Source organism: Thunnus thynnus, chromosome 22, assembly GCF_963924715.1.
Source record: "Thunnus thynnus chromosome 22, fThuThy2.1, whole genome shotgun sequence".
Lineage (NCBI taxonomy): Eukaryota > Metazoa > Chordata > Actinopteri > Scombriformes > Scombridae > Thunnus > Thunnus thynnus.
In genome coordinates this window covers 25,194,851-25,479,648 of record NC_089538.1, presented here as the reverse complement: position 1 = coordinate 25,479,648, position 284,798 = coordinate 25,194,851, and the positions used below count along the sequence as shown (strand labels likewise).

Here is a 284,798-nt window from a genome sequence, read left to right as displayed (position 1 = left end):
TCCAGTCCTATTATTTAAGTTAAAATCTCTTCAGCCACAGAGAGGGACAGTTGCAGTATCTGCTTTTCACCCCTAAATGTCAAGTTCACAGAGACGTTTTCACAATTCTTAAGTTATTTTTTGCACAGCATCTCTTGATTGTTGTTGTTAAGACCCATTTACACTGTTAGATTTATGGCTGAGACAAGAGTTTACAATCGTGGGAGAAACATGGTGAAATCTTAAGTCGTCGATCCAAAATGGTGCTCCTAGATCTCACTGTGAGACTCTGATGATTTGGAGCTTTGGAGACCAAAGACTGTCAGAAATTTAAGACCAAATTCTCACAATAGTCAGGTTTACATCCAAATGTGGCTCAAATTATAACTGAATGTCCAGAATACCAGCAAATGTACGTGGATGGACACGCACCTAATATGACTGTGGCTATGACCCAATACTGCAAAACAACCAACATGAAATGATGCAGAATATTAGCGTGACGTTTTGTAAAAGCCGTTTTTTTAAAATAAACTTTAGGGAAAAACACATTTGTTCTCCTTAAAGGATGGGTTAAAACATCAGTCATTTAGTACAAAATGTTATTTATCTGACACCAATATGAGGCTTCAGACATCTAAATTAGTTGATTAGTAGCACAAAAGGGAAACACAAAGGGGATTTTATTCTAAAAATCCTGTAACTTTAGGAGATATCTTCTTGATTTGACTAACTCAGACAGCTTCATGTTATCTTCAAATAAACTTTTTGTTTACATTTTGTAACAAAACGATGACTGTGGATTTTGTCCCCCATCACTTACATCTTAAGCTCATTAGAAAGGAATCTTTTAATGGTCAGTATGAACAGGGGCAATGATTGCTGCAAGCAAAATGGGTTTCAATATTTATACAGTATGGTAACCTAACAAGTGTTTTAAAACAGATTTGACAAATTATGAACCTGTCTTTTTATAGATCCAAGGCACATACAGAAAGAGAAGTTTGTGACTTTGCTGCGGATGGATGATTAGCTGATGACATGTCTCTGCTCTCGTTTACTGTTTTTTATTTCCATTGTAGCACTATGATTCACCACACACTGATCTTGCAATATGACAGCCTCAAACTGATATCATGCGGTCTGACAGATTTTATTAGAGACGTCCCAGCGTGATGTGATGAACAGTCTAAAGGCACCTTTACTCGTTTTTTGCCTGTCTGTGTTCCTTACCACACTCCATGCGTCGTTCTTGATGATCAGGCCATCCCGGACGTAGAAATTGAGTTCATTGTCCTCGAGGTATGTCCGTAAATAATCAAGTGAACAGAAGCATGCCCAGGGATTGGCCGAGAGGTAGAGGTATGGCACTTCCTCCTTCTGGATGAACCAATTGTCTGGAAGCACTCTGATCTGAAATGAAAACAGAAATCCTGAGACTGCGACTTTAAAAAGGCCTCCAGATGCATCTGATTCATAGACCATAAAAGAAATAATGGACGTAGCCACCGTGACGTCACCCAATGGTTTGTGGAGTCCTGTTTTGAAGCATCAAGTTCGGCATTTTGACCGTCGCCATCTTGGTTTTTTGGAGCCAGAAGTGACCATATTTGGACAAGAGCATGGAGATTACCCTAAGGCTAGCTGCTAGGTGCTAGCTTGGTTAGTACAGCTCATTTACTGTCTATGGTTAACTGTGATAATGCTAATGCTAATTTTGGCCGGCAAAAAACAGGTTTGAAACAAAAGTACTTACTGGAAAATATGAACAGCTGACTCCTCAGTGGGTCTTTTAGTACAACTGAATGCTGAACAAGACTTTTTTAGGTAACTTTCATGAACTGAAAACACACTGAAATATCGACAGCTACGCCTACACTCCTGTTCTAATCTGGGGTTATGATATGTCACATATGTAATCAATGATGTCACCGGCGTAGCAACTTGTCAATCACAAGATAGCCTCACCCTAAAGCATACCCTGCTTTATCGTCTGTCACTCTAAATGGAGCCATAATTTACAGAACGAACGCCATACTGTATTGAAGAAGACTTGAAACTAGCGATTGAGACCATAAACTCATTAGGAAAGTGTTTACGCAGTGTTTTAAATCAAGTGAGAAGTATCGTGCAGTTTTAGCACGCCAGTGTGTGCCCCCCCTCAAGACCACAATGTTAATAGCTGCTGCAAACCTCGACCACCAGTAAGCTACAGTTTAGAGTTAAAACCATCTTCTCTAACTCACTCTGTGCACAGACTGTTTCAGATATCCATGGTGTGTGTGTGTGTGCATGTTCTCCCACCTTGTTGTTCTCCAGGAGGAGGGTCTCTATGGCAGGTAGGGGGTGCATCAAGAGCGGGGGAAGCACCCTGATGCGGTTTGATGAAAGGTCCAGGATCTGGAAGGTAGGACAGGAAGGTGTTGGCATTTAGAGATTAAAGTTCTCCAGGTGTTTTTTTTTTGTGTGAATGCTAAGCTAACATGCTACCTTCCTACGTTTCAGTCTGGTTTTCCATTTTCAATCATGATGCAAGTTCTGAAATTAGCTTAGTAAGTATTTTGATTATTGATTAATTGTTTCAGACATTCAGCATTCAGCAACCAAGAATGCTAAAAAAAAAATAATTTCAGAATCTCAAATGTGATGATTTAATGCTTTTCTTTGTCATATATGAAAGTAAATTGAATACTTTTAGGTTTTGGACTGTTGGTCGAACAAAACAAGCATATTGAAGACATAACTATGGGCTAAGAGATTGTAAATAGTATTCTTTTCACTATTCTTTTCAAACTAATTTGCAGATTAATAGTTGCTGCCCTACACATCTTTTTCAAGAAGATAGTGCTTTAACAATACACAGGTTTAAATATCATCTCTATTTTTTTGTATTATTATTATTAATAATATAGAAAGCACAATAATTAATTTCATCATAATATTTCTTTTGTGTGTGTCCCACAATTATTTATCAAACTTAAAGATCTTTTGTCTAAAAACAATCAGCCTTCAAAACCCACAATGTGTGATTTGTGTGTATGTGTTGAATGAAAACATGCCGTTAAAACCCCCAAATTCCCCAACACTTCACAGTTTACAGCTTAACATCACAACATGCGACCTAACTTTGTAACATGCTAACTTCATGATGCTAACATTCTAACCTCCAGCTTGCTGAGTCCAGAGAACGTGTGGTCGCTCAGAGAGTCGATGGCGTTGTTTGCCAGGTGGAGTTCAGTGAGAGCAGGACAGGCAGAAAAGGAGCTGTCGGAGAGGGATGTCAGACTGTTCGACCCCAGCCGGAGGACGCTGAGGCTGGGCAGCTCCGCAGCCACAGTGGGGGTCACTTCTGGAACCTGGAGAGACGCAGAAAGTCATGAAAATGTACAAAAAGATAAAAATAAAACCAAACAGGAATAATAAAACAAAAAATGGAGAAATCAACAAAAAAAGAACAGAATTAATTCACTAATTATTCATTCATTTAATATTGATTTTTAGTTTATAAGCATGCTGCAGATGGACAAACACCTTGTTTCCAGTGAGGTCGATCTCATAGATCTCAGTGAAGACCTGGAAGGATGACCAGGACAGACTGGTGAACAGGTTGTTGGGAAACAACACAACCTACGAAGAAGAATAATAAACGTTTTTAACATTTAGTCAAAGTCAAGTCAATTTTTACTTATAAAGCATATTTAAAAACAGTTGACCAAAGTGCTGTACAATCAAAATTACAAAAGCCATAAAACAACACAAAAATGCAAAAGCCAAGGAACGAAGATATGTTTTAAGATGGGATTTAAAACTGGCAGAGTAGGGGGGCCAGCCCAACATGCTAAGATGACTTGTTCCAGAGTTTCGGAGCTACAAATGCAAAGGCATGATCTCCCCTGTGCTTCAACCTTGATCTTGGGACAACTGGAAGCTACTGGTCAGCAGACCTGAGTGACCATGATGGGACGTGTGGTTGTAAAAGGTCAGAGAGATTGATAAAAATGTACAGGGAGGCTTTTACAGGGAATCTCATGTGCGTGTTCCTGGTAAAAGACGAGCTGCAGCATTTAAAGCTGTCAAATTGTTGCTCTTATCAGTCTGAAACAGGAAGCTTCTGTCTCCGCTTCCGTCTCCCCCTGTCAGTCAAACACTTTGTCTAATCAGCGTTGAGTTCAGTGGCAACCAAAAAAAAACCCAAGTCAGTAGAAAACCTGTCTGAAGAGCAGGCCTGCAGCTAACGAAATGTCCATCCCAAGTACCAAGAGCCCCTGGTTACTATTCAAAATGTCTTGTTTTGTCCAACATACATTCCCAAACCCAAAGATAAGTGTTTAATAATCTTAGAGGAGTATAAACCAGAAAATATTCACATCTGGCAAGTTGGAATCAGTGAATTTTTGCTCTAAAAATTGCTTAATTGCTTTCTGTCGATTGTCTAGTCGACTAATCACCAAAATTGACAGTTAGGACCCTGAAAACCATGAAATAATATCAATTACAACATTTACATTGAATTTGTGGTATTCAAAAACTAATCAATTGAATATAAATTGTCACAAAAATATAAAATAAGACCAAAGGCTAATTAACAAAAGCATGTATGTCCATATCTTATGTTTATGAACTTGTTCCTGGTGAATATTTGGAAAAGTGTGTTGGTTGTTTTATGACTGAATAAAAGCACGCACAGATGCATTATAAGTTTTAAATGTTTCTGTTTTATCAAAGGTGACAGTTTTGTTTTGGTGATAGAACAATGAGGAAAGTTTCCCTCAAATAATCGGGTTTAAGCAAATATGCCAAAATATTGCTGGTTTCAGTTTCTGGGATGTGATGGCATATAATGCTTTCTTTATCATTCATGATAGTAAACTGGTCTTTGGGTTATGGACTGTTGGTCAGACAAAATTAGACATTTAACGACGTCACCTTTGACTGGGGTATTATAACTGGGCATTTTTCACTTATTTCTGACATTATATAGAAAAAACAATTAACTGATTAATTGACAAAGTAATCAGCAGATTAATTGATAATGAAAATAATCATTAGTTGCAGCTCTACAAGTTACATTAGCCTTCAGAAAGTCCTGCAGGTTAAACTGAGATAACCCTTTTGATAATCACTGATTGACAGGAAGAAACTCGCTAGCCTAGCAACATTAACATTAACCCATAATGCATCACTCTCTTTAGCCGCTGTTACAGCAGGACACCATGGATGTTGTGAAAATGTAGAGCTGCCCCCCGAACGGTCGCTGAGTCAACGCATCAGTCGAGAAGCTCAAGTCGACTCACATTTTGTCAGTCGTCCAGTGTGATCAACTCGTCAGCAGCCAATCAGGAGAGACACTGACGAGCTGAACTAATACAAGGATGCACACTTTTTATTTCTCTGACTGTGTGGAAATCTAATGATAAGACAACTTTTCAAAGGTTATTTCCAGAAGAATATATCTTATACTCAGGACAATAAAAGAGGACCAAGGATTGTGCCCTGAGGAACTCCGTGCCTCATATCCATAACTCTACCATGTATGTAACATGATGTATCACACTAATGACATATTTATGTCAGTCGCTGACCACAAACACAGCTGCTCTCTGTCCACAGCAGCTTGTGGAGGTTGTGTGTTGTTACCTTGGTCGTGGGTTCGAATCCCGCTGGGACGTCGCTGTAACCGGCTGCCGTGCAGTTCTGCCGCGGCCGGTGGTCCTTGTCCCTATCGCTGTGGCAACCATCCACCGCTTCAACCATGGCAACGTGGGACAAGAAGAAGAAGAGGACGACGACGACGAAGAGCTGCATTTTGATAAAGACACTAAGCTCCTGACTGACTGACTGACTCTGTGCTGAAAGGAGAAAACGAGTAACTGAAGACGGAAGAAACACAGTTAGTGTGTGTTTGATTGACAGTTGTTGAGGCAGGAAGTGTGTTAGCTGATATCTGACCACTGCTCCTCTGTCACTTTGTTTTTGTTTTTCTCATTTTTATTCTTACCAACTTTATTTTTGTGTTCAATCTAAAGTCCTTTTACATCTGAACGCTCGAGACTTTTGTCTGTTCACGAACAGAAAAAGTAAATTACAACGTTCAGTTGAACTTTGCAGGAACAGTGTTACACCGACACTTAATACTGCTGTAAAGTATTATTCTTATGCCAATAATACTGCACCTACTCATGTATGTATCTAAGGAAAATCATGTTTAGGTGACATCTGCTGCTCGATAGGTAGGTAGATACTTTTCAGTGTGTAGTTCTGTGTCAAACGATTTATTATCATATTAGGTCAATAAATTCCTAAAAGTAGCTGCTGTACTGTTTGACAGGGAAAGACTCTAATATGTCAATACTAATACAAACTAAGTATTTTCTGTCAGTTACATAATTGCTGAGTCTAATTTATCAGTATTTTTTTGCAAATTAACAACTAGGAACCCAAATATAATAACTGGGTACCAACTGAACCAACACTTTTTTATAATAATTTCTTATTATTTGTACAACTCGTTGTGTAAAACGTCCTACTTTGAGTCCCATCAGCAAAGAAAAGATACAGAAACTCTTTCATCCATCTCTCTCGACTTCACTCCGCTGACCTGAGCGCACAAATCATAGACACCTAAAGATTATACATCACTTATATCGTCATATGTTAAACTGTTTTTAAATTTTTTGTGTACTTTGGTTTTTGTGCTTTGTGTTTTTATCCTGGTTTATGCAACCACCTGCCCCCCTGGGGGCAAAAAGTGTTTATTTTTTCATGCTGTATTACCATTTTCTTCACTCTCAGTGCGTTGATCTCTCTCTCCGCTGATGTTCCTGAAGGAAGCAGCGGTGAAGAACCAGCCGAGTCACGTTTAGTTTTTATTCTGACAGTTTATTGCAGGTAGAGCCTGAGATTGGTTCCTGATACAACGAAAAAAAACAACAGACACAGCTACTACTGAGCCAATAGGAGCAGGGGCTACACCATGATGTCATCATGTCCGTGTCAGCGTTCCAGAGTCCTGACGTCAGTGACGTCATGCTGTGATGATGTCACAGATTCTGAGGGGGGAGGGGAGGGGGGAAGGGGGCGGGGCCAGTCGGTGAGGAGGGTTCAAGAATTCAAAATGACAAAACTAAACGGACGATTAGAAGAAAAAAAAAAAAACAGTAAAATCAGCTTTATAAAGTGAAACAAAGTTCAGATTATGATTCTAAATTAACCCAGAAACACACACACACACTCACACACACACACACACGCGCACGCACACACACACATACACACACACTCAGGCGGTGCATGAGGGTGAAGAAGCTCCCTTTAGCAGCATCCAAAAGAACCCAATATTAATGACACATATAACTTTTATAATTATAATAATAGTAGTGATGATGGTGTGATGACATCACAAAGCAAAGGTCAAACATGTAGGCGGGGTTAAAATACTCAAACAGGAAGCAAATGAATGCACAAAAAAAAAAAAACAGCCAATCAGAGGGCCAAGCTGGAAATAAAAAAAATAAAATAAAAAGAGTCAGAAAAATTAAAAACAGAAAGGAAACATCATTTCCCATCAGGCCTGGCGGTGGCAGCAGGTTATCAAGATTGTCCCCGTGATTGGTCAAGAGCCTCTCGGGCCAATCACAATCACTTTCCGTGTATTTGTCATCATCGTCATGGTAACTCCCTCGCTGACCGAGCGAGCGGCCGGAGAGAGCGCTCCCATTGGTTGGTTCTCTGCCTTTTAAAAGAAAAAGGTCTTTCAGTCACGGAGCGGCGAACACGCTCCACTCGTCATCTCCCACAATGCTTTGCTCTATATGCGGGCGGGGTTTCAGCAGATGTAAAACCCTGATGCTGCCTTCAAGTTTGACGCGGGAAGTTGGAAACTTGTGCTTGCTTCAGTTTTTATTACAACTTTATGTTTCGCGTGTCAGGAGCAGCTGATTTTTTTTCCACGAGTCGGTTTCCGGTCGAGTCGTTTAGCGGCGTCACGACGGAACGTAACGTCACTGGAAAGACGTGAGAAGCGTCACAAACTGAGGTGCAACGATTTGTTCACCAAATATTCAACTATCTCGATAATCTATTCGTTATTTGGAGACATTTTTTTAAAGAGGAAAAGATCGCAGCTTCTTAAACGTGAATATTTTCTTTATTCTCTCAATTAATCAACGGGTCCATAAAACCCGCCTCAGTTTTCTTCAGCACAAGATGACATCATGCTGTAGCTTGTTTTGTCCGACCAACTCTTCAAATCCCAAAGATATTAAAGATATTCTCACTATGAGAAAAAGGGAGGAGCAGCAAATTTGATTGATAAACGATTAGTTTCAAATCTCATTTCCGTTGACTAATCGACTCATCGTTGCAGCAGCTCCTGTCGTGTCCGTGCAAGTTGGAAATATTTCAACTTGAGCTTGAATTAACTGTTGAACACAGACGTTCTCAATTAAACATACATGTGTTTGGATGTTCGTATCCGTCGGCAACAAGGAGGAAAAACAATTACACTGAAAATATATCTTGTCATAATATATAAACTTCTGTAGAATTTAAAAGTGATGAAAAATGTTCACTTTATTATTTCCGGTGGAAAAAAAAGGCACAATTTCCAACATTCGGGCGTCTCTAGAAGGCAGCATCAACCCCTGAATATTTCAAATCCTTATTGTCACAACTCTTGCGGACGTTCGTCTCGTAGTGTCGGATCCTCTCTGGAGGATTTTAAAAACCTTTCATTCGTAGTGTCCGTTATTTAAAAAAAAAAAACACAAAGCTTATTTATCTCAGGTACTAACGCTTTCATCTTCTTCTCTTATCCACCACCTGTCTCTCTCTCTCTCTCTCTTGCACTACATTTCCCAGAGTTCCTTGCTCACATGAAGCCCTACATATTCCTCAATCCATCAGCCTTTTCTTACATCCCCCCGTGTTTGTTTAAAATAGTCTTTGTCAGTATTCCTACATCTCCCACAAGACATCACATGTCATGTATCACTTACTACGTTTCCCACGATTGCCAGAGACGGTGAACACATTTTCATACATCTGCTTTTTTTTTTATGTTTGTTTGTTTTGTTTTTTTTTAAATAGATTCATCTTCATATAAACATCAAGACAAATAACACTTCAAATATACACACAAAACGCTTTTAAAAAGATTAAACTCAGTTCCACATGCTCGGCTGTCTCTCAAGTAAAGCACGTCAACCGCCTCCTCCTCCTCCTCCTCGTCTTCCTCCTCCACCTCGTCACCGTCTGTCTGTCTGTCTGTCCAGCAGTGTGTCTGTCAGCTCTCTGCTTCCTGCAGGAGGCGCCGCAGAGCAGCTTTCTTTGGTTTCAGCGACGCAGCGTTCAAAGCCGCATGGGAGAGACGGTAACTACGACAACAATGTTCACAACAACAGAACCGAAGGAGGTGACGCTCGGAAACCGTTATTTGAATTATTGATAAGTTGTTGTGTCTATAATGTCAGAAAACAGTGTTGTAATGGTTGGAAAACGACGTCTTTATGTCTAATTTTGTCCAACTGACCGTCCAAAACATTCAGTATCACACATAAAAACTTCAACCAGCAAATATTTGACATTTTTGCTTTAAAAAAAATGACTAAGACGATTATTTGCCTCATCGCTGCCGCTCTAGTTGTAAAATATGAGCTGTGAACTCAGACGTTATAATTAATCCATAAATCTCTAAATATTAGTTTAACTTGGAGGTGTTTTTCCATCATAATTAATATTCTTAAACAGAATTTGATGTTGTTTAAAGGTTTTAAAGGTTTTTTTTTTGTTTTTACATGGGAACATCCATCATTTCAATTTGTTTCAGTCCAACTGAAATCATAAAAGTCTGTTTTCAATGTGATATTTATTTACTGAGTGAACCACAACGTAAACAAACATGTAGTTTACGCGCTGATGTCGCTGCGTTTTCTGAGCGGTGCATCTAAACTGACTGAAATGAGATTTGCAGGGACGTTTGAAGCTGCTAACATGCTGCAGCTAACTAATTAGCCAACTAGCCTTGTTGTTAAAATAACAAATATAAAGGGGTTTTTGGGGGGCGTTCAGCTGGACTTTAATGACAAATAAATCAGATAAATTAATAAATTTGGTTTTAAGTCGTACAAACTGTCACTCCCATACAACTTGAATGCTACCTTCATTAGGCTACGCTAAGCTAGGCTAATACTTTCACCTGTTCTGAACTTCTGTAGCCCTTTATCGAGTAACTCACTAGCCTGCCGAGCTAACTAGCCTGAGCTAACACAGACCTCTCAGGCTGAAGCAGGCTAGTTAGCCTCCTGGGCTAACAGCAGCTAAAAGCCCCTTTTTACATACAAACACCCATCAAACCCGCGTACTTCACCTTTAGTAAAAAACAGTCACAATAATCAATTCTGCTAATGGCAGCTAGCCTCAGGAGCTAACACCTGATCAGAACCAGATCAATAAAACCAATACAACTATATCAATAAACTTCCATCCTGTTTGACAGTTTCCTAGAACAGTGTTGCTATGGTTACACAACAGCTAACTCGAGCTAACGTAAAAGGCTACGAGCAAGCCAGCACACACACACACACACAGCAGGACTGGGGATACAGGTGTGTGTGTGTGTGTGTGTGTGTGTGTGTGTGTGTGTGTGTGTGTGTGTGTGAGACTCTTCTGGTTGTGCATGAAGCAAAAAGTGCTGAAACACACACACACAAACACACACACACACACACAGACACACACACAAACACACATACACACACACAGCCTATACTCTACAGCATCTGGGACCGCCCTCTGTCCTCCAGCCAATCAGAACTCTCCGTGTGACCGAGGCCCGGGGTCAGACTCCAGGGTTTCAGAGGTCAAAGGTCAGATGGGGGTTTCCTTGTTGTTGTTTTTGAGGTCCGGCGCGCTGAACTGCCGTCTCATCCGCGGCGGGGTGGTGAAGCCCCACCCACCCTGCGGTGGCCCCGCCCCCAGCATCATGTCGGCAGGAGGGGGCGGGGCCCCAGAGCGCGGCAGGCTGTGGTAGTTGGGGTAAGGTCCTGGCTGGAATGGTGCATTGTGGGGGTTGTAGTAGGGATGGTGGTGGTACTGATGGTGCTGACGTTGATTATAGTGGAAGTTCCCGTCTCTGTCTCTGTCTCTGTCCCTTCCTCCTCCTCCTCCTCCTCCTCCTCTTCCTCCTCCTCCTCCTCCACCTCTCTCCTCCCCTGGTCCAGGTGACATCCTCCTCCTCTGTCTCGGTCGCCCCTGGTGACCACTGCCATGATGCTGCTCGTTGTCGTAGTTACTGTTGCTGTGGGTGGAGCTGTCCAGAGAGTTGCGGCGATAGCGCCGCTGTTGGTTTTGGTTGCCGCCCTGGTGGTGGTATTGGTAGCCGCCCTGGTTGCCCTGGTTACGCTGTTGCCAGGCGCGATGAGGGCTGGGGGTGCGCATGCGGGGGGGCGGAACCTGGAAGGGGAGGGGCAAGAGAGCAGGAGGATGACCCTGAGGAGGAGGAGGAGGTGGTGAAGGAGAGCTTTTACCCTCCCCTCCTCTGTCTCCCCCCTCCTCCCTCCACTCCACCCCCTCCCCTCCACACTCCCCCAGACCCAGAGCCTGCAGGGCGGCGCTGGCTGGTCCCCATGACAACCGGTGGGCGGGGTTACTCTTGAAGGGGAACTTGAGCTTGCACTCCTGGGGAGGGATGAAGCGTCCGGTCCCGGGGAGGTGAACAGGAACAGTGGGGGTCGTCTGACCACCTGAGAGACAGACAGACAACACTGTTAGCTTATCACCATGACAACGCAGTTAAACGTCTCCTGTATCATCATCTGCTCCCAGTACAGAGTCTCATACACCAGTGGAACCAGTAATTAATGGACATGAACTCTAAAGTTGTTTTGATTTGATTTAGACAGACTGAGACACACTGCACATGCTCAGAAACCAGCTGACCGACGACCACTTCCTGCCGTCGCTGCAGATACACGTTCACCAACGCTGGACGACAACACACTCCTGGTTTCTGCTCATGTGTTTTTGTGCCCGCCCCCCTCCTCCCGGGTGTGTTTTCTCACCCTGGTTCTGGTTCAGTCCTCGGAGCTTCTTGGTGATGTTCTGCTGCTGCAGGTTCAGGATTCGCTGCTGTTCCTGTTTCAGCCAGCGGAGGCGTCCTCTCCTGAACGCCGGGTCCTCGTCCATCAGCCGCTGAACTCTGACCTCCGGCGCGTGGGGGACGTCGCCGCCGCCGTCGCCGGCTCCGCCCCCGCTCCCGTCTCTCTGAGGACTCCCGCCTCCTTCTTCGCCGCCGTTCACGTCATCGTCCTGGAAACGAGACGGAAACGAGGATTTAGACACGAGTTACTGATGATCAGCTGATCGGGGCATGATGTGTGTGTGTACCTGAACAGGTATGATGCTCTCCATCTTGATCATTCTGTCTCGCAGAGCTTTGATCTCCTCGTCCTTCATGTTGTTCTGCAGCTTCACTTCCTGGAAGAAGAAAAACATTCGTCTCATCCAGACGGACAGAAAACGGCAGAATGTTCCTTTAACGGCGCGGCTTTAACTACTGAACTAACCTCCAGAATGTCCGTCAGCTTGTCGATGTGAGCCTTCAGGTCGTACACTTTTCCTTTCTGTCCGCCGCCCTCCACCGTCTCTCCTCCTCCTCCGCCCTCCTCGGCGGGGGGGCTCCTCTCCTCTCCGATGCCCACGGTGTCGCAGACGTCCTGGGCCACCGCCTTCCAGCTGTCCTTCTCGTTCGAGTCTTTCTTGGCATACATGCGGCAGAGTTCCTTCATCTTGACGATGGACAACGCCTCGATCTCCTGACGGGAGTGGCGGAAGTCTCCCAGGGCGACCTGCAGGGGGCGCCACACACACACACACACACCATTAGGTGGCGCTAATCACACTGCATAAACACTTAAATCATTGTAACTTAAAGGCGACTGAACTGTTTCAGACAGAACAGTTTAATGATCTGTGTGTGTGTGTTCTTATATTTCTACGTTGTGGGGACCATTGTGAGTTTGTGAGTCATTTATTGTTCTTCTTATCGTGTATTATGGGATGTCTGATGTGTAGACTTTTGTTCTACACATCAGCAGCGTTGTGTTTTTCTCTCTGGGACAATAAAGTCTTATCTTAAACTAACGTTGTGAGGACGTTTTGGCCGCTCCTCTCTACTTCAAAGGACCGTTAAGGTGTGTCTGTGTGTGTGTGTGTGTGTGTGTGTGTGTGTGTGTGTGCGTCTCACCTCGTAGCAGATCTCTTTGACCGCCTGCATGCGGAGATCCTCCATGGTGACCCGTTTGGGATCTTTGCTGATCCTCCTCCTCTGAGGGATCTGATAGACTCTCAGAGGCTCCCTCCTCTTCCCACTGCTGGGTAGACCACAGCGCTTCACTATAGACTGCACCTGAGACAGGTAGACAGACAGGTAGACAGACAGGTGAGACAGGTCAGACAGGTGAGACAGACAGACAGGTCAGACAGACAGACAGACAGATATCAGACCAAAATATTGGAATGAAAACTTGAGAATCGTGTTTCGTATCTTCTGTGGTTCTGAATCGATTCACAAATTTTCTAAAAGGATTTTCTTCATTATTCATTAATAACGTGACGGAATGAAAAAGGTGGAAGTCATCAGTGAGAGCGGCGCAGCACCCAGACAGTCTACAGAACCAACACGCTAGTTATCTTTAGGTCATCTTCACAATATTTTTTTTTGATTTGATGACTAAATAATTAGCTTTGTGAGATGAACAGGAAGTATTTTGTATCTACGCCGTCACTCAGAGACTAACGTTAACGGAGCAGCGAACCAGCTGACCATCACACACTGTAGCATTAAACCAACTCTGAGCTGCTCAGCTAACGGAGCAGCAGAGAGGCTAATAACGTAGATACGACCTTAATAACCTCCTCTTATTGCAGAGCAAACACACCAACTTCTGTTTTCATAAAAGACATTTAACCGGTGATAGTCAGTAAATTATTATTTTGTTACATCCAGTCAGGAGACTGTAAGATGTTTCCAAATGAATGAATGCAGTTAACTTTTTAAAATCAACAAGCTGCTGGCAGTGACCTTCATCAGGACCGTTTATATAAACTGCTAATTGTTTCATATTAGATTTCAGTGAACTAAAGACGCACTAAGGTGACAGACAGATGGACACGAGTCAGACAGGAGAACCTTTCACACGTGCACTACGACCTTGACATTTTACGGACCAGAATGTCCGTATCAGTCGGACCGGACGTTAAACGAACTTCACCTGCCGGCTGCCTTATACATAAAGAGATACAGAGCAAACCGAGGCCTCCTTAACCCGGGACAAAGAAAAACTTTCTCAGCATCTTCCACCTTTTTCTCACAGTAAAACTGGACCCGGCAGCCTTTAATCATTTCACACAGAAAACCACATTGCTATATCACAGATTAGCCTTCTTGCTAACTCCCTGGGAACTGTGTCTAATTGGCGTAATGCTATCTTTGCACACTCACTGGCACATTCGTCATGGGAAGGCAGTTTTCCACCAGAGTTCATATGTGAAAACAGCTAGAAAGACAAGTGTCAGACAGACAGACAGACAGACAGACAGAGACAGACAGACGTCAGTCAGACAGACAGACAGACGTCAGTCAGACAGACAGACAGTCAGACAGACAGGTACCTTGTTGGCAGGAAGTTTCTCTCTCAGAGACGAGATCAGTCTCCAGCTCTCCTCACAGGAACGTTTGTCTGAATCATCACCGCTGTCACTGTCTGCATACTGCATAGAGAGAGAGAGAGACAGGTAGAGAGACAGACAGGCAGGTTGGTGACGGTTCCTTCACTGTGAGGTTTAAGTTGACTGATGAATCAAACAGAAACTGACCAGTCTGTGTTGCTCCAGCAGCAGATCAGCCTCCTCCTTCTCTTTACGGTACTGAACCTCCATGTCCTGCAGCCTGGAACACACCAACCGACCAATCAGTCAACCAATCAACCAACCAACCAGTCAACCAACCAGTCAACCAACCAACCAATCAACCAATCAATCAGCCAACCAATCAACCAGTCAATCAACCAACCAACCAACCAGTCAACCAACCAACCAACCAACCAACCAGTCAACCAACCAACCAACCAATCAGTCAACCAACCAACCAACCAACCAACCAATCAACCAACCAACCAACCAACCAACCAGTCAACCAGTCAACCAGTCAACCAACCAACCAACCAACCAACCAACCAACCAGTCAACCAACCAACCAACCAACCGGTCAACCAACCAGTCAACCAACCAACCAACCAGTCAACCAACCAACCAACCAGTCAACCAACCAACCAACCAACCAACCAGTCAACGAACCAATCAACCAACCAACCAGTCAACCAATCAACCAACCAACCAACCAACCAACCAATCAATCAGTCAACCAATCAATCAATCAATCAGGAGACCAAACAGCATTGATACAGTATCTGGAGTTCCTGGTGTCTTAATGTTTCATTATTTTGAAGCGAAAACCGAGAAAAGTGGCCAAATGTTTCCTCACAGTCCCCAGCAGAGTGTTTGGAGGTTAGTTTTTCTTTCTTCCATGTTTGATTGATGGATTGATCCACGTCTGATTGATGATTAAGACTCTCTCTCCTCTCCTTCCTGTTTACCTCTTCTCCATCTCCAGTTTGATGTCGATGCCTTGTTTCTCCAGCAGTTCTCTCTGAGCGTAGTTCCAGTCCTCCGGCTCCCCCTGCTGATCCGCCGTCACGCTGCGCTCCCTCTCCAGCCGAGCCTGCTCCGGGTGGTTGAACCTGAACACGTGGTTCTTCCCCATCACGATGCGGTTACCTAGCAACGGAGAGAAACACAGAGAGAGAGAGAGCGTTAGAGAGACAGGAGCTAAAGTTTCCATCCAAAGGTTTCAACAAAATTTCCAGAAAATCAGCAAAAGCAAACCCTCGGTTCTCTTTTCATCCGTGAAGACGTTGAGATATTTATAGTAACATAACTTTATTGATACATCACGTAGAGACAAGCTAAGAAAACCAGTGTTAAGTGCTAAAAAGATTTGTGCAGTTTTATGGTCATTTTTCTTGTAATTTGGATTCCTGGAAGCTATAATTTGATAAATTGACATAATGTTAAAAATAGACTTGTAGCTGAGTTTTGCTGAAAAGGGGAACCATGCTTTGGAGGTTGGGACGGTTTAAAAAGCACTAAATAAAAGATAAAAATGAACCTCAACTGCAGACGGTTTCCATCCACTGCTGTTACGTGAAGATCAGCAGATAAACAGTCGGCATCTGTGGATCTCTGAGTTTTTTTTTTCTTCTGCTACATTTTATCAGCTCAGTGTGAAATTTGACTTTAGAGTGAAACTATTTTTACTTTCTCACAGATGGAAAACATGCTAACAGCAACATCAGGAGAGAAAAAAACGCTACAAAAGCTCATCAGATGTTGCTGTGGTGTATTTTCATTAAAAGTCATTGGTGTGATTAAAGACAATATTAAGCTATGCAGATTGATTTTATAAGTTTATAAGCAATAAGGGATAGTGTGATACAATTTGTATTGGTGTAGTTATAATCTCATGAACCATATTTAATCACACTGTACGTATAGAGGCACGGTAGAAGAATCATAATCATACACTGGAGAAATTTGAGTGTGTTTGTATCACATGTCACTTTGCTTGGGTCTGCTAAAGTCCTCACCTTCTAAAAAATACTCTCTGGAGGAGATCAAGAAATAAGGGTGTAAAATGACTAGAATAACTTATAAAAAAAATAAAAGGCCAGAAGACAACTTGGCAATAATGGTGTAAAATGATTCCCAATACTTATATATAAAAATTGGATATAATCAGGTAGAATTGAATATGCCAGTACATATCCTCAAACACCTCAAAACCTGTTTTGAAGAGTTTTGACCAACAACGAGTGACGGAGATAAAAGTAACATAATAATTGGTCAAAAATTAGGGAGGGTGGATGATAAGGTGTGACCTAAGCCGACCCAAGGACATAAAAACAATGTCCCAAAGAAAAAACCTTCGGAGCGATTTGGTTCTTTGTAAAAGTGCTACTTGCTCCCCTTTTTTGCCGGCATTAAAGAACACTTTGCTGCTTGGACCTCTGACTCCCTTTTTATTTTCAAGAGAGAGTTTTTTGCTCTGGTACCTTTTTCTGCAACAATTTGATGCAAAATTGCTGCTGTTCTCTTTCAGAGATATTTGTTCACATTTAGTCAAATAGTCGCCATTAAAAGTCAATGAATCGGCTGTTAGCAGTGATGATTCTGAGGAAGGTTCCTGCAGCCTCGTTGTTCTCTGTTTCTAAGTGGATTTATTGGAGGTAATAATAAGATGAGTGTTTGAGCGGGAAACACCCCCCCCCCCCCCGACTGTACACACCTTGCCTCAGGATGACAGCTTCGGTGATCTGTTTCCCGTTGACGTACGTTTCAGCTCCGATCAACGGCTCCAGAGTGACGATCACTGGACACACAAACAGAAGGAGACGGTTTTACTATCCGTACATTCACAGACAGATTACAGCGTTGGTCACGTGATCTTCAGATGCCTTTCAGAATCTGTCACATCTGTTTTTTTTGTTTGTTTTAATTATTTTAAAATGTCTCTGTGAAGCATTTTAACTCCGTGTGTTTTTAAATGTTCTCTATAAACGTCTTACATGTGAAGTTTGTGTTTATTGTCACAGAGGACGAAAGAAACCAGAAAATATTCACATTTAAGAAGCTGGAATCAGAATTTGGACATTTTCTTCTTAAAAAAAATGACTATTACTAATTGATTATCGAAATAGTTGGCGATTAATTTAACAATTGGCAACTAATCGACTAATCATTGCAGCTCTACTGTCGATGCTTAAGCTGTGTCATCACCTTTATGTTTATATCACACACAGATTTCTTCAGTGTCTACGTTTATGAAATATGATGAATTTACAGTAACACAGTAGAAAGTATGAGGAGGAAGAGGGGGAGGAAGAGGAAGAGGAAGAGGGAAGGGCGGGGGCACAGGAAACATGGGTGTGAATATGATGGTGACGTTACCGTGGTAACTAGTAGTTGTTATTAGAAACGATACCTGACAGATTTCCTGGCAGCTTTTATAGAAGGAAAGAGAGAGAGAGTCACTCACTGAACACACACACACACACACACACACACACACACACACACACACACACACACACACACGTGCGTTTGTCTATCTATCTTTGTGAGGACCCTTACTGACATACAGCCTTCACAGGACCCTCAGTCTAACTTTAACCATCAAAACTAAATGTGAAACCCTCAACTAAACCCAAGTCTTCACCCTCAGATGGCCTTTTGAAGTAGTGAGGACCAACAACAACATCCTCACAGCACCAGCTTTAAACTGAAACTGGTTCTCACAAAGATAGAAAGACAAACACACACACGCTGCTGCTGTGTTCGACCACCAGAGGGCGATCTGAGCGCCCTCGCTGTCAGGAACACAACAGCTCGGTAAGAACAGAACAGACACACAAGTAATAAATAAAATTAAGTGTCAAACGCTCAAGAAGAAGTAATTAATTAATCTGTAGAAACTCAACAGTTACAGCAAAAAAAGGTGGAAGCATAGAAACCAAAAGACAAAATAAAACTTAATTAGACGTTAAAGTGTAGCGTGCAGGGTAGTGAACAGACAGACAGGTAGGTGTCTCACCCTCTCCCTGGTCGTTGGTCTCACTGACAAACACACAGTGAATTTCCTTTATGAAGTGACCGGACAGCTTAATGTCCACATCCTGCTGTCCAACCCTGAGAGAGACAGACAGGCAGAGAGAGAGAGAGACAGGCAGAGAGAGAGACAGAGAGAGACAGGCAGAGAGAGAGAGAGAGAGAGAAAGAGAGAGAGAGAGAGAGAGAGAGAGAGAGAGAGAGAGAGAGAGACAGGTAGAGAGAGAGAGAGAGAGAGAGAGAGAGAGAGAGACAGGTAGAGAGAGAGAGACAGGCAGAGAGAGAGAGAGACAGGCAGAGAGAGAGAGACATTTTAATAATCTGTAATCACAGTTCAACACACAACATGTAATTTCAGCCGCTCGGGGTCTCAATCAAAACAATAACAAAAGACGGAGTGTGATGATGTTGTGAAGTAGCAAGGGATCATGGGAGTTGTTGTCCCAGTCAACCAGCTTCTCCTGGTTGGGATTCTTTCAGTGTTCATCGTTCAAGATGTTTTTACCAGGAGCCGAATTATCCACAGAGGTCTCCTCCTCCTCTCCAGAACAAACGGTGATTAAAAACAGGTAAAAATACTGAATAAGACACGTTCAGTCAGTCAGGACGTCAGGAGGGACCGTTAGCCGAGCTGCTACTGTTAACTTCAGACGTCCAATGACTAAAATCCTTCATCCGGTTAAAAGATACAGTTAAAAAAGATCTGAAACGGTTGTCGTAAAAATGTGGCTTAAAGCTGAATAAAAGTCCATTTATGACTGGTGGACCAGCTGACATATACTAGTGTGTGGAGGAGGTATGACGCCAGTGTCAGGTGACCAAATGAAACGTTACCTTGATTAAAATTACTGATTTCTCTGAGTTGTCAGTACACAACTCAACAAAATATATAACAGTTCTAGTTGTTTTTAGACATTTTAATGCGGAATAGTTAAACATTATAGTTTTAAAGTTTCATTCTGACATTTAACAAACAAAAAATCTACCTGGTGAATCCCTCCTTGATGTAATAGAGGAGACACTCTGACATCAGAGGGTCCTCGTTCAGGTTGACCAGGTGAGGCGTCTGCAACACACACACACACACACACACACAGGTAAGACACAGTGAGGATTATGTCATTAAACACGTGAATCTAGTGTATCTGTATTATCATTACTGTGTGTTATTCTGCTGTTGACCAGCAGGTGGAGACGGCGACCAACTGATCTCTGCAGGTTCAGTTTCTTTGTTTCAGATAAGAGCAGCGAGTCTGACAGCTGAGTTATTACAGCTGTTCCTTTTCACAAATGTCTGCTTCACGTTGGGCGAGTGAGAATCTGTTGCGACACAGTTTGTGTCGTAACGAGCTGCAACTAACAATTATTTTGATAGTATTAAATGTCTCAAGATAGTGACAATATTGATCAGTGTTTCACAAAGCTCAAGATGACGTCCTTAAATGTCTCGTTTTATCCACAAGATCTTCAGTTTACTGTCATAGAGACTAAAGAAACCAGAAAATATTCACATTTAACAAGCTGGAATCACAGAATCTGGACTCAATTTGACTCAAAACATTTAATGATGATCAGAATAGTTGGTGATTAATTATCTGTGGATCAACTTATAGATAAATCAACCAATCGGTGCAGCTCTAAACCTGTCCTCGTCTCTCTGGGATCACTTTTTTTTGGGGGGGTGTTTCAGTAGGAAAGATAACAAATGTCAGGTGATGTCAAGCTGTTGTCATGACAACAGTGACTTGTTTGACTGAAGGTATGACGATGATGTTAAACTGTCTGTTATTGACAATGATGCTCTGAGCTCTACAAATCACTGTTTTATCCTGGTGCAGTCGTCATGACAACAGAAACACTTTACTGCTCTCGGTTCAGTATTTAAAGAGACAATTCACCAATTTAACACATAAACTTCAGTTTACTGAAGTTTCTAAAGCATCGAACACGTCTAACAGAAAGCCTGTGATGCAAACTGGAGGCGTAGATGTGGCTGTTTAGCGGGTACGGAGGCTGTGATGAAAGACGCTGTCCAGTTGCATTATGGGAAATGTAGGATCTGGGGTTTTATGGCCACCTCTGGCAGAGACAAAGACAGACGAACAGAAACTCACTCCTTTAGGAGAGAAGACGCCAAGCGTTCCTCCATCTTCTTTAATGGACACGCCCATCTCTGCCAGCAGGGCCTCTCTGAGAGAGAGAGAGACAGATGTTTTACAGCTGCGGCTCACAAACAAGTTCAACACAAAACATCAACTTCTCGAATTACTACAAGATCTAAAATTAGACGAACAAGATCACAATTTAAAAAAATGACAGAAGGAAAGATCACAAAAACCAAGTGTTGTCACGCTGTTGTCATGACAACAGTGAACAGAATAAATGCAAATAAAAAATGAGAACAAGAAAATAGACGGTGTTACCTCTCCAGACGAATAGATTCTGTCTTTCGTAGTTTTTCTTCCCACGTCTCGTTTAGTTCAGCGATGATCTTCTCCGTCTCCTACAGAACAGACAGAATCAGTCCAACAGCCCGCCGACAGCAGTCTGGTACCCAGTTAATCAAACTCTCATCCTACCAGCAGTCTCTCAGCTGCTTCCTCTTTACTGATGGTCTCCGTGGCGACCGCCTCCTCTCCTTCCTCTCCGTCCTCCATCGTGTGGTTCGAGTCAGCGGGTATGTCGCCCGCGGACGTCGGCTCAGCGCCTGCACAGGAGATAATAAACGCAGAGCAGGTCGTTATTAAAAAGGTGGAAACGAAGCAGAGCCAGAGGAGTGAAAACTGTCGAGAGATGAAGAAAAATAATGAAAAAGAAAGGCAGAAAGATTAAAATCTTAATTATATTTAATGAGCATATAATTTAAAAGATATTATTCGTTGTGTTCTCACTCTTGGATTGGTGTGTTTTGTAGATACAGAGATAAAAAAAATCAAATAAAAAAACTTGAGGATGGTCACCTGGAGAGGCGGAGCCATTCTCAGGTGCGACGCCATTGGCTGTGATCGCCAGCGGCAGTGGAGACGACACACCTGCGACAGCTCCGACGGTCCCGTTGGTGTTGACTTTAAGACAGAAACAGAGTTTGAAACAGAGTCAGGTTTCATTTCTTAACAGGTTGGAATCTCTGGTATCCTCGACGTTATGTAAAGAACAGCTTGTAAATATCTGCTCACACACACACACACACTGACTCACACACACACACACACACACACACACACACACACACACACACTGACTCACACACACACACACACACACACACACACACACATATAGACACACTGACTCACACACACAGTTGCTGTTGTCTGTAAATATCCGCCTGTAGACATACCACACATACCATGTTCAAATAAACACACACACATTAAAATAAAAATACAGAGCATAATGTAGATATTGTGCTGTGTTGTGTGTATTAGTATGATATACCAGCATGATATATTTATCATGATTATTAAAATATATATAATTATAATGTGTACGATATAAAATGTGTGTACCAGTAGTGAGAATAATCTGCACAATCTGTGTGTGTGTATATGCCAGATTAGAGTTTACTGTATGTTTGTGTACCAGTATAACATAATTATCATATTATATACACAGTATCTACATTACAGTGTATTATTATCATGTGAATATACCTTTATATCATATACAGTATACCACTATAATGCATCTATTATACATATAATCCAGTATGGTGTATCCAGTGTAATATGTTATATACAACAGTGTATAACAGTATGATGTTATAATGTATGAATACCTGTTTAATGTATACCTGTAAAGTGTATTCATTGTATGTGTCTAGCAGTAACACTATAGTTATCATCATGAGTATATAGCAGTAGTGCATAGTGTATAAAATGTGTATATACCAGTAGTGCATAGTGTATAAAATGTGTACATACCAGTAGTGCATAGTGTATAAAATGTGTATATACCAGTAGTGCATAGTGTATAAAACGTGTATATAGCAGTAGTGCATAGTGTATAAAACGTGTATATAGCAGTAGTGCATAGTGTATAAAACGTGTATATAGCAGTAGTGCATAGTGTATAAAACGTGTACATACCAGTAGTGCATAGTGTATAAAATGTGTATATACCAGTAGTGCATAGTGTATAAAATGTGTATATACCAGTAGTGCATAGTGTATAAAACGTGTATATAGCAGTAGTGCATAGTGTATAAAACGTGTATATAGCAGTAGTGCATAGTGTATAAAACGTGTACATACCAGTAGTGCATAGTGTATAAAATGTGTATATACCAGTAGTGCATAGTGTATAAAATGTGTATATACCAGTAGTGCATAGTGTATAAAACGTGTATATACCAGTAGTGCATAGTGTATAAAATGTGTATATACCAGTAGTGCATAGTGTATAAAACGTGTATATACCAGTAGTGCTTAGTGTATAAAATGTGTATATACCAGTAGTGCATAGTGTATAAAATGTGTATATACCAGTAGTGCATAGTGTATAAAACGTGTATATACCAGTAGTGCATAGTGTATAAAATGTGTATATAGCAGTAGTACATAGTGTATAAAACGTGTATATAGCAGTGGTGCACACTGTATTGAAACAGTGATGTCATTAGAACAGTGACTCCGGTACACGTGTGTATTGACTGTTTGTGTATACCAGCGTTGTCCAGCAGCTCCTGCAGGCCCTGGGAGAACAGCAGGTTTCTCAGTCGTTCCACTTCCCCCTTCAGCTCTCTGATCAGTTTGGCGTTTGGATCTTCATTGATCACAGCGTTACAACGGATCTGTTTGGCACGGTCAGCATACCTGGAACCACATCAGACCAGATCAGATTAGATTAAAACTAGGTCTACCTCAGATTCACAACAGGATCTGTTTGGTGGCTTTAATACCCAAAAACAAAGATTACGTCAGTTTAGATTAGATTAAAAGACCTTTATTTCACTTGGACTTCACTACTTGATAACATTAGATGAGTCTCTATAGATTGATCACTCTTGATAGGAGGGTAAACAGACAGATTCATCCACATCTGACCTCAGAGTGCTCAGTGTTTCTTCATAGTTGATGTCAGCAGGACTGAGAGCAGCAATCATGGCCGTCCGAGAGTTTCCTCCTGAAACAAACAAACATTTAATCCTGTTGTTATTACCAACTCTTTTACATAAGCAACGGTACTCTTTGCCCTTAAATTACTTGTCTCGGTTGTACATGTAATCCAGATGCTAGTTGTCCTTGCACTCCTAATCCTTGTGCCAGCTTCGTCCTAACACTACTGTTAGTACTATAAACTTCTGTATTACTACTCTTTGCAAAGCTAGCTCTGTTGCTATACCCAGTACCACTAACGTATGTGTTTGTAGTACAAGTTCTAAAAAAAGCTAGTCTTCGTTCAATGCAACCAGTCTAGAAGCTTGTTCTGATCCTGCTACTGCAATGCCACTGGTCCTAGTACTAGTTGTACTAGTTGCTCTAGTTGTACTTACCCAGGTTCTCCTTCAGTAACCAAGTCAGAACAGAGTCTCTGTAGGGAATAAAATCACTTTTCCTCTTCTTACTGCTCTGCTGCAGAAATAAGAGATGAAGACAAGTCATTTTTCAGTTTAAACGTGATCAGGATCATCTTTTACTTTGTGCATTTTATGATATTAATAACTTGAGTGCAACGTTATTATTCATATAGTATGTGTACATATATATATATATATATATATACATATATATATATATATATATATATAATATGCGTATGCTGACGTACCATCTCGGCCAGAGCTGATATAACCTTCCCCAAGGTGGTCAGAGATTTGTTGATGTTCGCTCCTTCCTGTACACAAATGTACAATAAACATGAGTTCAGTTTAATAAATACTGAAGAGGTTTTAGTTTAGACAACCAAAGCACACTTGTGTGACCTCTGACCTTGAGCCGAGTTCCTTTTGCCCCCGAGGAGTCGGCTCGTTCGCTTCCAGCCAGATCGACCAGACTGATCTTACTGACCTGAAAACAAAGTCATCAGTTTTTAAGTCTGTGACCAAAAGTACTGATCATGAATGAACCAGGTCCTCAGCACACACACACACAAACACACCTTCTCAGTGTCCAGGCTGGTCATCTGGTCTCGTCGTTTTTGGGTGAAGACGATAGTGAAGACGGCGTGCGACCTGGATGATGTTTCATTCATGTTTGTGGCAGCAACCGTCCTGTAATCGATAATCAGTCAGCTGTAAATAATCAATCACTGACAGTAGGATCAGTCAGTTAATCAGTTGTTTCTTAATGTCATTACTGTTACACTAAGGCCTGGTGTCCATGTAGCGTTGATGAAGCATGGCGAATGGGTTTTGTTTCTATGACAACAATATCTTGACAACCACTCTAACCGCCGTTGTGTGATAGATTAGCATCGCCCCTCTGCTTTTTATTATCTACTTGTTTAACATTGTTTTGTTCACTATGAGCACCAACCGGAGGACCATCTAATATGTGATTGGCTGGCTGAAAGGGAGCGACAGCGATGACATCAACTAGAGAGGCTCGGAGATGTTGGCGCTCAGAAAAAAATGCTATATGGACGCTCAGGAGTCTTTAACCAAACGTCTTCTGGGTGATGTCATGGCATCTTTCCACTAGAAGAAGACTGACCGAGCTTTGTTGCCGGCGTCCATCAGGTCCCGGATGTCGGTGAATCCGGTCACAGCCAGTTTGGACAGATCCTCTACGTATGGCCCCAGGATGGGATGCTCCCGAACCCGCAGAGTCCCATGTGCGCTTGGGTTCAACAGATCCCGAACCCGCTCGCAGTAGATCTCCATGTAGGACACCTGGAGGCGGAGGAGACAACGGCGTTCAGCCAATCACGTCTTCACTGGAGGAATCAGTGTAAATGAACGGATGAGGGTGAGTTTACCTCCACAGAGTAAGTGAGGTCAGGATCGTCGTTTGCTCCTGTTCTCTGGAACAAGTCCTCACACAGCTGAGCACAGAGAAACAGGATTATTCTTCATATTCAGTCCATATAATGTCAAAAACATTCAATGTGTACAGAACAGAAGTTTGTTACCTGTGGTATGATCCCTTCCTGTCCAGGCTCCTGTTTGCCCATCATGGTGTAGCTCTTTCCTGCCCCCGTCTGACCGTACGCAAAAATACACACATTGTATCCTGGAAAAAACAAAATTTATTGGTCTTTTCTTCTGATATTCAAACTGAGAAAACATTTATCTTTAAACCTGCATTAGCTCATGTTTGTCCTCTAGTTTTCATCAGAAACAAGTCGTGAAAACGCAACTCTGACACATCATCACTGATTCCATGAAGATGTTTTAACCTGCTCCGGCTGTCAGTGAACAGAAAACTGCTCAGCCTGGCTCTATTTTCATTGGTCAAAATCAACGCCGACATCCTTGATGTTTCCGTTTCCCCTTCAGTCAACAGTCAACATGGATGAAGAGAGAGCAAGAGTGAAGATAAATCCACTTTTTAATCCCAAAAAGTTTAAAAAATAAACTCTGAGCTCTCCTCCCGCCGGTAAACGACTCCGGATCAGAGCAGTGCGACTCCTGCGGAGCTCCCCGCCGCTCTGCTCCATCCAGTCCTCCACACTGCTCGTAGTCAGTTGATATGTTGAACTTGTTAGCAAACAGTTGCTTATTTCCACATCCAGCAGTTCTGGAGCAACATTATGATTCATGTGGAGTCGTGTTTCTGTCCACCTGGTGAATGTGAGTCCAATATTCACTCTCTTTTAGCTGTTTTTACTCTCCACCAACTCCTGAGGAAAATATCTGGCTCTTTAGCTGCTAAATGCTCCACTATGGTGCTGAGCAGGTAGTGTACAGCAGCTTTTTTCAGCTTTTTTTCTGAAAACGACGCTATGAGACGCTGAGAGTGAACCAGAACAGTAAAGTTGCAGCCGGACAGATAAACAATGAGCTGAAACTCACTATAAAGCTCCGTAAAGCCGAGAGGAGCTGCAGAGTCTCTGATAATTCTCTGTAGGTTCATCACTACAAACCACAACCAACACATTACACACTGACACATCAGACTGAGTTATAGAAACATTAGAGATGCTTTCAAGTCCTTCATATCTGTTTTATACAAACAGACACAAAAATAAGTTCAAAATGCAAAAATCACATCTGAGAAGCTGAAACCAGAGAAAAAATTGGCACTTTTTCTTTCAGAAAATGACAAACGATTAATTGATAATTAAAACTACTGCAGATTGATTCCTCAGTTTCTTACTAAACCTTTCAAACTAATAACTAACAGCCTGGAAACACAGCGACACAGCGGAGAACAACTACACTCAACTAACAACCTTTTAGTCGGTTACACTTCAAACCTTTAACTTGTTTTCAATCAGATTCACAGAAACAAACACAAACCATGAAATTAATAATAAATAAATAATAACATTAACAAACACACACAGAGAAGCAACCAGGACTCTAACCTCTAACCCCAAACCCTAACCCTAACCCTAACCCTAACCCCAAACCCCTAACCCTAACCCTTAACTGTAACCCCAAACCCTAACCCCTAACCCTTAACTGTAACCCTAACCCTGACCCTAACCCTTAACCCCAAACCCTAACCCCTAACCCTAACCCCAAACCCCTAACCCTTAACTGTAACCCCAAACCCTAACCCCTAACCCTTAACTGTAACCCTAACCCTGACCCTAACCCTTAACCCCAAACCCTAACCCCTAACCGTAACCCCAAACCCTAACCCCTAACCCTAACCCCAAACCCCTAACCCTTAACCGTAACCCCAAACCCTAACCCTTAACTGAAACCCCAAACCCTAACCCCTAACCCCAAACCCTAACCCTTAACCCTTAACCGTAACCCCAAACCCTAACCCCAAACCCTAACCCTTAACCGTAACCCCAAACCCTAACCTCTAACCCTAACCCTTAACCGTAACCCCAAACCCCAACTGTAACCCCTAACCCTTAACCCTAACTATAACCCCTAAAAAAACCAAACAATGAGCTGAAACTCACTATTAAGCTCTGTAAAGCCGAGAGGAGCTGCAGAGTCATGCTTCATTTCAGATCAACAACTAGTTTAAATAGTTCTAGATGAGGTTCAGGAGTGTGTTTACGTTTTCCAGAATTAAATCTCAAAGAAAAAAACTGGACTCGCACTTTCAGACATCATCATCATCATCATCATCATCACTAATATCTGCAGCATCATTGCACAGATGATGACACACATGGCGTCATGTCTGAGTTCCTCGTTGTTCAGTGTTTGCAGTTCAGATCCAGGAGGTGATGTGGTTGAAATGGATCAGTGAACCTGGTCAGTGACTGTTTTTACCTTCGAAGGCGTGCAGCAGCATCTCCTCTCCGATGTCTTTATACACCTGCTTCTGACACGCAAAGCTGGGGTCATCAGGCTGCAGAAACACACACACACACATCAGGTTATTATTGATTGTGGGGGATTGGACGAGTGTTTTTTCCATGTTGTGTGTGTGTGTGTGTGTGATCACCGTTGTGTGTGACCAATAGGAATAGTCGAAGGTGAAGTTCTTGGCTCCATCTTTGGGCTGTTTGGGGTTGGAGATACCTGCAGAGACAAAGACAAACATTTATACTCTCCAGTGTAACTTCTAGGATCAATATTGATTATACTGGTTTCACAGGTTTATATAGAAGACGTGTAATCATATACACCGCAGCAAAAACAGTAAATGAATCAAAACGTTGGCGGGTGTTTTTCCGTTCTCACTTATTTATCACTGAGCAGCTGTTTCTTACCATAACTCCAAGCCTGGAGGTGAAATGTGTCACATGACCACAAATTCACAGGAAACGTGACTCAAAATACGTCAATCATTAACAAGTTCAGTGTATAAATATCAGTCGATGTGAGCGTGTTCAGACAGCGGCTAAAAACAGTTGCGCTGCAGCAACGTCTATTAATACACTGTGTGTGTGTGTGTGTGTGTGTGTGTGTGTGTGTGTGTGTGTGTGTGTAAATAGCAGCAGGTTCAAAGGTCACATGACTGGCAGAAGCATGCTGGGATCGCTGAGGCCCGTTTTAAACGCAGCAAACGTCTAACCCTCAGAGAGCGGAACAAGAGGCTGTTAGCATTCTTCATTAAAACCAATAGGAACTGTTAGCCTCGAGCTAACTGTGTGTGTGTGTGTGTGTGTGTGTGTCTTACAGGTAGTGTTTCCCTGCATCTGGATCACACACTTGGCGTTGCGTCCCGTCTCTCGGGAGTTGAACGGGCGAACTCGCACCGCCACCTTAACCGACGCGCCTGCCATCACTCAGCTCCGCCCACCCCACCTGAGGACAGCCAATCAGAGAGCAGAGTCAAGACACAGACAGAAAAATAAAACTAGACAACATTAAACTGATTGAAGTCAAAAAATAATAATAAAAAGAAAAAAAACTAACTTTTCTTGTTTTACACTAATTCTATAATTTTATATTAACAGATTATTTTATTTTACACTTCAGATTTTTACTGTATTTTTACTTTATTTCAATTTTTATCATATTAAATTTTATATTTTACACATTTTATTTTTTTCTAGTTTCTAATTAATTTTATTTTCTGATTAATTCTTTTTTTTTTACTGTTTTGATTTTTTAAAAATTATTCTTTAATAATCTTACTTTAATATTTACTTTTTAAAACTTTAATTAAATTCTCTATTAAACTTAATCAATTAATCTCAATTATTTTAACTGAAAAAAGTGTATTTTTGCATTTATTTATTTGAGGTTTATTTTCTGTATTTATTGTTCTCATAATTACTCAGATTTGTTTTACATTTTATTAATTTTTCTGTTTTTATAACAGATTTTTATTGTTTTACTTGTATTTTTTGTAGTTTTTTGTTTTTTCAGTTTAATTTTCTACCATAAAAACAACATATAAACTTTTTTTCAGCGTCTCTTTATTTTTCCATTCCTCTTCTTCCCTCCATTATCTCATCTCTCCTCCCTCCTTCTCAAACCGCTTCTCTCCTCCTCTTTCCACCTCTCCTCCCCTCTTTTTATGAGCTTCTCTCGTTCCCGCTCTTTTTTTCCTTCTCCTGGATGGATTTCCTCTTTTTTCCTTCTCCTCTGTTCCTCCTTTTGTCCCGTCTGTTATTCTTCCTTCCTTCCTTCCTTCCTTCCTTCCTTCCTTCCGTCCTCTCTCTCCTCTTTTCTTCTTCTCTCATTTTTCCTTCTCCTCCTTTTCTCTCCTCTCTTCCTACATCCTGTTCTTCCGTCTCTTCTCTCCTTTACCTCCTTTCCTCTTCTCATTTCATCTTCTCACATCTTTTTCTTCCTCTTCTCGTTTTTCTTTAATCTTTATATCTCTTTATTTCTCTCCTCTCTTCTTCTCTTCTCGTTACTCTTTTTCTTTTTTTTTCCATTCATGACGGCTCTCTTAAACTAAACCTCCCCCCTTCATTCTTTCCTCCTCTTTCTTTCTCATTTCCACATTTTTTCCTCTCTCTCTCTCTCCTTTCACATTCCTGTCCTGTTATGTGTTTTTGCCGTCGCCATGGAAACCACAGCTGTCTCATTTTCACCTGTATCTCTCTCTCTTCTTCTTCTTCTTCTTTTATTTCTGTCGTCTCTCTTTCTTTCTCTTCATTCTTTCATTCATCTTCTCTCTCTCTCTCTCTTTTTTTTTGGGTCTTTGTCACTGTATGTCGAACGCCCCTGCCTCAGGCCTATTACCACACACACACACACACACACACACACTACAGCCTCCTGGGAAAACACCTTGTCAGATACTGTTACTGTGTGTGTGTGTGTGTGTGTGTGTGTGTGTGTGTGTGTGTGTGTGTCAGTTAAACAAGCAGTCAGCAGGTTATTGATCAGCCTGTCAATCATCTATGAGACGGCGTCTGTCCAATCAGAGGAGACTGATCGCAGAGACAGAAGGCTGCCATCGTGTGACTGATCAGCTCTCTGATTGGTTATCAGCGTGTGTGCGTGAGACGGAGACTGATCTGTAATTTAAACTATGATGACAAATATTCTTTAACGTCTTTTGTTTCACGACGAGACAAAAACTTAAATAAAAATAAACTTCTGAAATCATCAGCTGTGAAAATGTGCAGGCAGCACACACACGTTTATAAAAAGCTAAGCTAACGTAACATCATCAAGCTAACGTAACTTTCAGTCGGCCATCTAGACGAAGGTTTAGATCTTTCCTGCTGCTGAAAGATCTAAACCTTCGTCTAGATGTTCACTAAACAAATATCAGGTAGCTGTGCTAATGCTAATGCTAACAGGAGAGTCAGTCTGTATGGATTACTGCAGAGCAGTTTCACATGGACAACGCTAACCTGTAACCATGGTAACAGGACACACAGCTGATGATGTCTCGTTTACTGTCACGTTCGACACAAGAAAACTTAAAATTCTCACATCTGAGAAGCTGAAACCAACAAATGTTTTTTCTTTAAAACTAAAATGACTAAAATGACTAAAATGAGTTTTAGTAAAACTGAAAATCAAATCACTAAAATTTGACTTTAACTGATAAAAGTTTTTGGTTAAAGACTAAAACATGTTTATTTTAGTTTTGGCAGATGAGGTCAGGTTTTTGAGGTCGGTTCCAATATTGATAACTGAGAGTTTAATAAATCTGATAACGTTTTATCAGCCGATTTTAATTTTCTTAACACAACAAATAAAATAAATATTTTGATGAGATTCCTTTGAATTATTTTTTCAGAACAATTGCAACTGATTGAAATGTGACGTTTTATAAAACCTAAAAAACTACAGTAACCAGCTGATTTTAAAAATGAAACTATATGTTTGTTAAGTTTTACACCTTCAGCAGGAACCAATCAGCTTTGAGCTACAGACAGTAGAATTATATATTTGTGAATAAACACATTGTAGTGACTTGATTTCGACCAAAACAAAACCGAAGCCACAGTGAGGGGCTGTTACCGGGACATGTAATTGACGCGTCGTCATGCGGCGGCTCCATGTAGTAAATCAAACATCCTCGGACTTGCGCTTCCTTCAGATGTGTTTATTTATCACCGTGCACCACTAAAGCATTTGCTATTCATACACTTACATCTATAACTTGCATGAAAACAACAAAAAAGGCTTAAAGATTAGCCTCTAAACGGCGGTCAAAAAAACTGTGCTTCTCCCGGTAAGCAGCACACCTGAGGAGTAATTGCCTCTTCTTCTACATATACATTTCCGTACGCTGCTGCTCAACACGCCACCTACTGTGGCAACCAGGGAGTAACCTTAACACAGTTTTAGATACAAACGGCTCTAACACACATAAAAGTTGATATTTTATCAAAACCCGACAGTTCTAGTTAAGATGTGTTAAATGCTTCTTAAGAACATGACGACATTCTGCAACAACCTGCACGTTCACAACAACAACAACAACAACAACAAGCTCAGCATCTTCACACACAAATATCCAAATGAACCAGCGACCGCCGTCACAGCTCATGATGTCATCACACAGGTGATTTATCACGTTGAGGGTTGAAGACGAAACGATGAAACTAACGGTGGATGAAACACGTCAGAGAACAAAAAATAAACAAAAACATTTTGCTTTAAATGTGTGAAGTCTGATTGACGAGTATTGAATCATTTCCTGTTCCTGTAAATGTTGATTTCTTGTCTTCTAACTGCAAATATGATCGATTGATTGATCTGCAGATATTCAGTTTATTATCATGTTTGACACTTTAGAGAAGCTGCAACCAGCATTTTAGTTTTTCTTTAAAAAAATGACTAAAACGATTATTTTGATTATCTAAATAGTTGTTGATCGACTATCATTGCAGCTCTGATAAACCGTATCCTATAAATATGAGTGTATTGATTAGTATACAGCTTCTATATTAATCAGCTGGTATTTTAATAATCAATTCATCATTTTAGTAGTTTTTAAAGTAAAAATGCTCCAAACTTTCAGGTTCCAGCTCCTGAAAATTGGAGGATTTGCTGCTTTTATGTGTCGTATATGACAGTAAACTGAAAACTGATCCTGCAGATCTACATTCTTGGTTCAACTCTTAGCTGCTGTGACGTTATTGATTATATATATATAATATTATATAATGTGGTTAAAAACAACCTGATGTGTCGTTGCTCCACCTGGACTCAACTATAGGATACTCGTCGTTACGATACTCCGCTGCTACTTGTTCTGACTCCACATGATTACTTTTATTAACAATTTAGTCTATCAGTCGTTCTTTATTGTTTCCTCACAGCTCAAGCAGATGTATTAAAATGTCCTGTTTTGTCCAAACAACAGTCCAAAACCTCAAAATATTCAGTTTAATTTCTGATCCGACACATAAAAGCAGTAAATCCTCAAATTGGAGGAACTGGAATCTGAGAGTTTGGAGCATTTTTACTTCAGAAATGACTAAAATGATGAAACAATTATCAAAATACTGGCTGATTATTTACGTTGCAGCTTTATTCAACATGCAAGAAGCAAAATGTTACGTGTTGACTAAACAAAAGCAGCTGAACTAAAAAAAACCCATCAAAATAAAGAGTTTAAATCAGGAAGTTTCTGATTAAAGAAGTCAAAACCTTCATGAATGACACCAAACGTTTGAGAGAGTCGGCCTCGAGTCTCTGCTTCATCACTTTATTCAACCAGTGGAACTAAATGTGTTAAAGTTCAACCAGGTAACGGCTCATTACACAGCAGCTTCCCGTCTGTCTTAGCACCATATTTCATGTAATTACAGCTGCTGCTCTGCACGACGGCCCCTGAAAGCTGTTTCCTCAGAACAACACGTCACCGTTAGACATGGAAGGAAACAATCCGCAGCCTTCGTTCCAGAGTTATGAGGCTTCAGCCGTCTGATCGAGTCTGTTAACGGCTTTTTATTACTCAGGACGAGTTCAGAGGAAACTTCTAAGTCAAGTCAAGAGTTTTTCTTCAGTCTGTTTTCAAACATATATTTATATTTAATATATTTTTTTATATTTTTCTGGTGTCTTCTGAAACAAACAAATGACTTTCCTCAAGATTTTACACATGAAACAATGGGTCGTCCATATTCTCTGTTTTATATCATTATATAATCCCAACCCTTAACCCCTAACCCTAACCCCAACCCTTAACCCCTAACCCTAACCCTAACCCTAACCCCAACCCTTAATCCCTAACCCTAACCCCAACCCTTAACCCCTAACCGTAACCCTAACCCTAACCCCAACCCTTAATCCCTAACCCTAACCCCAACCCTTAACCCCTAACCCTAACCCCAACCCTTAACCCCTAACCGTAACCCCAAACCTTAACCATTAACCCTAATTCCAACCATTAACCCCTAACCCAACCCTTAATCCCTAACCCTAACCCCAACCCTTAACTCCTAACCGTAACCCTAACCCCAACCCTTAACCCCTAACCCAACCCTTAACCCCTAACCCTAACCCCAACCCTTAACCCCTAACCGTAACCCCAAACCTTAACCATTAACCCTAATTCCAACCCTTAACCCCTAACCCAACCCTTAATCCCTAACCCTAACCCCAACCCTTAACTCCTAACCGTAACCCTAACCCCAACCCTTAACCCCTAACCCAACCCTTAATCCCTAACCCTAACCCCAACCCTTAACCCCTAACCGTAACCCTAACCCTAACCCCAACCCTTAACCCCTAACCCTAACCCCAACCCTTAACCCTAATCCCAACCCTGTTTTATATCATTATAAACTAAATATCTTAAATTGACAGTTTTTCATTACTTTTTGACATTTTAATCTAACAATCGATCAACAGCAGATTAATCAGCAACAGTTTTCATAATCGATCAATTGTTTAATTTTTCAAGCAAAAAGCACCAAACATTCACTGGTTCAAGACTCTAAATGTTAGAATTTGTGTCTTTTCTTGCTCTTATAAAACTGTACAGTTTATATTTGGGGGGGTTTTCTGTTTGGACAAAATCAGACATTTGAGGACGTCACCTCAGACTCCAGGATGTGTTTTATTGATCACATGATTAAGATGAATCGATAATAAAAAACAATCATCAGTTGCAGCTCTACAGAGATCTTTACAGGAGCCGGTTGTGTCTATCAGCTGTGAAAACAGACACAAACACACCGAGTTCAAAGAGCTACGTGGAGCCTGATCACCACAGAAGAAGAGCAGCGCCGTCATCACCTGAACTAACAGTCAACAGGAAGTGCAGGTCTCTAAAAAATCTGGCAAATTCTTTGTAGATTTTCTGGCTGATCTTCCGGCAGCTTTGAAGGACGACAACTACATCAAATTCAAGCACTTTTCAAGGTGTATTTTCAAGCTTTACCAGCACCTACAGCTGTGGTAAATCATATATATATGCAGTCAAAATGATTATTTCACTTCTTCATCACATTAAATCAGATGTTATTGTGCTATAAACTACCAAAAAAAAACAAAGTTTCAAGTTTCAGAATGTGTCACCGACCCAGCGATTTACTATGTTTCAAGTACTTTATTCAAAATTCAAGCACTGGATTTCCAGCACCCCTGGGACCCTGGATTTGTATGTTCCTCATTCTTATTACTGTGTTATTAACTCGTCTAATTACTGAGTTTATAGTGACGCTGCAGCTCTAGAAACAATATTTCGTTATAAACAAATAAAACATGTATTCATTTATTTATTTTTGCACAGTAGAGTATCGATAAAGTACTTAACAGATGAGAGCAGTAGTATCGATGAACTAACATATTCCATCCCTATAAGTGTTTAAATCAATATAATACAGTAAAAAAGCAACAAATCTAACCCTAAACCCAACCCTTAACCCCTAACCTTAACCCCAACCCTTAACCCTGATCCCAACCCTTAACCTCCACCAGTAACCCTAACCCTAAACCCTAACTCCAACCCCTAACCCTAACCCCAACCCTTAATCCCTAACCCTAAACCCTAACTCCAACCCCTAACCCTAAACCCAACCCTTAACCCCTAACCGTAACCCTAACCCTAAACCCTAACCCCAACCCCTAACCCTAAACCCAACCCTTAACCTCTACCAGTAACCCCAACCCTTAACCATTAACCCTAATCCCAACCCTTAACCCCTAACCCTACCCGTAACCCCTAACCCTAATCCAAACCCTTAACCCTTAACTCCTAAACCTAAACCCTAACCCTAATCCCAACCCTTAACTCTAACCCCAACCCTTAACCCCTACCAGTAACCCTAACCCCTAACCCTAAACCCAACCCTTAACCCCTAACCCTAATCCCAACCCCTAACCTCTAACCCTACCTAAACTCAGGAAGAGAAACTTCATAAAGGGGAAACAAACTGACGTCATTTTGTCCATTGCTGCCTGTGGGCTGCAGATTTTTGTCCCATCAGTAATTTGTTAAAACAGACTTGAAAAACCTGAAGTGATCCTTTAAAGAAGATGTGAGATCCTCCGAGGGGACGCTTACAGGAAGTGACATCATTCAATCAAAACAGCAGAAACACAGTGGGTTGAAAATGTTTTTTTTTTTTTTTAAAATGAGTCCTTCCCACCGCTGAGCGAGTGTTTGTTCTGTCAACACAGAAACACACACACACGGACAAGATGGTGGAGACAGATACTGGATTGTACTCTAATCTTACTGTGTGCGTCGAGGTGAACAAGCAGCCTGCATACCGCAGACCACGGGCAGAAACGCTGACATCACAGCACAGGCATCCCAACACACACACACACACACACACACACACACACACTCATAGTTACTCAGTGTCTGGTTGAACAGGCCCGGCTAGTTTGAAAGCTGCTATTGGCCAAACTAACCAGCTGTTTAAACAGACTGTTAGCAAAGACAGAAAGACGTTTTTTCCAGCTTCAAAAAAAAAAAAAAAAAAGAAAGAAATTCCAGTCGACGTCGCGGTTCGTTGCGGCTCACATCCTTCATCTCACAGCTAAAACCAGCTGGAGACTCTTTTAGCCAACACGCTACACTTCCTGCTCTCAGCCAGGAATTACACAACCGGCGAGAATATGGAAACAGACGAAGTCAACCAGACTGCAGACGCACCACGACGTACAAATACAATCAGCCTTCCCCCTGAATCCGTCTGGGAGCAGAGACTCCCAAACCAGAGGTACCAGTCCCCCCCCCCCCCAGAGGAAGCAGCTCAACCCACTTAAATAGAGATTATAATCTGATTTTAGAGACTAGATCCACATATTGATCAGACAGAGAGCTGATCCTGAGCGCGACCCTCACAGCTCTGACTGATTCTTCTTCAGTGGTTCCGAAACCAGAAGGGCCCTTAAAAACCTCAGACTCGCTGCGCGTCAGTGGGGTTTTATTTGCCAGTTTGTCAGGAAATCTGCAGCACGTCAGTCTGTAGCCAATATGGCTGCAATGATCAGCTGATTAATCAATTAGTTGATTGAGAAAATAAGTGCAATTATTTTGTTAATAGTTTCATCGTTTCAGTCATTTTTGAAGTTTTCCAACTTCTTCTTCTCTTGGTTTTTTCGGTGGTCATTCTTCCTCTTCTGCCTGTAAACACTCGTCTGTTGGTCCGGATTGATTATTGATCAGCAGTGAACACACATGTGATTGATTATTGATCAGCAGTGAACACATGTGATGACTGTGGTCTGATTGGAGTCGTGAGGACAAACTCACTACAGAGACAGAGTTTAGTTCCCATGTGTAGGCCTCTCTGGAGGAATGTGATAATGAATGGTGTTCATACCACACACACACACACACACACACACACACACACACACACACACACAGAGCTCAGCCCTTCCTATGGTAATGTACACAACATCAAACACACACACAGACACACACACACAGCTAAAGATAGCCATCAGCTCGACCCGACGCCCAGTTTGTAAAGAACATTTGAGTCAGACTGACAGACAGTGAACGTCTACGTCCTGATCACATGACATCCGCCACGTGCTGCCTTTAGGAGCGGTGGGAAATCTGCATGACGAGCTCAACCTGTACACGTATGACTGGTACTGGTCTCGAAACGGACCCGCGGTAAACCCGCCCGAACCTGAGAGAACACAGGCAGCAGCACGATGAGCTATTGATTAATGCGATCGATTAACAAGCAGCTGCGGTGGAATAAGAAAGAGCAGCAACATAATAATAATGATGATGCGGTAAACTGGTAAACTGGTAAACTGGTAAACTGGTCTGATATTTCCAGCTTTCACAGCATCAGCGTGAACATGTGAGAAGATGCTAATCTGCTGCAGAGCTAAATGCTACAGCTAGATGCTAACTCCTGTTTCCATCACAAAGCCGGAGACTCGACGGACAGGTGTGAACTGCAAGGCGAAGGTCAGGTGACCAGCCGGGGGGGGGGCAGGGGCAGCCATGCTAGCACTACAGCTAGCTAGCTAACCTGCTAGCATGTTTATGTTTATGCGTGGATGTCTTTAGGAGAGCAGTTCACTGCTGTGACTGCGGGTCTGATGATGCTGTTTTGTGAGTTTTTGAATCAAAAACAAATAAATATAAATAAAACAGACATGTTTCCGTAGCAACTGATTGTTGAAAATCACGTTTGGAACATTTGAAAGTGACTTTATATGATTCTGTGATAATACAAATGTAACAAAGAAACTGGAGCGTCGCTTTGAATAAAAGGATTCAAAATGTAATTAACTAAAAGTTACGTTTACATGAATATTCATACTTCAAATCTTCAGATTATTTCTGTCACTGTTTTTACATTTTAAATGTTTTGTTCAAATCAAACTTTGTCAAAACTAATTAGAGTTGAAAGAATAAAGATGTTGTGTTTTATTCTTCTTCTTTGATTACTTTCTACCAAACGGCCTTGAGCCGTCACATGACCCTCGCCTCGCAGGTCACGGCGCTCCGCTGGAAGTTTAAACCTCAACGCTAACAGGTGGAGCCTTCGGGAGACTTTCTGCAATGTGGACGTTTTTGGAGTCAGAAGCAGTTTAACATTCCTCACCTGGAGGAACGTTTGCAGAGATAACAGAGGAAACACACACACACACACACACACACACACACACACACACACACACACACACACAGGCCTGTCATAATGGAGTTACTGAGTGGGAGGAGATATTTTAGGCTCCACTAGTTCTGGTAATAATAGTCTTAATTTTTCCCACAGACACATGTCACATGACTCTTTGGATCAACATGAAACTCTTCTGGTTTAAACCATCCAAACAACAACATATGTTAGAAAATATCTGGTTCTTTGAAAAAAAAAAAAAAAGCTGAAGATTTGTGAACATAAAAGCTTTAAAGCAGAACTACAATTCCCAAGGTGCATTTCACAGCCAGAAACTACAAATACAGATCATAAAACTAAGTCACATGCTCTGATAACTGCGAGCCCAGAGTTCATATTTACAACCGCAGATTAAATCAAGTTTATTTTCAGATTCTGGGTGAATTCTGGATGAGATCCAGCTGTGTTTTGTTCTGACATGCAAACACAGCTTCGTCTCCACAGCAACAGCAGCAGCTGAGGCTCATGGGTATTGTAGTACTGCTCACATATATTACAACAGAAAAAAACATGAGTTGAAATAATTCAAACTGGTGTCCAGAACGTGAACATAAATGAGTCCTGAGTTTCTACATTCAGTAACAATGAAGATAAAGTTTAAAGAAATATTTAAAAATGTGAAAACAGAACGAGGAAAAACACTGCTCCGTACGAGGGAGGTGGTTCAATCTCTCCTTATCAATTTTTTTCTGGGTGTTGCCTAATAACATCGGGGCAGAATCCAAACAACATGGAGCTAAAAATACACAACACACACTCACAGATTGCTGAGATGCCTGCTGGGAGCAGCTTTAGCCACACAGGCTAACTTTAGAGAGCGAGACATGAACAGTGACTGCATCTCTGACTCTCTGCCTCTAAAAGCTGCTCCGACGCTCATTATCGAAATCAATCTGTCGGCGCAAATATATGAGACAGCGTCTAAAATAGTGCTGTCTAGTAGTTGATAATCATTTATTCATTTATTTACATATAAATGAACATCTGTTACATTCAAGTTCACACACTGCTGATTCAACCAATCACTGCCGAGTAAATCTCTCTCTGTATTTCTCAGTATTTATAGAGTTTTTCATCTGGTGTCTGTGGTGACATTCCCGCCCGGCCTGACTGGTAGTGACGCCTTTAAGTCAACCAGCAGTGATTGGTTCGTCAGAGCTAACGGGGGGAGCAACAGTAGGATAGGAGCGCGTCGCTACGGCGTCCGTCACAAACACGTCAACAGTGTTTGTGTAATTACTGTCACTGCTAGAGGGGGGGTCGGTGGGGGGGGGCAACAGTCCTGAACCGCAGTGTAAGATTTAGACGGATCAATTGGCAGAAGTAGAATATAATATTCATAAATATGCAGGGCACTAAATTAGCAAAAGCCGGCAGCCAAACGCTGGTAAAATACGGAAGTCGCTGTCGTAACAGTAGTCTTTTGATTGGTTGGTAAAATTTAAACATTTACTAAACATTTGGCTGGTGGACAGAAAAGTTAATTTTGCATCCTATAAGTATGTTTTAATTAGCGTTTAATCACCTGAATATAACAATGGTTGTGTTTTCGTTAATTAGAATGAGCCCTTTATATCTACAGAGGGAGCAGGTCGTCTTCCACAGAGGCCGCCATGTTGCACCGCCATGTTTCTACAGTAGCCCAGAGCAGACAAACCAAACACTGGCTCTACAGAGGGACTTTTGCTGCGTTTTTCACAAGTTTCGCAGGTTCTCCTACACGCTCGGAAGGGGAGGAGGATTCATTTGGTTGATATGTGTAACCTCGCCGCTAGATGCTACTAAATCCTACAGATTGCACCTTTAAAAATCAATAAAAACACCAATTATTCTCCGTTTGAAAGCTTCCACCATTTTTTTGTTTTATATCCAAGTAAACTGAACATCTTTGAGTTTTTGACTGTTTTCTCTGACAAAAAAAAAGCAAAGAAAAGAACGAAATAACTGATTAAAAATGTCACTTTGAAACACTGATTATTTTCTCACATAATTAATTACAGACGTCTGATCTGTGGTCTCTGTTGACGCCTTTAAAAAACTGCTTAAGATTCATTTATTCAAACTTCTCATTTCATACTGTTTAGAGTTTGAATTTTGTGTGTTTTTAAGGTCCGTTTTTGTTTATATTTTAATGTTTGTTTCTCTTATATTGTACTATTTTTATGGTCTTATTTCTTTAACAGTTTTACTCTGCTGTGTGAAAGCTGCTATATTAAATAAACTTTATCTAATTAAATGATTGTTTGATATGTGAAACGTCAAAAAGAAGTGAAAACCGTCCATCACAACTTCCCAGAGTGACGTCCTTGAACTGCTTATTCTACCAAAAAAAATCATAAATGACGAAAACAAGCAGTAAATCCTCATATTTGAGAGGCTGAAACTGTTTAAAAAGGACAAAAACTACTAATCGATAAGCAAAACAATATCAGATAAACTTTCTTTCCATCTAATTATCAATTAATCGACTGATAGTTGCAGCTTTAATGGACAGAAACCACCTTTAAACTGACTGAAACTAGAATTCACTTCATGAAACCTGATGAAAGTTGATATTTTATTACCATTTTTAAAAGTGTAAATTAATTTAAACAGCAAGTTTATGAACTATCACAACATTAACTGCTTTATAATATACTTTTAATTTTTTTTTTTTTTATTTATATATGTTTTAATGTTGTATATGTGAGACTGTGTTTATTCGGGATTATTGATTCTTGATTGATGATCTGATTTTGATAAGTTAGTTATAAATAACTATAATTTGTAGTCAACTAAATTAAATCAATTACACCTGTAAAAACTACATTAAGTGTATTTATTTGTATAAAAGGTGAACAAAATGGATTAAAGTGTTTAATTTATGTGAATTTAACATTAATCAGGTTAACAACACGTTATTAGAGTGTAATATAATATAATAATGTGTAATATATTTATTACCGGAGATGACTCACCTCTACCTGACCGGAGGAAACGGTGAATCTCGTGGAGGCCACGCGCTGGTCCGCTCACACGGTCCCCATCAGAAAAACAAAACAAACAAACAAACAAACAAACCGGGCAGATGGGCCGGTCCGCCGGTGACACAGCCGTGTTTCTGGTTCCGGTGAGGGGCCTGTCGGTACCGGGACACACACACGGACACAGAAAGTTGGGTGGGGGCGCTGCTGTGTCACTCACACACACACACACACACACACACACACACACACACACACACACACATACACACACACACACACACGTTGAAGAAAAGTTAAAACTCACTTACGTCGGTTTCCTCCGGTGTAACGGCGGCGGTGGCAGCTGCTTCCCAACTTTTCACGGGGCTGACGTCACCGTCCGGTAAATTTAACCGTCGGAGAAAAGAGTTAAAAAGTGAAACAAAATGAAGGAAAGTTGCGGCCCGCTGCTGGCTGGCAGGCAGGCTGGTGAATCACGGCAAACTCGGTAATCCGGTGTCTGTCCGGCCCGTTGGCCGCTTCTCCCGCTGCTGTCCGGGGGGGCAGTTTAACGGTGAAACGGGTGTTAACGGAATTTTCTAAAAGGAAAATGGAGTTTTAAGAAAGGAAGAGGAAAGAGAAGAGAGGGGGGAGAGAGGCAGAGAGGCTGGCCGGTGGCCTGGCCGCGCGGCGGGTGTGTGCGTGTGAGTGCGGGCGCGTCCCCGTGACGGAGGAGGCAGCCAGTCAGCCGGCAGCTCCGCCGCTCGAGCCGCACATGGCCCCGCCCAGTCCCGCTGCCCCCCCAGTCCCCCTCCAGCGGGGTGACCGCTGCTCAGACACAGACAGACGTCTCACTCTGACACGATTTACCAGGATGTTTCCAGAAAACTATGATTTATATGTTGTAACTTATTAGCTAACAAGCTAGTTATCGGTCCAGTTGAGTTTAGTCGACGCACAGTTTTGTCATTTTTTTTCTAAATTCTTTATTTTCAAACGAGTTCAACATTTGGTGTATAAAAGCAAGCTTTTTATTATAAAAATACTGAGCAGAATCTCACAAGAGAATTATGGTTCTAAAAAATGGCTGCTTATGTAGCACTTTTATCCAAAACGCTTTACAACGTTTCTGATACTAACCCACCCATTCAACAGATTCAGAACAGATTCAAAAAATAGTAATAACGGAAAAACACATGCATACATGAAAATAAAATTGTCTTTACCACCATTTCATAATATAAAAATAAAAGAAAATGAAAAGAAATTCTTTCTGCTTGTATCTGGTTAAAAGTCAAGTTAGGGCAAAGCCTAGCAGTTTGCCAGCTGTTAGCTCCAATGCTAACTGCTACTGAAACCACTATGCGTTTACTTTACATGTCTATTTCTACACCTGTTGAATAAATACGATACAACATTTACTGTATATAAGACAGACAGCTGTGGAACTGTTGGAAGATTGATTTCTTTTCCACTTTGGATGAAGCTAAGATAGCAGTTTCCACCTTCCTCCATCCCTTGTGCTAAGCTAGGCTAAACACCTGTTCCTTTAAAGCTGCAGTCTGTTATCATAATTGATATTAAAAACGAGGCGAGGTGGGGAACTTAAATGCAAAGTTTTAATGTAAGAATAAAAAAAGATAGAGTTTGATGACGTCGTGAAGTAGCATGGGATCATGGGAGTTGTTGTCTTCATTGTTAAACAACCCCCACTGCCATTGATCTGACGTGACTAAGAAGAAGAAAATATGAGGCAAAATCATGTTCACACACGAGGTAATGTATTAAAGTTATATGTACATTATGTCATTTCATTCTAATGAAATAGCCACAAGTAACGTTAGCTAACATAATGTTCCCCGAAAGTTATAGCAAGTAGAGGGGTAAGCCATTCACAGGTGACCAAATGAAATGGATTGTTACCTTAATTACAATGACAAATTTTTCTGGGTTTGAATATTGTTGGAAACATTTGGAATAATGAAAGTACACAACTCAACAAAACATATAACATAGGTCTGGTCATTTTTAGACATTTTAATGTGGAAAAGTTATATATTATGTCTTTAAAGCTGGAACATGCTCTGGTATGTTTTATATTTTGAATTAAAATATCCTAATTTTGATTTGATATGTCACAATTCTGACTCACTAGCTCATAATCTTGACTCACTATGTTATAATTGTCCACTCAAAAAGTCATCTATTTTTAGTGTCAAGAATTTTTCAAGCCAAAGTGTCAAATATTCTTTGGTTCAAGCTTTTCAAATGTCACGATTTGTCACATATGACAAGGGTCCAGGTGTCATTTAGGAACATCCAGATGTAGTTGAGGAGGGTCCAGGTATCGTTGAGGAGGGTCCGGGTGTTGTTTAGGAACATCCAGGTGTAGTTGAGGAGGGTCCAGGTATCATATATGACAGAAAGTCAAACATTTTTTTGACTGTTTAGGCAAACAAACAAGTGACTTGAAGACATCACTATGGGCTCTTAGAAACTATTTTTATTGACTAAACAATTAATCGAGTAAATGATTAGCAGGTAATTTGATAATGTCAGTTATCTTTAGTTGGAGCCCGAAAACAGAATATTAGGAGGATATTCTTTGATAAGTCATACATGAATTACGAATAGTACTTTTACAAATTAGTCATCTGTGCTAGTAATCACAAATTAATCATTCTTGCACACAATTTGTACCCCGAAATGCCACTTTAAAGTACTTACATTTTCTATAATATCTATTTTAATGTTTGGCCACTCTCTGAAATCCTAGTTGTATTTTATGGTTTCATATTTTCTGCTCACCTGTGAAGCACCTTGTGAAAAGCGCTAAAGAAAAAAAAAGTTTACTTACTTACTCGAGTAGATCATCTATTTAAACACAGACGATCTTTGTTTCCATGTCGCCGCGCGTGACGTTCCAGTGGAACCGGAGACACGCGCGTTCACGCACAGGATGTTAAAGGAGCAGTCCGTCGTTTTCACACGCTGAAGGGTCATCAGCTGTGGTCGCACTGTTGTTACTGATGTTAAACTCAGTCTGTCCTCGTCCAATAGGAGCCTGACTTACTGGTCTGAGCAGCCAATAGGAGGGCAGACAGACAGACAGACAGACACACAGACAGACAGCACTCTCTCTGTGTGTGTCAGGTAAATAAGTTTTCATCACCTTCATTTCTGTCTGTGTGTTTAGTCAACGTCAAACATCACGAGTGGCTGAATGTGTGTGTCTGTGTGATGTCTGTAGATGAAGAGGGGGTAGGGTCAGGAAACACCTGGAAGTCAGGAAGCACACACACACACACACAAAGAAACAAGTGTTTTCTTTTTTTCTTTTTGAAAAGCTGTAAAACTGAACCATAAAATAAGTTTCAGTTTCTTCATAATGATTGTCTCGTCTGACCTTTGACCTCCCTGTGACTTACAGATAAGCGGGGTGTGATTTGTCCACACTGTCTTCCTTTAGGAATGACTGGATGATGTAATGATTCAGAGGTCAGGGGTCAAACTGACATGTTGAGATTTTCACTCTCTCTCTATTGTCCTGCAGGCTCAAAGGAAATACCCATGATTCATTGCGCTGTGATATTATTATAAAGTTAAGTGTGTGAAGGTTCAGTGTTTAAATCAGAGCTGTTGCCCCCTCTGCTGGACACTACTGCACATTACAGCATGACACTCACACTAACGCTACTGTTGATAGTATGACATCTAATGATACTACTGTTTAAGGCTACGACTAATGATTAATTTCATTGTTGATTTATCAGTCAATTATTTTCTCAATTAATCTATTAGTTGTTTGGTCTATACAACATCAGAAAATGGTGAAAAATGTCAATCACTGTCTTCCAAAGCCCAAGAACAAAGTCATAAAAGACTCAAGAAACTAAATATATTCACATTTAAGGAGTTGGAACCGGAGAATTTCAGTATTTTCTCTTTAAAAAAAGACTCAAAATGATTAATTGATTATCAAAGTAGTTGGCGATTAATTTTTTGTCAATCAACTAGGCGATTGATCGACTAATCATTGTAGCTCTCCTCTGTTACTGTTAATACTGCTGGTCGTGGCGAGGGGGGAGTGAGGTGAAGGACCGTAGCCAGGTGCTTCACATACAACATAAAAGGCATTAAGACAAGATATAAAGTAAACACAAGACACATTTATATTGGATTTAAAAGAGTCAAATAAAATAGAAGATAAAATTATGCTGAAACACAACAAAACAGGAGGATAAGTGTTTCAAAATATCACACTCAGTGGACAAGGGTGCTTGTTGGAGTCACGACAACCGAGGGAAAACTCCAAAGGCCCAAATGCACTGAAAGCGTCTGATGGCGCATTTTGAAATACAGCTATTGTATTAAATGGCTGAATGCGCACCATAAGTGTTATGAGGAGCATCAAACTGCCAAAAGCGCCTACTTCGACCTTGTTTCGATTTTCGGAGCGTTAAATGAGGATGAGAGAGAGAGAGAGACAGCACGACGGTGATCGAGTCATGAGAGGGAATGGCGGTAGCGAGAACAAAGCAGTGAATGAAAGAAATGAAACATTATTATTTTCTGATCGTTTCATGGCAGTTATGATCTAAACCAGAAGTAAATAACCATCAAACGCTCAACAGATGATTTACAGTGGAGACAGACGCTCTTAGTTTAATTTTCCTCCTCTGCATTTCTGCTTTTCATTCATTCATTGCATCCAACTCTTGCAGCAGTAAATACAAAGAACAAAAGGACAGATTTGTGTTTTGCTTCTGTGGTGTTGGCATTTCGAATCCGATGCCTGCAGTGTGCCAGAGGAGCATCAAATGACGCACGTCAAATGAGGCGTGTCAATTATCGCTTTCAGTGTGTTCGGGCCTCAAGACTTCTTCCACAACTGGTGCAGACTGGGATGTCATTTTGTATGTATTTGCCATCCAAGATTCAGTCAACAAATCAGCTGGGTTCAGCCCATGTGAACTTGGCACAAACAAGAAATTGTTGGAGCCCAAGGAACCAAATTTCAATCCAGTTTCTGCTCTGGTTAAGTCTCTAAGGACTTACTGCTCTGCCAAAGACATTTTTCTTGACCTCAGCTCAGCCTTTGACAGAGTGGACCACAATGTCTGAATCAGCCGTCTGGAAGACTGTTGGCTCTGGACTGGTTTGTCTCCCATCTGTCAAACAGATCCTCCTCGGTTATGCTTTGAGATGCTTCCACCTCTCGTGCTCACTCACTCAGTTATTGCTGTTCGGAGGAATGAGGAGGCTTGAGCGAGGATACAAGAGACCATCCGTCACTGGTCTTTTTATCAAACCAATACACCCCTTTATTAGAAATCTGTAGTTACTGGGAACTGCAGCTGATAGGACTGATCTGACATTTCATCAACGCAGTTTCAAACAGATCTTGAATCGAAGTCTGTTCCCCCCTTGAATAGTGTTTCCCTCCCTTTAAAACTGAGTTTCCTGTAGCACCACCCCCACAGTTGGGGTTAGGGATGAGGTTTGGTTATGGTTAAGCGTAACAGAGGTAACTGGTTGGGGTTAGGGATAAGGTTGGGTGTAGGTTAAGGTTAGGGGAAACACATTTCGACAAGGAAATAGACTTTGATACAACACCAGGACGAATAACTCCAACTCCAGTGTAACCACTACCAAGTTTACATGTTTTCTGATTCCCAGTCTAGTTAATTTGTTTTATTTATAGGTCTGATTGATGAAGGAAGCATTAAACATCTTTCATTGGAAACTGACATCTCCTCAGATAATAGTTCTGAGGAAAGAGTGTCTCATTTCTATATAAAACGTGTTTCCTCAATCCCTCTTCTTGATTGCGACTTACTTGTCTTACTAGATGTAATAAATGGAATTGAGATGTGGCCCATGTCTTGTGATTTATACACTGGCTCATTTCAACTTTAAGACAAAAAAAGATCCAGATACCACAGAAGTTTTCTAAAAATGACCTATGAAAATATGCAGAAACATGCAGTGTGACAGGAGATTCTCCCTGTGGGACTGTTATAACAAGGACATTCCCAGATTGTTATAGAATAACCACACATGTAAACAAAGAGTCTTCCCCTGAACTCACATTACATGTTCAATATTTAATAAAAAAAATAATTTACAACCACACAAACACACGTATCTCATGCGCGCACCCAAACCAACAATGTGTTAGTCCATCTCTCAATGTCTTCCTCCTTCTTGATGTGTTATTTGGATAACAGTGAAGCTCTGTGACACACAAGAATAAAATCAGACAATACTTGTTAATAGATCATTGTTGGTTTGACTCTGCACATGAAGAATGTCAACAGACTTACACTTCCAGTCAGTTGCGTTCAAGCAAATCTGACAATGAGCTTTTTGGCACAAAACCTGAAGAGGGCGCCATTTGTGTGTCCAAGTTCCACACTACACACCATCACAGTGACATAATAATCTAGAAATGTTTTTAAAAGTTCTGATCTGATGTCCCTGTGTTAATTCTTCTGCTAGTTCTTGACAAATATGTGTCAAACATAGATTTTAAATCTTATGTCAGACCTTTTTCTCTTCCTGTAAAAATATTTATACTATATATATATATCCTGCACTTGGATGTCAATCAGATGTCATGTGGGGCAAGGAGCCAACCCCTCCTGTCATATAAAACCACAGCAGAGCTTGTTATAAGTTGGGAAAAACTTAATGTAACAAACATTTCCAAAAGAGCCACAACACCTGGACCTTCCTCAACAACATCTTGACACTCCTCAATGACACCTGGGCCTTCATCAATGACACCTCAACAGGCCTTAATGATACCTGGACCCTCATAAACTACATCTGGATGTTCCTAAATAACACCCGGACCCTCCTCAACGATACCTGGACCCTCCTCAACTACATCTGGATGTTCCTAAACAACACCTAGACCCTCCTTAACTACATCTGGATGTTCCTAAACAACATCTGGACCCTTAATGATACCTGGACCCTCCTCAACTACACCTGGATGTTCCTAAACAACACCCGGACCCTCCTCAACAATACCTGGACCCTCCTCAACTACATCTGGATGTTCCTAAATAACACCCGGACCCTTAATGATACCTGGACCCTCCTCAACTACATCTGGATGTTCCTAAACAACACCTAGACCCTCCTCAACTACATCTGGATGTTCCTAAACAACACCTAGACCCTCCTCAACTACATCTGGATATTCCTAAACAACACCTGGACCCTCTTCAACGATAGCTGGACCCTCCTCAACTACATCTGGATGTTCCTAAACAACAGCTGGACCCTCCTCAACTTTACTTGGACCCTCCTCAACTACATCTGGATGTTCCTAAACAACACCTAGACCCTCCTCAACTACATCTGGATGTTCCTAAACAACACCTGGACCCTCCTCAATGATACTTGGACCCTCCTCGACTACATCTGGATATTCCTAAATGACACCTGGACCCTTAATGACACCTGGACCCTCCTCAAACATATGTGAGAATCGTCTCCACTCCTGCTAAACATTGCATTGTTGAAAAACCACATGCACATCAATGTCACAATTAGAAATCAGAGATGTCAGTCTCATGCTGTCACCACACGTTTTCTTCTTCTATGTTATGAACAGTGACGTCATAATTCTTCATAAGAGTGCTACAAAAATATATTTTAATAAAAATAAATAAAGTATAATACATTGCTAACACACGTTTTTAAAGATCTTGGATGTTGTGACGTTTTCCATTGAAGTGAAGCAGAAGATTTTAGGAAATAAAAGTTTTTTCTTGACTGTTCCAGCAGCAGATTTCTTTCACGTGGTGTTTCTCCTTCTCAGCAGGGCCAGTCCAGACCTGAAGGACCCCCCCCTGCTGTTCATGAACGAGGACTGAGCGTCCCTCATGTTGTCCCTGAACGTCCTGGTGGAGTAGTAATACAGCAGCGGGTTGACCACGCTGTTGGACGCCGCCAGGCACAGCGTCACCACCACCGCCCGCTGGAGTGCCACCGTGATGCGACAGTCCCAACCGCCGCACACGGCGTGCAGGTGTATCGAACGAATCACGTGATAGGGCAGAAAGCAGAGCAAGAAGGTCGCAGTCACCATGGTGACCAGGCGCACCGAGCGGCGTCTGTTGCGACGTCGAGCTTTGCTGGACAGGCTGCTGCCCTCGGGGCCGGTGTTGGACATCAGTTGTCGCACGATACTGCTGTAGCAAAAGATGATGGTGAGGAAGGGAAAGAGGAAACCGAGAGCCACCGCTAAGTAGTTTAAGATGAGGACACGCCCCCAAGAAGAGGGGCTAGACGGCTCGAAGCAGCGAGGAAACCCCGACCTGTCAGAGAGCAGCAAGACGAAACACGAATTAATTAATCAATCAACTTTTGTATTTCAACTCTTCCTAATGTATTTGTTTTTTCAGATTGTTTTTATGTGTAAATTAGCTCTTTGAATTTGTGTTTAAAACCCATTTGCCTCAAAATGCCCCTCAAGGGACAAATAAAGCATTTTGGATTGATTTTAAAAAATTGAGCCACAGAATATAAACCTAGCTAACTTTGAAAAGTCACATTTTGTTATTCTCTTCATCACTCAAACTGTAAATATCTTTTTTTTTTTTTTAAATCATTCTTTTAACTCAAAAACAGTATAAAGTCCTTCAGGCTTCAGTGTTCATTACTGTCAAAGACTTCATGGGTAATCATTATATTAATAAAATAGACAACAAAATGAATAAATAAGTGATGAAACATATTGATAATCAATAAATATCAAATGAAAAATATAAATCTCACCTTAAATTAAATTAATATGTATGAAATATACGGTATATCCAAATAAATACGTATCAACTGAAATAAATAAACATTTATGTTTAGCCTAATCTTTGATACTTGGAGCTAAAAAAAAAAAAGTGTGTCCTGAAGGTGGCACTAGAGAGGTCACCAAAAATTAATACATATTTGTCTCCAACTCTCAATCTGTTAGCCGTCACTTACAATCCAAACACTTTTGGAAATCTAGTTTATTCTTAAATTAATTTAAAGAAATGAACACATCAGCCTGCGTTTCCACTGTGGTTGCACTGGTTAATGAATCCTGGAAAGCACTGGACCATGGTGGAACCCCACTGCCTTACAAGGCTTTTGAAAAACTGTGTACAGAAACATTCTGTGTACATTTTCCTTCTGTCTTGTTACTATCTTTATTCACTGTGTGGACGGCAGCAGCTGCAGTCCTTCACTGTAAATACACAAACTGACCACAGGTATGAAATCACACACGCTCATCTAGACATGAAACACTTGAAGCACTCGTGTGCTGTTAATAGCAGCCGCATCTGAAACTTTTCTAAACTTTTACAGTGTTGACAGTTTTAAAAAAACAACAGATTGAACAGCTGTGATGTGCTGGATTAATCAGAGGAGGATTTCTTTCCTTCCGGGCAGCATGTGATATCATTTCATTTCTGTTATTCACATTAGTCACCGTGACTCATAATAGTTCGTTTTCATAGAAATGAAGTGGCTGCCTGGAAAGATGAAGTCAAGAACAGGTTTAATGAGTGTAATAACTTCAATTAAGAACAATTCATTGCTCAGTTTATCCATATATTTTTTTACATGGATACTGTTTTTAAGTTCACTTATATAAATTAATTAAAATAAAAAAGTAAATTGACTTAAAAAAAATTAAGTTAAAAAAGGATGGCGTAAAAAGATTTTAAAATATAAATAAATAAAATTAAGAGTAACAGATTTAAAAGATAAAGTAAAAAAAAAACATATGTTCATATTATCATATTATATAATATATATTGTATAATATATTATCTTTAAAAATATCTAAAAATAAAGACTTTAATGTGGTTAAAAAGATAAAGTAAACAAAAATTAAAAAAGGAGATATATATATATATAAAAGGTTTTAAAATATGTTGAAACATGTTTTACATGTTAAACATGAAAGTTTTAAAAGGTATATATATATAAATTAAATATAATAGTATATATAAATATTGAGAAAAGGTTAAATAAGTTTTAAAAATATATATTAAAACATTTTATCCAAGCTGAATTTATTTTTTTAACAGATAAAGTTTTTCCATTTTTTTAGCGTCGGAGTGACTCTCACCTGTTTCTCACCCCATTGGACAGGAAGGGGGCGGAGGACACGCCCACAAACAACCAGATTCCCAAACAGACCAATAAGGTTCGGGTGGGCGTGGCCACAGAGAGGTGACGGAGGGGCTTGGCCACGGCGAGCCAACGGAGCATGCTCAGCAGAGTGAGGAAGAGGATGCTGAGGGAGGAAGAGTTCATTTTAGTCAACATTTAATCAGTAATGTATGTGTGTGTGTGTGTGTGTGTGTGTGTGTGTGTGTGTGTGTGTGTTACCTTGTGTACAGGTTGACGTAGAAGCCGTAGACGCACAAGCGGCACAGCCAATCAGGGAAGTCCCACACCCCGCCCTTGAAGTAATAAGCCAATCGCAGCGGGAGGGTGAGGGCGAAGCTGCCGTCTGATAGGGCGAGGTTCATCATGACCACACAGGAGGCGGAGCTTCTGGAGGGAAACAGGACGAGAGAGCGGCCATGTTGATTATCATGTTTTAAAGGATTCCACAAAATCCACAGTCCTCCTTCTGTGCAAAAATGGATTTAAAAGTTTATCTGAAGCTAATATGAAGCTTCAGCGTCCAAATGAGTTAAATCAAGTAGATATCTTTCAACATTACAGTCTTTTTAGTGCCAAAGTTCCTCTTTTTGTTACTATACATCCACCTGCAACTCAACAGGGAAACACTGTCCGAGGAAACACAAAGAGGGAATTTGATGCTAAAAAGACTGTAAATGTGTCAGATATCCACTTGATATGACTAACTCAGACTGCTGAAGCTGAATAGAAGCTTCACACAGACTTTTAAATGACTGTGTGGACACACTGTGGATTTTATCCTCCATCACTAACATTGAAAGCACATTTGAAGGATCTTTTAATATCCAGTATAAATATTAAAGCTTTTCTGCAACAAACAAATCATTCTGGAAGTATTTTTGTTCTTTACTGTTTGTTTTCTGTAATATAAATTTAAAGATACTGAAACTAACTTATCAAAATCTGGATGAGTCTAAATCCTGGTACCAGTGAGAGAGCATGTAGTGACTCCTTCGCCTATCAACAACGGCCACAACGGTTGCTGATTGACTTATTTTGATGCATGCAAAAATGACAAAATGTCCCTTACAAATGCGATTTATTACTTGAAAAAAAAAAAAAAGTCTCTTACAGAGCATCTAGAGGTTTATTATCTCAGTATTGCTAAGTTCAGGACTGTCTGAAGGTCACATCCAGGGCTGTTTAAATATCATAATAATTTATGTTATGATTATAGTTTATGATTTTCTGATATTTAAGTTTAATTTACTCAACTTGTCTTATGTTGTCAGCAACACATCGTTTGTCAGTTAGTTCTCTGACATACACACTAGTTTCTGTTATGAGTCTTATGTTGGTTTTATTCATGTTTGAGCTGCGGGTGTTATCAGTATCACATTTTCACTTACGGATGTCCTGACAATGTTTTATGATGTTCTATTTATGTTTTGTTTAAATTTGTTTTTATACTCCCTACAGTGTACACTGAGCCTATAATAGACTCTGTAAGTAATTTAAATATATTTTACAGCTGAAGAGCTGCACTGCAAAATATGACCTGCTTTACATCTTTTATTTGACGGTTTCTCATAAAATTTTAATGTATTTTTAATAAAAAAATCTATGGAGAGATGATGTTAATGTGTGCAGAATTTAGACAAACTCTCTGGTTAGAGTTTTAAACCAATAGAAGCATGTAGAGAGATGTTGTTCAAAAGAAAATGCAGTGAATGTTTGTTTCCATCCGCTGCTGTTGTGTGAATATTAGCAGAGACACAGCTGCTGTCACACCTCACATGAGTGTAACAACTTCTGCAATATTTCAAGATTTTATCTTTTTTTTTTTTTTTGCTATAACAAGACAGCAAACAAGCATGGACAGTGAGTGTGCTACAAGTCTGATCACAGTTTGCATAGAACATAAGAACGCTGGTTATTCATACACCTGAGTACATCATTTGTATGCAGTATGGTAAGCAAATGAACCGCAGGATCACAAACAAAACAGCCGCCAGCAGTTTCGACAACCGTGTGACAGTGAAGGCAGATCCTGAAACGGCGTCAGTGTGAGCCATCTGTTTATTTAACAACGCTCTCTGTCCCCGCTCATATCTGCTGCTAATAGCTCAGCCAATCAGCTGTAGAGAAGAGACTCTGCTGTGTGTCTGTCTATAAAAACAAAGACAGTTTCAACCTTATTTACCATAATCAAACAAGACGAGTCTACAGTCATGCTAGCATGGACGTAAGCTAAATGCTAACATCAGCATGCTAAGATGTTCACTCTCATGTCTTGAGTCTGAAGAACCGTAAAGTGCCGACGGCCGCTAGCTGCTCCAACTGACTCCCATTCAAAAAGCCTCAACTTCTCTCTAGAAATAGTCAATCATTGTTTTAAATGAGTCATTCTGGTCCGTAATAAATGTGCTGGTGGTCATTTTGGAAGTTATTGCTCCTTTAATAAGATTTGAAGACTTATAGCAGCTTTGATGTCTGCTGTGTGGGTGTTGATTGACAGCTGTGATTGACAGTTGGCTCCAGGACTCACGCTGAGTTGGACTGTTGTCACAATATTTCACTAAGTTTAATGTTACTTGATTATGATACCTGTTAGCAGAATCTAGCTAAACCCTCCACAAGTTGCCCTTAATAAGTTAATGGGCAAAGAGTAACTGATAAATGTTGTAATTTCCTGTGTTCTTATTCATTGTGTTTACGCCCCCATCAGTAGGGGGGGCCAAGGGGCCATTGGCGCCCCTACCTTACCCTCTTCCCACAGTCTTTTTAAGTCGCGAATTACTGTATCCCCTCAAATGCCCCTTTATTGCCACACTTATGGTAAAAAGTGCACATCTCATTTGTGTTCATGTCAACAGCAACAGTGAACACAAAGCTTTGTGTCTTGGGCTGCTACTGCTTCAGCCCCGACTGGTTTCAGTCGAGCTGCATATTTCTGCTCCTCAGAACTGGTATTTTAATGTAACAGAGTGGAATTAATGTAGAGTGAAAGGGGGAGAAATACAGTGCTGCACATAACAAGACACACACAGGCCATGGATGTATTACAGACAATAAAGTTGCTGTTTACAGTGAGCGGAGCTGTCCACAGTGTTTTACACTTCTCTCCACATTTCAGCACACAGTTTGGTCCATAATGAAAACTACAGAGAGCACAAAGGCCTCAAATCACTTGTCTTTAATTAGCAGAGATGCAAACACACACAACTGTCCACAATCACAAACCAACTTCCATGTATTTTGCTTATTTTACTTATTAAGTATTTCCTATCTGTAACATAATCTACTGAAGTGTCCATCAGAGCAGGTTACAAATATCAATGTGACTCAGACAGGTCTGGTGTGTCAGATTAATGTCTGAATTTTACATTAATGTCGTTCAGGTGTCACTGAATGTATCCGGGATGTTGCAGAAACATCAGTACTGATGTTCTGTTTGTTGCCAACAGCTGCTGTGCGTCACATTCTTTCCTTTGAATTTATTAAACACCTGCAGCAGCAGAAACTATGAGTACTATGAGAGTGATGTGCACATTCATGCACGTGGCACAGCAGCGGTAACTTCATTAAAAGGATCAGTCAGGATCTGATGGTAATTAATGTTCTGTGTTGTGCTACACATGTAAACCATTGACTGTAAAGAGGTCAGCTGTTAAACGCAGATTCCAGGTTCATATGGTGGAACTGTTTGTAATAAAGCAGCTGTTCGTCCTCGCTGATAACAGTCCTGTGTAAAACAATGAGGGGCTGCGTTGGCGTGGGCGTGTTGTTTAAAGTGTCGGTGAGACAATCAAATATGATCCAGCAGCAGATTGGAGTAACAGATTATTGTGTTTAAAGGCTGATCAGAAAAACATTGCATTCACAACTACGGAAAGTTATCACACTACAACCCTGTTTACTACTGCACACATGTAGAGCACGTCTGTGTTTGCAGAAAATATGAAAAGGCCTCAACACACACACAGAGAAACTTTTTGGCCCCTGCACTTCTGAAATGAATCCGGTGCCCCTGATACAGTATATCTTTATCCTTTCTGTTGTTGTTGCACTGCTGTGGGCTGGGAGAACAGCATTTTGTTTTTTTTTTTTGTGTATGCAAACACACAAGAAAATGACAATAAGCTAAATCTTGAATCTTTTTCTTAAATTGTTTTTATTGTGATTTTGACTGCGACAAATTTCTCCTGAGGAAGACAATAAAAGTGACATCGACTAAATAGCTAAATAGAGCGTGAAAGGCAACACGCCCCACTCCTTATCTGGAAGGTCTTGGCTCTAAGCAGATAAGATGGCACCAACCATAAGCAGCAACTCTGGACTTCAAACTCGCTCCAATGGAAACCAATTGGTGACGTCACACCTCACTACGTCCTTCTTTATATACAGTCTATGTGTTAACCGTGCTCACTGTGTTGGTTTAGCATGTTAGCATGCTAATATTTGCCAGTTACCTGCAACAGTTTTGCAGGTAACTGGCAAATATTAGCATTAACACACAGACTGTATATAAGATGGACGTAGTGAGGTGTGACGTCACCAATTGGTTACCTGCAACAGTTTCGCAGGTAACTGGTCATAAACCAAAGTATTAGACAAGGAGTCAGAGGATCGCAGTTATTACAATTCATCCTGAGGGGAACATGTCATCCAATAGTAGTAAGAACTAAAATGTCAACCTCATGGTGGCGCTAGAGGAAAAGTCAGAGGATCACCAGAGTCAGTAGGATTTCATCCTCATGAATGTCTGAACCAAATTTGGTGGCAATCAATCCATTTAATAGTTGTCAAAATATTTCAGTCCGGACCAAAGTGTTGGACTGACCAACAGACTGATGCTAGCGTGGTTAAACTAGAATTTATCTTCCATAATTTGGGATTTTTGTGGTAGTTTGAAAACGAAAAGTATCTGTGTGGCATTCACCTGCACGACAACAAAGAGAACCCAAAAATAGCTTTGACGTCTACTGATGGATTAAACTGGAAAAAAACAGGTTTTTCTTCAATCCACTGATGACAGGCTCAGGCACAGAAAGCAACAGCCAAATATTTGTTCAACATGTTTCTCCTTAGTCACCGTGATTTGAATTAAAGAAGAAACCGAAACATACAGTACATCTATTAAATGCCACAGAAACAGTTAATTTAGTAAAAACAAAGAACAAAGTGACCACAAGACTACAACATGATACAAAACTGAACAAAAGTGAAAAGATTATGACCAAAATTCACCAGAAGAAACCAAAAATGCTCCTTTTCAATTGTTCTTTCTTGCTTAACCAATTTGAACACCAAAGATACCACAATCATACACCATAGCTGCTGTCTCAGCCTGATGGGATATGTTGATATTGAACGTTAACAAAAGGATTGTTCTATCTTTTGTTAAACTCGAGGTGTTCGGTTTTAACATTTATCTCAGAATATGGACTGAGAGCCTCAAAAACAACGTATACCAGCCTCCTCTGACCAATACTGATGAAAAGGAAACGGTTTTCCCAGTTCGGCACGGAAGAACGTGGGTGGAATATTTAGAGGTCCACATACTTTTGTAGTGTACATCTGATTAGCACACTAGCTACGTAGCATTCACAGCTTGGGGGATAAAATTAGGTTCTGTGGTTATTTTAGGGTTAATGCAGAGACCCCACATTGATAGCGATACACGTTTGTGTGTTTGCGGATGCTGACCTGCGGTTGGTCTGCTGGAAGAAGACCACCAGCGCTCCCACGTTGCAGAGGAACGCCACCGGAAACAGCAGCAGGTAGGTGACTTTGTAGGCGCGGAACTTGAACTCATCGTCGTTGTGGACACACACCGTCAGCAGCTCCGATGTCGTCGAAGTGTTGTTGCTGAGGGCGATGGGAGGGGTTTGCAGGTACACTACAAAACACACACACATACTTAGATACAGTATGGTATTGAATATGTTTACATACACTCATACATACATATACAAACACATGATATACAGACACGCCCAATGGGAGGAAAGTAGGGTCTCCATCACTTCCAGTAGCAGCTGTTTTTTGGTTTTATTTCACCAGATTTGAAAACGCTTTTGTTTCTGAGCTTCAGCAAGTTAGTGTAGTGTTTTTTTCAGGTAAAGAATTGGTAAATATTCTTTCTTGTAGTGTGTGAAACAGAAAAAAATCTGAAATTACATAAAGCTCAGGTGATGTTAGCCTGTTGGGCACATTATTTATGTCAGCACTATAAACCATATGGAACAGGTTTATGACCAAATGCCCACAAAATTGTCGTGGAGCATTGCTTGATCACTCAGTAAACACACAAAGAGAACATTATCAGGTTTTGAAATAATGTAATCAAATAATACATCAGAAGTACAATGCATCATATCTCTGAGAGAGAGAGAGAGAGAGCATACCACCTAGAATTACATTTCCTCTCTTTGACCATTTGGCACTCAGCCAGTTCTTAAATACACTTTTACAGACTCAAAATATACAACATTTGTACAATATATAATATATACAAGAAACACATCAAATGATGACCACTATTTAAATCTCTCATCAGCCTCAGCTTCAAACTCTTTGCTTTGGTTCCTCCTAGATTTACTGGGTGAGTGAAGATCCAACTGACTTCAACCTGTATTCTTGATTTTGTCATTGTTGTTTCTGCCTCTGTGTGTGTGTTTATGCTTGTGTATCTATACTTTGTGTATGTTCTTTTTATTCACCTTTAAAGGGTGCAGAAACTTCTCAGGTGATGTTGCACTATCAATAAACTCAAGTTGAATTTCAAGCTGCACTTCATGTTCAGAGCTAATTAGCAAATGTTAGCATGCTGCCATGTTGTTGTTGTTTTTTTAAATCCAATGCCATCTCATAATTATTTATTGTTATGAGATGATTACTCATAATCAAGAGATATTACCTTATAAAGTTACTATCCCGTAATTATGGCTTATCTATTATTAGATTATTAGAAATTCACTCTCAATTGGAAGCCATAATTAAGAGGAAAGTGAAGGAAGTACTTTATTCAACCTTAACATGGCCCAAGTCATGCCTGCAATCTTTCCTCTCAGGCTGTTTACAACCCAACGACCTTGTCTGAGCTTGTTGCTGCTTGTAAGGCTTTATTACTCTGCATGCTGGCAAAGATGAGTATCAACATTTTTATAGACTCGGAGTGGCTTTGGCAGCTTTACAGACAGAGGAGACAGTTTGAAAGGAGGCAAAAACAGACTGATAGATCGTCAAAGGTTACAATCTCACCCTCAAATACAACCACCTGCAGCCGTGGAAGAAGTATTGAGATCCTTTACTGCAGTAAAAGTACCAATACAGCAATGTACAAATACTAAGTATTATGAGCTTGATGTAGTTAAAGTATCGCAGTAAAAGTACAGAAGTATTATGAGCTTGATGGAGTTAAAGTATTGCAGTAAAAGTACATAAGTATTATGAGCTTGATGGAGTTAAAGTATTGCAGTAAAAGTAGTGGTTTGGTCCCTCTGACTGATATATTATTATATATGACATCATTAGATTATTAATAGTGAAGCATCAGTGTTAGAGCAGCATGTTACTGTTGTAGCTGCTGGAGGTGGAGCTAGTTTACACTACTTTATATACAGTTAGCTAGTTTAGTCCAGTGGTTCCCAACCTAGGGGTCGGGCCCCTCCAAAGGGTCAGCAGATAAATCTGAGGGGTCGTGAGATGATTAATGGGAGAGGAAAGAAGAAAAAACAAAGTTCTGATACAAAAATCTGTTTTCAGTTTTTGGACTTTTTCTCTAATCTTTGATTTTTGCTGAAATATTGGATCATTTGAACATTTATTGAAATGAAAGCATGTGAGAAGTTTAGAGGGAAAAATCACTATTTGGTGGAGCTGTTAACAACTCATAGACATGTGAAATGTGACCCCGACTACACACTGCTTTTTGTAAGACGTCAAAAGACAAAAAGGTTGGAAACCACTGGTTTAGAAATGTGATGGTGATGAATAATATGAGCTGTGATCTCTGACTGAACCCAAACACACCACAGACCAAAAGCTCACAACCAGGAAACTGTATGTGTGTGTGTTGGGGTGGGGATTATGTAAACCAGTCACACCAGCCTGTTTAAACAAAGCTGCTTTCACTAAACAAACCCCAACTTCTGTTCCTGGACGGTAAATTTGAATAAGAGCTCTTGACTGTTTAACTGCTTTTATTTCTAACTAAATGTATTATCTACTGTAAATTCTAATGTAATGTGTAATGTAACAAGCCCCGTCTGGATTCTTGCTCATTACTTAGAGCGTGCCGCAGGGATCCATTCTGGGCCCTGTTCTGTTCACCATTTGTATTAATTAAATTAATCTGTACGCAGACGATACTAGTTTATACTGTATAATTGATTCTGTTCAATTAGCCATCAAAAAACTGCAACTTTCCTTTCATGCACTGCAACATTCCTTCATTAATCTCAGACTTAGCTCAGATTTAGCGCAAATAAAACAAAATTTATGCTTTTTCCAATATCCAAAAACTCTACAGACTACAGCAATCTGCATATCTCTACTATCAATGGTTCAAACATCGAAAGGGTTACAGAATACCTTGGCATCTGGCTCGCTGATGAATTCACATTCAATCACATTCAAGAACCTTGTCAACAAATTAAAACAAAAAAATTGGCTTTATACAGGAAAAAAATGCAACTTCCCCCCAGTCTGTAGGAAGTGGGTTGTTGACTTATCAGTCTTAGATTATGGAGTAATTTACAGAAAAGCTGCTGCCTCCACGTTGAGGACTTTAGACTCAGTTTACTACTCAGCCCTGAAATTCATGACCAGTGTCGGCTACAATACTCACTACTGTATCCTCTATGATAAGGTCGGCTGTCCTTCTCTTATCTATCTATCTATAAAGCCCTGACCGGTTAATAACCATCATACATCACACCTCTGTTGCACTGGAACTCTGGTTCACTTCCAATCCGCTCCAGTGACTGTGTGGCCCTTCAGGTACCTCATGCCAGGACTGAACATGGAAAGACTGCTTTTAGCGTTAGTGCAGTAAACTCACTAAAACTGAATACTCTCATACCTCTTGGACACTTCAGGAATATAATTAATAACTTTTCACTGCCTGTCTGTAACTGTTTTAATTGATTTTTTGACCATGTATGTTTCTTTGTTGTTTGTTTTTTTGTTTTTCCATGTGCAATCTCGGCATCCCTATAAATGAGGGTCGCTCTCAATGGTTGTCTGAGAATCTTAAATAAAGGTTTAAATGAAAATGAAATTAAATATTAGCTTTTTAAAAATATAGATAAATGTTTTGCCTCTCTGTCATCTGAAGACTTTAAAGTTGTTGACTGGAAAATGCAATTTCTATTTTTTCTGTGTGTCTTCATAATTTCACACATACTTAGTTACAGTAAAGTTAAAGTACTGAATATGTTTAAATAAATGTGATTTACTGACTTATACAAACAAATATAAACACAGGATATACAAACACACCGAATGAGAGGAGAGTAGGGTCCCCCATCACTTCTGATAGCGACCTTTGTTGGTTTTATTTTACCAGATTTTAAAACGGTGACGATTCTCAAGCTCAAGCAACTTAAGTTAATGTTTTTGTCAGATAAAGAAATTGGTAAATATTATTTGTTGGAATGTGTGAAAGGTTGGTTAGTAAACTGCTGGTGAGCTAATGGCTAACTAGCAAGCAAACTGGGAACATGCTAGCACCAGTCCGTCACAATAGCTGTCTGTGCTTCTTTCAGTTTTCTCTATAATTGTCCATTTAGTGTTTTTCTCATTCTGTATTCACATCTCAAATATTGCTTAAATCGATCACCTCAATGTCACTGAACATAGAAACTTGGGACTCTCTTGATCCTACAGGTTTATATTCTGACACCAGTTTACATTCTTTCAGCTTTGTTTCTCAGAAATCATGTTTTATCCGTGATTTTGGCGGACGGCTTGTCATTAGCGGCGTTCGTGACTGAATTTTGACCTCATTGGCTGTTTCTTGCTGAAATGTACCCTGGGGGTCGTAGTTAACTTCTACCTCGAAATTTTTATGTCCACAGTCGTGTCGCTTTGACTTTTTACTAAAGAACGAGATATTTTCTAACGCAGTCGTTCATCTTTTGTTCTGATGATTTAACCGGGAGAGTCTCATAATGATCCAAACTATAGAAGAGATCAAACTGTGAGTCACTAACGTTGTCTGCGGTTGGTGCTAGATTGGAGCAGCTGGAGGGCCGATTAGTGAAACTGGCGAGATCTGTGCACTAACCTTAATCTAACCCTAACTTTACACCTAACCCTAACCGTATTTGTGAGAGTTTGTCCCTCTGGCTGTTCCTTTTTAGCATTTACTATTGTCTCTGTGAAAAATTAATGACATCTTTTACTTCCAGAGTTACTTCGCCCCTGCAAGTGAGTCCGCTGATTGCAGCGATTTCATTAATTAACCATTAGTCATATGTCCAAAATATACCTAAAATGATCCATGTTTCCATTTAAATTACAAAGACTTCTTGCGGTCGAAAGGCTGATTTATGGTAGGTCAACACTTTTGATAAGTGTCACTCAACAGAAATTAAAGAGTCACGCAATGTTTTCAATGTATGCTCTGGTGAAAGGTTTCGGTCGTCTCCATGGTAACCAGACGCTATCCTCCAGCCAGCTTGTTTACTTACATTATATCATCCAGACCAAGACTAATCAAATAAGGATGTTACAACTTGTCTAAAGTTACAGACCAAAACATCAATAAAAAACAAAAGTGTCTGTGACATAACAAAACTCTCCGGTTGCACGACATGAAACGAAAGAAGTGTCGAGCGACATTTCGTTCTGTTGAAAATATATAATTTCTGTCGAGCTACACTTATCAAAAATGTTGAAAAACCTGCCATAAATCAGCCTTTAGGATGGTCAGGGGGTCGGAATGAATGGTCGAGTCAAAAAAGTTTCAAAAACGTCTCGTTTTTCACCAACACTCAGCTTTGGTTTCTTTAATCATCTTTAGTCCTTATGATGTAATTTTTGAGCCAATATCAAACCAAACCTGAACCACAGATCAGACCACAGATAGCATATGGAAGTGGGCCACTTCAGGCAACAATGCAGCACTGCTGGTCTTCTTCTGGCCCGGACAAAATGGATGTGAGCCTGAAATGGCCCACATGTAAAATAGCAAATATGGCCCAAATCAAATGTGGGCCTCCTTTGGTAAAGATGCGGTGCTCTCAGGTATGTGTATTCCGGATGTGGGCCAGTTCTGGTTTATCTGGTTTGTTCTTGGTTGACATACGGCTTGCTTGTGGCCCAGATCTGTGTGCCATCATTCCATGCGGTATGTGGGCCGGATGAAAGTACCGAAAGTGTCCAGGCCAAACCCGGATCCGGCCCACACAGATTTTTCTTTGAGCTGGTACAGGTTTCAGATCAGATATTTAAAGACAGTAACTGATTGTGTCTCTTATTTTTCTGGAATTTTTTTGATTCAGGGAGACTGCTGTCGGCTGACGTCAGCAGTTCAAGCACATGCAGGTGTGTTTCAGTGCAAACACAGACAGTCTATAAACACACTGTAGCACTTTTGTTTATGACATAACAAAAAGTGAACAAACATTTATCAAACATCTTACAAACACAAGTTAAGATATGGTTTCTTTTGAAGTGTCGGTAGTCGAGTTGCATTGTGGGTAATGCAGGCGCCAGGCTTTGACGAGGAAGAAGAATGTGTGGAATAAAAAAAGATGATATCTCTGGTTCTACAATTTTTATCCTTTTTTTTTAAAATAACTGTCCATCTTGAGCCCGACAGTGTTACAGGAGTGAAATGACGAATCTCTTTTCAGTCACTGCTGATTGGTTAAAACAGAAAACAGCTGACGTGAGAAAAGTCATTCTTCTCTCCTCTCAACAGCGAGCTGTGAACGGTTTTTATGTGAAATTCCCACATAAATTTTCCCCCAAAATATGCAAACATTTGAGGGCAGCCTTGACCTTTGACCTCCTCGCTGTTTTGTGTTTATAATGCAGCTGAAAGGGGGAAAATAATTCACTGTAATGTTTGACCACAGCGAGCAACTTGGGGTGAAAAATTTGATATATAAACTATCAGCTATACAAACGACAAAACTTAATATTTAATATGATACAGAGTAAGAATGACTCTTGAAAACTTTAATTTTATTGGTTGATTATTGTGTTTGTTTGGTTTTTTTTTTTAAGTTTTCCTTGTCATTTCCCTCCACTGTTTGGTGTTTAGTGTTTCTCAGTTAGCGACTAATCCTTCAGTTTATCTGAAAAATTCAAAATCACCAAATTTTAAAATACATTTCGTAAAATGTATTCAGTGGTTTCAATTGTATGACGATTAAATACATAACAAATCAAGATAACATGGTTCAGACACAGGTTTCCACTTAATCCAGGATGCCTTCAAAAAAAAGCTTAGATTTAAGACTTGTAGAGACTGAAACAGCTGTTGATGAATCAGCAAACAAGTCCGCATGAATCATTTTATATCTCACCTCAACAGAGCACCAAGAAACTTCAAAAACTGAGTTTAAAATAAAAAAACAGTTTAAAAAACTGAAGACCTTGAATGCAATCTAAGACTTTTCCAGCAATGTTAATCCGATCTGAACATTAACTTCTTAATACAGTCAAAAAACAGTCCGCCGAGTTCATTTCATCAACATTATACAAATAGCAACAAGAGAAAAACATGCAATTCATGACAGTTTTTAAAATGATAGAGTAAGAATGACTTTTGAAAGCTTTCTTTTTATTTATCAAATATCCTATATACAGTGTATATATATATATATATGTGTGTGTATATATATATATATATTTGCTATTTAAAATTGCTGCATGTTTTAAATACATGGTTTTAATTGGATAATGATATAATACATAAGAAGATGATATCAGGTTTCAGATCAGAAACAGGTTTCTATTTAAAGGTGCAGAAGTTTCGCCTTTTTTCAAGCCAACCAACCGAAACAAGTGTTGACGAATCAGCAAACACGTCTGCATGACTCGTCAATTCTCACCACGATTAGACACCGAGAAACTTGTAAAGAAAGTCTCTCTTGATGAATGTAATTCAAGACTTTTCCAGGTTGTTAATCTGAGCTGAAAGGTGAAGGATTTCCTTCAAAACCCTGCAGACTTTACTGTCTCCTATCACCCTTTTTCTGTAATGTAATTTCAGTCACTCACCGTTCATGCTGTCACAGCTTCATGTCCGTCTGTTCTCCTCCCTCCTTTCACTCCTCTTATATGTCTGTCTACCGCCGTTGCTCAGTATTCAAATCAGAAGAGTCTGTGGGTGTGTTAGCTGCAGAAATTCTGTGGAAGAAGAAACTCCCCCCCCCCCCCCGCACCCCCCACTCACTCATAATCCAGGCAGAAAGCCAACACTCAATAGACTTAAAAGCTCCACTTGTTCATGTTATGAGTGGTAACACTGATCTAAGAGATAAACTACACACACTTTTTCCTAAACATGACATTTCCTAAAATCTCCTCAAACTCTTTAAACACGATGATGTTGCCCAAATGTAATATTTCAGTGTGTTTATATTACTATATTACTGACTTTAAAATGTTAGAAAGATTTTTCATTTTCCAAATCTTCAACATTACCTGAAACAATGTTTTGGCTTCAAGTTTAAGAAAAAAAGACTAAAATGAGTAACATAGTAAAGATGATACAGAATGTCTCAGTTGAACTTTGTATTAAAAATGACGTCAGCTGTTATTTTGAGCCAAACAAATTTGAGATTAAGTCACATTTTGTGTTTCTCGACTGATCCTGATTGTTTGAGACATGCGACGTGATAAAAACAAACTGTTCACAGCGTTAAAAACATTTCACAGGCGGCTATAACTCAGGACAGATGACATTATTTTAGATTTCTGGTTCGCCCCAAAAATGGCCCTTTTTTTCACGGAGGTGCAACGACCAGCACAAGCAGCTCTGACTGGTTTATTCCTGACCCTGAAGCTGTGCCTCTGTGGTATTTTGGTGCACAGGTGGGAGCAGAGGAGCAGACAGGTGGGAGGTTCATTCAAATGAAGCAGCGCAAAGACAGTTGTTGTATTTTGGTCTGTAAATAATTACATATAAAAGTTCATCTCCATCTCTGACAGTCGCTGCTTCAATCAAACAAACCGGCTGAGACAATAAGAGTTTCTGTTATTTCCCCAAATAACTTTTTTCTTCGTTTTAATACGAAACTATAAACAACACTTTAAAAAAATAAAAAAATAAAATAAAATTAGCCCACTCATTATGCAAAGTAGCCTCACAGTGTTATATCTGATGTTTTATTGTTCTACAACATGCATTCAAAGGGGATTTAATGTGGCTTTTTTCACACTGATCAACAGTTAAAGATCTTTATACTGTAATTCAAAGTGAAAACAGACAAAATTTAATTCATTTCAAATATAAAATACATCATCTGCATTTAAAAAGTGACTAAAGCTGTCAAATAAACGTAGTGGAAAGTACAATATTTCCCTCTGAAATGTAGTGGAGTGGAAGTATAAAGTAACATCAAATGGAAATACCTCGAATTCAGTAAATGTACATTTTTACCTTCTGCTTTGTATTGTACCAATCATTTCTACTATATTATGTTCGTACATCACTTTGTAAACAGTTTTTAAAAATGCTATACAAATAAACGTTACCTTTAGTGCAGGACTTGTTATTGTTCTAGTCAGGACTTTTTTCCACCACTAGAGGGCGTCATCTTCCCGCCTTCTGCTGACCTTCCACAGGACGCTTGTCTTCCTGAGTGTGATGTGACTCTGCATCAACATAAAGACAATAAATCACTTTGCTTTTATCTCACCTAATGAGTCCAGGCCGGCTTGTTTTTCTCTGTGTGACCTCACCGTACAACACAAATGTTCTCTGCACATTCACACACTTTGCGTGATATTTTAAATTCTTTCTGAACATTATGTCACAAGCTCTGAATCTCTTTGACACTAATTAACTAAAGATAGTTTAATCGAGCATCATGACCCCCTCTTACTGAATGTCAAACAACAGCCGGTCTGGCAAAACGTGGGCCTCGCTCTGAAATAAATTGGGGTTAAAATCAGGCTTAAACTGTACTGTGTGTCCAGGTTAATCCTCTCATCTCACTCTCAGAAGGTAATTATTATTATTGGTATTGTTTCCCAAAACTGTTTCTTAAAGTTGCTTCTACTGATATTTTTTTTCAGATAACAAACAGATAAACACAATTAAGGAAAACAATTTGGGACATATTCTGCTTTTTGTGATTTTCTCTTATTTATATCCTGCTATGATGTCAGATGTTAAACATGGTCAAAACTTAAGGTGAACTTATGTAGAAATGCGGCCTGCAAGACAAAATCCAGGGCTTCAGTATGGTGGCTGACAAGGGCAAACGCGCTGCAACTTAAGAAAACATGCAAATAGACAAAACACAAGCAAATTAAGAAAACATCTTCATCGATTTGACAACACGTTTAGAAAAGAGTGCACATGGACCATCAAAAAAGTGTAACTCCAAAAAGAGATAAAAAACAATATTCAATAGCCCCTAAACCTTTTTTTCCAAACTAAGTGTTGTAGTATAACCAACAGCAGACCATTGATGTGTGAAGGGATTTTCAGGACAAAACACTATATAAGAGTGAAGTGAAGTTATTGAAAAAGTTTCCCTTTTCAGTGTTTCACTTTTTAGATGGTCCCTGCACACACTTCTAAATGTGTAATGAGCAGTGAAAGAGGTTTTCCTCACTGTAATCATTCCTCCTGTTCATACTGGCTATTAAAAGATCCTTCAAATGTGTTTTCAATGTCAGTGATGGAGGCCAAAACCCACAGTGTGTCCACACAGTCATTTAAAAGTAGATGTGAAGCTTCTATTCAGCTTCATCAGTCTGAGTTAGTCATATCAAGTGGATATCTGACACATTTACAGTCTTTTTAGCATCAAATTCCCTCTTTGTGTTTCCTCGGACAGTGTTTCCCTGTTGAGCTGCAGGTGGAAGTATAGTAACAAAAAGAGGGACTTTGGCACTAAAAAGACTGTAACGTTGAAAGATATCTACTTGATTTGACTCATTTGGACGCTTCATGAAGCTTCAGATAAACTTTTAAATACATTTTTGTCCCTTATCACTTACCATGTACGTGCATTATGAAGGGGTCGTTTAAAAGTCAGTATGAACAGGATGAATGATTACTCTACACTCCCTACACTGGCTCACAGACCTCCTGACCTGTTCAATCTGTCTGATGATGACACAGCTTGATAATGTCACCAACTTCCCACAACAAAGTTCTGACTGGCCTGGTTGTTTCTCCAATAAGAGAAAGCTGGGTGACCCTAAAGGAAGTAAGATACCTTCCTCTTAGGGACCTCAGAGGGAGTGAAGGACATCCATCATGGGGATCATATAAGAACCCCTCCTGGGGAGTCGAAAGAAGTGAGATACCTCTTTCTTGGTGACCTTGAAGTAAGTGGGGTACCTTCCTTTTGGGGACCCTAAAAAATGATATACAGCCCTCTTGGGGAACCCAAATGAAGTAAGGTGCATCCCTCATGAGGATGCTGAAGAAGCCCTTTTGGGGACTCAAAGAATGTAAGGTACCTCCTTCTTGGGGACCCTAAAGTAAGTGAAGGACATCCCTCTTGGGGACCCTGAAGGAAGTAAGGTAGTTTCCTCTTGGGGACCCTATAAGAAGTTACACAACTCTCTCCTGGGGAACCCAAAGACAGTGATGTAGCTGTCTGCAGTTGGAACCCTTGTCAATCTGTCTGACACAGCTTGAATATCACCAACTTCCCACCCACACAGGCTCTAACAAGCCCAAATATTTCTCCAATGAGGAAAGGCCACAAATCCCTGGTTCTGGGGGGCCTTAAAGGAGGGCAAGGACAGTTAATTTGTATATCACATTTAATACACAAAGGCAACTCAAAGCATTTGAAATGCAAGGAAGTGAGGTACCTCCTTTGTGGGGACCCCAAAGGAAGTGATACACTTCCCTTCTGAGGACCCTAGGAAGCAGTGTACGTGCCTTCTAGTAATGCTGCTCTCTTCTCATTGGCTCACAGATTTGGAATCCCCAAGAGGGACGTCTGACACAGCTTGATAATATCAGTAACTCTAGTCAGATCCAAGGCTCAGATTGGCCCAGTGTTTTTGAACCACTGACATCACTGTAGATGTGGGCAGTAATTCAGAGGTCTGCAACCAGACACACACTCACAGGTGCTCTGTGTTACATGACACAATTTGACTTGAATACTCATCTCTGTGTTTATAAGTCAATTGAATCTTATCACATGTTTTAAATGCACCACAGTCAAATATTGGTACATTGTTGACACCAAGTAAGTGAATGTGACTATTTTTGAGCTGTGGACAGTATATTAGAGCAGATTATATTCATCCAGGACAAAACCAGGATAATTCATCCAGCCCCCTAAAATAAAATAAAATAGATATAATTTGGTAGGAATAGTGTTCCAAATCAGCAGTCACAGAGGTGATTAAAATATCACAACCATGATTCAGCTGATTCAGTGTGATTACACATCTTTTTGTTGAGTTTTTCTAATCTTATCAAATGTCATCTTTATGGACTGAACTAATTAATCGTAGCTAAAGATTGGTATGTTGTTAACCCCAAGGCTTCTTATGAAGGTTAGAATCAATGACTGGTTTTGAAATGTTTTATATCAGTTTTAGAAATTGGTTTTTAGGAAGTTTAACATGTTAAAGATCGTTAATGTCCTTGTGTGGTATTCAGTAATGTTTTAGTATGATTGTGTAGGAAAGCACCCCAGAATACAAGAATCCAACAATGCCACTCTGTGAATTTCACCACAGGGCGGGGAGGGTGGGGGGTGGGGGGGGGGGGGGGGGGGGGGAGAGAAACCCACAAGAGGACTGGAGTGAGGGGAAGTTCCAGGATACCACCACCAGTACTAGTATTGTGAGACACACACGCACACAATTGCTTACCCTCATTGCAAGACAGAAAAAAAAAACACACGGGGGTTAGTAAAGCACAGCGAAACAACATGCAATAGAAAACCCAAGAAGCAGAAGGAAAACCTTCACCCAGTGGCCAACTACCTGCGAGAGTATAGCAACCCAACCGTCCTGTTACCAGCGAAAGACACGAAACTCCAGCGATAAAAAATCTCCCCACCTGTTACACACAACAGTTGGTTTCCAAGAAAACAAAACAAAAACAAAACAGAGATAAAATGACGTAAACCCCCTCCTTTACAATGAGCAACCTATAGTCATTTGCAGGCTACTACTTTTTTTTACCAAAAATAAGCAGAAGTATATCAACGATAACCCAAAATAAGGAGGCAAGTAAGACAAATCTTTCAAATAAGAATTTACCAAAATCAAATACAAACTACTAAAAGAAAAGATACCTGAAAGATAAGGAAATTAGGTAAAGAAACTAAGGAAAAAAACAGAAGTGGCAGCAGGGATCCTCCTAATAAGGCAAAAACACAATATTAAACAATACTTAATATTTACAACCATGAGGAGACACCAGCTAGACGACTATACTACACAACCTTCACCAAGTACAGCAAACTAGGTCACACAGGAAGCCAACACCATGTTCCTCATTCCTATTATGAGAAGTGTACATTATTTCACACATATGAGAACAACTATGATTAGGAACATCAGAGAAAGTTACAGAGATCGAACAGCCAGGCCTGGTGTGGTCATCAACGCTACCTCCAGCTGGCTGCAAACAGTGCCTGCAAAAATGCCGGGGAAATACTTAAAACATGCACAGATAACATGCACAAGGAAGACAGGTAAGGCGGATACCATAATCTGATGTTCATCACCCTCAACAGCAATACCGAGGTCAAGTAAACCTGAGGCAAAACCTCCCTCCTAGACCCACATGGCCCCTTTTGAAGGGACTGTTTAACCAGGAAGTGGACAAATGTCTCCTGTTCTCAGTCAGAGTGATTATCAGATGGGGCAACACCCACAAGAGCTCACTCATTACATAATGATATGATTGTTTTCAAATTGTTGTAAGTCAGTTGTAAATATGTGTTTTTGAGTATGTTTTTGTTGTGCAATAGCTACATATATTAGTTCATACAGCATACACAATAAACTGATGCAAAACAGATTGGTTTTATAGTAAATGCTGGGGGTGTTTTATCATTTCTGGGTGGCGAGGGGAGGCCTCATGGTTGACCCGGTGCTCTGATCCGCCTGTGGAACAATAATGGGAAAAATACATTTGCCTGCTGCAATTTCACATAAAAAGTATCATAAAATCTGGTTTTGAAACATGCAAATACCCACACAAACCTGCAAAGACAAAGTTGCTGGCAGTGTTTTACTGATCTATATCATGATTTTATAAATTACAAACAATATAGTGACAGTCTTAGTCTAAATGAAGTGGGTGGGGACAGGGGGCAGGTCGACCAATCAAAGCAGAGGGTTTTCTACACTATTTTCCAGGTTTGGAGGGCCACTGCAAGGCTTTTTAATGTCAAACATCTGCTGATTAAAGCAAATGAATAAACCACAAATAGCAGATCCTGGCAGGACTGTTGTTACAGTGGATGATGTAAACTGAGATGTTCAAACCCACAATAGCTCAGTTGAAGTTCGACATCTCAGTGCTTCCAAATACACATTTTATTGTGGTATTTACGAGATGTATGATGTGTATTACTGTTGAATTATTTGGTACTGTGCAGCAGCAGCATTGTGTTTCCACTTAAGGCAAATTTCCCTTTGGGACAATAAAGCTCTAACTTATCTTATCTTACTAAATGTAGACTAATTAATATAAACATGTATGAAATTACACATAAGACATGGAAAAATGTTATTTCTTGGATAAATACATCATCCAGAATATTTAAATCTGATATTATATTTTGTGCACTTTAGGAGGAAAATCAGTTTTGGAGAATGAAGTTGTTGTTTTTTGTTTTTTTTGCCTTATAAACAACAATAACAGTGCAGGAGTTAATAATGAAAATAAACAATATTAAATAAATGAAAATATATAAAACATATATTGGTTTTCAATTCAAATTCTTTTGCAAAAATTCATATGTTTGATGACTTTGTGTAGTTTTTTTTAATTTTATGAGAGTTTTTTCAAAAGGTCAAAAAGTCGACTTTCACAGACAAAATAAAGGCGTCATAACCCACGTGACCATGTACCTATCAGATCTGCGCATGCCCATTTCCCACTGAGGAAATGCTACAATTTCCTCTACGGGTTTGCATTAGTGGTATGTAAACGTTACCGTACCTGGTCCCAAACGCGGCGCATGATGAATATCTGCGCCTCTCGGCTTCCATAGAAGCGAATCTGCATCCGCGGCAGATAGTTTGATTCGCTGTCACAATGATCACCAGGTTTATCTTCCTCTGCTGCTGTTTTGCACCGTTTTTCTTCGAAGTCATTCATCCGGTTGCAGGTCAGTGTGTTTAAAATGCGCATGTGTTAAATATGGATGTGCTGAGGCTGAAATATATCTGCTATTACACAGAATAACAGTAACAATAGGTTAACCAAACTCCGTTGAAAAGTCAGCTGTTTATATCTCAAACGCGTACTAACATGTGCACCTGTTGACGTAAAAGTTACGTCTATTTGACGTAGGAGGGTGAACTCTTTGACTCTTTGATATATATATATATATATATATATATATATATATATATATATATATATCACAATTTTGTTGAGATTTCGTTAAAGTGTCACTCTGTTGATATAATTTGTATCCCGAATCAAGTAGAAGATTGTGTTAAATGCTGTAATGTAAAAGTTTATGTTGCACCACAAAGCAACCAGTATTAAATGTCAGATTAATGTAGTTTGGAGTATAGCTGTTGTTTATCATAGATATGACTCTCTGTATGATACTACAAACAGCCTTGTCATTGTATCAGAGCACATGCCAAGAGTCGGTGATGAAAAAAAATATTTTCCAAAAATAAGCAGATGACAGCGGTGTATGGTAGCTGAGGGATGAAGTAACGTTACAGACTGCAAAGTCAGCACATCAGCGACTGTGTTGGTATTTCTTCAAAATCCTCTCTGCCAGAGAGTTCCCATAAAGGCACGTGTGACGTGATGAAACTGGTTATATGTTCACTTAGTATATATGTTCTGCTTTCACTGTGATGTAGTCTCGGAGTCCTTTTGTGCAACTATGAAGGTAAACTGTAAAGACTGATAATTATACCTTGAGGTGGAGGGACAGTTTTTTATTTGATTTGATGTATTGATTGGGACAGTGTGCAGTTTTAAACATTAAAGATGCACCAGAGTTAGCTCGAAGCTAACTTGCATCCCCCACAAGCAAAACATACAACAGCACAGCAACAAACACTACAAAGCATAAAAACCCCACACACACTGAACACACCATCCACGCCTTTACCAACTTGTATGTCAACGGTGTCATGGCTCGTGTCAGTCAGATGTATTTGTCTTTTTATTGTCTGTGTATTTGTCAGGTGACATATATTGACTTTTTTGGTTTCACTGGAGTGTAGTTTTATATTTCACAGCAGGGCTGAGACAATAAATGCATCAAAAAGAAAGTTTACCGGCATCTACTTTGATGCTCAGTTTATCATTTCAGTCATTTTTAAAGCAAAAAATGCCAAAAATATTTACTGTTTCCAGCTTCTCAAATATGAGGATTTGCTGGTGTTTGTTGTCATGTGATTATAAACTGAATAAACTCAGATCTTGGACTGTTGGTCCAAGACAACAAGCGAATTAAAGATGTCACCTCGGGCATTTTTGCACTATTGTCTGACCTTAAATTGCCAAATACTTAAACAATGAACAGTCTGATTGGTTATTAGGGCTGAGAAATATATAACGATATTATATCGATATCGTGATATGGCATAAGTGTCGTCTTTTCCTGGTTTATAAGGCTGTATTACAGTAAAGTGATGTAATTTTACCCACTTGGTTGTTATATCCACATTACTGATGATCATTATTTATAATATTTTGTGAAAGCACCAATAGACATCCCTGCAATGTTGTCGCAATATCGAAATATTCGATCAAAAATATCATCATGATCAGCCCCGTTGGTTATCGTCTTTTTTTTCCCAGGTAAGCCTTTACCGTCAGGCTCACACGTGGAAGTCTTTGCCGTCGTCCACCATAACGTCTCTCTCCCGTGTCGCCTCACCACGCCTGTCCACTTGTCACGTGTCAAGGCGTTGGAGTGGTTGCGTGTAGATACCAAGTTGACGGTTCATGTCCTCCGCGACGGAGAAGAGCTTGAGAGGGAGAAAGCGGCAGAGTACACCGGGAGGACGGCCGTCACGGAAGACGGATCTTTGACGCTGTTTGGCGTCACGTGGCGGGACAACGGCACGTACAGGTACACAATGGGATGTCCTGTATGTTTCTGACAAATCTCATGCAGACTGAAACCAACAGAGAGCTGAACTACTAACAAGTATTGTGATAAATCTTATTCCTCCATTGTTGTCCAAAGACAATTAAAATAGTCCCCAACGAACACAATGTCTCCTCCAGTTGGTTTGATGACAAACTGCTTTACGGTGTCCAGCTGTTTTAGGAAATGACTGAATCTTTTCTAAACATGAAATTAAACCAGTAGGAACCAACGAGCAAATTCTGTCAAACCATCCAGACCCTGATACATCAATCTGGCTTCAATCAGTCATCATAGTTTCATTACAGTTTAATTAGTAGATGACAACTCACCGTCACTCAGTCAGTATTCAGTACTGCTCTCCATGGAGTCTTATATATATATATATATATATATATATATATATATATATATATATATATATATATATATATATATATATATCTTGTCCTCTTTATTGTGTCGCTTTGAATAAAAGCTTCTGCCGAATATAACAAATATAAACTGTAGACATATTTTAAACAAACGATAAAACAAGCCTCTACTAAGAGGAAGGAAGCTCTGAATAGTTTCTTTTCGCTCAGTTAGAAATGTAAAAAGTGTAATTTTCTCACTCCGTTGGGAGATTTTCTGACTATATGAATGCAAATAAAATTTGGAAGGCGGAGTGCATGTTTGGTGATATGTTCAAAATCTCTTTGTCTAACCAGTCTGGTCTTCATTCTTCTTGTTTATTATCGTAATGAAGGTGTGTCCTTCTGAGAGGACGAGAGACGGAAGAAGTGTTTGTCTCTCTCATTGTTGGTAAGTTGAAAATATTATAACATCTGAAAATGTCCAGAATGATTAATGTTGCCTTAAAAATACAGAAAATAATAACAAACTGTAACAGTGAATTATCTTTAAGAAGATGCTAAAAGTATATAAATATGCATGTTGTGTTGGTGTTACTGTCTCCAGCTGAGGTTTCTGAGGTCACCATGATTGTGCGGCTGACTTCAGCTGGCGAGTTGTTTATTTACTGTGAGTCCGGCGGCTGGAGACGAGAGCCGCGGATTTCTCTGCAGGACGCTAGAAGAAATATCCTCGCTGCTGAGACGCATTCATCAGTCGGACCCGACAACCTTTACTCTGTCACAGCGCGCATAGACGCAGCAGCAGCTGGAGGTAATTTAAAGGACATATAATGGAATATATTTGCATGATTTACCGTTAAAAACTCCTTATTTATCTTCTACTGGTCCTTTATGCAGCCCCTCAGTTCAGCCTCTGTCTGAAACAGGCCGTTTTAGCTCCTGTCTCTTTAAGGCCCCGCCTCCTGATGAGTCCACTCTGTTCTGATTGGTCAGCTTCAGGAAGCTTCCTCCGGCTCCGGAGGCTACGTAAACAAACTATAGTAGCAGACTGTAAAAAATAATGGATGTAGCCACCTTGACGTCACCCATTGGTGTGAGTTTGCATTTTGACTGTCGCCATCTTGGATTTTTGGAGCCAGAAGTGACCATATATGGACGAGGGTGGAGCTGAAGCTGCTAGCTTGGTTTTCACAGTGCCTTTACAGTCTATGGTTAACTATGATAATGTTAATGCTAATATTCACTAGCGAAAAACAGGCTTAAAACCATTAAAACAAAATGTCCTTACCAGAAAAACTGCACATCTGACTCTTTAGAGGGTTTTTCAGTACATCCAAACACTGAACAAGACTTTTTTAGGCGACCAGAATGTTACACTTAACTTTCATGAACTGAAAACACACTGAAATAGCGACGGCTACGGCTATACTCTGTGTATCTGGGGTTATGCCATGGTTACGTTACCTAACCAATGTTGTCCCACTGGTAACGACGTGCCTGTGACGGCACCCACCTGTCACTCAAAGCGGCCACGCCCTTAATTATACATAACTAATTATACAAATGTAAGCCTTAATAAAATTTAAATGGGTAAGTCATATAAAAATTCACCCGTACAGTTGTCATGACAGGAGAAATTAGCTATAGAGACCAGAACAGGCTGTAAACATGTTTATTTCTGGGTATTTTAACATGGAGGCCTACGGGGATTGACTCACTTTTGGAGTCTCGAGTGGCCATCCGAGGAACTGCAGTTTTTACAGGTTGGCTTCATTTTTCAGCCCCGAAGGTTGCCGCTTGGTTATTATGTTTGTATAATTGAAAAAGTTAATAAAAACATGAGGACGTAATGCAGATTTCTGAAAGTCAAATAGATTTCATGGACTACGTTTGGTCGACTTAATGACATTTGATGATTATATCTTCCAAATATAACCATTTCTACAGGATCTCCTGGACAAATGAGACATTGACACCCTGCTTCCACACAGTTTGATACAGCTTCCATACTTGTGTATTTCATCAGTTCTGTCACTCTGCTGTGTGAATGCAGCACAGCTTTAGTTTTAACACTTCTTGTCCGAACAGGAAACGGGACTTTAATCTGCAGAGTGGAAATATCTGGAACGAGCCTGGTGAACGAGAACAAGATTTATATCACAGGTAAAAAACACAACTCTCAATAACCTTTTGATATGGCGGACGCACAGACACATAACTGCAATATACAGCCAATCAGATGCCGTTTCTGTATCTATACAGATTTATGACCAAATTTTTTCTTAATGTAGGTGAGCGTCACATCTTTTGACTGCGATGTTTCTTTTTATTTCGCAGATGAGTTTAATCCTCAGAAGGCAGGACACGACTGTATTCTGCCCTGGACGCTGCTCTTCATGGTCCTGGTTTGCGTCATCTTCGTCGTGGCCGCGTTCGTGTTGCAACGGCAGGCAGCGTGCCTCGACAGACTCCGTTTACCTGAGGGAGGAGAACAAGGTGATCTTTGTTTTTATTTCACATTTCACTCAGAAAGTCTTACTCATATTAATCTGATAGAGTTCAACAGTTTAATCTGTTTTTTAACGTCATGTTATTACATTTTTCTTACAATAATTTGCTTGAATTAGCACAGAATGTGTCCATATTTGTCTTATACTGTATATGTTACTGTATGAAATCATTATTATAGAATTTAATTGTTAATTTTAGTTATTATCATGATGATTAAAGTGTTGTCTCTGTTCTTTCCTCAGAAAGACAACCTCTTGCAGGTAAGTCCTCACCTCAAAGACTGAACAAGAACATCGTCAGCAGAAAATAAGTGTTATCAAAGGTCTGTAAGAGTGATGTCACTTCCAGGAAAATAACTTCACCAGAGTAGTCAGAGTAGAAACAGAACCAACAGTAGAGCTCAGAACTGACCAGAACGACGTCTTTACTGTCATTAGAAGTGATGAGACGGTGCTGAACAGGTGTGATTGTTTCTGTGTGTTTCAGAGAACGGAGACATCAAACAAATGCAGACAAACGGAACTTCTGAGAACATGAGTATATAATTATTATTATTATTGTTATTACTATAATTATAAGTATATAATATTCATTTTTTTTACAATAATTTGCTCCTAAACTGCTGTTTTCTGTTTTGTTTTTGCAGGTAAAGACATATACACAGGTAAACACAGGTCCTTTTAAACCAGAGATCAAAACAGTTCAGTTTAGACTTGAAACTAATGATTATTTTTGATTATTTTCTTGATTAATCGATTATTTCGGTTCAGAAAACGGTGAAAAATGTGCATCAGTGTTTCTCAAAGTCCAAGACGACATCCTCAAACGTCTTGTTTTGCCCAAAACTCAAAGATATTCAGTTTACTGTCATAGAGACTAAAGAAACCAGAAAATATTCACATTTAAGAAGCTGGAACCAGAGAGCAGCTCTAGTTCAGCAAAATCTTCCAGTGATGTAAATACTGTTGGTGAGTTTCTGTGATATTAAGGTCTATTATTAAGTGATGAGACGGTGCTGAACAGGTGTGATCTGTGTGTTTCAGAGTACGGAGACATCACCAAAGTGGACACAACAGGAGCTTCTGAGAACACAATCAGAGTAAACCTGCTGTCCGACAGAGGTCAGTTCACCCAAACAGGAGGCTTTTTATGTACTCAAGACTTCTCCTCCATGTTGACGTGAAGACCCGAGGTTTTAATTTAGTTCTGGGTGCGTATTTTTCCAAGAAATAGCACTGAAAGTGAACCTAAAGCTACAATCAGACAGGATAAAGGTCACAGGGAGGTTGGGAATAAAACAGTATTTTAACCCCCGGGGGAATGCTGAGGATCTGAGTCTGCATTTATCAAGCTGCACAGAGCAGGAAATCAGTCCCAACAGGCTGGACTTTCTCAGGAATTTTGGTCCTTTTTAGGAGGAGGAATAAAATCAGTTTATCAGTTTTCTTAGGAAGTAAAGCCTGTAACAGCCTGTATTTAGGCTCGTTCCAGAGAAGTCCTGGCCTGTTCAATCAGAGGGAAGTCATGATGACATTGAGCTTATTAAAAGGTCATCTTGACAAAAACAAACTTTTCTTGTGACTGACTTTGTGCTTTGCACCAACAAACAACTTCTTACTGCCACGTTCACCTGGACGCCACCTACCTGATGGTCATAAAGGATATTTATGACCTCATAATTAAGATGAAATAATTGATCTTATGTTGGGTTCTTATACTTCTGGAGACTGAGCCTGTTGTACTACTACTACTACTACTACTACTACTACTACTATTATTATTACTACTATTATTACTATTACTACTACTACTATTATTACTACTATTATTACTGTAACTACTATTACTATTACTACTATTATTACTATTACTACTACTACTATTACTATTATTATTACTATTACTACTACTATTATACTACTATATCACTATTACTACTACTATATTACTATTATTATTATTACTGCTACTACTATTACTATTACTAGTACTACTACTACTATTATTACTAGTACTACTACTATTATTACTACAACTATTATTATTACTACTATTATTACTATTACTACTACAACTATTATTACTACTATTATTACTATTACTACTACTACCACTACTACTATTATTACTATTACTACTACTATATTCCTATTACTATTATTACTGCTACTATTATTACTAGTACTACTACTATTATTACTACAACTATTATTATTACTACTATTATTACTATTACTACTACTACCACTACTACTATTATTACTATTACTACTACTACTATTACTACTATTATTACTATTATTACTATTACTACTACTACCACTACTACTATTATTACTATTACTACTACTATTATTACTACTATTATTACTATTATTACTATTACTACTACTATTATTACTACTACTATTACTATTACTACTGTTACTACTATTACTATTACTATTACTACTACTACTATTATTATTGCTATTACTACTACTACTACTACTACTATTATTATTGCTATTACTACTACTACTATTATTATTGCTATTACTACTACTACTACTACTACTACTACTATTATTACTATTACTACTGTTACTACTATTACTATTACTATTACTACTACTACTATTATTATTGCTATTACTACTACTACTACTACTACTACTACTATTATTACTACTACTACTACTATTATTACTATTACTACTGTTACTACTATTACTATTACTACTACTACTATTATTACTATTACTACTGTTACTACTAAACTATTATTACTATTACTTCTACTACTTCTACTACTTTCACAGTTGCATGTCTGACTCTTCTTCAGGTCTGACCGGCGTTGAAGCTTCCGAGATTCTGGCAGCGAGAGACCGAGAGGAGATGAAGAAGTACAAAGACGACATCATCAGTGTAGGAAGAATGTACGTACGACAACAACTCAAACCTGCTGCATTTAAATAAGAACGTTCATAGCGAGGGCCGTGTCATTTCAGTGACTTTCTGCAGAACCGGAAGGTGCAGACGTTGTGGAAAAACTGCAACTTCAGCATTCAGGGGTCCGTTTCACAAAGCAGGTTCAACAAACTCTGAGTCTAATCCTGAACTCTGAGTTGATCTACTCTGAGATAGGAAACTCCGAGTTTCCGGTTCCAGAACAGCTGATTTGAGTCAGTTTATTCAACTCGGAGTAGTTTCACCTGGAGTTAAGCGCGTGCACCGCAACTATAAAAAGCCAGCATCAATTGAGCCCCGATTCAACGAGTCACCATGGCAACGGGGAAGCGGAGGGCTGCGTTTTTCGCCCCACTAGGGCTAGAAATCTTAATGCGATAATACGGCGAGTTTGAACATGTTTTCAAAAAGAAGTGCAACACCGCTGCAGCTGCAAAAGAGAGGGAGACGGCGTGGGAGAACATCGCTGCTCGGGTCAATGCGTAAGTTTAAATGTAGTCCTTTGCAATCACAATAATATTACAGAGGAAAACTGCTTGATTGGTCGCCTATTAATTTATTTCATTTAGGTCCAAGCGCACCTGGAAGCAGTTTAGGATGAAATATAAAAACATTGTTCAAACAGGTGAAACCTCGGCATAATCTCATGGGAGAACCTCATTTTGATCATGTTTTACATTGTAAAGTAAATATTAAGTGGCTGTTTGACTGTGCAGTTGTTTTATCCCCAACATAATGCTGGTTTCACACACATAAATGTCTTCTCATCTACATCATGTTCTGTTAAATAATTAATCCTATTTAAACTAACACAGACTAACACAACTACTCAGCCAACAGAAAGAAGGCAGATGTCCGTAAAACGGGTGGTGGTCCAGCACCGCCACCTCTAACGGAGGCAGAGGAGCTGGCCATAAGCCAGACTATAGGAAGGCCAGTGGCTGGCCCCGACACTGTACAAAAAACTTCCGTTTGCAAAGAAACGCAGCGCAGCACACAATATCTGCTGGGATGTGAGAGCATGACTACGATTGGTAATGTTGCAAATGTAAGGACGGATTAGGTTGTGTATGTAGATGATGGACTGTGACGTGAAACGGTCTCAAAAAGATAATGGCTGGAAATGCTAGAACATCTATGCGCGGTCTGATAACCATCTCTCAACGAATATTTAATTCTCTGCGCAGTAATGCTGCACCTTCATCCACGGGATCGTTATCAAAAGGACATGCCATGTTAGTGAAAAAGTCGCCACTTACTGTGCCTAATGGACTTCTAATATATTGACTCTGATTGTTTTAATGATTTTTTTAAATGACAGACGGCAGAACTAGGCTACGCCAAAACTCGCCTGCTGCCTGAATGAATGAGGAAATCAAATGGAGTGTGTGGCTCTGAAAGAGGGCGGAGACTGAGAGAAACTCGAGGTTCATTGAGAAAAACCTGGTCCCGACCAGGTTAGATTCATAGAGTCTGTTACTACGGTAACTGACCGAGAGCTTAAGTTACCCCTCTCTGTGAAACAGGCTAGAGTTATCCCTCTTTCTCTGGTTTGAGTTACCTCCCTTTTTGAAACGGAAAACTCAGAGTTTCCCTCATTTCAGGGTTAACAAACTCTGAGTTTTCACTAAACCCGCTTTGTGAAACGGACCCCAGTTCAACTAGAGGTCATGTTTGTGGTCGTCTTGTGTCTCTGTAGCCTTTTATGCATCATTTTTTTGGTAGTTTTTTTGCATCTTTGTGGGTTTTTATGTCTCTGTAGTTTTTAGCATCTTGGTACTTGTTTTGGGGCACTTTTTAAAGATTCTTTTTGGGCATTTTTGCCTTTATTGACAGTCCTCGGTGTAGAGAGAGAGCTGACGTTGATGTGGGCGCCACCAGCTTGTGGTATTTTAATGAGACAGATACCTATATATCTCATCATACTGTATCTCAGAATCTCATTCTCAGGCAGTATCTTGAGTATGTAAGTATATAAATATAAGTAGCCTGATCAGGACTGTCCTAACGATATAGTTTCATTAATTATTGCCGAGGTCAATTAAACACTATTAAAGTGACGTTGGCTGTTTTCTCCTGCAGACTCAAAGTCCACCCAGCTCTGATCGCCGCCATCATCTCCAGACAGTCTCGGGCTGGAATCCAACTAAAACCTAACGGCTTCGGACAGAGCGACCCGAACTGCTTCGGCCTCATGCAGGTGTGTCTGTGTTGATTCTTAGTGTTGTTGTTTTTAATGATAGAACCACTTTTCCACCATGTGATTCATCACATCTTGTTATATTCTGTCACATTCGGCCACAGCATCATTCTTATCTTCTAAATTGTGTGAAGGTCTCCTTCCTAGATAAGATGTTGATGGAGCCGGTGTTCATGTTTCCTAACAGCCTTGTTGCTCATCATGTGAACATCATGAGGAATAAGTTAAAAAAATGAAGCTGAGCTGCTTGTTTTGTTGTACTTTATTAGAAGGTAACTGAATTTCAAAACCTTGTGATATTGTACAATTATTTTAATGAATATTTTGTGATAAAATGTGTAAAACTTAGAAATTAAATGACTTGATCAGATATTAAATTTCAGGACAAACATCGTTTAATGAATGAAAACCAATCCAGAGTCTTTAGGCCCTTCATTTTAGGGCGGTAACATGCAGTTCACTACAAAGGAGAATGGAGAGGAGAGCATCATTTCCAATAAGGCATGTCCTTGACGAAATGTAAGTTTGATAGCGGCTGAGAGCTTTTAGAAATCTCCAGACAATCAGCAGGCGGATCTCCGTCTGTCTGGCGTCTCAAGACTACGGTAAATAAAATGAAAACATCTAGTTTTGGGGTAATGAAACAGGACTTTGTGTCTCTTTGGTGCAGATCAGTCGCCATTACCACGCAGTGAAAGGCAACCCATGCAGTAGGGATCACCTGGACCAAGGCGTCACCTTCTTCATCCAGCTCATCAAGACCATGCAGAGGACGAAGAAGGACTGGAGCAAAGAACAGCAGCTCAAAGGTCAAAAACGTAGACGACTGCTACCTCATTGTCCTCACTTGTCATTTGTTGAATTGTTCAGAAAATCGTGAACAGTTCAAGTTGCACATGATTCTTTGTAATGATTGTTATTATTAAACTAATTAAACAGTTTGATTCTTCCTGTCAGTCGCCATAAACACTTCAGTCCTTGCAGAGATACTCTGAAGCTACTTAACTTCTGGTCACATATTTGATAAATCAATCCTTCAAATGTGTAATTTGTGTCTTAAATTATGAACGATTCCTCCAATTATTAAGTTTGTTTGACCCGTTTGGTTCCAGATTTGGTTTTGACAGCTTTGGGAAAGAAAATCATTTTAGTGCAACTTCGACAGACTAGATGTGACTGTAGAGCTGCAACAATTAATCACTTAATCAATTGACAGAATATTCATCAGCTGTACTGTTTTGACTGCTGTTTAAGAAACATTTAAAGAATTTTGTCCAAATTTCTCAAATTTGGGTTTTGAGCTCGTGATTGGTCAACAAGGACTCCGAGAACATCTGATCTGCATTTTATAAATCAAACAATTGATGGATAAATCGGATCAGATTAATTGATAATGAAAATAATCGTTAGTTGCCTCCAGAAACATATATGCTGTCTGGAAGTTGACCTAAGCATTCTGGGAAATGTAGGAAATCAGTAAATAAACACAGTATATATAAAAATATATACAAAGCTTCATTTATAGATGCCACATGTCCTCCTATAATAACATTTCTCTCTCTCTCCAGGAGCGTTGGCGTGCTACATAGCAGGTGAGGAGAGAGTCATTCCTCTGGAGAGATATGAGGACGTGGACAGCGTGACGCCGTACGGCGACTTCGCCAACGACGTGATCGCCAGAGCGCAGTGGTTCGCCCACGAGCTCTTCTGAATGTCAGATCATTTCCCCTTTTTTTGTTTGTGTTTAACTGCAAGAGGATGAATGAATGAATTCATAGGAAAACAGAACAGCAGTGTTATTTTTAGCTGTATGTTGTTGGTTTTTGTTTGTTTATGTTGCTACTTATGTTTCACAGTTTGAAAAAAAAAAACATCAGTATTCACTCAGTTAAAACACTGTAAGTACAGTATTAATATTTAAAAGTATTAATATTTGATTAAGTTTTTCTCCATTTTCACAGTTTGTGCCTTGTTTACTTTCCTGCTGGAGAAATGTCATTTTGACCTAAACAAGTGTGTTTATATTAATAATAAGCCATAAATGACGAGCACGACAGCAGACATGGAGACACACAGTTACAAATATATGAAGCACGTTTACTGTTAGGTGGCGTTTGTTTTGTGAAAAGAAATGTCACTTTTTTAACACATAGTATAAGACTGGGACACAGCTTATTAGTCTTATTGTGAAATACATGATATTATATATTAGCTTTAATTTAACCATCAATTGAATGTTGGTGTTTCCAAATGTGTGCTTTTAAAGTATGTTACATCTCAACATGTTTTACAAAACTTATAGTTGTATTATTATATTTATGAACCAAGTAGAGCTGAAAACCAAAAAGGATGTAGAGCCAGTTTTTGAGGTCAGTAGCAGAGAAAGGACGTTTTTCTTTGCTCTGTAAATGTCCAATTTATGTTGTAATTCCTCAAAGGTTTAAGAGCTAAAATGTATTTCAAAGACAATCATGCTGTCGTTAAACAATATGTTTTTTTTTGTTTTGTTCTGTAGAAATGTATCATTAATAGATAAAAGCTGTACGAGACCTCAGGCTCAGCACTAAGATTTAATGTGAATGTTTTACGTTTTTAGTTATGAGAGTCTGGTTGATGAGCTGCCTTGTGAAGAAAAGTTTGAATCCTAGTTGCTGCAACATTGAGGACACAGATCAATAATCTTTCTGACTTCCTTCTTGATAAGAAACCTGTGAATTCATGTTTTTTTTTACCAGAAGTTCAGCACCCGCCTAATGAGAAGTAAATGGAAGAAAGTTTTCCATTATCATCAGTTGTATTTTCATGATGTCACAAATGTTATTCTGTCTGTTTCATAAAAGTGATGCGTAGATTGAAAATAACATCCGCCTCAAACACGCAGTTTTTCTAACTTCACAACATCATTTTCACGCAATTTGCGTCGATTTTGCCAAAGAAACCTGTTGAGTAGTGAGATTCCAAACTGACTCTTCTCAAGTTTCCAACTGAGTGTTATGTTGTTGTTGTTGATGTCTTGAAACAAACATATTGTTATGATGTTTGTACAATAGATTTAACAGCTAATTCTGAGGTGGACCTCGTTGATGAAGACTCATTTAGCCGTACAACAACCATCTGTTGTAAGAACAAGACAGTAACTTTTGTGCTTTAAACATGTCTTCCAGCTCAATGTGAGCTCTGTATGAAAGGAAGGATGTGTGATGATATCGTTCAAAGGAAGAGCTGACGAAGTTCTCATTTTGTAGACGTTTATTAGACGATGGCTATCGGGTCCATTCCATGTACAAAGATGGTCTGGGCAACATACCACTGTCGGTGCATAGCTTATATGGGGTTACACATCTGTATCTTATCACATGAATAACATAGGTTTTCCATGGGCACTAGGTCAGTTGGGAGCCATCCATCATGTAATTGACAGCTGCCTCACAACAAGGTCTAAGGTCCCCCCGAAGGGCCATACCATATTACCTAAGGTGACATGCAGACTCTGGAATGTTTATGTCACATGTCCAACACCCAAAATCAGTAAAGTACATAGGGTCAGATAAAAATCATACTAACACTGTAGTTCTGAAAATGCAATCTAGCAAAAAAAACCCAAACTCTGCAGGATTTGTACAGACGACAGGGAACCAATGCATAGAAAGAATTTTTATTGATGTTTTTTTAAATCCGTTTGATAAAAGAAGCAAAAACTAAGATGCATCAGTTTTCATATTTTATAACGCAAAAAAAATCGTACAATATTTTTCACTAAATGAAATATAGTATAAATAACAAAACTATGACTTGAACATCAGAACAATGAACAAACAACAAACCAAGAATCTGGTGTTTGGTTCCAGCTTTTGTAACAAAACAGTTTCTGATGCTCACACACACTTTGTTTTCCCAAAAACAACGATACTCAGTTTGGAATAATTTAAGGAGTATTTCTTTGTATTTATCATATCAGTATTAATAAATATTGCTTCTGTCAGACAAAACTCACTTTTGCGAACTCTCAACAACATGTTCAAGTGCCTTAAAGGTTTATGTACTAAAGGAAATGTATTATTATTGTTGTGAATGTGTCATACTGAACTAATACTAATACTAGGTCAGTGTTATCAGAATGAAGTGTATTCATGGGTATAAATGTGTGTTTTTTTAATTATTTTGTTTCTTTATTATCAGTTTACTCTCAAGTTCTCAAGTTATTTTATGTTTATTAAGGTATTTTGCTCCTTGAAATATCACAATCACTGGAATATAACACTGTTAAAAGTTTGAACAATGTGAATACTTTGCAAAAAAAATAAAGTAACTTATGCGTACATGAGACTGTGTTTTACTGTGTGGTATTAATATTACAGAATTTAAAAAGTGGTATCTGGAGATAAGTTGGCAAAAAACGCACTCTGGTCTCAAACAGATATAAAAATGTGAGTTTTGTTCCGGTGCCATTTTTATATTGTAGCGTCTTCTACCTGGCAGCTCTAGTTTACTTGAAGTTACACATGGGTTTAACTCTGGGTTTGTCGTTGGTACACATGATCAGAAGTGGTTTTAATTGTATACATGTTCTAATGCACAAGAAGAAGTTGATAATCTGGTTCTATGAGTAGAAATGAGCGTACACATTGGATTAAATGATCTTATTCTGCATCTTTACTCTTTCTATAGACTTTCCAAGGTAGAGGTGGAAGTAGATGAGCTTCATTAGTGCAGTGGTACCCCCACTCAGTCAAAAAATCTGTGCAGGAGATCCCGTAGAAGCAGCTATATGTGTAAAATAAAATCATCATATGACATTAAAGGACCAGTGTGTAGGATTTAGTGGCATCTAGCGGCGAGGTTGCAGATTGCAACCAGCTGAATACCTCTGCCCTTCCCAGCGTGTAGGAGATCCTACGGTGGCCACAAAAAACGCAAAAGGTCCTCTGTAGAGCCAGTGTTTGATTTGTCTGTTCTGGGCTACTGTAGAAACATGGCGGTGCAACATGGTGGCTCCGTGGAAGAGGAGCTGCTCCCTCTGTAGATGTAAAGTGCTCATTCTAATGTAACAAAAACACAACAATTCTTGTTTTCAGGTGATTATAAACTAATTAAAACATACTTGTGACTATTATATTCCATTTCTGCCGGGTCCGTTCTGCTAGATGCCGCTAAATTCTACACACTGGTCCTTTAAAACAAAGGTTTTAATCTCTAAAACTGAAACTTTGTAACAAAGGTTGGTCCAGTTTGAACAAGTTTCTGTTCTGTGCTGTTATCAGCTTCTACAACAACAAACTGAAACTTTGGAAAGAAACAGAATGAAAATCCATGAGCCTCATTCTGAGCAGCATGCCGACAAAGGACCAATCAGGAACCTTTGTCACTTGGTACGAGTGTTACGTTTCCTTGGAGCTGACCACTAGAGGGCGATCATGCAGGGAAAACAGTGTTCAGCTAAACCGCTAACGCTAACGTTTCTGACTGGAGGGACAGTTCAGAGTATGAAACATGCATCTGTGCAACAATCTACAGCTGTGACCTGATGCAACATTCATATACAGAGATTTAACAGTTTCCATAATGCATAATTTTCTAATAAACTAAAAATAGAAAGAAAATAACCTCAACAGACAAAGTTGAGATTATTATATAGTTGAAATTAATTGGACCATGCAAGAGATTCTTATGGATCAACATTTGCAAAATGACAGAAAAAATGATATGTAAAATATTCTGAAATAAAATAATTCAAAATGACAAATACAAACTATGTTCAAATAAAAATATAAAAATTATGACTTGAACAGAAAATATTCCTAAAAAACTAAATAAACTTAACACTAGGAAAACATAATTCAGACTTTTTATAGATCTTACAGAAGAAAAATATTAAAGAAATGTGTTTTTATCCCAACTTAATATTTAAGATACTATATCAGAAATATCTATTTATCTTTTAAAGATGAAACAAAACCTCAGTTGTGAATGTTTAAATCTACTTGTACCAACTGTCCAAATTAAACACTAAAGAATCATTGAGAGAAATAAGACTTATGATGATTGTTTTTTTACTAAGATAGTTTCGTCAGTCTGTCCCAAGGAATTCTGGGAAGGTTTGTAGTTCAGTACAGAACAGCGGATGTTCAGTTAATATTCATCACTCTCCGTTGCTTTTAGCTGAGATTATAAGCAGCACATGTTTTCTGATGATGGAGGTCAACAGGAAGAGGAAGGTTAAACAAACTGCTTGGGCTTCTGGGTAGAGGTGGGCGTGGCTTGCGGCTGGAGGGGCTTGTGCTTCTCTGACAACTCGCCCTGGTCACCATGGAGATAAGGGGGAACCTCAGCTGTTGTTAATAAAAGAAAACAATCAGGCATGTTTTGTGTTTTTGTTTTCCTTATGTTGTTAATTTTTTTGCGTGTGCTCTTTGACTTCTATGTTTTTGATCTCTAGAATAAAGTGAGGACCTTCTGGTGACGTTTTCACAGGACTGTTTGAGGTTTAAGGTAAGGTCCTTCCCACCTACCTGACAGCAATACTTCTGTTACTGAATCCCTTTGGTGTTTCTGGCTCTCTCTTAGTGAAACTTACTTATCTGAAAGTATAACAATGTCTTTCCTGTAGTAATACCACACCTAAATATGTTGATGTAAAATATGGAGTACCTCAGGGTTCTGTTCTCGGTCCTCTGCTCTTCTGTTTATTTTTCACCTCTTGGCCAAATTATACGTAGTCATGAAATAAATTTCCACTGCTACACTGATGATCACACCCAAAGCAGTAAATTAGAGGCCTGCTTGGCTGCGATGAAAACCAGATGCCATTTCTTGATTGGCAGCCTCTTTTTAAATCAGAACATCACAAGGTGTGTTTCCATCCACCTCTTTTTATTCATGTTTTCAATTTGCGCATTAACAAAAAATCTGAGTGGAAACTAACAAAAAAGTTTCTTTGTGTGTGTGCCTCACCCTGTATCTTGGACAGAGCGTACTCCAGCCCCTTCATGGCTTTGGCTTGGTTACTTTTAAACCTGGCAAGACCAAATTCCTGACAGAGACACAAAGACATTACTGTATGTGACTGTGACTCTGTGTTTGTGTGTAGTGATACACTTCTATACCTGTATTGGTCGGGCCAGACCATAAACAGCCGAGGAGATCCAGGCCTCCCTCCTCAGTTTGGTCCACGATGGCCGACTGTGATCCTCCTCAAACAAACACCGCTCTACTACCGTCTGAGAGACAGAAAACACTGTAGATTACAGCTGCAATGATCAGTTATGTTCTTAATTATGTATTTGTCTTCTTTCAAGCAAAAACACCAAATATTTGATAATTCCAGGTTGTGAAATGTGAGAATTCTCTTCTTTTTTGACCCATAAATACCATCAGCGTGTTGTGGTTGAGGTTCCAGGTCTTGATGGTGAGTGTGTGTGTGTGCGGGTCGACGATGGAGTCCTCCAGGACGTAGACGGCCCGGGCCATGTGGGCGGGAAAGACGCGTTCCGCCCAGCTGGGCAGCCTGTTGGTCTTTGTCAGCAGTCGCCGTGACAACAGGTGGTTGCTGGGGGTGACCTCGCGGTACAGGACGTCCTCTGTGAGGACATGGGCGCTGATACACACAAACATATAGATTCATTATATAGAGACACACAGTGTGTGTGTGTTATTGTACATCTATTTTGTTAGGACCGACGTGAGTTTTAGACCTTTAGAGTGAAGACATTTTTTTGGAAAGTAAAGACATTCTTAGAAAATGAGGACACTGAGAAGAGAGGACATTTTTGGAAAAGTGATATCATTTTGAAAAGGGAGGACATTTTAGAGAGTGAGATCAATGGAGCACATTTCTTTGGAAAGGGAGGGTATATTGAAGAGTACATTTTTGAAGAGTGAGAATCTTGAATCCAGATTTTCTCAGCAATACTTGTTGGGGCGCCAACGTTGCGACCATCAGACATGTTTCTAATATGTTTTGTTTGTTTATTTCTTTTGATTCATTGAATTAAACAGTGGAAGTATTGTTATAGATTTATAGATAGTTACGTACCTGTGTTAAACATATCTGACGGTTAAGATGTAACAAGGTCATATTTATTGGAATTTACATAAGCCTTGTGTTTACATGGTTATCTACTGTAGATTTATAAAGAGTCATGTAAACAATTTAAAGTAATCTGAAAAAAGGAAAACATCAGCTTTTGTTAGGGGGCCAAATATTTCTGTTGGAGGGCCAGATTTGGCCCACAGGCCACCATTTGCCTAACACCGCTTTAAGGTTAGGGTTAAGGGGCTTGGGCGGTGGATCTCACATGACCAGGGTAAGACACATGAAAAAAATGGAATTAATCTGATTAATTCAAGAACAACAAACAAACAAAAGTGCTTCGATGCTAGCAACGCTATCAAGATTCAGGCTAGCAGGATATAATTATAAAGGAAAACGTTCATATTCTAGATAAACCAGTGTAGGCGTGTGGGTGCGTCAGTGTTACCTGTATGGGTTGGGGTAGCGCTGCCAGAAGGCAGCCAGCACCTGATGCCATGGACTCTTAATGTCGATCTCGCTGTGGAAATACCTGCCCATGTCTATACACACACACACACACACACACACACACACACACACACACACACACACACACACACACACAGCTTACGGCCAACTCATTCAGGAGCTGTGGGGAAAACCAAACAGAAAAAGCTGCTGTTTCACTTACTTTCAGACAGAATACAGATTGATTTTATGTTTAATTATGTTTCACCTCATCAACACATTGAAGCTGCATTAAAATATGAAACTGGAATTCAAACAGTGTTGAAGAAGAAGCAGAGTGTCACATCCTATTCATTTAATTCACCCGCCACTTTAAAACCATTACAAACCATTTCATGTATAAGCAGATTACAGCAAGAAAAATATGTTTCACTGTTCATTTGGGCTCCTGATTGTTGTTTTAAGACACACTTGAAAAATTGTGAACCTGTCCTTTAATAAAGTCTTTTAAAACTTTTGAAATATATGTAAGATTCAGATTTCCAGTAGGACTGTGAAAAAAGAAAGAACCAAACATTTTTCTCATAAAAGGTGATAAAAAGTCATTTTTAGAAATGTATAGGAAAAGGTGAAATCAAGGAGGACTTTTTGACTTGGGAAAAACAACACATTTGAATATTCTTGGATTAAGGGAACTTGTAATTGGCTTTTTTCCCTTTTCTGACATGTTATAAACAAACAATTAATGAATAAAATACTGGCAGATACAAACATAAAGAAAATAACCATTACTTGAAGCCGTAAACGATTCTACCGAGTTGTATCCGGCTTTCAGGTGCAAAAACAGATGCGTTGGCCGGGAATCGAACCCGGGTCAACTGCTTGGAAGGCAGCTATGCTAACCACTATACCACCAACGCCTGTGCGAACAACAGCGCCTCCATTTCTATATATATGATATAACACCGTCTATTCACTGTTGAGTAATATTCTAAATGTTGATTTTATACGTTAATAGAGTCAGCTTCTGTGAAAACGGTTAAAACTCAAACGCTTAAAACAAGACGTTAGCTTCTTTTCTCGGTGTCCTATGTGTGTGTTCAACGGTCAAAACCGCCTGACGTTACATTAGCCTCTTTAATTCAACCAACGGCTCTCATGAGATACGCTAGTTAGTTAGTTTTTGAGCCTTAGTTAACGTAAATTCGTACGTTAGTCGTCTTTTAATGCCCCTCGTCGTCAGCAGTGGTTACCAGGGGCTTTATTGTTAGCTACTGTTGGTTAGCACGCTAACAGTTAGCAGCTGCTGAGGAAGCTACAGCCAGCAGCTAACCGGGGATCTGTCATACCTGCAGCCGTCATTTCATCACAGTAAACTGGGTGTCAAAGCCTGGAGGAGCGCATAGTCGCAGCATGAGTAAAACACGGCAGGTTTGTTCGGTTTTTTTGCTTTACAGCCGCTGCACATTTCGCACAGAAAGAGTGAAGCAAAGATAAACAGGAGTCAGCTGATCTCAGCAGCTGAGTTCTTCTCACTTTCCTCCACTAGATGACGAGCTGCAACCATCTTTGAAGGATGTTCATGTAGAGACATCTCCATTATCCCTCCTAAAAACACACACTGCTAAAAGAACATAAAAAAACAAGGTCAAGTCTTAAAACATATGCAGTTTAAGGGCACACAGTTTCATTACTCTACAGCTAGAACAAACAGGTGCCTCCAGACATATCAGTGACAAAAACAATATGAGTTAGTCCTGGTCCACGTACCCTCCTGTTAAAAGTTCAAACTATGGATAGCCTCATCCTATACCTACATCCAGAGGGAAGGAGGGAAAACTCAGAATAAAGAGGATGTAGAGGGTCCTGAAGAATATCCTGAGCTTTCCTGGTGACCTTCTTCTGATAAACAAGACGGAGGTCATTCAGATCACAGCCAGTGATTTTAGAGCTCATCCTCACAATTACCCTTAACATATTCTTCAGCATTTAGGTTCCCGAACCAGCAAATAAAAGCAAAGGTAAGGACTGACTCAATACAAGATGAGTACAACATTTTCAAAAGTCATTTGTCTACATTAAAATTGCTAAGCTTCCTTAAAAACTAATGAATGTAACTTTGTCTTGCAGGCAGCGGTGGAAAGTAACAGATACTCAAGTCAGTTTTATTTGTATCACACTTTTCAAACAGTACTTCAAGCTGTTTAAAGCTGCAGTACGGGACTTTTGTCTCCCCCTTCTGGCAGTGAAAGTTATTACAAAAACACTGCCGACATGTACTTACGTCACAGGCTCCGCCGTAGCCTACTCCGTTGCTACTGTTGCGGCTATAAAACGGTTGCTAAATTGTTTTGAGTGTCATACAACCCCCTCGAAATGACTCGTTTCAACGTCAGAATTTGATCCATTCAGTCTGATAACATTCGGAAAGTCTAGAAGAAGCGCACGCTTTAATTATTTTATCTCCATTCGAGTTAGCAGATAGCTAACCGGAAGTTAGCCACTCAGCCGGCGGAGGTCTCTAGTGCCCACAGAGCATGCTCAGTATGCGTTCATCCGGCCAGCGCGGGAATGTCAAACCCGACACCAGATTAAAAACTCTGAATACTGTAAAATACAAAGAATCAGCATTGTGTGAACTTGTTTGGCTTGAACATAACGGACGTTCATTTAAACATGTAGGAGAACCTACGGTGGCTGCAAAACTCACAAAAAACATGAAAGGACTTTTACTTGTCATGGAGTATTTTTACTTTACTGTACTGGTACTTTTACTGTAGTAAAGGATGTGAGTACTTCTTCCACCTCTGCTGCAGGAAGCCAAGGCATCAATTAGTAATTCAGTAACCTTCCCTGCATATGGCTTCTTATTAGTGGCCTAATTTTATATCTGACTCATATGTCATAGGTTTCCAGTAACCTTTTAGCTACTGGCCCAATTTAAAGCAGACTTTGGTCAAATTTCTCATCACAGACAGACCACGTGGGTTCCAGTTTGAGCCCACTTAGCTCACATTTAGGCCTTATCGGACCCGCACATTAAATCCATTTCAAAACCATTGAACCCACATGGCTGTGCTGGCTGGATATGGAGCAGCAGCCCCGCAGCTGGCAGCGATTCAAAGGCTCTTGCTGCTTTCCAAACACTTCAGAAGTCAAAAGTATAACGGCTCAAAACCCGACGTTGGAGCTCCAGTTGATAAATAAACTCTGACTGTAAGAAGAGGTGATCATGGGATGTCACACAAACATATAACACTACAAATATTAAATCAATACTTAAAGGTACATTCAGGGGCTTATTTTGATGATCCACTGCTGGCAGGATATTCCCAAGTCTCAAAAAGACTACAATCAGCACATTATATTGTACATTTATATATATATGTATAGTACATCTATTATAATACAGTATAATATAGTTGTAATCTGGTATTCTTCTGTCTTATGGACTGTTATCTTCTCGTTATGTTTAGTGTCTCCAAAGGGAAAAACAGTTTAGCTGCAACTAGCGATTATTTTCATTACTGATAAATATGCAGATTATATTCTTGATGAATCAATTCATAAGTTTGTCTATAAAATGTCAGAAACAGTGATAAATACACGTTATAACTTCTTAGAACCCAAGGTGACGTCTGCACGTGTCCTGTTTTGTCTAATCAAGTCCAAAATAGTCACCAGTTTATTCACTTAAAAGCTTCAAATCCTCACATTTGAGACGCTACAACCAGGAAATGTTTGGCATTTTTCCTTTAAAAAAGACAATTACTCAATTATTAAATTAATTAATTTACTCTTAATCAATCTGTATCAGTTATAAATTACCATGAACAGTCACTGCAACACACTACAAGAAACAGACAACACTAGAAAATAAGAATAGTTTTTAAAAAATCTGCATTGTACACATTGGAAAACTTCATGTATTTGTTATTATTATATATGTGAAGTATTTGTATAACCACTTGTTTGTTTGTATCTGTTATGTTTTAAATCCTACTCAAGGTAAAATATATACTGTAAATATAAAATTTCAGAGTGTTAACATGTAAATATGTGCGTAGTGATATTTCTGACTGTAATCTGCAGTGTTTTCAGTGCATGAAGCTGATGGAGGTTGACCTGCTGGGGGGGGGGGGGGGGGGTTCTGCCTGATGAAGACGACCAGAGTGATGAAAGGAAAAGCTTCTGCACAGGTGGATGTGTCCGTCACCTGAGGGCGCTCTGCTAGGCTGCTGTGACAGACAGACTGCAGCGTAAAGATAATGAACCACATGTTAGTCTGCAGAGGACGGCTGTTTACTTATCTGACCGTCTGCTGACGTGATGCGGCTGAACTTCAGTGTGATGGAGTCCACAGTAACTGACATGCACACGTTTCCACATAAACATTTTATCACAAAATACTGCAAACATTGTAGTAGTAGTAATAGTGTTACTAGGAAGAAGTAATAGATAATTACCTTATTTATCCTGGGGGGAATTCATGAGTCGCAGCAGCTCAATACAACCAAGAGATAATAAACATCATCTAATGAAGAAAAAACAAAAATTCAAGTTGCAATGACTAAAAATGATGATACAAAACTGTTGATGCTGTCAGATGACTGGATGTCCTTTTAGGTAAAGTATTTAAAACAAGTACAGTATACGCTGAAAAAACCCAAGATAAATAGATCAACCTGAAAGTTACAAAAATTAGCTGATTTACAAAAAACTGTGCAAAATATGCAGACATGGTTAAACAATGTGGAGAGAACAGAGAATGCAGTTATTACTATTTATACAGATGTGGAATATAAACTAATATATGGACACATAATGAAATTTAACAGATGGAAGTTAAACCAATTAAAGGGTGTTCAATGAGCAGGTCAAATAATTTATACATAGTTTTAAAAAAAAAAACTCCACTTACTAGCCTTTTCCGGAGCTTTCAGAGTTTGCTCAGTTTTCATGGAGAAGCTCAGTAGTTGTGATTTAATCCATCACAACTTTAGGACTTCTCATCCATGTTGGCTCAAAGATTAATTTTACTGAGGAATCTTCTGTGAAAATGGTTAACTAGCGGCTAACAGTACTGATTTTGTTGTCAAAGCTAGTAGCTAGCATAAATACTGCTAGCTAGATACACAGGATATGAAATACGTTTGGTCAGTTTTACTTGTCTGCTAGTTTAGTTAGTTAGATGTTTTGGTTGATGTTAGTTAAATTGCTGCTAACTAGCACTATGTTGAGCGTTAGCTAGCATAAATACTGCTAGCTAGATACACAGGATATGAGACTAGTTTGGTCAGTTTTACTTGTCTGCTAGTTTAGTTAGTTAGATGTTTTGGTTGATGTTAGTTAAATTGCTGCTAACCAGCACTATGTTGAGCGCTAGCTAGCATAAATACTGCTAGCTAGATACACAGGATATGAAATAAGTTTGGTCAGTTTTACTTGTCTGCTAGTTTAGTTAGTTAGTTGTTTTGGTTGATGCTAGTTAAATTGCTGCTAACCAGCATGATGTTGAGCACTAGCTAACGTTAGCTAACTTTACATTGCACCAGTTTCACTGTCAGATCCTCCCCAACTATCTCCACTTTTAAATCCCAGCTAAAGACTCAACTTTATACAGCTGCCTTTCAGTCCCCTTCATTTATAATATGCTGATAAATCATTCTAATCTTGTCTGTTACAGTTACTTATCTATTTATTTTTGTTTTAATTATTTAACTGTATTATAAGTTTCTCTTGTTGTTTTTAAATGTGCCTTATAAATCAATAAATTAGACGTGACTAATGTTAGTTACACGTAGCTTAGCGATTAAGTCACTGCTAGCCACCAGCTATATGTGTCTGTTCAGCTGCCTGACAAGAGCATTAACGTTCATTCTTGACCTCAGAAATAGAAGTCTGACTAAACATCCACTGATGAAGAGAGTGTGACAGGGTTGAAAGAGGACCTTGAGTAGTGATTGTTTGGCACAGCAGCCCCGTCTTTACATGCTTGGTTAGCAGAACAGCTTCATCTCTGAAGCCTGAAATTCACATGTGAGTGTGTGTAAATATATGAATTCAATATTAAATGATGCATTTTATTCATTACTGACTTTGTCTTTACGAACATACAGCAACACTAGTTTTTCTTGTTTATTTATGTCACTTCTCTGATGTTTTTCCTTTTGCTAATATTCAGGAAATACAGATATAAAATAAAGACTTCAAGCATGTTTTCAATCAATCAATCAAACCCTAAATATTAGAAATGCTGAAGAACAGATGCTAGTATATCACCAGATGTATCCTTTAAAACAAACTGAAAATAATCCACAAGTTAATCAATAAATAAAATAGTCCCAACAGCAGTAAATACATGTTTTTAATGGCAGCTACTGTTATCCAGATATCAGAGCTGAAGGAGCAGACGGATACCGAGACTAAGGCAGTAAAGTGAGAATGTGAGGAATCAATTCAGTCTCTCAAGAATCAGACAAAAATACATAAACTGAGAAAGAATAAAAGAGAATAAAAACCAAAACATGACGTCAAAAGTAAAACATGCTAAACATTTATAAAACAAGGTCTCATTTGATCATAATATTCTCAACAATATAAACTTAAACTAAACTGTTTCTCCATGTTCCTTATTTACAGTTATATTGCTAATACTGACTCACTTTATTCTTATAATGTTAACTTCTTTTCTCAAACTATGACTTTATTCTCTAATCGATCTCTTCTCTTCTTCTCTTCATTCTTTAATCGTCTCAGTTGTGTTTTTTTAGTTGAAATAACATAAATTTGACTTGAAAATCTACTTTTATTACTTTATGACTTTTTGACTGTATTCTCATAATATTACAACTCTGGAAAGTGCTGCCACTCTTCCCGCTCCCAGTGTCGCTTTCATCGTCACGGCAACTAATCAATTAACATCAATTAAAGGACACCGTGTAGTGTGTTTATGCTGCCAGTTACATTCTTTATTTACGTCTTTTAAAGAGATATTTTATTCATCTTCATTCATCTCTCTCCCTCCACAGTCTCTCTCTCTCTCTCTCTCTCTCTCTCTCTCTCTCTCTCTCTCTCTCTCTCTCTCTCTCTCTCTCTCTGTTGGCGGCAGGCAGCCAATCATCTGCGGGGTCTCGCGCCTCCTGTTTTCCCCTCACCTCGCCTCCGCGCCAATCAGACCGCTCACACTGCGCGCACGGCACGCAGCCACCACGGGCGGCGCCGACAGCAGGAGAGACGGCGGAGGGCACGAGCCGACACACACACACACACACACACACACACACACACACACACACACACACACACACACACACACGTCTCCGTTACTGAACATCAGCGTCGCGTGTACCCTCTGCCCCCCCCCCGCCGCTTTACGCCCCCTCCCCTCCCCTCACCCTTCACTCTGTCGCTAGGACGACGCACGTATCCTTTCATAACCTCCGCCATTATTCATCACCCCCCCTCCTCCCCCCCCCACCCCCCTCTCCCCCTCCCCCTTTCTTCCCATGGTGGTGTTTTTTTTTCTTTTCTTTCCTCGAGCTCGTCTTTTTTTTTTCCCGCCCCTGCAGGGTCTCCACAGAGCCGCTTCCTCCTCGCGACCTGGCTAATTTAACGCCTCTCTCTCTCTCTCTCCCTCCTTCCCGCCTCTCTCCCCGCTCGCCTGTGCCAAACCCAGGTGATTATCCATCCGCCCCCCGTTATCCGCCACCCCCCTGCGCACCCCCACCTCCCCCCCTCTCCTCCCCCCTCTCCTCCTCCCCCTCCTCCCTCTCCTCCTCCTTCTCTCCTCGGTACCGACAGACCGACAAATCCCTCCCGGTGCTCCTCTCTCCCCCCCTCCTCCTCTCTCTCTCTGTCTCCTTCCCCGCCAGCCATGATCCGTGGCGGGCTAATTCCCAGACGGTCTTCTTCTTCTTCTTCTTCCTTCTCTTCTCCTCATCACCCTCTTCCTCCTCCTCCTCCTCCTCCTCCTCCTCCTCCTCCGCCTCCTCCTCGCGGGCCCGGTAAGTAGCAGCAGCACGAGCCGTCCATCTTCTCGTTTTCTCCTCCTCTCTCTGTCGGACTGCATGCTGTGTTCACGGTATTTATCGGTTGTTATCGGGTCTGGCTTTTTTTTTTTTTTTTTTTTTTTTTTTTTTTGATTGACCCCCCCCCCCCTTCACTCCCTCCCTCCCTCCTCCTCCTCGCCTTCCTCTCACTGTGCCTGAGGGTGGGGGGGGGGAGGTGGAGGGGGGGGGGTTAATGTGTCGCCTGGGAGAGCCGTTCTCCCCTCGCGGCCGGTGGCCACCGTGACCTTCTGTCAGAGCTCGCGCTGGCCCGGTTGACCAGACAGGGTAATTAGTTACGCCTCAAGGGAGTGAGGGGGGGGGGCGGGGGGGCGGGGGGGCGAGACACACACACCGACACACACATTTTCACACTGGCCACGCACACACGGAGCAGAAACACACTCATGCTCTCGTTCTCTGTTGAGGCTGAACGCATTTTATTTCCTTCTACAAATACACACACACACACACACACACACACACACACACACACACCAGCACATTCACACATCTCTTTCTCAGGAAGTGTGTTTCCATCCGTCTGCTTTTATGCCAATTTTCTATTTGCACATAAAATAATAAAACCTGAGTAGAAACACCAAAAAATTTTTAAAAAATCATAAAATATCGTAAAACAAAAAGTTTTTATGCTCAGTGCAGGTGGAAAAGTTGGTGTATTGATAAAAGGTAAATGTGACGAAGTGCAACGGAAACAACTTCGGCCACTAAACGATGACGTACAGAAATCACGTGACTTAAATGTCTCTCAAGCTTCCGAACATCAGACGTGTGGAGACGACGACGAAACAAATATAAACGTCATATTAGATAAGAAACAGCAGCATTTATAGTTTGACTGGCGCTCTTTTAATTACGCGTTCTCTTCTTCTGTGGTGGTATAGCGCCACCTGCTGCTTATCTTGATGAACCGACTCCTAATATTCACATAACAATAGCCGATAAAAACGCGCATAAGTTTGCATTTTCTTTTGCAGATTTAATGTTCAGTTAAAATTTGAGATACATTTAGAAACCTGACTAGTGTGTGTGTGTGCAGAGGTCAGAGGTCAATCTGTCGGTAGTTTCAGACCAAACACGTAAGAGTGAAAAGTTTGCATGTAAATGGTTCGGATATCATCGGATAATTCGTAATTCATTTGTAATTCAAAAACCAAAAAAACGGTAAATCTGTTATTTGTTTCAAAACAAAAAACAAAAAAACGTTTTTGGTGTCAGAATCAAATAACGAGAAACCAATCAAACCAATCAAACCAATCAAACCAGTCAAACCAATCAAACCAATCAAACCCGACCTGTTTCTGGTTTTTGCCGATTCGTTTTATCGTTGTTCCTTTTTGGATTGAATATCGAGCAGGTCTGTGGACATGAAACCAAAAACATGTGATCTTTTCCTTATTAGTTTCCCAACGAAAATCCAGAAAACCAACTATTTGTGTCAGTTTTGTACGATAGCGGAAGCGGCTACATTAGCCTACCCATGATCCTCAGCGACCGTTGCTATGGTGAAGACGCCGGCGACAGCCTTAACATATAGTCAGTATAACATGATGTAATACTGCAGATTATTGGTTACGATCGGGATCAACGTACTTTACTGAACATTGAACTGTAAAGAAAATAACGTTGCTACGGACAAAGAAACAAAGTGTACGAAATATATGAAGAGAATAAATTAAACATAAATAATTAATAAATAATTACATGATGTAACAGCGGAGGTTGAATAAAATCTAAAGTCCAGTTTGATGGCGTCTTCACCAAACAGTAAAGTTTACAATCACAGTTTAATTTCTGCTGCATTTGGTGTCAAACAAATGTCTGTGACATCATCATGACATCACAGCAGAGGCGGCGAGTAGATTTAAACAGCTTTTCATGATCTTTGTCTTTTGTTTTTGTTCACAGAGCAAATCGTGTCGACCGCAGAGATCTAACTGCTCGCCAGCTTCCTTCCTTCCTTTGTGAGTGTGTGTGTGTGTGTGTATGTGTGTGTATGTGTGTGTTTAAGTGTGTGTGAGGTCATGTCGGGCATGACGAGCGGCGTGTGTGTGGAGAGCGACCTCTCCTCGATGCTCCAGAGAAGCTCCGCCCCCTCGCACCATCACCCTAATCACCATGGTTACGGCGGACAGGGACAGGTGAGTCGACATTTGGCTTTTCAGCTCACAAAGGTTTGGATTCCTGCTTGTAAACTGTGATTTATGAACGTAGAATTTAGTCAAAATAACAAATAAATCAATATAGAATGAAGACAGAAAGAGTTCCCGTCATATTCTAACCAAACGTCTGTCCAAAGGGATGAAAACTGAGGTCGACAGTAAATCAGATAAAACCTCACAGAGAGAAAACGTTCAGAGGAAGAACAACTCTGACTCTACAAGTCGTTACTGTACATGACATTTATGAAAACGCCTCTACCCACGAAGGTGATATAAACATCAAAACCAGTCAGCGCTTTTTCAATTTGAACCAGGAGGCGGTGCCAAGACGAAGCTGACAAACCTGATTTTAGAAACAGGACGGTAACAAATGAAAATGTCAGCAGAGTATAACGTCGCCCGGGACGGTAAGTTTAAAGTATATGATTGGATAAAATTAGAGTCCACAGAACAAATACACACAACTGAAGACGGGATCATCCAGCAGAAAATGGATCCGTCTCCAGATGACGGACGACACTCGTATACATGATCGGAGGCTACAGAATCAGTGACATCTTTTTAAAAAGGCCTTTATTTAATTGATACCACACTGTTTTATTTACATTTACTTTTACTGCTTTTGTCCCCCGACTTCATCCTTTAAGGCAGGAAATAGAAACACCTCCATAAAACGACAGTATGAAGCCTGAAGAGAGGCGCAATCTGACGGATAAACTCGCTGTTGTTCATGAAACCAAACACTTTATCAAACTTTGTCTAAAAGAACAAACATTCATGAGCTGCAGGGAGGAAACGATGAGACGGACGTGATGATATTTAAACAGGAAGTGTTTGGTTTCCAGGTGTAACAAGTAGAATAAAGTGTTTTGTGTCTCCAGATGAAACGCTGTGAAATCTGACAAATTGCCTCAAGTGATGTCACTTGAGTCAGCGTCGGTTGGGGCTGAAGACTACAAGTTTGAACATAAGAATAATATGTGGAATAAAAAAGACAACATCTCTGGTTCAGACGTTTTATTGATGAGCTGGTATTGATCACCGTGGTAACATGGTAACATGTGTTGCAGGTGTCGAGTCTGGCGCCGATGCTGGACTACACCACCGAGATGGACCGTTACCGCTCGTCCATCGCCAGCTTCTACAAGACCAACGTCAACATGAACATGAACGTCACAAACTTCCCTCAGTCGGCCAAACTGGCGGCCCGTTTGGCAGCCGCCGCTCCCATCTTCCCTCCCGCCGCCACCAGTCTGGGCGCCATGGCGACAGCGCCCTGGGGTTGCCACGACAACATGAACATGAACGTGAACATGAACCACCCGGCGGCCATGTTCTGGGGTCGGCCCAAACCGGTGGCGACCGCGCCGACGCATCACCACCACCACCATCATCACCACCCGTCTGCAACGGCGGCGGGTCACATAACCTCCTCGCACCCCCACAGTACCAGCATGCACCAGGGCGGCGGGAGGTCGGGAGGGGGAGGAGGAGGAAGCGGGGGGAGCAGTGAGGGGGGAGGAGCTGAAAAACATGGACATACTGCCCCCTCACTTCCTGTCACACAAGGAACAGCACACCATCACCCCATGGCGCCTAGCAACGGAAACTTCCTCCCTGGTTACGGTGGCGGGGCAGACTGTGGCGTCATGAACAAACAGGGACACGCCCACCCGGACATGATGGGCCTATCAGAGGGAGGGAGCTGCAATGGGGGAGGGGTGATGGGTGGTAGCTTCCTGGGGGGGCTGGGATTACCCCCTGGGGTTATTGTCATGGCGATGGGGTCAGCAGGGGGCGGGATCTCAGACGCCGGCAGCGCCTTCCAGATGACGGGCGGCCAGCGGGCGCTAACAGACTGCCAGCAGCACGCCAACTCCTCCCCCTGCCCCTCCTCCTCCTCGCCCTCATCGTCAGGGGTGACGGCAGGGGGCGTGGCCTTGTCGTCGTCGTCATCGTCGTCGTCTGGGGCCGTGGCCAAGAGAAAGAGGAAGCGGTGCGGCGTGTGCGGGCCGTGCAGGCGGCTGATCAACTGCGGTGTCTGTTCGTCCTGCCGCAACAGGAAGACGGGTCACCAGATCTGCAAGTTCAGGAAGTGTGAAGAGCTGAAGAAGAAGCCGGGGGGAGGAGGGGGGGTGCTGGAGGTGAGGGCACACACACACACACACACACACACACACACCTAAACACACACACGTGGTACAAAGTTGGAGAATTTGCAAATTTTTAAACAATTGTGTGTGTGTGTGTGTGTGTGTGTGTGTGTGTGTGTGTGTGTGCATGTATTGCTCATATTGTGGGGACATTAGTCTGTTTGGTCACATGTGAGGACTCACCTCCCTTTTAGGGACAAAAATCAAGTTTCCATGATATTAATCATTAAATTTTAGGGTGAAGACTTGGTTTAAAGTCAAGATAAGGTTAGAGTAAGTCTCCAGGGAATTAATGTAAGTCATTATCAGTGTGTGTGTGTGTGTGTATTCATGTATAGTATCTTTATGAGGACGTTTTTGCAAAGTCGGTCCTCGCTTTGGGGCTGGAGCTTAGGTTTAGGTTCAGGTTAGGGTATGCATTATGTCAATGAGTGTCCTCACAAGTATCGCAGTATAAATGTGTGTGTGTGAGAGTGTGAGAGTGTGAGTGTGTGTGTGTGTGTGTGAGTGTGTGTGTGTGAGTGTGTGTGTCCTGGCTCGCTTAACCCAGATCACTGCCAGTGAAGCATGAGCTGCAAGGCATCGCTCACCCTGCTGAGTGTGTGTGTGAGAGAGCGCTGTGCAGATGGTGGGTGGTGAAAAGCGAGAGCTCGGTCCCTGCTGAGGTCTGGCAGGCTGCCAACACACACACACACACACACACACACACACACACACACACACACACACCGACTCTCCGCTGATTCACAGTGATAAAGCGAGCTGCAGACAGAGAGGGAAAGAAGAATATTTATGTTATTGATGTGTGTGTGTGTGTGTGTGTGTGTGCGCGCGTGCAATAAGAATTAGTGTAGATCAATAATTCGTTGACACCAGCGTTCGACCTCACTGATGACTCTATACATCTCACACACACACCAAGACACACACACCTTCCTGTTCGAATCTCCACAAACTATCACTAATTATTCTCTCAACATCAACACACACGTGTGGTGTGAGCACACACATCGAAACACAGTGTGTGTGTGCGTGTGTGTGTGTGTGTGTGTGTGTGTTAGCAAGACAGTGAATTAGCAGCCATAATCTTCCTCAATTACACGCTAATTGGACCTGTGGAGGCTAACGGCAAGTGACAGCACTCTGTGTGTGTGTGTGTGTGTGTGTGTGTGTGTGTGTGTGTGTGTGTGTTTGCAGGTGGTTTCACACTCTTGCCTCATCTCTCTTCTGTTCTCTTTGATGTCGACCTGACAGACTCTCAGCCAATCAGAAAGTTTACCTTGTGAAATGAACAGCAAAGCCTCCTGGCTGTTAACTTAAAAAGAAAAATGTTCACAGCTCGTCTCCTCTGACAGAATATTAGTCCTGCTGAGTCCAGAAAAAACTGACCACTAACTTCAAAGTGAAACCAGGCTGTGTTTAAAGATATATTCCTTAAAAAAACACTTTCCCACCTGCAGGTTTGACAAGATGTTTTTTTTTTTCTTCTGATTGAAGCAAACTAGACACAACTCACCGGTGCATCCATCCAACTACTGGACTGATTTCCTTTAAATTAGCTGAGATACTTCCATCCACATGTAGCACAAAGTTTAACCAAATTGCAAGAAAATCTGCAAAAGAATCTCCCAAAGAATGAATGAATTAAAGCTTCTTTTCATCCACTGCTGTTGTGTGAATATTAGCAGATAAACAGCTGGTAGTGCTGATTCTCCAGTTGGTGCCATTAAACCGTTGCAGAAGAAGAAGATGATGTCATAAAAAGAGCAGCAGTCAAAGCTCAAACGATGGAAATATGACATTTCTGTTAGTTTCATGTATTCATTTGAGGAAGGTTACAGTCTCCTCATCATCGCTCCACAAAGATCTGATGTTTTCAGCTCTTCAGTGATGTTTAAGTCACATGATTAATGTACGTCATCATTTATTCACTCAGTCTGTTTACATTTGTTTTTATCTACACAACTTTCACACCTCAGACAACAGGAAACACTTTTTTTTTTGTGATTTTCACACTTTTCTTCTATTTTCTGGCATTTCCATTAAGGTTTTTTTAACAGAAATTGAAAATGCACATAAAACAGGTGGTTGGAAAAACACTGACTGTCCTCAGAGATTGATTTTATGCTTTTATTTGATAGCGGACAGTAGAGCCTGATAATCTGATGGTCTATGATCTGTTCTACGTCTAATTTTACATTTTTAGCCAAACCACTGGTAATGCTCGAGAACATTTTAACATTTCAAACTGACCTCACATTATAACAAGTTTTGTTACATCTAAAAACACATTTAAACACATAGAGACACACATTTCTCTCTTTCTCACTTCTTTTTTCTCACTTTCTTTTCCTTAGCGGCCGCCCTCCGTCCCGACTGGCGAGGCATTTCGTTGGTTCTTCTAGCCTTCCCTCGCCGCCAACAGAGTCGCAGCTAGAGGCCGAACAGGAGGTCACCATCGCATACGGACTACAAATTAGGCTTGGATACATTTTTAAAAAGGGACTACAGCTGGTTTTGAACCAGATGATTTGCAACAGGATTACAATTTCATACTGTGTGGATGACAATTTAAGTCTACAAATCCCACCTCAACTGGAACAGGAAACCAGCTCAGAGGACAGAAGACGAGGGGACAGTTTGGTCACAGCCGGTCAGAATTTGGTGTTTTTCCTGAACTTGTTTACCAGTACAAGTTGTTTACTTGTTTTAAATTCAGCTCCTAAACTCAGTTCCTAGACAGATGCACACAGGGTGTCTGGATGCTAGCAAGCTATGGCTAACTGGCTAGAAATGCTACCAGTCTGTCTTTGTACATGTTAGCATCACAGAAGGCTACAGTAATCAGGTTACAGTTATTAATTTTGACAATTTTAAAAACAGTGTTTACATCAGAGACATCAGATATAACCTGGTTCACTGCCAGAGCTTTGCAGGTGGTATTAAGAATGGGGACGTCATCTTCCTACATAGCTAGCCACCTAGTGACAGAAAACATGCAACAAGCGTGGATGAAACGGACACAGCTGTACAAGTTGTAGGTAGTCAACTTACAGAATAAATGTCTCTTAAATCGACTTTGATCAATGTGGAAAAAAACATAACAGCTCCTAGCAACAGCTACAGCAGCTTCTGTGTCAACTCAAAATTATTAACAGTTACTGATTGGTTAGAACAAAACAAAACAAAATAACCCCCCTCCCAACGAGAAATTTGTAAACATAAAATGGAAATTCAGTCTGACTATCAGGCAAAGATAGACATATATGGGTAATAAAATGACAGTTAGTGACACTGACAACTTTTTAGATTTAGTTCGTAGATCTAATCTAAGATATGAGGTACTAAACACAACATTCAATTTTAAATCAGTTTTACTATGTTTGGGAAGCACTGAACGCAACCATCTGCCCTTAAAGCAGCTATAATGGATATTTTTCACAACAGTAATATCTTATCTGTCAGTGTAATGTGTTGGTTGTGTCTCATAGTGATGAACCTACAGAGAATTATTAGTGACTCTGCAGCTCCTCTCGGCTTTACGGAGCTTTGTAGTGAGTTTCAGCTCATTGTTTATCTGTCCGGCTGCAACTTTACTGTTCTGGTTCACTTTCAGCGTCTCATAGTGTCGTTTTCGGCCGTAGCAGGCATTGGCACTAAATAATACAGAAATGCTTGAGAATGAAACAAATATGGACGCCTACTGTCAGCCTATTGTTCAAGGTAATTAAACTCAAATTTAATAGTGTTATATTGTCACTGCACAGTATTTTTGAACAACTCTGCAGTCATACAACGATCCTGAGTCGTCCGATGACGTAAACACGGGAATCTTTTCCACCTGCACCATCAATCCCATATGACGACAACACTGAGCATGACTCCTGTCCTACAGCCTTCACCATCTGTGATCAAACTGTCTCCTCCCTCCTCTTTTGTCCTCCTCCTCCTCTTCCTAGCGAACCACAAACCACATCGTAGCCAAACCAGGACGATTCAGGCCTCAAGTGGACTGCTGCTGTCACTACGGAAACGATTATAGTTTGACCAAAACCTGACGACAATTTAACCTCAAAGGAAAAACTTCACCACAGAGGGAGTACAAACTGACCTCAGCAGGAAGTGATTCAGGACTCTTATTAAGGACTACAACTCCACCACAGCAGGACTACAATTACCACATCACTGTTATCCGTCTCTTCTGTCTACCTCCTCCTCGAGAAATTAAAAGGCACCTTGATTGATTTTTACTGGGCTGTGCTCACGCTGGAACGAAACGAGCTGCTTCTTAACTCTCTAGATGGTCCAGAGCTGTAATACTTCTCAAGGAATCTGGTGTTTAAATATTTTTATTTATTAGTTTACTCCTAGAGTGGTGAAATGTCTGAATTTATTGTATTTGTCTGGATTTCAATGGAAAGTTCTCAGGGCGCAGTCACACTTTCGGTTGGTTTTATATGAACTGAAGCTGGAAAAACTTACTTTCAAACTCAAAATTTCTGTATCAGTCAAACCTTCACCAGGACCACAAAGAGAGTTCAGAACCAGTTTCTCTGTTCTTGCATCAATGCAGATTGTACCACACGGTGACCAACGGGAAACACAACAAGAGAATCCAGCTGCAGTTTCGATGCAGCGAGGGAACTCAAAGGGAACCTTTGGATCCTCTGGGAAGCTCCGAGCGGAACTCTGGATCTACAAGGGACTGAAACTGAACTGAAAGAGATCAGAACATTCAACACTAAAAAAACACGTCTTTTCCAACACGTCTGTGCACCAACATGTTCTGTGTTACCTTTTAAACCAAGACATCCAGGGCGTTTTCAAACCGACAGTTGGTTTGCTCTGGTCTAGTTGGTTGTGTTTTCTCCTTGGTTTGGTTTCTTCTCACACAGCAAAAATTCCTTTCATTGGTCAGATGTGTTTGGGGAGAGAGCGAGAACATAAACACAGGAAGAAGGTCCTGAAGAAGAAGAAGGCAGCGTACTTCTTTGTTAGTCCAGGTTGGACCTTGATTAATTCTCCAGCTAACTGCTAGCCACTGTTTTCCCTCATCTGTTTAGCTCAAACTTGCAGCCTTGTAGTCGGTCAGTCGGATCACGTTCCCACCACAAACGAACCGCTCTAGAAATTGTTTGTGACCGGACTGAGACCACCTCCTCTAAAGGGTCTCTGTGCCGTTGTTTTGGTCTGAGTATGATTGCTGTGTTCAGATCTGCTTAAATGAATCACACCAAGGAGGAAAACCAACTAGAGTCCCATTCAACCAGACTAAACTACACTGGTTTGAAAAAGCCCTTAAGTCTAAAATTTGATTTCTGGAAGTCCAGCTCAGTTTGGAAGTTCGTACAAAGTCATGTTTTGAAATATTAATGTAGTGAATGTTGAGTAGCCTAACCTTAACCCAACCTCTGTCTGAGCAGACTGAATCAAATGACTTACAGGAAGTTTTAATTAGTCCGTTATTATCATTAGCTGTTTCTGCCCAAACATGAAGCTTACCAGAGATGCTGTCTTTGTGTTCAGGTGTTTTCAAACTGAAAGCTGATTAAATGTTTGGTTGTGTTTTTAAATAGATCTTACTATTCAGATTATTTTGCGAAGACATTCTCCAGATTTCCATCAGCTTGTTATGAAGGATTTTGGGCTAAATGACATTAAGTTCAGTGTAGAAAATTTCCTCCAACATAGGTTTTTGGAAACATTCCTGCGCTGAGCTTGCACTAGGTCACTTTACATTACTCCTGGTTTTTATTGGGAAAACAAAAAAATAGTCCCAATGAAAACTGTTGAGTGAGGTCTGTGGTTATCCAGAGTAGTTGGGGCATAGTTTTGGAAAGCTTTTCTTTTTTAAAATCATCTTTTACTCTTTTGGATATACCAAGGCAACATACAAATAATGTAATCACTGTAATGAGACTTAGAAGCCTTGACTGTCCATCCCTTTGATTTTACAGTTTCAACAAAGAACAACTATAATCTATAAAAAGTTAATTAGACCAAATGAATAAATAATATACAAATATGGGTGTATAAATGAAAATTCATAATAGAAGAGTGAAACCAGAACCTTTGGGTGTACCTCAGTGAAGGTAAGAAATTCACATTAAACAAATGATGGATGAGCAGGTGTAACTTATCCTGCTGCAGTCTGATGGAGAACGTTAATCTGTCCATCCTACAGAGGTCGTAATTAATTTAAATCCAGTCATCAGCTGAAGGTACTTTGGGCTTTCTGTCAGCAGACACCAGAACACATAAATTAGAGAGTTTACAATTTAAATGGGATATAAACCCGTTTGCAAACTTTTTGAAAAACTTTATGAACCTACAGCCAGAAAGAACTCAATAATGGGCAGAACATATGGTAATGATTTCCCTCGGAGGACTTGAACTCAATGCTGATGAGTTTCTTTAAGTGTAACTGATCGGTTTTTGGAGCAGATTCCAGTCCATCCTTTGTCTCGGAAAATCTTGAAAAATCAAAAAGCGACTTTGGTCCAGAGTGAAATATCGGATGGACTTTTATTAAAAATTTTGTTCTGACATTCATGATCCCCAGAGGACGAATCCTCGTGACTCCAAAATATCTCAACAACTATTTGATAGATTGTCATAAAATTCGGTGCAGACGTTCGTGTTCACTCATCGTGTCAAAGTTTCTGCACTCACAGACGTGTTGGAAATATGTATTATTTTGTTTTTTATTGTTTGTTTGTTTTTTTCTTTTATCTTTCGAGCATCATGAGGAAAACGTTCCCCTCGCCTCTTTGTGGGAACTCAAACCGAACGTGTCCTTCCTCCTCCCGTTCAGGGGCGGGGTGAGAGAGAAAAGAAGGGGGGGAAGGAGACGTTTGTTTTCTGTGTCTGTCGTCCTCCTCATGTTTTCTGTCTCTGTGAGCTCCTCATGTGCTGAATTATAATAAAGCATTTCAAAGAGTGGCTGTGAGTGAGCGCGTGGATATGGATGTCAGGTGATTGCATCATACAGTACTGCGTGTAATGATGTGTGTGTGTGTGTGTGTGTGTGTGCAGGCATTTAAACAGGGTTCGAATTACACAGTGGCTTTCATGGGAGCCCTGATTTCTGGTGCACTGCTGAACATGTCATATGCTCGTACAAACATGGATGTGCGCCGTCAGTTGCAGGGTTACGGCGAAACAAAACATTCAAGTGTTACTACATACACTTAATACTTCAAACAGCTCACTGTCGCAGTGTTTTTATATCGACAACAACATCACATGACAACGTCGGAACACGCCCACTCGCTTCAACGGCTAGCAAGACAATAGCAACGCGCTAAACGCAACACGCAACACGTGAAACAACCTGGAGGCGATGTCACTGTTCACTACTTGAACGCGACAACGTAGTGATTTGAGTGCGTCGCCACAGCTGGAATAGACACAGCATCGTGTTTAATAAAGTGGAGACAAATGTTCGGATATTGGAATGTAATGAGCGAATAAACACAATATTGATATTTTTACTATTATTGTTTGTTTCAGGAACCTTAATGTACAGAAAATCAAAAATCTATGACCTGTGACACAAAAATGGACGATGTTTTAGAGCTTCCCTTAAATCTCTCAAATTAAGCTTTCAGGGGAGCTTATGTCCTTTTCTCCCCTTAACTCCCCCGTAAATCGAACCCTGCATTTAAATGAGCAATATGTTTTTGTGTGAATTTTTTCCGCCTGTGTGCCACAAGATGGAAGCTGTGTGTGTTTTGTGTGTGTGTGTGTGTGTGTGTGTGTGTGTGTGTGGGCTTGTCATCTCAGTAATGGTGTTGCTATCAGAGAGAGAGGCAGAGAAAGTCAGAGAGGCTGGTTGTCCCTGACGACGGTGAGCCGTGTTGCCTGGCAACAGTGCTAACAATGGCCCACCGCCAGTGTTCTAGAATGTGGGCGTGGCCTGAGGTGGGGGGGGGGGGGGTCGTTGAGGTGTCGAGTTTCAACCCAATAATTTTGACATGAACGTCTCTGATGTGAATGATTGATGTTTGTTATTATTATGTTGTCTGCAGGTTTGATTAAATCAACTCTGCATCTACAAACAGATCAAAATCATCTAAAAACATTTTAAAAATTAGAAATGATAAACATCCAAACAGAGATTAAACATTGTTAGAATAAAAGAAGAAACTAACAGTCAGGATCCTTTGGGTGGGTCCATATTTCCCTGATAATTTGATGAATGATACCTGAAAAGAGCAGTTATTTAGTGCTAATTACAGGGAAATCAGACAGATAATTAGTACACTACCAATTAATTAGAAAAAACTGTGTTTTTTGTTCTGAATCAGTGGATGAGTCGGTAAACTTGGTTCTTGAACCAAAATGCATCAGTAAAAGGTAAGAACGTTCTCTCCTCTCATTGGTCAGATTCAGTCTTTAAGAAAAGACTAAAGATCCAGCTCTTTCACGAACACTTCTGCACTCAATGGACTGAAATCTGCTTCTATGCAGTCTATGCATTGCCTCTGTGCCACCTGTTGGCGTCTACGTCCTATTGGACTCAAACTTAGCTTTATAACACTTACTGTGTAGTTCTCCTGACTAGATCCCTGCTTGTGTTAGAGGCGTCTGCTAAATGAAACTGTAAGATTGTAAGATGTTTCTGGAGCCTCAAGAAGCTCCAAGCTTCCCAAATATCAAGAGAACAACGTACTGTGTTGTTAGCCAGGTCAGACCTTGATCTAGCTAGCTGCTAGCTGTTAGCAGCTGTTGATTTCACTCATCAACATCTCAGCATGCAAAGTGCTTCTGGCTACGAGAGCCGTTTAGCTCAAACTTGCAGCCTTGTAGTTGGAGGTCACAACACTAATGCGATCATTTTGCTGTTAAAGGAGCGTGTTTGCAGGTGTTCTGTGTAAAATGTAGTACGAAGCCTTTTAGAAGGTCCTCTAATAAGTGTGCTGGTGGTCATTTTGGAAATTATTGCTCCGTTAATAAGATTTGAAGACTTATAGTAGCTTTGATGTCTGCTGTGTGGACGTTGATTGACAGCTGTGATGGACCTGCTGCTCCGGGACTCACACTGAGTCGGACTATTGTGACAACATAAGTTTAATGTTACTTAATAACGACACCTGTCAGTTAGTTAACATTAACCCAAGTGTGTAGCGCTCAGTGTTCCTGGTAAGCTAGCGTTAGCTTGGGTCCGAGGTAGCGAGGCGTGTTTCCAGAGCGTGAAAGGCAACATCCTGCACTACTTATTCGTAAAAGATGGCAACGAGTGTAAGCGGCTTCAAACCGGCTCCAACGCAACCCAGCGGGTGACATCACACCTCGCTACGTCCATCTTTATATAAAGTTTTGACAAGGAAAAAGAACACGTGGAATTAAGAAGACGATATCTCTAGTTTTGCTGCATTTTTATTTTTAAGTTTTTTTTAAGGCTCTGAGAAAAGTTAATTCATCAGGATGTTGTTTGATGCGTCCAACACTTTTTTATTAATGAGGGCAGCTTTGTCTCTCTTTTCAGATTTTTGTTTAGTCTTTTTTCTGCCTTTTGTCTCCTTTATTGTTATTTTTCAACCCTCCACTGTTTCCGACGCTCTTTGTCCTATTTTACTTTCCTCTACCAGAGTCGGGACTTGGCACTGATCCACCACAGTGTGTGTGTGTGTGTTTAACAGCCATTTAATCGGACCCTGATAGTCTTAATTAGTGTGGGAGAGCCTCTCCGTCTCTGTCTCCGTCTCTCCCGCGGGACTCATTATCCCTCTTAGTTTTCTTCTGCGGAGGGCGAGAGAAGAGTCGGAGAAGGAAGCAGGAGGACGATGTGAAAGATGGATGTAGAGAGAGGAGGATAGGAGACAGAAGAAGGGAGAAGAGGAGGAGGGGAAGATTAAAAATCCAGCGAGAGCTTCAGTTTGAGGATTCAGGATTCTTCTGACTCCATCTAGTGGTTGGAAATACAAACTGCATCTGACAACCAGAGTTTACCCCATCCTGAAAATATGAAAACTGCTGATTATCTTCAGTTATTGGGACATTTTTTATTTTTAAAGGTTATTTTGATGTAAAATAACACAGAAACTGATGTTAAAGCGTGAAAACGATGGTATTTGATACATAAATGATGCCACATTTGAGGTATTTAAGTTTGAGCAACTGTATGAAAATGAACACATGGTAAAAAAGTTTAAAAAGTTATTGATACCACTTTCTAATAAGGAATGGCTTTATTACAGGGGGGCCTTACAAGACATTTTCTCATAATTATGAGATAGCACTTCCATACTTTATTAATAGTTAAATAATTTATTTATGCTTTATAGATCAGTTTTTGTGTGAAAATGGTGTTTATTTGTCCTATTTGTTAATAATGTAGATATAAATGTTGGTAATTAATTCTTAAATACTTTCTATTAAGCCAGCAAAATGATGTTGGATAAGTTGATGAATGGATTTCTGTTCATATATTTTTCTAGAGTTTTTACTTGATGAATCAAGTCTTAGAAACCAGTTAAATTCACAACCTGGCAACCAAAAGATTATTATTCTAAAGCTTCATTCAGACTGGATCGGTATCGTTCTTGTATTTTAAAGTGGATCTCTTGAGTTATTTCCTTCTACTACAGGAATGTTTTTGCTAATCTGACAGATGGAAACATGCTAACACCAATATGAACCAATATGACGACAGAAACAAATAAAACCATCAAGAGAGCAAGACTTTATAAAAGTTCGTCAGATGCTCTGTTGTAATGTCAGCGACAGGTTGGAGCTGCTGTTCTCTCTCAGAGATATTAGTTTACATTTAGTCAAACAGTCTGCAGTTTATTGTTGACTGACATCAGAGATAATGATCCTCAGGAAGTTCCTCCTGGTTAAAATACCGTCTGGGACAAAGACATTTTATATTATTACAAATATATTTTACTATATCATCATTCATCTGTTTACAGTAGCTTCTACAGGAAGAGTTATAGTTGTTGAGAAATACATTAATAAACACTAATATCTGTGAACATTATAGTGTTATAAACCATTAATTAACAGTTTATATACTGATTATTAACGATAAACAGGGGTGTTATCGTCATATCATTGTGGCTTCGGGTGTATTTAGACACTCCAAATCTCAAACAGCGTCTGACTTTCTGACCAAATCTTTATTCATAATTCTTTAACTCGTGATGTTTTCCTACAAAACATGAACACAAGCACACATCCACGTCATCAGGATGAAACTGTGGTTGAATCTCCTGTAACTCTTCATCACCACCAAAACCATTTTTGTATCATGTTGGCAGATATCAGTCATGTTTTTTTCTATTTCTCTTGACGTTTTGGAAAAATACAATTGAGATCTAATTATAAAATTTAAATCTTATTTACTTAAATTAACTGAGAGGATGTTGAAATGCAGGAATGATATGAGGCGTCACTTTGGAATCGTCCTTTAATGTTTGTTTTAACCTGCTGAAGTGAGTAAACCAGGGCTGGGACCACTCATCAGTTCATCAATAATTATCAATGATAAGATCATTAAATCAATAAATAAAATAATCTGGCAGTTCATTTTTCATCCAATCACATTGCTAAACAACTTTTTCAAACTCTTTATTATTTTATGTTTGTCTGAAAGCCATAAAACTCACAAAACATATTTTCAACAAATGTAATTTTTTTTTTTTTTTTAACAGGATTATTTTGAGGAAAGTTCTTCTAGTTTGACAGATGTTGTCATTGAATAAAGCTTTATTGCTCGTCTGCTGCAAACAAAACATTTTTCAATTAAGATAATTAAAAATATAAATATCTCTGAACCATTTCAGCAAATATTAAAATTTCTCATTGTCCCAGCCCCAGAAAAGACAAACCACAAGTTACATTTGAAAATAATTATTTCGACTACGTTCCTTACATACACACACACAGGCGTTATGAAATGGGAGGAAACGGGGGGTTACATTTTAAATGAAACACAATTTTTCTATCAATTTCCAAACAATTAAACAAAAATAGTAACAGGAGGTAAAAAAAAAATGGAAATCAAAAAAAGGAACTTTCTGTTCTCAAAACATTTTTAATTTTTTCTCTTTTCATTTCCGGCGTCTTCTACGTGGCGGAGCGGGTATGTGTGTTCCAGACAGTGTTGGCTGAGTGTTTGTCAATGGGCGACTGAGTGTGTGAATGAGCGTCGACGGAGGAGTTCCACTGGTTCTCCACGGATTCGGGGGAAGATGTGATGTGATTGTCTGCGTGGAGCTGAAAGTCTCTCCGGGAGTTTTTCGAATGAGAGTCGACGGATGGCTGAGAGTCAACGGGGAGACGATGTTTTGGGCTGGGATCGATGGGGAACTGTGGGTTGGAACTGGGATCGAAGTGGTTGTGAGGTTTGGAATCAGAGTCAGTGGTGTGCAGAAGTTTTGAGTGGGGTTCAACGGTAGGTTCGGACTCAGAACTGCACTCTCTCTGTGGTGTTTGCGAGGTAACGCTGTTTTCGGTGGGAGAGAAGGCCGTGTGGTTGAAGTGTCCGTCAATCGTGGTGCGAGCAAAGCTGGAAGAATGTGAGTTAACAGGTGGCAGGTGACCACGAGGCGATCTATCCTCATGATTGACTATTGACTTACTGTCTGTCGGTCCCTCCGAAGCTGCACGGGAGGAGTAAAGGTCACCAGGAGATTTAGGACTCCTAGAACGGACATCAATGGGTGACAACCTGCCGCTGGGACTCGTTGATGGCACTGATCTAACTCTGGAGAGTGAAAGCCTTTCTGACAGTTTCTCTCTGTTACTGGATGAGTGGGAGGCAATGGGTGAGGGGGGGTTTAGAGTCCTGGAGTCAATGGATGAAACACAAACAGGAGGTGATGTGTCGTTAGAGTCGGCTCCTGAGAAAACATCACTTCCTGCCGGCGTGTCTTCAGCAGAGACGCTGCTGGAAGGATTGAGGTCAACGGGAACTACCCGACAGGAATTCGAGCTAAGAGTCGTATTCCGGCAACCTCTGGAGGTAGAGTCGGTGTGAGCTGGTCTCTCTTTGGACCAGCCAGTTTTGGCTGAATGGAAATCAACGGGAGATAAAGAATTCACAGGATGCAACTCAATGGGTGACGACTTATGACCAGATGAAGGTTTTTCCTTTGCGCCAGCACGGCTGGAATGTAACTGTGAAGATGGAAAAGAATTGAAGTCAAGATGCGGTAAGCGGTCCGCATTTGACCCAGAAGAAGAATGGAAGTCAACGGGAGATTTGTGGCTCATGGAATGGATGCCGATGATGGTCGATGCTCCAACGTTAGAAGGAGCAGTTGAACGGGAGTCAACTAAACTACAGGACGAATGCATGTCAATGGCTGCGATGCTGCTCGTAGGGGCCATCTCTCTCCTTAAAGCCAAAGCGCTGGTGAAATGTTTTTTCAGCGTTGAAATAGGAGGGATGGCCTGGTCGTCTTTAGCAGCCAAACGGGAGTCAACATGGGACGCGGTGGGATTTGTATTCGAGTCAAAGGGAGAATTTACACCGACTGGTTCAGTGTCAGGTGAGTTCAGGTCAATGGGTGAAATGGGGGACAGGTGTGGACTCCCGGCATCCTTGTGTTTTAATGGCGGCGGCGTGTTGCGGTTGTGCGACTGAACGGGGATGGCCTGTTTGAGGAGTGGAGGGACGTCCCTGTCCTCTTTGACCCCGCACTCCTTCAGTCGCTGCAGAGGAGGCGGCGGGGGGAAGGAGGCGTGACATGGCGGCAAGTCAAAACCCTGACTTTGGTCTCTGCCGTCGTTACACCATCGCTCTTCAGGGAAATCCGGATGTCTTGTTTCAGCCTGGCGTCCCTCACAACGATCCCTAAAACTCTTTTTTCTGGTGTCAGATGAACATTTGGGCTCAAAGTTTGATGAAAGGTCACATTTAGGAGCAGCGATTCCCTCCAGGTCGTTGAGGATCGTTGCTAGTAGATGGCTGTCAGAGGTCGAGACCCGAACCCCCGCCTCAGTTCCACCATCTACTATAACTGAAGTAGCTTTGTTCTCTCCCGCTGGCTGAGAGCCAGTTGTCTTTGTTTCAGCCTTTCTGATTGGTCTATGCATGATAGACGGTGGTTCTTTATCATCATCATCATCATCATCATCATCGCATCCCAGCAGTGAACCGCTGTCCTCGATGTTCTCCACGTCCACGTCATGATCGCTGTTGTCACTGGCAACGGGATCTGCAGCTTTGGATCTGCCCGCCGGCTCCGTCTCCGACCCGTCAGACCCTCTGTCCAGGATGTCCACGGGAAGCTCGCCGATTTCCGCGTCCATGGCCCCGCCCACACCGACTGAATGCACCAACGGGAGGGGAGGAAGGTCCGAGAAGTCGACGGTCTGCTGGCTGCTGAGCGGACTGCTGCTGCTGCTGTTGATGATCTTGTTGTGGTCGTCGTCGTGGCTGCTGTCGCTGTCGAGGGTGATGATGACCGGAGAACTGACAGAGAGATTACAGAGGGTGTCAATAAAGTTTAATGACATTTGAATCTCCAACATTCAACCTTACAGGAACAAAATGAGACACTTAACATTCAGAGTTTTATGAGAGTCGTTAATGAATAAAAAAGGTTCCAACCGCAAAGTTCATCAAAACAAACAAGACTTCTCAACTGCAGATGAGCTGATAAAACACTAAATGGCAGCTTGATTGGGGCTCCGACTTAAACATTAGTCACTTTCCACTAATCAATAGTTTATTTGAGTTTTTTTTTTAAGTATATAAAACGTCAAAAGACCAAAACATCCTGCATGCTGTTGATCAGTTGTATTCATTTTATAGACGATGTTTTGGTCCTCAGACCTTCATCAGACACCATTCATAACTTCTGATGAGTTGTCAATAAACTGAATAATGATTGACAGACGGTTTATGATCCGACGCTCGTCAATAGACTTTCTGGAGTCCAATAATGACGCAGTTCTAACTCTAATGAAAAATGCTCGTCACAACACAGATTAACGTTAAGATTTATTAATTTGATCGTATAGTTTCATGATTTAGACAACGACTAACCACAACAATCATTATAGAATAATGATTCTTTTCCCCAATTAATCAATTAATTGCTTATTCTGTAAAATGTCAGAATATATTGAAACATTTCACACAATCATGTTCCTACATTAACACCTTCAGATGATTTGTTTTGTTCTACCAACAGTCTAAAACCCGACGATTGATCGTTTATCAGAGTAGTCGGTGATTGATTTGACTAATTAATTTCTAAAATAATGATAGAATTGTTTCAACTTTGTCTGTTACAATTATTTATTTATCTATTTATGTTTGTTTTATTATTTATTTTGACTTGTAATTCCAAACGTTTTATACTTTTCAACATACAAACAACAACTGACTGATTTATTCTGCAGGTTTTTTGTTAGTTTACACATTGAATGATTATTAGAAAACTTTAATTGGCCGATCAAAGGAAAGACATCAACAAACAGTAACATTTACAACATTAAAAATCAAAAAGAGTCTTTTAATCAACGAATGTGTTTGCAGTATGTTGGTGTTTAGTTTTTCGATGTCTTGTCACCGCCTGCTGGTCGTTTCTACAACCACACGGTAGAAATATCAAATCATGACATCACTGTTTAAAGTTATTAATTTGAATTAAAACTTCTTGTTGTGTTTGACTACAGTCGTTAAATATTTACAGATAATTACTGTATTTTAACATGAATGAACCAGATCTTCAGTCTCCGTCAGTTACGGCAGCTGATCTGAATAAAACTGGTGAAAATGAGGCGGTTTGTTTGTTTGTTTGTTTATTTTTTTGCCGTACCTGCTGTGTTGTGTCTTGCGGTGTTTCCTGCGGCGTTTGCGTGCTGGAGGTTGCGTCGTGTCGGCCATGATGGTTCCCTCGTAGATGATCTCCACGCTGGGACTCCGGTCTTCTCGGCACCTCCTGCTGCTGCTGCAGGACGGACGGACGAACAGACAGGAAACAGCTTCAACGCTTTGTTTACCACACAAAACACGTTTTAAATAAAGTTGAACAAATCGTTTCAGACACGATCGATCTTGAAGACGACACAGAAACAGGAAGTGAGGGCTCACCTCTCCCCGCTGTAGCCGGCGCTCTCCCTCCTCGCTCTCTCCCTCCTCCTCCCTCTGTCTCTGCCGCGCCTCCTGCTCTCCTTCTCGCCACGCTCCTTCCTCCTCTCCCGCCGCCGGCTGCCACTCGGCCTCCAGCTCGGGTCCTTGTCGTTGCTGTCCAGGTGGCGGCTCTTGTATTTCCTCTTCCCGCCGGGTTTCTCCCCGTGGTGAGGGTTGCCGCGGTCGCCGGGGGAGAGCGAGGGCGGCGGCGGCGGCGGCGGCGTCTGTGGCGGTGGTGACGACGGCTGCGGGGAGGAGCAGAGGGGCGAGGAGGAGGAGGAGGAGCGTGAGGGCGAGGAGACGGAGGAGGTGAGAGGGGAGACCTGGGAGCAGCAGTATTCCCAGCTGGAATCCACCGGGCTGGGAGGCAGCGGCGAGCCGGACTCCATGCTGGAGTGAAACGGCGAGGGCGAGTGTGAGCGGCGGCGCATCATGGCGGGATAAATGGAGCGGTTGGGGTTATAAAGCGTGCCGCTCTTCCTCAGCCGCTCGCGACTCTGCTCCCGCCCTCTCCTCCTCCTCTTCCTCCTCCTCTTCTCTCTCGCCTCCTCGCCGCCCGGCTGCTTCCTGTCTCTCCAGCTCTCTCTCTCCCGCCGCCGCTCGCTCTCTCCGGGCGTCGCCGGGCTGAGCGTGCACACCGAGTCCCGGCTTCTGACTGAGCTGCCCGACCACGAGCGGCGCCCGCCGGCCTCCGCGTCTTTCTCCTTCGGCCTGTCGTCTTCCTCTCTGTAGGCGGCTGACGTGGAGGGAGGGATTGTGGGTAAATAAGAGAGGGGGGGGGGTTTCTCCGCCGCGTCCTCCTCCTTCTTCTCCTTCTCCTCTTCTTCGGTGTCGGAGGACAGCTGAACCAGCTCAGGAGTCCGCTCCGCTATCGGCTTCTTGTATCCGACGATCAGACACTCCTCCTCGCCCTCCTCCTCCCGCTTCTCTCCTCCCCCCTCATTGGCTGCCTCCTGGGGGGCGGGGCTAAACGACAGCGGGGCCAACGAACACGACGGCTCGGCGGTAGAGTAGGAGGGGCCCGGCGTTTCGTCGTCCCAGGCTGACAGACTGAGACAACTTCCTGCTTGGATGATGTCATCGTTAGTGCCGGCTGCCCGCCCCTCCTCCTCTTCCTCGCCCTCCGAGATGGCGATGACGGAACTGCTGTCGGTGGAGCTGCTCATCCTGTCCAGCTCCATGGCGGCGGCCGGCGGCTCGTACACCGCCTGCAGGTCGTAGTTGTCCAGGCTGAGCGGCGAGCGGGCGAAGCTGACCAGCTCGTGCAGGAAGTGGTCGGTGCGAGCCAATAGGAACGGCCGCAGCTCCTCTTCGATTGTGGGCGTGTCCTCCAGGCCGTGGCGGGCGAGGCGCGCCATGATGATGCGCTGGACGATGTCGACTAGCGAGCCGTGTGAGCCGTACAGCACCGTGAGCTCTCGCCGCAGCCAGGGGCGGAGTCTGTTCAGGTAGGTGGGGGTCCGGCGGAAGCTCTCTGCTGTGATGTCACGCTGCTGCTGCTGCTGCCCCTGGTTACCGTTGACCCCGGCAACCCCACGGACCCGTATCCCGCTGCGGTAGAGGGCGCGGCGGAAGGCCACCGTCTCTCTCTCTCTCACCCGCCGCACGGCTCCGCCTTCCCTCTGCAGCCGCTGCAGCCGCTGCCTCATCACCAGACAGGTCATCAGCCGCCGTGACGCCCGGTCGTTCGGCGCCACGGGAGCCACCGCCCCCGTGAGACCCGTCAGACCCTCGAAGATCACCCCGCGCTCCGCCAGATCCGCCCCTCCCCTCACCCGCCCCAGCTCCTCGCCCTCCTCGCTGTCCTCCGCCACGACGGGAGAGACGGCGGGATGGTGATGAGGAAGAGGAGGGAGAGGAAGAGGAGGAGAATCCAGGTACCACTCCCACACCCCCGTCCTCTCGCCCGCCCTCCTGCCTCCCCCGCCTCTCCCCCCTCTCTCCCGTCTCCGCCTCCTTGTCGTGCTTTCTCCGCCGTCGGTCGCTCTGTGCCTCCTCAGCATCAGCCTCATCTGATGGTCGCTCCTCGCCGCCGACGCCATGGCCGCCACCATGGCGACCGTGGCGGCGACGCTGCTGTTGGCGGGCGCCGGCCGCAGCGTGTACTCCTTGAAGTCGTCCTCGGCGCGGACGGAGTGCAGGATGGAGGCGAACGGCTGCTTGCAGAGCGGACACTCCGCCTTGTTGTGCGACCACTCCTGGATGCAGGGGAAGCAGAAGCGGTGCAGGCAGCGGTCCAGGTACGCCAGGTTGTTGAAGCGGTCCAGGCAGATCGGACACTTGGAGTCAGGCGACGCCTCCTCCGACGCCAGCACCGCCCGCGCCGAGGTGGAGGCGGAGGAGGAGGGAGGAGGAGACGAGGAGGAGGCGGCGGCGGCGGCGGCGGCGGCAGCTGCGGTCGAAGTGTTGCTGGTGTTCTTCCTCCTGCTGCTGCGGCCGCCGCTGCTCTCTCGGTTCCTCTCCTCTTCCTCCTCCGGCTGGACGCCTCCTGCTGCAGCTCCGGCCGCGTTATCACGGCGACGAACGCGCAGTTTCATCCGTGTGGGCGCCATCACCTAAACACACAGACAGGAAACAGGGACACAGACGGTGAGATGAGTTTATACGTCGACAAGCGGCTGAATCCTCTCCTGCTCTCGCTGCAGTCGTTACTTCCTCATTATGAGGATTCGACCTTTCATCCACATAGAAAGTGAAACGTAAGCGCGACGCCTCCGACCAGCTGAGAACAAACTTCACCAGACTGACCGACGGCAGGAAGTTACAGAGTTTATATTCAATGATTTGATTTCCCACCACAGCAACGACGGTGACAGGCAGAGCGGGAGTCGATCAATATATATGAACAGTTAATAACAGCTGATTGTTCTTTACTAAACACTCTCTGGGATTCAGTTTGGATCAATAGATTCAATAAAAACAAACATAATTATTTATTGACGGAACAAAAAATGTGGAACTAAAGTGTGAGGGCAGCGCACCACCCGGACAGTTTACGGCGCCGCACAGACTGGAGTTATGTTGTAGTTCCTCTTTAAAAGAGCTGCAAACATGTTTCGGTTTAATTAGTAAATAATTACATTTGTGAGACGAACATGAAGTATATCGTGAACTTAGAGACTAACGTTAGCTAGTTTAGTCCAGTGGTTCCCAACCTAGGGGTCGGGGCCCTCCAAAGGTTCAGCAGATAAATCTGAGGGGTGGTGAGATGATTAATGGGAGAGGAAAGAAGAAAAAACAAAGTTCTGATACACAAATCTGTTTTCAGTTTTTGGACTTTTTCTCTAATCTTTGATTTCTGGTGAAATATTGGATCATTTTTCAAAACTCTGCAACTGGATATTGGAGTTCCTCACAAACACTCTACTGCCCGACACCGGAGCCCCCCAGGGTCGTGTGCTCAGCCCCCTCCTGTTCACGCTGTACACCCATAACTGCAACCCCCGACGATGAGAGTTCATATCAGAAGGTGCACAGAGAGCAACGTACTGCTCAATGTCAATAACAACAAAGAAGCTGATTGTTGATTTTAGAGACAAGGAGGCAAAGACGGTGGAGCAGGTGAACAGTTACAAGTTCCTGTGAATCAGCATCAGAGAAACTGTCATGGACGTCACACATCTCCATCCTTGTAAAAAAAAAGCTCAGAGACGACTGGACTTCTTAAAGAAACTTTCCAGAGGAGCAACAGAAAGCATCCTGACTGGAAACATCACAGATCGACATGGGATGTGCAGACAGGAAGATGAAATCCTACCCAGAACATCATTGGTACCCGTCTACCAGCCATCAGTGATATCAGTGAGGTGAGGACCCATCCAGTCCCAGTCTGTTCACCCTGCTGTCGTATCACCAGACTACAGAGCAGCTTCTTTCCTCCTCCATTCATCCCCTGCACTCCAACGTAAAAACAGTTCTATTTTTATGACTTATTACTTATTAATCCATTTATATAATTTCTGTTTTTGTGAGTAGCATAAAGGGACTACAAACTACACTTTGTTATACAACCTTGTGTTGTAAAATAATAATGTTGAATGTATTGAAATGAAAGCATGTGAGAAGTTTAGAGGGAAAAATCACTATTTGGTGGAGCTGTTAACAACTCATAGACATGTGAAATGTGACCCCGACTACACACTGCTTTTTATAAGACGTCAAAAAGCCAAAAAGGTTGGAAACCACTGGTTTCATCTTTAACAATGTGTTGTATTTTAAAAGCTTGTTATATTATCCATTGTGTCAAATCTTCATCTGAAAAGTAACTAAAGCTGTTAAATAAATGTAGTGGAGTAGAAAGTACAATATTTCCCTCTGAAATGTAGAAAGTAGCATCACATGGAAAAACTCAAGTTTCCATCACTGTTCATGTTTCAGTTTTGGTGTTTTGTAGTTCTCTCGGTCGCTGATGCAGCAAAACAAGCTAACAACCAGCTAACCAGAGCTCAGCTTTCTCTCCTGGAATTTAAGTTAATTCTACAGATTTAAGATCTCAGTTTAGTTTCCAACTTTTAAATTCAGGGTTTTTTAACTTTTGTCTCTTCTCGATGTGGCAGAAACACACATCAGTAAAGACAGAACGACATCACACTGCTGGCTTTACTAGCTGCTACTAGCCTAGCATGCTAACACTAGCATTCAGTAAACCGGCTGGTTGAAATGTTTTCTTCCTCTCTCGCTTCAAACTAATCTATCAACTATAAACACAATCCCTTCGATCTGCAATAACCGCCAGTACATCCTGGTTGGGATGTGGTGAATAAAGTAGATAATATAAATATATAAATCTAAGGAGACGTTTCTGTCAATTTGTTAGCTTGTTAGCATGCTAACATGGAGGCAGCCTCACCGGGAGCTTCTCACTCGGGGTTTTTCTCCTCCTCCGGCTAGAATTCCGCACCGTGAGCGGCATCCGCCGTCAGCTCGACTACCGGCCCACCAGACTCCGCTGCTCTGATCCGTTTTAACCGAAACTCTCATTAAAACGGAAACATTTATGTCGGTGTTCCCGTCCGAACCGCAGCTGCAGTCAGAGAGGTGCCGCGGTGCATGACGGGAGAAGTGACACCACTAGTTTCTTTTAGCCAAAGATTGTTTGTAAGAAAGATGATTCACTCCCACCGGGAGAATATGAACGGAGATATATTTAGTTCATCAGAGGTAAAAGATAAATTCACAATAGTTCAAGTGTGTCTTAAACCAGCAGTCAGGTGTCTGTAATCATTCCTCCTGTTCATACTGGATATTTAAAGATCCTTCAAATGTGCTTTCAATGGAAGTGATGGAGGCCAAAATCCACAGTGTGTCCACACAGTCATTCAAAAGTCTGTGTGAAGCTTCTATTCAGCTTCATCAGTCTGAGTTAGTCATATCAAGTGGATATCTGACACATTTACAGTCTTTTTAGCATCAAATTCCCTCTTTGTGTGTCCTCGGACAGTGTTTCCCTGTTGAGCTGCAGGTGGAAGTATAGTAACAAAAAGAGGGACTTTGGTACTAAAAAGACTGTAACGTTGAAAGATATCTACTTGATTTGACTCATTTGGACGCTGAAGCTTCATATTAGCTTCAGATAAACTTTTAAATACTTTTTTCACAATAGGAGGACTGTGGATTTTAAGATAAGATAGACTCTATTGTCTCAGTGGGGAATCTGCGTTGGACATCACAGTGTCTGTAGTATAAAATCACAGCAAAACAGTAATAAAAAACAACAAATAAATTCATCCATCAAGGCACATGCCCATCTACATTCGTAAAAATGCACACATAGAGTATAATATTATAACAGTGATCAATGACATGAAGAACAGCTACCACATACACAAATTTCAGTATCAGGTAGATCCTGTCTGATTATGGTTTGCTGGAATATAGCCTGAAGAGTAGGATGCTGAAGGAATCCCATAATTTTCATGGCTGTCTGTATAAGTCATGTGATCTGGACCGTGTAACGGTGTACAGTACTGACGGTCACGGACTCAGAAACAGTTCTGTTCACTCTGACATGCTGGATGATAAAGAACAAATGAACCACTTATGATGGATGGGTTGACTTTCAGTAAGTAATATGTGGGGCTGCAAGGTGTTCAATGCAGAACTGAAATCAACAATCAATAGTCTGGCAGCGGTTTAGTGACCACGTACACTATACTACTGATTACATCATCAGTGCCTCTGTGGTATCTGCAAACACGTAAATATATAATAATGTCTCAGACAGAAGGACCCAACCAGTCATTTTACTTTAGTACTTTAACTACATTTTGCTGCTAATATTTATGTACTTTTACTGTAGTAGGATTTTTCATGCAGGACTTTTACTTGTAATGGAGTATTTTTTACATTGCTGTACTTTTACTGAAGTAAAAGATCAGAGTACTTCTTCGACCACAGGTTTGCACTGACAGATGACTATTTACATGGACTTATATCTCAAACAGACTCGGTGGGTTTGTTGTCTCTGAAATGAAGCGGAGTGAGACATCGTCTCTTTGAGTTTTAGTTACTATCGTAACGGTCGCAGTGTTTGGTTCCCGGTGCTGCCGCCTAACGGCCACAGAAAGCAGCCAACGGCTCTGTTTAGCATGTAATCAGGAATTATAGTAAAAATAGAGATAAGTATGAATAAATCAATAGATAAATGCAGAAATAAATGATTAAATAGACCTACATAAATAATCCAAAAATAAATATATTTTGGTAATGAAAAAGGACACAATTAAATGAATGTCATGTATTTATCTCCTACATTTCTATAAATCATCTTTTATTTAGACTGTTTCTGTATTTCTGCATTTTTTCATTTATTTATTTCTGTATTTCTGTGTCTATATGTTAATAAGGTAGGAGATCCTAACCTCACTCAATACAGGACTGGTTATAGAGGTGTAATTGTTTTGGATATACTACTACTGCCTTAGCTGCCCTGAACAAAGACTGTATATAAGGGTATACACAAATAAATAAATGAAGACATGTAGAAATACAGAAATAAATAAATGAAGATATGTAGAAATACAGAAATAAATAAATGAAGATATGTAGAAATACAGAAATAAATAAATAATGAAATGTAGAAATAAATAAAGAATAAAGAAATAAATAGATGAAGACATGTAGAAATACCGAAATAAAGAAATAACAAAATGTAGAGATAAATAAATGAAGTAATGAAGAAATGTAGAGATACAGAAACAAAGAAAAAAACGAAATGAAGAAATAAATAAATCAAGAAATATAGAGATACAGAAAAAATGAAATGTAGAAACACAGAAGTAACCTAGATCAAATGTATGCAAATGTAGAAATAAATTCAAGACATTCATTTAATTAGGCTGGGTCCTTTTAATTCCCAACATGTATTCATTGTTTATTTATGTACTTAATTATTTATTCCTGCATCTATTTATTTATATTTAAGACCTTTTTCGTCCTCCATAAATAACAGTAATGAACTTATTTAATTAGCAGAAGAGTCTGTGGCGTCTTACAAACAGACTCCGGAGCACAAGATGGCGGTGTTTCCCGCCGCTGGGATCAGAGGGAGCAGGAAGAAAGACAAAAAACAAACCGTAAACAAACTGCAACGGAGTTTCAGCCTCGGCGGGTCTAAACAGAGTTAAATGAAGAAGATGTTGACGTTCAGCAGACGAGCTCTGGACAGGATTTACTCTGCGGTACATTCACTAACTTACACCTGATATCTGCTGCCGTTAACGTTAACGTCGCTCCCATTTAACGGAAACGTTCAACTAGCCGCTAACGGCTAACGAAGCGAGCAAAAATGAAGACTGTGACCGTTAGTTAGAAACTGAGTACAGTACTACAGTAACCTACATGTTAATATTAGTTATTTTAGAGAAGTACTCAGATACTTTACTGCAGTAAAAGTACATAAGTATCATGAGCTTGATGTAGTTAAAGTACTGCAGTAAAAGTACATAAGTATTATGAGCTTGATGTAGTTAAAGTATTGCAGTAAAAGTAGTGGTTTGGTCCCTCTGACTGATATATTATTATATATGACATCATTAGATTATTAATAGTGAAGCATCAGTGTTAGAGCAGCATGTTACTGTTGTAGCTGCTGGAGGTGGAGCTAGTTTACACTACTTTATATACAGTTAGCTAGTTTAGTCCAGTGGTTCCCAACCTAGGGGTCGGGCCCCTCCAAGGGGTCAGCAGATAAATCTGAGGGGTCGTGAGATGATTAATGGGAGAGGAAAGAAGAGAAGTGAAGTGTAAACAGGGTACAAATAGTGAAAAGAAGTGAAGAGTGCCGATGAATATTGAATGTTAGCCTACAAATAAAGAAAAAAAAGTGACGTTAGTTTATATACATACAGTAGGTGGTTATGAACAGTATCTACAGCTTGTTCAAATATACAGTAATGAATGAACTGTATTGCACATTCTGTATGTTAAACTAAACTATATATAATGTATATAATTAGTAGGTTCAGTGGATATTGCAGTGAGTTAACTGTTCATAAGTGTGACAGCGAGGTGATAGTCCTGACCTGCCCTCCTCTGCCTCTGATTGGCTGACGCAGATATTCTCACCCTAAACCTAACCAACCCAAGCAAGGAAGATAACGAGTACTAGCCAATCAGAGGCAGAGGAGGGCGGGTCATGAGTCATTCTGGGAAAATTTGGCGACGGCGAGGAGTGAAAAACTGTTCCTGTGTCTGGTGGTTTTAGTGTACAGTTTTCTGTAGCGCCATCTGCTGGAAAAAAAAACTAATCCTCACATTAAAGAAGCTGAAATTACTGAATATTTGTCATTTTTGCTTGAAAAACATTAAATAGCTAATCTTCACAGCTCTAAAGTTTATTTTATATTATTTTATATGAAATGAGGTTAACTTTAGATGGTTCATTTGGACAGTTAAGGTCTCTTTTTTTTTGGTTCCTCAGGTCTTGCTGGCTGTCGTGGTCTTGTCCTGGTCTTATGTGATCTACGCCAGCAGGATCGCAGCTCATTGGATGCTGGAGAAGAGGACCGCCCCCCTGCAGCATGACTGACGGCTGCAGCGGCCAATACTGGTCAGCGTTGGTGCACGAAGACCTTTAAGAAGTGAGGAGAATCTTCTGCACAGTTACTCGTTTATAAAAGTTTAGACGCTGTTTGTGCCTTTTATACTCAACAATAATGTTTTTATATTATATTTATAATTGTCTTTAGTTTAAAAGAAAAAAGAATCACAAAATACCATATTTGATATGAAAAATTCTATAAAATTTTGTTAAAAATAAAGCAGATTTTTACTTTTGACATATTTTTGTTTCTTTACCAGAATAATTTGACAAGAAACGGCATCAAGATTTGATTAAAAATCAGAAGTGAGAGTCAGAATTTGAATATTTTAATTATTATTCTGATCTCTTTTTATTTTCTGTCATTTATGACAAAGAAAAACCAGCAAATTCTCACGTTTGAGAAGCTGGAACCAGAAAATATTTGACATTTTTTCTTGAAAAATGTCAAATAAATGATAAAGTGATTGTTAAAATATTTGCAGATTAATTTTCTTTAGAGCAACTAAACTAAACAAGATGAAGACAGAAAATCTTTAATATTTTCATTAGTTTAGAAGAAAAAAGAATCACAAAATGTCTTTATCTGAGAATATTTTTAAATGATTTTTTAAACATAAATAGACACGATACAAAAAAAAAAAGGAAATATAAAAGTCAAACAGATGTAATAATTGATTGTTTTAGCTCTTTGATAATGAATCAGATCAAAGTTAAATCTGAGGTAAAAACACGACAAAAGAGAAAACAGCTTTAAAAACTTTAGATATTTTTACTAGTAAAACTAAATGTTTTAAATAAATATTCTGATATATGTTGATACAAAACTGTGAAGAACAAACCTGCTTTTATAAAAAAACATTAAATCCACTTTAGTCTTTGTGTCTCGTTTTGTTTTTGTCAACATGATGTAAATGAACAGAAATCCTCCATTTATGTAGTTTAACACATTACATTTGTTTCAGATTCTTCTCTGTGTCTGCTGTCGGCGTCCTGATCTGGTCTCAGCTGGTCTCAGCCAGTCTCAGCTGGTCTCAGCCGGTCTCAGCCGGTCTCAGTTGGTCTCAGCTGGTCTCAGCTGGTCTCAGTTGGTCTCAGCTGGTCTCAGCCGGTCTCAACCGGTCTCAGCTGGTCTCAGCTGGTCTCAGCTGGTCTCAGCTGGTCTCAGCCGGTCTCAGTTGGTCTCAACTGGTCTCAGATGTGACCCTGCTGAGGGTTCAGACCTCTGACAGACCTGAAGAGACTGAACCACGTTGTTCAAACGTCTCAGGACCGGAACGAACCTGAAACTAAAGAAACTCTGTTTCCTGAGTGAACATCAGAGATTTCTGAGTTTTCGTGGATGAAACCGTCTCTGGAGGTCATTTCGACGTGTTTGGTTTCCCGCCATCGAGGACTTCATTACCCAGATGTCCAGTTTGCACCGAAGAGACGAGATGAAAACAGGAAACTGCAGTTCGGTTCCAGGAAAAACGTCTTTTTACCACCAAACTACAAACTGTCAACATGAAGTCACATGACTGACATGGAGCTCATTGATTGGACAGTTTTAGTGATGTCATCCTGCATCAGAGCTCAACAAGAGATAACTGATCATCAGCATGAAAGGACAGATTATTGATCGCTTCTTACTGGCCGGTAAAACATCTCTTCATTAACACATCGCGCTTCTTTTATATAAGAATGTTTTGATGAAGTTAATATGAAGTCAGAAGCTCTTTATCGATGTTTCATCAACAATTAGTTGATTCATTAATTAGACGATTGAAAGAATCTGCAACTATTTTTATAATCAGTTTGATTGTTTATCTGTTTTTCTTCTTCATATTCCAAAGAAAATGAAACGAAAACATTTTGGATTGATAAACTGAGTTATTGATGGAGAATGTCAACGGGAATGTTTTGTGTAATAAAGACAAGAATAAATATGTGTTTAAAGGACTGAGGTGTGTTTTTAGTGACATCATGTGTTCACAGACGTCGTTATTACTGATAGAATCAGCAGAAAACTGTTTTATGTTTCATGTTGTTTAACATGTTTTGTTTTCTATTTGTTTTGTATGTTTTTTACGTCTCGTCTTCGTTTTGTTTCCACTTTGACATTAAAGATTTTTCAGTTGATCCGTGTTGAACGAAAACCGTCGAATCAGATTTATTCTAAACAAAAACAAGCGAACGGAAACAGACGTGTGTCGTCTGATGTATTCAGTAAGTAAAAACCTGTGAAACACACTGTTGTATAACCATGACACACTGTCTTTGATGTGTGTGTGTGTGTGTGTGTGTGTGTGTGTGTGTGTGTGTGTTCTCAGATATGTAAATGCTGTTAACTGAATGGGTGAGTGAGGGCGAGCGAGCTAAAGAGAAACCAGGAGAGAGAGAGAGAGAGAGTGGAGAGGCTCTTTTAGGTGAATAAACATCCTATTAACAAAACACTTCAAACACACACACACACACACACACATACACACACACACATATACACACACACACACACACACACTCTGATGTGTAATTAAAAACCAGTTCAGCATCTCTCTGCTGGGTTTGACCAGATAAAAACAATCTAATCATTTAAACCAAACATTGTTCCTTTATCCTTCATAACATCTCAAAACATGTTTCTGATATTTGAATTCATGTTTTGGAAAACAGTTACAGGAAATAAATACTCCTTCATATTCCCAATAAGTCACTTTGTATTTCTGTTATTGGACAAAACATACAGAGCGTTAAATATTTTATAATAAGGTGTAACAACAAGACTTGATCCAGAATGTGTCAATACTACAAGATTATTGTTATTGTTATTATTATTATTATGTTTACACATATAACATTGCAACATTTCTCGGACCTGAAATAATCAGGAAGTAAATAAAATATCAATAAAACACAACGATTCATTTAGTTTAGTCGGTTTTAAATCAGAGCAGCCAATCACAGAGCTCATCCAGTGTTCCTCTGTCACCATGACGACGCAGCAGCCATGTTTCTATGACACTGAAATATCTCAACTAACTAATCGATTATGAAATCTGCTTCGTTCATGTCTCCTGCTGACGCCACCGTGAGGCTGATACGTGTGTAAATATTCAAATATAAATGTTTCAGTTTGAATTCAAACATTCAAAGAAGTTTTATTAGATTTTATACGAATGTAAAGAGTCGAGTTTCTCTACAACACCTGAGCCCTTAGTGTGTGTGTGTGTGTGTGTGTGTGTGTGTGTGAGCTGCCGTTTGCAGCTGTGTTTGTATTCAGTCCTCTCATGCAGATGAGTCCGTGATCACTCAGTACTCGACTCTGTTAATCACATTTACAAATATGTTGAAATAAAAAGACAAAATATATTTAATATTAATATTTTAATTGATAATATATTTAATATTCAATATAAAACAATATGTAACAGATCAAACAAACCTGTGGAAGCTGTTTTATTTTAGATTTTGTTATCTGGAGTTTTCTCATGTTCATATAAGATCTGATCGATCGATCAATCAATCAATTGATGTGTGTTCAACGTTACACAAACATCATTAGAATCAACTGAACTTGTTTTAACTGCTGAATATTTGATATTAAATTCATCTTTTTCTTCTTTGAAGATGAAGAAAACCTGTTTGGAGTCAGAATAACTAGTGAAACACTCTTAACAACACTTGAGTTGCATTGTGGGAAATGTAGGCGGCAAATGTTGACAAGAAAAAAGAACAAATGCAATAAAAAAGCTGATATATATCTGGTTCTTTAAAAAAAATAAATTGTCCATCATGAGTCCAACAGAGTTACAGGAGTGAAAACAATCAATATTATTATCAATACTAATAATAAACATCATTTATTATCTGAAGAAGCTTTTAGTTTCTATAAAATCCACCAGCTGACACCCAAATTATTTATTTCTGTCATCTTCAACAGCAAAATCTGGATGAGTTACAACATCCGTCTCTCTCTGTTCACCTCCTCTCATCAGCTCTCTGAGGTCCTCTCCTCCTCCTCCTCCTCCTCCTCCTCCTCCTCCTCCTCCTCCTCTTCGTCCTTCCGTCCATCTGTTGTCACGTCCTCCATCTTGGCTGTTAACAGGTAAACAAATCTGCTGGCGTTCGTCTCTTCAAGTCTTCCATCTGCTCGACAATGTGACATGAATATTTATAGGAAACATCCAGCCAACAGAGATGTTAATTAACCTCGTTATTCACACTGGTTCAGGATCAGGATCAGGATCAGGATCAGGATCAGGATCAGGATCAGGATCAGGATGATACTGATGTCTAAGAAATGTTTGACTGCCCACCAGAAAATAAATAATAATAATCTGAAGTAGTTTTAATCATTTTCCATTTGTTCATTTTGTTCATTTAACCGTTTATTCCGATGTGCTCTGAAGGATTTTTTGGAGGGAAGAATATTAAATCCATTTTTATTTTAATTCACAAGATCTAAAGATGTTGTGTCGTGAGAGTGTAAATTCATCTTTAGGTCATTAAAACTATAAAAAGTCCCAGAAACAAAACTTATGTCATGAACTCTTTAATACTGGACATCAACCAGGAAGTTGTTTTTCACTTCCTGTCTCAAACATCTCTGCAGGGCGACAACATCAGACATGAAGCATCTACGAAGAAACACCAGCCGCTGATTCCTGTTCTTCCTGTCACATGTTGTCTCTGATTAGAACACGTTTTACTACAGAATATGTGATTATTATTATCATTATTATTATTATTATTATTATTATTATTATTGTATCATTTAGGATGAATTTCTGTGTATTTTTACTCTTCGTCACTGTAAATGTTGTTAGTACCATTTTTTAACTGTATCAGATGCTTTTACTGACTTTATGTCCCATTAATATTTAATTATTAAGTATAATTAAGATAAAGTGTGGGTACTTGTTGTTATTGTTATTAGTAGTTTTATTGTTGTTGATTCATTGTTGTTTTGTTTGTTGTTTTGTTCTTTTTTTGCCTCGGACCGATCACATTATTGTTTTGCATGATGATGTAATGTTTACTTGTTGCTACCTCGTTAGTGGCTGATGAGGATACAAATAAATAAATAATACATATTTACCTTTTATAAAACTGGAGACCAAAACAGACAGACGAGAAAAATAAAACTGCACCATTTATAACAAGTGACCACAGTCTGAACATTACATGTAACACAACATCAGTTTTAGGATTTTAATGTTGGATTATTTAACTGAAAACCAAAATTAAACTGCAAATCATTTTTTTTAAACAGTCCTAACGGTTACTGAAGCCCAGCAGTTCAGTTATTAAGCTACTAAATCGTTAATTTCTTGCTACAAGCTTTAAAATGCAGCAGCAACAGTTTACTATAATTAACACTAATGTCTCTAAAGTAATGCAGTAAATATGTTTTTATGAAATACTGTTTCAGGAATACAAGTTTAACCCCTAAAAAGCCAAATGAGAAGCCAGTATTTAAATAATAGCTGGGGGTATTAATAAATATATAATTAAAAAATATAACTGTAATCTTATAATAAATAAGTAAATTATTATTAAATTACATATTTATAATTATAAATGCATTATATTATGAAGTTATGAAATGAATTATATAATTATAATTATAAATAAGTAATTACTTAAAACAACCAGAATATTTACATTTTTTGAAGAACTGCAATCCAATTTAGAGTTATGGCCCATTAAGTGAATCAGGCCACGTCTTCACAAGTTTGGTAACCAATTACAGACAGTGAGCTCATAAATTTAGTTCAAGGTCATCTAAATATAATATGTACCAAGTTTGGTGAAGATTAGATGAAATATGCGCCAACTGAAGCAAAAAATGTATTTACTAGAAAAATCCAAAATGGTGGAAGAATTTAATAGGTACAAATGGGCGTGGCCTAAATCAGTGGAATCAGCTTCATCCAAGGAACAAACTGTGCAAATATTGTTTTGATAGACCTCATGGTTCATGAGTAATTGGTCAAAACATAAAACACGTGATAAACGACCACATGGTGGCGCTGTTGGTACCATGTTTTAATATGTTGAGCATTTCTACATGAGACACCTGTCCATGAAGGATGAATACTTTTAGTTAATATCAATGACTATAAATACACTCCCATAGACAGACATTAGAAATCTTAAAAAGTATAAAAGTTACAAAGAATCTGAATAATTGCAGTTTTGTCCTTAAAAAGCTGAACGTTTTGATATTTAAATGGTTTCTGTAGCTAAAAATATGCAGAAGTAGTTAATGACTGAAAAACCTACATCAGTTATACTCTGTCACTTTCTATTTTAACAGAAATAATGTTTTCATACTGTAATTAACTGTTCGTGGTAGTTTAACAGCATTTGGGGAAAAAGTACAAATGGACGTAATACTGAATTTATCAAGACGACATGTCAATATGGAGGAAGTGCTGATTTTGTATCAACATCCTAAAATAAAAGAGGAAGTTTTGGGTTTAATTGATTGTAGCTTAATAGCAAACAAATATGAAAATGATATGAATAGAAAATGATAAAATAGAAAGTGGTGATTATGACAAGACTGTTGTTTGAACAGACATTAAAACAGGAGCCACGAACTAAACTAAAATATAACAGAATTTACTTATAAAACAGGAAATTAATGTGTTTTAGCTGCAGGGATCTTGTTGTTCGGTGGATTAATGGCACATAATTAAACAGCTAATGTAACACCGAACACATTTTAACTGTAACAAACACTGACGACAGCTGAACAGATCATAGGTCAGAGTTGGGGATCAGTTCGGGTCCAGGAGGGAGTCGTGGTTCAGGAACCCCGGCATGGATGAATACAGCTCTCGTTCTTTCTCCGTCTCCATCTCCGTCTCCGTCTCCATGGTGACGTGTTTGGTCGTCTTGGCATCGGGGCTGACATCCTTGGAGACCAGAGACGTCTTCTTCCCCTCCAGCCAGTATGTTACCATGTCACCTTTCCCCTGTTAGAGACACACAGATCCAGAGCGTTACTGGGCAGCTCCCAGTGCTCCCAGTTGCCCGACAGAACCGAACTGTGGTGAAAGTAGGCTGCTCACCTTCACCTGCAGCATCCCTCTGCACTCCAACGCGTAGCCGCCGATCTCCTCCAGCAGGTAAAACGCACTGGAGCTGCACTGGATCTTCAGAGCTGTGGAGACACTGAGCTAACGTTAGCATGAATGGTTTATAAATTACATATTAAACATTCCTTCCATTTTTATTAAAGATTCAAATAGACTATATCCTTGTTTTAAATTATTTCTCCATCACAGTGAAGGCTAAGTTGTATTTATTTTATTTATCATCATGTAGCATGTGCACTGAATACAATAAAGATGAAACAATAAATATATAAAAGTAACTTTATGAGTCTATCTGGATGTAAAAATACAGATTTTCTCCCAAAATGCAAAAGTAAGAAAACAAAACAAACTTCAGTGCTTAACTTACTCAAAAATTTTAACTCTTTACTTCCCATCTATGATATGAAAATGTACTGACATATATCACACAATTTATTAAGAAAACAACTATGAAATATTTTATTATTGCAATAAAAAAATTGTTACATCTTTGAAATTATACTCATAATTTAATTTGACTAAATTTATTTTGTGGAATAGTTGTGACAAAGTATTAAGAATGTGTAGGATGTGTGCTTTGCAAATTTAAAAAAAATGTTTGAAAATGAGATGGTAAACGAATATTAAACTGAGGTTTGACCATCTCTGAGTGTGAAACATATGGAACATTTGTTTTTGTTTGTTTTTGTGGAGCCTCATAATAAGCTAAAGCTTCAGCCAACACCTTTTTACATTTTATTTTGTTGTTTTCCTTTTAATTTAATGTCTTATTGATATTTTTACTCTATGTACATTTTAAAAAATGTTAATAATGACATCATGAAATAAATTACTATTACTACTTAACACATATCATGCAATTCTATTTTATCAGTAACACATATACATTATCCTGCGGTTGGTTCACTAGTTTCTACAGTGTATGACAAATCAGTGAACATGAAAAATAACTAAAATGTTTATTTTTGCCTTTTAGGCATATTGTAGAATAATATAATTGTGTGCATTTATGTCAGCTGAAAATACCTGTATGTAGACAGGTAATTAAATCCAGACATAAACACTCAGCAAATATGAATATTGTGAAAATGTTTTTTTTTCTCAAACTTCAAAAATTTTTGTGCTCAGCTGCCAACTTTCAAATCTCAAACATTGGATCGTCCTTTAACACACCGAGGAGAGTTTAAAGTGTCTAAATGGACACACAGCAGTTCAATAACTAACAAAAAATTAAATAAATAGATTTGATCTTTTAGCATCTACAGTCAGTGATATTGAGATGTTTCTGCATTACCAACGCTAGTGGACTCCATCCTGGACGCTGTGTTGACTGTATCTCCAAACAGACAGTAACGAGGCATCTTCGTCCCTACGACGCCGGCTACCACCGGACCTAAAGACAGTGAGAGACATTAATGTAGCGGAAACACAGATGTAATAAGAGATTTTGATTTGCAGCTTGCGTATGTGTGAGTGTGTGTACCGGAGTGTATCCCGGCTCGTATCTGCAGCTGTGTGTTGGGTTTGTGAGGGATCCTGAAGGTGCGACAGACGCCCACCAGATCCAGAGCCATGCTGGCGATCTCTGCTGCGTGGAGGATCCCGTTCTCTCGAGGCACACCGGACACCACCATGTCTACACACAGACAGACATCCTGCCTTCATGAAGATTATAATGCTCAGTTTTTGTTGAAATGTCTTAAGAGAGGTTTTTTTTTGGAGGCAGTAGTACTCATTCAAAACTGTCATCAAAACAAAAGGTGGCTACTTTGAGAAATCAAAAATATGAAAGATATCTTGGGTTTTTTTTACACTTTTTGTTTACTGTTTTGTAGTTTTGATGTCTTCAGTATTGTTCTATGATGTAGAAACTAATTAGAATAAAGAAAAACCCTTGAATGAGTAGGTGTGTCCAAACTTTTGACTGGTACTGTATATCCTAATGGTGCAGTCAGATCTAAATATAGTTCCCATTACTGTCTATGTGGAACAGGCCAAGACACATTCATTTCAGGTTGTGAATTGACCCGTCTCCATTGTTTTATGCAGAGTTCAATCTGATTGAACTTTGACTTGCAAAATCTCAACGTTCCAGTGTCCAGTCAGTTTGAGAAAGGAAGGACAGGGAATATTGTTTGCTAGTAGAAGCAGCAGTAGCTAATGGTAACTGTGTATGTGACTCACAGGCGTCTCCGATGGTTTCCACCTTGTAAACATCATAGTTGTCGATGATGTCGTCGAACGTCGTGTAGAGCTTGTTGAGGAAGTCCACGACCTGGTATGGAGTGCTGCTGCTGGACAGCTGGGTGAAGCCCACAATATCACTGCACACATAAACATACACACTCAGTCAGTCAGTTACCTGTACAGTCAGCAGTCATTTTATGTCTTTCGTACCTGAAGAATACGGTGGCGCTGACGTAGCTCTGAGCCTGCATTGGTTTCCCCTGCCGTAGGTCGTCAGCTACCGGCCTAGGAAGCATACCTGCAACACAAACACACACACATACAGTCTTATATTTATATCTTTATTATTTTTCTGCTTCTTCTGGGGCAGCTGTGGCTCAGGAGGAAGAGCAGGTCGTCCACTAATCGGAAGATCGGCGGTTCGATTCTGGTTCCTCCAGTCCACATGTCGAAGTGTCCCTGGGCAAGACACTGAACCCTAAATTGCTCCCGATGGCTGTGCCATCAGTGTGTGAATGTGTGTTTGAATGATTAGTTCCTACTGATGCACAGGTTGGCACCTTGCATGCTAGCCCCTGCCATCAGTGTGTGAATGGGTGAATGTGGCTTGTAGTGTAAAGCGCTTTGAGTGGTCGGAAGACTAGAAAGGCGTTTTATAAGTGCAGTCCATATATGTCCTGGGAGGTTACAACCACATTATTTTGATTTAGTTTTACTCATATAAGAAAAACGTATATTAATTTATTCATTTGATTAGATTAGATTTGTGTTAGTTTCAACCAACAGTAAGTAAAAATATTTTAGTCTAGTTTTTGTTGCATTTAAAATATTTCCTTGAAGCATTTTGAGGCTCCAGCTCTCTTGAATAAAAATGAGAAAACTCCCACAGACTATCTGTCTCGCTTACTGTTGGAACATTTATTGGTTTACAACGTTTCGGCCTGTTTCGTCTTTGAAGGCAGTTTGTATGTCGGTAGTAGCTGGATTTTAAACTTATAACATCAAGATAGATAACTATATCATCTGCATACAGATGATGCTGGCTTAATGTTACTTCCAATATTGTTCATAAAACCTTGTGGTTATATTATCACCTGCAACTCCAAACCAGAAGATGATTATTGTCAATGTGAAGCAACACAATTAAATTTAAGATGATTAACATAAAAAATCCTGTCAGTGTATTTGTGTCGTACTGTATAGCAGCCTGTCAGTCTTCTGTTTCTCGTGCATCAGATCCTGAGTCCTCTCAGCCACCAAAACCTCCAGATGTTTACTGTACTTCTCCATCTGAAACACAGAGTTGGACCATATTATATTGAATAAAAGTTCATATGATATAATACACTAGAGTATGATATTAAACATATGAAGAGAATGCAATGTACTGTATGTCTGTGATAGTTTATGACACATAAGAACAAAATTTATATCGTCCCGGTGAATTTGATGTCCTCTGTGTGTCTGATGCAGGTTGTTACCAGGTTCATCATCATGTCCACTGGGCTGACTTTGATCGGGTTGATTCGATGAACAAACTTCTTGATTTGTTCAAATGTGGGACGGTGGGTGGGGTTATGAGAGCGACATCGCCGGATCAGCTACGGAAACACAAATAGGACAAAAGATTGAAACATTTGCTAAACTTGCAGTTGAAAAGGTAACATTTACACATCTAATGTTCATAAACACACTTCCATGTATTTGTGGAGAAACAGTTAAAAATGTTGTAACTCACTGTCTCAGTGTATCAAGCTAATATGCTAATATTAGCACTGTTCCTCACTCACTTTAACAAAACAGAAAATAATTTTGATTTAACAAAACCTAAAACACAGGGAAAGAAGCTGCTAAGTTCTGTTGTTGGACTCATTCAGTTTGATTTATGTTGTTTTAAGGAGTTTTATTTCTGAGTCTGACTAATTAGCATGGTTAAATAGAATAGAAATGATAAAACAAAACATATAAAAGACAATAAAAACATTTAAAAACAAGAATACAGTAATAAAACAAGGATTAAATAAAGGTTAGTTGAAAGCAGCTTTGGACAGTGTGAACAAACCTCCACGTAGTCAGCAGGACAGGGACAGGTGTTGTCGGCTTTACTGGAGATCAGCTCAGGCAGAGGAGGACACCAGGCACACTCCAGATTAGACTCCTCTACCTGCACAGCAAAGTACTTTTTTTATTCATTTACAAATCTATTTTTCAAGACCAGACCAAGAAGGCAGAACACATAATAAATGATCAAAGAAACATCAACACAGATAAACAGATAAAGACTATATGATGAAACTAAGTCACATTATGCCAATGAACCAGATGTTACTTACGGGTACGGGGTCGCTGCGAGTAGCTATCTCCAGCAGAATGATGGAATAACTGGAAAAACAAACAGAGACTTGTAAAGTTGATCCCCACAAGATGAAGGATTACATGTTAGGATTCAGACCTGGTCGGGGTTTGGCACATTGTGGACATAGTTATGCGTTACCTGAACACGTCTCCAGCCAACGTCGGCTCGATGTTGGAGTTGTGAAACTCGGGGGGCATGTACACCTCGATGAGTCTCTGCTGATAGGTGGAAAGAGGCTCCCCCTCTTCCTCCCTGCGATACATCTGCAGCCCGTAATCTGACAGCAGAGAGAAAATAAAACTCCAATCAGTGAACTCCAGAGACCTCGGACAGTCGATCTCTGATGTCCTGTGAGGTTAAAGGAAAAGCTTAAAGCCACTGGAAACCAAAATCCACAGCAGCCTTCTAACTATGTAATTTGGGGTCTTATTTACATAATAGTAAGCACCTAAAAAGATTAGAAATGAGTTTCAATACAAACTTTCCTGATATTGGGTTTGAATTGGGCGTGGTTATGCTTGGACATTTATTACGAAAATGACACAATTAATTGCACAAACCAATCATTTTGCATACTTCCCTCCTCCCTTCATGTTCTCAGCAATGTGTTGTGAAACAGAGGAAGAACACATGGCTCACAAAACTCAGATCAAACTGTCAAACTAGGCAGAGCTAAACAAATATGTATCAGTATTCTGTTAATGCATTGTCTATTTCTCGCCTCAAATGTTTTCAGAATCATATTTTAGTGTACTGCTTAGCTCTAATACGAGAAAGTTTGTGACCCGGCCGCCATGTTGAAAATGAACAAGCCAAAACCGAGGACTGTCCAACTCACAGTACCTGCCAGTAGCCAGGGAGATTCAATCAAAACGAGGGAGATTCAATCAAAACGAGGGAGATTCAATCAAAACGAGGGAGATTCAATCAAAACGAGGAAGATTCAATCAAAACGAGGGAGATTCTATCAAAACGAGGGAGATGTTAATCAAAATGTGATCTGCCAGGCCTACACTGTCTTGAAATGGTCTGAACAGCAAAATGAGCTGTTTTTTTTAACTAGTTTTTCTAATAGTTATGAACATTTTTTTTTCTCTCAGATGTTTATTGATGCTTAATGAGACACTCAACTTTGATACTTCTAAGTTAAACTTAGAAGTATCAATACAATAATACAATATTAGATAATAAATCTAATGGATAGTTGATTATTAAGGCTCACAGTTTTAAATTTTTACTAATTTTCACCAACAATACCTAGATTTTACATTTTAAAAAGAGCAGATTTTACTTTTTACCGGATTCTGTGTTTCCTGCTGCAAGAAAACACTTTTAACTTTTTTGTAACTGGATTTTTGTGCTATTGATATGTTTGCCAATTTTCTTTTATTTTTAATATTCAGAGCAAACTCAGATACATTCCCAGATATTCTATTTTGACAATGAAAGCTAAAACTAATGAAACACATTTATATTACCAGTGATTTTGCAGACCCAGCGGTCGTCTAAGACACAGTTTAGAGACTTGAGTCTGCCGTGACAGATCCTGTGTTGGTGGAGGTACGACATCCCTCTGGCGATGTCAGTGGCGAAGGAAAACCTGGCAGACACACACAGAATATGATTTAATAATGTATAAAACTAGTGATTATTTAGCGGGGCGAAAAAAATAACCCAAATGAACCTTTTTCACTCTAATGAAATTTAAATTAATGATTAGTCCAAACCTTCACTACAGTGACAAAAACATTTGTTTAATAATTGTTGTAATTTTAATTAAATAAACATGTTATTGTGTGTGTTTGTGTGTCTACCTGAAGCCCCAGTTAAGCGGGATCTCCTCGTTAAGAAGGACATCATTAAGGCTTCCTTTTGGGCAGTACTCCGTCACTATGGCAACATTTGGCACCTCAACACACCCGCCAATGAACTTACAAAGGTTGGGGTGATCGAGCTCCCTGGAGACAGAGAGAGAGTCAGAACAGCTAATGTGTTATATGAAAGGTTCATATTAGGTAGGAAAGTATGACGAGTGTATGTTTGTGTTTTACCTGACTTGTTTGACTTCCTGTCTGATGGTTTTGGAGAGAGAGAAAGACTTTATTTGAATCCTCTTGATGGCCACTGTCCTGCCGTCACTAGAGAAGTTGATTATTTTTAATACAGGATATTTTCTAACATGTAAACACTCAGGAACATTTGAGAATTGTCTGTAAATCTCTAAATCAATCAGGCATCCCTTCACTAACATCCTCAACAGCAATTTAAATTTTTTAGGGGCATTTTGCCCCAAACCCCCATTAATTTCCAATCCTAGTTGGTACCAAAAGTTGGCGGGGAAAGTTGGGTATTGTTCTTGCCACACTTCCAATAAAACCCAGTCAGAACTTCTAACTGGCAGCATGAACTGTGTTGACAGCATGAATGAGGTTTAAATAGACAGGTAATTAAGTGGGTAGGCGTACTATATCCCAGTGCAGGTGAAAGGTGTTTTTCGGGTCCCTGGTTGTCCCGTACAGGAGCTGAGAGCAGTCACACAGCTGGTGTTACTGTCACTGTTGCCCACTGGGACGCTCATTATACTGCCCATGGTCATACGAGCCTCCTGATCTGTAGAGAAAGTGAATTCATGTGAGTTAATGTTTTCTACCAACATCATGAAACCATTTGGAATAAGTTTAAAAAATGTCAACAGAAAAACTGAAACTTTTGTTGGATTCCTTCTTTTTTATGGTCACAGATGATACAAAGGTTATAAAATAGATTTTTTAAAGTTGTGGACTGGTTTCAGACCTATTTCAAATGCATTTAGAAAAGTTTAAACTTATTTTTAGGCCATTTTAGACCCATCTTAGACCTGTACAGTCACATTTCAGACCTGTTAAAACCGGTTTAAGGCCATCTGTATTAAACTTGTTATCAGTGCCAAACCTGTCAAGTTCCAGCTCAGTGTAGACCAGTTCAGATCTGTTTCAGCCCTCTTTTGGACAGGTTTCTCACCATTTGCACCAGTTTCAGAGCACTTTGCTGCAGAATAAACTGGTTTCAAGCAGTTTGATCTGGATTGTAGCAGTACCATGTTTTATTGTAGTGAAGTCGATGATCCAGCTCTCATCCCACAACAGCTTCTGTTTCTGGTACCGCAGCCACTACACACAAGACAAATTAACCAACTGATATTTATTACTGGGTTACTTTGGTTTCTGTCAGCGTATTTGTGTTGTGTTGTGCGAGTTCTCACCACAGCGGTCAGTATGACGCAGAGGCACAGCAGGCTCAGCGGCAGGCCGATGGCCAGCTTCGTGGTCGGGGTCATAGGGCATTCACCACAGTCAGCTGGACAGGTGGAACAAAGCTCCGCCTCCTCACAGACTCCATCACCACAAACTTAGAGGTGAGAGAGAGGAGTAAGTAGCTACTTGTTGATATTTTCATTAATGTCAACACTATGTTTGGACTATTGAAACAATGTGACGATGGTGATATAACTGTTGGAGATAGCTAAAAAAAACTCAATCACTGTCTGTCCTCCACTTTTACCACACCAAACCCAGGTATAACCTTAAACCCAAAGATAATCATTTCTGATACCTAAAGATTACTATTTCTGTTCTTTTTGCTAAACTTGTCATATAACACTTAAACATAACCACATAAGATTAACCTCTTTATGTTTGGAGCAAGTAGCTGGCCAAAGTGAGGTTCAAGGGAGTGCTCTCATGGTTTAGTGGTTAGGGTGCCAACCATGAATCCTGATGTATGTGGATCGTATCCAGCCGGGGACCTTTGTTGCATGTCATTCCCATCAGTCTGTCACCTCATCTACTGTAAGCTATCTAATAAAGGCATAAAATGCCAAACACTTGCTTTCAGCTGCCTTTGTCAGTCATATGACCCTTGTTGTATTTGTTTCAATAATTGTGCAAGTCATCCAGAGGAAACTTACCCACAGCAGGCAGCACAGTGCTCTTGGCCTCCAGAGCAACCTGCATTCGACCAACACGTATGTGAGCAATGAGCGAGGTGAGGCCAGCATGGACCAGAACCACCTGTAAGACAGAGCAATGGGTTTACAAGGCACAACAGTCAAAGATATGAAGGCTGAAGTTTAACTTAGAAGTAACTGAAGTCAGTTGGTTGAAGTTGGGAGGTTGTCCCCTTAAAAGCTGGAGTTGAGTAATCTGTATGGAGTATCAATCGGAATCAAGATTGATGATTGACATTAAGAAGTGTATCATCTGCATATAATGATATAAACATATTTCATGAGTTTTAAATTAAATTGTGAAAGTTTATAAATTTGGTCATTTGCACACAATAACAAGGGAGCAAAACCAAGATCATGAGTCTACTCCAAATATTACATGGTTCTTGTGCATCTACATACCGCACAGCACACAATTCCACTGGACTCATTTAACCAATTTCTATACCAGTTATTTTGTACTATTGGACTTACTTTATACTTGTTTATACTAACTATTACAACTCATTTCTTACAATGGCCATTTGCCACCTTTAGCTTTGCACCTCCAGTCACAGAAGGAGGGAATCTCTCTTTGAATTCCCCCCCCATGTTTTTTAACTACTCCAGCAGCACAGCTCTATCACAATACCAGTGCTCCATTTTGGTGCAGACTGAAATATCCCAAAAACTATTTGATGGATTGCCATGAAATTTGGCAGAGACATTCATAGTGCCCGGATAATGAATCCTAATGACTTTAGTGATCCTCTGACTTTTCATCTAGTGCCACCATCTGGTGAAAATTTCAATTTGTCTTTGGTTTATACCCAAATACCTGCAAAACTAATGACATTCCCATCAGCTTTAGCTGTACATTGTCTTTAGTGCTAATAAACAAATGTTAGCATTTTCATTAGCATGTTAGCATGCTAATATTACCATTTAGCTTAAAGCACAGCATGGCTTTTGACTCTTAGACTTGTCTCTGTTTGGTTCTGCTGGTTCTGTTTTTTGAGGAGATTTTTATATAGCGCTTTGGCTAGGTCGGGCTCATAAAGCCTTAAGAGAAACTGAATATAATATAAGGTTGTATAGATAAACCGCACTTGACTTGTGAGTGTGTTACCTTGGCGGTCCAGTTGGTTTGGGTCATCTTGCCGGAGGTAGAGATGGTGTGTGTGAAGATTTTTCCATCGTCAGGAATCCAGGGACCACAGATGCTCTCTGATGTCTGACAGAAGCGAAACATGGTGAATCCATGTTCAAACTAAACATTTTGTTGACTCACACCTTTATTGTCTTTTAAACTGTTCCACAGTTAGTTTCTTTAATAATTATTGGTTTAATTTCTTTTTAAAATGTCATTTATTTAGACAATGTCACTTTTAAATAAATACTAGCTGATAAAAACTAAATATCAGTTTAGAGGTTCTGGTACTTAAGTATTTTTGGAGACTTTTCGCATTTCCTCCACTACATTTTGGATGGTAATATTGTTTAATCACGGCATTTATCTGACAGATGGAGTTACCACTTACCGATTCAGATCTTTAGCATAACTGAGTGTTGAATGTTGTTGAAACCTGCAGTTTTTTTTTAGTGGACGCAATTTGTTTTAAATACCAGTAAATGAAAATCTGTGAACAGGACTTCTCCAGAACAAACCAGATTCAGCTCCGCAAATCCTTGAATTTACAAAGGCTTTTAATGGCTTTATTGAGATTTTTAATCTTGCCCAATTGCATGAAATGATTGGTAATTGTATTAATTAAAACTGTGCTTTTTATTAGAATTAGTTATTCATCCATTAAAGGTGCAATATACGACATTCAGACCCACTAGATGTTGAACTAGAGCAACAGCATTTCAGACCGAAACAAATGTGTGCATCATACTAGGCAGTGCTGATTTGTACCATGTATCCCAGCGGACAGGAGTGGATGTTAGCGTGATGAATGCAGCAGTTTTCTCCGTCAGCGTCTTTCCAGTTGGCGGGACAGTCGTGATGTTCGCAGAACCTCCGAGCCTGTTCGGCATTTTCTATGGAACTAAACACACAAACGCACCAGACCAGTTCAGTAGAATCTAGTTTTTTACAGTGTAGAGAAGTTTAAGCCAGTCAGTCTGGTTTAAATCCAGTTCAATCATTAGTGGAGTATAAACAGGTCTATTAACTTGTTATTGAAGATGTGGTTTTCTACGGCCCAGCGGTAGAAGGAGTCCTGGGCCGTTACCGAGTATGTGACGCTGAACACTTTTCCACTCTTTATCAACTCTGGAGGACGAACCACCCAGGCCATCTCCAGACCTGGGCGAGAGACACAGAATAACAGAGAGAGAGATTAACCAGCAATCAGACAATTGACCAGTATTTAATTTGGTTATTATGGAAACCAGAATATCTACGGTACATGTTAAAATTTTAGCTCAGAGTGCAGCTAAGGTTCAGAATGAGCCTTATTTCTGTGGTATTTAATATGTGATAGCAGAGTTTATGTTAATGAAGGAACATGTCACCCAGTGCAGCGTTGAGGCTCATTGATATGTTTTTATTGTTTCTGGACAATAACAGATGTCTATGGTTCATCAGGGTTTATGATACACACACAATACCAGTTAGTGGATCAGTTTGACTCTGCACACGAAGAAAAATACAGAATATCACCAGATTTGTTTTTTAAACTAACGAAGACACTGAAAATCTACAGGATGCTTCTGATGTGTTTTAATCACAGTCACTTGCTGAGTATCAATATTCCCCCCAAAAAAGTATAGAAATGATTTTCTTAATTTATATAAATTTATATAATCTAGCAAATAACAAATTATGATTAAACTGATGACATGTCTTTTCTTTTTTTTAGAGTTTACTACAATCTCCTTAATAAAGACTTGATACTTTATGATAAACAATGTTATTATATTAAAAACGTTTAACAAAAAATTCAAACTGCTTTTTCAGATTCTCACCTCCACAGTCGATCATGTTGCTTTCGTTGGGTTTGTCCAGAGGCCAACAGTCGTACTCGCTGTTATCCAGGTCGTGCCAACAGCTCATAGGACCAACACAGCAAACACACAGCTGGAAACAACACACACACACGCGCACACGCACAGACACACTAGTGATCAATGACCAGGAGCAAAGAACTGACGACTCATAAATCCACTAATAAACCAGTAACCACGACTGTTGGAGACATGATGAAAAGTAAAAACAGGTGACTGTGACCAACATAAAATACAAATATTGATTTGACTTTATAGATTTAAATTACGGTTGAGAGGAAGAAAAGGATTTGTCCAACACACGATGACACAAATACTTGACAACGTCAACGACAAAGACAATTAAGCCAATAAAGATTAATTTTCAGTTTCTGTTAAACGGTAAATCATATTCACTGTTTTTAGAATGAACAGAAAAGACAGGAAAGGCTTTTATCAACAAAACAAAACTTCTGGATTAATATAGATTAATAAAAATTAATACAGATGAGGATGATAAAACCATAAGTATAAAAAATGTGGGTATAAAATCTGTTTTTCTTCAATCTGAAAGGTTTTTTTTATAATGTAATTATGGTAAAGTTGCTGCAGAAATCACCAGAAATTAATTTTAGAAAAAAAAAATGCAGATCAGACAGCATCATGACCAGACAGTCAGTAAACTAGATTTGATTAAAAGAAACATGAAATACAGTCATTCAGTTGTTTCCTTTAATGAATTAATAATTAAATGTTCAGATCAAACTCTTAGTCTGTCACTAATCTGACAGTTTTCATCCCAATAAATCCTAAATTCATAGATAATTATTTCCTCAGATGTTCTTACCCAGAGCAGAAACCAAAGTCTTTGTCTTGTCTTCATGTTGCAGGTGATGGACAGACAGACGGAGACGGAGACAAGTAGACAGACAGGTGGTCCTGGACGTCTTCAGCCTGTGATCTGTTGTCCAGAGTGACTGATGTGTGAGCTGGAGGATGGTTGAGAGAGGGAAGAGAGACTAGAGAGAGAGAGAGAGAGACTAGAGAGAGAGTTTAAACACGGTGCTGATGGATGTTTTCTGCCCTCTAGTGGCTGCTAATGTTAATACACTGTTATCTATAGTACAACAAAGAACCACAGTCTTCCTCATTTACAGGTAGAAAAGATTTATTGGGAACAAAGTTTTGGATCACAAACCTTCATCAGTTTATTTTCTGTGTGTTGTGAGAAGTTTAGAGGGAAAAATCACTATTTGGTGGAGCTGTTAACAACTCATAGACATGTGAAATGTGACCCCGACTACACACTGCTTTTTGTAAGACGTCAAAAGCCAAAAAGGTTGGAAACCACTGGTTTCATCTTTAACAATGTGTTGTATTTTAAAAGCTTGTTATATTATCCATTGTGTCAAATCTGCATCTGAAAAGGCACTAAAGCTGTCAAATAAATGTAGTGGACCATACTGTGAGGTTTATGTATTTGTGTATGTATATTATCGTGACTCTCAGGTGTTTCACAGTAGCTTTAAGTGTGACGTACACAGACAGTTTACATGATGTCTGCAGTTTATTTCCTGACAAATGAGCTCGAGATGTTTACAGTCAACAGGAGCGAAAAAACACACGCGCCAAAGGTCCGTCTGTGTTCACGTCACAGCAGACTTTGTGTGTGTGTGTGTGTGTGTGTGTGAGAGAGGATGAAGAAGACCTTCCCCTCGTGCCTCCCACCCACCGACCACCGGCACGCGACAACAGCCGTTCGAATTCTAAACGACCAATCACCGAGTGCACGAGGAGGCTTCTCTTCTCCAGCCTTCAGAACGCTCGTGCACGAACCCAGTCACCGCAGAGAACGTTTTAACGCCTTTTTTCACCGCAAAAACGACTTTAACGAAACGTTTTACGTGTTTTATTGAAACTTACCGACGCTTTGTCCCGTACTTCGTCTACTTTTTAAAAATATTCTGAGAAGATTTTAACTTTTTTTCCACCTCAGAAACTAATTTAATGTAAAAACTGCGCGTTTCAACGTGTTTTTTTTTTAATACTTAACTTACTTTTCTATTTTAACACCTCGGTGCTGCGATGTGGTTTCAAACCGTTTCCAGAGGTGGATACTAGTTTGCTTTGTTGTCCCGGGTCGGACCGGACCGGACCGGCTCTGTTGGTGTCCCGGGTTAAAGGATGCTGCTGACCCGGGTCAGCCTGGTTCTGCTGTCCTGGTTCTGTACGTGGATCCAGGGGCAGGACTACGACAGGTCAGGAACTATCTCCTCATACGGATCAAACAGTAATAAATGTTATAAATACTGAATTTAAAGCGACTTTATTTTGGATCATAAAGTGTTTTAGTGTTAACTGAATATATCGTGTCTTTGACGTGATTTATGGTGTTTTACACTAATTATCCGTAACACTAATAATAAGGAGACATTTAATTGGTCTGGTGTCTTTCACTGCAAACATACTGACAATATGTCGAGTAGATATTATTACAGTATTCAAGAAGTAGTAATAATAATGATAATAAACTTTATATTGCACCTTTCATACAAGAAATGCAGCTCAAAGTACTTTACAATAAAGAAATGACAGGAACCGAGTGTTTCACATGAAAGAAAGACATAAAATGAGCATAAAAAACATATTAAAAACATTTATGTAACATAAGATAGAAAATAAAACCCACTAGTTGTATTTCTGTAGTTGCACATTTTTGCAACTTTTTTCCATTACATTTATGGAACAGCTTTGTGATATTAATACTTTTACTGAAGTAAATAATCTGAAAACATCTCTCACCACTGTTTCACAGGCATCAACTGTGTAATTTTTCAGTTTTTTTCTGTCTTTTCTTCCTCTAGCTGCTTTGTAAAGTTTGCTTTGGCTCAGGCGCAAACACACCGAGTCATTAGATAAACACGTAGAGAGAAGAGCTGTGACGAAGAGGAGAATAAAGACAAATCAAACACTTTTTAATTAAAGAAAACTGGGAGAAATGCAGGAAGACTGATTAAAAAAAAAACATATTCTTTCATTAAGACACTGGTCTGAAATTGAAACTGAAATGAAACTGAGCGTCAGGATGGTGTCAAAGGAAGGACAAAATAGCAAAGAGGGAATATTGATGGAAAAACTGGGACAGATGGAGGACAAAAGTGGTGAAAAGCGTGACGGGAACCAGAGAAAGTATGTAGTGGTGGTGGTGGTGGGTGGGTGGGTGGGGGGGGGGGGGGGGGGATGTGTGGAAAAAGCAGAGCTCACCACCCTCTCGTCCCCCCGCTGATATAATTCATGTTCAGACAGGCAGGTGGAAACAGGAGACGAAGAGCGAGCAGACACACTGCAGCCGGTCTGAACCAGTAAAGCCCACTGAAACTAAACAGTCAGCTGCTCACTTTACTGCAGCTGCAAAGAGTGATTTCACCCTCCACTTATTTCACTTTCATACTATATTTATTCATCGCAGTCATGCAGACGATCAGCTGATGCAGAAACAAGTTATTCTACTAAACATGAATCTCTGTAGACGCCTCAACTGTGGCAAGAAAGTGTAAATATATATATGTGTGTGTGTGTGTTAATGTGTGTGTGTGTGTGTTGCAGCTGGGCGGATCAGGCGGTGTTGTCCGGTGGTCTCTGTCGCTATGGCAACAGTGTGGAGTGTTGTTGGGGCTGGAGACCGATGGACTGGGGACGCTGTCAACGTGAGGACACATACACAACAACAACAACAACAACAACAACAACTGACCAAAAACTGTAGTTTGACCAGATTTAGCCGATTTATTACAAATCCTGTGAACTTCTCAATACCGCTGATCGTTTTCCAAACCAGCAACCGGTGTTCAGATTTCCTTCTTTCCAGTTCATCGGAGCAAAATGTTCAAATCACCTTGAGACTTAAAACTTGTTTTATCTTTTTACAGAGTGCAGTTATGTTGATTTATTTGTACAGATTTAAAGTTTTTATATGAACAGAAATACATTCAGACAAATAAAAACACACTTTTACCTACATATACTCAGCTGTATATGAATTTAAAGGATAGATTCAGGTTTTCAGTCTGTTTTAATACTGACGTTCCTAATTTCCATATTGACACTGAAGAAATTCTCTTTGAACAAGACTACACTGTAAGAAATGAAGGACAGAATCTACAGCCCTTGTTTAAAGGACACATATTCTGCACATCTCCAGCCTCTATATTTATATTCTGGGGCTCTACTGGAATATCTTTACATGGTTTTCAGTTAAAAACTCCTTATTTATCTTCTACTGGTCCTTTATGCAGCCCCTCAGTTCAGCCTCTGTCTGAAACAGGCCGTTTTAGCTCCTGTCTCTTTAAGGCCCCGCCTCCTGATGAGCCCACTCTGTTCTGATTGGTCAGCTTTCAGGAAGCAAACTATAGTAGCAGGATTTCACTTCTTTTTCTCCTTCTTTACTCCAAATGTCAACTTCTCAAATCCATCCGCACATGTTGGAGCTGAGCAACACATGGAAAAACCTTAGCAACCACCTTAGCAACCAGCTAAGCAACCAAGGCTACAGGATGGGCAGCCATTTATGAGCATGTATGACGAGCCCACGTCAGCAAGGTAGAAAAACCTGGTGCAAACGAAGCGTTCAGAGCAGGTTGAAGCCCTAAGTTTTGACTTGCAGGAACTTTGATCATGTTTAACATCCGACATCAGGACAGGAAATAAATAACAGAAACACACTAAAAGCTGAATTTGTCTCCTTTAATCGATGTAAAACAACAGCTTTAAATTCTGAGTGTGTGTGTGTGTGCAGCTCACTGTCAGCAGGGCTGTAAACATGGAGAGTGTGTCGGACCGGACAGATGCAAATGTCACCCGGGATACGCCGGCAAGGCCTGTAACCAAGGTAACTGTGTGTATGAATGACTATTGGTTGTTGTGAGTATATTTCTGGGACATTTTGGTCTGTTCGAGGGTTCAGACTTTGTTTCTAGAGTTCAGGTTAGATTCAGGTTGAGGTTTGGGACCTCATGATGTCACTGAGTATCCTCACAAGTATAATAAGACAAACAGTCGAGTGTGCGTTAGCTTCACACACATTTGATTTCCCATCATGCCTCTGAGAAAAAGACAGGAGACACATTCTTGTCATGCTTGTTTGACCTGCAAAGGCGTGTTTTACCTGAAGACCCCCAAAACACACACACACACACACACACACACACACAAGCACGCTGCTGTTTCCAAACCAAGACCACAACAAACACACACACACACAGACGTTCTCCACCCACCAACATACACACACACGGGGTTAATCTCCTGATTAGAGGCTTCATTATGAGTCATATCCTGACTATAAAACAACATCTGGCTTTAAACTGGAGCCTTCACACACACACACACACTCCGTAATATAACACTACACACACACACACACACTCACACACTTGAAATGCTCTACATGACCTGCAGGGCAGAAAGTCAAAGGTTAATCCAACAAGTTGACAAGAAGAGTTAAAACGGAGAAAAGGTGCCCCCAGTTTAATGTTTAATTCCTTCCCCTTTCCCCACCGTGTGTGTGTGTGTGTGTGTGTGTGTGTGTGTGTGTGTGTGTGTGTCAGATCTGAATGAGTGCGGTCTGAAGCCTCGGCCCTGTAAGCATCGCTGCATGAACACGCCGGGCAGCTTCAAGTGTTTCTGTCTGGATGGATACATGCTGCAACCGGACGGCAGCTGCAGGAGTGAGTCCACGCGCGCACACACACACACACACACACACACACACACACACATTACATGTTTTCATTACACTGGTTGGACCTGATAAAACAAAGACAGATGCAGATAAACAAGCACAGAAAAAGATGTTAAAAACAGTCAAGAGGAATAAAAACACACGATTCAGAGTGAAGTAATTATTCACACTTTGATTTTTTTTTCTCTTACTTTGTACTTACAGATGCTCGAACCTGTTACCATGCCAACTGTCAGTACGGCTGTGAGGTCATCAAAGGGGCGGTCCGGTGCACCTGTCCGTCGCCAGGGTTACGGCTGGGACCCGATAGACGCACCTGTGTCGGTCAGTCAGTGGAGACAATACAGAGATGCTGAATGAAATGTAGTTTATCCTCAATCTCTGTCTCAAAGTCAAATTCAAATTCAAATTAAAGCTGCAAACAGCGTTGAACGGGCCTTAGCACCCCTGCGCACGTTGGGGGGGCGCGGTGCAGTCCAACGGCTTCTGTCACGGGGATGTAGATGTCTCCAGACCTGGGCTGACAGGTCTGACTTTACAAACATGTCAAGTTTTGTCCGACCGAAGCATTTACAATAAAGTTATAGCCATCAAAATTCATCAAAATTATGCAAGTTTCGGGCCCATTCACTTGAATTTCAATTTATAATTTGAAAACTTTTGATGAGTTTGTGTGTAAAAGAAGTTCACCTCCTAATTTTCATCAAGTCTACTTTTAGAAAAGTAAAGACTTTTAACCCACATGACCTGGTCAAAGTTTGGGATCAGTCTGCTACAGTACTGATACAGTCATTGCACAGTGCTTTTAAGAACTATGAAAATCTTTTTGCCTGCCTCTTCCACCAAGACAACCAGCACAAAACAATATTAATAAGAAAACAGACAAAGAAAAAAATGGTTATTCCTATCCTTCCCTCTAGTTCTTGGTTTGTCAGCGGGATATTTGACTAATTAGAAGCTAACAACTGACTCTGTGGCGCAACGGTAGCGCGTCTGACTCCAGATCAGAAGGTTGCGTGTTCAAATCACGTCAGGGTCAATATGGGAAGCTCTGTCCTTTATGTTGAACCCTGTGGTGCTGAACAGGGGACATTATACAGATAGTATCTACAAACCCTGATCAGTGAACCAACTGCTGCTGTCAGACACTATGACGTTACAGTGGTGCGTCTCGCTCCTCATTAGCTCCTCATAGCATTTCAAAAGTGATTTAAGCAGCCCTCTTTCTCTCTCCACTTTCACCTCCAACTTTATAAAGGTTGTAATGTTTCACTGATGACGAACACGAAATGTTTTTATTCGCCCCTTAGTTTTTGTTTTGTCAGCTGATTATTTGACTTTTTAAAGGTTTAAAACAGACTCTGTGGCGCAACGGTAGCGCGTCTGACTCCAGATCAGAAGGTTGCGTGTTCAAATCACGTCAGGGTCAAAATTTAAGCTTTGCAACATGTGTTGTTGCATTCACAAGAAACAACTTTGTCTATACGTCCAACTGTCCAGTTCTTCTGGTAACAGCCTGCTGCCTTACTGATATATTCATTGCACAGTGCTTCTAAAATCTATAACAATCTATCTGCAAACTCTTTCACTAAAGACAACCTGTGCAAAAAATGATTAAATATCAACATCTTTTACTTCAAATTGTTGTGCTGAAACTTTACGTGCAAATTGGCATCTTAAAGATTTTTTCCCCCTAGTTTTTGTTTCTTTCAGCTTTAGTTGACTAGTAAAAGCATGTACAATAAAGTTATAGCAGTTTTAGAACTCTCTATTTAGGGTCAAATACATTTCTAATTTACTTTGTGATTTTGTGGTTTCGTTCCAATATTTGATAGAATTTTTTTTTTGTTTTGAGATGATTTGGTTGGGTCAGATTGTTTTTGGTGTGTGTGGCTTCAGCAGCAGCTGGCAGAGGGGACTCTGATCTTTGTTCAACTGGTGGCACTGAAGGGCTTTGTACTGGTAGGACTGGGGGTCGCTAGATTGGAGGTGTTTATAAAATGCTTCTAACAGGTGTTTTTCCCATTTTGGGAGGTCTTGGCTGGTAATTGGACCCCACACTTCACTAACTCTCTCTCTCTGCAGACATCGATGAGTGTGTGTTGGGCGGAGGTGTGTGTCCTCGTCGCAGGAAGTGTGTGAACACGTTCGGGAGCTTCGTGTGTAAATGTCACCTCGGCTTCAAACTCACGTACATCAACGGACGGTACAGCTGCATCGGTGAGGCGACTCTGAACTGTAGATCCTGAAAATAACAAATATAGTTTCTTACCTTTGCTGCATTACTGTACAATATTTAACAATGTTTAATGTTAAAACACAATTTTAAGTCATATAAATGAATTTTGTTGGGTGAAAAACCTTCGTCTTCTCAACAGTTTAACATTTATGTGTTTACTGAGACTGTAAATATGTTTCCATCCACCTGTTTTTATTCACATTTTCAATCCACTCATAAAAAAACTGAACAGAAACGCTGAAAACTCTGAGATGTAAAAGTTGGTGTGTGAACTCAGTGAATAAATCAGAGCTGCAAAAAATCAGCTGATCGACAGAAAATTAATCTGCAATTACTTTGATAAATGAATAATATTTTTTATGCAAAAATGGCTCAAATTCACTGGTTCCAGCTTCTCCAGTGTGAATATTTTCTGGTTTAAATGCTCCTCTATGATAATAAACTGATCATCTTTTGGGTTTAGTCGAACAAAACAAGACATTTTGTCCTCTGGGAACTTGTGATGGACGTTTAATTTATGGACCACATGAATAATCAGTTAATCGATAATGAAAATAATTGTCAGTTTCAGTCCAAGAATAAAAGATGATTTACATGAATCATGTGACTTGAACGTCACTGAAGAGCTGAAAACATCAGATCGGTGTGAAGCGATGATGAGGAGACTGTAACCTTCCTCACATCAATACATGAAACTAACTGAAACGTCATATTTCCATCATGTTTTACATCATTTGAGCTTTGGCTGCTGCTCTTTAAAGTCTTATAAAGGATTGATTTAAGTTTCCTTAAAAAAAGGCCTCAGAAGGTAGTAAAAGTCTTTTTATTTTTATTTTATTCACAAAGGTCTTAAATATATTTTCTAGCCTGGCTCTAAAATCCCCATTTCTGTTGCTACATACTGACTTAAATACTGAAATAAATTTAAATAAATTGACATTTATTTCATAAATAATTCTAAGCCTTATGATCACTAATGTTTTTTATTTATATCTTTCATACTTTGACTGTGAAACAGGTATTAATGCGTTCTATCTGGTATTAAAATATCTTAAAATGTTAATAAAATGTAACTTGGTGAAGCTGCAGAAACAGTTTTAATGACGTCATCTTGTCGTGCCAACTGGAGAATTAGCGTCACCTGCTTCTTTTTCCGATATTCTAACAATAATAATAACAATAATCTGTTTCTCTCTCTGTGATATCAGATAAGGACTCTCGGCCGTTCTGCTCTCTGAACCCGACGTCTCCGAAGTGCAGATGTAAAGACGGCAGCTGTAAAGGTAACAGCAGCTCCTCTTCATCAACATTCATGTAGCTCGTCAGCAGGTGAGGTGACCTGTTCTGGAGCCAAAATGCATGGATTACGTATGTAACCATGGAAACTAAACCAGTTGAAGACCCCTCAGCTCTCTACTGGATACCTTTTAACTAAATATGTGTTGTTGCCTTGTCACCAATCGCTGTGATTGATTGATGCTATGTTGTTTCTTTATTTAAATGTTGTCTGTATGTTATTGATACCGTTTGTATTGATACCGTGTGTATTCTCTAAGAAAAGTCATAGTAAACGCTGGTGATTTTGTGTAACTTTAAATGCTTTGCTCAGATACATCACATGTTTCCTACAGATCTATATATAGAGGTACAGTTCTTGTAACTTTAAAAAACTTTTCAAATCATTTTGAATCATCTGACACACTGTAAAAAAGTCTAGTTTAAGCTGAAAATCGGTCCTGAGTTTATGTCTGTTTCCTCACAGCGGTACCTAAAGTCACTCTGGTGCCGCAGAGACCGAGAACTACAAGAACTACAACTCCCATCACCACCACTGCTGCTATTACTACTACTACTATTACTACTACTACTACTACTACTACAACACCTCAGCCAACCACCACAACAACAACTGTCCCCACAACGACCACTACCATAGCAACAACCACTCTGGCTCCTTCTACAGCTGCTCCAACCACCACTTCAATACCTACTACAACTACTACTACACCTGTTACTACGACTACACCTATTACTTCTACTACTACACCTATTACTTCTACTACTACACCTATTACTACTACAACTACACCTGTTACTACAACTACACTTATTACTACTACTACACCTGTTACTACGACTACACCTATTACTACTACGACTACACCTGTTACTACGACTACACTTGTTACTACTACTACTACACCTGTTACTACTACGACTACACCTATTATTACTACTACTACTACCACTACAGCTCAGCCAACCACCAGAACAACTACTGTCCCTACGACGACCACTGCCATAGCAACAACCACTCTGGCTCCCTCTACAGCTGCTCCAACCACCACAATACCTACTACACCTGTTACTACTACGACTACACCTGTTACTACTACAACACCTGTTACTACCACCACTGCGAGTACATCTGCTCCTATGCCAACTACAACTGAACTGGATACTACAACTACTACAACAGCAACAACAATAGCTACCACAGTTGCCCCGACAACCACGATGCCCACCACCGTTTCCCTGGCAACGACCACGGTGAACAACGGGATCAACAAGGACGTGACGCACAAACAGAGAGGAGACGTGCACAGTGAGTAACAGACAAACAGTGATTGATGGTTTATCGTCATCATCAATCAATCAACAAAATATTAATCTGCAACAGTTTTGATAACTGATTGATCATTAAAATCACATTTTAAAGCTGCTTTCAGCTACTTAAATGTGGATATTTGCTGTTTTCTATCATAGTAAACTGAATCTCTTTGGGTTTTAGACTATTTACAAGACATTGGAAGACGTCAACTTGAGCTCTGGGAAATTTTCACTATTTTTGATCAAACGATTAAGTGATAAAAAAGTGAAAAAATAATCATTATTTACAGCCCTAGTTATGGTTGTGATGTGTGTGTGTGTGTGTGTGTGTGTGTGTGTGTGTGTGTGTGTGTGTGCAGTCCCTCGCCATCCGAATAATAACCAGGTTTGGGAGTTTGACATTGAGTTGGGAAACACAGCTGACGAGGCTCAAGATGATCCAGGTGAGTGTTTGTTTCAGAGATCTTCACTAAAAGATGCTGTGATTTATTCATTTATCTTTTCTTACTTTCTAAATATGACAGAAGAATCATTTTTGAGTATTTTTATGTTAAAATCTCTAGGGATGCATGATATTATCGGCCCGTCATCGGTATTGGTCGATAAAAGCTCTAAAATGAAATATCGGCATCTGCAAATTCTGGGGAATTCTGCCGATTATGAGAGGCTGATATGTCGCCATCTCCTCTTCCGCCTGACTGTGCTTCCCTTGATGGACTGTGTCATCCTGACGGTCCCGGTGCTTCCTCCGCAGGCTCCACTTCACTCAAGCTGCCCAATAGACCCACTGCTTCTTCCCACTTTAACCAGAATAACAAACCGGGGTTCGGTGCCCCACATAGAGAGCCGGGGCTAACGTTAGCTGGGAGGCTAGAGAAGTCTAGCTGGCTGTGCTTCCCACCGGTCATGCTGCGGCTAACGCCTCCCAGCTAACGTTAGCCCCGGCTCTCCATGTGGATCCAACTGGACCACCGAGCCCCGAACAGTCCATCGAGGTGCTGCGGTGTTCGGCTGCACAAGCAAGAAAACTCTACTGCTCCACCCACTTGGCAGGTTCATTAAAGTTTTAATGCTGAGCTCCTGAACTCCAGTCTTCCTAAATTCTTCATATATTGTCTTTCTTGATCATTCTTAATACAATCTATGCCTGCATGCATAATAGTCTCCTCAGTCAGCTGGAAAAAAAATATGTGCATATATCGGCAATTGGCCACAATGAGTTGGAAATATCAGCGTATCAGATATCGGCAAAAAATCCAATATCGTGCATCCCTAAAAATCTCTTATTTTCTTTTCCTGTAAGAATATTTCTGATGACTCGTCTTGAACTCCAGGACGGTTTCATACATTTATTGCTTATTTTGTGCGTTTTAGAGGTCGGTATTCTTCACTGTTCCTTTGATCACGGGGTGTGTGATTGGATGTCCGACAGAGACGGAGACCTGTACTGGGAAACTGCTCACAACTCTGCAGGTAACAAACACACAATAATATTTTAAGTCTTAATAAATGTTAAAAACTCTTATATTCATTTACATTGTTGTTTTCTGTCTCAGGTGTGCGTTACCTGTCCGTCCCGGAGCTGAAGGAGGGACAAAGGAGCATCCGTGGCGCTCGATTGGCTGTCCAAATAGTCCCGCCCTGGAACCACGGCGACCTCTGTTTCTCCTTCTCACATTGGTTAACGGGGCATCACGTGGGCGTGCTGCAGCTGTTTGTCCGTAAAAAGGGACGAGAACAAAGGTAGTGGAGAAAATAATTAAAATAATGATAATAAAATGTTAAATCTGTTTTCTCTGATCGGTGAAGTCTTGTTCCTGATTGGCTGTTGCAGGTATAGCCCCGCCCTCTGGAGCAGGACAGGTGGACACGGTTGGAGACACACTCAGGTTACCTTGACGACGCACTCTCTGGACAGGGTGAGACACACGTGACCTAAAGACGAGTTTTCTGTGTTAGCATGTGTCGGCGTTGATCATAGGTGTGTGTGTGTGTGTGTGTGCAGGTGTTGCTGAAGGCCGAGCGGAGGAAAGGACAGCGAGGACAAATCGCTGTTGATGATGTCACACTGAGACAGGGGGCGTGTCGATGACATCACAGCGGTAAGAGGACCCCAAGCGTCCTCACAGAGCGTCAGTTTCACTTTAAGACTTTTCAAAACTGACGATTCAAGGACCTTCGTACAGTTTAAAACAGCTTTTCTCAACCAGTGGGCCTCACAGCGCCATCTAGTGGGCCGCTGAGGCAGTGGTACTGCTAAACGGTTATAATTATTTTTGTTGGTAATTTACAAAGCTAGTTATTTTTATATCTAAATGTGCTCAAAAATTCACATAAATAAAAAAGGTTGAATTAAAATGTATAATTTCAATGACCAGTTATGAATATCCCGTCATCATCAGGTAGAGATGAATGTGTTTTGCTGCTGTTAGAAGACACGTCTCTATCAGCTGTGTTGGAAAATGAACTGATGAACTCGTGTGATATGATGATATATATCGTGTAAAGAGAGAAAAATGTCTGTCATGTCATATTATGCTCTATCGTTTATATCGTTGTGATGCAAATCACACTCTTTACTGCAATATTTTTCATCATTTGTCCATCTTTTGCGCCGATTACATTGATAAATTACTCTTCTAGGCTTTTTACTCGTGAAGCTTTTATCGTACTTACAGTAACATAACGAGTTTAGTCGTCGTCAACTCTCCACCGCTGTCTGTCTCTCCTCTGCTGCGCTGCAAACACCCGGAGGACTCAGCACCGCATGCGCTGCAGAGAAGCAGCGAGACAGCGACCATCAATGACAGCAGAACACAGTAGAGACCGCCTTTATTTATGTTATTTACCAAATGTATGTGTACTTCTTTAATTTTAGCTCAGTGTGTGAGAGTCTCTGCTGCGTTTTGCTGTCATATTATTTCTATTATTTCTGCTGTGTGCAGCACACACGGCAGAAATCAAAAGCAAAGAACAAACTGAGCAACTTTTGAACGCTACTCTGTGTGTCAGCCTCTCATCCATCACACCACGACTTGATCTTATTATTTCCCAGAAGCCCAAGTGTCTCACTGAGGAAGGGCAGAGTATTTATCTTAATCATTACAACTGACAGTGACATAACACATATTTACAGCCCAGTTTTATTTGTTATGTTACGTTTATGAACGTTTATTGGGGAAGTTGGTCCTCTGATGTTGTAACAGTCAGAAGTGGGCCTGAGAACCCCTGATTTAAAGGAACATGCTGCTGTTTTTTATCTCGCTATAAATCCTGTAAACTAAATGTTCCTGTTTAATATTTTCAACAGTTTTTAGATGAATTTTCTCTTCCTGAGAAGGAGAAAGAAACCTGACAGACTAAATACAAACACAGCAGAGTGTTTGTTTGTTTGTGTTACAGAACGACAGAGAAGCTGCTGTGACCTTTGACCTCCAGTATTCAACAGCAGGTTTAAACTCTTAAGAGTCAAACATTCACTGAAAACTGAACTTTGCTTCGTTTTTGGAAGTGAAACATTCTCAGAGGGTTTTTATCTTTTAACAAGTCATGACATCACTTCCTGTTACTGGGCGTTTCTTTCATCAGCCTTTGACGAAGTAAACATGTATGTTTACTTCTCATATTCTAAGATAAATAACTGTTTTTATAAGTTGATATCTGTCATTAATAATTAATTAACAGCTCTTTTTCTATCTTTCCAACTTTTGAGTCTATAAACGTCTGCAGCGCTGTGGGCTCATGGGAAATGGTGTTCAACAGAAACATCACATAAACAATGATTTTACATCTTTTTTTAATATTACAACCTTATCTAAACATATGAATAACACTGCAGACTGTTGCAAGGCTGCATTTTTAGTTATTTTTTGTGCATCACAGCAGGAGGAAATAATTGATTCCCGAGGATCATTATCTCTGATGTCCATCAACAATAAACCTCCATAAATCCACTCAGAAACCAGAGAAAAAAGAGGATCCAGATCATGTTTAAGTTTTCTTCAGTATCACAGTAATCAGTGATAGTTGTCTGTACATGTTACACTGCAGACAGGAGCTGCTAACAGCTGATTCACATGACTTTTAATGGAGAATATCTGACTAAATGTGAACAAATATGGTGTAAAAACAAGAACAGCAGCACATCGGATGAGCTCAGAGATCAACTTTAAAACACAAGGACGTCGCTCCAGATGGGATTTAAATGGCAGGAGGAGCAGAAACAGTCTGTAATTATTACTGTGGTGAAAATGATCCACATACAGAGAGACCGGATTAAAACCTCTGAGCAGCAGGTGATGTTAAAACCTCCAAACCTGCCCGACAGACAACAACAGCAGCAAATATTCAACATTTCTGTTTGTTTAAATGACTGAAATAATCAACTAATCATCAAAATAATTGCAGATCAATTTCCTGTCGATCAACTACTCATTTAATCTTCATCAGATTGATTAAAGAAACAGCCTCTCTGTCAGTGCAGGTGTAGACGCTCCGCCCCGATACTTGACCTCTGACCTCTAACCTGCAACCTCTTTAACGTCACCTGCAGGAAGAGAGAAGGAGAGGAAGGGAGGGCGGTAACACGTCTGGTGATTTGTGTGTTTAACATCTGCTTTAGACACACACACACACACACACACACACACACACACACTCACACACACACACACACTCTCACACACACACTCTCACACACTCTCACACACGCACACACTCTCACACACACACACACTCTCTCACACACACACTCTCTCTGGGCGGAGCGGCCGGAAACATGATTGGTAGTTTACTGTGAGCTCGACAGATTCCTCAGTTTATAGACACAAAATGTGCACGTGACGAGTAAAACCTGTGATTTAGATTTCTGTTCCTGTCATCTTTCCTGTGTGTGTGTGTGTGTGTGTGTGTGTGTGTGTGTGTGTGTGTGTGTGTGTGTGTGTGTGTGTCACAGCTTGTTAACCCTGTAATTAGCACAGTAACCTCACCTCTCTCTCTGCATGTTTCTGCCTCCTGCTGGTGATCACGAGCATCACATGCAGCCGTTTTCTTCCACTGACAAAGAGTATGAAGCTTTATTAACAACCGCAGCTGCAACTAACAATCATTTAATCATCAATTAATCCATCAGTCAACTATTTTTCTGACTAATCAATAAATTGAATGTGAATAAAGATTGAAAAATGGCCTTTAAAAAAGTTTGTCGACATCTTTAAAGAGCAGCTTCACCCCTCAGACAATCTTGTTTTTGATTGTTCAGCGTCTCGACTGGCTGCAGTGATGTCACAGTGTACCGGAGTACCCTGTGACATCACAGTGTACCGGAGTACCCTGTGACATCACAGCTGGGTGATTCTACACAGTCTCATTTTTATGTGACAACAATAAAAACAAACGCTCCTAATGTTTCTATAAACAGCTGCTGCTGGTTGGTGGGGAAATGTTTTTCACAACAACATTATTATTGATTAATCTTTTATTATTATTTTCCCAATTAAATTAGTTGTTTGGTCCATAAATTGTTAGAAAATGGTGAAAAATATTGGTCACTGTTTTTCAAAGATGTATTGTTTTGTCCACAACACAAAGATCTTCAGTTTACTGTCATAGAGACTAAAGAAACCTCAAAACCATTAATTGATTAGTTGTTTGGTCCATGTCCACGTCTGTTTCCCACAGACCAAGATGACGTCCTCAAATGTCTTGTTTTGTTCCAACCAACGGTTTCTTTAGTCATCAAGGACTAAAAAAAACAGAAAATATTCACATTTAAGAAGCTGATACTTCAATCAGATACTTTGCACATTTTCGTTGCAGCTCTACAAAGCTGTTCAGACGTTAAAATGTACATAATTTACTAAAAAAAAACAAAAAAAATTACATTGATATGACTCAGAAAACCAGAAACTCGTCACACTGAGGAAGCTGCAGCTGTAAAGACTGATAATTACACCTGGAGGTGGACGGGCAGTCCACGCCTTTACTTGAAGAGTTTACCAACTTTTATGTAAACAGTGTCACGGCTCTTGTCAATCAGATGCAATTGCCTTTGGCGTGTTTGATTGATCAATGATCCTCAATCAATAACCCTGATTACTTGATGCTTTTTTTGTTAATATTCTATTTCAAGCCATTTTCATGTGTTGTGATTTACATAACCAGTATGGGTAAATATAAAACCAGTGTAACCAGGCTCACAGGTTACTATATGTGATTAATATGTTGGAGGTTGACAAGAATAAATGATTTTTTTATAAACCATCTGCAGAAGAAGATGATTCTACATCCAACATTTATCCAGACAGGATGTTTCTGTTGAAACGTCTCCGTTACTGGTTATAAAGTCGAGATCGCCCTCTGCTGGAAACACAACCTCTGCTTCATTTAATATATATTTAATATGTTTATTTCTGTGAAACTGCTGCAAGACAAACACCATGTGAATATAAAATAAATGAGCAGCAAACTTTCATATCCATAAGTGGCAAAAGTATATTATTTAAATATCTCACTAATGTCAGTTATTGTGCCAAAGTGACATCATGTAAACCAGCCTTTTATGTTATTATCACTATATATGACAAAAACAAGTAGTGAACACATTTACAGCGCTGTGACACAAATAAAGAGGAAACACTTTGATATGAAGTTAGACGCTAAAAACATATTTCTGAAGCAAAGCTCTTCATGACTGATATGAGAAGCATCACGTGATGTCACAGAGATATTAGAGGAGAATATTACAGCCCACAGCAGGTGATGTTAGACTGTTAACAGCTGTTTACTACTGACAAACATCTGGAAACTGGCAGCCATGATGTTTTTAATATTGTTCATGTTTATATTACTCTTACGATCGCAGAAAAAACTCTAAAATTAGTCATACGTGGCACTTAAGAACAAATCTGTTTTACTAACGATTATTTTCACATCATTAGTTGTTTGTTCTATAAAATGGTGAAAAATATTGATCACAGTTTCCTGAAGCCAAAGATTTTGTCCAGACCAACAACCCAAACACATCCAGTTTACTGTCACAGAGAATATTCTACTCTGTGTTTATATTTTAGCCGTAATTATCACCAAATTACAAAGTTCTGTCCACATAGAGCTGCAATGATTAGTCGATGTACAGAATATTAATCAACGACTGATAATCGATTTATCATTTCAGTCATTTTTCAAGCAAAAATCTCTGGTTTTAACTTCTCGAATGTGAGGATATATGACCTCAATCTATTTAGGTTTTGGACTGTTGGTCAGACAAAACAAGCAAACTGAGCTGAATAAACTTTATTTCAAACATTATAAAAAGAAAATATGTAAGTGGATATAAAACAAAAATAACCAATAAAATGAACACTGAACACATACAACAGACTCTCAATAAGAAACATAACAGCAACATGCTTGTCTAGTTCAACCCCTCTTCAATACTAATCAATCAATCATCAATTAAAGATTCACAGTCCATCATACACAACTAAACCTCTGTGTTCATCCTCTTCATACATAATCAAACACTATTAAATAAAGAATTTGGAAATTAGAAGAAAACCAATAACATCGTCACCATTAACGTTTTTCCTGATTGATTTCTTCATCTAAACTGTTCCACAAACTGAAATATAAATACTCTTCAGTGGTACAAACACCATGTTTTTTTTATATTAAATGTTCCTCTTAAGTTATAATCCTCCTCTCTGTCTAAGAACATGTTTATATGTTGCCAGGAAGTAAATTATTTCTTGCTTTGTACGTTGTTTGTGTCTTTAAATTCCACCACATCCATGAACTTCAAAGCATGTTCGTGTTTCCTGAAATCCTACATTATTTACTATCCTCATGGCTCTTTTTTTTGTAGTTTGCATAATGAGTGTTTGGTGCTTGTGTAGGTGTTACCTCACACCTCCACACAGTAATTCAGATACAGTAATACGAGTGAATGATGATCCATATATATGTATATTTATGTGTCTTGTTTTTCTCAGAACTGTGACGTTCTTCATCAGCTTTGTTCACACGTCTTATATATGAGGTTTCCAGCTGATTTATGGTCTAATATCACACCTAGAAATTTATTTTCATATACTGTTTCTATATTAACATTGTCTATCATCACAAAGTTTATTTTACAGTTTCAGAACAGCATAAACTTGATTTGTTCAAATTTAATGATAATTTGTTTACTTTTAACCATCGTTTTAATTTATTCATTTCAGTCGTAACGACCTCCAAAAGCTGCTGCAAATTCTCCTCAGAACAGAAAACATCAGTGTCGTCTGCAAATAAAACTAATTTCAGTATCATTGATACTCTACAAATATCATTTATGTACAAAATGAACAGTTTGTGGGCCTGATACTGAGCCCTGAGGGACTCCACAAGTAATATCCAAACATGTTGATCTGTAGTCAACCAGCAGCACAACCCCTCTGATACCAGACCTTCCTGTTTTATTGACGAATATATTGTGATCAATGATATCAAATGCTCTTTAAAATCTATAAATACTCCCACTGCATGCTTCTTATTATCTATACAATTAGTTATATTTATAGATATTGATCTGTTTGTTCTGAATCATTCTGACTGTCAGTCAATAAATTGATGCTTCATAATGAAACTGTTTCCACCAGCTTAGAGAACTGGGACAGTAAAGACACAGGCCTGTAACTGGTAAAGTGACGTCTATTCCCAGTTTTACATACTGGGATAACTTTAACAGGTTTCATTTTACTTGGAAATGAACCCGTTTGGAAGGACAAAGTGGTTTTACAATAAAATCAATGACGTTCTTGACTATTATTTTATCAACTTCATTCCAGTCAGTGGATGTTTTCTTCTTACACTTACTAACAATATCAATCATTTCCTTCTACTACTGCTGAGCTTCGATTTCTATCCTCATGATCATCAACATCAAATTTCCATATTATTTGTAAAGATATTGTTGAGACATTGAAGACATCACACACTTAGAGAAGCTGTAAATGCCATTTTTTCCACTATTTTTTTAAACATTTTATAGACTAGAAACGATTAATCGAGAAAATAATCGTTATTTGCAGTCGCACTTATTGGGAAATGACAGTAACCAGTAAGATGAAGTCACATGTCCGTCACATGTCAGACGCAGCGATGTCTCTTCAGCTGATTGGAGAAGGTGAAGTGTTTCTTACAGCGGTCGCACCTGTACGGTTTCTCTCCGGTGTGCGTGCGCACGTGTCTCGATAAATTGGACGACGTGATGAAACTTTTGCCGCAGTGCTGACAGCGGTACGGTCTGTCACCGCTGTGGACCCGTTTGTGGAGCAGACACGTGGTGACGTGGCTGAAGCTCTTCCCGCGCTGCTCACAGCTGTACGGTTTTCCTCCAGTGTGGCGCTACTGGTGGAGTTTTAACGTACTTGACTGACTGAAAGATTTCCCGCACTGCTCGCAGCGGTACGGTTTCTCTCCTGTGTGGACGTGCTGGTGAGTCTTTAAGCTGCTTAACTGGGTGAAGGTTTTTCACGTACTGGTCGCAGTGGTGCGGTTTCTCTCCGGTGTGAACGCTCTGATGGTCCTTCAGTCGGTGTGTCCATGTGAACGCCTTGTCACACTGCAGACAGTGGTGAGCTCTCGGTCTGTTGGAACCTCGCTGTTTCTATGGTGACAGACGAAATACAGACAGAAGATAAAAGACGTATAAAAAGTAGATTTAACACCAAACTGAAACATGTTGTGTCGATGCCCCCTTCTGGTTTAATATTTAAATACTAAAGTCACATTAAAAATGTCCAACATGCTCATATTTTCATTGTAGAGCTGCAACGATTAATCGACAGACAGAAAATTAATTAATTATTTTGATGATTGATGAATCATTTCGAGTCTTTTTTTTTCTTTTAAAGAAAAAAATGTTAAAATTCTCTGATTCCAGCTTCTCAAATGTGAATATTTTCATGTTTCTTTAGTCGTCTGTGACAGTAAATATCATTTCAGGTTGCATCAACACTTTTAACCAGTGTACAGAGAGTCTCTATAAACTGGTGTTTGTCCGTCTAAATATGTTTATTTATTGTCTTTTTCACATTTTTGCATTTATAATGATGTAACAACATTAATCTGTCAACAACCAAACATTAAAGAACAAGAAGTCATGATGTAGTGACGGTTTTACTGACCTGTTGTGAAGAACTCATGTTGTCCTCCCTCCTCCTTCTGATGCTCCTCCTCCTCCTCCCTCCTCCTCCTGATGCTCCTCCCCCTCCTCTCGCCTCCTCTTGATGCTCCTCCTCCTCCCTCCTCCTCCTGATGCTCCTCCCCCTCCTCTCACCTCCTCCTGATGCTCCTCCTCCTCCTCCTCCTGATGCTCCTCCTCCCTCCTCCTTCTGATGCTCCTCCTCCTCCTCCTCCCTCCTCCTTCTGATGCTCCTCCTCCTCCCTCCTCCTCCTGATGCTCCTCCTCCCTCCTCCTTCTGATGCTCCTCCTCCTCCCTCCTCCTCCTGATGCTCCTCCCCCTCCTCTCGCCTCCTCCTGATGCTCCTCCTCCTCCTCCTCCTCCTCCTCCTCCTGATGCTCCTCCTCCTCCCTCCTCCTCCCTCCTCCTCCTGATGCTCCTCCTCCTCCTCCCTCCTCCTTCTGATGGTTAAAGGTCAGTTTAACCTCAACTTCTACTTTCAGCTAACAAAACAGCCCCAGATGTCACATTTACTGGGGGCGAGTCCAACCTGAGCCGCAAGATGGTGGTGGCGTTCACTCATTGAACACAGCATGGGAGCAATGGTTGCATATGTTACATCCATAAGCTCCTCCCCCTGACCCATTGCATGTTACGCTCTTCTACAACCGCTGTGGCTCTTTTGTGTATGACGAGCCTTTTATGGATGTGGATGGCTCCGTGTACTGGGTTGCGGCAGATTGCCGGCGTGGCTGCTCCTGTTACGCTAACACCAGACTTGTATCAGTGGTATGAAATGTCTAAAGAGGCTACCCCCCCCCCCCCACATCACTCTAGCTGTGCATGCTGACCATCAGGCTATGGAGTTGGGTCCCATGACAAAGAGACTGGTAAAAGTCACGGAGTGGGAGCCCACCCAAATTCCCAATGTTCTCTTTTCCAAGTCTGAAAAACAAAGACATCAGACTCAGTAATGCTAGAGCACAGATTGAACAGATTGAGCGTTTTCATGGTAGGGAAAAAACTTAACTGCACCACACATAACGTTCACTCACAAAGGTATAAACATGGCAGATAACATGGGGGAGGGGGAACCGCATTTGTGTGACACCCTACAGAAGGCTTGAAGGCCGCGTGGGCCGTTGTAAGAGCGACAGATGAGGGGTTTGAGACGATAGCTGCGGAACATGTGACAGGAAAAGAATCAGCACAGTTAGCAGAGCTTCAAGCGATGATTGCAGCCTTAGAGTGGTCAGAAGGTACGAGTGTGAATATTTATGCAGATTCTGCTTATGTGGTCGGTGCTATTCAAGTAGAACTCAGCCATTGGATCAGAGCAGGGTTCTTGACAGCATCTAAGACACCTATCAAGCATGAGAAAGATGTAAAAAGACTCACTAGTGCATTAATGAAACCCAGACAGATAGCAGTCATGAAATGCAAGCTGACTGCTGGGGGGAAACGACGCAGCAGACCAAGCACCCTTTCCTACCTGCAATGATTGATAATCACATTAGAGGGTGTAGTACTTGTACCACTTATAATGTGAAGCGAACGATTAAACCACATGAAGGGACATTCCCTCTGCCCCCACTCAATTATCATTGATTACACTGACATGATTGACCGGGTCAGAGGATACAGATACCTCCTGGTAGCGGTGGATGCATACACCGGCTGGCCAGAGGCTGTACCTACAAAAAAGGAAGATGCCCAAACAGTGATTAAGTTCTTAATTAATCGCTACCTTCCAATACACGGATTTCCAAAGAAAATCAGATCTGATAATGGCACACACTTCAAAAACAAAGACCTCCAGGCAGTGGAGAACTGTCTGGGACTAAAACATAGTATACCATCCTCAGTCTCAAGGAAAAGTGGAAAGGATGAATCAAACCTTAAAGGTAAATATTGACCAACTGTGTGCACAAACGAAGCTCAGTTGCGTTGATGCCCTCCAACTGGCTTTGACATCAGTTCGGAGCTCAGTCAGCTCTGTGACAGGGTTCACTTCCATACGAACTCACGCATGGGCAACAATTTCCAGGACCTGAAGCTGTGACGTCAAAAACCACTGCATTCCTAGCATATAAGCCGGTCAACTAACGGCTCTTGTTTCAGCCTTCTTTTCTAAATGACTCACACTGCCCCCTTGGTTGTGCAAAGCTAAAAACAGAAAAAGTCTCATTTCCTTTCTCTCCCAACAGTTTATGACTGCTCTTTAAAATCTTTGCTTATCTCTGACAAGGTCCTGATGGGAGGGTCAGCTGCTGCACACATCGTCCAGTGGTACCACATGTCTCCTTTTCCTTTCAGCCGGACGGCATGGGTAGTCCTTTCAGCCACTCTGTAGGGTCCTGTCCACCTCGGTTCCGACCACTTCCTTTTGATGACCTTCAGCAGCACCCAGTCTGTGTTCTTGGGGGCAGGACTTCCCTCTTCACCCCCTTTTGCCTCAGCAACCTATTTTGAGAAGGCATTACACTTCTTACGTTGAGAGAGGGTCTGCTCAGCTACAGGGATAGGATAGAAGACTCCACTAGAAGGTTGCTATTTAGCTTATGAAAGGAAGGATGTGTGATGATATCGTTCAAAGGAAGAGCTGGCGAAGTTTTTATTTTGAAGACGTTTATTAGACGATGGCCATCGGGTCCATTCCATGTACAAAGATGGTCTGGGCACCGTACCACTGTCGGTGCATAGCTTATATGGGGTTACACATCTGTATCTTATCACATGAATAACATAGGTTTTCCATGGGCACTAGGTCAGTTGGGAGCCATCTATCATGTAATTGACAGCTGCCTCACAACATATTATGTGTCACAACATACCACATCTGGAACAGTTCCAAACTTGACCAAATCCATCGTTTGTATCTCTAAGGTCCCCCCGAAGCGCCATACCATATTACCTAAGGTGACATGCAGACTCTGGAATGTTTATGTCGCTTGTCCAACACCCACAAGTATTATTCATTTTACTTTACTGCATGTTAGTCACACATAAGTGGGGATGGCTGGGTGTGGTTTGTCTCAATGCTCTTATTGTTGCAGTTCCTCCACTGTGGTGGGAATGGCGCCACAGGGGAGGGAGGACTCCCTCATCCCAAGAGGAACCAGGGATACTGGGGACAGGTCCAATCACCTACACCCACTCACACACAACCGCTGAGGAACACTCACACACCGCCTCACACCTGAACAGGTCCAGACGCTCTCTCCCAGTTCAATCTGATAAGCATAAAGACTCCTGTCTCCAGCGTTATGGAGGCATAGAACTGAATTACACCCTCTGTGTAATTGGGTGTTGGTCTCAGTTAGATGAGACCAAAAGGGGGAATTGAAGGATATTTTCTTGTTATGATTGATGCTTTTGCTAAAACATAATTGCAACAAATAAAGTCCTTGATTTGCTTTTTTTTGGTGTTTTAGATATTAGATTCATTTTTTATACTGTGTGAAAGAAAGCTTATTATTCTGTATTTGAACATTGCGACTGCAAAGTGGAAAAATACTGGATGTGAGAAACTTACAAATTCACATGTGCCTAGAATTTAGCAAAAGGTCATCTTAACCTCAAAGTCTGTTTTCAGTTAACAAAACAGGAAGCGTGAGAGTGGGGTGCGCCCACTCAACTGTGAAAAAAATGTCACGTATAGCCTCAAGGTCTTCAGCTGTGTACTGTAAGAGACAGGTTGATCGATTGGTTGTGCACAACCAATGGGGTCACATTTCACAGAGGCGAGGCCGAAGGTATGGAGTCAGATACCACGAAAAGGAGAGGCAGGACGCCGTCAACCAATGAGAAGACGACAACACTCCGGTTGCACATTTCTTGATCTATGTATTATAAAAATACTGGATCGGGGAGAGATAGTGAGTCAGACTTCGTGAACTGACAGACACTCTGTTGCTTGTCGGGGAAACTATAATCAGACCCAGAGCTCTGTAATATTGCATATTCTACTGGTATTAGAATAAAGCTGATTTTGAGCCTAACAATATCTTCTCCTATCGCTTCATTAAAAGAACACGCGAGGACCAGAACAGACAGAAAAGCATCAGTCCTCAACACTCGAAAATCAATGAATCCTTCTACCTGTGAGATAAATGTCCTGTTTCTCCTGCCGGAGTTCAGCCTCTCAAATCTGGAAAACAAGTTTAAGTTCCTCCGTAACAAACATCACTCAGACGCTCAAAAATGAACCACAGCATAAAGAGGAATAATGAAAATACAGTAACATTTCTATTTAACTGATGTGTTAGAGATGAATTTCTCCCTTTAAGACCATTATGTTTTGTTTGATCTGTTTTTGGTTTCAAAAACCCTTAAGGGGACATCTTCTGATTTTAGTGGTTTTCTGTTATTTTTATTGTTATTATATCCTGGTCTGACTTGTGGTGAACATGTGTAGGAATGCTGCCTGCAAGTCAAAGCCCAGTAGAGCAGAATATAACTACAGAACATGTCCTCTTTAAAATGTATCTCAGAATTTCACTGTGAAAATGCAAATTAACCTATATTTTGGTGTATAATTGTTCATACAGTAACTTTTAGTGAAGTCTTATAGTGAAATGACAGACACAAAAGGAAGTCCTCTCTTACAATTAAGCCTGTGTAAACACTACTTTATTTATTTTCATTCTGTAGTCTAATACACAAGTTAACATTTTTATTAAGATTATGTTGTAATTTATGTGATATTGCATTGAATTTTTAACAGTTTTACATTGAAATAGTGCAGAAAATCTTTGATTTTTGCTGAAATATTGGCTCATTTGAACATTTATTGAAATGAAAGCATGTGAGAAGTTTAGAGGGAAAAATCACTATTTGGTGGAGCTGTTAACAACTCATAGACATGTGAAATGTGACCCCGACTACACACTGCTTTTTGTAAGACGTCAAAAGCCAAAAAGGTTGGAAACCACTGGTTTCATCTTTAACAATGTGTTTGTATTTCATCTTTAACAATGTGTTGTATTTTAAAAGCTTGTTATAAATTTAAAAAATTGACTTATGTCCAGCTCATAAGAGGATAAACAAAAAGCAAGAGAACAAATTTAATTCATGTGCCACATCACAGAGAACTATGTACAGATCACATGAAGTAAATATCCTGAATCCACAGAAGGAATCTCTCATTAAGAGCAAAGACACTCAGAAAGCACGTTCCACACGTCTCCATCTACAGAATGACTCATATGTACATCCCTGGATTATGGATGTCTATAATTAAGTCCTGTTGAGTTGTATTGGTTGCCAGTATAAACCCTGAAGAAGGGCGCGCCTGGCCCAAAACATCTGTGTGGCAATTCAAATTAAAATCTGTTGACTAGGAGTGCTGTCCTGATTCCATTCTTTGTTCAATTTTATACTTTAATGATTCATCACCCGGCTTTTTTGATTGTGAGTTGAGTGTGTTGTTTTTTTATTTATTTATTTATTTTTTAAACTTTATTGATAACAGTCAAATTGAATCAACAGTAACAAACAAGGTTACAGAACAAAAAGAGGAAACAGTTCCAGGGAATTCAGTTATGACATTAAAAAGCTTTCAGAAAAGGGATTGTGCAAGAAGTCTTTACATTCATTAAAAGCAAAATAATACATAGGGAAGTAAACAAATAAATAAAGGGGCATAGGTTAATAATTAAGTGATACAGTCGATTTCATATGTTTCAAATATTGTTTGGGTCTTTGCTGCTTTTCTATTTGTCATCTTGACTATAGAGTTATAATAGAGGTTAATATCAATTAGAAATAAGGTAAAACTTGGTTTCCTATTGGTCCATTTCATTTTATGTACGTGGAATTTGCCAAAAATCATGAACAGTTGGATTAAAAAGCTAACATACCAGAAAGCATGACCATTTGACCTGTTTTTCTAGATAGAAAGTTTTGCATATCATTCCAAAATATTTTGGAATACATACAATGTAAAAATAAGTGAAAAATTGTTTCTTTGTTTAAACCACAGAAATCACAAGAATAATTAATCATCAGTGTTTGCAGTGGTTGTAAACATCTTCAATGGTGACGAGTTTTCTGCAGCACTGAATCAATATGAAGCAACTGCATTGACAACAGTTCAGTTTTGAAGCATTTCATACATTTGGGCAACTATTACTATTACACCTAAACTCTGGACTGAGTCAGTCACCGTGATAACTAGTGATGAGGCTCATTTTACATTTACAGTTTACATTTCAGACATCTGTTGGTCACCTGCTTCCTCAGCAGGAGGGAGGGATGAATTCTTATTTCTTTTATAGATCATGAAGATCACAAAACCAACAACAATCACACCTGCAGCAACTGACAGTCCAATTATGAGTCCAACACGTCCTCCCATGTTTCCATCCTTGTCTCCTTCAGTCCAGGTGTTTCCAGCTGTGTGACCTGCAGAGCAGAAACAGGTGTGAGGTATCAGCTGTCAGGTAGATGATGTTTCACCTCTACAAACTCTACAAACTCACCTGAGTCTTCAACCTTCAGGTTGATGGTGCAGATGAGCTCTGGTGTGGCTCTCTTTCTGCGTCCTTTGCTGTTCACAGAAACACGACACTTGTATGTTCCAGTGTCGTTGATGGTGACGTTCTTCAGAATCACAGAAACGTTTCCGTCCTTCATCTCTGGATCTCTCAGCTGCACTCGACCACGAAAAGATGGATGCTGGTAGTGTTCATATGAGCGGTTCTCTCTTAAGAAGAAGACGTAATCATCTTCCTTCAGGTCAGGTCTGATCCACCCTAACAGTGAGATGGCTTCATCTCTGGGACTCTGACAATGAAGAGTGACATCATCTCCAGACTTTGCTGTTATCTCTGAAAGATTTCAACAAAAACAGAAAATTCACAGAAAAGCAGGATGAAAAAGTCAGTGATACAAAAGAGAGAGAGACAGAGAGGAGTTGTGTACTCACATTATCCCAAACTCAGACTCTCTGCAATCAATCAACACAATCTACAACAGGTGGGCTTAGTTATAGACATCCACAACTGACATGACAAGTTCTTTCCAGCAGAGGGGGCCACACATATGAGTCATCATAATCCAAAAATAATAAATTGAAAACAATGATTATTTGGGGTCTTTAACCACCGTCTTCCATGTTGCTTTACCTTCATTGGTTCGAAAGAGTCACGTGACTGATGGACAGGACCAGAAGTAGGTGTTTTAAAGGGCCAATACAACAGGTGCTTTCTTCTTCTTCTTCTTCTTCTTCTTCTTCTTCTTCTTCTTATTATTATTATTATTATTCAGAGGCAGCTTGTATCCTTGGTGGCAGAGGGAGCTACCCATATGAGTCATCATAATCAAAAAATAATAAATTGAAAAAAAATTATGTCCATCTCATAAGAAGACAAACATAAAGCAAAAGAACAAATTTCATTCATCTGCCACATCACAGAGAACTATGTGCAGACCACATGAAGGAAATATCCTGAATCCACAGAAGGAATCTCTCATTCAAACCAGTAAGAGCAAAGACACACAGAAAGCATGTTCCACACGTCTCCGTCTACAGAAGAATGACTCATATGCATAACTCCTTCTGCCAAGAAGAACTTGTGTTAGTTGTGGATATTCTGATTTTGGTGCGTTCGTATTATCATCAGTCTGAACTAAAGTCTCTGTCCTCAGCTCTAACTTTCCTCTCAGGGTGTCTCAGACAGAGTCAGTGGCTTTCAGATTGTCATAGAAGAAGTTTACTAACCTTGGTTTGTTGTGCAGCACAGCAGTAAGCTCAGAACTAAAGAGAAATGAAACTCAGGTTAGTTTGAAGTTTTACTGAAACCACACAGAACAACTCTTTACCTCAGAGTCCACACACAATACTCACAGTATCTTCCAGACTGAAAATGAGTTTATTGTGATTTTCTAAATATGAATGTGTTTGTCAGCTGTGTTAAGTTTAAGAACACATGTACAGCGCTTATAAATCTCTACAACAAGAGTTATCATGACCCACAGTCAGAACAGATACAATTAAGAGAATAAATACACATAAATAAAATACACATTAACTGTTTAACATGCAGTTTTCTCTTAGTGATGTCATTTCATGCTGTAAAAGGTTGCATTAGTGTAAAGTGATAAATATTTTATGAACATAATGAATTGTATCTGTCAGTAATGTTAGTTACATCTTACTCAGACATTTTAAACATGCACTTATTGAAGTTTGGACAGACAGGTTGTACTCACGGAGCAGCCGGAGAAGAGATGTTTGTCTCATTGTACCTCTCGCTGATGTGACATCAAATTCTTTGATTGTTCTGTCAGAGAAGTGAAAACTAGTGTTTCCACTGCGTGGGTCAGTGCAGCAGATTTGTGGTTTGGTCTGCAGTTCACAGGAAAGTGTTCACAGAGATCGACAGTGTTGATGTGTGATGATGATGATCAGTCTGATTGTAGAGGATCATTGGATGGTTTCTGAGCTGACAGCTAACCTGTTGGTTAAATACTTAACATCAAATAGAGCAGGGGTGTCCAAACTCAAATACACAGTGGGCCAAAATTTAAAACTTGGACAAAGTTGCTAGCCAACATTGATAATTATAGTTCCTCCCACATCCTCTTCCGAACCCTGCCCACCAGTCCACTCTTTTGACCAAACATCGTTAATGCACCACTTTGCACAATGCACCAATTACTCCCACGAGTTTATCCCATGGCAGCTTCATTTCACTTACACATCTGGAAACCACTCCACAATGCATGGCACAACAAGTGCTGGCGCCTTTGAGTCATGCCGAGTCTTGTCTTGTCGTAGTGTTTTGTTTCATGGTGTCATCTAATGTTGTATTCCTTGGTTATAGCCACGTTGGCTCCACATACAAGACAAACAGGTCTGTTTTTTACATATGTAAACAGATATTCTGCCAAATATAAGTACACCACTTGGCACTTCATAGTTTGACACCTATGAAATAGAGAAAGTGGTCAGTAAATACTGCATGAGAGTGAGTCTGGACCTTTTTAACACACTGATGTTATTATACCATCTTACAGACTTATATTAAGACATTCTCAGCCTGTGATGAAGATATTCTTCATTTAAACAGTTAAATCTGTGTTGAAGTTTAGATAAACTCCTACCTGTTCTTTGCTGCTGTAATAACAAAACTGTCCTGCAGGGGCCAGTAAAGCTCCGGTTAATGTTCCTAATCACTGCATCATGCTGATTTTGGATTTGTCACACAATATGTTTAATCCAAGCAGGGAGGATGTTACAGTGGTTGTTATATGGCTGAAGGAGATAACTTTGATATGCAGAAATCAACAGACGAAGAGTTTTGAGAATCATCTGGAACATGCTTTTACTGTTTTGATCTTTGTGTTAACTGTTGACAGAACCTGTGTTTCTCAAGGTGCATCAAATCCGTGGAGAGCAGATAGTATTTCATATTGTGACCAGGTTATGAGGATTTAACCATCTCAGACAGTTATTTTAACCCATACAACATGAAGGATACAGCAGAGAAAAGGTTTCCAAGGTTAAGAACAATTATGTTTGTTAAATATAATAAGAAGACCTAATCACAATCATTACTAAAAACAAGGTACAGGAACAAATATGTTGATGACAATTAAAATCATGTAAAAAAATGAGGGGCACTGTGTAAAGTAAGAACTACTAGTCAGGGGGGAGGGAGATCGCTGTCTACCAAGACAGGGAGAATTTAGGGGAGAACTGCAAAGTGGTGGTGAAAATACACACACAAACACACAAAGCTAAAGATCAAGTGCAAGGTGCAAACACAGCAAACGACATTTAACTGTGGTTACTAGAGGTACAAGGCCTTGAACAGGCCCATGACCCCTTTCCTGGATCACGTTGTGGCCTAGAAAGAAGCAGAGGAATGCCTAACGGAGTCCAAGCCATGTTTTCTGTCAGCGTTTGCACCCTCAGCCTTTTCTGTTCCAGAGGATACCCAGAAGGCAGGGGGCAGTGGATGGCAAGGCAAGTTTATTTGTATAGCACATTTCAACAACAAGGCAATTCAAAGTGCTTTACATAGAGCATAAAAGGCATTAAGATAGAATATAAAAGCAACACAAGTAAAAAGACATTTCAATGCAAATATTTATTTTTATAATTATCAAAAAATTTGAAAATAAAAAGAAGCTAAAAAGGAATAAGACAGATAAAACAGGAGAATAAAAGTTACAGTGCAGTGTAAAATATTAACCCTCAAATTTGGTTTAATAAAAGGCGGCAAACAGAAAAGTCTTCAGCTGTGATTTAAAAGAACTGAAAGTTGCAGGAGACCTGCAGTTTTCTGAGAGTTTGTTCCAGATATGTGGAGCATAAAAACTGAAAGCTGCTTCTCCATGTTTAGTTTTTTACTCTGGGGACAGAAAGCAGACCTGATCCAGACCACCTGAGAGGTCTGGATGGTTCATAATGAAGCAGCAGATCAGAAACCATTCAGTGCTTTATAAACCAACAGCAGTATCTTAAAATCAGTTCTTTGACAGACAGGAAGCCAGTGTAAAGATCTGAGAACTGGAGTAATGTGATCCATTTTCTTGGTCTTAGTGAGGACTCGAGCAGCAGCGTCTGAATCAGCTGCAGCTGATTGATTTTTTAGGGAGACCTGTGAAGACACCATTACAGTAGTCAAGTCTACTGAAGATAAATGCATGGACCAGTTTTTCCAAATCCTGCTCAGACAAAAGTCTTTTAATTCTTGATATATTCTTCAGGTGATAGTAGGCTGACTTTGTAATTGTCTTAATGTGGATGTTGAAATTCAGGTCTGAGTCCATGACGACACCAAGATTTCTGGCTTGGTTTGTAGTTTTTAACATTATTGATTGAAGCTGAATGCTGACTTCTACTTGTTCTTCCTTGGCTCCAAAAACAATTACTTCAGTTTTGTCTTTGTTTAATTGAAGAAAATTCTGGCACATCCAGTCGTTGATTTGTTCAATGCACTAACTCAGTGCTTGTATTGGAACATAGTCCCCTGGTGATACAGTTATGTAAATTTGGCTCTGCCCTCTGACTGTATTTTCTTATTATATTGCTGTGTTCAGGATATTTCTGTCAACCTCTGGGCAGTGGATGTGTAGTCACCAGCCAGTAACAACATGCAGAGTCTGAGGTTTGTGAGGTTTGGTTTGACTCGAAATTCCTCCAAAGTTTCAATGCCTTTTTTATTGCATTAATGCTACCTTTTCACCAAGCTCGGGAAACACACTTTTATATCTTCATATGCAGAAATTGAACCTGAAAAGTGAAAATGTTACTGTAGTAAGATGACAATTAAGGTTCTTGAATCCTTGAATATAAGAAATATACATTATAGCCGATTTAAGAAAAAAACATATCAATGAAACTACCCAAACTCAAGTTTGTCTTTCATTCCTTACATACTCTTTATTATTATTTATTATAATGTATAATGTTACTGTTACGTAACTTAATTAAGTTTAATATCCCATTTCAAAACTATTCCATTCTGTGAATAGATGTTACATTTTTCATTTAATTTTAGTACTACTTTGTTTATTTCATTATTTATTATTACCGTACCATTGTTCTATTTTTATTCTTCTACAACACACATTGTTTGTATAAATCTGATTCTTTACGGCACTGAACAAACATGTAAGACTTGTTTATTTACATTTTTGTACAGTCGGGACTCATCCAGTCAGCGTGTTGATGCTGCGTTCACTGACTGATCATCTAAATCTTCTTGTATCAAAGCTTCTCTTTGACTTTAAAAAGTGATTATTACACTATTTTTTCACTGCTGTCTCCAACAATAACACAATAATGGAAAAGGTCAATATATAAATGTTTAAGTTGTCCTGTGGTCTCCCGTTAATAGTGTTCGTTAATAATATTTGATTATTGTTTTCATTCTACGGATGGAATAATAAGCTTCACCACAAACGTCCCTTCAACATATAGTTTTATAGTGTTTTAGTAATAGGAATTAAGTAGGTAGTAGGAATTCAAAGTTCCCTCATATTGTTCTGTTTCAGCAAAAAAGGTCAAATAATAAAAATGTTTTCTAGTTGCGGAAAATCTGCTGTAAATTCAGACGTTCTGACTGAAATCACTGTGTTTGATTGAACTCTTGTCTTTCTGTTGTTTGTGATAAAACCTGAGTCATATTTTACACTCGACACCTCATCACATCATCACGTCATTGTTTTCTCCTTCCTACTTTCTTCTGCTGACCCAGAGTAAAGTCATTTACAAAACCATCGGTGGATCAAGAAGCGACTGATGTTACAGGGGAAATTCAAAATAGATAAATCAAGAGCACTAATTAAGTAATCTATGAACACATATTATTAAATCAATAGCATGAATCTGTTTCTCCCTCTGCTGCCCATTAGATGCTCTGTAGTTACAGTTCAGTTCAATGTTCAGTACTTTTTCCACCAGTAGATGGCGCCACCAGTCTACTGCTGACCAACCACATGGTGCATAAACTGATTTTTGTGTTTGTCTGCTGTAGACTGAGAAATATTACCTGGTTCTGAGGCTCTTTTTGCTTATTATTGTTCTCATGTAGCAGTGGTGACATCTGATGATGATGATCAGTGGCGGAAAGTAAATACACTTACTGATACAATTCTGGTATCAATTACTGATACAATTACTTTTCACTGCTGGTAAAATATGAGTAAATAAATGCAGTGGAGTAAAAAGTGAAGCATTTTTCTCTGAAATGTGGTAGAGTGGAGAGAAATACTTCAGTACGAGTACCTTGAACTTTCATGTGTGTGTCCACATTTATCGTTTCCGGCAGCTTCAAAAAAAAAAAAGAAAAGTTCCCTCTTGTTGCTAGGAGCGGCAGCCTACCGCAACGTGCACTCTGATTGGCCCGCAGCCTGTCACCTCGGGCCAATCAGATGCCAGTGCGTCCGCCATGAGAATCCATAATCCCCCTTTTTTTCATCATCACTACTACGATTTATTATCAATACTGCGTTAATGTGAATCTGCGGGCTGTTTGTGCAGCTCATTTACTCAAGATTAATCTTCTGATTTGTCAATATTTTCATTCACTTGAATGCAGACATTTCAGTTTCAATACGTGCCTTTAGTCCATACTGAAGAGAACCAGTGTGGACATTATAATGGTAGAATAATTAATAATAAAGTTCAGTGTTTCTGCAGGGGACTCGGTGCTGTTGCTGGCTGGTGGCTGTAATGGCGGGGGTGTCAAGTGCGAACCAACCGAAACACGCAAAACTTCCGGTTTAAGTCAGTTCTGTTTGTTCTTTACAAAATATAAGCACAGTTTGTGGAGCGAAGCTTCATATTAGCTTCAGATAAACTTTTGATACATTTTGCACAGAAGGAGGACTGTGGATTTAGGCCCCCATCACTTATGGGGGTTTTTCATACACATCTGCTGGCTTGACTCAGTTTGACTCAGTGCGTCAACCCAGGGCATCTGTATTACAGCAGGGCTACCTGCTTGGGTGTATCGTGTAGATACTGCGAGTTTGCAGATAGATCTACTTGGTTTACTCAAGCCCTCATGCAGTGCGATGGGCTGTGACTAGTGGTCAAAGGAGCGGCTGTAAAATGGCGGATACATTTTTTTGGGTGTCACAACCCCTGCAAAATGACTCGTTTCACTATCAGAATTTGATCCATTCAGTCCGAACAGTTGGACAGTCCAGATGAGCTGCACCATTGAATCATTTTATCCCATTAAAGTTAGCCAAGGGCTAAACTGAAAGTTAGCCGGCTCACCCCTGAATGATAACGAAACCCATCTAATGTCACTACAACCTGCTTGTAGGTGGTCAGGCACATCCTGACTTGACTTCAGAGGTGGTACATCTCGGTCGCAACTCGGTGCAACTTGGCGCCACTCGGCGTGTTTAAGCTGGTTATGGAAACGCAAATCAAAAGTTTTTCACATCAAGGACCCTAAACTGACACAAATTAGACCATGGACCCCCATCTGATAAGATTTTTGCTTTTAGATGACCCATGACCAAAACAGTCACACATTCTGTCATTGTGTTACTCATAGATGGAAATATAATGAAAATAAATGATTCCCCTTGTTGCTGTAGACCCCCTGGAGCCCCCTCAAGGACCCCTGGGGATCTCCAGATCCCGCTTTGGGAATCACTGCATTATGAACAGGAGGAATGATTGCAGCAGGAAGAACATGTTTCAGTGTTCATTCGGGCTCCTGACTGTTGTTTTAAGACTCATTAGAAAAACTGTGAACCAGTTTTTTTTTTTTTTTTTTAATTAATGGTGGAGGGCTTTTATCTTGAAAGCGACACGAGCGACCGGGCGGCAACGCGCACTGTGTGCCGCGTGCTTGACGTGCCGCTGGCGCTGATGGCGGCGGGGCTGGCGGAGGGTCGCACCGAGGAGGGAGAGCGAGGAGGCGGGGAACCGGACAGACAGAGAGAGGAGGCCCCGGCGGCACCGAGCACCGACACACCGACAGACTGACGACAACAGGCGGACACGGAGCAGGACGGAGCGGTACGGCTGTTTCTGTTAGTAGCTACCGGGGGATTGTACCGTTAACGGCGGCTGGAGGGTCCGTCTGCAGGCTGGTTAGCTGTGAATATACACACAAACACATTCAGTTAGTGTGTTCAGGCTGCTGCTGTCTACAATAATACTGTGATGTGTGTATATGTAAGGAAAGATTATATAGATATATAGATACGGTATTATATACAGAAGAGGGCCTGTCTGTGCTGTATTGGTTTATACATATGTGTATATATATATATATATCTATATATATGTATATATATATAGATATATGTGTGTGTGTGTGTGTGTGTGTGTGTGTGTGTATGTGTGTGTTTGTGTGTGTGTGTGTGTGTGTGTTTGTGTGTGTGTGTGTGTGTGTGTTGCGTTCACAGACCATAAGCCATCATGTTTACCACAAGGCTGTCATTTCATAGCAGTTTCTCTTATGTGTGTGTGTGTGTGTGTGTGTGTGTGTGTGTGTGCGTGCGCGTGCGTGCGCGCAGCACTGCAGCATGCAGGCAGAACTTGGCCCAATAAGAAACTCTGTACAGACCACCACCGTTTCCTGTGAGCCCAGCTGAACTCTGCAGCAGTGAGTGTTCGTCCACCTCTGTGAGGACATGTTGGCCAGTCGTCACTGAGCTGTTTGTTGGGTTGTTTAACAGAGATATTAAGTACTGCAGCCAGCGGTTGAAAGTAACTACGTACATTTACTCAAGTACTTTGCTTAAGTACAGTTTTGAGGTACTTGTACTTTACTTGAGTATTTCCATGTGATGCTACTTTCTACATTTCAGAGGGAAATATTGTACTTTCTACTCCACTACATTTATTTGACAGCTTTAGTTACTTTTCAGATGCAGATTTGACACAATGGATAATATAACAAGCTTTTAAAATACAACACATTGTTAAAGATGAAACCAGTGGTTTCCAACCTTTTTGGCTTTTGACGTCTTACAAAAAGCAGTGTGTAGTCGGGGTCACATTTCACATGTCTATGAGTTGTTAACAGCTCCACCAAATAGTGATTTTTCCCTCTAAACTTCTCACATGCTTTCATTTCAATAAATGTTCAAATGATCCAATATTTCAGCAAAAATCAAAGATTAGAGAAAAAGTCCAAAAACTGAAAACAGATTTGTGTATCAGAACTTTGTTTTTTCTTCTTTCCTCTCCCATTAATCATCTCACCACCCCTCAGATTTATCTGCTGACCCTTTGGAGGGGCCCCGACCCCTAGGTTGGGAACCACTGGACTAAACTAGCTAACTGTATATAAAGTAGTGTAAACTAGCTCCACCTCCAGCAGCTACAACAGTAACATGCTGCTCTAACACTGATGCTTCACTATTAATAATCTAATGATGTCATATATAATAATATATCAGTCAGAGGGACCAAACCACTACTTTTACTGCAATACTTTAACTACATCAAGCTCATAATACTTATGTACTTTTACTGCAATACTTTAACTACATCAAGCTCATAATACTTATGTACTTTTACTGCTATACTTTAACTACATCAAGATCATAATACTTATGTACTTTTACTGCAATACTTTAACTACATCAAGCTCATAATACTTATGTACTTTTACTGAAGTAGGATTTTTCATGCAGGACTTGTATTCGTAACGGAGTATTTGTACATTGCTGTATTGGTATTTTTACTGCAGTAAAGTATCTGAGTACTTCTTCCATCACTGACTGCAGCCCTTCACTCCATCTTGATCACGTTGTGTTTGGGATCTTAATACGTATCTCTTGATGTATCTGTCAGAAAACACTAGAAGACGCCTCCAAAGGTTTCTTGTATTTTACTTGAAGACTGTAGACGGTTACACTTGGTAAATGTTTTTGGTTTCTAGAGGAACCGAGAATTACAGAAATGTCATAATAATGAATTACAATATAACACACAATTCACAATCAATTAGTTACACTAAAAGTCCTGTAACACTTTGTCCATACATGGTATCAATACAACATACTGATATAATGAGTCTCAGAGGAGAGTTAAGTGAACAACCAACAGATAACTAAGAAATATTATATTAACTAACTATAACAGATTCTCACATTAGGAAATAGACACTATAAATAGCTGTTAAATTAATTGCCTGCTGTTAATCTGCTCAGTCATATATTCCCATCTAGTCTCACAAGTCAAGTTACACATACGCATAACGGCTTTTTCTACTTTCAGCTCGAGCCGACGTCAACTTGTGATGGTTTTCCTTATATGGTCATCTGGTCTACGCACAGTGCGCCAGTTCACTCCCCCATTCCATTAACGTTATGGTGTTTTTCTAGTGTTTTGGGGGTAGTCACGCCGAACCATAACTCCATTACACAGGAGGGTAAAGTAAGATAAATAGTTTACCTGTTGGAGGTTTGCTGGTCATCTGCAGCTCTTCATCCAACATCATCATCACTGTGGCTGTTTCTGCTTGTACTGTTCCTCCCTGCGTTATTTCTAACTGATCCGCTCAACAAACAGCTCCAAATATCTCCGGATGTTGTTGCTTTGACCAGTTAATACAGTTATTTAGTCATTTAAAAGCTTTTAATTTGAAGCAGTAAAGCAGGAAATGTTGGGTTTGCATTGATGGTAACTTAACACAACTCTAATACGTAAAGCTGGCCAATCAGAACAGACTGGGCTCATTGGGAAGGGGGCCTTAAAGAGACACAGTGTAAACTGAGGGTCTTCATAAAGGATCAGTATAAGATAAATAAGGGTTTTTTTTTAACTATGAATCATGCAAAACCACTCAAGTGGAGTCCAAAAATAAAAATTTAGAGCATAATAGGGGCTCTTTAAAAGATTACTATCAATGAAGAGTCATTTGTAATCACTTCCTGTGATAAAAAATACTGCCTATCACAGAAACAACTACACTTCAGTGCTAATTTTTGAATTATTTTCTGAACATGAGATTCACAGTAGGAAAGTGACTGTCACATGTCAAACATTTGGGGATTGTTTTTGCTCGGTTTATGGCAGGTGAGATTTGTCCACCTGAATGTGCTGCGATGACACAAGTTTCCATGACAAGAAATGTGACAATTGGTCAAAATCACAAGTGACCTGTTGACTTGACCATTTCATGTGGAAAGTTTGTGTCAAAATTACAATGTCTTGCAAATATTGCAACAAATTCTTGAATTTGTGTTAATTATTGCGACCGCAAAATCGCAGTTTCCTGGAGGGACTGATTAACCAAAGGAGCTGATTGGCTCCTGCCATGCTTGTATATATCAGTGTTTCCCTTATAATTGTACAGGCCTGGTGGGCCACCGGGCCAACGAGAACCCCCACCAGGCCAAAAAGACCTTTTTTTTGAATGCCAAAAATAATGCCAAATATCCATTCGTTGGGAAATCAATACTCATATACGTTTGGGAGCCTCTGTGCGACACTGTTCCGAAACGTGAGTCAACCTCTGGGTCGTTGCCTGGGAAACTCTTGATGTGATGCGAGTGCCACTGCTATCAGAGTCCTTTTAAATGACTGCAGTGCGAGAGCGTACGGGACGCAGGTTATCTAACACTAGCATGGCACCGCCTAAAAAGAGAAAAAGCTCTAACGCGGTTGACGGACAAACAAGTATATCAACATTTTTCTCCAAAAACCCTGGAGTCAAGCAAAAATACAGAAGAAGAAGAAGTGAGAGGGGCAGCTTATTTTTATGCAATAAATGCAGTTTATTAACTCGTCCTCTCCTTGTGACCACTTTGTTTTAAGTCTTGAATATACCGAGCAGACTGCAGACCACCTGACTGAAGCCGACTGCGTGAATGTACCATCCCGTGTGCCTCGTCCCTTTAGAGTTTTTCAGTACGCACCACCAGGCCTGAAAAAAATTGTAGGAGAAACACTGTATATGATGTCCAATGAGCAAAGGGTTCTTTAGGAAGGCTGCTGTATCTGAACGCCATGTGAACTGCAAACCATCTTTAAAGGCCATGGATGAAACAAATCAATACAAACTTTAACTTCCTGATGGACTGCACCAAATCAATTATTTCTCTCTCTACACGATTACTGTACCTCAGACTTGGGGTATTTTCTTAAACCCAGCGGTGGAAGAAATATTGAGACCTTCTGTTCAAGTAAAAGTAGAAATACCACAGTATAATTCTTTAAAAGCATTCAAGTAAAAGTACAGAAGTATTAGTTGCAAAACTTATTTAAAGTATCCAAAGTAGAATAGAAGAGTGATATTTATTATACCAGGAGAGATGTACATCACTGTAAAAAGCATGCACAACCCTTGGAATTTTGCGTGTTTATTTGCTTTACAACATGGAATTAAAGGTTATTTAATGGTTTTTTGACACATGTCAACAGAAAATGAGCATTTAAAGAGGACATATTCAACACATCTCCAGCTCTATATTTTTATTCTGGGGCTCTACTGGAATATCGTTGCATGATTTACAGTTAAAAGCCGACGTCAGTTCATGAGCAAAGCAGAAAAAAAAAGTTTCAAATGAAGCGTTCAGAGCAGGTTGAAGCCCTGGGGTTTGACTTGCAGGCAGCTTTTCTGCATACGTTCACCTCAAGTTTCTGAACTTTGACTTTGTTTAATACCTGACATCAGAACAGAACATAAATAACAGAAAACCACAAAAAGTAGAAGATGTCCCCTTTAGGGTGGAAGTGAAAACAGATCCCTACAAAGTGGTCTAAATTAATCAGACATACCAAATACGTAAATAATAATGTGTTTTACATGTAAAATCTGTATCTGAAGTTAAAATAAAAGTAGAATAAAATGGAAATACTCAAGTAAAGTACAAGTACCTCAAAATTGTAAATGTAAATGTGGTGATGTGATGCAGTTAATAAGTCGTTTGGGCACCGATACCAGTCCGGTGTTTATTGGATCGATGCGTCCCTGCAGTGCAGCGGTGAGGTTCTTTCTGTCACATCAGCACCTGTTTGTCTCGACTTTTCTCATCTTGTAAAACCTCACAAAGTTTTCTTTTCGCCCAATATTGTAATGAACTGCTCGGATCATTTTCCACGTACAATATGATTGATTAATCATTGTCTAACATGAGCTGAATCAGATTCTGACACATCTAATCTCGTTAACTAGTCGATAGTAGTTAGCAAGAGGTATTCTGAAAATCTATTAATGATTTAACTGATATATTAAGCAAAAATGACAAAAATTAGCTGGTTTCTGCTTCTCAAAATGTTCTAGTTTCTGTTTTTTTAGTTCTCTATGAAAGTAAATTGAAGATTTTTGACTTTTGGTTGCACAAAACAAGTTATTTAAATATGTCAACGTGGGTTTTGGTAAAGTGCTCGGGGCATTTTTCACAATCTTCTAACACAGCAAATCAATCGATCAATTAATTGAAAACAATGTTAGCTGCAGCTGTGATGCAGTTACATGATTATGGTCTAAACCAGAGGTTTTCAAACTGTGAGGAGATTTTAAGGATGTGAGGTGAAGACACTGTATGACGTGAAAGAGACAGTTTTCTAAAAACAAGGAGACGTTGGTTGTTGTGGTCTGGCCGCTGGTTCGTGGAGATTTTAAATCACTTTGTGCCCGATTGCTGCAATTTGCGCCAATTTTGTGCACTCTGAGTCATAACGCAGTCAAATCTGAACACACAGATGTGATAAACATATTTATAGATTCAGCGTGACTTACACTTCCTGAGGATATCATTATCTCTGATGTGCATCACAAATAAACCTCCATTAATCCGCTTAGAAATCATAGGGAAAAAAAATCTGCTCCTTATAACTGAGAATCATCACGTTTTTAAGTTTTCTTCAGTATCAAAGTCGTCCAGTGATAGTTGTCTTCGTATTCATGTATACATTGCCTTTATTATGTGATGTAGCACCACTGCTCGTTTCTCCTGCAGCTTAATAAGTTTAATATTATATTTCATAGAGATGTAGTTGTTTCTTCTCATGTTGGGGGCGGGGGGGGGGGGGGGGGGGGGGCTGATATATTATTATATATGACATCATTAGATTATTAATAGTGAAGCATCAGTGTTAGAGCAGCATGTTACTGTTGTAGCTGCTGGAGGTGGAGCTAGTTTACACTACTTTATATACAGTTAGCTAGTTTAGTCCAGTGGTTCCCAACCTAGGGGTCGGGCCCCTCCAAAGGGTCAGCAGATAAATCTGAGGGGTGGTGAGATGATTAATGGGAGAGGAAAGAAGAAAAAACAAAGTTCTGATACACAAATCTGTTTTCAGTTTTTGGACTTTTTCTCTAATCTTTGATTTTTGCTGAAATATTGGATCATTTGAACATTTATTGAAATGAAAGCATGTGAGAAGTTTAGAGGGAAAAATCACTATTTGGTGGAGCTGTTAACAACTCATAGGCATGTGAAATGTGACCCCGACTACACACTGCTTTTTGTAAGACGTCAAAAGCCAAAAAAGTTGGAAACCACTGGTTTCATCTTTAACAATGTGTTGTATTTTAAAAGCTTGTTATATTATCCATTGTGTCAAATCTGCATCTGAAAAGTAACTAAAGCTGTCAAATAAATGTAGTGGAGTAGAAAGTACAATATTTCCCTCTGAAATGTAGAAAGTAGCATCACATGGAAATACTCAAGTAAAGTACAAATACCTCAAAACTGTACTTAAGCACAGTACTTGAGTAAATGTACGTAGTTACTTTCCATCACTGCAGACAGGACATAAGGAGAGAGAGAGAGGCATATGACATATAATGACGTCACCAACTGGAATTGATCTATTGGGGATTTTGGTATGTGGGTAGCATCACGCTCCTAGTTGTGATGATTAAAGTGAGAAGCATTATGTCAGTGACGGTCCTCACAAGGATAGAAATACAGATATATGTGTGTGTGACATGGAGAGAGAGGGAGCATTGTGCCGGCTTGTGGTTTGAGCTGGTGCAGTGATGAATATCAAACAGGCCTGTAGTAGTGGACGCTTCAGCTGTGTGTGTGACGTACTGTCGAGCTGTTTATCAATAAACTATTGTCTTTTCTTCATTCTCTCACTCTCTCTCTGCAGTTCAGGATCTCCTATTGGCCGCCATCCTGTCTCACTCCACCAGCCTGTACACCACTACAGCTGCAGCACTCGTAGGGTTTAGTGGCAGTTGTCAGCACTAGTACCTGTGTTTGCTAGTTGAGGTGCAGTGAAACATCGGAGAGGTTTAAACCAGAGTCTGCAGCTTCAGACTGAGCATCATTTAGTGAGACACTGACTCTGTACCAGCTGTAGGGGGCGCTACCCTGCAGCTAACCTCAGACCTCTGAGGTTGCAGAGGATAATCGCTGATTTGAAGACACTTTTAATTGTGCATGAATGCAATTTGGCACTAAAGCACCTGGAATGACAGCCTTAGCTTGTTAGCTTGAGTGTTGCAGGGACCTCTGGGGGCCCCATCAAATTCGGGGCCCCTGAATTCTTCCTTGTATCTGGTAGCTGATGAGCTAAATTAATTGTTGTCAGAAAAATGACTCTGACACTGTCAGGCTGCTGTGAAAATGTAGATTAGATTCATTTGGAAGCTTCTTGCAGATAGCAGACAACAGCAAGCATATCAGTTTGATCCAAACCAAACAGGCCCGCTTCAAAAGTTCAGTTGGAAACAGTTTACTTTGAAAATGTAGTTGGGCTCCGACCAGGAGTACGTATTCAGCGGCTAACGGCTAGTTAGCGCTAGTGGCTAGCAGTAAGCAGGTAGCGGTGGCGCGGGGCTAAGTCCGGGCAGAGCAGGGGTGCGATGGAGTACCACTCCGGTGGCAGCCTGCCCCTGCTGGGGAGACCGCGGTACTGCCCCGGGGCCAACGCTAACGGAGGATACCTGTGTGAGACGGGACACTGCTGCGGAGAGACCGGCTGCTGTACCTACTACTACGAACTCTGGTGTAAGTTGATTTTAACCTTCTATGGGCTCATAGTACGGATGTTTTCTGTGGTTTGCAGTAATTATGCTATTTCAGAGCCTTGATGAGAGTTCTGATTCTGTTCTGGCTGATTATAGAGCCATAGAGCATACTTTCCTTTTTGTGGTGCTTCATCCTGTCACTGTCATTGTGATTAGTATCATTCATTACTAGTTATGGTCTACAGGCCAAGTCAACAACAGATTATGTTCACAGGCAACGTTTTTTGCAATCCAGAAAGTGTGGCATGCCCATACTGCAAAGAACACATACGGAGGTGGTCAGGATGGACAAGACTTAGACACCAGATATGGGGCTCACATCCTGTGTCCCATCTGTTGTTAGGTTTAGACAACTCAAACCACTTGGTTGAGGTTAAAGAAATATCATAGTTATGGTTAAATACTGAAAAAATGTTTAACCAACATTTAACCAAGATCACCATCTTTCCTGAACCTCAACCAAGTGCTTTGAATTGCCCAAATATTACAATCAAAAAGTTAATCATGCTTTAGTTTCTAGGATCTGATATTGTGGAAAAACAAACCTAAATATGTTGAAAATGAACATTTTCCAGATATAATCAATAAAAACACTTTCTTGTTCTGTTGATGTAAAACCAGGCAGCATTACGCACCACTACAGCACTACAAAATGTATTAAATATTTAAAAAGTTGTACATGAATGACTGGGTAGGGCAAGGTTGACTAAGTCTAGAAAAGGTCCCACTTTGACATTTTTACACTACATGTTACTACTTTCTTTAGTACATCACCAAGTTACTGAGGTTTTGTGACCAGGATTGGTTGTTTTTACCTCACTCCAGGTTAAAATCTAAAACCCAGAAGTATGATATAAGGGTACTTTAATAAATTATCTGAAAGAAATTAGAACAAGACTGTGGTGCCCAGCTTCAGATTTTTCTAAATTGATAGTAGGAGTGATTCTTGTAAAAGTAGTTTATTGTCTGAATAAAGTGTAATATTTTGTGTGCCTGTCTGTGTATGTTCAGGGTTCTGGCTGCTGTGGACCGTCCTCATCCTGTTCAGCTGTTGTTGTGCTTACCGACACCGTCGAGCCAAACTGAGAGTCCAGCAGCAGCAGAGACAGCGAGAGATCAGCCTGCTGGCCTACCATGGAGCCAACTCCTATCCCTCCTCCATGCTGGACCTCAGTAAGATGCCTGTCTGTCTCTCTGTGTTTGTCTGTACGAGAGTCGCTTTTAAACTCCACTTCCAACGTCAAGACAATGAAGTCAGTTTTTGTTTTGTTTTGTAAGTGACTGATGCTTGGCTGTCAAGTGATGCGCCTCTTTTCTAATCTGTCGCTGTGACAACACAGTGGAAATTTACAGCTCGGAGGCCAGAGGCGTTTGCCTTAAAAGGGAATTCCTCTGATTTTCAGACAGAGAACATGTTTATTCCTATTATGTCCTGTAAATGTTCATCATCATAATTAAATAATATTTACAAAATTATATTTTCATTAATTTGTGATTTTACACAACTTTACTGACTTCAACGCAAGAGTCTACAGCCATGCTGGCGGCTCTGTGAGGCTGTTCTTGAACTAAACGCTCGCATCTGCACACTAACATGCTCACAGTGAGAATGCTAGCATGTATAATGTTTACCATGATGCTGCACCGTGTTGGTTTAGCATGTTAGCATGCCAACAGGCACTGGAGGAAAAGTCAGTAGAAAACATCACCAGGGAACCATGAATGTGTGAACCAAATCTTGTGCCAATCCATCAAGTACATGTTTAAAATACTGTATTTCACAGTGAAAGCTTTGACCTGCTGGTGGCGCTAGAGGGAAAGTTAAAGGATCACCAAAGTGGTTATAGTGTTTCCTACAGGGACGTTGAATATCTGTTGTAAATTTTGTGTCAGTCCATGAGATAGTTGTCAAGATATTTCACTCTGAACCACGAATATCAACCTCATGGTGGAACTACAGCAAAAGTCTGGGGTTAATCAAAGTCTGTAGGATTAATCGTCTGACCATGAATTTCTGCACAATTTGATATTTGATAGCAATCCATCCAATAGTTGTGAAGATATTTCATTCTGGACCAAAGAGGTGGACAGATAAACATTGCCTTCCCTAGAGCCTTCCTGAATGAGATTTCCCTCGTGGACAGATTAAAACCATTGTCCACACAATGCAGCCAGTTGTTTTGTCAGCCAGTGGAAAAATACAGCTCAGCTTCAGTCTTAAAGGGGAATTCCCCAAAATAGGGACAAGGACAATAAATCAATTTTTGTACAACAAAAATCATCTGGATCTGCATTTCTGCAACTCAACTCTTTGTCCTCCTTTCAGGTTTCCTGGCATCTCTGAAGCTGCCGTCCTATGAGGAGGTGGCAGCTCAACCCTCCACCCCACCTCCCCCCTACAGCTCTGTGTTCACCACCCCACGATACCCGCAGCCCCCCCGAGCCGCTGACCCCCACCTGCTCACGCAGCACGGCCCGCTGCTGCACAGGCCGCTCAGCGACGGCCCCTCCTCCCTCAGCTCCGACAACAGGTAAGAATGCAGCTGACACTACTGAGACTACTTGTAACCCCACTGGGAAAGAAGTAGTAGTACTGGATATTCTGGAAATGTTAGCAATACAGGGAATATTGATTATATTACTGGGAATGCTGGTAACTCTACTGGGGATACTGGAAATGAAAATTACTGGGACTACTGCAAATACTAGAAATACTGATGTGAAGACTGATAATCCTATAGGGTTTACCGGGATACTGATACCACTGCTGGGAGTAACACCACTGTGAATACTGGTATCAGTGATGGCCTCTCTCCCTGACCCTTAACATAAGTAACATTAGTAACACTGGTACTGCATTACAGTTAACTGTATTGATACTACTGGTAAGACAAACAGAGATACTAGTCCTACTGAGGCCACTACTACTGCATCGATTACTAGTACTACTGCTTCAACTTCTGCTACAATTACTGATTAGGCTACTGGTAATATCATTGAGACTATTACTACAACTACTGCTGCTACCATTTTATTACTGCTACTACTACATGTATTGAGAAATACTCAGCAAGATGACAGCAAGCTTCTTTGAAATGGCCGGAGTATTTTGATGTATATTGACTTTGATGTACTGTATGTATGTTTGTATGTAGCTGTAGAGTAAGAAGTTATTGAAATGTGGTCATACACATTTAGCATTTAAATTAATAATGTACTTGTATTTTTACTGTAGCTCCAGTTGTTCCTGCGACTCCTGCTGCCCCTCCTCTCCGTGTAGCTCCTCCCTATCAGCACCTGTCACCTATGAGACTGACACAAGCCATGCCTCCACGCCAAGCGAGGCCGCGCCCCTCACTCTCGATGTCACCATGGAGACCATTACTGCCGCAGCAACCTGCTTGGAGGAAAATGAGACACGTTTTGCTTCCGAGAGGATGGTTGCCACGGTGGCCATCGACATTGGTGATGCAGATGCTGCCGGAGCACAGGAACCAGGCGCCACGGACTCATCGGTTCCCAACCAGACTGTTACTGTAGCTGTTGTTACAAGGGCAGCCTCCCCACAGCCTCTGCCCTCTCCTGGTTCAGAGGTGGCTCTTCCTGTTGGAGCTACATCTCCCATAAAGCAACAGCTTGACCTAGCACCGTGTTCCCCGATAGTCAGTACCTGTAGCCCAAGTACACTCCCTGATCTAACTATTGTTAACACAACACTCCCCTCCATCCAAATAATGAACACTGATGGCTCAGTTGAGGGCTCCACATCAGGCCCCTCTACACCAACAACTATCACTTCTAACAGCCTTACAGACAACCAAACCCTAGAAACCCTCAATCTAACGAGAACTTTTGATACAGTTAATATCCCTAGTAGCCCAACCTCAGTGCCATCCCCAGACGATGGCAGAACTTTGGCCCTGATTACAGGATCTACTGGTGTCCCAACCCATGACCCAAATCCTAGCCTTGTGCCAATCCCAGCACCTTCAAACCTTACCCAAGCTTCAGTCCCAGTGCCTACAAACCTTACCCCAGCTCCAGACCCAGTACCATCAAACCTTACCCAAGCTCCAGATCCAGCACCTTCAAACCTTACCCAAACTTCAGTCCCAGTACCGACAAACCTTACCCAGGCTTCAGTGCCAGTACCATCAAACCTTACCGAAACTCCAGTTCCAGTACCGACAAACCTTACCCAAGCTTCAGTCCCAGTGCCATCAAACCTTACCCAAGCTTCCGTCCCAGTACCGAAAAACCTTACCCAAACTTCAGTACCAGTGCCTACAAACCTTACCCCAGCTCCAGGCCCAGTACGATCAAACCTTACCCAAGCTTCAGTCCCAGTACCGACAAACCTTACCCAAGCTTCAGACCCAGTACTGACCAACCAAACCCAAGCCCCAGTCCCAGTACCAACAAACCTTACTCAAGCTCCAGTCCCAGTACCATCAAACCTTACCCAAGCTTCAGTCCCAGTACCGACCAACCTTACCCGAGCTCCAGACCCAGTACCTTCAAACCTTACCCAAGCTTCAGTTCCAATACCAACAAACTTTAACCTAGTGCCAGACCCCGTACCAACAAACCTTACCCTGGTGCTAGACTCATTAACTAAAACCACCCTAGTCTCAGACTCTGCGCCTAATCCTATTCTAACTCCAAAACCTGCACATTCAAACCTTACCCTAGCTACAGATACAGCACCCAAGTCCCCTACATTAACCCCATGCCAGAACCCACAACTGTCACCTGGGTCAGGTCTAGCCCTGGTTCCTCCTAGCCCAAAGCCAAGCTTGCCCCAACACCCAGAGGCTGTTCCTGTATCTTGTCTACATCTGGATGCAGTACCAGCCAATTCAGGTCCTTCTCTGGTCCTGTCTCAATCTCCAGAGTCAGACCTTATCAGTCAAGTGCCGTCAGATGTCCAGGCTGGTTTTAGTTTTGACTCTGGATCTGGAACAGGCTCCGGTGTTGGTTCTAGATCAGGTCCTCTGTCTTCTCCTGTCCCAACCCCTGCATTCTCCTCCCCCTCTTCCTTCTGCCCAGCCATAACCATAGAGTCTGCATCTTCTTTCACTCCCTCTCAGTCTCCCCTTGCAGCCATCTCCCCATCCTCACCACCATCCCTTCCCTCTCCTCCTTCCCCCCCTTCCCCTCCAGCCCTGACCTCAACTTCCCTCCCAGCCCCAGCTTTACTCCTGGACCCCCTTACTGCTCTGCACCAGTCTGAAAAAGGTGGATCCTCTTCTGGCCACGCTTCCTCCCTCTCCCCCTCTCCTCGTGCTACTCAGTCCCCACCAAAACAGACTCTCTTCTCCCCATGTGTGGACGTCTTTGAACCGGGACCTCCCAGCTGGGAGGAGGGAGAGGAGGAGCAGGAGGTGGAGGACAATGACGATGATGAAGAGGAGGACATGGGAGCCGATGAGAGCCAGTATAGACATCGGCGACTGACCGGTGACTCTGGCATTGAGGTGTGCAGGTGTCGGGTGGAGGAAGAGGAGGATGAAGAGGATGAAGAGGAGGAGGTGGAAGGGAAGGAGGATGACAGGAGAGGAGGGGTAGCAGAGAGGGATAAAAAAGGAGGTGGAAACACTGATCTCCATGACAGCGTGGACTGCCCTGCCAGAGGTCAGATTACCACAGGGGAAGGACTCACACTGTGTAACCCCACCTCCACCACTACGCCAACGTCCGAAGACAGTGGTGAAGTCGTCATTGTCATGGAGACAGTGTGATTGACAAAAGTGGGTGGCTCAAACCATCCTGACAAGGGATGAACAGGAAGTGAAAGATGGCGTCCACTCTTAAAACTGTTTTTGAAGATCGTTCTGTATCTGGGGAGGATGTTAACGCAAATGGTTGTGATTGTAGAGTTAAGTCACATTAATAAATGTTGCTGGTTCAGCAACTGTTAGTCAGACCAGCACAGGTATAGAATGTCTGATAGGAAGGGATTCAACAGAAGGCATTAGATTATTACTACATGGTTTCTTCAACTGTGAGTTGGACTTTTAATCAGCCATGGGGCAAAGTTTCTGCATGGTAAGTACATAAGTGATTTAATAAGAGGACAGGCATTTACCCAAATTGTATCCAGGGTTGACAAAATTTAACAGCTGCTACACTACAGAACTGTCAGCATTTCTAAAATGTAAAACGATCCTGAAAAAATAGGATCCTGTTCCCCATTTTGATTCCAACATAAGTTTTACAGTTGTCTCAAAACACATTTAGCAATCCGCCATTATATGACATTGAAGAGTTGTCTATTTGTGAAGAATGTCAATATCTTTAACATTGGCTATGAACAGAGAGCTAGCTGGGCAGCTTGTTGTGATGTGTCTCCTTCTCAGTCAGAGTGAACAGTTTGATAAGGTAGATTTGTTTTGGAGTTTACGGTGACACAGTTAACAGACTTATCTTCAGCTTTCCAAAATGCTCTAAGTTTGATTTAAAAAAGAAAAAAAAATCAGTTAAAGGTACGTAACTGAATTAAATTCAGTTTTTCTCACCAAAACACTTGTATCCATGTGGCCTGACAAATGTTTTCAGTTCATTTCCTTCCTCATAAAACAATTGTAATACAATTTTAATTGGGCACTCCAACAAATTTACACATAAACTGCCACAAACTGGGGTTGTGGAGTTTTAAAGACATGGGCGTTTGCCAGGCAGGAAGGATCTAATGAAAGATGCAGTTTAAGTTGCATCATGGGAAGTGTAGAATCCAGTGTGTTTGGAGCTTGACCGATAGGGACTAAAGGTCAGGATATCTTGACTTCTGCTTATTCAGTTTTAACTGCTCTTTTTGAAATCTGTCCCTTCCAAATCCCCCAAATTTAAGAAAGTGTGTTACTAAATTGCTGAAATACCCCTTTAAATCTGCAACGTTTACATCCACATTTGGTAGGTAGCAGTCATCTTCCCTCCTTTTGCTAGCACATTGCTATTTTTGTGGCAAGTTACTGCCTCCAACAGTGGACCAGTAGTTTAAAGTGCATACTCTACACATTTACATTACCAGCACCTACTGTAATTGGCAGGAATTTGTATCTCGTCTCTCACATGCTCAAGCACACACGTGTTAGAGTTAAGTTTGTCTTGAAGCTCGATATATCTGACAAGGTGCTAAACAAGATGGGAGTGCCTGAAAAAGCAAACAAATGTGTGCACATCACGTCACCCAGAATCAGTCATTTATGATAATTTTTTTGCAACTTTAAATAGTTTAACATTTAGCAGAAGACACCTCGCTTGTCTTGGGTGATGACGGAGGTTTGGAAACGTGCCGGGGACAAATTGGCTGTTTTGGAAATAAAGGGGGACTGATGTAGGAGGATGATTCACTCTGACTGACAGAGGGAAGACTGATTCATTCAGTAGAGGAGACGTTTTGATGAAGAAGTCTGTCAGGAGAGCGGAATTAAGTGGGTAGTTTATGAAATGGGAGAGACATTTTCTCAAATTTGATGCATTCATGGCAACTGGGTAACCAATTGGTCCTGTATGGAAGGTTCCAGGGTTGACGGATCAGATGGTTTCCTGTGCGTTGGTCTTTTGGCAGAAAAAAAGCTTTTACATAATTACGAATCAACAATGGAGACTTTTAGACAGAACAAAGCATCAAACAGAACATTGACGAGAACGTGTCATCACCGCCGTCCTTGTTTTTCTGTCTCTTTCCCTGAATCTATGTCGTAGACACCACACAAGCTACTTTCAGTCTACGTCTAAACTCTGAAATATTCCTTTTCACTTTGTGCATCTCTCCATTCATAGACACCTCTTCTCCTTTACCATTCAGAAATCCCTAAATTCTACTGATTGACACATTGATTAATTACATTATCCTACAAAATTCACCAAACAAGCCAAACTATTTCAGGGCCTTAAAATGGAAGAAACAGATTCATTTAGCATTTATTTCTAGGCCGCTGTTGTAACATATTGATGTTTGGTACATTGTCAGGTTAATAGACATGTCAATATTGATATTTTGTGACTGAAAGACAAAGGTAGAGTATATTTTGTCAATGACAGAGCATTAGTAACGTTTGTATAGTACATTCTGGTGTATTTCAATCCACCTTAGAATCTGAAATTAGTGAAGAGCAATATTTTTCATCAGCAAGAGTCTGTGTGTAAATAACCCCCCAAAAATACAACTGCTTCAGGAAGGGTTAAAAGCAAAGTAATGTATTGTCATTATTGGTGAAAACCTTGTTAATTAAGTTTTTAGGTGATTGTAGTGTTCTAATTTGGGAGGAAAGATTAGAGGCTCCTCTGTGGTTTGGGCAATTTCTATGCACCTTTGCCTGATGAAAATCTTGTTTAAAACCATCTGGATAAACTAAAATATGAGTTGTTGTCAGGAGGAAAACAAAGATTTTTTTTCCCACTCAACAGCAGTAATTTAATGATTGTAACTGTTGCAGTTTTTAAAAGAGAAGCGTCATTTCCAGTGCTTGACAGAAGTGTCTCACACATTTGTGATATTTCAATTTTATTTGTGATTTCACACATCATTAGAACCTAAAATTGAACATTGAAGTTGGCTGGATTGTGAAAGTGAAAAGTCTTTTACCTTTTTTCTCTCGGATTATTTTACACCTCCTACAAAGTGCACTTGTTTTTGCAGCTGTTAATGTAAGCTGTGCGTCCAAACCAGGGCCCATATTTATCAAACTTCTAAGAATTACACTTGAGTTTTTTTGTAACTTACTCCAATTTACAACAAACCTTTAAGAGGAATAACATGATTGACCCAATATATGCCCAGAACAGGAACAGCCAATCAGAGACAGGGATTTATCCTACACCTGCCATATTCTTTTTATGATTTTATTTGTGTTAAATCCTTAATATCTCAAGCAGCAACTTGCATGTGAAGTGAACAAAAATCTAATCCAAAACTGGTGTGTGCTGACCTCTTTCTCTACTCGTCACCAATTTAAGAGACTTCAGGAGCTCTCTTTAGGTTGAGAGCATAAGAAAGAAATCTAAAAGAAAGAAAGAAATTTGATAAACAGCTTTTATTCTTAAGTTTGTGAGTAGTGCTTTCATCTTTCACTGTTAGCAGTTTGAAAAATATGGGCCTTGATGTCGGAGTGTGTTTGAAAAGATACCAGAGAGAGTAAAGTCTGACCCTTACCCAATGAGAAGCAGAGTGTGCAGTGACATCATCAGATTGTAAAGGCAGATGATTGGTGGAAACAGAACTCTTCAAAGTGGGAATGTTCAAATATTGTCTTTACTGAGAATAAAGACACAGGAGCTTGAGGCAATATCGTCTTGGAGGAAAGTGATGCTTTCAGGTATCTCTGTAACTATGGCAACTGCTGAGGCACAGAGACCCGGTCACCTGACGATTGTTCCAGTCACATATATCATTAACTCAACTTTCTCTGATAGGAAAATGTTGAGTCTGGTTGAATGATCCTTAAACCCTGTGTCCATGCTGCATTACAACACGGATTTCATGTACACATTTGTTGCAAACGATGATGGGTACAACTTTGCTGACAGCGGCATCCATACGGATACCCATGATGGACAAACCTTTGTTGGACTCAAGACATCGTTGTGACAAAAGCAAATGGCTGCCCTGGTCAGGATGTGACTTACGTAAAATGGCAGCAATAGAACGGACAGTTTCATTTCAAACTTGATTGACAGCTGGATGTTTTCTGGACTTCCAGAAGTCGCGATAGTCAGTTTGAAAACCAACGTGCACAAGATTGGATTCATACATGAAAGGATAAAAACATGATGCGGTCTCTTTTTTTAAGAATCTGTGGTTAAATTCACAGAAATACTAATCTGGTTTCGAGCCAATCCGGACTTTGCAGAGCTCAAACAGATTTACTGATGACGTCTCTGATTCGTCTCAGACATGAGGTCAAAATCCAGACCTTGTTCGATTGAGGCCAAATTTGCGCCTGAGGACCGAGAATGAAGCGTTTCTAGAGGCTGAAGGACCTCTTCAAGAAAGCTCAAGGGTGACACCGAGCCGTCGATGTTGTGGTTGATGTTGTGGTTGATGGTGTTTTTTGTTTATCTGAACTAATAAGGTTATATATCTCCATGGTTACAGAGTGCCATTTCTACTTGACAACTGTTACTACTTAGCATTAGATAGAGCTGTTCTTGCTCTGTGTGGGTGTGGACTTTCGACCAGAATGACTGGAGAAATGTCTGAAATCTGTCTGTAGCTCAGGTTCCCAAAGGCTCTGCAGCTCTCAGATCAGCCTTGTGGAGGGAAGAACGGATTTGATTGGTTGTCTGACATTTCATTGAAGATTTTATCCAAATTTCCTCACAGCACCTCACTTCTACCAGCTAAATGGAGGCATCATGGGAAATTTAATCAGTCACTGAATGAAGTAGAAGAGGTAGGTTGAGGGAACTCCACAACTCCTGGAATCACAAACTAATGGTACATACGAGCGGGAGAAGAGTTTAAATTTCCCTTAAAGCAAAAGTTTATTAGTTTCTGTTTAGCTCAGTGGATCCAGCAAGGCACCAGCACTGCCAGAAGTTGGGGGTTCAATTCCCACTGGAGGTCCCTGACAGTAAAGACGTCAACACTCCTGGTGCTGTGAGGCATTTTGGGGGTAAAATATTCAACTAAATGACTAACAGTAGCTCGGATGATCTCCCAGTACCTAAGGCTGATTTTAGGGCCTGATTTACTTTTGGAAACTTTGTCTTTATCTTTTTTTTTTTTTCTTTTTTTTTTGAGAAATCTGAGTTCAACCAGGTCTAGTTTTTCATCAAATGTCAGTGGATCAAAACATTCAAAAATTGTCCTCACTGATAAACTGACTGGATTCACATCGACAAGTCAGAAGTTTGGTTTTAACCCAAAATTGACTGCAGTACCTAATAGTTTAAAAGCTATATTATACTGCCTTTAATCTGTAAACCATTAATAAACCTGAAATTACCTGTCCTCAAACAAAGTTTAAGGACTTCTTTGGGAACAGCTAAAAAACAAACTTGTCATCCTCCGATGATCCCTTCCAACATAAATCTGTGGTAACTAAAACATTTAAAGGAACAGATTATACAGGAAATTAAAATACTTTTGTCTACTCACCCTGACATCTGCTGCCCATTGGTGATCTGTTGGAAGGGTTTTACTGTGAAGCAGCTGCAGAAAATGCTGATTTAGTCACAAACGTCAGTGACTGGCTTGTAATTTGTTTCAATGAAAACTGGTCGAAGTGTAGATGTGGGCATTTTTCTGGCAAGTCATCCTCACAACAGTATTAAAAATTAAAAAGAGAATATTGACAGAAGAGAGCTCAGTAGATGGAGAGGTGAAAGTCCCACCAACTTATTGCAGTTTTAGGTGAATCTCAAACACATTATCAAGGCAAGCAACAGCAATTCACTTGTTTGTCATGTGGAAAAACTGCATCACAACTTCTGATCACGGTTGCCAATGGTGCATCACACTGCAGGTATCCAGGCTATAAATGGAAATCCATCATTAGATCTGCTGCAGGAGCTGTTTTAAGAGATTTGATAAGATGTTTTATGCTTCTTGTTGCCGTAAAAGATGAGCTGGAACTAGGGGTAAATTTGTATGAATTTCGGTTATTAGACATAAGGCTGAGGACGTGATGAGTAGACAATAAACTGTAATTTCATTTTGGGGTGAGCCCTTCATTCAGAAACCCAACACGAAGCAAAATTCCGAACTTTCAATTGAAGCTTGATGAACAAATATTTTTTTAATATTCCTTAAAGGATTTGGCTGGCGAATGTCTCAATTTTTCTTCTTGTCAAAAAATCTCATGTTTGGATCCAAACCAACAATGAACTGATCTACTTACAAGTAATGTGTGTGTATCAAAGCCTGATATATCTTATTCCTCTGTTGTTGTCCAAAAAACTATTAAACATCACGTCAGTGAGTCACACCGCTGCACTGGGTGACATGTTCCTTCATCATGAAGAGTTTGGTCACGTTAGTTTGATTAGAAACGGCTCCAAAGATGTACAGCGGGTTACTATGTTCTCGTTACTTTTACTCTTTGGAGTTGTTTCTACACAAACTAATGTGACCAAACCCAGTGCAGCGTTGTGGATCACTGGCACAGAGGAATAAGATATATCAGGCTTTGATACACACACAATACTTGTTAGTAGATTAGTTCATTGTTGGTTTGGATCCAAACATGAGATTTTTTGACAGTAATTAAATATCGAAAATTGCCAGCCTTTAAGATAAGTGATAAGGAGAACCTGGTACGATGGGTAACCATCTTTTAATTCATCCCCTGGCTCTGTAAAACCAGCGCTGACCCTGAGACGTGAACCCAGTCGGAAGTTTTGGCCTCATTAAATTGTTTTTACCATTTTGGCTCTTTGATCAACTTTCACTTGTTCCATGAGGAGATTGGAAGCAGCTCCACCTGTGGTGTTTGACGAAATTATTTAATTTACTAAAACGTCAGTCTGTTCCTTCTGCTGTAGGAGCCCCTCCCTCTGTCTAAAGAATGTTTTTCTCTTCTTGTCATCTCTTCTCTTCTGTCCTTCCTGTTTGCATGAGCTTTCTGCTGGAGGAGTGGAAGGAAGCAGAGAAGAGATTGGTCTTTAAACTCCCGTAATATTATGATGATAAAAATGCTAATTATTAGTATTACTAAATTAATAGTGAGTGTGTATGTGTGAATGTGTGTGTGACCTAACTAAACCAGCCTGTTCTAAAAGTGTGTGAAGATATACTGAATAAAACCGTCAAATCTACCACCTGACTGTGTCCATTCATACAGCGGAACCACATTCATCCAACAGGTGCTGATAACGAAACAAAACACCATTACTGTACGGAAAATGAATCATTATTTATTGATTAATAACTAATAGTAAAAATGTCAATTACACTTCACCAGGATTACACTTAGTAGTCTTAGAAAACTAGATATCCATTTATGAGAAAAGAAAAACATCTTGAAGTGGATAATCTTTTATTCATAAAACACTCACAAACAAACCACCTTAAACCTTTGAAACATTGTAGAATTACCAACTCACAGATTATGTCCAATTGTATGCTAATTGTAGGTGTTTAAAATCAGTTAGCATTAGCATTAGCTTGTTACTGTTAGCAAGAATTTAAGCTTCATGATGGGTTTTTTTTATTAATAAGGATTGTCTAATATAAAAATAATGTGTTCAACAGAATTTTCTTTCATCAATTGAGAAAAAAACCTCAAAAGCTATGGAAACTGCTAATGCTAATTATACGTTAGCCTACAGAAATTAGCCATATCCCAACCATCTTTTTAGTCTAGCAAACTTTGACTAACTATTCTTGATGAACTTAGCAATGTATTTTGACTTCACTTAAAGGAAAAATTAAGCACTTTTAAAAGTAACCAAGTCTGCTAAGTAACAGTATTTGATTGTAGTACTTTCGTGTAATGTAATGTTTGGATTCCGCTGCTGTTTGCAGTATTTTTATGACCATTTTTTTATTTTTATGGAACTGAAAAGAACTAGTGTCTGTTCAAGTCATTTGTTTTTGGAAAACGCTGCTATATGGAGCAGCCAGCTAACACTCGCGTGTTACAACGTTATAAAACTTTCACCAGGGAACGAGGTGAAAATAGGATTTATTTCAGTTATATTCATTTTATAATTATTGTTTTCTTTCGTAGCCTTTAGGTCAGCTATCAACCTCTCTCCCTTCTCTTATTTCGCCCCGCCCTGCCACCCCGACCTCGGAGAGACGACGACCTTATAAGGTAACGGCTGCAAGACCACGCCCAGCCGCCCCTGCAGGTTGGGCGGGGAAGCCCCGTCCGGCAGCCTGAAGCTCATTCGCTGGAGCAGAGAGGACAAGAAGAGGAACAGCTCCAGCCTGGCCAATGATTCGCCGATGCAGACCCGAGGCCCCGCCCCAAATGGTAGGAAGCAGGAGGGTGTTACCCGCTGGCCCTGGTCGTCAAGGAAACGATCTGGAGAGGCGGAAAACAGGGAGGCGGTGTGTTTAGATGCTTTTTTGAAAATTAGAATGAAGTTTATTATCAAGTAGGTTTGCACATAGAAGGAATTTCCCTGGTGTTGTGGTGCATAAAAGTCAAAATATACACAAAACTAAGTAATTGTAAATAATATAAAAAAGAAAGAATGAAACATACTACAAGTGAGAAGAAGAATGAAATGAAATGTATAAAATGTTGACCTGGAATGTGCAAATGTTCATAGTGTAAACAGTACATGCAGCGTGCAATTAATAATAGTATAAGTTAATGTAACGCACCAATCAGCTGGTAAAGTTTGTTTTGTGTGTGTATATCGGTGTGTGTTACCTGGGCTGAACAGGTCAGGTTTGTCCCAGTGTTGCGGGTCGTGATGAATCGACCACATGTTGACCAAAACACGAGTCCCACGACTGACAGAGTGACCTCCAATACTGCAGGAGAGAGAAAGATTGTTTCATTAATCTAGGCTAACATTTATGTATTTACTCTTTTTTATTATGTGGCGTTTTATCTTTTTTACTTTTAATTTTGTAGTTGGACGTGACTTTGGCTTGAATGGGTTAACGTGTTTGACGTAGGATCAGTTCTGTTAGTGTTACATGAACATTATGCAGTGGTGGAAGAAGTACTCAGATACTTTACTGCAGTAAAAGTAAAAATACTTCATTACAAGTAAAAGTCCTGCATGAAAAAATCCTACTACAGTAAAAGTACATAAGTATTATGAGCTTGATGTAGTTAAAGTATTGCAGTAAAAGTACATAAGTATGATGAGCTTAATGTAGTTAAAGTATTGCAGTAAAAGTACATAAGTATTATGAGCTTGATGTAGTTAAAGTATTGTAGTAAAAGTACATAAGTATTATGAGCTTGATGTGGTTAAAGTATTGCAGTAAAAGTACATAAGTATTATGAGCTTGATGTAGTTAAAGTATTGCAGTAAAAGTACATAAGTATTATGAGCTTGATGTAGTTAAAGTATTGCAGTAAAAGTACATAAGTATTATGAGCTTGATGTAGTTAAAGTATTGCAGTAAAAGTAGTGGTTTGGTCCCTCTGACTGATATATTATTATATATGACATCATTAGATTATTAATAGTGAAGCATCAGTGTTAGAGCAGCATGTTACTGTTGTAGCTGCTGGAGGTGGAGCTAGTTTACACTACTTTATATACAGTTAGCTAGTTTAGTCCAGTGGTTCCCAACCTAGGGGTCGGGCCCTCCAAAGGGTCTGCATGTATATATTTCACATGTATATAATATTGTTGTGTATAAAAAGTATTTAAGTGTAGGCCTACCTGCTGTCGGTCATGGCGGTGTGTGGGATCAGGACTGGGCTGACTGGTCGGATCCTCATGCCCTCATTGATGACACAGTCCAGGTACGGCAGCTGACCGCGGTCCGACACGCACACCGCTCGCTCGCCGCCCACATACTCGTCCAGCTCCTTCTGCACACGCTCCTGGACCTGGAAGGGGGGCGGAGCACAGAGTGGCCGCCACATTCAAACGATGACTGTTCATCATCAAGACCTACAGAAGCATGTTGCATTCACTGGAGACCTTTTCTCATAATAACAAGATGTGTCACTCAGTTATGAAATTGTTTTCTTGTAATTATGAAATTTTCTTCTCGTAATTGCAAGATTGGAGTTTTGTACCACAGAACTATCTCATAAAGGGGTCGGTATGCTTCATCCAAAGTGCTTATTGGACAGTCAAACAGCATCTGAAACTTCCTTTTTATAACAAAAAATCATGAAGTATTTTATGGTTTTATATTTCTTTCTCTGATTTATACTGTAAATACATTTAGTGATAGCAGTAGTTTATAAATACCAGAGAAAAAAACCTGACATACTGTATATTTATTATAATTTATTACATATTTTAAATTTACAGTATATATTTGTAGTCTTTCTAACATTGAAATATTTGTAATTTTAGATGGTTTATATGTGTGTGAATAAATTGTTTATGTGTATTTGCATTTTGAATTTACCTGAATTGATATATATAAACTTATATTACATACTGTATAAAATACACGTGTATAAATTGCAGGAATACTTTTAGAAAGTGGGGAAATTTTGGAAAGTAAAGACATATTTAAAAAGTGCGGAGGAAGTATTTTGAATTTATTTGAATTTAAGTATATATAAATGTACAAAGTTTTGTTTTGTGGCTGGTGACCTTAATATCTGACATCAAATGTGACTGAACTAGCAGCATAAATACCAGTATTGTTATTATCAGTGTGTTTACCTCTGGATGGTGCAGCAGGTAGGCCAGGATCCACAGCAGCGTGGTGGACGTTGTCTCCACTCCGGCTCCAAAAGCCTCAGCCGCTATCATCAAGACATGGTCGTCTGTGATCCCTTCATCCTCCGACTCAGACGACCTCTGACCCCGCCCACTGCCCGTCTGACCCTTTAGCAGGGCATCTAGAAGGTCACGGGGGTCACCTTCGCTGAGCGATGCCTGGATGGAGGGAGAGAAGTTTATCTTACTGGTTTGGAGGTTTTACAAACAAGAGTTTATGCTTCTGTTAGAGGTCAAATTAAATGTACATTTTCACAAAAATTGTAACAGCAAAAGGGAGATTTCTTTGTAGCCCCTAAAGTCCAGAAAGATTTTATAAACTGTGAAGAAACATGTTTGTCTAATCTCCCCTTGATTAGATCAACATTAAGTCAAGTCAATATCTTCAACAATTTAATTAAAGATGAATTGTGCTACCTGTGATCACCACTAGAGGGCGGATATGTACGTTGTTTTTCTCCAGTTAGACATTCATATTTGCAACACATCTACTACGACTTAAACAGAGTTTACAGAACAAAGAAAGAAAACTAGAGACGTGATGCTGTGGCGGCTCCACATGTGCATTTATTCAGAACTAATTTGTACAATCAACACAATACAAATGCAAATAAATAAATGTTATACATTGTATGTTAAATATAAATTGTACAACAAAAACTACAAAAAACATAATGACCTGTCTGCCCAGCTCTTTGGTCCAGAGAGAGATATCTTTTCATAAAATTCATGATCTCCAGAGGTTCAATCTTAATTATTTAGTTGTTATTCTTTGACTTTTCCTCTAGATTTTAAGTTCCACTACTGGTGACGCTCTAAGAAAAGCTGAATCATCAGGATGTTGTTTGTTGTGTCAGATTGTGGTTGTTGGTGAACATGGCGCCATCTGCTGGTCTATCACATGTTTCTATATGTGAAAACTAATCCAGTGTCATCACAGAGAGTTCAAAGCATTCTGTGTACACGTTACCTTATGCTCCTCCAGTTTACGCGTCAGCAGTCGGTCTCTGACAGTGATACACTCCTTCAGCTTACTGAGAGATTCGTTAGGAAAGACCTGAAGGACAGAAACAGACTGCTAGTGTCTGTTTTTAAATGTGTGTGCTCTGTACTTCTATCTTTGTAAGGACCAATTTCAGTTTTGTACCTTGAGAGTGAGACCATTTCTGAAAAATAGGGACATTTATGAATGAAGACATTTTAGAAAAGTGAGGACATTTTGGGAAGAAAAAATATTTTTGGGAAGTGAGGACATTTTACAAACTGAGGACATGTTTATAAAGTGAGGACATTTCTTAACATTGGTGGCATTTTAGGAAAGACAGAAAATTTTTGAAAAGTGAGGTCATGTTGGGGAAGTGAGGACATTTTTGATACATTTTTTATTGCTTGTCTTCATCTCTTCAAATGACTGTTTCAGGTTTAAAGCTTATTTTAGGGTTAAGTTTAAAATTAAGTTCAGGTTAGCGTACCTTCATCCAGGGGTAGATGTCAACCAGTCCTCCCCTGGCGATCGTCTGCACAATGCCGTCGTTATATCGGATCACCTCCTGCAGCTCAGCATCACCGCGGCGATAGGTGGCGCTGAACACCAGCGTGCACACAACGTTGGTGACGGCTCTGGTCACCGCAGGAGATGGGTCGAGGCCACGCCCCCCACTGGACAATAGCTCAGCACACAGGCTGTCCACCGAGGACAGAACTGAGGAGAGAATAGGAGGATAGGCTATGAAGGGATGAATAGCAAAAGAATTTAAAAACGGATGGATGGAGATGACTACCAATGTCCTGCAGTCGGCTGGTTCCTTCTCCAAACAGAGTGAAGGAGTTGTGGACGAGGCGGCGATGTGACTTCCAGAGAGGAGAGTAGTCTGAAAATGCAATGTCTTTACCTCCTCTGGTCAACAGGTTGGTGGTCACCTGCAGAGGAACAAATGAAAGAGGAAGGAGAAGTTTCTTCACATTTACACTGAGATGCTTTACAAAGTGAACTTCAGCATGTTGTCCAATGATTGTAAAAATGCCAGAATGCTGTCATATGTTCAAAAAACCTGATGTTTCATGTCATTTATAGCTACTTATGCCAGAGTCATTTAAAACAAATTTTATGTCAGTGCCAATAAGATCTGAGTTTTGGTACTGATACCAAAAAAAGGCCCTCTCTAGAGCCAGTGTTAGGTTTGTCCGTTCTGGGCTACTGTAGAAACATGGAGGTGCAACATGACAGCTCCATGGAAGAGGACCCACTCCCTCTGTTGTATAAAGGGCTCATTTTAAGGTAAGGAACACACAACAGTTCTTAGTTTCAAGTGATTATACACTAATTAAAACATAATTATGAATATTATTTTCCATTTTTGCCAAGTCTGTTCCACTAGATGTCACTAAATGAACTGGTCCATTAATTAGGGGAATAATTAACAAAATATATCAAACTGCTCAATGCATCACTGTTAAATAAAAAAAATCTAAAGTAAAGAAAATATGGTTTAAAGTGAGAAAGATTTCTGATTAGATCAGGAAATATCTGACCAAAGTAAACGAGACTAAGAGTCAGATGAAACATCGAACCAAACTTTTGATAGTTGACAGTTTTTGAAAAATGCTTTAAACACATTTTGTTCAGAACAATAGAATACTGAGTTTGATGAAATACAATATATAATCAAAACTAAAGGGTGTCACTTGTGTAAAGGTCAGTTTATAATAATCAATAGGGTTCCTCATACTGGTAGCAAGGATGTAAACAGTAAATTCAATGCAAATTACAATAATCATAGATATTTCTTGGTGTGGTTAAATGAATGAACTGACTAACATCACTGTATTTAGGCTCTGCAGCAATGAAGAGAAAATAAATGGTGAGATTTATAATGAATGTCGGTTCTGTGTATGTCTCACCATGCTGGGCCGTCCAGCGAAGTCTTTCCCTCTCTGCAGCAGAACCTCTCTGGCGTGTTGATGGTTGTTCACGACCACAGTGTAGTGAGGACCGAGGTAGAGAGCAAAGAGAGGCCCATACCTGACTCACACACGACATAAACACGAATACACTTCATAATCACTTCATGGTCACCTGATCTGCTCAGGATCAATCAATCATTTCTTCCAAACATTAACGATTTCTTCCCAACATTAACGATTTCTTCCAAACATTAACGATTTCTTCCAAACATTAAAGATTTCTTCCCAACATTAACGATTTCTTCCAAACATTAACGATTTCTTCCCAACATTTAAGATTTCTTCCAAACATTAACGATTTCTTCCCAACATTAAGGATTTCTTCCCAACATTAACGATTTCTTCCAAACATTAACGATTTCTTCCCAACATTAAGGATTTCTTCCCAACATTAACGATTTCTTCCAAACATTAACAATTTCTTCCAAACATCACCAAGTTCTTTGATAAATTGCAGAGTTGTCACAAACACATCAGCACCGTCTTTAGGAGCCTCCTGGTCTTTTCACTTCCAGTATCAGAAACAGAGACCTGCAGCCTCCTGCTGTGAGTGAGTGTTTCTCTCACCTGTGAGCCAGCTGTGTGAAGAGGAGGTGTGGAGGGAGGCCTCCTCCCAGCCAGGGGAGGCTGCCCAGGATGGGGAGCCGCGGCAGGCAGGGGATGGAGCCCCGAGCCGGGGGTTTGGTTTCAGGAATGGACTGGTGTGTAACCAGGAGCAAGATGATGACCGTGACCATGAAGATGAGAAGGACTGATGGAGAGAGAGAGGGAGGGAGAGAGAGAGGAAAGGTAAAGCTGACCATGGCTGCGATGAGATGGAGAGTAAAATGAAGAGAAGCTGAAGAGTTCTGGGTTTTAATCTCTTGCTAACGCATGCAGAGACCTTGGAGAGGTCAGAGGTAATGAGTGTGTGTTGTTGTAACTCATGTTTGTGTGTATGTGTGCTTGTGAGTGTGTGTGTGTGTTTATCTTGGTCAACCAACCTTGATGTTATCGGACTGCATGTCACTGGTTGCCATGGCAACCTGAAATGAGAGAAGGACCATGTCAGCCTGCCCTGTCCTATCAAACTGTTTGGTTTCCTTCACAACATCATGATAAACTTTAATTTAACTCTGTTCGGTATCTCAGGAGACTGAACCAAATCATCTTATAATGTGCCTCATTTCCTTATTTTAGGCTCTAAACTAACACTTAAATATAATTTTGAGGTATTTGTACTTTACTTGAGTATTTCCATGTGATGCTACTTTCTACATTTCAGAGGGAAATATTGTACTTTCTACTCCACTACATTTATTTGACAGTTTTAGTTACTTTTCAGATGAAGATTTGACACAATGGATAATATAACAAGCTTTTAAAATACAACACATTGTTAAAGATGAAACCAGTGGTTTCCAACCTTTTTGGCTTTTGACGTCTTACAAAAAGCAGTGTGTAGTCGGGGTCACATTTCACATGTCTATGAGTTGTTAACAGCTCCACCAAATAGTGATTTTTCCCTCTAAACTTCTCACATGCTTTCATTTCAATAAATGTTCAAATGATCCAATATTTCAGCAAAAATCAAAAAAAGTGATTTAAAAGATGAGACAGAGTTGGCAGCACTGGTCTCCTCAGGCACTGCAAAGGCTCTGTCCCCTTTATGTGTCAGTCTGGACCTTGGAACAACAAGAAGCGATGCATCCAATGATCTCAGGGAGTGGGACACAGGGCGATAAGAGATCTGATAGATAGCTTAAAGCGAGGCCTCTCGGGGCTTTGTAAAGCTTCATTTATACTCCCGAGTGGATGCCACCATGGATGGGTAGTAGTTCTGTTTATACTACTTTCTGGAGTCCACTTGGAGGACCCGTTCCACATATGTGCAGTAGACCAGTGTCTACAGGAAGACAGCCTAGTGGCCTCACGGACTTGTCCGCGCCGGTCTGCACAGTCAAAATAAATTGGAGGTATGTAGATGTCTGCACAGAGCCTACACCCTCTGATGATGAAATTTACGTTACGCGGACCCTTGCGGACTCGCAGGTTTGCAGCCGTGGAAAGTATAATTTCAGCCCTGTCCTATCAAACTGTTTGGTTTCCTTCACAACATCATGATAAACTTTAATTTAACTCTGTTCGGTATCTCAGGAGACTGAACCAAATCATCTTATAATGTGCCTCATTTCCTTATTTTAGGCTCTAAAATAAGACACAGACTGTATAAACTAACTGGGCAAACAGAACAGCACATTGAATAATGCTACAAACTGCTTTATTACTGCTGCGTGTTGGCACTACAAACCAAATACATGTTAGTGAAACTGAAAAATCTTTGGGGGGGTGAATGTCACCAGTGTGCAGCAGTGGTGGAAAGTATTACACTTAAATATAATTTTGAGGTATTTGTACTTTACTTGAGTATTTCCATGTGATGCTACTTTCTACATTTCAGAGGGAAATATTGTACTTTCTACTCCACTACATTTATTTGACAGCTTTAGTTACTTTTCAGATGAAGATTTGACACAATGGATAATATAACAAGCTTTTAAAATACAACACATTGTTAAAGATGAAACCAGTGGTTTCCAACCTTTTTGGCTTTTGACGTCTTACAAAAAGCAGTGTGTAGTCGGGGTCACATTTCACATGTCTATGAGTTGTTAACAGCTCCACCAAATAGTGATTTTTCCCTCTAAACTTCTCACATGCTTTCATTTCAATAAATGTTCAAATGATCCAATATTTCAGCAAAAATCAAAAAAAGTGATTTAAAAGATGAGACAGAGTTGGCAGCACTGGTCTCCTCAGGCACTGCAAAGGCTCTGTCCCCTTTATGTGTCAGTCTGGACCTTGGAACAACAAGAAGCGATGCATCCAATGATCTCAGGGAGTGGGACACAGGGCGATAAGAGATCTGATAGATAGCTTAAAGCGAGGCCTCTCGGGGCTTTGTAAAGCTTCATTTATACTCCCGAGCGGATGCCACCATGGATGGGTAGTAGTTCTGTTTATACTACTTTCTGGAGTCCACTTGGAGGACCCGTTCCACATATGTGCAGTAGACCAGTGTCTACAGGAAGACAGCCTAGTGGCCTCACGGACTTGTCCGCGCCAGTCTGCACAGTCAAAATAAATTGGAGGTATGTAGATGTCTGCACAGAGCCTACACCCTCTGATGATGAAATTTACGTTACGCGGACCCTTGCAGACTCGCAGGTTCGCAGCCGTGGAAAGTATAATTTCAGCTTAAGTAATCAATAAAATCTTAAAATCTATTCTAAAAACAACAGGTAGCCAGACATTTTCTCAGGAGACATGGACAGTGGAGTGTCTCTTTAATAACCTCTTACTGGAACAATAATTTTCACACACTATAAAAAATACATTTTGTGATTATGATCTGAGTCTTTTATAGAAGAGTTCATGTTTCCTAAAATGAAGATGGAGGTTTCCCCTTTAGTTCAATCTGGTCAGAGTGTTCTTGAGCAACATCCAGTGGATTTTTGAGCAATTTGAACTTATTTTTATTTTTATTTTTGGGGAACTCAGATGATTTTCCCCTCCCCGTTGACAGGCATGGGTTTTCATCTGGTTTGATTTTCAAAGCCTTACTGGTTGGTCAGTTTTCACTCAACAGCCACCAAACTGTGCTACCCCAAGCCACCAAATACTCACTGAATGGTGCCTTGACCCCCACTTGGCTTTTTGTTTGGAGGACTGGGAGGACTTTGTCTGGGCTGGAGGAACCATTATTGCACTACATTTAGTGTGAGTTCATATCTGAAGTTCTTGGACTGGTTGTGCTATTTTTGCACTACAGTTAGTGTGAGTTCATATCTGAAGTTCTTGGACTGGTTGTGCTATTTTTGCACCACAGTTAGTGTGAGTTCATATCTGAAGTTCTTGGACTGGTTGTGCTATTTTTGCACTACAGTTAGTGTGAGTTCATATCTGAAGTTCTTGGACTGGTTGTGCTATTTTTGCACTACAGTTAGTGTGAGTTCATATCTGAAGTTCCTTGACTGGAGATTCTTCAGTCATACAGAACATACTTCAAATGTATTTATGTTGTCCTTTTTATGTTTGGTTTTATCTCTCTATGTTTGCTATCTGTATCTCATTTCTTTATGCTGCATATATAGCTGAAATTGCAGCTATATTTTATGGTATTGTATTTTGTGAAGCACCTTGCAACTCTGGTTTTGAACGGTGATGTAGAAATAAAGTTTACTTACTTACTTACTATTGCTGCACATTACTGGGGGCTCCAAACTAAAATCTCAGTTTTAAAAAACTGCGTCAATTTTGATCATTTTTTCAAGAGTCTGACATAGGAGTGCAATGCTAAATTTGGTTCTCTTAGCGACTTTAAACACCTTTACATTAACCTCATCATTCCTGACTGTCTCATTTATTTATGTGACAGATATATAAAGTATCAGTGGCGACATATGACAGAAACTGAAGGACGCTTCTGACGCCACAATGCTCTCAACGCATCCATGCAGCTCTATTATAGAGTGTGGCTGTGATGTTTGTAACAGGTGGAGGGAACAGAAGGTGGCACAGCGCCATGGCAACAGTCTCTCTTACCTCGCCCCCACATTCTCACACACTTCCATCATCCTTGCTTCTCCATAAAGTCCCTTCACACGTCTATAAGAGAGGGGGTTTCTCTCTCTCGTCATCCATCACAGTCCACTGACGGCACAAACTGCAACCTGCTCCACTGATTGGTCACATGTTGCTAATGATTGATCTGAGACGGTCAAGTTCAACACTATTTTTGACAATTTGACCATAAACAACACGTAAGCACCACCTGAACAACAGCGTGAGACACTGTTGTAATGAGAATCCTGAAAACTGATGGTCCTTTCCAGGATGATGCAACAGAGATCCTTAAGGCTGCAGCTCCTCGGTTGGCCACTAGAGGGCGCTCAAACAAACTCTGTTTGAAATTAATGGAAAAACCTGCAACAATTATCTTTAAATTCTTGATGGGGCATACATTTTTTCTCTTCTGCTGCTTCACAAAATGTTGCTTTGATCTCCAAAGGATGGAGTCCCTCACTTTGGTTCAGACTGAAATATCTCAACATCTATTCAATGGATTGATATTTAATTTGGTTCATTCATGTTAACCTGAGGATGAATCCCTCTGACTTTTCCTCTAGTGCCACCATGAGGTTATCTCTTGTAGTTTTGATTGAAATGTGTCTATTGGATGGATTGCTGTGAAATTTGGTTCACACCTTCATGTTCCCCAGAAGATTAACTGTAATAACTTTGATCTCTTTATTTGAAGCTAATATGGGGCTTCAGTTGTCCAAATTAGGAAAACAATAAAGTGGATATCTTCTGCAGTTAAAATCTTTTTAGTATAAAATCCCCCCTTTGGTTTCTCTGTTGAGCTGCAGTAACAAAGAGGGAATTTGGCACTAAAAAAGACAAATTTTGCAAGATATTGACTTGATTTGACTAATTTGGACGGCTGAAGCTTCACATTTGCCTCCAGTAAACTTTTAAACACATTTTTGCACAGAAGGAGGACTGTAGATTTTGTCCCCCATCGCTTCCATTGTAAGGTCATTATGAAGGGATCTTCTAATGGTCAGTATGAACAGGAGGAATGATTACAGCAAGAAAAACATGTTTCACTGTTCATATGGGCTCCTGACTGTTGTTTTAATCCTGTAAATCTTCCTCTTTTGAATCTAGAAACAATTAGTTACAATTAGTTAAGAAAAACAATTACTACAATAAAAAAAATGTTTTTTGTTCAATTGTAAGTAAAATAAATAAATAACAATAAATTGTGAACCTGTCTCTTAAAATAAACAACAGAATACAACAGAGCTCCTGCTGTTGAGTCAAAACCCCCCAAAAACAATTAAAATAATGACAAAAAATTAAAAGACTGTATCCCTGACTTCATTTTACAAAACGCCTGGCCTGAATCTCCTCCCGTCTCCATGGCGACAACATCACAGCATCACAGCAGCTGAACGTTGATGTATGAGCATGAATGTCAGACGGGGGGCAGTAATATGTGATAATCTCTCTTAATTCAATTCAAAGGGGCTTTATTGGCATTGGACAGATCGAGTCAGAGCTGCACTTTCTAACAGAATATACAAAACTACACATGTAGCAGAGTCTGTCTTTAACAGTTTTTACCTTTTTTTCATTTATTTATAATTATTGTTATTATGTATATGTTTATATATGTATGTGTATATATTCTTTCAAATAAAAACTATTATTATTATTATTATTATTGCCCTTTTTTTCTCTTCAAGCACAATTAATGTATTTTTCATTACAAAATATTGTTGACATGGTTTTTTTTTAACTATAATGTTAATCATAATGTTTTATTGTTTGTATGTTAAAACTTGTACTTTTCCCTGTTTGTACTACCCTGTTCAACGTGTTGTGGCAATACTGTACTTAAATAAACCTTCTTTGAATTGAAGTGAACTGAAAATCAGACTAATACAGAAACAGAAAGAAGTTAGAATAGTGGGAAAAAACAAGTTGAAATAAGTGTAAAGGGACAGCAAGAAGATATGACGAATGACGAATCCACCAACAGATGTGACTGAAAATGACAGAATTGATGGAAGAGGAGACAACTGTTAGAAATCTTGATGTTAAAAGAAAGCAAGACAGTGATGTTAAAGGCTAACAACTAAAAACAGGGAGCAGCCATTAAGACCAGAGGAGAGCAGGAAGTGGAACAGGTTTCATCCGGCTCTGGATGAGCAGAGTGGAGACAACAGCGAATCTCAGACTTCTGATGATGACTCACAAAGCAAAGAAAGCAAAGAGTGTTTCTACAATCAACAAACAATTTGAAGGGATTGAAGATGGGAGATTATATTGCAGATAAAAGGTGTTTTCTTGTTTCTGGAAGATCACACATGTACAACAAGAAAAAAGCAGGATTCACTGACAAAGAGATCCACAGACTGAGAAAACTGAAAGTGAAGCAACATCTAAACTCTGATGATGATGCTGAATCAGTCTAAGACATTATGTCTTATCTCTACTTTATTAGTATTGTCATGTTTCTCCCATGAGTGACTTTGGTGTTACGACCATAGTCCGTCAAAAATAATAGACATAGCCACCATGATGTCACCCATTGGTTTGTGGACTCCAGTTTTGAAGCCTTGAGTTTGCATTTTGACTGTTGCTTTATTGGATTTTTAGAGCCAGAAGTGACCGTATTTGGACAAGAGGATGGAGCTGACCCTAACGCTAGCTGCTAGCTGCTAGCTTGGTTAGCATGATGCATTTACAGTCTATGGTTGATAATTGATCATTTGATTTATTGAACAGGACAGTGTGCAATATTAAGCATTAATGTTGCACTGCACCGGAGTTAGCTTGAAGCTAATTTGCATCCGTAGTCCATTATAATCAAAACATACAACAACTGTGATAATGCTAATGCTATTTTTTGCTGGCAAAAAACAGGTTTAAAACCATTAAAATGTTCTTACTGAAGGGTCTTTCAGTACAATCAAACCCTGAACAAGACTTTTTAGGCGACCAAAATGTTACAGTTAACTTTCATGAATTGAAAACACACTGAAATAGCAACGGCTACGGCTATACTCTGTGAATCAGGGGTTACGCCATGGTTACGTTACCTAACCAACGCTGTCACCGTGGTAGCGACTTGCCTGTGACGGTACCCACGTGTCACTCAAAGTGACCATGTCCTTAATTATACATAACTTTCAGGCTTAATAAAATTTAAATGGGCGAGTTATATAAAAATTCACCCCCTGTACAGTTATCAAGAAAGAGGAAATTAGCTACAGAGACCAAAACCGTTTTTTGTACCAGGCTGTAAACATGTTTATTTCTGCTGTAAAGTTGGACATTTTAACATGGGGGTCTATGGGGATTGACTCGCTTTTGGAACCAGCTTCAAGTGGCCTGAACTGCAGTTTTTGGCACTTTCATGTTGGCTGCTGCATGTTAACGACACTTAACCTCAATGGAGCAAGAGATGTGAGGAAGAGTTTATCTGAGACATTCAAATGTGAATCCTCTACAAGAAAGACATAGTGATGTTTCTAATGAGACTGAGTGGAAGACAGAACGGGGAAATAACTCTGAGTCATCTGAGTAAAAATAGTGGAGGAGTGGCTGTTCTTTTGTCCTTTCTACCACAGTCTATTAATGTAGAAGAGGTGATAGGTAGACTGCTGGTAGTGAAAACACGCCTTGAGCACTATAATATTTTGATAAATGTATACTCCTATATCAGGGTCTGAATGGTATTGAATTAAAATTGGCACTATTTTAAATGACTGTTCCTCTGAAGAGGTGTTGAGGTTTTAATTGTGCAGAAAATGATGTAGTGGATAGAAACCACACTGAACGTCATGCTGCTTCAAAACGTACAATGATTCATTTAGAAAAAAACTCAGAGTTTGGTTGATGTGTGGGGGGACAAGGGAAGGCAACATATATGGTTGCACAGCAGGGATAGAAGTAGTGGAAATTCAAAGTCCAATAGAGTCCACAGGAAATCCAAAAGAGCCGCACTGGTTGACCTACTGGGCTCTGGAGCACAGGGAGCAATAGTCCGCCTACTCTGATGGACTCTCCATCTAAGTTTTTCTTCAGTTTAGAAAATAAAAATGGACAGAGCAGACAAATCCTTGACCCGTGCTCTGAAACAGGACAGCTGCTGAGTAAGCCTACTGCTATACGACAGAGAGCTGTGAATCTCTACAGTCAGCTGTATACCAGTGAATATGAAGATGATGTGTTGTTTGACTCTTCCTGCACTAATCTCATTTCAGCTAATTTGGAAGTAGAAGGCCCTCTGTGTCCAGAAGAACTTTGTCCAGCTCTGCAGGGTCTGGAGATCGATGGACTTCTGGTGGATGTTTTTTTTTAAACTTTCTGGGCTGAGCTGTGTGATGACATTTTAAATGTCTTTAATGAGAGTTTTAATGACACTTCATTGCCACAGAGCTGTAGGAGAGAGATCCTGACATTGTTGCCAAAAAAAAAAAAAAGGTGACCTTCAGGATATAAAGAACTGACAACCCGTCTCTCTCCTTGACCTTGGCCAACAGATGTGAAGGGACCAAACATACTGTGCGTCTGGTAGGTCGATAATATATCATTAATCAGAGATTATTTGGAAGTCTCTAGTTCTTTGGCCATAGAAACTGGTCTCTCTTCACTGGATCAGGAAAAGGTGTTCGACATTTGGAGGCTCATGGAAAGGTTTGGCCTCAGCTCTGGTTTCATTGCCATGATCAAAGGACACGGAGAGAGTGTTGAAAATCAACAGAGAATGAAAGTGTGTAGAGGCTCTGTGTCAGGAATGATGGATGTGATTTCAATAGAACTACTGATACATAAAATAGGCTCCAGTATAGATGGTCTGGTTTTATCTGATTTTAACATAAAACGTGTTTTATCTGCTTATGGTGATGATTATTTTTATTGAAAAACAGGAAGAAATTGATCAATTTTAAAAAAAAATGTGAATAAATTTGGGAATGTTTCAGCAGCAAAAGTAAACTGGGAAAGAAGTGAAGTGTTGGCAGTGGGAGGCTGGTTTTCTGGTTTGTCTCCCAGAAAGAATGAAATGGAAAAGAAATGGTTTGATATATCTTGGAGTTTATCTGGGAGATGAAGATGTAGTGAAGACAAACTGAGAAGGAGTGTTAGAGAGGGTAAAAAGATAATTAGCTCAATGGAAATGGCTTTTACCACAGATGTCTTATAGAGGCCGAGCACTGATTATAAATAACTTGGTTTCTTCCACTGTGAGCCATAAACTAACATGTATGGAGCCACCTACAGGCCAACTACAGGAAGTACAATCTGTTGCTGTTGACTTTTTCTGGGATAAACTTCATTGGGGTCTCAAAGTGTAATTTTTCTGACTAAGGAAGAAGGGGGACATGGTTGGCATGGTATGAAGAAATCTGGCAAGTATTATTTTAAGAAAAACTGACAATTTAGGGTTAGATGCATCTCTGTTTCTGTTGGATTCTAGACTTGTATGACTGCCGTTGTTTTATCAGGGACTTTTTAAAGCATGGAACTTTTTTAAATGGAGTCATCTGGAGAAGAACCTTTGATACATAAATTCAGACTGGATGTACGGGAAGAACAACTGGAAACGCTGCAGGACTGTAGTTGTGGTATAGAAATACCAGATCGAGGTGATCCTTTTCCTGAACTGGGCTTCACCAGAAGTTTAAATGGGTTTACTGGGCCATTACTTGAATCTAAATATGTTGAGACTTCAGATTTACACATGTTGACAATATATATAGAGATCAGGTGATCATCAATAGAGGATTTTACATGGAGCTTAATGTCTTTGTAGCAAAAATTAACCCCAGTGTCTCCAGTAAATGCTCTTTCTGACTGTTTGGTGTTATGTACAGCAACAATACTGCAAAGAAATGGCAACTACTGCGGTAGGAGAGGCAAAGTTGTCTCTATATAAGAGAAGAAAAAATAAGATAGAAAATGCTTCTTGTCGAGAGTTAGTTCTTCTGTCTGAGGCATCAGTCAAAACCTGAATATGAGTAGATTTTAGATTTCATACATCCACAAATTCAGTCAAAATGATTTTATGACAGTTTGATGTTATGATGATTTAATCTGCTCAGTAATGGAGGATAAATTATGTTTCATTGCTGTTTTTATATGAAATATTGTATAAAAAGAAAAGTAATTTATTGATGTTTTTACTGGAATAATCTATTTATGATATAAGTGTAAATAAAAAAACATTGTTTAAAAAATCACATCTTTCCTCTCTATTTCTTCTCTGTCTCTCTTCCTGTTTCTTCTTTATGTCTCTCTCTCTCTCGCTTCCTGTTTCTTCTCTATGTCTCTCTCTCTCTCGCTTCCTGTTTCTTCTCTATGTCTCTCTCTCTCTCGGTTTCTTCTCTATGTCTCTCTCTCTCTCGGTTTCTTCTCTCTCTCTCTGTTTCTTCTCTATGTCTCTCTCTCTCGGTTTCTTCTCTCTCTCTCTCTCTCTCGGTTTCTTCTCTCTCTCTCTGTTTCTTCTCTCTGTCTCTCTCTCTCTGTTTCTTCTCTCTCTCTCTCTCTGTTTCCTCTCTATGTCTCTCTCTCTCTGCAGCACTGCAGAGCTGTCCGTGGTGCTGAAACTGCCGGCGACAGTCTGTCAGTGCGACACAGACTGAAAAAAGAGAGAGAGTCTGATTGTTTTTCTGTCTTTCTTTGCAGAAAATCCATCAAGCTGTTTACAGAACGTCTCCTGGTTATAAAAAAAAACATCTCTGTCCAACATGATATGTGATAGTTGTGCATTTATGTTTATTTATGTGCATAAAATGACGAATCAAAAACAAGACTGCCTAGAAAGCAACACGTTTTCTACATTTTCTGCTCGAAATGTCATAAAATACATTATTTAATTTTACGACTAGGAAGATTCTGATGTTCTTATATTCACATTAGATCAATTATTTAATGGAAATTCATCTGTGCAAAAGGAAACATTAAAATCCTTTAACTTCAACACACTGAACCAAATTCCAGATGGGTGTCAATGACAATAAAAACGTTATTTATGTAGCTCAAAGGTGCATCACAAAACATTCACAACTACAAAACATGGAAGATAAAAAAGACAGATGCAAGAAATATGAACATTAAAAACACAACAAAGGTTTAAAAAAAGAGACATCGAAGCGATTTAAAAAAAAATTAATAGTAGAGATTCAAGTGGAAAGTACGACTGTTAGGACGGTTAAAAGATAGTAAACATTTCTTGGCAAAAGATGAGTTCTGATTTTAAAGTTGTATGTTTTTGCAGCTCTACAGGTGTTGCAAAAGTTTGTCTTATGATTAAAAGCTGCCATGAATGAAGACATGAAGAAGCAAACTGGAGCTCATAATGACCCTGAGAGCATCACACAGATTGGACTGATTGAGCCTTTCAGACAGGCTCCACCAATCAAACGCTTTGGGGGTATAAAAGGTTTGTCTGTGAGGCTCAACTCAGGGCAAAGTTCTCCAGCAAACAGCAACAAATATCAGGTGTTTCTTTATAAATGAGTCGCCAACAACAACAACAACTATGAAGCATCTTCTTCTACTCTCCATCACCTGGTTGTATAATCTGTGTCTCTGTTGCCGCAGTGAAGGAAACCCCTCTCCTCTCGCGTGTCTACGTCGCTCTCCCGCCTGTCCTTTTATGGTATGGGGATACCCGCCGTCACCACCGGAAGCTGCCCATGTTTGGGCTGCTACGAAGCGCGCGGCGGGGGGAATCCCTCGCGCCGGTGTCGACCAATAAGACCGAGACGGGAGTTACCTAGGAGACGGAGAGTATAAAAACGGGCAGAGAGCGGAGGGAGCACGAGCATCTTTCACCGAGCGGACTAACGGGACACACCGACAGCTCCGGTAACGGATTATTAACGGCATTTTTAACAGCGCGAGGGAATCCCTGACACCTGTCGAGCTACTTTAACCAGCTTGTCCACACCTGACACTGTTTGCACGCTCTGCGCACACACACACACACACACACACACACAATAACCGACAACGGCGATGCTTCTGGAGCGCGAGGACAGCTTCATGTCGGAGTTTGAGGACGCGTGCAGCGCCTGGGTGGACAGCGTGGGCTCGAGCCCCAGCGACGCAGCTGACTCTGACGTGGGATCACCTTTCTGTCAAGGTATGTGTGTGTGTGTGTGTGTTAATCAATAACAATATAAGTTAAACTGATTATAAATAATTGGAGCTAAAATATGCATCTGTTGCATAACCGGTGACTGCAGAACCTGAAATATTCTTATAACAGTAATGATGATGATGATGATGATGATGATAGTGTAACTGATGCATGTTGCAGCTGTTTGCATGCCTGCAGCTGCTCATCTTCATCATATAGATTTTTTTCTGTGTAGGCTGCTGAGCTGCCCACTGAGGAGAGATTATGCAATGACAATAACACCTCCTCCCTCCCTCCCTCCCTCCCTCCCTCCCTCTCTCTCTCTCTCTCTTCAGTTTTCTCTCCGGGAACTGACGCCTCTGACTCAGATTTCTTCTCCGACTTCAGCGACTGCTCCTCGGACACGCTCTCGCCCTCCCTCGGCTACAACGGAAGCTTCTTCACCGAGCCGGAGACTGTACCGGCGGCGGCGGGTCTGAGCAGCACCGCGGACGCGATCCTCAACATGATCACAGAGATCGTCGGAATCTGCACCGAGATGGAGCAGCAGGGCGACGCCGACTCTCTCCGCGAGTCCACCCCAGCCTCTGCGGCGCCCTCCCCGGCCGCAGCCTCCCCCTCGCCCCCGCTCTTCGCTCCATCTCCATCCGTGGTTTCCAGCGAGATGAGCATCCCTCCCCTAGCCGCAGCTCAGCAGCTGCCTGCCGCCTCCATTTCACACCCAGTGGTGGTGAAGAGCGAGTTTGTGACCTCCAGCTGCAGCAGCGGGTGTGGACTATCTGCAGTGACCGGGAATGAGGCACTCTACCCGGCCAGCGCCGACTCTCTCCTCCCGCTGTCGGCTCTGGAGCAACAGGTGGATGTGGCTGATTTCATCGACTCTCTGTTGAGCTCCGAGGCCGGCCTGGGCGAGCTGAAGCCCGGCTGTGAAATCAAGCAGGAGCCGGTGGGGCTGGAGGACTGGCTGAAGAGCTTAGCGGCTGCTCCGGTTACCGGGGGAGACTCCAGCAGCTACGTCATCAGCAGACCTGTAGTGAAGACGGAGCTCGTGCAGAGCGGGAGCCCCCCCTCCTCGCTCCCCTCCTCCCTCCCCTCTACCCTGGACGCGCAACTCCTGTCCTCCCTCCTGCAGGGCGCGTTCCCGATAGTCAACCTCAGCAATGTGCACGCGACAGGAGCCCCCAAACTGTCACGCGGGGGCAGGAGAGCTCCCGCTAAGGGTCTCAAAGCGAAGCCGTTCCCGTGCTCCGTGCAGGGCTGCGACCGCCGCTTCTCGCGCTCGGACGAGCTGAACAGGCACGTGCGCATCCACACAGGACAGAAGCCTTTCCAGTGCACCATCTGCGCGCGCAGCTTCAGCCGCAGCGACCACCTGACCACGCACACGCGCACGCACACGGGAGAGAAGCCTTTCTCCTGCGATGTGTGCGGCAAACGCTTCGCGCGCAGCGACGAGAGGAAGAGGCATGGGCGCGTGCACGTCAAGCAACAGCTGCGCGCGCAGATGATGGCCGCATACTCACTGGCCCTGAACGCGCCTGGCGTCTGAACAGCAGCGCGCGCGCACAGGTGAATCCGGCCGGTGAGGCTGCTGTGGAGAAAAGTTAAAGCTTCAGGATTTGAACCGTCAACCGGAAACCGTCAGTTTCCATGTGACGTCACGCCGAAGGCAATTGTAGCTGAAGCCTGAGGAGGAAAAGGTTCAGAGGTCTTCTGGAGGCGCACGTGAGCGTCACCTGCAGGAGGATTGTGGGAAACAGCTGCTGCTGTAGAGACAGTCTGATCCTGGACCAGCTGATCATTGAACAGCTGCTCGTTGAAAAGCTTCTCTGTGACTCTGAATGTGTGCTGCACCGGTGCATTGTGGGACCTGTAGTGTAAAGATGAAACACAGCAGCTCAGGTGTTGAAGCTTCAGTCTGAGCTGCAGACGCTCTGTGACGTCAGGAGGCATTTAAAGGAGCAGTCTGTCTCTCTGAAGCTTGTAAAATATTCACTTTTTCTGCATGAGGACGTGAACAGTGAAGAAACGTTCTGTGAATGTTGTGATTCTGTTTCCACTGAAATATTTTTATGTCAAACTGCTTTATATTTAACATCTCTGAGGAGTTATATGTTTGTAATATATCTCTATTTTTCTAGATGTTTGTCTACCTCTTTACGGCAAAGTTTTACATCGAGAGTGTTTATGTTTCTAGAACAGAAGCCAGATTTCGATGGCGGATAAATGTGCAATGATGTCACTTTTTCTATGAAATGATTGTAAATCCTCTGCGGACACTGAATGAACTTTATTTAGTCTTCATTCTGATGACGGTGCAGGTTGCTGCCCTGATGCATTGTGGGATCTGTAGTGTAAAGGTGAAGCACACTGCAGGTTCATGTTCCCTCGTTCTGCATGGAGGCTGCTGCCAATAAACAAACAAACAAACAAACAAACAACATGGAGTCCAGACTGCTTCTTCATCATTATCATCTTCATCATCATCATCATCGTTGTCTTTGTCATCATCATCATGAGAATCACTGAATGATATCTTCATCTTTACCACCATCATCATCATGTTAATTCTCACGTTATATATTTTCATCTTCATCATTATGAGTGACATCATCTTCATCATTATGGGCATCGTCACCGACGTTGTTAACTTCATCATCATCACTGTCAACCTTCATCATCATCATCATCGTGTTTATTCATGATGATCAAGACATTTTTCTTCATCATTGTCATAAGAATTATCTTCATCACTGTGAGCATCATCATCATCATCATGATCATCATCATCATCACTGTCATCTTCCTCATCATCATGTCCAGCATCAACACTCTCGTGGTCAGGACAAACTTTCATCATCTTCATCATTTTAAGCATCATCATCATCACTATCAACCTTCAACATCATCATCATCACAGTCATCATGGTGTTCATTCATGATGATCGGGATATTTTTCTTCATCATCGTCATAAGAATCATTATCTTCATCATCTTCCTCTCATTTAACATATGAACATGTTGTTCATCTTCTTCTACAGCAACATCATCGTCATCATCTTCCTCCTCATCATCGTCATCATCACAAACATTTTCCATCTTCGCTATGAGCGTCTTCATCCTCTCATCATCCTCCTCTTCCTCACTGAAAAGAGCAGCAGCGCCACAGATTTCTCTCTGTACTTCCTGTTCCATTCATCAACAAGCTGCTGTTGCCAGGCAACAAATGGTCTCATCACTTCTGTCAGCTTGGCTGCTTCGTCCGGTGTTATGAGCTGTGAAGGCTGGGTTGCCGTGGTAACAGCAGCCTGAAAGTTTCATCCAGTTTTATTTACACGTTTTCACAAAGCTGCTCTGAGATCAAAAAAGGTCAAATTCAAAAGTATGTTTGGTTTTTATTCTGTTTTTCTTAAATACAAAGTTTAATATTAACAAAAGACTAAAAACAGCTTTTCACTGTACAGACAAATAAGATTGATCAGGTTTGGATACACAGACAGTATCTGCAGAATATCTTTTAACTTACAACAGGTTCCAACAGTAACAAGGTAACACATGCTGCATGTGGAGCACAGACCATAATACATCAAGAAATAAAAAGCAAAAATCTAATTCATTACATAAGACTTTTAGTTTTCACAGCTTTAGATTTTGCGCAGTATTTTATTTATTTTATTAGTAGAGACCTTCAGCAGGTCACAATTAAAATATAAAACAGCACAAAGCAAAAAACACACAAGACAATATATATATAATATAATATATAATATATAATATATAATATATAATATATAATATATAATATAATGTCAAGTAGAAATGACAAATGTACACTTGACGAATTAAAAGCAAGATTATTTGCGTACATGAGAAGACTAATAAAATGAGTCGAGTAGCTTTTAGCACCTTTTAGCTTTTTAACACTTTTTTAGTGCATCCAGGTAGGATTTTAAGTAGAAGATGAAGATGTATACTGCTGATGAAGAAATCAGATTAATAACAAACATTTTCAGGCATTTTATCAGCAAAAACCAAATAAGATCAATTAAACTTTGAATTTGAACTGAGTATCTAACATAAGGTCGATTAAGGTCGTACTGAACTGTGACTGGAGGTTCAGTCCCGTCTGTGTGGTGACAGAAGGAACAAACAGCATCAACATATATTTTACAATAACTGAATTAACTGGATAACATCTCGCACCTTATTTGAAACAAAACTATGTGTTCATGTGTCCAGTCTGCACCGATATACAGGTTATTTATTCATTTATTATTAGTTTTTATGGTCTAGAGAGGATCTGAATGGCCTGCGTATGATTCTGGTGGAATCAGAGTCACTGTGACCCTGCTGCTGCTGCTGTGATGATTATTACTGGTGTGTAGATAAACCACACAACACACACACACTGCCCATAAACACACACCTGTCATATATTCTGCAGGCTCTTGGCGCCATCAAGTGTTCACAACGCAGCACTGCAAGTCCTCTACCAAGAAAACACAGCAGAGTAAGTTTACACTCTGTTGAATTATGTCACCTTTACTGTTTTATATTTTTATTATTATACTATTATAACTGTTTACAAGGGTCAGAGGTCACAGCAGTAGTTCAGCCGGTCAGTTCGTTTGCACAATACACAGTAGAGACTGTTTGAAAGATATCATCTTTATCAGCACATTATCTAAATAAACATATCCATATTTGGTTTCTGAATTTATTCAACTTATTCTATTTAAATATAAGATTTAGTTCATAATTCAAAATGGCAGTAAGATTATTAAGGTTTCTGCAAGAGAACAACATGCTTTTATTGTTTCCAAAAACATCAGGCAGATCATTTATATAGATTAAGAACAACAACGGGCCTAAATGTGAGCCCTGTGGAACACCAGATTTAAAGGACGCGTTCACAATAGTTCAAGTGTGTCTTAAACCAACAGTCAGGTGTCCATAGTAACAGTGAAAGAGGTTTTCCTCGCTGTAATCATTCCTCCTGTTCATACTGGATATTAAAAGATCCTTCAAATGTGTTTTCAATGTTAGTGATGGAGGCCAAAACCCACAGTGTGTCCACACAGTCATTTAAAAGTCTGTGTGAAGCTTCTATTCAGCTTCAGCAGTCTGAGTTAGTCATATCAAGTGGATATCTGACACATTTACAGTCTTTTTAGCATCAAATTCCCTCTTTGTGTTTCCTCGGACAGTGTTTCCCTGTTGAGCTGCAGGTGGAAGTATAGTAACAAAAAGAGGAACTTTGGCACTAAAAAGACTGTAACGTTGAAAGATATCTACTTGATTTGACTCATTTGGACGCTGAAGCTTCATATTAGCTTCAGATAAACTTTTAAATACATTTTTGCACAGAAGGAGGACTGTGGATTTTGTCCTCCATCACTTCCATTGTAAGGTCATTATGAAGGGATCTTCTAATGGTCAGTATGAACAAGAGGAATGATTACAGCAAGAAAAACAGCTTTAATGTTCATTTGGATTCCTGACTGTTGGTTTAAGACACACTTGATATATTGTGAACTCGTCCTTTAAGCCATAATGTTTATTCCAGGCTGCTACTCTGGTTTCTTTCGAGCTTTAAAGCTGTAGGAGACTCAGACTGAATTTCCATAACAGAGTTAGCGAGTGCAAAGTTAGCATGTTAGCATAGAACCACAATGGCCACATTTATATGGGAAAACGTCAGGTTCAAATAAACCAGCATTTTCCTTAACATAAAGCTAGTGAACCATCAGACAGTGTTCTGGGCCACACCTGGCCTCTATAGCTTCTGTATATTGACTTATTAGGATATGATCAACCATATAAGCACATTGCATTTATCTTGGAAAAAAATGAGACATGAGAAAACTGTCTCATAATTATGACTTATTATCTCAATAAGGCCTCTATTTTATTCACTGGTGAATGCAATGTGCTTCTGTTTATATAAAATGGTTTGTAAAGATTTTTAAAAACATTTCTTATCATTATGTGTAATTATTCCAGTTGAAGGGATGTTACAGACAACTTTAACTATTTAAACTATGTGAGTATTATTTTAAGACAGGCCTGGAGACACATGAATTTATACTATATAGTATGATTTTGAGGTACATGTAGTTCCTCCACTACTGTACATTTTACTCCTCTATATGTTCTGTATCCAACTTAAATAGTTATGTTTGGGTTTAACTTTGTATATATATATATGAGAAAAATATGTGACATTGTGACAAATTAAACCAACAGATGCAAAATTTGACCAACATTAAAATGCTGCTTACACACTGATGTGTAGCTTCATAATAAATTTATAAATATAATATCACTAAGAGGGAGATTATTATTATTATTATTATTATTATTATTATTATTATTATTATTATTATTATTATTATTATTTAAACAATTAACGATGGATGTTGACCGCCTCTTCTGCTCCACATCAGCACCGACACGTCACGCGGCTCTTACGTCAGCAGCAGCACGCGGAGGCTGGGGAGGGGGCAGGCGGGGAGGCAGCTGAAACACACACACACACAAACACACACACACACACAGAAAGCGACGTTACCGACGCCGCTGCTGCTGCTGCTGCTGCACGAGACCGTTACAGTACCGGATCGATCCAACGCCGCACGAGAGCAGAATTAATTCCGTGAGCTGGGAGCCGTGAAACCATGGCAACGGATTTTAGGTTGTTGCTGACAGTGTGACGCACCGACATGTTACCGTTTTGTACAGGTAAGAGTTGAGTTGTTTACCGGTATTTTAGCCGGTAGACCGACCGGAAGAGTAGTCACGTTATCTAACAGCGGATCAGGCTTGTTGTATCCAGCATGTTTCAATGTGTTACATTTGACTCACACATATATAAATTACTTCTTAATATGTGCAGTTTGAGCTCATAAATGCTCATAATACTGGACCAACTGTCACGTGCTGTCAGACACTGATGTTCCTGTTTTAATTCACTAGTTTAAACTGAATTAAAACATATTTTTGGTTTGATTTTTCTCAGTAAATTTGGATTAAAGTTGTGAGTTTAAACCAGTTTAAACCGTGTTGACTAAAATCTTAATAGCTCGTGGTCTTGACTGACCTCAGTCTGTAGAGCTGCTGACCTTTGACCTGCGGCTGTCTGTGGGCTTGTGGGAAAAGGTTTTTTTTGTTAAAGGCAGCTGATTAAAAAACTGCAAAAAATAATTTTCAGCCAGATGCTAAACAGCAGAGACGCTGTAAAAGTGATGATTTCTAGTCCAAAATCGCTTCTACAAAACAAACAAGAAAAAAATAACAACAAAACAAAACAGCCCATTAAAGGAACACACCAACAATGATCTACTAACCAGTGTTGTGTGTGTATCAAAGCCTGATATATCTGATTAAAAACAGGTCAGTGAGCCACATCGCTGCGCTGGGTGACACGTTTGGTCACATTAGCTTGTTTAGAAACGGCTCCAAACACTAATAACAGCATCATGTTTTCAGTCTCCAGAGAGTAGTTCTGTGTAAGGCAGACGCTACTGAGCATGTGCAGGAACGCTGTTCTGTTTACAGCTTCACTAACTTGTTGTGCTGCAGATCATCAACCTCTGGACTTTATACTGGATTTCTTTGATATTTATAACTATATTCATGACAAAGAAGCATTCAATCGTCACATTTGAGAAACTGAAACCAGCAAGTTTTTTGGGGGCATTCTTGATTAAAATGTGACTTTTATTCCAGAGCTGCAATGATTAGTCGATTAATAGTCAAGTGGGCGGTTGTCAGAAATCAATCAATCAATCAATCAATCAATCTTTATTTATATAGCGCCATATCACAACAGAAGTCATCTCAAGGCACTTTTCACATAGAGCAGGTCAGACCATACTCTTTAATTTACAGAGACCCAACAGGTCCCCCATGAGCAGCACTTGGCGACAGCGGTAAGGAAAAACTCCCCTTTAACGGGTAGAAACCTCAAGCAGACCCCGGCTCTTGGTGGGCGGCCATCTGCTTTGACCGGTTGGGTTGAGAGAGAGAAAGAGAGAGGGAAAGGGGGAGGGGGGACAGAAGAAAAACAATGACAACAACAAACAACAACAAGCACAAGCAGCAACAGCCAGGGAAGGATGCCATCAGGACTGTGAAGAAAGTTAATCGCCAGGTGTTTTGATTGACCGATTAATTATTTTGAGACGTTTTTTAAGAAAAAATGCAAAAATTCTCCAATTCCAGCTTCTTCAATGTGAATATTTCCTGGTTTCTTTAGTCTTTATGACAGTAAACTGAATATCTTTGGATTGTGGACAAAACAAGACATTTGAGGACGACATCTTGGGCTTTGGGAAACACTGATTGACATTTTTAACCATTTAATTATCAAAATTGTCTGTCAATCAACTAATCGATTAACTGAATAATTGTTACAGCTCTAAAAAATACCCATGACACATATATTTAGCACTTAAATAGTAAATTGTGTGTGTACAGGAAATGCACTCATTTTAGAGTTTTTAAGAAACAACCTAATATACGAGTAGTGTGACACACAAAACTACACACTGTAAAATACGTATTACTGTCAGTTAAAGAATTATTAATTATCTTATTTATTTATTTATTAAGAATTTTTGCAAATTAACAACTGCATATGAACCCAAATAAAAACAGTGGGTACTTACCAGAGATTGTAATTGCATTCTGACCGTTGCCATCTTGGATTTTTGGAGCCAGAAGTGACCATATTTGGACGAGAGGGTGGCGCTAACACTAGCTGTTAGCTTGGTTAGCATGGTACATTTACAGTCTATGGTTAATTATTGTAATGCTAACGCTAATGCTAATTTTCGCTAGCGAAAAACAGGCTCAAAACCGTTAAAACCAAATGTACTTACCAGAAAAACTGAACATCTGACTCCTTAGAGGGTCTTTTAGTTCAACCAAACACTGAACAAAGACTCTTTTAGGCCACCAAAATGTTACAATTAACTTTCATGGTTCCACGGCTACACCTGTACTCTGTGAATCTGGGGTTACGCCCATAGACTGTATAAAAACATGGACGTAGTTACCGTGACGTCACCCGTTGGTTTCTGAAGAGCGGTTTTGAAGCTCAAAGCGAGCCGCTCCGGCCGTCGCCATCTTGGCAGTGCGTGACGCTGCCTAACTCCCAGCCAATCAAAAATGGGCAAAGAGGCGGGGCTGAATGGCTGGCGGACCTGTCACTCAAAGCAGCCATGTCCTTCATTATGCAGAACTTTACGGCTTAATAAAATTTAAACGTACAGTTGTCATGAAAGAGGAAATTAGCTACAGAGACCAAAACTGTTGTTTGTACCAGGCTGTAAACATGTTTATTTCTGCTGTAAAGTTGGGCATTTTAACATGGGCGTCTATGGGGATTGACTCGCTTTTGGAGCCTCAAGTGGCCATTCAAGGAACTGCAGTTTTTGGCTTCATTTTACAGCCCCGGAGGTTACCGCTTGGTTACGCCGTGGTTACGTTACCTAACCAACATTATCACCGTGGTAGCAACTTGTCAATCATAAGGTAGCCATACGCTGCTGTATCGTCTATTTTTCTCTAAAGCGGGCCATAATTTACAAGATGAACATCACGCTATACTGAAGAAGACTTGAAACTAGCGATTGAGACCATAAACTCAAAGTGTTTACTGAGGTAATAAATCAAGAGATACAATCAGACTTCTTTCTGGAGTCTGTGGAGTCGCCTCCTGCTGGTCATTAGAGAGAATGCAGGTTTAAGAAACTTCCGCATTGGCACTTACCAACTAAACCAATTTAACACTTTTCCTAGTTTTTTCTTATAATTTGTACCAAATTTGCGCCAATATAAACATGAACTGTTAAAAATCTGTAAATTAACATTAAATAACATTTCTTTAACCATGTAGTAATTTGAGTAGTTTAAAAAAAAAACGTAGAAAGAGAGATGTTGTTGAGGTAATAATGTGGATAGAGAGAGAGTCTACACCCCAGACATTTCTTTCTTCCTGCTCATCCATCCATACTTTAAATTCCTCCGCATGGGGGGGTAGGGTAGGGTAGGGTAGGGGGTGGGGGGAGTTGACCAGAGGACACACACCCCGTGCATCATCAGCAAGTGTGTTTTTTTATATTTATATCCTGTGTCAGCCAGTCATTGGGGTGGAAGATGCATGCTTCAGTTAGCGATTAGCTTCACAGAGACACACACACACACACACACACACGTCCTACTAATGTCAGATCCAACAGGCGAGGTTCCCCTCGCCTGTTGGATCTGACATTAGTAGGACGTGTGTGTGTGTGTGTGTTCATCATATTCAAAAATGTCAACACTTAACCATAAAATGAAGCTTTGCTAAAGATTTCAGTCTCATTAAATCTTTATTCCCATGAAATCAATTATGTAGCACACACACACACACACACACACACACACACACACACTGACCCAGTTTTTACTCAGGTTTACTCCTTACTTCCTGAACGTCTGCAGAGAGAAACACAGTTTCCTTTGGAACCACCGCTGCAGTCGGTCTTTCCGTTGTTTTCTGACGTGTTCCTGTTTTTTTTTTTTTTAATCTTTCAGGTCTTTCTGCTGCTGCCGCTGCTCCCTGGTGAATCATGTCTTCCTCCTCCTCCTCCTCCTCTTCTTCCTCTTCCTCCTCCTCCTCAGAGCTGCCCTACTTTTGTCCTCGCTGCGGTGACGAGTCTCGCTTCTCGTCCGTACCTGAGCTCCGGGCTCACCTGGTCAGCCGACACACCTACGAGACCCTGCTGGTGCTGTCGCAGGTGAGCCTGACCCCCCTTACAGCTGGTTCATATTGATAATAATAATAAAAATAAGGTGTTTATTGATTAAAATGTGGGTCATATATGCTCAAGCAAGTAGTAGTTTTCATAAACTTCACGTATCTTTGATGAAAATAAATAAGAACGCCAAATCTTTTGTATAATCAGACTGAAAGCAACACTTCACTTGGCAACTATTATGACAATTGAATGTTGTTGAGTGGTGTACTTACATTATCCCAAATGTTTCCAACAGTTTTCAAACCCACAGAAATCTGTAATTTAATCAAAGTAACGGACCGTTTCATTTGGTCGCCTGTCGATGGCGTCATACCTCCTCTACCAAAGAGTAAACACGCACCAGATGCATACGGCGGCGCTGTGTTTGTCCGCTACAATGGCGTCTACCAAAGAGTAACTTACACACATACAAGATAATACATCGGCGTTGTGGTTGTTCCACACAAACTGTTATAAATGGACTTTTATTCAGTTTTAAGACACATTTTCATGATAAATTTAGGTGGTTTTTAACTATATCTTTTAGCCGGAAGAAGGATTTTAGTCATTGGACGTCTGGATCTTAAGTTATCAGAGAAATAAACTGGACAAACGTTAGCAGCAGCTCGGCTAACAGCCCCTCCAGGAAGTCCGGTGGTCACCAAACATCGTCGGAGAAATATTGATTTTTTTTTTTAGGTGAAACAGCTTTAATTAGTGTTTTAACGATTTTAATCTGCGTGTACGTTTGTTTGTACCTCTGCGGATAATTCGGCTCCCAGTAAAAACATCCCGGATGATTCACACTGGAGTAATCCTATCCCGGGGAAGCTGGTTATTTAACAGTGAAGACAACAACTCCCATAAACCCCTTGCTACTTCACACTGTCATCACACTCCATCTTTTGTTATTGTTTTGATTGAGACGCCTAGCGGCTGAAATTACATATTGTGCGTTTAAATGTGAGGGTTTGAAACTTTTATGTGTCGTACGTGAGTATAAACTGGATATCTTTTGGATTTTGGACTGTCGATCAGACAAAACAAGACATTCAAAGAAGATTATAACAGGGTTTTTTTGCTGTTTTCTGACATTTTTTCTAAACAAAATGATTAGAAAATAACCTGCAGATTAATAGATGGTGACAGTTGCAGCCCAAATATGTAAATTTCAGTCGACACAGAAGCTGTAGTTCTGGTTATAGGATGTGTTAACAGAAGCACCTACAATGACAATATAAAGATTCTGTGTCTTATATCTCTTATGTATTTGTTGCATAGACTGTCTCGTAACCGTGTGTAAACAATGTCTCTGTTGTGGAACATTTTATACACTATAAAGGTGGATGGTGACACACAGTCAATGAGCTTATTGGCCCCCGTGAGTGACTTCACTGACTGTAGGCGATTCCATTGAAATGAACTGGTTTCAACATTTTACATGCTGGTGTGACTGGACCTTAATCTGACCACAGACAGACCCGCCAGCTTTAACTTTATTTCACATTTCAGGCTCGGGTTAGAAGCTCCAGACCTGGATCCCTCCTCCCCCTCCCCGGTCCAGCTGTATCCCAAAAACAGAGCTCTTCCCTGGACATGGAACCTCACAGCCTCCCCCTGCCGCTGGCCTGCCTGGATCTCGCCTCATCGTCCGCCTCAGTCCAACTGCTCAGGGAAATGTTCGGCCCTTCGGATCGCACTCTTCTTGCCTCCGCGGGACATCAAGAGGACCCCTCCACCGCTCTGGCCCTCCCCGGCTCTTTGGAGCCTTTTCCCGGGAAGAAACTGGGCGAGTTGGGGGTCCAGTTGGGCCTGGAGTTCGGGCTGTCGGTGGGGATCGGGCTGGAGGAGAGGCTGGGGCTGGGGCTGGATCGTAAAATCGCCCGGACCTTCGCGGAGGTGGAGGAGAGGGTGAACCGCCGCATGGGCCGACTGAGGGTGGAGCTACAGAGGAGGGAGGCGGAGCTAGAGCGGGAGAGGCGGGACGGGGAGCGACTGAGGAGAGAGAAACATGAAGTGGAGGAGAGGGCGACGTTCCTGTTCAGACAGGTGACAGATAATATAAAGACATGTTTTAGGACGGATAACATTTTAAAGTGTTTTACAAGCGTCTGATTTTGTTCCATCAGGTCTCTGCTGCCATGGAGATGATGGAGCGGTTGAAGACGGATCTGGAGGGAAAAGAGAAGAAGCTGATTGAACGACAACAGTCAGTATCTCAGACGGTTTCTGCACCACTGAATCTTAATCCTGCAGCAGAGGTGGAAGAAGTGTTCAGATACTTTACTGCAGTAAAAATACCAATACAGTAATGTAAAAATACTCCAATACAAGTAAAACCCCGACTACACACTGCTTTTTATAAGACGTCAAAAGCCAAAAAGGTTGGAAAGTAGCATCACATGGAAATACTCAAGTTTCCATCACTGTTCATGTTTCAGTTTTGGTGTTTTGTAGTTCTCTCAGTCGCTGATGCAGCAAAACAAGCTAACAACCAGCTAACCAGAGCTCAGCTTTCTCTCCTGGAATTTAAGTTAATTCTCCAGATTTAAGATCTCAGTTTAGTTTCCAACTTTTAAATTCAGGGTTTTTTAACTTTTGTCTCTTCTCGATGTGGCAGAAACACACATCAGTAAAGACAGAACGACCTCACACTGCTGGCTTTACTAGCTGCTACTAGCCTAGCATGCTAACACTAGCATTCAGTAAACCGGCTGGTTTAAATGTTTTCTTCCTCTCTCGCTTCAAACTACTACTTTCCACCGCTATTCTGCAGTATCTTTAGTTAATTTTTTTTGTTAATATAATTACAGTCATCAGCCTACTAACAGTATAATATCTAGAACATACTATGCAGCATCAATATTCAGTGATCTGCTGTCTGAACTGCAGCTCGTAATGAACTGAACAGAAAACACAACATGATGCACAAACAGAGGACACGTCATGTTTAGTCTGCCTCACTGGACGCACACACACACACACACACACACACACACACACTCAGCTGTGGTTTGCTGTGATGATAAATATAAGATGACAGTGAGTCACAGCAGCCCTCGGGGGAGTGTGTGTGTGTGTGTGTGTGTGTGTGTGTGTGTGTGTGTGTGTGTGTGTTTGTGTGTGTGTGTGTGTGTGTGGTTGTGAGGTCAGTCGGCTTCATGTATCTGCATATCTAAATGTTGTTGACATTTCATGCTGTTTTGTATCCGTGTGTTTTTACGCCACATAATTATCTACATAAAAATAACGTGAACGCCTGATGATGCAATGTAAGTCATATAATTATTAAACAGCCTTCAGATTAACCCAGTTTTAAACTGGTTTAAAATACGATTAACACATTTTCAGGCTGTGTTTCATCAATACACATAGTCAGGTGTTCCTATTATTTTGTCCCCCCCCTTCGTATTAATTTATTAGTGATTTCGGTGGGTAATGTGTGTGTTTTACAGGGAGATGGTGGACATCGAGCGTTTTCTGAGGGAGACGGCAGAGAAAGAGGCGGCAGCCAAATCCAGACTGCAGGTGATGCTGCAGATCTTCTGTTGTCTCTATTGAAAGGACAAAATGGTTGCTGGGGAGTTTTTTGTCATTATTACTGAGAGTGAGACAAACTGGTGGGCGCTTTTTATGTGTTTGCATTGTGTTTAAATGTTGGCAAATGAGATTAGCCTAATTTAGCTCTGTAGGGTCAACTGGCAGCGGCTTAGTACAGCTTTTATACTTCTCCAGAGATACATGGCTTATCTAACTATACATCACTAATTTAATTATTTACAAAGAAATTATATATCAAACCTCCAAATCTTGTTTACAAGATTTTATATGTTAGATATGCTAAAGTACAGTTTAGGAGATGAAACGGTTTGGTTTAGTGACAGATAATTCATTTTAACTGTTTGGTTTAATTCAGTTTAGCAGGTAAAACTGTTTGGTTTGTTAGCTAATTGTACGGTTTAGCATCTAAAACTATAAGGTTGCTTGAGTAGTGTTTTCAGGTTTGCTGACTGTTTGGTGTGGTGGCTAAAACAGATTGATTCATGTTAGCTAACAGTTCAGTTTAACAGCAGAAACAGTTTGGTTCGGGTTAGCTAAATGTACAGTTTAGTAGCAACAACATATTAGTTCAGGTTTGCAGTATTAGAATTAATAGTAATATTTCATTTAATTGAGTCATTTAATTTAATGTAGCGAGTGAGACTGGTTCAGGTTAGCTTAGATGATAGATGGTAACAAACATGTTATAGCTAACCGTTCAGCTTAACAGCAAAAACAGGTTGGTTCAAGTTAGCTAAATGTACAGTTTAGCAGCTTTAACAGTTTCAGGTTTAGTAGCAACAATAAATGGTTCATATTAGCTAACAGTTTAATTTATTGGGACAGACAGTTTAGGGGATAGCTAATTGTACCATTTGGTTTGAGGTTGCTTGAGCAGTGTTTTCAGGTTTGCTAACTGTTTGGTTTGGTGACCTTTCAGTTTAACAGCACAAACAGATTGATTCATGTTAGCTTCAGATTTTGGTTCTAATTCAGTCAATTAAAAAAAAAATCCTTCCAGTAGAGAATCTGCAGTCATGAATTTAACCTGGTTTGTTGAAGGTAAACTTATGTAAATGCTGTTCAACCTCCACATCGTTTCCATGACAACACTACTTTTTGTTTCTGTCTCTGGAGCCGGCATATATTTATTTACACTATTTATACTTCTTCAGTATATTTTTGCAATAAAAACACGAATGCTTGTTTTGCTTTCAGGTGTTCATCGAGACGTTGTTGGACCGCGCCGACCGCGCGGAGAGACATTTACTGCTGCTCAGCTCTCACACGCATCACAACCACTACACACACCAACACGACAAACACACACACCCAGACGTATACGCCGACCCGTACGCACCCGTACCCGGCCGAGGAGGACGCAGTCTGGACGGCAGCACTGATGACATCATCACAAACAAGATGCAGGGAACATTCAGCAACCGGGTCAGAAGAAAAACTCTTAAAAGTGATGATATGATTTGGAAAACGGTCGTCAGTGATGTGAAATATATGAGACTTATAACCGAAACATGCAAAACGGTCCTTTTTAAATTGTCATCAATAGCTTACCAGAATTAACTCCTCCTCCTCTTCTTCTTCCTCCAGAGGAGTTACAGTGTTTCAGGCTCCTACAGACTGGGAGAGCAGCTGTACAGTCACCATAACTACAGGTACATGAACATATCCCATAAACCTCAGGTCTACCATGAACAGACAGCAACGTTTTATGCTACATATTTAAAATGTCCAATACATAAACTTTTTCATCATTAAAATGATTTTTTTCTAATGTTTTTATTAACTTTTTGAATATATACCAAACATGTTGAAACAGAAGACCACATATTACAGTAAATCAATCAAAAATAAGTAACAGAACAAACAGAAGAAAACAAAATAAAGTAAATCTTTAGCTACAGAATTAGCTACAAGTACAATAAGTAACAGTAAACAGTGGAGACAAATGAAAAATAAAATCAAAAATAATGTGCCATGTATCAATAAATGGGGCAACATATGTTCCTTAAAAAAACAAATTATAGGAATGTTTACTTCCTGTTAGGTTTCTTCCTTTATATACATCAGAAAAACCAAACTTCTTAAACGTCCCTCAGTAATTATTAGATTATTGTATTATTACCCTATTATTAGAGATTCAAAAGAGGAAATATTTGTTATCAATTTTAACCATTAAAACCATTAAAAACCATTTAAAGCAATAAACTCGGACAGATGTACTGGTGGTTGGTGTGTATATCTTCTTAACATATCTCTGTGTCTCCCAGCAGCCTGACAGGTCGGATGAGGACCTTGTCTCTGGGTTCGGGGGGGTGGGACGGTGAGGGGGGGTTGGTCCAGCTCCACCCCCATCACTTCGCTTCGCCATGGTGTCGGCGAGAGAGAGGAGGAGGAGGAGGAGGAGGAGGAGGAGACGGGAGGAGAGAGAGGCTGTGGTACGTAAGAGAGATGAAATAATACACTCCAATCTCCACCTGGTTTGAGGTTGAGGTGCATTGTGGGTAATGTAGGCGAAGAAGGATGTGTGGAATAATAAAGATGATGTCTCCGATTTCATCCTTTTTTCTTTTAAAACTGTCTGTTGTGAGTCTGACGATGTTATAAGAGTGAAATACTAAATAGTTATAAATATTTTCACCATTAACCTCCCAGCAGGTCGTCACGTGTTGACGTGAAACCTCACAGTTTGTACTGTAGAGTCACTTCCTGGTGAAACACACTCACTGAGCACAATCCAGTATAACAGCTCTGACATGAATTCTACTTTTACGAAACTTCTACAGTTTTTGTTGACAACAAAAGTGTTCCTAATATTTTGTCCACCCCATTAACATGTATGAGAGGAACACGTTTCAGTGTAACACCACCGTGACTGTAGCCTCACGTCATCGGACGGTTACCAACGATCATGGAGTGTTTCGACCCTCAACCGTAACGCTCTCCTGCTGGCGGGTCAGCAGCGGCCTCCGGGTTTCTTCTTCTCTTTCCCCGTCAGTTGCATTGCTGTCAGCAGCTTCCAGACTGACTTGGCGGGGAATCCTCTGCGCTCCACCTCGACCGGGTACAACCATCCATGCCTGCCGACCTCTGCCCCTGCAGTCCTGCACCAGGTCTTTATAGCGTGTAGATTCCTTCCTCTTCTTCCCACAGCCCAGTCAGCTCCACTAAGACGTCATCTTCTTCTCTTCAGTGGAAAACATGACGGCATCTGGACTCAAGGTGGTATGAATGACATCTGGAAGCTGGAGCCTCCTGTTCAGGTCCAACCTTTAGTTTCCAAGCTTGGGCTGAAACCAGAAGACTCGCCCTGGTTTTACTGGGTACTGCTGGCTTTGCCTCTTCCCTTATGAATGTTCTAGCTGGTGATTTGCTGTTCTCTGGTCCTCTCCTGGTCTAGAACGTCCCCCCAGGGTCAGAGCGTCTCGCACCCTGTCAGGATTTGTGCCGTTTCTGCAGGTTCACCGGTGTTGGAAGGGCGTCGTAGATAAACAGATCACCTCTCTGACAACATCAACAAGAAGCTTTGTAAAAGTCGACTTTATGGCAGAGCTGCTGTGTTGGATCACATTAGATCGCACAGGTGTTCCTAATAAAGTGCTCGCTGAGTGAACTTGGAAATATTCAGCTTTGTGTTGACTCAGAGAGCCTGAACGCATCGTTAGCTTCGGTCTCTTTAAGGTCAGACTGAGCCTCCAGGAAAAACTCATTACAATCATTACAAAAGGAAGAAATGAATGAACACACAATTATTTCCAATAAAAATTAGTAAGTTTATTATTTTCATGAGTGTTGAGTTCAACAAATTAAATGGAAGGATGAGAAAATAAGAATATTAATGCTTCATTAACCTTTATTCTACTGTTTGTCTTCTTCTACTGTTTTATTGTCTTCTTGTTAACTTTTACATCCTTCTTCTTCTTCTCCTTCTTCTTGTTCTTCTTGTTCTTCTTCTTCTTCTTCTTCTTGTCCTTCTTCTTGTTCTTCTTGTTCTTGTTCTTCTTGTTGTCGTTGTTGTTCTTCTTCTTGTTCTTCTTGTTCTTGTTCTTGTTGTTGTTGTTGTTCTTCTTCTTGTTCTTCTTCTTGTTCTTCTTGTTCTTGTTCTTCTTGTTCTTCTTGTTCTTCTTGTTCTTGTTCTTGTTCTTCTTCTTCTTGTTCTTCTTGTTCTTCTTCTTGTTCTTCTTGTTCTTCTTGTTCTTGTTCTTGTTCTTCTTCTTCTTCTTCTTCTTCTTCTTCTTCTTCTTCTTCTTCTTCTTCTTCAGGGCCGGGGAGGGAGGATGGGGGAGAACCTGGAGCAAAAGAGGCCGACGTCACTACAGCACCGAGGAAGAGGAAGAGGAGGAGGAGGAAGACGAAGAGGAGGAAGAGGAGGGTTTATGGAGCAGCACTGAGATGAGGAGGCTCGTCTTCGCCAGGACGCACACACCTGGATCAGGTAAACTGTTTCTCTGTGTCTCGTCTTTATGTTATGAAACACTTCCTGGTTTCTTGTTGTTTACCTCGCCTTCTTCCTCCTCCTCCTCCTCCTCCTCCTCATCCCCTGCAGACATCCTCTCCTCCCTCAACTCCACCCCCTCCCGTCGTCACGGCGACCGACAGCTGGGGGCGGACACCTTGAGGCTGAGGGCGGGGCTTTTCTGCGTCTTCCCGTATTTGGACGTGCGCTCGTTGCTGCGTGCGGCCGAGGTGTGCTCCGATTGGCGGTTCGTTGCCCGTCACCCGGCGGTTTGGACGCGCCTGCGGCTGGAGAACGCCAGAGTGTCATCGGAGGTAGAGGAGCCTTCATCACCATCATCATCAAACTGTCACTATCAATTTTTTTAGAGTTTAATATAAATTAAGCTGCTGCTTTTGTTAAAATCATCACGTTTAGTGACAAAAATATCACTTATGTCATCGTCTTCATCACATCTTCTTCATAAGATGAGGTTGTTTTATTCTATATTTTTCTGTCAACAAAAATGTCTTTAAAAGCAGCTCACAAACATATAATTTCATGTTTAAAAAAGGTTCAGTAACTTCCTCCAACAGCTGTTCGCTGTAGTTTTAACAGGAGGAAATAGAGCTTTTGTTGGGGACTATTTTCAGTGGCGGATGAATCACATTTGGTTTCTCTAGTGAGTGTTTCTGGCAGCAGTGTGTGAAGGACGCAGTCTGAATAAACTACAGTGTGTGTTCATAGTGATGAAGGAACTAGAGCTGAAACCTTTAGTCGATTAATCAATCGATAATAAACCTTTCATCAATTCAAACAAAAAGGAAAAGATGGAAGAGACAAACAAGACAACGTCAGATGATATTTACATGATTTAAAGATTCAAATAAAATGATATAAAATAGAATAAATCAGATTAAACAGGAGAATTTTTTTTAAGTCAAAATACCAAAAATTCACCAGTTTCAGTTTCTCAGTTGTGATGATTTGCCGTCGTTCTTTATTTTATGTAAATAGTTAATTGATCATTTTAAGGTTATGGATTTAAAAAACATAAACTTGGGCTTTAGGAAATAGTAACGGATGTTTTTGGGGTTTTTTTAGTATTTTGTGACACTTTAATACATCGTAAAAAATAAATGGATAATGAAAATAATCAGCCGTGTGGCTCACTGACAACATGGAGGAATAAGATATATCACAATAATCAGTCAGTAGATCAGTTCACTGTTGGTTTGATTCTGCATGAGAAGAAAAATGTTTATTAAACATTGAAAAAATGTAATGTTTTATTTTACAGGTCACTTAATTTTATAGTAATTTTCAGGTATTTAATGATAATTTTTTAGGACATTTTACAGACGCAGGTGGAATTTGGTACAAATTATAAGAAAAAAACAGAAGAAACTATAATAAGTAACCACTCATTATATCTGAGTTCATGTGTTGTTAATTCACTAGAAATCTTTTCAGTGTGTAGTTTTGTGAGAAACGTTTTCATTGAAGAGTTTTTAAGAAACAACCTAATATGTCAATATATTGTTTTACACACTGAAAACTAAGTTTATGTCAGTTGAAGAACTGTTAAGATTCTGATTTATTAAAAAATAATGTGATTAAATAACTACATATGAAACCAACTTCACACTTTTTCCAGTTTCTCATAATTTGTACCAAACTGCACCACCGTTTCTATAGCGACCTAATAATTTACTGTTAAATATCTGCAAATTACTCAGGAAATTTTCAGGAAATCAGTTTAAAATTAACAGATTCTTACATTTGTTTCAATGCTGTGTGTGTGTGTGTGTGTGTGTGTGTGTGTGTGTGTGTGTGTGTGTGTGTGTGTGTGTAGTTCCTCACCACCCTGTCTCAGTGGTGTACTCAAACTCAGTCGGTGGTTCTCGACAACCTGAAGCCTCGAAGCCGACAAGCTGACGAGACGCGAGAGGATTACCACAGGAACACACGGTAACACACACACACACTCACACACACTCACACACACACACACACACACACACACACTCACACATACTCACACTCACACACACACACACACACACACACACTCACACTCACACACAAACACTCACACTCACACACACACACACACACACACTCACACACACACACACACACTTACACATGGTTCTCAGGGATTAACGCTCAGAAGGAGGAAAGTTAACAGCTTTTCTTATCTTATGTAAATGAAAAATGTGCATGTTGCCGTGGCAACAGCATCTAATTTCAGTGCAGCTGACATCCGATTGGTCAGAACGGAGCTGATAACGGGAGAGCTGAAGAACATGAAAACACAGCTGAAGGCATTAATGAAGATGTTACTGAGGTGTGACAGGAAAAGGAGGAACAGGTTGCATTGTGGGTATTGTAGTTGACCTGGCGGCGTGTTTCTGTCTGTCAGAGGCAGCGTGGAGCCGGGGGTGGAGGCGCTGCTGCGGTCAGCAGGCGGCAGTCTGCTCCACCTGTCCGTCACTCAGTGTCCTCACATCCTCACTGACCGGACCATGTGGCTCGCCAGCTGCTACTGCAGGAACCTGAACACACTCACATACAGGTGAGTTACCTGTCCGACTGTTTACTGTCTGACTGTTTACTGTCTGACTGTTTACTGTCCGACTGTTTACTGTCTGACTGTTCACTGTCCGACTGTTTACTGTCTGACTGTTTACTGTCCGACTGTTTACTGTCTGACTGTTTACTGTCTGACTGTTTACTGTCCGACTGTTCACTGTCCGACTGTTTACTGTCTGACTGTTTACTGTCCGACTGTTTACTGTCTGACTGTTTACTGTCTGTTTACCTGTCCGACTGTTTACTGTCCGACTGTTTACTGTCTGTTTACCTGTCCGACTGTTTACTGTCCGACTGTTTACTGTCTGACTGTTTACTGTCTGTTTACCTGTCCGACTGTTTACTGTCCGACTGTTTACTGTCCGACTGTTTACTGTCTGACTGTTTACTGTCTGTTTACCTGTCCGACTGTTAACTGTCCGACTGTTTACTGTCTGACTGTTTACTGTCTGACTGTTTACTGTCTGTTTACCTGTCCGACTGTTTACTGTCTGACTGTTTACTGTCTGTTTACTGTCTGACTGTTTACTGTCTGTTTACCTGTCTGACTGTTTACTGTCTGACTGTTTACTGTCCGACTGTTTACTGTCCGACTGTTTACTGTCTGTTTACTGTCTGACTGTTTACTGTCTGTTTACCTGTCTGACTGTTTACTGTCTGACTGTTTACTGTCTGACTGTTTACTGTCTGTTTACTGTCTGACTGTTTACTGTCTGTTTACCTGTCTGACTGTTTACTGTCTGACTGTTTACTGTCTGACTGTTTACTGTCCGACTGTTTACTGTCTGACTGTTTACTGTCTGACTGTTTGCCTGTCTGACTGTTTACTGTCTGAATGTGACCCTGACTACACACTGCTTTTTGTAAGACGTCAAAAAGCCAAAAAGGTTGGAAACCACTGGTTTCATCTTTAACAATGTGTTGTATTTTAAAAGCTTGTTATATTATCCATTGTGTCAAATCTTCATCTGAAAAGTAACTAAAGCTGTCAAATAAATGTAGTGGAGTAGAAAGTACAATATTTCCCTCTGAAATGTAGAAAGTAGCATCACATGGAAATACTCAAGTAAAGTACAAGTACCTCAAAACTGTACTTTAGTGCAGTACTTGAGTAAATGTACTTAGTTACTTTTCATCACTGGTGTTAAGATATATTTGAAAAAAGGTGATTTGTCCATAGAGGTTGTTACCTTCCTGTAGTGGAAAACAGCTGATCACATGTTGTTGTTCACGTCACGAGGGCATCTATAACTCTATGTATTTCTGTGTGTATGTGTGTGTGTGTGTGTGTGTGTGTGTGTGTGTGTGTGTGTGTGTGTGTGTGTGTGTGTATGTGTGTGTGTGTGTGTGTGTGTGTGTGTGTGTGTGTGTGTAGGAGTTCTTCGGATCCTCTCGGTCATGAGGTTCTCTGGGCCCTGGGTGCAGGCTGCAGGAGCATCAGCAGCCTGCATGTGGCGCCAGCTCACCCGTGGTCAGTGCAGATACATGCACACAGTGTTTGTTCCATTTCCTGTTTTGTCTTTTAACTTCCTGTCACTGAGTGTAGTTCAGACAAGATTTTAACCATTTATTGTAACACGCATCTTAGTTAAAGTCAAAAGTCTGTCCTGATGGATTCACAAAGCCTGTAGGGAACACACTCATATATATGAGGAGGTCATGTGACCTGACACGACCATGAATTAAAACCTTTCATACAAATATATAGCATATAATATACATGTTTTATTGATAACATAATGTTGAATAATCATCTTGTTACATAATATAAGGCCACATCATGTGAAACTGGACTGTGCAGTGTAATAGTGTAACTAACTCTGTGTTTTGGATGAAGAAATATTGTGTTAACAGCTTCTGCTCTGATATCTTATTGTTATAAACACAATAAAACAGTCACATAACTGTAATAACAGTAATATGAGCAGCTGATCCTGCTGCTTTGTAGGAGAAATGATCTAATAATCAGAAAAAGTTTGTGAGACTGCTGTACGTTATTTCATAAAACTCATCTTTGATAGTTGATATTTGATCAAATGTTTAATAGTAATACAGTCGGAGACATCAGTCCTGCTGTACATGTTTATTCTGAGTGTTCAGTGTTGCAGTTTGTTGTTGATACGACTGAAAGTTTCTTTTGTTCCTTCATGTGCAGAATGAAAATGAACAAAAGTATTAAGCATTTATGTCTCTTTCCTTTTTTTTTTAGCCAACAGCCAACTCGTTTTGGCAACCGTTGCCTGCAGACGATTGGCCGATGCTGGCCACACCTCCGCTCGCTCAGTGTGGGCGGGGCCGGCTGTGGAACTCAGGGATTGGCTGCTGTTGGTGAGTGACAGCTGAAAAAACAAAAATTTGCTCTTTGTAGACATTTTGTTGTAAGTGTTGACAGTGTTTGAGGGCACATTTATCTCATTTACCTTTGTATACCTCTCTGTATACAGATTACTGGATTAATGGACACATTATATTATCTGTATGTGTGTGCAGTGCGTAGCTGTGCTCACCTCCAGGTGTTGGAGTTGGAGCGTATTACTGACCTCGGCCTGCAGGCGGCGACAGAGCTGTGTAAAGTGGGATTAGAGAGTCTGGAAACACTGATCCTGACACACACACCTGTCAGCGGACAGGCTATCCTGCACTTCCACAGTGAGACACACACCTGCTAGAAACACACAGGTAGTGATTATCATCCATTACCATCCATGTAACTTACTAACAAAGTCTGGTCTGTATCTCTACAGGTGTGTGTGATAACATCAGGTCCATAGTGGTCGAGGTCTCAGTGGCTGATTACTTTGAGGAGCCCGACACTCAGGAAGCTCAACACCTGTTTGGAGAAATTGTCAGCACACTAAAGGTGAGTTTGTGCTATTTAATCAAACCTTTATATCACAGACGAGTTAATTACTGGTTTCTGATTGGCTGGCAGGTGCCTGTTAGAACCACACATCTGTTTTCCCCTTAATTATAGTTCAGGTCTGCAAACACAGACACCAACACTCCCCTCCAGCTGTTGTCAATCAAACACAGACACCAACACACCCCTCCAGCTGCTGTCAATCAAATACAGACACGCCCCTCCAGCTGTTGTCAATCAAACACAGACTCCGACACACCCCTCCAGCTTCTGTCAATCAAACACAGACACCGACACACCTCTCCAGCTTCTGTCAATCAAACACAGACACCGACACACCCCTCCAGCTGCTGTCAATCAAACACAGACATCGACACACCCCTCCAGCTGCTGTCAATCAAACACAGACACCAACACGCCCCTCCAGCTGTTATCACTTCCATTTTAACAATAAAACAATATTAACAATAAATGTCAAATCACGTTGACATTACTGTAGTAGTGACTTCAAAACATGGAGAACAAATTAAAGACAGACTTCTCACTGTGTTCTATGTTGTGTATGTGTGTGTTCTTCAGGTTCTTCAGAAGCGTCCTGGACTGTGTGATGTCCTGCAGGTTAAAGCTGACGGATTCTGCTGACCTCAACACACAACCTTTAACCCCTAAACTGACATTGAATTCTAAGTCTAACTTTAAAGCTAAAGCCAAGTGTGAACCCTTAAACAGCTCTTTGAAGATGCGAGGACCAGACAAAATGTCCTTCCTACCAAGGTCTAAACTCAAATTGGTCCTCATAAAGATGGGAATAAAATGTTTACTATCCGCTTATGATAACCTGCCATGATCCACCAGCCCCCAAAACTCAGACATTTCAGTCACTCAGCAGTTTATAAAATTCTTTGCAGGAAAAGTGTAGAAAATATTAAGTCACCAGATGGTCGGCAGCTTTCTTAGTCGCTCTGTGTCAGAAACGTCTGAGTTATGAGAGCTGGACATCCAGGAACATAGTAACCTGTATGAACCCCTGAACCAAACCAACACTTCATCAATTTATGACACTTAAATGTTTCACAAAGCCCCTTGCACTGTTCAAAATGATCTTCCTTAACACCACCCTTTGCCTGAATTGTTTAATACAATTCCTTTATTCCACTTTTATTATCATGTTTTTACTCAATTTTTTGACAAAACCTGAACCTTTATAAGCCCTTAATCTCTGCTAATAAATCCAATTTAACCTTAAACTAATTTGTTGTTTAACAGAATTAAATTCTCTTAAACACAGCTTTACTAAACCTTAAAATAACCCTTAATTCTCCCTTAACAAAACCTTCCTCGTAGCTTTACTTTTACTAATTGACCCTTCACACATTAACAAAAATTATAGCTAAAAGGGTTTTGGGTAAATCCTTACTCTACCTTTTTAAAAAACAATAATTCTTGTAGAAAGAGTTGTAGAAACCCTTTGTTCTTACTTTAAATTTGAATAAAACCTTAATTCTTTAGCTTTACCTTTAAAATAAGCACAAGCGCACACACGTATGCACATATTTGCACAAGCAGACACACTGACTCATACACCAAAGACATCAATCAGTCTATCAATCAATCAATCAGAGTTGCAGATGTGTTGGAGTTCATGTCCTCATAGAACCTACAGGTGCTACATGTGTCATTTTACCATCAATAAATCATTTTCTCATCAGTTTGGAGACTTCTGTGTCATTAATGAACCATCTGCTCGATTGCTTTACGGCACAAAACAGACAGAGGGCGCCGTTCTTCCAGAAATAAAGTTTTCAGAGCTTCAATCTCCTCAATGTTGCTGAATATAGACTCAGGACTCTCCTGGATAATGTAACCATCATATTGGTTAATGTTAATGTTAATTAGAGGAGATAAAATGTTGTGTCTGGCTAATCATTGTATTAAAGTTATAATCCTTCAGTCAGTCTTCTACTGTTGGTCACACATTCTCTTTTGAAATCCCCCATTTTATTTATAAATCAGTATATAAACAGTTAATAAATGGTTTCTGACAAATAATATATATAATCTTGTGGTCAGCTACACGTTTATAAAAGTGTTTATTAATGTATTTGTCAACTATAACTCCTCCAGTGGGCAAAACACAGCTGTAATAATATAAAATATGTCTTCATAGGAGAAGTTATAATATCTGACAAATACTGTACATTTATAAATACTTAACTATGTCCTTATATCTGCTTATAACTACATTATACTGTTATAAATCATTTATTTACTGTTCATATGCTGATTATAAAAACTTAACAGAAAGTTACAGATGTAACCACAGTTCTATGATGTAAAAGCCAGATTTTTAATAGCTAAAGTAGAATTATAAAATAGGATAAAATAGAGATACTAAATTGAAATACAAGCACTAGGGTAAATGTACTTCCATCACTGAATATAACACTACATTACATATACTACATTAAATTTAAGTTGGATTACCTTGAACAAAAAACTTTGTGACATGAGGCGTCCATGTTTGTTTGGTTTTCAGGCTCTTTGTTAAGCATGAAATCTGATATAATGCAGCTTTCATTTGAACGTTGATGTGAACAATATTTACAAGTTGGAACCTTTCTATAACAGTAACTCAGATATGACATGAACACAACATAAGCTCAGATCCAGTCTTCCCTTTTTCCCAAATTAGGATTTCCGAGCTCTGCTGATTAGTATAAAACTCAAACTCCAGGAAGTCAGAAACGTCAAATGACATCAGAGACGTCACATCATACTACGAGGTTTACTCAGTGTGTGTGTGTGTGTGTGTGTGTGTGTGTTTTTGTTACCTCATCGGGACCTTAACTGGGACCTTGTCGGGACCAGTAGTCCTCATGGGGACCAAAACCCAGTCCTAATGAGGCAAAATGACATTTCTGAGGTCCTGGTTAAGGTTAGGGGTAAGGTGTGAATTGAAGTTAGGTCAGGGTGACGGTTAGTTTGTCTACAATGAATGGAAGTCAATGCAATGTCCCAACAAGGATAGCTGTGCAAACTTGTGTGTGTGTGTGTGTGTGTGTGTGTGTGTGTGTGGTGAGAGTGATAAAACAAACTGAGATAAGCGTCTGGACGAAGGTCAAGTGCAAAGTTTGTCCTCCGATGAGTGTGATTGTACGCCCTGTAGCAGCATGTGACGACAAGTGACAGCTTGTAAACAGTGTGTGTGTTTTAACTAGTATTTATGTGTATTAGGATTTAGAAAGTGTGTGTGAGTGTGTGTGTGTGTGTGTGAGTGTGTGTGTGTGTGTGTGTGTGTGTTGTGGTCACCATGGTTTTCCTCAGACGGACGATGCTGCTTCGCTACCTGCTGCTGTCAGCCATGTTGGCTCTGCTCCTCTTCATCAGCTCCTTCTGGCTACGTGAGTGTCACTGAAACTGGTCGGCCATGTTGGCTCCACCTCTTGCCCTGTTATCATGAAGTTAATCTGAGTTTTAGAGCTGCAACGATTGGTCGATTAATCGATTAGTTGCCAGCTATTGAATTAATGGCCAACTATTTTGATAATCGATTCAGTGTTTGGAGTCATTTTGTAAGAAAAAGATTTCCAAACTCCTTGATTCCAGCTTAAATGTGAATATTTTCTGGTTTCTTTAGTCCTCTATGTTAGTAAACTGAATATCTTTGTTGTGGACAAAACCAGATATTTGACGACGTCATCTCGGGCTTTGGAAAAGAGTGATTGACATTTTTCTCCATTTTATGGCCCAAACAACTAATAGATTAATCGATAATGAAAATAATCATTCATGTCAACCCAACTGGGTTTATGTTATGAAGTATATAGTCATTCTGCCAGATGGGAAATTTTCACATGATGGGCCCTGTAGTGGCTTTCTGAGGGAAGCAGATTGGAGATGATACCATGTTTTCCAGGCAACAATGGGAGTAAGAAATAGCAACAAATATTATAGCAATAATAATAGTAGTAGTCTAATGGTTGCTGTGACCATGGCTGGATTAATCCACTACAGGGTCTATTGACCCCTTGTTTGTGTTAATTTGTTTAAACACGCATTTATTCACAAATATGCATTATGTAAATTTGTTGCTTGGTTTGTAATCTGACCCTGACCATGACAAACTGTAAACAAACAAATAAAAAAGTCTGTATACAGCAGTGCTTTGAGCTAAATGCTAACATTGGTGACAATGCTAAGATGCTAATTTATTCTTTATTTGGATCTCAATTAGCTTCTACAAAGTGGTCGCTAGTCTTCCTGGGGTCCACATGACAACAACAACAATAAAACAAACTCAGTGAATCAAGAAAAAGAAAAACAAGCCAAATATAAATATCAGAAAATGAGTAAAATAACTAAAAAGGTAGACAATACAAAATTACAATAAAAACAAAAACAAAATGACAATAAGAAGGTATCATGTTTACCATGTTCACCATTTTAGCATGCTAACATTTGCTAATTAGCGCTAAACACAAAGAGCTGAGGCTGATGGGAATGTCATGAGTTTTGCAGGTATTTGGTTATAAACCACAGTATTGGACAAAATTAAATTTGGACCAGATGATGGCGCAGGTTTTCCTATTCAGCCTGTGGGCAACATTACTGTTTTTACCAAATTTCATGGCAATCCATCCAATAGTTTTCAGAATATTTCAAAACCAAAAGTGTGAACTGGCTGGTGGCGCTAAAGGAAAAGTCATGATCACCAAAGTCATTAGGATTCATCGTTCAGGAAGCATAAATGTCTGTACAAAATGTTTTGTCAATCTATGAGGTGGATGTAGAAATATTTTCACTGGATAAGAGGAAACTTTGATGCCATTCTATCAAATATTAGTTGAGACATTTCTAAACCAAAGTGGTGGATGGACCGGCCGTGCTGCTAGCATGACTTAAAACCACAACATATGCTAATGGTCACCAGCCAAAGTTCTGGATGTCAACTAAACAACCAATAATAGCTGCATTAATGAAAACAGAAACACGTTTTGTGTATTTTTTGGTTACCCAGAGTTTTGTTTCTGTTTCACTGCAGCTCAGGGTGCCAGAGACTGTGGCACCGCCTGGCAGCCATGTTTGAGTTTTAACCACCAAACAGTAAGACTAACACACATACATACACACACACACATTTGTAGCTACTAGCTACAAAACCACTTTGAAGAAATGAGGAACGGGCAAAATGTCCTCACTTTTATGGTTTAAGTCTATGGTCCTCACATAGATACACATACAAGAACACACACACACACACACAATTATGTTATGGTTTCAAAACAAAACAAAACATATTTCCAGTAACACATTTTTTTTGTTTGTTTTTTTGCTTTCAGCCTGAGCCTCCGTTGGCTCCTGCCAAGTGGGCAGAGCCTGACAGAGCCCCAACCCTCATCCAGGAGTGTCCTGGCCAATCGTTTCAGGCCTGGCGTCTGCTGCTTCATTTAAAGTCCAGCATGTCAGACGACAACGACATTCTGATGGAGCCGTATCTCCAGAGCTGGGATGAGCTCATCAAGTATAAACACACATAACTTTTTTTTTTTAATGTGTTTATTTAAGTTTTAACATATACATTAACACATCTGCCGTCCTAAAGGGAAAAAACAACACAGCAGTGCACAATTTCCAAATAATTCAAAAGTGTGACTTTCCAAAATATTTATATAAGGCCTCGATAAACAAGTTAATTGACCTATAAGTCAGTTGACAGTGGGTCAGTCAGTTTATTCATGGACTCACCTCTTTTGTTAACCCTGCGATGGTCTGTGGGCTAATTTTTTCAATTTACCATCCTTGTCTAAATATATGTTGTGAAGAAGACAACATTCCTAAATTTTCCAGGCTGGATTTTTATTTATTTATGTGTAAATGTTTTCAGTCCCACTGAAGAAGACTGATGACATGTCAAACTGACATCAGATTAAAGATTCTCAATTTTTCAAGTGTGTCTTTAACAACAGTCAGAGCCCAAATGAACATTAAACATGTTTTTCTTGCTGTAATCATTCCTCCTGTTCATACTGACCGTTAGAAGATCCCTTCATAATGCACTTACAATGGAAGTGATGGGGGACAAAATCCACAGTCCTCCTTCTGTGTAAAAATGTATTTAAAAGTTTATCTGAAGCTAATATGAAGCTTCAGCGTCCAAATGAGTCAAATCAAGTAGATATCTTTCAACGTTACAGTCTTTTTAGTGCCAAAGTCCCTCTTTTTGTTACTATACTTCCACCTGCAGCTCAACAGGGAAACACTGACTGAGGAAACACAAAGTGGAATTTGATGCTAAAAAGACTGTAAATGTGTCAGATATCCACTTGATATGACTAACTCAGACTGCTGAAGCTGAATAGAAGCTTCACAGAGACTTTTAAATGCATTTTTGCACAAAACAAGGACTGTTTCTGGCCTCCATCACTTACATTGAAAGCACATTTGAAGGATCTTTTAGTATCCAGTATGAACAGGAGGAATGATTACAGCGAGGAAAACCTCTTTACTGTTCATATGAACACCTGACTGCTGGTTTAAGACACACTTGAACTATTGTGAACGCGTCCTTTAAATCTGGTGTTCCACAGGGCTCAAATTTAGGGCCGTTGTTGTTCTTAATTTATATAAATGATCTGCCTGATGTTTTTGGAAACTGGCATCTAATATTTTATTTGGAGACAATACAAGCATGTTGTTCTCTTGCAGAAACCTTAATAATCTTTATTGATCAATGATTTTGAATGTTTTTCCACTTCTGCACAACCTGGAAGGTCTGACTGTTGTATTTCTCACACAACAAAGTAAATATAAAATACCTTCTGTGTAAGAATCTGAAATTCACACACTCAACCTTAAACTGATTTGATGATGACTTTGTATTAGCTTCATTAATATCTGACTGTCCAAACCTTTGAAGAAGAGACAACCATTAAAAATTATCTCAGAATTAAGATCTTAAACTTTGTCCTCACAAGATGGTCGATGAATCTCATTCGTCTCTTCTCCACAGCTTCATGGAGTCTCTCGGGACGATGGTCAGTTTCTTCTCTCAGAAGGTGAAAGAAAAAGTTGTAGTGATACGAGAGCTGTCACTCAAACACAGCAGAGAGGCTCATGGGAAACCGTCTGACCTCTCAGGACTACAAACCCCAGCATCATTTGGACTGAAAAACGGGGTGAGACGCACTGTGGTAAAAACACGATTGGACGATATGAACTAAACTAATATCCAGGTGAGTAAACAGATGTTTTTTTTTCTCTGCAGATGTACCGTTCAGTTCGCTCCATGGTGGAGGCGGAGCTAAAAGCAGGCATGGTGGACTTTTCCCGCCGCACAGATTCGGGCTGCCGGACGCTGCTTCGACTGCATCGATCCCTCCTGTGGCTCAAGCTGATGTTGGAGGGTTTGGCTGAAGGACCGGACGCAGACGGACGCTTCAAAACACCCGGAGAGCTGAGCAGGTAAGAAATGACCTTCAAGGTGTGTTCAAGGAGTGACGTCACTGTCGTTACAAAAACAAACTGAGTAACAAGTTCTGCTAAATGAACTGTGATCAATCTGTGGAGATAAAGATCAGTTTAGTTTGACCTTTCTGTTGATGTAAATCATTATTTTATTATTATATTTTATTGGTGCAAAAACAAAACAATAAATAGTGATTTTACTGCAAAGCCTGGGAAGAGACATTATATAAAAAAAAGAGATTTATTGGCAAAATATGTTTACGCTTTTAAGGAATTTGACTCAATGTGCTCACACACAACAATGTTCAGAGATACACAAGGACAACAAGTGATAAACATCAGTTATGTAAAAGCAAAATGGATGAAAAAAATAGATACATACATATAGAAACAAGTGGACAACAACACACGATGTTTATATACAGGTGAAATCGTTTCCGTTTACTGTAAACGGGATACAAAAAGTGCAAAAGTGTGAAAGAGTCACTGGAATAAATATTGAATGGGTAAGAAAGTGATAACTTACTTTATATACATATAGTATATACTGACTGCTCAAATATATATTTAACAGCAACAGTTATTGCACATTTGTATTTTAAACTAAAATATATATAATTTGGAGGTAAAGTGGATGTTTTAGCGTTACATGTTTATTTCACAGTGACTCTCACAAAACTGTTTCTGCTGTTCATTAAATCCAATTGTTCTGCTTTTAAATGCAATAATCTTTTGGAAACTTCCTCTATAAACTGAAACACTTACCCTATTTATCATTGAGTGTATTCAAAGACTAAGAGTTTAGTCTTCTTGAACATTTGTAAATAACCTCTGGGCTCGATAACCTTCCTCATCTTTTTAAACATTTGTTTCCATCTTTCATCTTTTTGTAACTAAATCTGAAGGTTGATATTTTTCGCTGCTAATGTTTTCAGTTCGGTCTCAATATCGTCATGATTCGTTCATTTAGAGACACTAAATATTAATTTCTCCTGCGTCTTTAAATGCAGCGCAAGATATATTTCACCCATGTCACATGACTCCTAGACGAAACCTTCAGTCTGTCTCCGTCTTCCCTCAGGGACGCCTACAAGGTGGCGTTGGCGCCCCACCACCCCTGGGTGCTCCGTCAGGCCGCCGAGCTCGTCTTCCTCGCCCTCCCGGAGAGGAAGTACTTCCTGCAGCTGGTGTGCGTAAAGAGCACGCGGGAGGCGGCGCCCGTCCTGCGCGTCATCATCCATCATCTGACGCTGGTTCACACGCGAACTCAGCGAATCCTGAGCGAACACGACATGCTGGAGCTGCCCTGAACGCCACACGCCAACAACCACACTGTACGAACTGTAAAGTAAAGAGAGCTGGAGGTGTCAGAAAACCACCGACACACGACTGACAACGTCTTTCTGTGTCAATACGGTAAAAAAACAACATACTGAACACTTTTTTTTATAAGCACTGTACTTTCTTATAAACTTTATAAATGTAGGAATAGTTTTTCTCGCTCTGGTTTCCTCCACAAAATGACATTTTTAAAAAAAAATTCTCAGAATGTCGTTTATTAGTTTGGTCACACATGTCAAAGCAGACAAGCACTTTTTATTATTTTTACACTGAAGTACAGAATGAAAGCAGTTTTCTCTTTTAATACGCTGCACAAGTAAAAATGTAAAACCAGGATATTTGTAGTTTGTAGTTTTGTAACATCAGTTCAGAGAGAAACATGCACTTTAAGGCACCAAATGCTGCATTCAGGATCACGTGGGACTTATGAGTGTTTCCGTCCATCAACGTACCAAAAACATTTAAAAAATAAATGAGGACGGAACTAAAAAAAAAAAAATGCAATTACACAGTTTAAGGCTAATTGGGAATTTCCCACCTGCCTTGAATGCAACATCAGCTACAGTGGAATGAAAACATCCAACAGAAGCAGCACTGCAGGAAGTAAAATATAAAAAGTTTTTTTTTTTACTGTACAGTTTGAGATTTCTTCTTCATGAACAACTTCTACAGTCGAGACAAAAACAGTTTCTGGATATTGAGTGAACGTTACATAATCCGTCAGCAGTAAATACAACATGAAACACAAACACAACTCTATGTAACCGATGGACGCTGTAATAACACAGCAGCTACCATCATCTGTAGTTTATAACAGAAACCAAAAAAAACCACTGTAACCTGAAAGATGAAGATCTTCAGAAGCTTCAAAAACGACGTATTTTATTTAAATTTTTGCTGTTTTTGTTCATTTTTAAGTGGTGTTTATTATATTTAAACTAACACACACAAATGAATTCAACAACTTACTGTATCGTAATCGTAGTTTATGGTGTGTTTGTATGTTGTTTTTCCACATGCTTATATCACACTAATAAACTTTATTTTAAGGCTGCAACTGAAGATTATTTTTTATCGTTTTTTTCACCGTTTTACTGTATAAAAAGTCCTGAACCAGAATATGTTTCATTTACAATCATATAAAACTGAAAATTCTCACATTTGGAACCTGCAAATATCAGCAACTTAAAATGATTGATTTACTTCCTGTCAATCAGGGCTGCAATTAACGATTATATTTATTATCGTTTAGTCAATAAAACTCCAACAGTGATGTCATTAAACTGCCAAAAACAGTCCGAAACTTAACGTCACATAAGACTAACAATAGCAACAACTCTGGGGTATGTTTTCTATTTTTGGTTTAAACTATTTATCAATTATCAAAATAGTTGGTGATTATTTTACATAAATTGACTATTTATTCAATTAATTTGCTTTTAATTTTTGTTTCTTTTTTGATCCAAATGTAGAGCTGAGTGACGCCTGACTTTCAGCACCAAAAACAACGTATTTTTCAATAATTTACACGTTTTTCTACAAAAAAACATTTTTTTTACATTTAAAAAAATGACGCCAAAGTTTGTTAAATATTGTTTAAACACCAGCAGACGTCTAAATGTCCAAATAAAAATTAAAGTTTTGCCCCTAATTATCATTAATAATCAGTTTATAATCAGTTAATAAATGTTTATTACACACTATAATGCAGTTATAAGCAGATGTATTTGTTCATTAGAGGCTGCTGTATGAACAGATAATGAATGACATTATAATAAAACAGCTGTAACATCAGATATACATGAATAAACACAAATACATCAGCTTATAACTACATTATGTGTTATAAACAATTTAAATGTTTATTTCCTGGAGTGTTGATGTAACCGAGTGTAACAGTCGAAGTATAAAGTAACAGAAAATAATACTTCAGTAAATGTAGTTTGACTACGTCCATTAAACTTGCTTTAATGACCTCGAACATAAAAACATGGTTGGACGTGAGGCGTCCATGTTTGATTTTCTCTTTATTTTAAGTTTGATATATTTCCAATTTAATCCTTTATAATTTGGATGCTGATGTGAACGATGTTTAAATACCCTTTAATCTGCTTATAATGACATTATTATGTTATAGAAACTATTTATTAATAAATCAGGGCTGCGACTGACAGTTATTTTCATTATTGATTCATTGTTTTGTCTGTAAAATGTAAGAAAATAGTGAAAAATGCTCGTTATGATTCCCAACAGCTCAAGTTAACGTCTTCAAACGTCTTGTTTTGTCAGTTTACTGTCACACAAGACAAAGAAAAACATAAAATCATCACATTTAAAGCACATTTTTGACCTTTTTTTCTTTCAGAAACGACTAAAGTGATTCTTTGATTATTAAACTAGTTGCTGATTGTTGCAGCTGTGTGATAAATGTTTATGTACCGTTTCGTTTGATGGTTATTCAGGACGTGGACTCGCTGAGGAAGAGGTTTTCATCCCTCTGGTGACTCTTCATGTGTGTTTTCAGACAGTGACTCTGAGTGAAGGCTTTGTCGCACAGAGAACATTTGTAGGGTCTCTCTCCGTTGTGCGTCCTCATGTGAACCGTCAGGTGTTCTTGTCTCGAACACGCTTTCCCGCAAACGCTGCAGACGAACAGTTTGATGCCCAGATGTGTGCGGACGTGGTTGTTCAGGTGAGTCTTCCGTTTGAAGAAGCGGCCGCACTCGGAGCAGCCGTACGGCGCCTCGCCGGTGTGCACGCGCATGTGCACCTTCAGCTCGCCGTTGGATAAGAAGCCTTTGCTGCACATGATGCAGACGAACGGCCGCTCGTCGCTGTGAGTCCTCATGTGAGCCGTCAGGCCGCAGTTGGACAGGAAGGTCTTGCAGCAGATGTGGCACAGGTACGGCCGGTCTCGCACCGTGTGGATCTTCGCGTGCGACTTTAACGTGTCGGCGAGTTTGAATCGTTTCCCGCAAACCTCGCAGCCGTAACGCCTCTCCCCGGAGTGCGTGGCCTTGTGGCGGGTCAGCGATCGCACGTCGTAGACGCACTTCCCGCAGACGTGGCAGTGGTACTTGTCTCTGCCCGTGTGGACCTTCATGTGAGCTTTGAGCTGAGCCTTTAAACCGAACGCTTTCAGGCAGACGTCACACTTGTGCGGTTTGTCCTCCACGTGGACCCAGCGGTGGATGTTCAGGCTGGACAAGTGGGCGAAGGTTTTGTGGCAAACGTCGCATTTGAAGGGCCGGTTCCCCGTGTGCAGGGTGGTGTGACAGTTCAGCCCCGTGACGGTGAAGAAAGACTTGCCGCAGTACGAGCACTCGTGAGTTTTCTGGTAAGTTTGAAGGTGTCGCTTCAGCTCGTCCACGGACTCGAACTGCTCGCCGCACACGCCGCACACACACTGCGGTTCGTCCGTGTGCTTCCAGGCGTGTTTGATCAAGCTGCCCAGCAGTCGGTACCAGACGCCGCACACCTTACACGGCGTTTTACTCTTCTCGGCCAGCTTCCCCTCCATGCCGCACCTCTTAGCCCGCCGCTTCCTCGTCTTCAGCGACTGCAGCTCAGGATCGGGCTTCCAGTCGTCCTCGTCTCCGTCTTTGTCATCGTCGCTGACGTCTGCTTCATCATCAGCTTCCTCTGTCTTCATGTCTTGTTGTTGTTGTTGTGATGTGGAGCTGCTGCCGTCTGGAGGTTGAACAGGGCTGCAAATCAAAGACAAGAGTTTTAGAATTATTATCCTCATTGTGGCTGAAAATAACCACATTTTAAAGTCTGTTTCTTTTTAAACGACCTTGAATGGAGGTCGGCTTCATCACTTTTTGGAGACTCATTGGCGGCGTCATCGTTTCTCTGTGAGAGGTGAAGCTCTTCCTCCTCCTCCTCCTCTTCCTCTCCTGTCTGTGTATAAATAAAACTTCTTACACAAAAGGCTGAAATTTAAACTCTTGATCCAGTCTAAGATGTAAGAATCCTCACGTTCGACTTCCTGTCAACATGTTTTTACTGAGTTCTTCTTCTACTGCAGTATTTACCTTCAGTCTGATGTAGAGGACGGTCTTCTCCACGCCGGTGGACTTCATGGCTCTGTAGATCTCCTCCGGCGTCAGCGTCTTCACTCGGAGTCTCTGCAGCCTCCGGCTCCTGTCCGACTTGAAGACGTTAAAAGGTTTGTCGTCTCCGGCCAGCTGAGGGAAGGCGGACCTCAGCAGGACCAGGAAGTCCGCCTCCTGCAGGCCCCGAGGACACTTCAGGTCCTGCACCGGGGATTTTAGTAACACTGAAACCAGAGAGGATAAATTCACACATATTCACACATATTTACAGGAACAGTCCGTTCAGAGCGACGTCTTTGATATCCACCGTTCTTTGAGAGGACTTGTGACTGGGAATCTTCCAGCATGCAGACTCTGACGTAGTGGTGACTCGGTTCTTCACCCAGCCGAGGTCTGCCGCGCCGCCTCCTCTCAGACAGATCTCTGGAGACAAAGAGATGATTGGTAGGAGACTTATAAACTAGACTGATGCACTGCAGTATAACACCACCAACTGGAAATGTAGAAGCTTCGTTAAAGTAGAGCTGTTGTGTTGGACTACACAGGTGTTCCTGATAAAGTGCTCACTGAATGTATATATGAGATGTCAGCACAGGAATGTCAGACTCGGTTTGAGGTAGATGATTCTTTTAACTGTAAAATGTCCTGAAATATTATTTCTGTGAGATGATATTTCATATTTATTGACTATCTGTGATCAGATGTGATGTAATCACCTGGTGTACGTGTTGCTCTGGTTGGTCGTCATGGAGCTGGACGGAGAGTCTGTGGCGTCGTCTTCTCTCTGCGGAGGATGATGAAGGTCTGAGCTGCTGCTGCTGCTCTGAGGATCCAATCCCGTCTGGAAAAGTTTGTTTCCACAAAACAAAAACAGATTCTTTTTACAAAACTGCTTCAAAAAGCTTCGAAAGACTCAGTTACAACTGTTGTGATCAGGAGGAAGAAGAGTTCAGTTCATGATCGTGGTTCACGAGGAGTTTTAAACCTCTTTTGTTTCAATAGACTAATGAGAATCTCTTTAAATATTACGTTTAAGTAGTTTAACACAGCAGTCTGATGTTTCTGTGCTGCTTTAATAAACCAAATCTAACCAACAGCGACATCCCATCACCAGTTAGACTAACTGGTGACTGACTTTGTCATAGTGGGAAACCACTTTACTCATTTATAATTACTCATGCTAACTTTTAATTACCTTTACTGTTTATACTTCTTTACTTGCTTAAACTGACATTTATTTGTGCTCCTCACCATTAAACTGTCTGTGCAGGAGTTTTCTACCTGGAAGTAAACAAACAGAGGCTCTGTTTACACCTGGTATTAACATCTGTCTCAGTGGACAGCTCTAAATACAGGTGTAAACACACCCAAGACACATTGAGGACGGATTGAGATCTGATCACTCAGACCACATTCGCAGGTGGTCTGGGCCACATGTGGCCACATTCATTTAGTAGTGTAAACGCAATGCATCCTGGACCACATTGAAGGACCACCTACTCAACTGACGTCCTCCATTTTCCGGCAGACTAGACACACGACCCTCCGTCCAAAACTGTTCAACTTGTCTGATAACTCTCTCTCTCTCTCACAGCTTTGAACGTATAACAAACGAATTTGGTCTTTGGAAATGAAAATGATATCCGTGTTTATTTGCATATAGAGCGGGGAAGTGAGATCCGATCAGGACGCGTGTGTAGACACATGTTAATACCAGGTGTAAACAGGACCTTTGTGTTTGGTTCTGTACTATGCAGGATTTGTCAGTTGGTGTTAACACAGCATTCAAAGATGGCCCCTCCCCCCGACTTGACCAGAGAGCAGCAGTGGTCGAGAACAAAATGTTATTTTATGATAACTTTACAGCTGTTACGTTGTAAAAGCACAAATAAACACGCTCACACCCCCTCACAACCCTGCAGGGAGGTGCTCCATCGCCAGATTTAGAGCTTCACCCTCTCTGGTTCACCCTGGTTGCTAGGCTACGAGTCCCAACCTCACACCCTGAGCTGTTATTGGCTGGAGGTGACACACCAGCTGGCCAAAGGTCGACGCCCAGAAACGTCCGAACACAGTAAAATAATAAGATAATACAGACACACACTTCACATACTTGTTGTATGAGTCTATATATTGTCTATTAGGTAGTATAGCTTTTAAGTAGTTGCAATTAATTGACTAATTGTTGCAGCTCTAATACAAATAAAACTTTCGACCACACATGTAAACCATCTCAACTCCAGTCTGGTACCTTCAGTCGGATGTAGAGCGCTGAGGTTCCTGCTCCGATCGACCTGATGGTTCTGTCGATCTCCTCCGGCGTCAACGTCTTTACCGTCAGAGGCTGCAGCCGCTTGGTTCGGTCACACGTGAAGACGTCAAACGGTTGATGAGCAGCCAGCTGAGGGAAGGTGGACCTCAGCAGGTCCAGGAAGTCTGACTCCTGCAGGCCCAGAGGACACCGCAGCTCCTGCAGCGGATATTTCTGAAACACTGACACACAAACGACTTCATCGAATATGTCCGTTAAATGAAAAACATGAATCTCAGTTGCAGCATCAGTTTCATAACAATCTTTGGTTTTGAGATGTGAAACATGTGAGTTAACGTGTTCAGAGCTGCAACAAAACACTGTTCTGATAACAGATTCATCGTTTCAGTCATTGTTCAAGCAAAAGTACTCAAAATTTTCTGGTTCCAGCTTCTTAAATCTGAGGATTTGTGGTTTTTCTTTGACATATAAAGACAAGCAATCTGCAGGTTCCAGGAAACGGTGGAGGGTTTTTCTTACAGACCAAATGTTTTGTCAAGAAACGAAAATAATCAACTTCCAAACATCATTCTGAGCTTTAGTAGTCGTGATGTTCTGTTAGAGGATGGTGCAGTAGGGTTCTGTACTCGTACCTCTTTTGGAGAGCACATCAGTCTGTGAGTCCTCCAGGATGCGGATCCTGAGGTCTACGCGGTTCTGCGGTTCACTGATCCGAGGTCTGCCGGGTTTCCTCCTTTCAGACCGAACTCTGGGAGAAAAAGACCTGAAAGACGAAGACGAGCAGCAGGTTCATAACAAATAACAGAGCGGTTCTGAGCTTCTGACTGGTGGGAGTGAGGATCCATCAACAACACATCAGAGCTGCATAAAGGACCAGTAGATAAAGATAAAGATAAAGATAAACTAACTGGATAATTAACTGGAAATCATGTAAAGATATTCCAGTAGAGCCCCAGAATATGAATATAGAGCTGGAAATGTCTCTTTATGTTACATATAGTGAGACAGAAGATTAATCATTAACTATTTTGATTATCGATTAGTTGCTTTGAGACTAAATTCTCTGATTCAGCTCCTTAAATGTGAATATTTTCTGGTTTCTTTAGTCTCTCTGACAGTAACTGAACATCTTTGATTTGTGGACAAAACAAGAAAACATTTTCTGCACCAAACAACAAATCAATTAATCAATAATGAAAACGATCGGTAGTTGCTGTTAAAACATGCTGTCGTGTGATTCGTAACCTTGACGGTATCTGATAATCCGGGTCCTTCAGGTCTTCTCGTCTCTGTCTGGAGCTCGTCGCCGGTCGTACAGACAGCCGCTCCTCTTCATCCTCACCCTCCTCTTCATCATCATCATCATCATCATCATACCACATCAGGCCCAGACTCCCCGTCTCGTCCTGCACACCTGCACACAAACAAATCACAAAAACCACATTCTGTTGAGCGCTGAGAGTTTATTTTTGGATGTACGACGGCTGAACGATGAGGAAAATAATTCTAGTTTCATTTGACTTATTTGGCCTTTTTTGTCATAATTTGATAAAACGGTTCATTTTTATATCCTTCAATCAGAGTTCATGATTAACTCCAGTAAACAAAACTCAGAGTCGAGAAGATTTACTGGTAGAATGAAGAGCAACTGATTCATTATGTCTTCAGATTCAAACAGATTTATTATCTCTATTCATCAGTTTAGTCTATAAAGTGAAAACTGGCAGATACATTTAGTTTATTATCATATAAAGACCAGAAAATATTTTCTTTCTTTTTGTAAAAAAAAAAAAAAGAGAAAACTAATCAACTTATTGATAAATTGACTAATAATTAATAATTTCAGCTCTGCATTAATATCTCAATGTCTTAGTATGTTTCTACATTTTTGTTCATTTAATTTTTCTCACATTTCTAAATATTTAAAAAACTTTCTAAAAAGCACAGCTACACATTTATTAAATATAAAAGCTTATAAAAATGTCAGAAAATACGACAAAATGTTTTTAACCTGAAACTCAATAAATAAGTATCATTGCTGCTGTTAGAATAAGAAATGAAAAAAAACAAAAAAGGGTTATCTCTGTATCTTTGTTTTATTTTGAAAAATCCTAATTAAAGGTACACTATGTAAGATTTGTCCCCGGCTCCAGAGAGAGAGCAGCGGTGGTCGAGCGAGCTTCATCATGTCCGCCGTGGCCTCTCTGCTCTGTGTAGCTCAGCTCCGCCCACATCCATGACACAGAGACAGAGAGCAGTAATCTGGTTGCTAGGCTACGAGTCCCGACCTCACTCCCTGTGCTGTTATTGGCTAGAGGCGACACACCCACCGGCCGAAGGTCGACGCCCAGAAACGGCCGAACACAGCAAAATAATAAGATAATACAGGCAGAGAGCAGATTCTCTGCAAATAAATACAGACACACACGTCTAGTGGATCATAAATGATGATTGAGAGACATTAATGTTGTCTGAGGAAAATCCTGCATGGTATACCTTATTAATTAACATTATAAATGTTATATATTTATTAATAATAATATCATATTTTTCTAATTTTTATAACACATTTAAAGAGAGAACTGTGATGACATACTGTACCTGGTTGCTGTTTGTGCTTCTCCTCTTCATCATCACCATCATCATCTTCCTCAGTCACAACAACCACATCGTCGTCTAGATCCGGGATCCGGGCTTCACATTTTTTTAACCAAAATAAAGAAAAAACAGATAAATATTTCAAAAATCCCCCCCCCCACACACACACACAAAAAAAATTCACGTAGGATTTCGGTAAATTGATGAGATTGACACAAATCACGCGAGAAAATTCGATAACTGCAGTTAAAGTCCTGCAAAGTTATTATGAAGCTGACAGTAAACACTGAATTTACAAAACTCGGTATATTTTTTGGCATGTGGAGTCATGCCGAAGCGTAAATAACATCATGAACATGTGTGGAAGTGTTTACTTTATGTTCTCAGATGTCTGCAGGTTTGTCAGCGAGCGAATAAACTTTAAATTGACGTTTTTTTAAACGAGGTTCAACAACCCGCAACTTAAAATACAAACAGAATGTTTGTGACTTAATGTTAATTAATTTTGACACTGACCTCTTCTCTCCAGTTTGACCTGAGGCTGCAGGAGAACCTCCAGTTGTCTCCTCTGCCGGTCGATCTCCCGTCTGAAGCCCGAAGCCTCCTCCTCGTACCCGGCTACGGTTCTCTCAACAACCGCTAAGATTTCCTGCGCGGCTGTGGTCAGTTTCTCAGAGATGATTCCTCTCAGTATCTCCGCTTTAGACATGTTACCGAGGCTGTCGAGGGTCTCGGAGTTACCTGCGTTCCTCTTCATCCAGTAAAACATGGTTTAATTCGGGGTTTTAAAGGTGTGTTTTTATGCAGAGCAGCTCCGCACCTTCACCCGCAGACGGTGCTGTTCCGGGTTACAGGTACAGCCGCTAATACTGTCCGGAGAGAAACAAAAACAGTCGTTCCTTCAATTTTCCTCAGAGACACTATAAAATACAACAGTTTTTATTTATAAAGCACATTACATTACAAGTAAGCTCAATGTGCTTTACAGTGAAAGACAAAATAAAAAAAATACATGGCATAAACATGAGAATAAGAAAAATAAAAACAAGAATATAAGCACAAGTAAAATGCAGAAACTGAATACTACTACAGTAAAAGTACATAAGTATTATGAGCTTGATGTAGTTAAAGTATTGCAGTAAAAGTACATAAGTATTATGAGCTTGATGTAGTTAAAGTATTGCAGTAAAAGTACATAAGTATTATGAGCTTGATGGAGTTAAAGTATTGCAGTAAAAGTAGTGGTTTGGTCCCTCTGACTGATATATTATTATATATGACATCATTAGATTATTAATAGTGAAGCATCAGTGTTAGAGCAGCATGTTACTGTTGTAGCTGCTGGAGGTGGAGCGAGTTTACACTACTTTATATACAGTTAGCTAGTTTAGTCCAGTGGTTCCCAACCTAGGGGTCGGGCCCCTCCAGAGGGTCACCAGATAAATGTGAGGGGTCGTGAGATGATTAATGGGAGAGGAAAGAAGAAAAAACACAAATCTGTTTTCAGTTTTTGGAATTTTTCTCTTTGATTTTTGGTGAAATACCGCTGGTATAAGATGTGATTAATATGAATTAGTCTTGATTTTGTACAGTATTGTTAATGCATTGTTAGAAATATATTTAATTTATTGATTTAATAATCCCACTTCACCCCCACAGAAGACCCTCACACCTAATTTTTGTGAAATAAAGTTTTGCAATATAACTATAACTTCTTGTATAAATTGTATATTTTAATCTCTAGTAATAAGAAAATATCTCAGAATAAAATTAAAACTATCTTATTATAACATGAAAAGTTTCTTGTTTAAAATGAGAAGTTTCTCATTAAAACGAGAAACTAAGCAAATTGTTGGCAGCAACACGCTGCTGCAAGAAATATAACAGATGTTTCTGTTTCCAGTGCAGCCAAACAAACAGATTTTTAGGTTGGAAATTTGAATCCAGGTTGTGAATGACATAGTCTGCCACTAATGATGAAAACTACTTTACAAAAAAGATCATTATAAAATGTAATGATCTTGTGAAAAATGTGTTTCAGATTAATTTGCAGACATCTTATTCACTGACATCATTTTTAAAATTATGGGTAATCCATATCAACCAAAAACTAAAGCTCAACTTTCCTTCTTGACCCCAGGAATAAAGAAATAATTCATAAAGATTTGTGACCTTTGACCAAGTAACTTCTTACTCTGTAGTTATATTATGTTTATATTGTTGCTGCGCTCAAGCTTTTGATCGTGGTAGAATAATGAAGTACAAAAAATAACCAATTCAATCTGAACATGAAAATAACCAAACGCAACATGGACAGGCAGTTGGAGATGTCAACCAGCAACTCAACACAACTTTTATTTACAGTATAAAAACTCCATTCAACAAAACGCAGGAACAGCTTTCATGTGTTTTCAAAATGATCAGAACTTCATTAAAATAATGACACTGATAAAAGCAAAAAAAACCAAAAAACTTGCAGTAGCAATAGTTGTGATCAAAGGTAAAAATGACAATTTTTGCTAAAAAAAAAAAAAAAGATGAATAAACTCTAAAATCATAACTAGAAAAAACTTCATATCATGTAAAAATCATAAGTTGTTTCCCAAAAAATACAGAGATGTAACCTCTTGTACTTGAGCTCAACCAATAATAAACTTCTTTTCAGTCAACATATGACAACATTTATCAGTTTTGATGCATTGCTGTGTTCTTGATGGCAACATCTTTGCTGTAGATAAACACAAAAAAGCCTGAACACCAGGAAGTTTTACACCTTTGTGATATATGTATTTACTGTTAATCACACTGACCTGAAACATCTCATGAAAGGTGCATCAATATTTAACTCAAACAGCCCAACATGTAACAACCTACTTAACCATAATTTGTTTTCCTTCATCTTGTGACTTGTGAGGATTCAATAAAATTCCCATAATCAGCATTTTTCTTTTCTTGGGGCCCCACATAGTCAGAGCTCAGTGTTGAAACTGAGTCAAGAACAAAAAAATTTACACTTTTCAGACATTTTTGATGGCTACAGTCCATCTGACATTCCTGCTAAAACACATAATTCCTGGATCATGTGCGCTTAAAGTCTGGTGATTTTCTGTTTTTCTTATTTTCAACAATCAATTTTAGTCATGAAAATACCAGAATCAACAATTAATTGATCTACTTATTATCCACAAGTATTGTTTGTGTGTATAAAAGCCTGATATATCATATTGTCTGTGTCATAGAGCTCCATTCTGTCTCATGCTGCCGGTATGAAATGTTTGCAATAGATACACTGTTGTACTGGTTGCAGCTTTCATTACATAGTAGCAGGAGTTGGTTGGGCTTGATGTGCTGAGACAGCTTGTACACAACCCTAAATCTGTCTGGTTTTGTGCGTTATGTGACTGTAATCCATTACCTGGAAGACAACAGGTTAAGAGAGTGGTCTAAGAATTCAATTCCAAAACGCACCTTAAACCAGAAACAGTGGAAGGTTGGGCTTGAGGGTAGCGACCCAGACCCATAAAAAACATTCATGCTACAGAAACGTCGATGAAAACCAAGAATTCCCAAAGCCTTGGAAAGGAAGACTCTTCAGTTTCCAGGCTAAAGAGAAAATGACGATGTACATGGAAAACCGTGCGTCTGGATCTTCTAACTCCAAGACGATCCATCAGCATTGCAACACGGACCGTCAGGAACATGTATGCAAGAGGAAAGACAGCAGTAATAACGGAGGAGTTGAGGAGGTGCAGAATATCTCTCCTGGGTCTGTGTGAAACCAGATGTCTCCAGTCAGAGCAGGTTAAACTGGCCAGTGGTGAGTCCATATTGTACTCAGGGCACCCAGATGACTCTTCACCACATACAGACAGATTAGGGTTCATGCTATCCAAAGAGGCCCAGAGGGACCTCATCAGCTGGGAAATCATCAACTCAATTACATTCATTGATTACTCATTACAGCAAAATTTTATACTACGCATAAGAAAATAAACCTTTAAAATCGTACAATGCTACGCCCCCATCAACAACGCAGATGAAACCAAGGACCACTTCTACAACCAACTACATCTGAGACTCCAGACCAAGAAAGGAAAGGCCATCATGACTTTAATGGAAGACAGAGAGAAACAACAACGGTTAGGAGCTGATAATAGGAAAGTAAGGGCTTGGTACAATGAATGAAGCAATTTGTGCAGACAACAACTAGGTTATTGGAGGTTCAGTTTTCCCCTTCAAGGATGTCCATAAAGCAACATGGGTTTCCGCTAACCAAACAACCAAAAATCAGATTGACCACATCTGCATCAACCAGTTTAGGTACTCCCTGCTGGATGTCAGAGTGAAAAGGGGAGCTGACGCTGGGTCTGACCATCAAATGCATGAATCCCAGAGAAGCAAGAGTCAAATTTAACATACAGCAATTTTAAGAAATAGGCACATTGGAACTATTCCAGGTCACATTACAGAACCGGTTTGAAGCTCTACAAGACCAAGAAACAGAATCCCAAAGATCACTGGAGGAGATGTGAAAAGGTCTGAAGACCATATAGAAGGAGACATGAAGAAGTGGTAGAGAGAAAAAAGACAAATCCACTAGACTCATAGACTTGACCATGAACCAAGAAACCAACAACAGCAGAACCAGCATACAGTGGAGCCCGGCTGAACAGCTACAGGATCCAGATTCTGCTGATGACACACCGACTAACAGATGCAAGACAAATCACACAAACTACAAAGAACTGTTGCTACGCTTGGACTCAAGATCAACCTACCAAAAACTCAAGGCAAGAAAAATGCACCAATGATCATAGTCAACTAGAGAAGGTAGACGGTTTTACGTAGCTTGGGAGTATAATTACTGTGGACGGAGGAAGATGTCCAACCGGAATGGGAAAAGCGAGAAGTATTCAACATCCTAAATAACACCTGGAGAACAAAAAACCTAGCACTTAAAACCAAACTGAAAACTTTTAACTTTCAAACGTCAAATCTGTTCTGTTGTATGGATCAGAAACAAATCACCAACAACATACTCAACAAACTACACACATTCATCAGCAGCTGCTTCCGACGCCTCCTGGGAGTCTACTAGCCAGATACCATCACCAACTCCAACCTGTGGGAGTGCACCCAGCAAAAACCATTAGAACTTCAAATTATGAGGAGGAAGTGGAGCTGGATTGGCCGGACACTCAGAAGACACAATCAATCAATCAATAAATCACCAAACAGGCACTGAAATAGAACCCACAAGGTGGGAGAAACAGAGGAAGACCTAGAACCAGCTGGAGATTAAGGCTGAGAGGCAACAACTGGATCGAAGGGCACAAGACCGGAGAGGATGGAGAGCTTTCGTCATTGGCCTATGTTCTTTAGGGAATACAAAGGGCTAAGTAGTAGGTGATTAGTAAAGAGCTCCATTATTGTCCAAAAACCTTTGAAAACACACCAAGGGGCCACAGCCCTGCACCGGACGACATGTTCCTTCCTTTTCATTATCCATGTGTTTTTTTTTACAGTTAATTGTTCAATCTGTCAGATAATATTAAAAAACTGATACAATTACCTAAAACCCAAGTTTATCTTAAAGTAGCCTGTTTTGCCTGATCAACAGTCCATATCCCCCAAAAAATATCAATTTACAATTCACATAAAATCAATGAACAGCAGGAAACCATCACAACTGAGAAGCTGTAACGAGTGAATGTTTGGTATTTTCCAATTTCTTAAAATTTTATTCTCCTTTTATATCATGTCCTTTCTGTTTTATGTAAAGTTCTTTGTTAAAAAGTGTCAAACAAATACTTGCCTTAAAAATGACTAAAATAATTACTCAACTATCACAAAGTTCCCCCAAAAAAAGTAATTCTGCAGCCAGAAGTACTGACTAGAGCATCAAATGTGGATCCACCCACAGCGAGTAGTCCCCAACAAATGCACGCTTTCCTCCTGTTTCAGTAACTTTATACTAACCATGCCTTCAGCTTCCCAACCAACCCGGGTACAGTGAGCTTTTGGTTTGGAGTTTTGTCAAAGGCTTGGAATTCGGTCTATCTACTCGCAGGTCTAGTTTAAACTGCTGCTTTTTTAAATGTATCAGTAGGAACCAATGGGCTTGGAGTTAAGAGCCACAGACAGTAGAGAAGGAGCAACGTATTGAGAGATTTGGTGCTAATATGATATAGAATATCACCAGACTTTTACTTTAAAAACGCTCCCACCTAAATCTTTTAAACAATAATTTTAACATTTTTTTTATATAAAATGTACTAAAACGAATCAACCTGGGTCAGTGAACGTTTGGTTATGTTGGGTGCTTGGACACTGGTAAACCTGATTGCAGGTTCATCTTTAAAAATGAAACTATATTTTTGAGCTGTTTTTAAAGGTTTTTCAGTAGGAACAAACGGATTTGGAGCTGAGAGACACAGACCAAGTAGGAAAGGAAAGTATTGAGAGACAAATAGAACAGCCTTGTCTTTCAAGTTGCTTCAGGCACCAAGGTACAAATGAATCATATTTAACAACAAAACAATTTGTGCAAACAGAAGCTGTGATCATGTGAAATCTCCTGAAACATTCAGTAACATTAGTCCTTCATCCAGACGTTTTCTTCCACCAGGTGGGTCTTCATGTGTCTTTTCACGCAGTGGCTCTGACTGAAGGCCATGTCACATACAGGGCACTTGTAGGGCTTCTCTCCGGTGTGGATCCTCATGTGAGTCACCAGACTGGCCCTGGCGAAAAACTGTTTGCTGCATTTGCTGCAAGCATGCGGCTTTTCTCTGGAGTGGTATTTCAGGTGAGCTTGTTGCTGATGTTTTGTATGAAACTTTCTTCTGCAGATGTCGCACTCGTACGTTCTCTCTTGGACCGTGTGACCCGAGTGCCTCCTCATGTGCTGGGACAGACTTTCAAAGCTGCGAACAGATTTATTGCAGACGCTGCAGTGATACGGCTTCTCGCCAGTGTGTTTGGTCATGTGAACTTTGAGGTTTAAGTTAGAGACGAATGATTTCTCGCAAAAGTCACATTTGTGAGGTTTTTCCTCCACGTGGACCCAACTGTGATTCTTCAGCGCCGACTTTTGGAAGAACTCTTTACGGCAAATCTTACACTCGTACGTTTTCTCTCTTCTGTGTCGAGCCATGTGTCCCTTGAGGCCGCTGGCGGAGATGAAATACATCTCGCAGATGTTGCAGCTGTGAGTTTTCTGGTGGCTTTGCAGGTGACTCCTCAGCTCCTCTGCAGACTCTGAATGTTCTCCGCACACTCCACAAACTCCCTGTGGATCGTTCACGTGACTCCAGGCGTGTTTTATCAACATGTTCAACGACCCGCGCAGGACTCTGCAGACTGTACAGGACAGAAGAGCATCGCTCTTCTCAACCAACTCTTCCATAGACGACTGGATCAGCTTCCTGCGGTTTGTTTTGACTCCTGAACGTTTGACTCGTCGCTTCGTCTTCTCTGAGATCTTCTCCCAGTCGTCGTCTCTGTCCCCTTCGCTCTCAGAAAGAACTAGAAAGCCTTTCGCTGGCTCTAATCTTGTAGAATAATCATCATCATCAGCTTCCTCTGTTTCCATGTCTTCTTCTCTTTGTTGAACATGGATGTCATGGGAACTTGGAACATAAATGAAGAGTTTATTGACACACATGTATTCATGTCAAGTCCATAAAAGTCAGCTATGCATTTATATTTATTCTACTGCAAGAAGGGATCAACTTTATGGGTGTTTTCTGTGAAACAAGTCTGATGTCTTGAAACATTCTGGACTTACTTTGTGTTCAGGCTGGTTTGATCAGAAGTTGATGGAGAATCTGTTTTCCTCTGCAGGTGATGAGTTTCCTCTTGTTTCTGGAACAAGAGTTTTGTTCCCAAATCCTATTTCAAACAAAAGCAGAGACGCAATCTTTCATAAAACAGCTGAGAGCACAAAAACTGAAATACATCATGCAACTTTTTAAAAGGATGGAAGAAAAGAACCAAGAAATTTCACCAGATTTTTACTTCAGGGGAATAAAGGATTCCTAGGATTTATAGTACAAATTATTACTGTAAATGTGTTTCAGACAAAAACAAAACGAAATCAGACAGTGTACCTTCAGTCGGATGTACAGGGCTTGTCCTGTGGACCTGATCTTGTTGTAGATCTCCTCTGGTGTCAGCGTGGCCACTCTGAGCGGCTGTAGTTTCCTGCTGTGATCGGTGGTGAAGACGTCAAACGGTTGATGGGCAGCCAGCTGAGGGAAGGTGGACCTCAGCAGGTCCAGGAAGTCTGACTCCTGCAGGCCGAGAGGACACTGCAGCTCCCGCAGCGGATATTTCTGAAACACTGACATACAAACAGAGAAACAAAACACGTTACTGTAAGATCACCATGGAGGACAACGTGAACAACACATGGAAACACCTTAGCAACGATGTCAGCTCGCCAGCAAGGTAGACAAAAAAAAAAACGAAGCGCTCAGAGCAGGTTGAAGCCCTGACTTCTGACTTGCAGGCAGCATTTCAATATACGTTCACTTCAAGTTTTGTAACTTTGACCATGTTTAACATCCAACATCAGAACAAGATATAAATAACAGAATATGGCCGCTTTAAATGTACCAGCGGTTGACAGCACAGTGATCTGAGAGTCCTCCAGGATGCGGATCCTGAGGTCTATGTGGTCCTGCAGTTCACTGATCCGACGTCTGGCGGCACTCTTCCTGCCAGAGTGAACTGTGAGAGAAACTGACCTGAAAGACGGAGATTGGAAGGAGGTTAATAACAGAAAATGATTTAACCACCAACTTTTTGTTTCTGACTTACTTTGTCAACAGTCTGCTTTCATCAGTGGCGGACGGAGAATCTCCAGCAGCGTCGTCTTTCTGACTCTTTTTCAGCTCCGCCTGTTCCTGAAAGAAGAATTTAAATCTCAAATGATGTTTCCACCAAAACCAGTGATGCTCACACAGTGTTTATGATTAACAAACTAAACGCTGATGCGTCAGAAAGATTCTGACTGACAAAAAGTGATATTTTGGGACTAAAACTCATTCATTATCACCAATAAACCTCCATAAATACTCAAAAAAAAAACAGGCCTCAGAACCTGCCTGAGAATCATCACAGTGATCAGTGAGAGTTGTCTGAACATCATGTTACACTGCTAACAGCTGATTCACATGACTTTAAATTGAGACTATTTGACTAAATGACGGCACATTTGAGAAGCTTTTCTCAGGTCTTGCTGTCCTGATGGGATTGATTCATTGATGGCAGTTACGTTCTACAGCACAAATAAACACACCCACACCCCCTCACAACCCTGCAGGGAGGTGCTCCATTGCCAGATATAGAGCTTCATCCTGTCCACTGTGGCCTCTCTGCTGTGTGTGTGTAGTTCAGCCCCACCCGTTGTCAACACACACACACACACACAGACCTGCTGCTCTTTATACATCCAAGAGACAGAGCGGAGCAGAGGAGAGACACAGAGACAGGCATGTAACCTGGTTGCTACGCTACGAGTCCAGTCTGGTACCTTCAGTCGGATGTAGAGCGCTGAGGTTCCTGCTCCGGTCGACCTGATGGTTCTGTCGATCTCCTCCGGCGTCAACGTCTTTACTGTTAGAGGCTGCAGCCGCTTGGCTCTGTCACACGTGAAGATGTCAAATGGTCGATCGGCAGCCAGCTGAGGGAAGGTGGACCTCAGCAGGTCCAGGAAGTCTGACTCCTGCAGGCCCAGAGGACACCGCAGCTCCTGCAGCGGATATTTCTGAAACACTGACACACAAACAGAGAAACATTCATTGGTCAGACCAGCTGATTCATGCTGGTCACCAATCATTCTTCGCTCTTTGATAGATATTCTGGCAGAGTATTGGGTGGTTTTTACACCGCTAGAGACTAGTCGATTGACAGGAAACAATTCTTTTTTTTGACTTTTTGCCTTTATTGGTTCACAGATGTGCAGATGACAACATTAATAATAAACTAATTATCTTTGAGTTTTGGACACAGATTCTGAAAACTTGGGATGGACATTTTTGACAAGTTACTGTCATTTTATGAATAAGAGGATATATGATAATAAAGGATAATTGACTAGTTGAGAAAATAAAGCTGTAGATGAATCGATCATGAAAACAATCGTTAGTTGCAGTCGTGGACTCACTGTGCTGTAATAAGACAGAGAAACCAGCAGCCACCTTCCTTATTATTAATGTTGAAATCATTTCTGATTGTAAGAGGAAAGTCAGTCTTTCCATCTCATGAGTGTTCTGATGATTTGAAGCCAGTTATCTAGAGCAATTGTTTTATTTACTGCTGTAATATTTGACTATTTTCCCTGGTAGCTCCTCTACTCTGTTGAATTAAAGCTCTACTATGTAAACATTTATCTGGTGCTTATGAAACCAGTGTATTCTGCATTACTTCATGTCATGTTCTGATTGGATGGTTTGTAGTCGAGGGAACATCTCAACACAGAATAAACTCTTTAAATGTACCGTTGGTGGACAGCACACTGATCTGAGAGTCCTCCAGGATGCGGATCCTGAGATCTACGTGGTTCTGTGGTTCGCTGGTCCGACGCCTGTGGGCGCTCCTTCTGTCAGACTGAACTCTGGGAGACGATAACCTGGAACGTGGAGGACAGGAAGCCGGTTAATGACAGAATAAAGCAGTAAAGATGAATGGTTTGTTGAATCTATTATCGAATAACTGATCTCTTGTTTTACAGCATCAGTTGACTGGTTGAAGCACCTCGTGTTGCCGGTTTGAGGATCAGCAGCGTCTCTCTGTGACGGCTGAAGCTCTTCATCAGTGGACTGCAGACGCTGAAGTACAGATGTTAGATGTTTAGTCTTTAAGGAAATGGATCACAGCACAAACACCAAATTATATCACTTTTTCACACAGTGAATTCATGTAAGTGATGTTGTTGGGGATGCAGAGTGAAGGTCTCTGGCACAACTTCACCTACTTCCAAGGTGCCCGGAGAAGATAGATGAGAACTCCAATAACACTTGTAGTATGAAGAACAACTTTATTAGTTGACCGAGGCATTTCGGCTTGTGGCCTTCATCAGGGTCATCATAAAACACATTACAAACAACATTTAAATAAAGTAAGTTGGGTATGAAAAAAGGTTAAAAAAAAGTTAAAAAAAATATAAAAGACAACCAATCATATACATCCAGACACATATCAGCCAATGGGACGTCTACAAAGATAGGTTGGATATATGGTCATGTGACTTCAGGCCAGATGTTGTCCAAGAAGGGACATGGGTGACACCATATTTGGTCTATTAACTAGAAAGGTGCAACTAGGGGGTGGTACTTGGACACTCCAAGCCACATGACCATATATCCAACCCATCTTTGTAGATGCCCCATTGGCTGATATGTGTCTGGATGGGTTGAATATATGGTCATGTGGCTTCAGGCCAATTGTTGTCCAAGATTAACAGAGGCAAAGGGAGTGTCCAAGTACCACCTCCTAGTTGCACCTAATTAATGGACCAAATATGGTGTCACCCATGTCCCTTCTAGGACAACGATTGGCCTAAAGCCACATGACCATATATCCAACCCATCTTTGTAGATGTATATGATTGGTTGTCTTTTATATTTTTTTTAACTTTTTTTTTACCTTTTTTCATACCCAACTTACTTTATCTAAATGTTGTTTGTGATGTGTTTTATGATGACCCTGATGAAGGCCACAAGCTTAAACGCGTCGGTCGACTAATAAAGTTGTTCTTCATACTACAAGTGTTGCTGGAGTTCTCATCTCTCTAGTGATGTTGTTGGGATAATATTTGTACCTTCAGTCGGATGTAGAGGGCTGAATACCCAGTGGACCTGATCCTGTCGTAGATCTCCTCTGGTGTCAGCGTGTCCACTCTGAGCGGCTGTAGTTTCCTGCTGTGGTTGGTGGTGAAGACATCAAACGGTTGATCAGCAGCCAGCTGAGGGAAGGTGGACCTCAGCAGGTCCAGGAAGTCTGACTCGTCCAGGCCGAGAGGACACTGCAGCTCCTGCAGCGGATATTTCCGAAACACTGACACACAAACAGACCCATTTATTGATCCAGTCAGGGTCCAGATACGCTGTAAGATCATGTTCAACTGTTGAAATAAAAAAAACTGAAATAGTCTGAAGAACGGCTGCTTTAATCAAAAGAGATTAATCGTTTAAAATATCAAATAATCACCGCTTCAGCTTCTCAAAAGGGAACATTTGCTGCTTTTTCTTGTCTTATATTACAGCAAATTCAATTAGAGCTGCAACAGCTAGTCAATTAATTGATCAGTTGATCTATGGAAAATATCTGGCAACTATTGTTTTAGTCATTTTTTAAGAAAAAATATAAAATATTCTGTGGTTGCAGCTTCTCAGATGTGAGAATTTGAGGTTTTAAGGTGTCATATGTGACAGTAAAGTGACAAAACAAAACGTTTAAAGATGTCATCTTGAGCTTTAAGAATTATAACAGGCATTTTCACTATTTTCCAATATTTTATGAATAAAAAATAAAGATAAATTGATTCATCAAGGAAATAATTGGCAGATTAACCAATATATATCATTAGTTGCAGCCATAAACTGAATATCTCTGGATGTTGGTGGGAAGTCTTGACCTGACTGCAGTGGTTATTTCTTAAAAACTGACAGAAAACAGAAATATTCACCAATTCAAATATATTTTTTCATATTTCTTGTCATTTTCTGTCAATAAGATTTTGTTGACATTTGTTCCAGAGAGTTGATTCAATCAGAGCAGCAACCAACAGTTATTTTCATGATTAATTAATCGCAGAAACGAAGGTGGATCTATCAATGTTCTGTGAGTGTTGGCGGCTGCAGGGATGAATCGACTGAAACCGGATGTTAAGTTGCTCTTTAAAATGTACCGTTGGTTGACAGCACACTGATCTCAGAGTCCTCAAGGATGCAGATCCTGAGGTCTACGTGGTCCTGAGGTTCACTGGTCCGACGTCTGCCACGCTTCTTCCTGTCAGACCGAACCGTGGGAGACGATAACCTGAAAGACGAAGATTAAAAACTGAATAAGACAGCGGTTCTGATTAGCCGGCAGCCCACTAGAACTAACTGAAACCCTGTACCTTGTGTACAGGGTGGTTTTATCATTCGTCGTTATGGTGATGGAGTCAGACGGAGGATCAGCGTCTTCTCTCTGCAGTGGACGAAGCTCTTTGTCACCGGCCGGCGGTTCCTCTTGTTCCTGAAAGTTTACTCTTTAATAAAACCCCTAAAACTCAAATACAGGACCTTTGAACAAGAACATGACAACAAGAACAGGCTCCAGATTGTTGAGACGCCTCAGACAAGTTAGTGATTTTGGGTTTTTATGATTAAAAGACTTGTACATCCAGAAACCACAAACAGAACCCAGTCTGGTACCTTCAGTCGGATGTAGAGGGCTGAATACCCAGTGGACCTGATCCTGTTGTAGATCTTCTCTGGTGTCAGCGTTGCCACTCTGAGCGGCTGTAGTTTCCTGCTGTGATCGGTGGTGAAGATGTCAAACGGTTGATCTGCAGCCAGCTGAGGGAAGGTGGACCTCAGCAGGTCCAGGAAGTCTGACTCCTGCAGGCCCAGAGGACACTGCAGCTCCTGCAGCGGATATTTCTGAAACACTGACACACAAACGACTTCATCATGACCTTTTGTCGGGGATTTAAAATGTAAAATATGTCCGTTAAAAAAGCGTGAATCCAGATACAGACAGGAAACTAATTACAGAAGAACAGTTGAGTTTAATCTGAGTGATGAAAGGTGTTTTATTAGTAACAATTCAGGACGTTTAAAACTAACATTCTTATCGTGAAACTTTAATTAAAGCTCCTGATGTACAAGATTCTGGTGTTACGATGTTTACCGTTATTTGACAGCACACTGATCTGAGAGTCCTCCAGGATGCGGATCCTGAGGTCTACGTGGTCCTGCGGTTCACTGGTCCGACGTCTGCCGGCGCTCCTCCTGTCAGACTGAACTATGGGAGACACCGACCTGAAAAACAAACATCAGCTAGTCGTGACGCTCGTCCGTAGACTTGTGTCATAACTGGGTGGCACCAGTAAAACATCATGGGATCCAGTACCAGAGCGCTGCATTAAAAATCCTGCGTGAAGCTCATTAACGCTGCAACTAATGATTATTTTCTCAATTAATCTATTTCATTTAGTTTATAAAATCTTAAAAAATAGTTAAAAATAGATAAAATTAGATGCCATTTACAATTCTCTCTAAGCCAAACATGACGTCTTTCATTTTCTTGTTTTCCTTCGACAAACAAGCAAACCAGACAATATTTGACATTGTTGCTTGAAAATGATTAACTAAGACCATGTTTACACTTGGTTTTAACGACCACCAAGACGCTTTGTGATCGGATCACTCAAACCACTTACTGAGGTGGTCTGGGACACATTTGACCTCATATATTATGTAAACGTTAACGTGTCCTGATGCGTCTCTGACGAGGACGTAACAGGAAAACACGTCATCAGCGCCGGACGTGGTTGTTTTGGTGATTTCGTCCTGTCAATGTCAACAGTTGCCGTATATTAGTTCTTGAAACATGTTTGTTGTCTTAGCTAGCATGCTAATAACTGTACGCAGGGCAGTAATGAAATCTGAAGACAGGTGGTCAGCTGAGTGTTAACTGCGTTGTTACCTTGATGCCGTGTCATAATCCAGCGGTGTGAGATGTTCCTGGTCCGGCGTGGAGCTCCGTGCTTCTCGTTCCTCCTCCGTCTGATCCTCAGTGTAGCAGAGCAGGAGGCCGAGACTCCCGCCATCCTCCACACCTGAACGCATCAACAACCTTTACATTTACATCCCTCCTTGTGTGGCTATAATGCTCTCTGTTACGCCACAAAATTAGTGTTTATTTATGATAACAGCACCAACTATAGTAGAGAGAAATTTGGGAATCAATTTACTTTACAGGTCTGATCATTTTAAACTAATTTCCTGGACGTTTTCTGAGTAATTTGCAGGTATTGAATGGTTCACTGTTAGGACGTTTTACAGAGAGGATGAAACAAGTGTTTGTACCTGCTTATAACAATTTATTAACTGTTATACTGATAATGAAAAAGCGCTACCGATAACTCTTCAAGTGGATTTAAAGACATACTGGGCTCATATTTGTACTGCTCTTCCTCTTCATGGAGTTCACCTCCTCCTGCCGCCTCCTCTGGTACCGGCTCACAGACAGGAAACAGCTGATGGTCGTCTGGATCAAATAAGAAGAGTTCAAGATTATTTGTCAACTGTGCAGAATTATAAACACATATCATCTGTACAATGAGATGAATTAAAATGAGGATCAGGACAGTAGATTAACAACAGAAGAACTACTTTAGACAAAGGAACCAGCGTATAAATCAATGATTGTCAGACGTAACAATGTTAGATGTTGTGAATATGGAGGACAAATAGTGCAAAACATATATAATTGACAGTCACTAAAAGAGGAATGTGTGTTTTTCTTAGTAAAAACTGTTTGCTTTGTTAAACAATAGAGACACAATATTAGATTGGATGCTTGGTACTGAAGTTTCTGCTGATAACAAATAACAATTTCCAGTCTTATAATGACTCATTTAACAAAAGTACCAGTTTACATGTTTTGACTGTCTGCATTGATTAAAGGACGAGTTCATAATCTTTTCAAGTGCGTCTTAAGAACAACACTGAAAGCTGTTTTTCTTGCTGTAATCATTCCTCCTGTTCATACTGACCATTAGAAGATCCCTTCATAATGACCTTACAATGTAATCCACAGTCCTCCTTCTGTGCTGAAATGTATTTCAAAGTTTATCTGAAGCTAATATGAAGCTTCAGCATCCAAATGAGTCAAATCCAGTAGATATCTTTCAACGTTACAGTCTTTTTAGTGCCAAAGTTCCTCTTTTTGTTACTATACTTCCACCTGCAGCTCAGCAGGGAAACACTGTCCGAGGAAACACAAAGAGGGAATTTGATGCTAAAAAGACTGTAAATGTGTCAGATATCCACTTGATATGACTAACTCAGACTGCTGAAGCTGAATAGAAGCTTCACACAGACTTTTAAATGACTGTGTGGACACACTGTGGATTTTATCCTCCAACACTTCCATTGAAAGCACATTTGAAGGATCTTTTAATATCCAGTATGAACAGGAGGAATGATTACAGACACCTGACTGCTGGTTTTAAATATCCAGAATATCATCTCTGCCACCAGGAGTCTCTCAATCCAAACAATAAGAGGTCCCACATGAAGCAGCGGGGGATCATGGGAGTCGTTGTCTTCATTGTTGAACAACCATCACTGCTAATGACAATCGATCCATCAATCTCATGTGACTCAAGACAGAAGAAGAAAAGAGGAGGAATCCCCTTTGACACAGCCTGTTCAAGGCGGGAACGCTGCACCTCGCTGTTCTGTATAAACACAGACATGGAGTTGTTCTGCCAATCAGCCAAATTATCAATAAAAACGTGCCCGTGAGAAGTTTGTTTGACTTGTGCACGTGAGCAGCAGGCCGAGTTGATCACTGATATCACCGGTTAAACAGCAGGTTTCACCGTTAAATTTACATCTTTATGAACCGTTTTCTCCACTGTGTGTTTACAACAACCAACAGAGAAGATCCGACCTGTTGTCTCCAGTTTGACCTGAGGCTGCATGAGAACCTCCAGCTGTCTCCTCTGCCGGTCGATCTCCTGTCTGAAGCCCGAAGCCTCCTCCTCGTACCCGGCTACGGTTCTCTCAACAACCGCTAAGATTTCCTGCGCGGCTGTCGTCAGTTTCTCGGAGATGATTCCTCTCAGCATCTCGGCTGTGGACATGTTACCGAGGCTGTCGTCGGTCTCCGCCGCCATCGTGCTCCAGCTCAGCAGCATCACCGCGCGGGTACTGTTTGGTCCCTGCCGGGTACTGGTGCGGCAACAAATGCTGTCCGGCTAGAAACAAAACTAACGGGAGAAAAAAAGCGGGAAAACACGCCGCTAGAGGAGAACCAAAGATGGCGCTGAAAGCAGGAGTAGTGGAAGAAATATTCAGATCGGTTTTTTTTAATTAAAAGAACAAATACAGCAATGTAAAAACACTCTATTACAAGTAAAAGTCCTGCATGGAAAGTTCTACTTCTCTAAAAGTACATAATTATGATCAGCTTGATGTAAAGTATTGCGGTAAAAGTAGTTGTTTGGTCTCTCTGACTGATATATTATTATGTTTCTGGATTTTTGACCCTTATTTTTTTTTTATATCATAATACAATGCAAATAGCAAACGGAGGAGGTTGCCACAGATGGAAAAATTAGAGGAAATTTTGGGATATTTTGATCACAGCTCCAGGAGCAACAACACTGACAACAATAAACTTTCCATTTGTTAACTTTCAAACTTTTTTTAAAACTCTGTTACAGCTCTTTTCACTTTATTATATTGTAAATTTCTATTTTACATTATTTATGATCTTTATTTTGCATTACTGTATTTTTACTTCACACCTCAGCAAATTCATTGTATGTACAGTATTTATACACTAACTTGGCAATAAACCTGCGTCTGATTCTTGGCTTTCAAAACTCACAGTTTGATTTACATCCATCAGCACACATTTTGTACCATTTCATGTTCATTCAAAACATAAAAGCATCTTGTACACTGGAGTCCTCTGAGAAGCATCAGGCTCAATGGGGAACTTTGGATATTAATTTCAAGGTCGTGGTTGTGTTTTAAATGGAGATTCATGCGTTTGATTTGACAGTAGAGTTGGATGATATTGTGTTGCATTGTGTCATTTCATATTGTTTTATTTTGCAGTGTGTTGGTGCTTCCCCACAGCAGATGGTTTCCTCCCACACTGCAAAGACATGCAGATTAGTGAACTGGAAAGTTGTAGGTGTGAATATACATGTCTTTATGTGCGTTTACTCAGTGATGACAGGCTGCACCTGTACTCTTGCCCTGCTGCAACTTGCTGTTACCCTGAACACCATAAGCAGCATTTAGAGAATGGATGGCTCGTAAATATTGCTCTGCATTATATTTTATCACTTGGATCATATATTATATTCTATTGTATCATCTATGTCAGTGATTCCAAACTGGTGGTGCTTGTAACACAGGTTACCAAGATTGTTGAGTCGCTCCACTAATTTAAAAGAAATCTACAGATTGAGTCGGCTGTAACACCTGAACACTATGTTGTGATTGTGAGTGGCTAAAAACCAAGCGGCAACCTCCGGGGCTGAAAAATGAAGCCAAATGCAGTTCCTTGAATGGCCACTTGAGGCTCCAAAAGCGAGTCAATCCCCATAGACCCCCATGTTGTCCCACATGACTATTTTTTAAATTTTTACTTCCAGGTCATTGTGCAGGTGTGTAGCAGCCAGTGTTAGTAGTGGCTTGTATCAATATACTGTTGCATCAGTGGCAGTGGGACCATGAAAAGTAGTGGTACAGTAGTATAGTGGTATAAGTGCAGTCACTATACATTAGCTGTAATCTACTAATAATAATAGATAAATTAATATTTTCACTTATAATAAATGTAATGATAATGTTAACTACAACCATAACTGACTGTTTGAAGACTCACAGCTGCCATGTCCACCCTCCACTACCACCTGTAGCTAACCTCACATCTCAACACACCTTCAGCTTCCTGTCAGACCCACTGCCATGGAAACGGTGAGTACTTCACCTCGGCCAGAGAACAGCCACCCAAACGCCTGAATGTGTTTCTGACTCTATTTATAACAGTTTATAGTTTATTTTATGTCAGCAAAATACAATCTCACAAATAAACATCAGAAAATACTAAAATGAACAAAAAAATTACACAGAAAACACAAAGATATTGTTAAAACTAACAATGTAAAAACTGCATGGAAGGCTTTTTTTTTTTTCAGGTTCATACTGTCTCCAGAACGACACCAAAAAGTATAAAGTCAAATCCACAAAAACCAAGATGTTTTCTTCTTTTTTTGGTTGAATCTGAAGATGCTCGTCCCTCTTAAATGTCACTGTTGTCATGCAGCCATTTCCATTATGACGTCATTACATGTTCGCCTTGCTTTATTGGCATGCGGCGCTGCAAAAAAAACAAAAAAAAGTAAAAACAACTAAAAATTGGCCCTCTTCTTTTTTAAAACTGTATTTATTGTGATTTTAACAATTGAAACTTAGAAATCAAAATTTTTCATATACAAAATATAAAATTGTAAATTATATGTTTTAACTTTGCTAGGGACATTTCTCTAATTGGACGGCACTTGCCTTGTAACTCTCTTTTTTCTTTCATATGCACACATGTGTGCACATACCGGCGTTAAGAGCCTGACTCTGCCAAAAGTTTACTTTATTAAATAAGTATTTGCTGATATAACAGGCAGGAATTGTTGTCTGATGTTAGAGATATGTTACATTTTGTTAATGATAGGTCTCTCTGTAAGGTTTTCAGACTTCACCTGAGATTCTGCAGCTCTGTTTCTTTCAGTTTGTTTCAGTTTATTACTCACCCACTCTTTGAAAAGGGGAGAGATGGGGTTATATAAATATGTTAAAGGAGACATCTTCAGAATAGCAAAATGCAAACTTTCGACCGGCATGACAGAAAGCAAGAAGAAACCAGCAAATAGCCTGAAAAACCAGCCAGTAACCAGCATAGTCTCATAGAGTCTCAGATAAGACACTGTTTTAAAGTTTCAATCTGCCCGCCCAGAAGGTGCATCCTGGCCAATCCCAGGGGTTGCAGAGATCTGGAGGAGCAACTCTTGAATATGGTTACTCTATTAATCAAAGTATTTACAATTTAACAATTGCATGATTCTTGCAATTAGTCATGACAATAACCAATGGTGGGGGTTGTTTATCCAAATCTTTGAATAAGTATTTGCTTATATAACAGGCAGGAATTGTTCTCTCATGTTAGATTTTATTGATGACAACTGCAACAAGAAAATTAATGTATAGAAACCTGTCGGTCATGTGCTGCTCTCTTCTGTAAGGTTTTCAGACTTCACCCAAGATTCTGTAGCTCTGTGCTTATTTCAGTTTGTTCTTTATTTTACACATACTCAATACTTCAGTTGAACCACCGTTCATTCATCACTGACCCTGCTGCTACTGCTGCTGGTGCAGCTGGTCGACACAGCTTGAAGTTGGAGGTTGCCAGATCCTCAAGACGGCTATCCCCCCCATTTCTCACTCTCTCACTCTTTATCATAAAGCAAACCTGGCAACTGCAGAGATCTCGTCAGCAACATTATGAGTAGTTAAAATGGCAAGATTGTTGGAGATAGGTAAGAATGTTGGTCGGGACAATTCAGCAACAACTTGACATGGGTAAGGACATGTCCCTACCGTCCATACCCAAATCTACGTCCATTCACCGTATATTTCATATACTCCTCCTCTGCTGTGATTGCCTGAAGTTTGTTTTGTTGCACATTATTGAAGAAAAATATTGATACTTCAACATTTGTGAATATATTATTAACTGAAAATAATTTAGCAATTACACAAAATTTCTACTTTTCCCTCCGCTATTATAACTCCCATTTTGTATCCCAGTAGTTTCAAACAGGTGTCTTTTCAGATGTCCAATTTTCAAATGATTCCCAAACATCCCTCATGTAAAAACAAATAAACAAATGTAATGTTTCAATATTAGTAACTCTAATTTGTAGTAGTTTCTC

The 284,798-nt window shown here is 40.3% G+C and overlaps 17 protein-coding genes, 4 long non-coding RNA genes and 3 other non-coding genes across 52 annotated transcripts in view; 11 read left to right on the top strand and 13 right to left on the bottom strand.

The window, feature by feature from the left end:
* LOC137174781 (platelet glycoprotein Ib alpha chain) overlaps positions 1-6,716 on the bottom strand; it is a 9,278-nt gene extending 2,562 nt beyond the window's left edge. The window contains exons 1-5 of the mRNA XM_067580262.1: positions 5,617-6,716; positions 3,511-3,606; positions 3,144-3,335; positions 2,284-2,379; positions 1,213-1,392 (exon numbers count right to left, since the gene is read on the bottom strand). Of these exons, the coding sequence (XP_067436363.1) occupies positions 1,213-1,392; positions 2,284-2,379; positions 3,144-3,335; positions 3,511-3,606; positions 5,617-5,784 (732 nt within the window). The 5' untranslated portion in view covers positions 5,785-6,716. The remainder of the gene's footprint in view (positions 1-1,212; positions 1,393-2,283; positions 2,380-3,143; positions 3,336-3,510; positions 3,607-5,616) is intronic.
* A 121-nt stretch (positions 6,717-6,837) lies between these two features.
* On the bottom strand, positions 6,838-42,413 carry kif1ca (kinesin family member 1C, a). 2 transcript variants are annotated; one of them, XM_067580260.1, is made up of 29 exons: positions 42,022-42,413; positions 41,709-41,869; positions 28,896-29,023; positions 28,218-28,294; positions 28,043-28,121; positions 25,771-25,871; positions 25,618-25,683; positions 25,353-25,531; positions 24,799-24,910; positions 24,630-24,707; positions 24,469-24,534; positions 24,194-24,272; positions 23,745-23,823; positions 23,365-23,513; positions 21,660-21,764; positions 21,279-21,406; positions 21,123-21,202; positions 20,814-20,889; positions 19,686-19,765; positions 18,686-18,780; positions 17,381-17,464; positions 15,633-15,813; positions 14,854-14,926; positions 14,650-14,748; positions 13,223-13,384; positions 12,543-12,824; positions 12,364-12,453; positions 12,039-12,285; positions 6,838-11,720 (listed from the first exon to the last, which is right to left on the bottom strand). In XM_067580260.1, the coding sequence occupies exons 3-29, from the start codon at positions 28,999-29,001 to the stop codon at positions 10,846-10,848; spliced, it is 3,828 nt and encodes a 1,275-aa protein (XP_067436361.1). In that variant the 5' UTR covers positions 29,002-29,023; positions 41,709-41,869; positions 42,022-42,413; the 3' UTR covers positions 6,838-10,845. The 2 variants fall into 2 exon arrangements, with proteins under 2 accessions (XP_067436361.1, XP_067436360.1); XM_067580259.1 differs by having other exon boundaries at positions 42,026-42,413.
* A 5,515-nt stretch (positions 42,414-47,928) lies between these two features.
* On the bottom strand, positions 47,929-65,210 carry LOC137174573 (cysteinyl leukotriene receptor 2-like). Of its 13 annotated transcripts, none has more exons than XR_010925406.1 (7): positions 65,094-65,210; positions 57,561-57,753; positions 52,092-52,259; positions 51,829-51,996; positions 48,714-50,029; positions 48,549-48,611; positions 47,929-48,422 (listed from the first exon to the last, which is right to left on the bottom strand). XR_010925406.1 is itself a non-coding variant. In XM_067579956.1 (5 exons), exons 1-5 carry the CDS (start codon positions 65,098-65,100, stop codon positions 49,507-49,509), a joined length of 1,059 nt encoding a protein of 352 aa, XP_067436057.1. In that variant the 5' UTR covers positions 65,101-65,210; the 3' UTR covers positions 47,929-49,506. The 13 variants fall into 13 exon arrangements, 2 of the variants coding, with proteins under 2 accessions (XP_067436057.1, XP_067436059.1); XR_010925404.1 differs by having other exon boundaries at positions 47,929-48,671; positions 48,735-48,836; positions 48,921-50,029; XR_010925396.1 differs by having other exon boundaries at positions 47,929-48,443; positions 48,507-50,029.
* A 6,947-nt stretch (positions 65,211-72,157) lies between these two features.
* Positions 72,158-84,203, top strand: LOC137174034 (selection and upkeep of intraepithelial T-cells protein 1-like). 2 transcript variants are annotated; one of them, XM_067579025.1, is made up of 14 exons: positions 72,158-72,373; positions 74,041-74,314; positions 75,081-75,136; positions 75,293-75,499; positions 76,777-76,851; positions 77,026-77,184; positions 77,442-77,459; positions 77,686-77,736; positions 77,846-77,863; positions 78,243-78,320; positions 80,024-80,117; positions 82,231-82,348; positions 83,019-83,157; positions 83,917-84,203. In XM_067579025.1, exons 1-14 carry the CDS (start codon positions 72,301-72,303, stop codon positions 84,057-84,059), a joined length of 1,503 nt encoding a protein of 500 aa, XP_067435126.1. In that variant the 5' UTR covers positions 72,158-72,300; the 3' UTR covers positions 84,060-84,203. The 2 variants fall into 2 exon arrangements, with proteins under 2 accessions (XP_067435126.1, XP_067435127.1); XM_067579026.1 differs by having other exon boundaries at positions 72,159-72,373; positions 74,148-74,314.
* A 2,563-nt stretch (positions 84,204-86,766) lies between these two features.
* Positions 86,767-92,446, bottom strand: LOC137174037 (PRELI domain-containing protein 1, mitochondrial-like). Of its 6 annotated transcripts, none has more exons than XM_067579034.1 (7): positions 92,364-92,446; positions 90,950-91,008; positions 90,826-90,919; positions 89,717-89,942; positions 89,452-89,565; positions 89,300-89,378; positions 86,767-88,677 (listed from the first exon to the last, which is right to left on the bottom strand). In XM_067579034.1, exons 3-7 carry the CDS (start codon positions 90,915-90,917, stop codon positions 88,565-88,567), a joined length of 624 nt encoding a protein of 207 aa, XP_067435135.1. In that variant the 5' UTR covers positions 90,918-90,919; positions 90,950-91,008; positions 92,364-92,446; the 3' UTR covers positions 86,767-88,564. The 6 variants fall into 6 exon arrangements, with proteins under 6 accessions (XP_067435135.1, XP_067435134.1, XP_067435132.1 ...); XM_067579033.1 differs by lacking the exon at positions 92,364-92,446 and adding an exon at positions 92,177-92,309; XM_067579031.1 differs by having other exon boundaries at positions 90,826-91,008.
* On the bottom strand, positions 91,676-91,747 carry trnag-ucc (transfer RNA glycine (anticodon UCC)). The gene has a single exon. It is a non-coding gene; the product is annotated as a tRNA-Gly (tRNA).
* Positions 92,447-96,776: 4,330 nt separating the features above from the next.
* LOC137174035 (CXXC-type zinc finger protein 5-like) lies at positions 96,777-110,153 on the top strand. The gene is made up of 4 exons (XM_067579027.1): positions 96,777-96,866; positions 100,805-101,037; positions 102,129-103,202; positions 105,569-110,153. The coding sequence occupies exons 2-4, from the start codon at positions 100,921-100,923 to the stop codon at positions 105,614-105,616; spliced, it is 1,239 nt and encodes a 412-aa protein (XP_067435128.1). The 5' UTR covers positions 96,777-96,866; positions 100,805-100,920; the 3' UTR covers positions 105,617-110,153.
* A 4,456-nt stretch (positions 110,154-114,609) lies between these two features.
* LOC137174147 (serine/arginine repetitive matrix protein 2-like) lies at positions 114,610-124,379 on the bottom strand. Its single transcript, XM_067579271.1, has 4 exons — positions 124,157-124,379; positions 119,269-121,862; positions 118,994-119,125; positions 114,610-117,639 (listed from the first exon to the last, which is right to left on the bottom strand). Exons 1-4 carry the CDS (start codon positions 124,217-124,219, stop codon positions 115,287-115,289), a joined length of 5,142 nt encoding a protein of 1,713 aa, XP_067435372.1. The 5' UTR covers positions 124,220-124,379; the 3' UTR covers positions 114,610-115,286.
* Positions 124,380-126,798: 2,419 nt separating this feature from the next.
* Positions 126,799-130,468, top strand: LOC137174625 (uncharacterized). 2 transcript variants are annotated; one of them, XR_010925417.1, is made up of 3 exons: positions 126,799-126,986; positions 128,228-128,356; positions 129,313-130,468. It is a non-coding gene; the product is annotated as an uncharacterized lncRNA (long non-coding RNA). The 2 variants fall into 2 exon arrangements; XR_010925416.1 differs by having other exon boundaries at positions 128,228-128,387.
* A 142-nt stretch (positions 130,469-130,610) lies between these two features.
* Positions 130,611-130,932, bottom strand: LOC137174626 (uncharacterized). Its single transcript, XR_010925418.1, has 2 exons — positions 130,815-130,932; positions 130,611-130,782 (listed from the first exon to the last, which is right to left on the bottom strand). It is a non-coding gene; the product is annotated as an uncharacterized lncRNA (long non-coding RNA).
* A 3,409-nt stretch (positions 130,933-134,341) lies between these two features.
* LOC137174665 (atrial natriuretic peptide receptor 1-like) lies at positions 134,342-148,267 on the bottom strand. Its single transcript, XM_067580095.1, has 23 exons — positions 147,781-148,267; positions 146,916-147,027; positions 146,121-146,253; positions 145,861-145,993; positions 145,072-145,176; positions 143,925-144,027; positions 143,220-143,365; positions 143,055-143,127; positions 142,444-142,588; positions 142,030-142,116; positions 141,793-141,936; positions 141,457-141,578; positions 140,117-140,255; positions 139,956-140,004; positions 139,685-139,786; positions 139,104-139,223; positions 138,819-138,912; positions 137,833-137,920; positions 137,620-137,759; positions 136,919-137,071; positions 136,730-136,828; positions 135,409-135,500; positions 134,342-135,312 (listed from the first exon to the last, which is right to left on the bottom strand). The coding sequence occupies exons 1-23, from the start codon at positions 147,814-147,816 to the stop codon at positions 135,115-135,117; spliced, it is 2,613 nt and encodes an 870-aa protein (XP_067436196.1). The 5' UTR covers positions 147,817-148,267; the 3' UTR covers positions 134,342-135,114.
* A 173-nt stretch (positions 148,268-148,440) lies between these two features.
* Positions 148,441-160,036, top strand: LOC137174666 (nephronectin). The gene is made up of 13 exons (XM_067580096.1): positions 148,441-149,191; positions 150,540-150,640; positions 151,729-151,821; positions 152,540-152,659; positions 152,878-152,997; positions 154,759-154,893; positions 156,121-156,195; positions 156,675-157,517; positions 157,882-157,965; positions 158,897-158,995; positions 159,079-159,265; positions 159,357-159,441; positions 159,528-160,036. Exons 1-13 carry the CDS (start codon positions 149,118-149,120, stop codon positions 159,612-159,614), a joined length of 2,103 nt encoding a protein of 700 aa, XP_067436197.1. The 5' UTR covers positions 148,441-149,117; the 3' UTR covers positions 159,615-160,036.
* On the top strand, positions 153,641-153,712 carry trnaw-cca (transfer RNA tryptophan (anticodon CCA)). Its single transcript has one exon. It is a non-coding gene; the product is annotated as a tRNA-Trp (tRNA).
* Positions 154,031-154,102, top strand: trnaw-cca (transfer RNA tryptophan (anticodon CCA)). Its single transcript has one exon. It is a non-coding gene; the product is annotated as a tRNA-Trp (tRNA).
* A 3,927-nt stretch (positions 160,037-163,963) lies between the features above and the next one.
* LOC137174948 (uncharacterized) lies at positions 163,964-171,809 on the top strand. Its single transcript, XR_010925511.1, has 3 exons — positions 163,964-166,999; positions 170,745-171,566; positions 171,720-171,809. It is a non-coding gene; the product is annotated as an uncharacterized lncRNA (long non-coding RNA).
* On the bottom strand, positions 170,300-180,598 carry LOC137174946 (ICOS ligand-like). Of its 3 annotated transcripts, XR_010925509.1 has the most exons (6): positions 180,195-180,598; positions 175,903-176,147; positions 175,412-175,447; positions 174,171-174,518; positions 170,516-174,093; positions 170,300-170,471 (listed from the first exon to the last, which is right to left on the bottom strand). XR_010925509.1 is itself a non-coding variant. In XM_067580493.1 (5 exons), the coding sequence occupies exons 2-5, from the start codon at positions 175,931-175,933 to the stop codon at positions 173,894-173,896; spliced, it is 615 nt and encodes a 204-aa protein (XP_067436594.1). In that variant the 5' UTR covers positions 175,934-176,147; positions 180,431-180,598; the 3' UTR covers positions 173,782-173,893. The 3 variants fall into 3 exon arrangements, 2 of the variants coding, with proteins under 2 accessions (XP_067436594.1, XP_067436595.1); XM_067580493.1 differs by lacking the exon at positions 170,300-170,471 and having other exon boundaries at positions 173,782-174,093; positions 180,431-180,598; XM_067580494.1 differs by lacking the exon at positions 170,300-170,471 and having other exon boundaries at positions 173,930-174,093; positions 174,184-174,518; positions 180,195-180,592.
* A 1,369-nt stretch (positions 180,599-181,967) lies between these two features.
* Positions 181,968-202,874, top strand: LOC137174933 (uncharacterized). Of its 2 annotated transcripts, XM_067580473.1 has the most exons (6): positions 181,968-182,185; positions 182,689-182,777; positions 189,230-190,092; positions 191,124-191,285; positions 192,439-192,643; positions 193,348-202,874. In XM_067580473.1, the coding sequence occupies exons 3-6, from the start codon at positions 189,948-189,950 to the stop codon at positions 195,851-195,853; spliced, it is 3,018 nt and encodes a 1,005-aa protein (XP_067436574.1). In that variant the 5' UTR covers positions 181,968-182,185; positions 182,689-182,777; positions 189,230-189,947; the 3' UTR covers positions 195,854-202,874. The 2 variants fall into 2 exon arrangements, with proteins under 2 accessions (XP_067436574.1, XP_067436573.1); XM_067580472.1 differs by lacking the exon at positions 182,689-182,777.
* A 77-nt stretch (positions 202,875-202,951) lies between these two features.
* cyp17a2 (cytochrome P450, family 17, subfamily A, polypeptide 2) lies at positions 202,952-214,247 on the bottom strand. 3 transcript variants are annotated; one of them, XM_067580482.1, is made up of 11 exons: positions 213,987-214,247; positions 210,386-210,427; positions 209,970-210,153; positions 209,340-209,460; positions 208,220-208,358; positions 207,911-208,140; positions 207,409-207,495; positions 206,382-206,597; positions 205,416-205,585; positions 204,443-204,546; positions 202,952-204,088 (listed from the first exon to the last, which is right to left on the bottom strand). In XM_067580482.1, exons 3-11 carry the CDS (start codon positions 210,137-210,139, stop codon positions 203,823-203,825), a joined length of 1,503 nt encoding a protein of 500 aa, XP_067436583.1. In that variant the 5' UTR covers positions 210,140-210,153; positions 210,386-210,427; positions 213,987-214,247; the 3' UTR covers positions 202,952-203,822. The 3 variants fall into 3 exon arrangements, with proteins under 3 accessions (XP_067436583.1, XP_067436584.1, XP_067436582.1); XM_067580483.1 differs by lacking the exon at positions 213,987-214,247 and having other exon boundaries at positions 210,386-210,440; XM_067580481.1 differs by lacking the exons at positions 210,386-210,427; positions 213,987-214,247 and having other exon boundaries at positions 209,970-210,272.
* A 7,305-nt stretch (positions 214,248-221,552) lies between these two features.
* LOC137174940 (early growth response protein 4-like) lies at positions 221,553-225,545 on the top strand. The gene is made up of 2 exons (XM_067580484.1): positions 221,553-222,105; positions 222,438-225,545. Exons 1-2 carry the CDS (start codon positions 221,979-221,981, stop codon positions 223,649-223,651), a joined length of 1,341 nt encoding a protein of 446 aa, XP_067436585.1. The 5' UTR covers positions 221,553-221,978; the 3' UTR covers positions 223,652-225,545.
* A 3,058-nt stretch (positions 225,546-228,603) lies between these two features.
* On the top strand, positions 228,604-248,042 carry LOC137174935 (F-box only protein 41-like). 3 transcript variants are annotated; one of them, XM_067580476.1, is made up of 17 exons: positions 228,604-228,837; positions 232,684-232,886; positions 234,399-234,935; positions 235,016-235,095; positions 236,342-236,414; positions 237,645-237,872; positions 238,035-238,099; positions 238,715-238,882; positions 240,707-240,879; positions 240,991-241,214; positions 242,735-242,850; positions 243,305-243,457; positions 244,850-244,945; positions 245,684-245,802; positions 245,965-246,123; positions 246,219-246,334; positions 246,914-248,042. In XM_067580476.1, exons 2-17 carry the CDS (start codon positions 232,719-232,721, stop codon positions 246,974-246,976), a joined length of 2,538 nt encoding a protein of 845 aa, XP_067436577.1. In that variant the 5' UTR covers positions 228,604-228,837; positions 232,684-232,718; the 3' UTR covers positions 246,977-248,042. The 3 variants fall into 3 exon arrangements, with proteins under 3 accessions (XP_067436577.1, XP_067436578.1, XP_067436576.1); XM_067580477.1 differs by having other exon boundaries at positions 228,604-228,843; positions 238,718-238,882; XM_067580475.1 differs by having other exon boundaries at positions 228,604-228,843.
* Positions 245,683-250,116, bottom strand: LOC137174947 (uncharacterized). Its single transcript, XR_010925510.1, has 3 exons — positions 249,644-250,116; positions 245,982-246,136; positions 245,683-245,813 (listed from the first exon to the last, which is right to left on the bottom strand). It is a non-coding gene; the product is annotated as an uncharacterized lncRNA (long non-coding RNA).
* Positions 249,617-255,638, top strand: LOC137174944 (ceramide-1-phosphate transfer protein-like). The gene is made up of 6 exons (XM_067580490.1): positions 249,617-249,735; positions 251,376-251,437; positions 251,674-251,855; positions 253,344-253,509; positions 253,599-253,795; positions 254,880-255,638. Exons 1-6 carry the CDS (start codon positions 249,645-249,647, stop codon positions 255,106-255,108), a joined length of 927 nt encoding a protein of 308 aa, XP_067436591.1. The 5' UTR covers positions 249,617-249,644; the 3' UTR covers positions 255,109-255,638.
* On the bottom strand, positions 255,339-264,935 carry LOC137174934 (zinc finger protein 37-like). Its single transcript, XM_067580474.1, has 10 exons — positions 264,584-264,935; positions 264,071-264,163; positions 262,715-262,883; positions 262,102-262,232; positions 261,449-261,690; positions 259,914-260,038; positions 259,505-259,620; positions 259,177-259,421; positions 258,936-259,042; positions 255,339-258,846 (listed from the first exon to the last, which is right to left on the bottom strand). Exons 1-10 carry the CDS (start codon positions 264,834-264,836, stop codon positions 257,598-257,600), a joined length of 2,730 nt encoding a protein of 909 aa, XP_067436575.1. The 5' UTR covers positions 264,837-264,935; the 3' UTR covers positions 255,339-257,597.
* A 1,448-nt stretch (positions 264,936-266,383) lies between these two features.
* LOC137174931 (uncharacterized) lies at positions 266,384-281,075 on the bottom strand. Of its 2 annotated transcripts, none has more exons than XM_067580470.1 (16): positions 280,745-281,075; positions 279,236-279,334; positions 278,771-278,903; positions 277,973-278,103; positions 277,495-277,730; positions 277,197-277,315; positions 276,984-277,114; positions 275,895-276,130; positions 274,829-274,929; positions 274,573-274,703; positions 273,606-273,847; positions 272,891-272,976; positions 272,687-272,817; positions 272,179-272,411; positions 271,857-271,960; positions 266,384-271,698 (listed from the first exon to the last, which is right to left on the bottom strand). In XM_067580470.1, the coding sequence occupies exons 1-16, from the start codon at positions 280,989-280,991 to the stop codon at positions 270,663-270,665; spliced, it is 3,396 nt and encodes a 1,131-aa protein (XP_067436571.1). In that variant the 5' UTR covers positions 280,992-281,075; the 3' UTR covers positions 266,384-270,662. The 2 variants fall into 2 exon arrangements, with proteins under 2 accessions (XP_067436571.1, XP_067436572.1); XM_067580471.1 differs by having other exon boundaries at positions 274,829-274,902; positions 280,745-281,073.
* Positions 281,076-284,798: the final 3,723 nt, after the last annotated feature.

What these genes read in the sequence shown, in the direction of transcription:
- kif1ca (XM_067580260.1), bottom strand. Translation starts at nt 29,001, where the DNA reads ATGGCAGGCGCGTCGGTTAAGGTGGCGGTGCGAGTTCGCCCGTTCAAC. An exon ending in AAGCAGCTGAGAGACTGCTG is followed by an intron (nt 21,203 to 21,278) that starts GTAGGATGAGAG and finishes TCTGTTCTGTAG; the next exon opens with GAGACGGAGAAGATCATCGC. An exon ending in AGAAACTTCCTGCCAACAAG is followed by an intron (nt 13,385 to 14,649) that starts GTACCTGTCTGT and finishes TACCTGTCTCAG; the next exon opens with GTGCAGTCTATAGTGAAGCG.
- LOC137174573 (XM_067579956.1), bottom strand. An exon ending in TTCCAGCAGACCAACCGCAG is followed by an intron (nt 52,260 to 57,560) that starts GTCAGCATCCGC and finishes GTTTCCCTCCAG; the next exon opens with AAGCTCCGCCTCCTGTGTGG. An exon ending in TCCAATGGGGTGAGAAACAG is followed by an intron (nt 50,030 to 51,828) that starts GTGAGAGTCACT and finishes GCTCTCTGACAG; the next exon opens with GTCGGGGTTTCCTCGCTGCT.
- LOC137174034 (XM_067579025.1), top strand. Translation starts at nt 72,301, where the DNA reads ATGATCACCAGGTTTATCTTCCTCTGCTGCTGTTTTGCACCGTTTTTC. An exon ending in CGGGACAACGGCACGTACAG is followed by an intron (nt 74,315 to 75,080) that starts GTACACAATGGG and finishes ATCGTAATGAAG; the next exon opens with GTGTGTCCTTCTGAGAGGAC. An exon ending in GTTTGTCTCTCTCATTGTTG is followed by an intron (nt 75,137 to 75,292) that starts GTAAGTTGAAAA and finishes TACTGTCTCCAG; the next exon opens with CTGAGGTTTCTGAGGTCACC.
- LOC137174037 (XM_067579028.1), bottom strand. An exon ending in TCAACCACAACACGCTGATG is followed by an intron (nt 89,566 to 89,716) that starts GTATTTATGGGT and finishes TCTGTCTCTCAG; the next exon opens with ACGGTAGTAGAGCGGTGTTT. An exon ending in GTCTGGCCCGACCAATACAG is followed by an intron (nt 89,379 to 89,451) that starts GTATAGAAGTGT and finishes TGTCTCTGTCAG; the next exon opens with GAATTTGGTCTTGCCAGGTT.
- LOC137174035 (XM_067579027.1), top strand. Translation starts at nt 100,921, where the DNA reads ATGTCGGGCATGACGAGCGGCGTGTGTGTGGAGAGCGACCTCTCCTCG. An exon ending in GTTACGGCGGACAGGGACAG is followed by an intron (nt 101,038 to 102,128) that starts GTGAGTCGACAT and finishes CATGTGTTGCAG; the next exon opens with GTGTCGAGTCTGGCGCCGAT. An exon ending in GAGGAGGGGGGGTGCTGGAG is followed by an intron (nt 103,203 to 105,568) that starts GTGAGGGCACAC and finishes TCTTTTCCTTAG; the next exon opens with CGGCCGCCCTCCGTCCCGAC.
- LOC137174147 (XM_067579271.1), bottom strand. Translation starts at nt 124,219, where the DNA reads ATGCCGCTCACGGTGCGGAATTCTAGCCGGAGGAGGAGAAAAACCCCG. An exon ending in GCCGGCTACAGCGGGGAGAG is followed by an intron (nt 119,126 to 119,268) that starts GTGAGCCCTCAC and finishes TCCGTCCTGCAG; the next exon opens with CAGCAGCAGGAGGTGCCGAG. An exon ending in CGCAAGACACAACACAGCAG is followed by an intron (nt 117,640 to 118,993) that starts GTACGGCAAAAA and finishes TCTCTCTGTCAG; the next exon opens with TTCTCCGGTCATCATCACCC.
- LOC137174665 (XM_067580095.1), bottom strand. Translation starts at nt 147,816, where the DNA reads ATGAAGACAAGACAAAGACTTTGGTTTCTGCTCTGG. An exon ending in AACCACATCTTCAATAACAA is followed by an intron (nt 145,994 to 146,120) that starts GTTAATAGACCT and finishes TTGTGTGTTTAG; the next exon opens with TTCCATAGAAAATGCCGAAC. An exon ending in GACTGACAGGCTGCTATACA is followed by an intron (nt 137,921 to 138,818) that starts GTACGACACAAA and finishes TTTGTGTTGCAG; the next exon opens with GTATGCTTCCTAGGCCGGTA.
- LOC137174666 (XM_067580096.1), top strand. Translation starts at nt 149,118, where the DNA reads ATGCTGCTGACCCGGGTCAGCCTGGTTCTGCTGTCCTGGTTCTGTACG. An exon ending in CAGGGGCAGGACTACGACAG is followed by an intron (nt 149,192 to 150,539) that starts GTCAGGAACTAT and finishes TGTGTGTTGCAG; the next exon opens with CTGGGCGGATCAGGCGGTGT. An exon ending in GGACTGGGGACGCTGTCAAC is followed by an intron (nt 150,641 to 151,728) that starts GTGAGGACACAT and finishes GTGTGTGTGCAG; the next exon opens with CTCACTGTCAGCAGGGCTGT.
- LOC137174946 (XM_067580493.1), bottom strand. Translation starts at nt 175,933, where the DNA reads ATGAGACAAACATCTCTTCTCCGGCTGCTCC. An exon ending in GTGCTGCACAACAAACCAAG is followed by an intron (nt 174,519 to 175,411) that starts GTTAGTAAACTT and finishes GAAATCTTTCAG; the next exon opens with AGATAACAGCAAAGTCTGGA. An exon ending in CCTGAAGGTTGAAGACTCAG is followed by an intron (nt 174,094 to 174,170) that starts GTGAGTTTGTAG and finishes TCTGCTCTGCAG; the next exon opens with GTCACACAGCTGGAAACACC.
- LOC137174933 (XM_067580472.1), top strand. Translation starts at nt 189,948, where the DNA reads ATGGAGTACCACTCCGGTGGCAGCCTGCCCCTGCTGGGGAGACCGCGG. An exon ending in CTACTACTACGAACTCTGGT is followed by an intron (nt 190,093 to 191,123) that starts GTAAGTTGATTT and finishes GTGTATGTTCAG; the next exon opens with GGTTCTGGCTGCTGTGGACC. An exon ending in TCCCTCAGCTCCGACAACAG is followed by an intron (nt 192,644 to 193,347) that starts GTAAGAATGCAG and finishes TTTTTACTGTAG; the next exon opens with CTCCAGTTGTTCCTGCGACT.
- cyp17a2 (XM_067580481.1), bottom strand. Translation starts at nt 210,205, where the DNA reads ATGGTCAGCTTTACCTTTCCTCTCTCTCTCCCTCCCTCTCTCTCTCCA. An exon ending in TTCACACAGCTGGCTCACAG is followed by an intron (nt 209,461 to 209,969) that starts GTGAGAGAAACA and finishes TGTGTGAGTCAG; the next exon opens with GTATGGGCCTCTCTTTGCTC. An exon ending in GTAAACTGGAGGAGCATAAG is followed by an intron (nt 206,598 to 207,408) that starts GTAACGTGTACA and finishes CCCTCCATCCAG; the next exon opens with GCATCGCTCAGCGAAGGTGA.
- LOC137174940 (XM_067580484.1), top strand. Translation starts at nt 221,979, where the DNA reads ATGCTTCTGGAGCGCGAGGACAGCTTCATGTCGGAGTTTGAGGACGCG. An exon ending in GGGATCACCTTTCTGTCAAG is followed by an intron (nt 222,106 to 222,437) that starts GTATGTGTGTGT and finishes CTCTCTCTTCAG; the next exon opens with TTTTCTCTCCGGGAACTGAC.
- LOC137174935 (XM_067580476.1), top strand. Translation starts at nt 232,719, where the DNA reads ATGTCTTCCTCCTCCTCCTCCTCCTCTTCTTCCTCTTCCTCCTCCTCC. An exon ending in AGGGAACATTCAGCAACCGG is followed by an intron (nt 237,873 to 238,034) that starts GTCAGAAGAAAA and finishes TTCTTCCTCCAG; the next exon opens with AGGAGTTACAGTGTTTCAGG. An exon ending in GATTACCACAGGAACACACG is followed by an intron (nt 242,851 to 243,304) that starts GTAACACACACA and finishes TCTGTCTGTCAG; the next exon opens with AGGCAGCGTGGAGCCGGGGG.
- LOC137174944 (XM_067580490.1), top strand. Translation starts at nt 249,645, where the DNA reads ATGGTTTTCCTCAGACGGACGATGCTGCTTCGCTACCTGCTGCTGTCA. An exon ending in CATCAGCTCCTTCTGGCTAC is followed by an intron (nt 249,736 to 251,375) that starts GTGAGTGTCACT and finishes GTTTCACTGCAG; the next exon opens with CTCAGGGTGCCAGAGACTGT. An exon ending in TGAGTTTTAACCACCAAACA is followed by an intron (nt 251,438 to 251,673) that starts GTAAGACTAACA and finishes TTTTGCTTTCAG; the next exon opens with CCTGAGCCTCCGTTGGCTCC.
- LOC137174934 (XM_067580474.1), bottom strand. Translation starts at nt 264,836, where the DNA reads ATGTTTTACTGGATGAAGAGGAACGCAGGTAACTCCGAGACCCTCGAC. An exon ending in GATTATCAGATACCGTCAAG is followed by an intron (nt 262,233 to 262,714) that starts GTTACGAATCAC and finishes TTCGTCTTTCAG; the next exon opens with GTCTTTTTCTCCCAGAGTTC. An exon ending in CAGAGCAACACGTACACCAG is followed by an intron (nt 259,621 to 259,913) that starts GTGATTACATCA and finishes CTTTGTCTCCAG; the next exon opens with AGATCTGTCTGAGAGGAGGC.
- LOC137174931 (XM_067580470.1), bottom strand. Translation starts at nt 280,991, where the DNA reads ATGCTGCTGAGCTGGAGCACGATGGCGGCGGAGACCGACGACAGCCTC. An exon ending in CAGTGTGCTGTCCACCAACG is followed by an intron (nt 273,848 to 274,572) that starts GTACATTTAAAG and finishes TTTGTGTGTCAG; the next exon opens with TGTTTCAGAAATATCCGCTG. An exon ending in GAAAGCAGACTGTTGACAAA is followed by an intron (nt 272,818 to 272,890) that starts GTAAGTCAGAAA and finishes TCCGTCTTTCAG; the next exon opens with GTCAGTTTCTCTCACAGTTC.